A 271,054-nucleotide genomic window follows, 5' to 3' on the forward strand; every position below is an offset into this window, starting at 1 on the left:
TGGAGAGTACTCCTTGCAAAAATAGCCTGGGCTGGAGCCACACTACAGAGGGATGGATCCGTTCACAACTAGGTTTTGTCAACGATTCCAATTGATTGGCAGGACATGTGATATGGACTGTGTGGGTTCATGGAACATAGTTCAATCCTGTCTGCCATGTTCCATTGGTGTGTTCCACTCATAGGGAAGCAGGTGGCCTCATCCACTAGAAGTGCTTCGCTGCTGGCATTTGCATTGGATGGCAGTCTTTTGGTAGTGGAAGCAAATAATGCTGATCAGTTGCGTGTGGGGGAGGTTTGCACTATGGTGGCCAGGACAAGCTGAGTGGATGCCAGCAACCCCAGCCCCTTTTGGGTATGCTAATGAAGGGACAGAGCAAAAGAAACTCAGGCTTTGTATGAGGCTGTTAGCAAAAAGGATCAGTGCTATGGACATTGCATGCATCACCAAGGTGCTCTTGGTGAAAATTATGACCATAACAAAAAAAGTGGTTGCTGTAGGTGGTACACCAGGTTCCAGAAGCCTCTACTTCATCCAAGGGCCTGGGACCCTCAGATCTAGGACCACTCATCCTTTGTGAGGTGGGTGCCTGGGAATGCAACGTGGAATGATCAACCGTCTATCCAGATGAGTGGTTCTTTCCACGTCCCCAAGTGGTTGGATGCTCAGAAAAAATTCTGCTTCCATCGATGTTGTTAGCCTTCAGGAACAAATCCATATCCTGATGAAACAGGTTATTTAGTGTTCACAGAATGTGGGAAATCCTAACTTTCAAGTCACTGTCCCCCATCCCCTTTTCAGGGAACTGAACAAATGTAAGAAAGAGAACAGAAACCCTTGGAGGCAGCTTTGGAAAGCCCTTCTCTTAGCTTACAAGGGGTTCCAGTAGCTAACCCCTGTGTTCCCATGTCAGTCTGTTCAGGGTGACATATGGCTGTGCAGGGGCTTGCAGCTGAAGCAGTTGCATAGTGCCAAGGGGGCAGGGTGTGTGTGCGATACATCAGGTGTGCGCCCTTGTGGGGACATGGCAAGGGCGTTCCAGGGGTGGGGCACACATGTGCCCCAGGCGCAGTTCCCCCTTGCTCCGCCCCTGAGCTGTAGTGAACAATACAAAAGCATGTGGCTTCTCCCCCTGCCCTCCACAAGCTTTTGCACCTGCAGTCATGATGTGAGAATGCCAGACTGAAATAATAGTGTTGGAGGTTGGTCCCCATAATCACTCTGCCATGAATATAGCAACTTTCCCAATTGTTACCTGTGCAAAATGGGATCTGGCATGGGAATGGGGGGACAGTGATGTGCCTGGGTGGTGATGAATCCCAATAAACAAGACAATGGAGCTATGCTCATCTGCAGCTGCTAGATAATCCCTCTCCAAAGTTGCCAGAGGGTGCAGCACACCAAAAGGCTGCCTGGGTAGAAAGGCACCTCCTGCACCAGATGTGCTTCTATACCCGCATGTCCCCTGACATCTTGCCTTGCCACTGCCTCCTCTGCCTGTTCATTGTCCTGCCCTCCACAACCCCAGTCCTCTGACAGGTCTCCCGTGAGGGGTGGTGGCAGCCATTGGCGCATGGCCATGTTGTGGGGCATTGCCCAGACAGAGAAGAGCTTAGCCACTGCCCTCCCCACAACACTTTCAAGGAATGAGGTGGCATGATTGCTGGGTACATTGACAAGGTTTCGGCTACTGAAAGCAATCACAAAAGACGTTCTTTATGCCAGCCGCCACATAACAAAACCCTACAGAGAGTGAACCTATGACACCATAGTTATGCTCTGGCCAGCCACTGCGGCGCAAATGCACCTCAGGATTGCTCTGGCCGACCCTTTTACATCAATGCAAGAAGAAGTTAAATTAATGAACTGGCTGCCATGTCACACTGTCAGAGTTATGACCTAATTAGTGGAGTCATACAAAACACTGAAATGGAAGGGAGGCAGGCAGAGAGTCAGGAAAAAAATCGGTTCTTTCTTGTGCCCCACTTTGTTCCCCTACCAGTAAGTGTGGGGTCAGAGGTACTACTAGGATAAAAAAGGGAAGAGAGAGGGAAGGAGATGTCTTTACTTTCCCATCCTCAAAGTATGTCAAATCTTGCTTACTTCCCTTTCTTGCACGTGTCCCTCCTTTTTATCCTTGTCCTTGACAGTTACGGGGCACGGGCAGTGCAGAAGGAGAAAGTGCAACAGCCTTTCCCTGCATGAACCTCTCCATGTTCTTAGATCAACAGGATATTGCCCTTATTATATTGCAAGCTGATTGGTGTTTCTGTTGTACTTATCTTTTGGCAAGCTGTATTATAGCCAAGTATTGCTTCATTGCTTAATTTCATTTTAAATATGTTGTCAATCACCTTAAGAACTTCTGTATGTAGGTAGGGTATATTTTAAATATTTGCTTGCTCTGTTTTGTTTATAGTTTTTTTAAAGTGCTGTAGCTTCGTTGTTGGACTGTGGAGCATTTGCTGCTGTTGCTCTGGTGAACTGAAGAGTTTACACAGTTTTTTAAAAAAATTACTTTTAATGTGTTTTTGATTATGGTTTACAAGACATTCGCAAGCACTCACCAGTTCAGTTGGCATCATGACTGGGTGTTGTGATTAGTGGAGCTGAATGTTCACTGGACAGTTTGTCTTCGTTCAAACAGCTCGGACCTGTTTGACCAAGTAGTTGTCTGTTAATTCACAAAGAAATATTAGCTATATTAACCCTTATTTCTGATTACTGCAGAGAACCACCATACACTGACTCCAATTGTTTAAGATAATCTAGAACTAATGTGTGATTTAAAGGGGAAAAAACAGGTTGGCATTTGTCTGATCTGGCTGGTAGCCTGAATATTTATGATTGCCAAACAGTTCATTCACATGCATTCTCATACAGTCTCATGGAAATCATCATTGATTCCCCCCTTAAAATAATTGTGTTTAATGTTTTTATAATGTAAAAATAAGAGAGATCTTTTGCCAAAAGAAGGCAAACTGAGCAAATCATTTAAATTCTGCTCCTGCCTGCACGGGTACAAATGGGTAAACTGAGTGACTTGTGCAATTTACTGACCTGACCTGGACCATGAGGGGTAATGTATAAAACAAAACCAATAGTGTGGCACAACAAAAGCAATAAGAAATATCAACACTACCACACTGCAGCCATAGGCAAAACAATTCATAACAATGCAGTGTGTTTTTTATAAATCCAATGTGCAAATCAAGTGCAGTCCAAAGAATCGCATAAAGTGAATAACAACAAATGTAAAAGTCCAGAAACAGAAATGTGACACAGCTATGCTCCAGCAATGTTTGTGATGGGTTCCTGGTATTTCTCCCATTTCATAGTTCTATGACCACTTCTTTAGCATGCATACATGTACTTGCAAATTCGGGCACATACTATTCATGAAGCTCTAATATAAAAACACAACAAATCATTTACAAGATTTCCACTTAGATTTCATGGATTTTACCAACCACACCGGTGCAAAAGTGCCTACAAAACAGTGAGAAATGAAACATTTACCAGGACTACTACACTGCTACAAAACTGGCAAGCTCACTGCTCAAGTCAGGTGGTTATTACTGAGCAAGATAAACTGATGTAAGGCTAGGCTCTCAAGCAGGTTGCAATGGTTGGAAAAGATATGTCAGCATTTACTGTGAACTACATTTTATATTTTCACAAACTTTGTCAACTGCCTTGAATGCATTCTCAATAGGAAGGCAGTTAATGAGATTAAAATAATATCCCAAGAATAATGTATAAGGACATGAAGCACACTAGAAAAACTCTGGTAGAACAATTGATGAAGATGCTATCAACTTCTTGAGATTCCAAGGATTCCATGGAGAAGACACTATGGAATTCAGGGAAATTTCCCCAATATGGCAATCAGAAATCTCACTTCAGAATGAACCACCTGCTATTGTGTCATTGCCCAAGACTTTTATGCTTGGCTTTTAAAGAGGAAAGACCTTAAAAGAAATAGCATCAGAGGAAAGACCTTAAAATAAATAGCATCAATATTATCAGGAGCTGTGTATTCTTCAATTCTGTGCAAGCATCTGCTAATGGACAAAGAATTCAGTATCCTGAAAATACATGTGTACACACACACATACACAAAACACCTACAAAGACTGCCTTGAGAGTGTATGGCAAACTACTGCCAAAATATATGATGTCAGAAAGAGAGAGTGGGACAGTTCTCAAAGATTTCCAGAAGTTATGGAATGGCTTCAGTCCTGTCTCTTATGTAGATTCTTGCTTTTCTCTGTAATTAGCAGAATAGAACATACAACATTTAAATACTGGATATTTTTACATAATTTATGCAAGAGGCAAAATTCAATATTAACTTTTTTTAAGTGCAGAATAGTAACAGGTGAAGCTGCCTTGGCTTAAACTGAGACAGATTATTGGTCCATCTTGCTCAGTACTGAGTGACAAAAGCTCTCTGGAAGAGCGTCATCTTTCCCATCACCTGCTCCCTGAGATTCTTCAGGTGGAGATGCTATGAATTGAATCTGAGACTTCATACAAATTAAGAGTAAATTCCACCCCTGAGCAAATAACTCCTCTCCTGAGCACACAGTTTTCAAACAGATGAACTCTGAAGCCACAGGTTTGGCTCAGAATGCTTCAGTGTGTTCTTCTCCTGAAACCCACCCTTCCAGGTTGTATCTAAGTGCTTCTGCAGGACTTCCCTTATTCATCGGAAGATCTGTATGTGGTCTTGTAATTTATGACACTGCATTCCTCATCGCCATCATATCATCATGAATTATGTATAGGCATACATGATGGTTGAATTAATACTGGAGATACAGGTTTTGATTGCAGTTTTATGGTCAAAAGAAACAGTGATGAAAATCAATTAAATGTCATGATGGTCAAAAACATTGGTTGAGATGTAGGACTAGCAGGATCCTTCTGTAATTTTAAGGCTGTAGTTTTAGAAATCTCCTAGAAGTCAGAATCCCATTTCCAGATGTTCAGGAATCCATTCTATCAGTCTCCTTACCAGCATGGCCAATTGGCCATGCTGACAGAGGCTGATGGGAATTGTAGTTCCTGAACATCTGGAGAGCCGCAGGTTCCCTACCCCTGTCCTAGAAGTACGCTATACTGAAATCCAATGGGGCTTACTTTCAAGTAAGCATAGTTTGGGCTGCCCTGTAAATGTTTCACAGAAGAAGCATTTTACTGTGGCTTTCCCCCATCATAGCACAGCTGTGCCAGTAGAAGCAGTTCCCGGTGGAATTTCTCCTCCTGTACCCTCTTAATAGTGCAGGAATTCTTTCAATTGCTTGGTCTAACGGTGCTATCATATCTTTACTATGTTTGGACTGGGGTTTGTAAATTAACCATCCCTACACTATTCATACTTGCTGAATAAAGCACATATGGTTTGATTCCAGAGTTTGTAGGAACATGAACTGGAATTTTTTTCATGATATTTTTTTATAGACAACAAATTTTAAAGTTGGCAGCTGGGCAGGAAAAAATGCCCAGTGTCTAACACATAGGTCAAATGCAGAGGACAAATGCAGAAATGGGCACTTGAAGCTTTTCATGCTATGGAGCTAACTAACATCATTTGATAAATTGCTGCAGATCAAACTGAAAATACAGGGACAGCTGGAGAGGCTAGTTTAAAAAGTGACAACCAAGCTGGAATATGAATCAAAGGGAAGATTTTATATTACGTGTGTTTTAAAACACAGCCACAAATCCTTTCCTGGCCGAAACACTTCAGGTAGATCTCCTGGATAGGATATCCCTAATATTCATCAAGATCTCGGGATTCCTTAGAGTTTCCCATTTTGCGTCCTGACCTCAATCTCTCTCAGAAATACATGCTGGAAAATACCTGAGGGGAGAGACTGGTTTGTAGGACCTTACAAGGGAGGACTTCGGTAATGCGTTTGAAGGCTATCAAATTGAATCTGGACCAGTGGCCAGGTTGGCACGGGAGCTGGTTCTTCAGTCCTCCCGCCCGGTGTTGCAAGTGGTAAGTGGAACTGATCAGGGACCACAGTTTCTCGGAGCTACTAGTGGTTTATTCTACGATCCGCTAACGTGGTCCGACTCTGGGATAGATATCCCAGCTGACAGGTATGTAGACAATATATATGTGGATTTTTAAAAGGCTTTTGACAAGGTACCTCACCAAAGACTCCTGAGTAAGCTTGGTAGTCTTGAAATAAGAGAGTAGGTTCTCTTATGGATTAAAAATTGTTTAAATGACAGAAGCATAAAATAGGAATAAATGGACAGTTCTCACAATGGAAAGATGTAACCAGTGGTGGGATTCAAATAATTTAACAACTGGTTGTTTACAAGCACCATTTTAACAACCGGTTCTGCCGAAGTGGTGCGAACCTGCTGAATCCCACCACTGGATGTAACCAGTGGGATCCCACAAGGATTAGTATTGGGGTGGTACTATTTAATCTGTTCATAAATTATCTAGATCTATCTCTGTGTAGTGCAGCGGCCAGGCTTGCTAATGACACAAAATTATTCAGGATTGTGGAAACAAAGGATGACTGTGAAGATGTCCAGGAGATTGCCATTAATTGGGTGAGTAGCTTGTCAATATGGCAAATGAAGTTCCATGCTGGTAAGTGTAAGTTGGTGCATACTGGCACAAAAAAATCCCAAATTCACATAAAGGCTAATGGGGTCTGAACCTGCTGAGAATGAGAGTGGAAGAGATCTTGGGATCATCGTAGATGGTTTCATGAAAGTGTTAACCAGTGTGCTTCAGTGGTGGCAAGGGCAAACTCTGTGTTAGAGCTAATTAGGAAAGGATTGAAAATAGATCTTTGTATAGATCTAAGGTGCAGCCTCATTTGGAATACTGTGTACAGTTCTGATCACTGTAACTCAAAAACAACATTGCATAGCTGGAAAGAGCACAGAAGAGGGCAATTGAGATGATAATGTTGCTGGAGCACCTTTCCTATGAGGAAAGCTGAGTCTGGGACAGTTTAGTTTAGAAAAGAGTCAACTAAGGGGGAACGGGACAGGATAAGAGGTTTATAAAACTATACACAGGGTGGAGAGAGTTGACACAAAAAAAACTTTTTCTCCCTCTCCCAAAATACTAGAACTCAAGGACATCCAATGAAGCTGATGGGGCAGTAGATTCAGAACAGACAAAAGGAAATACTTCCTTACCGAGATAGTGATTAAAATGTGGGATTCACTGCCAGAGGATGCAGTGATGGCCACAGGCATAGACAGCTTTAGAAGGGGAGTAGATTCATGGAGAATCAGTGGCTACTAGCTATGGTGACTAAAAGGAACCTCCACATTCAGAGGTAGTCAACCTCTGAATTCCAGTGCCTGGAGGCAAGATCAGGAGAAGGCCTTGCCATCTACACCCTGTTGTTGGTCCTCCAGGAGAACTGATTGGCCACTGTGTAAGACAGGTGGAGGGATGGTCAATCCTTTGCTTCAGGATCAGAAGGCTGAGAATAGAGCATGTGCAAAGTCCAGGCAGAGCAGCTTCATTCTGGACTTTTTAAGATGAGAACATAATAAGCCCCTCTCCCCATCTCAGCTGGAGGCAAACAAAAACCTCCCCAGCTGGCTGGAGGGGTGGGAAGGAGCCCAAATAACCGATAGTCTATAAGGAAACTCTGCTGTGGACAAACCCTTAGCAATTCTTACATCCTTTCATTTTGTGTTTATAGAACTCTATGTTTCCAGATAGTTCAGGAACTACAATTCCTATCAGTTCTCACCAGCATGGCCAATTGGCCATGCTGGCACGAGGGCTGGGATGTGGGAACCAGGGGTAGTCCCATGGAACATTCTGGAGTGCCAAAGGTTTGCCACCACTGGTCTATAAGGAAACTTTGCTGTGGACAAACCCACTTACATCCTCTTTACTCTAGGTGCTAAAATAGAAGATTGAAAGGCTGGAGCAGCATGGGTCTGGGTAGAACAGAAGTTCAGTACAGACTAACATTTCTTTCAGAGGCCTTTGACTCTTGAATGCGGCGTCAGCCTTTCTGGGGTCCCCTCTGGCATCCCTTAATGTTTTCCAGAGGCACCTTAATGTTTTCCAGAGGCAGGGTAGAGACCATTTTGCCTGCTGTCTCTAAGGCAAGCAGTATGAGGCCTGTGCTCTTTTACATTGCCTTGTGGCCTACATGAGTGTTTTTTGGTGGGCCAGCTCTGACCTATATGTTAGACACCTTGCAAAAGGCATCAAGCATGCAACAGACTCTGTTGCTAACATGCTTTCAGATAACCTGGTGCCAATTTGAGATGCCTTTCCAATGAACGTAATACTAATTCTATGACTGCAAGGGGCAAGCATTCATTTTGATTAAATCAGGTAAGTGGCTGGCTATTCACAACCTCAACTGAACAAATGTAAATTTTCAATACATATCCAGATGGACATATGAACTCTCTTAAGAATAGTTTCACACACTAGTTTCACAACATCACGAATGAACTGGATATTCCCAGATACTATAGTAGCATTTACTATGATCAACCCAGCAAGAAAAAAATACTATCGTGAATGCACCCAAAGGCATACTTGGAAACCACTCTGCAAATCAGATCATTGACAGTGTATATTTCTATGATGCCTGTGGGAATGCCGTAAGCCATCTTAATGTGAAAATGCAGTACATGGGCATGAGATAACATGATGTTAAATTATAAGCTTGCAATATGCCTGTCATTACAACAGGGATGTGTGCAGCTATGCTGCAACAACCACAGAAACACACAGTACACTACCTTGCTGTGAGGATAGAAGCTAACTTTTATCCTCACCACACATCAAGTGCCGTACTTCACTCTTTCCCTACCAAAGTGACTGAAAACCATTTACTTACACAGGAGAAAGCAACAGGGCGCACTGACAAATACCATCAATGAGGAGTCTAGCCTTGTTTCCTGCCCCTGGTGATCCCAGACACTGAGAACTAAGGCTTCTCCTATTTGCATAGCTCCACTCTAGTTACCAAGTTTCCCTCTGTGGCTTGGGAAATACTTAAGCACCCCTGGCTGATTCATGTGATGTAATAGATGTGCTTCAAAGGAGATTAGTCTGTGTAAAGTTTAAGCTTAAGAAATGCATCCATCTATTATCCTTCAAAGCACACCGGTGCCAGCTCTTCCACTCTTCATGCTTCATTAAACTGAACTTAGGCTGCCTCCACAAAAGATGAAATTCCTATACAGATGCCATTTCTGTGTAGGAATAAATTGCAGGTAACCTACCTTATAGAAGGGGTCATGTTTGATGCTAGTGCACCCATGGTGGGGAACCAGGATTAATCGTGTCCTCCCAGTGTTCGCACACTGTTTGTACGTTCATACAATACACACGTGAAAGAATCCAGTTTTGTGAATAGAGGCGACTGAGGTGAATCTTCTCAGTCCCTTTACAGAATTAATGCTGTATAGAATTCTTGTTCTCTTTGTGCACTTTTGTATAACAAATGGTGTGTTTTAAGGCTACCAAGACTAATGATAAAGCAGTAAAATGATGAGATCGTCAAAAGCAAGAAAATAAAAAAGGAACTCACAGCAGAACAATATATTAAAAATAGTATTTTGCTTCTCAGTCATAATTCATATGATGTCTTCGACTAACTTCAAAGTTTTTTCTTCTTTTTATACAAAGCACCAGTTCTGTGAAACAAACTGCACTTCAAATCATTTCACTTCCATTGTACTAACAGGTTTTAAGAGTTTAAATCAGTAACAACCTCGGAGTGAACCTTTATTTAAATGACTGCAAGTCAAAAAAAAAAAGAGCACTTCTCTTTCACGGAGTACCTTTTGTGCTTTAGTGAGCCCCGTCCCTTTTTCATTTTTTTCCTCTCCCCTTGTCTTGCTTTGAAGAAAGATGTGCGTGCTTTGTGCCAGTAATGAAAGCAGGTATCAGTTAATGACAGCTGCAATCCCGGGTTCATAATCCACACAGGAAATGCTTCAGGAGAAAGCTCCCCATACCTGTATTTATGTAGGAATAAAGTAGAAATTCGGAAGTCAGGACGGCTGCGAGCTTTGTAGGGGCATCCTGTCGGCAGTTAAAAACCAACTATCAGGGAGTGACCTCATCTCACTCCCGAGTCCCCACTCTCCTCCTTTATAGCAAGGAGTTATGGTTTTCATACCCCTCGTTTCAGCTCGATTCAAGAACTCTCTTTTCTGATATCCTACTTTGCATAATTCAGCCCAGTTATTCAACGTGGTTTTTTAAAAATCCCTACCATCCCCAGGGCATAAAAGCATTTTCCATTCTGAACTCCTAAGTAACACACACTGCAAATTAATAGTCATCACTGGAGGTCATCTTGGCCCCCGAGTAACCTCCCCCCCGCCACACACACACACACTGACCCTTGATAATGCTCTCTGCACAATCGTTGGGAGAGAATGTCAAACTCCCTCCCGACTGGCTCTGCTTTTGGGAAAGGAGCTGGCTTCTGCGAGGCTCCCCCACTGCCTTTGTCCCCCCCTTGAACCCCGGGACGAGGCGCGCTGGCAATCCGGCGCGTAAAGTGCAGCCTAGGAGCCCGGGGGCACCTTCCTCTTTGCTCTCTGGCTCATCGTGTGCGTGTGTGTCTCGTCTGCTCTTTCTGCCTCTGCCTCTCCCTCCCTCTGCAGCCTGTGTGTGAGCACTGCTGCCGCCGCCGCCGCCGCTGCCCTTTGATCCCTGCATTAGTGTTAGTTAGGGGCTCGGAGACACGCAGGGAGCAGCCACAGACACCGCCGCACCAGCCCTCCTTTTTGACACCGCGTATGAGCACCCACTCTCCATTAGAGCCCATTAGAGCCATTCCCATTGACGAATATCGCGACCGGGGACAAGCCAGGTGCACGACCGGGGGGTGGGGGAGAAAGGGAAAAAAGAGAGGGGGAGAGGGAGGGCAAGGGGGAAAAAAAGAAAGAGGGGAGAAAAATCCCTCTTCTCCTTGGCTTCGGGGGGAAAGCCGCTTGCCCAGAGAAGAACCCCAGCCTCTCCTGGGCAGCCACCCTTGGCCCCTGCCTCTGCCCCTCCGGGTCTTTTTCTATTTTTTTTATTTGATCTCCCATTAAACCAAGGAGGAGAATGTGAAAAGGGGGGAAAATGCCCAGGAGGAAACAGGAGCAACCCAAGCGCCTCTCTTCACGTAAGTGTGCCTTCTTCTTCTTTTTGCCACCCCCTCCCCCTTTCCCCTTTGCCTGCCGCCTTCCCCTCTGCAGCGTCCTCCGTTGTTTTGTGCCCGAGTTTAGGGTTACAGAGGTGACGCCTGACAAAGACACAGCCCGGGTTATTCCTCTTTTAGGTCTGAGCTGAGGCAGCCATGTTGGTGATGAACAGCCTTGTGCCCTTTTAATTTTTTTTCTTCGCTCTCTCCCTGTGTGTGTATGCCTCCCCCTCCCCCCGCTCTTTCTTCGCTCTCCTCGCCCTCGCTCCCCTCCCCTTCCTTGCGATTGTGCATTTGTGTGTGTGTGTGCATGGATGGCTTTCTCTTTGCTGGCTGGTTGTGCTGGGGTGTGTGTGTGTGTGTGGCGGGGGGGGGGTGCAGAGGCTGCTTTATTGGGGTGGGGAGTTGCAATGGCAAAGGGGACGCGGTTTGCTGGCGTCTTGCGTGGAATCAATCGCGAGGTGCGTCTCCGGCGAAAGGTTGCGGCGGGGCTCGGCTGCCCCGGAGCCGGGGAGGAGGCGGGGGCGGGCAGGGAAGGGAAAAGGCTGCGGGGGCGGGCGAGGGAGGGAGGGAGCGGCGCGGGTGGCGGCGGCGGCTGCTGCGGGGGGGACGACACACGCAGGCACCCGAGTCCGCCGTGGAGGAGCGCGGAGCCGGGGGGGGCGGCGGCGGCAGGAGGCAGCTCGTGGCATGCCAGGTCCCTGCAGAGCAGAGGAGGGAGGCGGGCGAGCTGGACGCTTTCTCCCGGCTGCAATCAAAGGAAGGGTCAGGGAGCCCGGGCGAGTCTCAGGCGCTGCCCCAGACCGGAGCAGAAGAGCCTCGGATGGACTCAAAGTGCATCTCCTTAGCCCTCCTCCCACCGCCTGCAGGCAACGCACCACACATTGACACAGCCGCCCGCCCTTCGCCTCTCCCCCTCGCCCACCCCTTCTTCCTCTTCCACCTCCAATCCTCTCCCCCGCCCCGTCCTCTCAGTTCTTTGCAAAGCAGTTAACTTTTTTCCCTCCCCCCTCTCCGGTTCCTCTCTTCTCTGGTCTTCTGGCGCGGGCGCTTTTGCAACGGGAGGGGGCCACAACGTGAAGATTACAAACGCGGAAAAGAGCCTTGAGCCCCGGCGACCGCTTGCCCTCGGCGCTTGGTCGCAAGAGAGACAGAAGGGAGGAAGACAGACAGCCGAGCGAGGGGAAGAGGGGGCGGCGGATGGAAAGGGTCATTTTCTGGCGCGCGCTTGCAAGCACATATGCTCCGTGCCTGCTCGCCGCGCGGCCCCTCCCCGGCTGTGCCCCAGCAGGGTTCAGTGTCGGCGAGCTGAACTGCTTATGTGTCAAAGCCATGGTCGGTCACCTGAAGTTCACCAGGAGGGAGAGGAGCGGAGGGCGAAGAGGCTGAAGCGCGGCTGGGGTGCCTCCTGGGTGCGCGCGCGCCACTCTTTCCCTTTTTCCTCCTCCGTTGCAGACAGCGCGATCGATCTCTCCCCTCTCGCCAGAGTTATAAATAATATTTCGATAGTTTATCGAGGGGCGAAGTACCGATGCCCACCCCGTCATACTTTGCTTACCGCCCTTGCATTTCCCCCCTTCCGCGCCACTCGCAGCCTGGCACAAAACAACCGAAGGGGGAAGAAATGGCACAAATGTCGCTCCTGTTTCTTGCAGCCCAAAGGCGCAAGGGGTTGGAGCTAGGGCTCCCGGCTGCCCTGTGCAATTTTATCTCACCCCCTCCCACTAGAAGGGTTGGTTTTGGAATGCGCAGGAAGGATTTTCTCTTCTAGGAAACCTAGTTGAGGAAGCTTGCAGGAGTTCCTGGAAGTCCAGAGGGGCTGTCTTTGCCCGTCTGCAGCCCCTGACACCCCCCCCCCCTCTAGGTCAGTGATCTCTTAAAAGAGACCGTGGGGGGGGGGGGGAGGGCAACCTTTCCTTTGTTTTGGATTTCACACAAACGCGTCTGAGAAAGGGCTGCTGTATAAATACATGTCTAGCCCAAGTATTGTCGAGATCAGTGCATAAACAAACGGATTTAAAATGTAAAAATAAATCTGAAAAGGTTGTTTGCGTATGTGTGCTCAAAAATCTGGATTGGGAGTTTGGAAGGCGGGTTGTTCATGCTGTTCAAGATAGCTTTGCAAACAGCTGCAGACTGCCCTGCTGGTGACCTTGACCTGGACCTGGTGCTGTTGCCCTTTCTGTCTGTTTCTGTAGGGCAGAGATGAAATTCCGCCTCCATTTTAGTTAACTCAGAATGGCTCTCTCATGCTCGGAGGCCGCTTCGCTTTGGTGGATCCTGCCCCACACGATTTGCAAGTTTTATTACTTGTTCTTCCCCTTCCTTGTAGGAAAACAATATTTATCAACTACAATGGGCAGTAGCCTTTTTGTAAAAGTGCAATGTGGAATCTGGCTTTTTAAAACCAGTCCACTGTTTCTTGGGCTTTGGGGCTCAGTTTTAAAACGTTTTAAAGGTTATCTTATATGTGTGTGGGGGGTGGGGAAGTGGTGTCCTAATATGTATGGTGGGAGGATCTACTACACCAGTGTAAAAGGGCTGTGAGTTAGGTCTTTGTGTACTTTTGACACATAAAAAAAAATAAACATGATATTAAAGGTGTTTTCAACTCTTTGACTTACAAATTTCTTTTTACATTACGCATTTGTAATGCAATTTGTCTTAAAGGGAGACTACATCCATTTTGCAAGGCACTATAACACCTTCAAAGAGCATTTTATAGTTCAGTATGCAAAGTGCAGGAAATTAAGGAGTTAGGATGGTACTTACAATGTCAACATTAGCTTTGCCCCCCAAATCCAATTGTATAGTAAAGTCCCTTCATGTTCTCATTAATTCTTAAGTAATGCATAATAATAAAATGCAAATGGAGCATGCAGCAGCAGACACTAATATATCTTGTGGTAGTATTATACTAGAATCAGTGTAACAAGTATGCAGAATTCATTGTTTGCAAAGTATGCGTTGTATGTTTTCACAAGTGACAGGTTTACTACAAGGAAATATAGTGAGCTTATAAACTTCTCCGTATTAGAAAAAAGGCTACAATCCTACGCATGCCTATCAGTTAATATATCTTGTTGAACTCAGTGGGTCTTACTCCTGAGTAAATCTGCTTCAACCTGAGCTTCAATAACCCAGCCTTATACTTATGTAAGTCTGTACTTTATAAGAATTAATTATTGATGCACCTGCCTAAAATTAAGCACCTACATGTGTATATAAGAGGGTGATGAGATGACTTTATTAATGAATATCCCTATAGGATTCTCTGCTGCTATGATAATCTTCCGTATTTGAGGCCTGAGCTTTTTATTAGCTTCTCAAGATAATTGCTTTTTCTGCTTCAGAACTGTGATACTGCTGGAAATAAAATAGTATCACCCACCATGTGCTTACTTCCCAAAATTAGTTTCAGTGGGCCTGTTGCTCGTTGCAGCTAAATGTATAGGTAAGGCAAGTCTGATTTAAATACAAGCTTCGAGAGAGGAAAGTTACATACAAGGTGGAGCTTGACAATAACAACAATTAAATCAGTATAGGAATGAAGAAAATTGTGTGCTTACAACTTAAGAAAGAATGACATGATATAAATTATTACTACAAAAAGAATTTGGAGGATATGGGAAAGATTAGGAGTGGTATCTAAAGATTCTTAGGCATGTGTAGGTGGTTTGCAGAGCGTACCAAGGGTATCCTGGTTCTCCTCCCCCTTCCTTCCATGTGGTCTTTAAGGTGAATTGGGGATTGTTTTCAAAACTTCTGAATTTTAGGACAGATTTGTTGGGAAGCCTTAGAGGAAAGGAGAACTACTCTGGAAAGAAAAATCTCAAAAGTTCTACAGCACATATAGAGCTTACTACTTAGCCCTTTCAATTCTGGCCTGGGTTTGAAAGGTAAGAGTCATAAGCTGTTGACTTTCAGTTCTAGGAGGTCAAATAGTCTACTTCATTTTTTTAAGAGAGAGAGAGAATGTTAAACAATGTTGAATTATTAGGCCAGATAACCAGTTTGTGGATGCTAAAGAATTATCTGCATGATACATTTTAACCCTTCTTTAGTTCTTCAAACTTATGTATACAAAATAGAGAGTTAGTAAATGATAACATGATAATATTTTTGTAGATCATTATGATACTTGTCTTGACAACAATTCATCTTGTATGATATTTCTGTGTTCTTATCCCCTCATCTTGAAGATGGAGGGCTGAAGTTCAGGGAAGATGTTTTGACTGAAACCCAGCAGTGAATTTGTGGCAAAAGTGAATCTGAAACCTGGAACTTTCTTGTCACAGCTGTGCTACTCCAGCATCACTGGAGTAGCTGCTTTGTATAGCTGTCTTCTTCAGTTTTTATCCTTCCTTTCATCCAGGAAGCTCAGCACAGCATATATATAGTTGTTCCTTCACATTTATCCTCACAACAACACTGTGAAGTTGGTCGGGCTAAGAGATAGTAAATAGCACAAAGTCACTCACCAGACTTCATGGCGTCTGGAGATTTTAACCCAGGGGTCGGCAACCTTTACCACCCAAAGAGCCATTTGGACTCGTTTTCCACCGCCCCGAAGATCTACCGAGCCGGAGAGGCGGCTCCACATGGAGCCACCTCTGGTTCGGCCCCTGCACTCACCTTTCCTTCCAGTGCTGGGAGGCGGAGGTGCCGGGCAGGGAAACCCCCTCTGCCCGACGGAACAGGCAGCTGCCTACTCCATGGGGCAGAAGAGGGATGGTAGCTGCGGGGATGGCAGAGGGGGGATGGCGGCTGCTCTGGAGAGACACGCCAACGCTACCCTCCGACCTCCAGGGGTCGGAGGGCAGTGTGGGCGTGTCCCTCCAGCTCTCCAGAGCAGCGCTGGAAGGAGAGGTGAGTAGAGTAGAGGCGAGCAGCGACACCCGCTTTAAGCTGAGAACTGCCCTCCTGCATGGATTGAAGCACCAGCCTGCCTTTTTCTTCCAGTGCTGCTCTGGAGGGCTGGGGGACATGCCCATGCTACCCTCCGACCTCCAGGCAATGCAGAGCCACAGTATCAGAATGAAAGAGCTGCATGCAGCTCTAGAGCCGCAGGTTGCAGACCCCTGTTTTAACCTGTTTCTAATCCCAGTTCAGTACTCTAACCACTGCACTACATAATTGGCCCCCTTAAGAGAGGGTTTGTATTTTGTCAGAAAACATTAAGGTGCTTATATGTGTTTGCACTAGCCACATCATATGAAGCATGTGAATTGAACCCATGTAGTGGCTGTATGATAAGGGTTTGGTAAAGGAGTTCTATTACTAGTCTAAGGTTCTGTGCTGAGCAAAGACTCAGGATTTTCCCTAGTGAAGTGTTGCCACCAGAAAGGGAACAATAGGGCACTGGTGCGTGATTGGCGTTGGACCCACTTATGCTGGAGATGAAGTGATACAGAAGTGTAATGTAGATGGATGGAAATAACATTGTGTGCATGTATGTGTCCAAACTTAAGGGAATGTATAAGATCTGGAAGAAAGGTGTAGGATGCTATAGGTAGGCAGGTATATTAGATGAAGCTTCCAGGTTGGGAAGTTGTCGAATGTCTAGCAGGCATAGAAAACTTTAGAAGAATATGAGACGGATTAATGGAAGATAGGTCTATGAGTGGTGACTAGCCATGATGACTAAAGGGAATCTCCATGTACAGAGGCAGTAAACCTCTGAATCCCAGTGCCAGGAGGCAACATCAGGGAAATCCTCAGTCTCTAAGCCAGGGGTCCCCAAACTTTTTAAACAGGGGGCCAGTTCACGCATGGCCAGAGCCCAGCCGGGGGCCGGACCAAGTGCCGCCCGCGGGGGGGGGGGGGCGCCATCCATCTGCCCTCGACTCGCCCCTGGCCCGCCCCACCCCCGCGGTCCCCTTCCAATCCAGCCCTGAAGCTCCGCCGCCTTTCTCTCTCCCCCCTTTGCCGCATTGGTACGGTCCCCTCCGGCCGCTTGGAATGAGCAGCTGATGCAAGCCCGGCGGCGAAGTGTTTATGCCAAGCCTGGGGTGGTGCCCAAGCTCAGGGGCGCCTGGAGTTTGGCACCCTGACCCCAGGTTTACAAACGGCCTCAGCGGGCGTCCTGCCTGCTCGCCTTTCTCTCTCCCCCCTTGCTGCATTGAATGCAGTCCCCTCCGACCCAGCCCGCCCGAATGAGCAGCGAATTACGCCCACACTTAATGCTGTTTGTAAACCTGGGGAAAAGGAGATAGAGAAGGGGGAGATCCGCTTCTGCCCAGCGGGCCGGATAAATGTCTTCCGGGGGCCTGATTTGGCCCCCGGGCCGTAGTTTGGGGACCCCTGCTCTAAGCCCTATTGTTGAATCTTCAGAGGAACTGATTGGCTGCTGTGTTAGATAGCATCCTGGATTAGATGGACCACAGGTCTGATCCAACAGGATTCTCCTTATGTTCTTAATTAAAAGGGGGCATTTTGAGAAAGTTTGAGGAATGCATTGATAAACATTTACGAATTGAACACTTAATAGGCTGAACTGGCAATAAGAGTTATATTTGTGTACTTTTGTGCCTGACATAAACGGTGTGTGTGTGCAGATTCACAAGTTGAATTGGCTTAATTTTATGGAAGTGAAAGGTCTAAAGTGATTTGTTGATCCCAGCCTAGTTTCCTAGCAGTGGCACACAAAGTAATTTTCACGTCTCAAATTCTAACCAATCAAATTCTGTTTTGTATATCTCAAGTAGCAACTTTGTATGAAAGAGATCAGTAAGAATTGAAGCCAATAGCACCTGAGAGACCAGACAGTATTTTATTGTATTGTATTTAAGCTTTTATTGGTCTCGGTTTTATTGTTATTATTGTATTTTGTAAGCTGCTTTGAATTTGGCTATAGAAAGGTGGGGTATAAATACTTTTGAACAAATAAGCGAGCAAGCTTTTTGGAGCCAAAGCTCTCTTCATCTAATACTTAGGAGAAGTGTCCCAGTGAAGCCAGCGGGGCTCAGTGCTTGAGCAGCTGTAGGCTTTGTTATGTCTCTCAAGTTGCATTCAGGTACACCTTAACTGGCTTAGCCACCATATTTCTAGTTCATCTTACATTGTGGTGCACTGTAGTTGACATGTCAGATTCACATTGATCTTTTTGTTGTGTCGAGTGGATGTTTTAGGGAATTTGTGAATAATGAATTAGTCATGACATACTAAGGTCATAGTTATGTTTTGAAAAATGCTTAAAAATCAGGCTGAATTAACACATGGCACATTGCTGATTCAGTGTGATTCAAAACATCCACAAGGCACCAAAAATCTACTGCCCAACTTGAAGCTACTGTAACATCTAAAAGATGATTCTGTTCACATGGAGGTAATTTATGTTTTATTTTACAGTTGTTCACCTGTGAACAAGCTAATTGCAAGTGTGTCAAGGTCAAATAAGGCACAGTGGGGATTTGCTGTTTTAGGAATGAATAATTTTGGATTGAGATGTAAGTCAAGAAACTAGTTTGGGCTTTCTTAACTAACAGTGCAATCTTGAGCAGAGTTACAACCTTTTAACTGGTCCATTTAAGCCAATGGGTTTATAAGAAGTGTAGTAGGATAACATGTACTTGACATGCAGAAATTCATCATTTTAAAATGATCTCACACAGCAGGGCCAGGAAAGCCTTCTACCATAGATCTTGGCAAGCTGCTGCCAGTCAAAATATTGGTATAGAAAAACCAATATTCTGAATTGTTGTTGTTGTTGTTGTTGTTGTTGTTGTTATTAATAATAATAATAAACCGCCCTCCCCCGGAGGGCTCAGGGCGGTGAACAAGACAAATAGATAGAGCACGATAAAATCCATATTACTAAAATATATCTTTACATGTTAGTATGCTCACTTTTCAGTAATGGATTGTGTTCATAATGGCTATTATTGTTATGATCTCTCAGTGATTAAGAGCATGGATTTCACTGGTTAACTGTAGAAAACACATTATCTTTCTACCTCATTTACTGGGATACCTTACAGGATTGTTGTAAGGGTTAGAGATAAAATATGTGAAGCACTTAAAGCAGTGGTTCTCAACCTTCCTAATTTCGCAACCCTTTAATACAGTTCCTCATGTTGTGGTGACCCCCATACCATAAAATGATTTGTGTCTCGGTTCCTAAAACCATTGGAAATATGTGTTTTCCGTTGGTCTTAGGCGACCCCTGTGAAAGGGTCATTCAACCCCCAAAGGGGTCGCAACCCACAGGTTGAGAACAGCTGACTTAGAGACAGCATAATGTACATCCTATTTCAGGGGTCCTTAAGCTTTTTGAGCCTTAAGCTTTTTGACCCCTATTTCAGGGGTCCTTAAGCTTTTTGAGCCTATAAAAATTTCAGAATGGATGGTGAGCACCATTCCAAAATGGCTTCTGCAGAAGATGGAACAAAACCCAAAATGGCTTCCACAGGAAGCAGAGTCAAACACAATAACTCCCTCCTTATTTTGCAAGAGACTTGCAGGAACGAAGAAACTTTTGGGTGGAGGAAAGGTGAAAGAGAAGGAAGAATAAAAAGAAGGAAGGCCTAAAAGTTGAATGAAACCACACACCTGAATGCTTAACTATCCTCTGGATCCTGAAGTGGCTGTAACCGATTTTGCAGCCATAGGGGAACCTTTTCAGCTGAATTACAGCCAATAACAAGCCCTGCTGTAAAATGGCGTTTCTCACTTTTTGAAATGCTCAGCAAGAACCAGGGAAGTACTGGTAAGTGCCATGGAGCCCATGGGCACCTTGTGGGGGAATTGTCTCCTAGACAGTAATAGTAGTATTTGTATTATAAATCATAGAAATAAAGAGCACCACACATATACATTATTTTTCTTTACCACTAGTGATATTTGTACATCATGTATCTGGAGATGAGTTGTGGTTGGGCTCACACTTTGGCTTCAATGTTTATTTTTATATATATCACAAGAAATGACACTATCTATATCTATCTATCTATCTATCTATCTATCTAGATAGATAGATAGATAGATAGATAGATAGATAGATAGATAGATAGATAGATAGATAGATAGATAGATAGATAGATAGATAGATAGATATAGTGTCATTTCTTGTGATATATAAGGTGTATAGTTGCAAACAAATACATGGTTTGTCATATGATAACAAGAAATGGATGAGAAAACCATTTTAGTTTCATAGCAATGATGTTAATTCCTTCCAAGAATGTATACATGACTAAGGCTTAGTCTTAAGAAAACATCCCTGAATACAAGTCCTGTTGAATAAAATGGCAGTTACTTACAGGTAGACTTGCTGAGGAGTTCTCTGTAACACAGCAATCCTAAACTGAGTTACACTCAGTGGAGGGATTCAAATATTTTAACAAGCGGTTCCGGTGGTGGGATTCAAATAATTTAACAACTGTTTGTTTACAAGCACCATTTTAACAACCGGTTCTGCCGAAGTGGTGCGAACCTGCTGAATCCCACCACTGGTTACACTCTTATAAGTATGTGGACTTTACTAGATTTAGAAGGCTGTAACTATGCTTAGGAGTTCACTGTAAGCACTACAATAATTACTAGTAATTAATAAAAATTCCAAAGTGCATGAAAAGCATGTCTGTGACCGGAAATGATGTGCTTACAGAGCAAGAAATTACCGTAGCAAGAATAGAAGGATGTCCCATGAATACAACAGCCAAAGAAGAGAAAATCTGAGGCATGTTATGTTGAACCAAGGAGGTGTGTGTGCATGTGTGTGTACCTAACACACATTAAATTATTATGCAAAAGATTGGTCGGAATAATAAATGAGGTTCCTAAATACACGTAATGGACATAAGAAGGTTTTTGAGGCTTTCCTCATTTTAACTATTGATTCCTACAAGCTCTGGTGGCAACGGAACAATACTATCTAAACAACTGATGTGGCAGCATTTCTGGCAACAAGAAGGGTTGCTAATTTGTGGAATAGCTAGAACCCAGTGATTTTGATTAGATGTATTGTTTTGTCCATGGTAAAATTCTTCCAGTCTGTGGACTTCTAGAACCTGGTGGGGGTCTACCATGGGTCTAATATGTTCACTGGCATCGTGACCTGTGATCTTCATGTTACAGGCTTTTGTGTGGCAGTGTGTCCTGCTAATATAATTATTTTATGTTGGTACATGTAGAGTTTTGCTATGTAAACATTTTGTTTCTGTTTCATTTCTGTGATTTAATGTGGGGTTATATATGTATTTTGCTGTAGTATAAAATGCAAACCTCTAGAGTAAGAAAGGGGGTTGGATGGGTGATCATAGTGTGTTATGATTGGATGGTAGCTGTACCATAGCAGACAGAGTTGACTAGTTTGTATAGCAGGTTTGTATGTGACCGAGGAAGAACAAAAAGGCATGATAGAGTGAGCTGCTGTGAGAGTGAGAGAAATACCGTATGTGTTCTTTGTGGAAGTTATTAGCCTAAGTGGCCAATGAGGAAAGCCTGCGTGGAATAAGTGAGGGAAAGGAGTTTGTGTGGATGTATTAGCCTCAGTAGCTAGGTCTATTTAATGAACATAGGGAAGGAAACTGTACCTCTCTAAAACCATTATGCTTTATGTACCTATCTGAAACCATTAAGCTTATCAACTATACTGACGCTGTTACAGTGTTATACTTTCAAATAAACTCTATGCTTAAGTGAAAACAACTGGTTTGTTTAATGTAAGAGAACAACTTTTACCTCAGAGCCATCCCCACATGGTGACCGTTTTGTCATTCTAGCAAAAATAGTTCAACCAACCTGTTCTTGGGTTCAACTGAGAAGTATAAGGCAGGGGCTTTTGATAGCAGTGAAAGTAAGTTGGAAACACTAAGGAAGACAAGAATGCAGCATAACACGTCATCAGAGCACAACAGAAAGATGTCATTGCAGGTAATACATATAAAGAGGTCTCAGAAAAGAAGTGAAACATTACAGTAATATTGCTCACTGACAATGCCTCTGGAATCCTCTAAGTTCTTGTACTTTTATCAGTTGCTCTGGAACCTGGAACAGATTTCTAACTACATCGAGCACAGCCAGTGGGGTAAATTTGGGGCAAGAAAACCAAATGCAGGGAGCCATTTTCATTTCAACCAAGTGATAAATGGGTTCAATTCAGATATTCAGTGAGTAGGTCACACGGAAAGTTTCAGCATCAGCAGCACACCTTGGGTGGACCAAGTGTGCAAAGAGGATTCAAACCTTGAATGATGTGGCTCCTGAATCAAACAATAGGGAATGTTGGCAACATCCAAATAATTAACTGGTTTAACATGGGAATTGGACTTAGGTCACAGAAGAATTCAGCTCTCATGATTTTTTCTTGTCAGGAAAGCCTCACTCAGAATTGAGATTCTGTAGAAGTTAGTTTTCAGTTTACATAAACATATTCACTTTCATTTGGATTAACTACTATCATGCATTATGGGGGCAATTTTCTATGGATTCCCCCTAGCGAATACTGCAGAGTCACCAATAAAATGTAGGACAAACAATGCTATGTAATAATTAACAGTCCTTAATACCTCACTAGGAAATATTACAGTGTACAAGGGGAACATTTAACACAGTTCCTATTTATTTTTAGCCTTTCACCACTATAGGAGGTCATGATATAGTTCATTGCTGACAAGAGAGTCCATGCAGGGAAAATTATTATTCTTAGTATGAATGAGTTAATAATTTCTTTACTATCACCATTACAATCATTTTAGGAAGTGACAGATTTTTTTAAACTTATGCAAAGAGTGCATGCTGTGCACTAGTTTATCTACAATTATTGGTCTTCATTTGCTCCCCTACTGTTTCCTTTTGAGTGTTGAGGCTGATAAAAAATATAGCTGTGGTTCAAACCCATGTCTGGCAGTGCCAAATCTTGTTTATTTTTTTAATTGCAAAACATATCTTCCTACTTGCAAGTTGAAAACATAACGGTTGTTTTTGACCTGACAAGGTTGTGATAGTATACAATGCTGTTTGGTTTTTGAACAGCCACTTAGATTCACCATTTCCTTTAAATGACATTTGGGACATAGAGGGGATGCAAATTGAGGTAAAGTTCAAGTGAAGACTATAAATAGCCTCACCAAGAGGGGCAAAGGTGTCCAGGGAAACACAGAACAGAATGTATCCTCTTTAATGAATGAAAAAAATCTCCCAATTCGTAAAAGTGATTCCCTTCCCAAAGTGTCAAAGACAGTAGTAAGCAGAGGCATTAAGGAAAGATGTAAAAAAAAGGATTAAGAAGGGCTGATCAGTTCAGAATGAACTATTAGCAATTTTCTATAATTGAATCAAAACAGATCCCAGAATTAGATAATGAGAGCATGACCTACAAATGAGTACTTTTGGAAGGCAAAAGGGCTTCTAGCATGAGGCTTGACAAAGTCATGTGATGTCAAAGTCTTCACTGATTTTGTAAATAATAATGTTTTGTCTGGTTTCCAGCATGCTGACTTCCCTCTGCCTAGCGCGTGTCAAGTGTAATACTTTAACTCATATAATTTATCTCTTAATTGGGCAGAATACTTCATGATTATAAAGAGGGTGTATTCTAGTATAAGAAAATAACACAGAACCCTTCCTCACCACACACACCAGTCACATAGATTTAAATTTTCATTCTATAATTGCAAATTAGATTTTATGATGCCAAAATAGAGTATATTATTAGGATGTAAACTGAAGTGTAGGTACATGCTGGCATTTTTACACTGTATTTTTGAATAATGTTTTGTTGACACATAACAGTTTATAAAACTTAATGCTTGTTACTGTTAGGACATAACCATCGCTTAGAAAAGGTGGATAGCCCTGTTTTCTGTGTATTTTCTGTCACTAATGTAGACCAATGGGAAAGTTGTCTTAGGTCTGATGTGTTATGATCCTATTGTCCAATGCCATAAGCATGCTGTAGATCTACTTTTTCTTCATCATTTGTTTTTTTTTAAATTGGTTTTATATGTTACCTTTCCCCTCATGGGCTCAGGGTGGCTTCTGACATTTCACAATACCTACAGTAAAACCAATCTATGTCAGTATTAAAAGCTAATTTAAACCTGATGGCAATAAGTATACATAATCTCATATCCAGTACCAAAGGGAAAAAGGGGAGGGCAAATGTGGGCAAAATCATAGCTGCCTCCACTACATGCCTGGTGGCAGTGAGATGTAATGGGGAACCTGGGGCTGTCCTGAAGTTTGGGTGCACTTTTTTTTGCCTTGCCCACAGCCAGCTAATGAATGACTTCTTTGTTCATGGCAAACTATGGATCTCTGAATGACAGACCCTTTCCGCACGGGCCAATAACAGCGCCCTAGGGATGGCAAAAACGCCGTCCCTAGGGAGCTGTTTGCATGGGGGGCCTATCCTTCCCCCTAGGGAAGACAAAAGAAGCCACTCTGTCTGGAAAACCAAAGCAGCCTTAAAATTTCTAACATCTATAGGTTTGTCAGAAGCATACCTGCACATCCCCATATTCTAAGGACACTGACGCTCCCTCCAATTTGGCATAGGACAAGAGCATTTTCAGTTCCCACTCTTCCCTTTGGTCTTTGCACAGCAACAAGGGTATTCTCCAAAGTAATCATAAACTTGATTGTGATCCTTGGAGATGGGGATATTTGCTTACATCCCTACCTATATGATATCCTCATCAGACAGGAGTCGGAGGAGGCTCGTCCATTGCAGTGGTTTCTGAGACCCTTTCAACTGGACATTATGAACAGAAGAGAATGATCCCTGAGGGTCCCTATCACAGTTAAAACCATTCTTAGATGGTGGACCAGCACCAAGAACTTCAATCAGGGGAAGGTGTTCTACAAGTCCAATGTGACACAGGTTTTCACTGATGGAAGTCTCCTGGGACAGGGTGCTGTACTGGAGAAACAGCCAGTCCAGGGCCTGTGGTCCAGATCAGAGTCCCAGCTTTTTATCAACATCCTGGAAATCTGAGCTGTTTTCCTCGTGTTGCAACGCTTCAGAACTGTTTCTCAGGGCAACATATTAGTTCACACAAATATAGTCTTTGCAAAAATTTATATAAACAACCAGGGGGCTCCAAGTTGCTCAGGCTACATACAGAAGTAGCCAAGATTCTGAGATGGTCTGAATCCAATCAGACATTTCTCCAAACTGAACATGTCAAGGGCACTATGAATATCCAAGTGGACTGGCTCAGTTGTCAACCATCCAGGAAGCAGAGTGGTCTTTGAAACCGACATTGTTTCAGCTGATAACATCCTGTCTGGGAACCTCAGTCTTGAACAATCCACAACAGGCAAGGGGACAGATTCAAGCCAGAGGACAAAGTTGCTCTCCCAGCACTGTGGCCACAAGGACTCCTGTATACATTTTCCCCATGCCTGTCTTGCTGAGACTGATATACAAGATCAGAGAGCTGAGGTGATACCCATAATTCCTTACCTGCCATGGCACCCAGGATTCTTGGTCCTAAAGGAGCTTGTGGTGACTCTTCCTTTGATGATACAAACAGGACGGGGCATGCTTCAACAAGGACCAGTGGTACATCCAAAGTCACAGTGGTACATTTGACCACCTAGAGGTTGGGTGGTGCAAGTGAATCTGGATTACCCCTCTTATGAGGTTAAAGTCATGCTGGCATTGAATTTGTAACTACCTGGAAAATTTTTATCTGCTGATGCCAGAGAAAAGGAGTATCAGCTCTTAAAGCAAAATTGACTTTGGTCCTGGTGTTCCTTCTCCTTTGGTCCTGGTGGCCACGCCTCAGGTCTTTTCTATCCCACTCTCAGAAGATAGGTCACCACCCTTTCCAGAGTTCTACCAGAATTAATGAATATGTCACTGTCTCAACACCCTCACATGAAGAGATTCCTCAGGGGGAGTAGCACAAACAGATCCCACACAGCTACACTGATTCAGAACTTGGAGCCTCCCAATGGCTCTCACCAAGCCTCCATTCAAGCTTATCCAGCAAATTCCTCTGAAATGACTTCAAATGAAAACTTTATTCTTAGTTGAGGTCACATCAGCTTGCAGGGTATCAGAACTTGGGGGGTCTTTTCTGCCAAACAGTTGTTCTGCACATTCCACAAAGTCATTTTGCAAACTGAACCCCCCCCCACTTCAAACCCAAAGTGGCCTTCATCTTCCATGTCAACCAGGAGATATGCTTGTTATCCTTTAGTCCATCTTATCCCAGGGAAAGACTCTGACATCATCTCGATGTGAGAAGGACTGTTAAGACATTTTTAATCAGGACATTCAGAAATCAGATTCACTCATCTATATACATTCCCCAAACCTGGGTCAGCACATGTCTAAAGCGGCCAATAGTTTTACCCTGAAGGCATGTATCATTGAAGCTTACAAAGCTCAAATCTACAGCCACCACAGGGTATCACAGTGCACTTCATTAGATCATTGGCGACCAGTGCAGCTTTGTATAAATACATATCACTGGAGGAGATGTGCTGGGTTGCTACACGGTCATCCCTTTCTTCTGCTCCAATACCTTTTGGAGGTCTAGACCTGGTAGATGATACTGCTTTGGGAGGTCCCAGACAAGATGTCCTCTTGCCCTGAGGAAAAATGGACTGATACCATGAAAGGTCTTTCTCCGCTATGGACAGGAGACCATCTTGGCCCTAATTGTCTGGCACTTCTCATCTCAGGCATTCTTATCGGAATTCTTCTGCTTTCTCCCAACTGTCACACAGTGGTTTATACAAGGTTTGAGCAGTTGTTGAATTCTAGTTATAGATTTTTAAAAATAGTTTACAAGTGTTGTTGCTGTTGGAGTTACCTCACTGAAAAATGGCTGACTTCCACAAAGGAGACAGAAGTGGAAGAATTTCATTCCCTCACTCCCTGTACCAAGAGGTGGGAGTCACCCAGACAGTGGAGAAACACTTTTCAGGGTAAGTATCCAATGATTGGTTCACCAAATACATATTAGGTTATCCAGTGATTATTCTGCTAGCGTGCTCTACAGAGCCCCCTAGTATCATGCCATTTTGTTCTTTGCTTGTGATACACTGAAAAACGTTATGCCCTTTTGAGCTTTCAAGTTCTATGAAACAACTTCATCTGCTTGTAAGAGTCCTTTGTGTAGTCTTACTTGAGGAGTCTTTAGAAGAGCTGGTGCACAGATAATATTTTCTGCTTTTTAAACCATTTTAAGCAGGGTAGCATGCATTTTTTTTACAAATCTAACTATAGAACCTCCAAGCATTACATACTCTCAACGCACTTGCTTTTGTAGTCTTGATGGACTGCAGAAACAGAGATTATCAAGTATCAGGCAGGCCGTAATATGTGACTGGTGGACTAGGTTCAGATTTGTGGATCATAAACCGTGCAGGGCCTGATCTGTTGTGTCAACCATTCTTTATTTTTCATTAGCAGAAACATTTTCTGTGGAGTCTTCTATGTTAAGGTTTAGACACACTACTGGACTCTCACATTGCCCCTTAATTCATGAAAAATAGCTCAAGGAAGGTGTTTTCTTCAGCCCCTGTACATTGATTATATGACCTTTGACCCTGTTGTGGTTCATAAGCTGGGGCAGTGCCTTGAAAGGACTTGTCTTAGAGAGAGCAATGCCTTTTCCACATGGAGTGTTCTGTTTTAGTGCATTAGCCTAGACGTACTGGTAGTTTCCTAATCCTCTCTTGTTTGACTCTGCTTGTTAACCCCAAGCAATCCTCTCAGGGGCTGAAAGCAGCTGTCTTTGGTGAGGAAAACACAGCACAACAAAACATATCTTTTGAAGCTTCTCTTTCAATGTATCATCATGTGGGTTTTTTTAGTAGTATTACTAAAACTGGGTAATTTGTGGTAGGAGCGTACAAATGATTAAAAGCTAGATTCCTGTGACATTTTTAGGATAGGAATCTAAAGGCAGGAAGACAGCCGAAAAACGTTTCCTTGAACCCTTGGGAACATTGCCATCTTTAAAAGTACATTGAGTGAACAGGAGAGAGAGTTTATATAAGCATTGTAAATGGTCAATCAGGTGTATAATACTTACTAAATATAGCAGTGGGCACTACAGTGCATCACAAAACTAGGCATCAACCAATTAAAAGCCATCATAAATCACCTTTGTTAGATCTGCTGTTCTGATGTCACCTGTTATGCTTGAATGCTGCCAGCACATATGATATGTGAAATCACCTTTTTCGTTCTGACCCCTGACGTAAGTGCAGGAAGCATAATTTAGGATTGTGGAGCAGTTGTCCCCTCCTTCCTGTGGCAACCAAGTTGTATTATATAGGCTACACGGAGCATTTAAGATGGAGCAAAATATAAATAAAATGAATATACTTTTTATTTAAAATTGAGCCTTGTTTCAGTTACTGGATAATACAGAAGCTCACACCAGATTTCCAGCAAGAAGAATGTTATCATTGTTCCAGATCTCTTTATCAAGGGTGTTCTCAGATACAAAAACAACACCTTTTTGTGGCACAATATCTTTTACCTTTATTGCCCACCAGTTTGATGATTTAAACCATAATCAGTATCTGTCTTATAATTTGAGACCTACTGAAGCTTTGGAAAAGGGAAGGGAAATGACAGATAGTCTCGAACCTGCCAGATGTGTGTCTGTAACAGATTTTTCTAGCCACCTCTTGTTCTGCCAATCTTTTGCCAAAGCCCCAAATCCATTTTTATATTTCTCTGAGTTTAAAAATTGCTTTGTGGCTTGCAGTTGGTTAAGTGCAAAAGAGGAAATAGCCAGAAGAACTTTTGGCTTGTGGGCACTCCTGACCACTGGATCAAAGCCAGAGGGTTTAGAATTGTATCCTATGTTTTAATATAAAATCCAAATTCAACATTTAGAAATGCTGCAAAATATAGTCACAATTAATAAGCTTTGCTTTGTTGCATTGCAGAGAAGGAACATCTTTACAAAATTCAGGTTAAAACTCACACCATAAGTGTTTATGGGTAGGATAGAAGATGATGCAGGAATGGTGGTGGGAAGGAAAGACTGGGAATTTCATTCAATGTTGAAATTACTTTCTGACTGCTAAGAGCTTCCTTTGCTACTTTTACTGCTATTTGATGTCTTACTGTGCAATCCTGGGGGCAGGGGCAAACTACTCAGGAAGCTATGTGACCCTGAACCCAGATTAAGTGGCATATATGCCAGTACAGGGGCACTTGATGATGGTGGAAAGCTACGTGGTAGTGTGACCCCCGGCTGCCAGCGCTGCCACAGCTTCAGTGCAGGAGGGGCACAGCTGGCTTCTTGAGACATTTTGTTCTGAGAACATCTCCACAGAGGCAGGCAATGACAAACTATCTTTGAATATCCCTTGTTTTGAAAACCCTATGAGATCGCCATAAATCACAATACAAGAAAGGATGAATGAAGTTCGAGGAGAATTGTGGAAAGGAAACTGACAACAAAGGTTTGCCTTTTTTGCCTTTCTTTGTTTCTTTGTTCTATTTTTAGATTGACATTCCCCTAAATTACACTTACACGTATGTTAGTTGCATGTGCGGCAGCCAGTGACTCTAGAAGCATCTTCAACATACATTATCAGAGAAGAGGGGAATTGAGGGCCCTATGTTTAAAATATTACTAATGTGTTTTCCAAACCATATTGGCTCCTTTGTCCAGTGAATGTGTACACCTGCCTTAAGATTAACAGAACTTTCTGTTCTGTAGAACCTTGACAGTCTGGTTTTTTCTCCTTTGGAAACATAGGCCATTTCTGTACGGCGGCAGAAGCAGCTGTCCACTGGTGGAGGCATGAGACAGTTTGCATGGTCTTGTGCAAGCACCGCCAAAGCTGCTGTGCACTGCAGAGGCAGCTCCACATGGAGCCGCCTCCAGTCTGTGTGTGTTGTCTACCTTGTCGTCCCTCCGAGGCTTCAGAGGGAAGAAGTGACATGCCCCCACTGCCCTCTGATCCACGGGGGGTCAGAGGGCAGTGTGGGCTTGTCCCTCCTCCCTCTGGAGCCTCGGAGGGAAGACAACGTAAACAGCACACGGAAACAGGCAGCGCCTGAAAGCGACACTCTCACACCAGTGCCCTTCGCACTGCGCCGTTGGGAAGGCACCGCTTTAAAAAAAACGCTCATAGAACGTGTTCTGAAAACAGTGTTTTTGCGTTATTTGGGGGGTGAGCATGGCGCTGCTGCACTGCAGCAGCGGCAACTGTGCAAACAGCACCCCAGGGACACTGTTTTCACCATTCCTAGGGCACTGTTTTTGGGCCATGCAGAAGCAGCCATAGTGAAGTATTTTTATTTAAGTTGCCAAAAAATTACTGTGGGAGGGAACTGTTTACTCAAAATTGCACAATTTAGTTGTCCTGAGATTGCTGATCATAACCAGACATTTTATGGCACAAGCTGTTGCGAGGTAGCAGCCATAGTTACATAAATTACATTAAATGATGCTCTGTGAATTTTATAAGAACATATTCTAAGATTAAAAAATATACAATGGTGCCAAATTGACACTGATAAGGAAAAGCACTGCTTAAAGTATGGAAGCTGATATGTAGCATAACACGCTACTGTTTTTACCATTTCTTACTTTTTTCCTGTAAAAAAAAAAGGCTACTGAAAATTTTGCCAGTTTCATAACAACTGAAAGCTATCATACATTTTATCTGACAAAAATCTAAGAAGATACATTCCTTTTAGTGAAAGATCAATATTCTTTTGGTTCAAGTTGTCAGGTCATCAAATCCAGATACAGTGTGCTCCAACTTTACTGTCCATCCATGAAGCAGATATAAAGTTTAAAGCATGTAATCCTGGAACTAAAATCAAAATGTGTACATTTGATATATGGCGTGTAGCCGTTTTCCCAGAGGGGGAAGACTCTTTTACTTAGAAGTAGGGCCTCATTTGCATAAGATGGCAAAGAGATCCTGGAATTTGGCTTTGTTTATAGGGGCTGATTGATATGCCATTTCTTCATAGGCTTCCTGTGGCCAGTCTATGCTAATGGAGGAAAGGCCTCATATCTCAGAGTACTTGAGTTATACCAGCTGATACAATTATCCCTAAAACTGCTTACTCAATGCTTCATTCTCATACTGCTTCCTTTGTGGCATCGCAGTGGAACAGGAAAAAAATAATTGGAGTTTTGAGGATGGTTGGGGAACAAGTGTGGAAGGTAGTTAGAATTGTAGGCTTGTTTAAGGGTCAATCCTTGCCCTCTCTATGATGCCACTGTAGCATTACATCTGCAAAAGGAGCTGGAAGTTTAAAATACTCCGGTTAAAGTCCAGTATTAATCTTCACCTCCAGACTCTGTGTCACAGAGATAGGATTTCAGTTAACTCTGCAGACAGTCATATAGTATATAAATGTATATAAAAGCTTGCAAGGTAATCATATGTATTGAGAGAGTTCTTATATACCAAGATTCATGGGGCTGTGTTGTTTTTCCCCTGTCTGGAGTACTAGGAACACAAAAGTGGGGGATTTGGTGATGGAACACTGCACAAACAATAAGCACCCAATGCAGAAGGGGAGCAAAATAAAAATGAAAGATAGATTAAGAATTCCTGTGTTCTTGGAAATCTTACAAGCATGATAGAAATTGTCTTTATTCCCACAGAGGAAATTTTCTCTTCTAGCTCTCCAGGTGGACCTTCTGCCTCCGGTGTCGCACACATGCACGCACGCACACGTTTATGATTTCCTAGTTGAGTGTGGAGAGGATTATGTTCTGGGCTGGTGACAAGGTTGTTTATTGAAATGTTTCTTCATATGAACTCAAAGTGGTTGTTTGGCGACCACCTTATATTGGTTGTCCTTTTCATGCATATTTGAAGCATCCATCGTTTTTGCTATGTTATTTATTAGCTATTTGGAAAAATTGTATACTACCTGTCAAGGGCATTTTCCAAAAGCAGTTTACCAAATAGAACACAATAAAAGCAATAAGAAGTTATTAAGTAAAATACAGAATGGAAAAAAACTGGAAAAATATAATTGAGTGTCTCAAATAACAGTTTTTGGCTAAAAACTTACTATGAAATAGTGTTAAAAGGAAAAGCACTGGGTTATTGTGGATGGCATCAGACCACGACATTTATTAAGCAGCCTGTTTATGGGGTGGTTTGCCATTGTTTTCCTCAGTCATCTATACTTTTTCCCCACCAAGCTGGGTGTTCCTTTTCTCAGTCTCAAAAAGAGAGAAGACCGAGTCAACCTTGAGCCAGCTGCTTGAATCTCACTTCCATCAGGATTGAACTCAAGTCAGTGAGCAGAGGTTTGACTACAGTACTGCTGCTTACCACTCTGTATCAGATTGTACAGGAATGTTTTGACCTGGTGCATAAATGAGCAATGTAAGTGTCAGGTGCTCCTTAAGAAGAAGTACATTCCGTAAGCAAAATATTACTTAAAAGGTCCTGTATATGGTCAACACCCACCTCACCTCTGAATGTGAGGGTATATAGAGCAGGGTTTGAGAAGTGGATTTAATTGGCACACTGGACAGTGTGGGAGGAAGCAGTCCTTCAGGTTCCCTAGCCCTAAACCTTGTAGGGCTTGAAGAGTAAGAGACAGCACTTTGAATTGTGCCCAGAAATAAATGGCCAACTGGAACAGATCTTCAGCTCCTGAGTGATTTGATCCCTATATGTCATCTTCAACAGCAGCCTGGGTTTGGCATTTTAGACCACCTGAATCTTGTGGACCATTTTGAAAGTGCATTATAGTAATATAACTTGGATTAATTAGAATGTGACTCACGATAGACAGATCAGCCTTTTCGAGGATGGGCCATTGCTGGTATTAATCACGGTTGATAAAGGCCCTGCGTGACACAGAGGAGACCGGCTGAGACCTTACCACTACAGATTCACCACTGACTAATAGCATCTTAGTCTTGTTTCATCTGCTGCATATTGGTTTTATCCTATTCCAGATCCCCTAATGATCTCTTAGTGATTTCATGTAGACGTTAAATGAACAAGATGGACCCCTGCAAGACACCATAGCATTAATGCTATGGAGCCAAGCAGTACTTTGCAAGCACCACCATCTAGAATTATGAGTAAAGAGCAAGCACCAAAGAATGGTAGTCCCAACTCAGCCACCCTTTCTAGAAAGATACCATGGCTGATGGTATTAAAGGCCACCAAGAAGTCCAGGAGAACCAATGGAGGCACACATAGCCTGCCACTGTCTCAATGAAAGTCATCAATCAGAGCAAGCCAGGTGTGCTCTCACCTGTGTTCAGCTGCATTCAACTTGAGTTTTCCTTCTCTGGCGCTCCAACCAGCTGCCCCGCCACTTCATTGCTCCAAGCTCTTGAGTAAACCAAGAGCATTTTTGACTCTACAAGAGGAAAGTGAGCATTCCAGAGAGATCATGTCCACATCCCAAACCATCTCTATATTTCACAGACTGACCAGAGCTGTGACAGGAACACCCACCTTGCTAACTGGAAATCCTCAACAGCTGTCAGGAAATCATCTGGATCTGTCAGTCTTCTGGGGCAGACTGTTTGATCTCTCACCCTTGCAGAGTGTCCAGGAGTTTAAACCTCACTAGGTAATGGTTGGTCCCTCACAAGGAATGTGTGGAAAATCCTCTCATTACCAAGCAAATGCATTTTGTCTCCAGAAAAAAACACTAAATTGAATGTATGTCTTCTGATGTGACTGTGCTTCTAGTTCACAGATTTACAGCTATAAAGCAGCATTAATCCTGGTGTAGTAGTTGTCCAACATACCAGGACAATAAAATCGCCCTCTCAATCACTCATTTCAATAGAAAACCACAGTGTTCTGTTGGTATCATAAAAGACATTTCTTATGTATAACCTTTCTCATTCACCAATATAGATTTATTTTTATAATCCTTTTTCTTAATATGCTAATTATAATCCTTTTGAGGCTCTCTTGGTAATTTACAGTTGTCTTTGTAATTTAAAACAATTGCTTTGGCAATGTGTTCTTGTAATAGGTATTGATAATGTAAGCTAAAACCTATTTCCAGAAGACAAATAAAATTCAGGGAAGGTGATAATTGACCAATCCATCAGTCTTAGAAGTTTGGCTATGGGAAATTCAGTTCTGATGTCTTGGGAAATAGTATATGCTAAACAGAAAGATTTCCCTTACAGATGAATGAGCAGACAGTTTGCCTCTTGTTGGATGATTTTTTGGTCATCCTATGAAGTAGCTTGGAATTGATGTCTTATTTAAAGGCTTGGTTCATATGTAACATGAAACCATGACTTTTTTATTTCTGGTTAATTACAGACTCAGGGACTCAATCTTGAGAGTAGGTTTCAGGATAGCTTCCTTCTAGCTGATCAAAATAAACCTCTCTTCAGAAAATCTCTGAACAACTCCAGGGCTAATCCTGGTCACAGACGCCCTTTCCAGCAATCAGTAGTAAGCCACGATGACTAATGGTTGAGGCTTGGGCCCCTTCCGCACATGCAAAATAATGCGTTTTCAAACCACTTTCACAACTGTTTGCAAGTGGATTTTGCTATTCCGCACAGCTTCAAAGAGCACTGAAAGCAGTTTGAAAGTGCATTATTCTGCATATGCAGAATGAGCCTTGGTCTCTCCAAGCAACTTCTCCATTTTTTCACGTTCCAGCAAATGCAAACTCAGCCTTGGACTCAACCATATTCTAATGGTTTGTGATTAATTTGTAGAGGAGTGGCCTAGATTGAAATATGAATAATTTTATCTGTTAACTGTCTTGCAAACAAGATGTCTTATACTTTCAAGTATATATCTTCATCTTGAAGATTTAGGTGGTGAAGACAGCCACAATTCAAAAAAACTTTGCTGACAACTTAGCACAGATGCAGTGGTGATGGAGAAATAGATGGGGACTAAGACTGATCTGGGAATGGGAGTTCTGATGCTGGATAGAGTTACATCATCTTGGGAGTACTACTAGACTCAATTTTGCCTTCAGACAAGCATAGATTGGAAGTGGTCCAGAATACCTTTTACCAACTTAGACTGATCTGCCACTGCAGTCATTCCTGAAAAAAGTTTACCTGGCAACGGTCACACATCTGAAACATTCAGACTTGATCACTGTAACTTGCTCTACAGAGGATTGCCCCTGAATACCATTCAGAAACTTCAACTGCTTCAAAATGCAGCAGCTAGGGTTCTTACAAAACCTTTTAGGAGCACCATATTAAGCCAGTATTATACCATCTGAACTGGCTCCTTATTTTTTTTTTCTGGACTCAATGCACAGTTGGTTCTGGTTGGTTTTCCGGGCTGTGTGGCCGTGGTCTGATGGATCTTGTTGCTAACGTTTCGCCTGCACCTGTGGCTGGCATCTTCAGAGGTGTATCACAGAGGGAAGTCTGTTACACACTGTGTCCTTCTCACCATGGCTCCAGATTGTAACAGTGTCATTCACAAATTGGAACCAAGTTGTGAGTTTTCTGGGTGCTTTTTTGAGGGCTTGTTTCTCAAAATGTTCCATGTAAAAATTGGCTATCACTTGGCTGAGAGGGCGTCTTTTGGCTACCCCATCAGTCTGTTCATAGTATTCATTGTCCCACTGGAAGTAGCTGGTACTTTCCATTCTTCCGTAATGGCAAGGAGGTATCCCAATGGTCCTTGTCACCCTTTGGGTTGTCTTCAGTGCCAGAATTTTTATGAAGTACATGGCAGCAGTGGTAGTGTACTTTAGGACCTAAGCTATTCAGATTTCCCTTACCTTGATGACTGGATGCTTACAGCCCAGTCCAAGGATATATTACTAGAACAGGTTCAGTTGGTCTCCACACTGTGCGCTTCCTTAGGTCTGCTTGTCAATAGGACAAGTTGAAATTGAAATCTAACCAAAGGGTACTGTTCATTGGGCCTCTTCTAGATTCTACCCAGGCCAAGATCTTGACTCCTGAAGATTGAGGGTGAGGGATGAAATCTATTTTGGGATCCTGTTTCGTTCCCAAGGGCAATGGAACAGGAGAAGCCACCTAATTGGCTGTAGCCTCCTGCACTCTGATTGGGTGGGTAACAGTATGATGCAAGGAGAGGGACTGGAATGTTCTTTCTACTTTACCCCATCATTATTAGAGGCATCTCAGGCCCTGAAGTGAAAAGGTGTGAAAAATAACAGTCAGTCAGTAGAAGGCTGAGTGGGGGTCTGCTGCTGTAGGCAGAAGGCCTGAGGTTATGGGAGCAAATCGGAATTGGGAGTAGAGGAGGCGCCCTACCTGGTACATGTGACTTTGGATGGGGAAACTCCTGTGTTTCCTGACTGGCAGGAGGGGCATCCCTTTCATACTTGTAGAGCTAGTTGGAGATCTGCTTACAGGTGCAGTCCCACATGTGTCTCTGCACCCAAGACCTCAATGAACAGTAGTTACAGGTAAGTGCAACTCATGTCTCCCTCAGTAATTAAATCAATGTGGTATAATATGTAGAGCATCTGACTATGACCTGGGAGATCCAGAATTAAAAAATCCCATGGATAACCTTTGACCAGTGACTCTTGTTAAGATTAACCTACCCCACAGGGTTGTTGCAAAGACAAAATGGTGGAGAGCAGGGTCCTTTATACTGCTCTTTTTATATTTATTTATATTTATAAATTAGATTTATAAAATGCCCTCCCCCGAAGGGCTCAGGGCGGTGACCAACAAAATAAACAACCATTCACAATTAAAATCAACAATGATAAAACCAATCAGGATACAACCATACTCAAATATAATAAAATAGGAGCTGTTCTTACAACAGATGGTGCAAAACCCTCCCTCCCCCCTCTGTGCCCTCGAGGGGTCTAGATGGAAATGGGGTAAACAATTTCAACCCGGCTGGCCAAATACCCAGTGGAGCAGGTCTGTTTTACAGGCCCTCCGGAAACTTTGCAAGTCCTGCAGGGCCCTGGTCTCTTTAGGGAGCCTGCTCCACCAGGTAGGGGCCAGGGCCGTGTTGTCTTGTGTTGTTTGTCCAACAAAGGGTGCATACACTCAGAGCTTGGCAATTATGTCTGACAGCATAATAGACTGGGTGATGGTTTTGCAAAAGATAACAGCAATTTTTGTTGTGCTCACTAAGTCCAGGATTGATTCTTCACCTAAGTAAGCGCCACAACACGTTAGCTCTCCCAGATTAATCCAGTCAGTCTTGGTTATGCTTCCTCTTCCAATCCTGTATATTTTTGTGTGGCTAAAACTGGTGTTCAGCAGTGGTGCATTTAGGCTTGATAGTCTGTTGACAAAGCCAGCCAGCTAACTCCAGTTGAAGGAGAGATAGGCAGAGTGAACAGATAGTACTTGTCTGGTCAACCTTCCTTTCACTTAGCCTGTCCTTCTCCATCACCACATGCCTCACTGCCTGAAAGTAACCAATAGTGACTCCTTCTCTTACCCTCCAGGTTTGCAGACATATGAAGGGGAAGGAGATAACTTTGAGGAAGTCAGTGGTAGAATTTTTTCACACATAAGTTCTCAGCTTTAGTCCCTGGCATTTCCTGGTAAAGGTCTCAGGCATGAGGCCCTGGAAAACCATTACCAGTCCCAGTGGACAATGCTAGGCTTGATGAATAAACAGTATTGCTTCAGTGCAAGTGAGCTTTTTGCATTCCTTTGCAACTTGACCACTGTGCCACGAGCAACAAATGGACACACTTGATGGTACCTGCAGAGCAGCTGGCTCAAGCTAGCAAGCCAATTTACACTTGAAATATCTTTTTCAAAATACTTTAAAAACAAATTGTAGTCTTCATCTTCTTTTTCAACTGGATGTTAATATGCCTTTCATGGACCCTGCACGGTTAACTCTTCAACTCTGCTTAAAATTGTTTGTATGTCAGATGGCACATTCTTGAGCACTCTTTGTACAGTCACTCCTCTTTGCACCCTCTTTCTCCCCTGGAAGAGAGACTGCGATCTGGTTGCCTTGGCGACCCTGGCAGGTTTAAATGAGTAGCTGCACTTAAAATGGTTGCTTGCATCAAAGTGCATTGATGTTTTAATCTGTGTAGCCTTTAAAAAAAATGAAAATGCATTCTAGTCTTCATTGCTCAGAATTATGATCAGATTGAAGCACTCTTGTGCTGGCTCTAAGTGCCCACCAAGGCTTTCAGTACAATTCTGATGATGAGGAGTCTCTTTGTTTCTTTTGGGAGACGGGGATGTTGGAAAAACTGGTTTCAGGACAAGGGCAGGTTAGGTTGAGGCAGTAGCACTGATTAGAGGCCTTAGAATGAATTAAACTGAGAGCTGTCAGTCAAAATAGACTTTCAAGACCAAGTTTATCCATCTATTTTTGCCAGTTTTTCTTTTTTTCCCTTTTTTTGGGTAAGCAAAAAAAATACAAAAATGTTTCTGTGTTCACGTTATACTATTGTCCATGTGTCTAGCTGTTGCAATGGTTATCAGGGTGAGCTATGTGGGCCATCATACACAGCACCTTTTTGATGAGTTTATCTGCTAAGGAAAACTTTGGTTCCTTCAAATCCACTGACTACGGAGTCCTCCCAAATCCCATAGAGATCAGATAACCTGGAATCATTGATGGTAAGAAAGTGCTAGTGTATTGAGAGAAGCTTCAACCTTCTTTAATGACTTCCTCTCAACATTCCTGCTGCTATAAAAAGTGCTGACCTGTTGAGGCGCCTGAAATACATTAAACAAATCTGTTTGGAGTTGCACTCACTGAATCTGGCTGAGCTGAGCCATACATTTGATTCAGCTGAAGATTTAACTCGAAGAAAAAAATATGTTTCTTGTGCTCTTTAGCTGTTATAAGTTATTACCTCATATATCACAACAATGGCATCATATTAGTAAGAGTTTTTATGAAGCCAGGGTCAGAATCAGACTGATAAATGTTATGAATATTTAGCACGTATCACATTATTTATTTATTTAAGAGTTAGGTAGAAATAACTGTAACCTTGGCCTTGATGTTTTTCCACAGGAAAGTGCCTTTATATAAAGGCATGCCATTTACATGCTACTTTGCAAGCTCACATCCCTGATCTGTTGCTTTGGTGCCATTTTTAAATGTCTTCCTTCTTCCTTCATGATGCCATACTCACAATTGGGAATCTTGTTGTGGAAATGCTGATATCAAAGAAGGCAAACAAAGCCATTCACTTTGCCCTTTGTCTAAATAGCTGGATCAGAGAGGGAAGGCAGTCATGTTTCCAACATGTCTACGTTACCTATAATGCCCTGGGTATCTTGTGTTCTTAGTTCCAAAACAGTCTGCTTAGTGAACCAGGAAGTATGCCATTAAACATTATCATGCCTTTGTGCAGAGACATCATGTGGTCCTGGGAAAAAGAGCCCATGATTTTGAGGGGGGGAGGGGCGGGGCATGAGAGAGGGGGACAGTGAAAGAAGTCAGTTTAGGCATAGCTTGCTCTCCATAGAATCAGGTTGCACGGTGGTGATTATTAGATCCAAGGCAGCATGTTTCTAAGCGGTAATCAACTTGTGCAGGTGTTAGAGCTTTGACTCATCCGAGGAAAACAAACATTTTTTAGGACTAATATTTAATAGTTGCCCAAATTGATAGAGTGCTTTTTAAAGTTTCTTTTCATCATCCCTAACATTTTACTGGAAACTAGTTATGATGTATATTTCACTTAGATGCCTGAATGGCCATCTCCTCATTTTGTTTGTTTTTTGGGGAACCCCCCCTCCCCCAAAGACTAATATTAGTGAAGGGTTCCATTGTTTATACACTAATTCAGCAATTGTCTGGTGTTTTGTGGACTTGATGCAATTACATAACAATTCAAGGTATAATTTCTTTTTGTGACTCTCTCCAAGTAATTGGAAGTTCTGTTAGCATTGCTAGAGTCAATTTATTTTTTAGTCACAGTGCTTAATGTATAATCCCAACATCCATGTGATTAGGGGTTTTTTTCCTAATGTTTTTGTGTTTCACCATGGTATTTCTGTGACCCTTTTTACATGATGGCACACTTATTTTTAAATGCAGTTGTACTAATAATGCTAGCAGGAGGAAGCCATTTAAAGTTAACCTTGCTGTTATTGTTGATTATGTTTGGATTGGCTGGCCAGTTGCATAAAAGCTGTTTTGGTCATGTCTGTATAGTAGTGTATCTCTCTCTCAATGCCCATTGTGAGCAAGAGCAATCCAGGGTCACTGCCCTTTAAACACTGCCAGTCAGATCTCAGGAGGGAGAAGATATGTTAGAACTGCCAGCGCTGAGAAAATGTGGCTAAGGAAGCAAACAGTCTTCAATTGTTCTTCATTTTAACTTTTTCCTGTAGAATTCAGTGTCACGAAAGAGCAATTTTACTTCCTTTCAAAAAAGCTAGCCTTTTTTTAATGGAGGAGCCCTTGATGCATAAGTTAACTGTCTACAGCATATACTTCAAATACCCAGAAATATTACTACGTTATTGATAGCATAATGTAAGCTTACTATTTCTTAAAATTACTGAAGGATGTGTTTTCTTGGAAGCAATCCCTTGCACATCATTTAGGGTGGTTTCCCAAACTTTGAAGAATGCAGGAGCATGAGATTGGCAGAGGAACTTAAAAGGTTTTTGCACGTCAGCTATTTTTTTCCTATGAATGGCCTTAATAAAAATGTATTGCTCGTGTGTTATGAAGGTTTATGTGTACATCTTGCAACGCAATGTAAGCATAGTTATATCATTCTAATTCCATTGAAATTAATGGGTTTAGAAGGCTGTAACTCTAGCAGAATGGCACTGTTGGTAATTTTTTTCTTTTTTAAAATAACGTCACCAAGTTGATGGTCAGTTATGGTAATCAAGAATTGCAAACCTATTAATCAAATGCATACATGGTTACATCAAAACTCTAAAAGATAAGTGTTCTTTGTGTTCATATGTGCAGTTTTTCTGTCCTGGAATTCTTATCTTGTTGTAGGTTTGTAACATTTTTCCAAGGACATGCCAGACTAATACTTGTTGAGAATCTGAATATTAATAAGTTAATGGGATACACTGGGACATCCAATAAGACCGTTCAACATATTTTCATTACAGTTTCATAGAGGAGTGAAAAGGTATCAAAATAGTAGAAGAACTATTTATAAGCGAATATGTGTGTGTGATATATAAATATTACAAATAAATACCTTGGATAGAATTTGAAATACAAGTCAGTCTTTTTGATCTCCTTAGATGGTACTAGACAAGAAGAAGCAGAAGGTGAACTTAGTGAGGAAGAACACTGGTTTGGGAACTCTTCAGAAACCCCATCAGAAGCATCCTATGGAGAAGTTCAGGAGAACTTCAAATTATCCTTTGAGGATAGGATCCAAGAACAATCTACATCTCCAGACACTTCCTTGGGGAGTGCAACTCCTAGCAATAACACACTGGAGCTGGCAGCAGTTGAGAATGATGCTATAAGGGATGTGCTGCAGAATAAGGAACACCTATCCCCTGGTGTGTCTTCCATTTGTGAAGATGACACTCCTGGCTCCAACAAGCCACTTAGTAGTAACCTGAGACGTCTGCTGGAGGCTGGTTCTCTCAAGCTAGACACTAGTGTCCCAGTTAACGGCAGGGTTGAGTCCCCTGTAAATCTTGCCTCAAATATCTCCTTTTCACCTACGCATCATGCTCAGCAGCTAAGTGTCCTTGCTAGAAAGCTTGCTGAGAAACAGGAACAAAACGACCAATATGGTGGAAACAATAGCCGCTTTATATGGAATCAAGGCAAATGGTTGCCCAACTCAGCACCCTCCTGTAGTTTGTCTCCCGATTCAGCTATTCTAAAATTGAAAGCCGCAGCCAACGCAGTTCTTCAGGACAAGTCACTTTCCCGGACTGAAGACCCTATAAGGTTTGAATCCTTTTCTTCACCGTTCAGTTCACAGTCGGCAAGCTCCACCTTAGCTGCATTATCAAAGAAAGTCAGTGAAAGAAGCATGACTCCTGGGCAGGACCACCCACCGCCAGCTAGTTCTTTTCTTTCTCTCGCCTCAATGACTTCTTCAGCAGCTTTACTCAAGGAGGTCGCTGCAAGAGCTGCAGGCAGTCTGTTGGTGGAGAAGAAAAAGTCACTGGTTGCGGACGATCCCCTGCAGCTTTCAGACATGAAGCAAGAGAAAGTAACTCCACCACAGTCTTTGGAATTGTTGTTACTCCCGGCCCCTAAAGGAAGGGCTTCTAAAAATACCAATCCAGGTATGAGTTACCATTTTGCTACAGATTGTGATTATTTTACTCCTCTTCAGTTCTAAAGTGTTTCCACTTATTAAGAAAAAAGGAATTAAGCAGACATTGTTTTTTTTAATGCTATATAAGATTGACCAGAACTTCTTGTGTTTGAAAGATGACGAGTTATCAGCATGATTCTTTCTGTAATCCAAATGTATTTCCCACGGAAGATTTGGAACAGGTCCCTATAAGAAGTTTTTGATGGGGGAGATTGTTTGAAGGGAGGTTTGTGATATTACTGAATGTCTCCCCGCCCCCCTCGAATTTTGAATTGGGATACATCTTAGACATTCTGCTGCTGTTATAAATTCACTCTGTGGAACATGTGCCCTAACTGAAACCTTGTTTTGTAATGATTCTGTATAAAAGTATACACGTCTTTGAGAATTTACAGGCAATAGTCAGTCACCTTCCGATAGCCCTAGTCAGTTCAGTACCCAGGACAGGATCTGTATATCCACCTACTTCCTGTCCAGACACCCCTTTCCTTCTGCTCCCACCTCCCCTGTGCCTCTATCATTGTTTTCCACAAACTCTTTTCTGTTTTGTTCCTCTCCAAGTTTGTGTGCTTTTTCTCCCAAACGATGCAGGTATTACTGCTTCTTCTCCTTCTTGCTTGCACTTCTTCAAATCAAAATCTACCCTCTTTTTGACTGAGATCCTCAAAGCAAAAAAACGGATGGTTTTGCTAGCAACTTCAGGGTGTGCTTTCCCTTGACTAGTTGGGCCTTAGCAATGGGATAAGAACTTCTGACCAACAGCATAACTATGGGGCCAGAGTATGTGCATAGAATCTGGATCTTAGCACATTCGTTCTGAGCTTTCTTTCAGGGATATTGGGATGAATGACCAGTTACTGTCTCTCAATTGAAACTGTCCCACAGGGTTGTTGTGAGGACAAAAAAGGGGAAGGGAGAACAAAGGGAGAACCCTACCCTGGTTTTTTTGAGGATATATGGGATAATAATGAGCAAGATAGATAGATGCCACACAGATACTGGAAAACAAAGAGGGTCAACCTTCCTCTTGACTTTATGATCAGACATAATACTGCCTATGCACTTTCTCTCACTTCTGTAAAACTAACTAAAATAAAGCTTTTTCCATTTTAGTAGAGTGGATGGTTGAGCATACAGAGGATATCTGATATTACCCAACAACAATGAATTATGTAGGTTTCTTGAGACTTCTAAATTGTATAGCTCAGTTGCTATAACCCAGGTCTTCAAATTGGCAAGGGAGTCTAATTTGCACAGTATGAAAATCAAGCAGATAATTGTGCTATTTTCTATCAGGTTTTTTTTTTAAAAAAGCTCCTGGCATGTTCCACAACAAGTTGGGGAAGGATCAACGAAATGCCCTTCTTAGTTGAGCAGTTGCTTGTGCTAGAAAACTGTGGTGTCTCTCATCAGTCCCATTTTTCTTTCCTGTCTGAGAACACAGCAAAGCTTATTGGGGAAGACTGTGGAGGACTGCTGTGCTGCTGCTTTTTATGCCCCATCAATAAATACTTAATGTAACGTGCAAGTAAAAGTTCCAAGAAGAAGATGGAGCTCTTTTTCTTCTCCTGAGCCATCTGTGCATCATCTGGGGGCGATTGCTTCAAATCTTTTGTTTCTGTGCTTTGGCATAGGAACCTCAGCAATCCTTTATTGATTGCCTTTAATGCAACATAAACAATAAGTATCCACAAGGCTATCACCACAACCACGTGGTATATTTTTGCTAATAAGTCAGTTTATAAATGGAAATTTACAATAAATCATGTGTTTTCATACACTTCATATGTACATTTCATCATCCAATATTACATCATATCAGAGATAAGTGCTTAATTTTACATAAACTATTTTCAGTTGTAAGCAATTCAAATCTTTTTCAGTTACAAGGAATTCAAAATTATGAAAATGTGAGGTGGGGCTTCAAATATTTAAACATGGCTATCATGTCACCCCTTAACCTATGCTTCTCTAGACTAAACATCCCTAGCTCCCTAAGCCTCTCTTCGTAGGGCATGGACTCCAGACCCTTTACCATTTTGGTTGCCCTCCTCTGGACCCGCTCTAGCCAGTCAATATCCTTCCTGAGCTAGGGTGCCTAGAACTGTACACAATATTCCAGGTGAGGTCAAACCAATGAAGAACAGAGAGGTACAATTACATCCCTCGATCTTGAAACTATACTCCTATTGATACAACCCAGAATCGCATTTACTTTCTTGGCGCCGCATCTCACTGCTGACTCATATTTAGCTTATGGTCTGCTAAGACTCCCAGATCCCATTTGCATGTAGTGTTGTCAAGCCAGGTGTCACCCATCCTATATCTGTGCATTTCATTTTTTCTGCCTAAGTGTAGTATCTTACATTTATCTCTGTTGAAACTCATTTTGTTTGTTTTGGCCCAGCTGTCTAATCTGTCTAGGCCATTTTGAATTCTGACTCTGTCCTCTAGCTACCCCTCCTAATTCAGTGACATCTGCAAATTTTATTAGCAAGCCCTCTATTCCATTATCCAAGTCGTTGATAAAAATATTGAATAGCATTGGGCCCAGGACAGAACCCTGTGGCACCCCACTAGTCACTTCTTTTCAGGATGAAGATGAGCCATTAATTAGCACCCTTTGAGTTCGATCAGACAACCAATTAGAAATCCATCTATTAGTAGCATTGTCTAGTCTATTTGGGGTGGTATAGTACATTCTGAGAGAAATGTTTAAGCTGAGTGGCATGTTGTTGTTCCAGTTATAGATTTTTAAATGACAGAGACTCTTCCCCCCACTGCAATTGGTCCTTCCTTCAAAAAGAAATATTACTTGGAATATTTGAAGTACTGATAATGGATATGGGTCCATGAAATGTATGGAGAATCCATTTTCGTCACTAATGTTAACACTTTGAGGACTTGATTTTTGAATATATTACACATCTGAAGGATTATTAGTCACATCACATGCACCACCATGCTGACCGCAGCTAATATCTTGACCAAGTTGATTCTGGAAAGCAAAGAACTGTTGTTATATTTGATACAGAGGGTTGTCTACATCCTGATCGTTTCTTTATCGTTCATCAGCTGTGTAATTAGGTAAAATATGAAATGGAATATTACCACTTCCCTTGCGTATATTGAGGTCACAGAGAGCCAGCGCAGTGGAATCATTAGTGATCAGTACTACGATCTGGGAAACTCACATTCAAATCACCTCTCAGGAAGCTCCCTGAATGTCTATGGCCTAGTTGCTGTCCTTCAATCAAAACTATCCCGCAGGGTTGTTGTGAGGATAAAAGGGGAAGGGAGAACACTGCCCTGAGTTTTTGGAGGAAGTGTGGGAAAATAATGAACTAGATAGATAAATGTCCACCCGTATCTTGGAAGACTTCTTTCTTACTTTATGATTGGACATAATACTGCTTATGCATTTTCCGTCATGTCTGTAAAACTACAAGCACTAATTTTTATAATCAAAGTTAAGAATGTGGGCCATCCAATGCCCTACGGTCTTTGGGTTGCATACCAAGAATCTGGGGAGGAAATCTAACTATCCAGTCCATTTGGCAACCCAATTAGCCAATCTACTTCTAATATCTCAGTTTTGGCTAGCCATAAATTGCCTTCTAGCCTGGTTGAAAATCTCTGAATACCAAAAATGTATGATATCAACTTTGCCATTTAAAGACGCTTCAGTCTGTTTACGGAGCTTAAGATTTAAATCTCGGAGACATTGGTTTCTTGAAAATGGAATATCTGCTTATATTCCAGTGAGAACACAGCACACGCTCATTTGCTGTGAATTTGGTTGACTTCGCTCTTGTTAAGGCATTCATCTGGTACATATAAATGCATGAGAAGCAGTTTGGGATTGTACCTATTGGTCATGCCCACGATGTCTTTACCTTCAAAGGTCTCATAGGTATGAAACAGAGGCTGTTTCCGCACGGGTGGAATACAGTGTCCCAGGGATGCTAAAAACAGCGTCCCTGGGGAGGGGTTCGCACGGCCGCCGCCGCTACATCGCAGCAGCGGCCTCGCAACCCCCGAGCGGCGCGAAGCCGCTGTTTCCGAACCTTGCTCCCTGAGCGAGGTATTTCAGAAACAGCGGCTTCCAACCGCTGCCATGCGAACGGTAGCGGCTGGAAGGCGCCATTCCCCCCCCTTCCCTGAATGCCTACCTTGTCTCCTGGCTTCCGGCTTGTTGCAGAGGCCAGGGGACATGCCCCCCCGGCCTGTGACTCCAGAGCTGTCGCTCCAGCCTGCGGGGGCGTGTCCCCTGGCTTCTGCGTTGAGCTGGAAGCCAGGAGACAAGGTAGACGTTCGGCGACGGCGCAGCCTGTGTGAAGGCTGAGCCCCCACCTACCGCCCTCCTGGGACCGTCCATGCGAACGGTCCCGGGGGTGTGTGTTGGCATTGTTTATGCCGACTCACCCCCGCACCGTTGCGGTGCGGAAAGGACCTTCGGCACATTCCTGGATCTTCTATTTTCCAGGGTACTAGATCTATGTCTGGCTATCTGCATATGTTCTGGTTTGTGTGCCTAGTTTTTTTCTTCCAATTTCTGTATATTTTTTCCTCTAAAGTAATATGAAATTCAAAGATTTTTTTAAAAAAATCACTGATATCACCAGTGTTCTACTTTGATTGCTATAGATGGGATACAGCCAGCTTTTCTGCTGATGATAAAGGAATGAGGGGTCCCTATTGCCCACTAAAAAAGATTGTGCTGGGGATCATGAGGACCTGCATGGACAATACTGAAAAAGCTGACTGTGTTCAACCCAGGGTTGCCAACCTTCAGATGCTACCTGGAGATCTCCCAACAATGGAGATAGTGGCTTTTTTTGGGAATTGATGTGGGTGAGACTTGGTGATACTGTGGCATTATTCCTCTAGGCTACAAAGATCAGTTCCCCTGGAGAAAATTACTGCTTTGGTGTGTGGGGTACATGGCATGGTACCCCACTGAGGCTCCAAACCCCTTCTACCCCCAAATTTCCAGGAATTTCCAACCTGGAATTGGCAACCTTAGGTAAGAGCGGTAGACTCTGATCTGGAGAACCAGGTTTGATTCCCCACTCTTCCACATGAGCGGCAGACTATGATCTGTTGAACAGGATTTGTTTCCTGTTTCTACACATGATGCCTTCTGGGTGACCTTGGGCTAGTCACAGTTTTTCAGAACCATCTCAGCCCCATTTACTTCACAAGGTGTGTGTTGTGGGGAGAGGAAGGGAAAAGAGATTGTAAACCACCTTGAATCTCTTACTAGAGAGAAAGGCAGGGTATAAATCCAAATTCCTCTTCTTCTCTTCTGTCATTTAAATCTAAGTTTGAAAAATATAAATAGAGAAATAGGCGTGAAACTTGAAAAATCTAATCATATCCTATTCTGCTGGGCTAACACTGACACCTTATTCCCTTGAAAAAGGCTCCTGTATCAGCAGAAGGCTCCTTGTATAAAGACAATACAACTTCCTGTTATTGTTATCATTATCGTTATCATTGTCATTATTATCAAGAAAATAAACGTTCATGATTTAGAGCCATCCTGGGGGGGAAATCTTTTTAAAATTTTAAAAATTGCTTACATCTTTAGTGCTCTTATAAATTAGATCTCTATAGCTTAGTCAAGAAAAATGCTCTTTAAGTTTATGCAGTGCTAGCCACTTATATAATAATATATAAGTGGCTAGCATCATATAATAGGATGAATTTTCTAATATCCATAGCTTTTTGTGTTGGCTAGTGGGCAGTACGTAACAATAACAGTAGTGTTTGGCTGTCTTAAGTTTTCAGTTACTGTTTGAACTTTGAAGGGAATGTCCTTCAAGTAATGTAGTCTAAAGAAGTGAAGTTTGGTCTTGCAAGCCATGCCCAGACTAGCCAATGCTATCTGTAACATACACCACAAGCAAGGAGGACTAAAAAAATATGGCAGGCTAGATATAATGAAATAAAGAAATTGTTTAAAATGCAAAAAAGGTTTGAAACTAGTGGACAAACTCCTTCTTCATCTCCCAAATCACCCCATGGTAATTTGCTAGGAGAAACATCTTTTCTGGTTCACCTCTGGAGCACAGAAGCAAAATCTGCTGTCTATTCTCCAAATAAACTAGTATCTTTTGTTCAAGTTTGCACTGATCAAGTTCACACTGATCACGCTATCTATCACATTAAAGTCGCTTTGAGTAGAAAAGTGGGGAATCTGGTTCTCCAGATCAGGGTCCACCGCTCTTAACTACTACACTATGTTGGCTAAAAAAGAGCAAACCTTATGGCTCTGAGCTCTAAAAATTAATATATGTGTCTTCTCCCAAAAGGAAAGTAGGTAAGGAGAATCATGCTTGTCCTTAGTAGGCAACTATGAAACACCAGATTAAAATTAAGCCTTTTTGAAAACTCACAATTGGTACTTCTCTGGAAATATCCTACATAGAAATGTCATAGGACTTCTTCATTTTCCCTTTTGGCTTGAAAATAACTATTTAAAGGACAATGCAATGAATTAAAATCCTCCAGCTTTTTGAGGGGGGGGGGATTGTTTTTGAAACACGTGGAGCCCTCAGCGTGGGCCTGTGCTGCAAAGACTGAGAGCTTGCAGAAAGAGGCCGCTGTTATGCATCTTTTGAGTAGCAGAAAGCTGTAAGAAACCGAACTTAATATGGAAGCTGATTTATATTTACTATGAAAATAAATCTCACACATTCTTTTGATTCTTCTCATAGCCAGTTTTATGGTGCTCTGAACATAACATATTTCATTTTGTGAAGTTTTGTATGTTATTTTTCTAGACCTCTCACTCATTTAGGCATGAGCCCCGTTCAGTTGCCAATAAGATAAATGGGATTTCCCTCAAGAAATATATTGGCAGCATTTCTGTATCGGTGGGTAAAGAGTGGCTTCTCTGTTCTCCATTACATGATTAATTAGCTTCTCTCAACACTGCCATTACTCCACTTACCTCTGAGGGCTGCTTTGCGTGTTCCATAGAATCAGCAAGAGAAGACGCACCAGTGAGCTGCCATTCTCCTCACCCTGCTTCCAAGTCTGTAGAGCGCATATTAAGCCAAGTACAGAAGGGGGAAAAATGAACAGGAAATGGTGGAGGAAGGACCGGAGATGACTCATTATAGCCTGTTTTAGCTATCCTACATACCTGGTGTATTGTTCTGAGCACGCATAATAAGATAGGAAATTCTAACTCAAGAAGAAGGTGTGCTGTCACAGATGATATGCCATAGTGCAGGCTGGTACAATATGCCACCCTGTGGCACAAGCACAAAGTGAAAGTATTGGCAGAGTTAAAATAGTTCTAACTCTGTAGACTGTTTAATGCATGTATTTAATTAAAATAAAATGTCAAAATAAAATTTAATTTTCTAAATGTTTATGTTGTTTTCTCTTAATTGAAGCAGGTAAAAGATTGCAGGAGATTCCCAAGTTAATAAAAACTAGGGGGCTGGGCCCACCCAGGCCTGGCCTGAATTCCCCCGCCCCCCCCCCCCCATGGCAATGGGATTTTAACTGGTGGGCCACATCTGAATGTTAGTAGTTAATGTGTATCACATAGAGTTCTGTTGTAGCTACATTAACTCAAGCCTTTCTCTGTTCTTTCAAAGTTATCTCTAGACTCATGTACAGTGAAGGCATACTTTTCCCCTTCTAGGGCAACTACCACAGGGTCCTTGTTATGGAAGTTCTAGATGAACAGGTTCCAAAACATACAATCCATTCAGCAGTTGGTGGGCCTAATGGCGTTTACCACCTCAGTGGAGCCATATGCCAGACTTTTCAGGCAGCCAGTCCAAAATTGGTTGGTCTGTAGCTACAACTCCCTTAGGATAGCCCCCGCTAAGTGGCTCTCAATTCCCAGATCCATTGGAGATCCCTCCAGTGGGGACAGCAGGGAGTGGCTTTTGGGGTAGACCACTGTGACGTTTACATCAGCACGGGAGCCTCTCTAATTGATGGGGAGTCCACTATGGGGAGCACCACGCATAAGATGCATGGTCAGCTGCAGAGAGCCATATCAGCCTTTTATTGCCCAGAGCCTTTTATTGCCCTTGTCTCATTTGTAGGAATGATACGGGGGGGGGGGGGGGGATCCTGATTGGAACAGACAATACCACCGCCAGGATTGACTGATGCAACGTGGGGCCATGCTGCCTCGGTCTTCTCCCAAAAGGAAAATAGTGCTCAACCAGGGGAATATGAAATAGAATATTCAGTAGGGAAAATTCAGTACAGAATAAATAAAGGGGTAGTACAGGAATACCTGGCTACTTCAAATGAATTCAGATCTCCAGGGCCTGAGAAGCTACATCCCATGGTATTCTTGCAAGCATGCTAGTAAAATGTGGGCTGGTCAGTGCTATGACTTCTGCAGCTTTGAAAAAAATCAGATACCCTTTCAGCAGTTATGGACGTAACTTCTTTTTCCACAGTAATAATAAACTTTCTCATAACAAGCGTAGGAGTTTGCAGTGTAATGTCAGGTGGTTGAACATCACTTGGTGGGCATAATCCTCTCTCCTTAGCACCTAAGACTTAATGTGATTATTATCCACTAAAATGATAAATTCCCAACAGACTCAGCATCCTTTACCTTGCCTTGAGAGCATATATTTCTATAATGACTGACAACTGTATTTCTGATCTGTCAGGTGCTGGGGGACGAGCCTTCCTGGAAGCAATGATCTTTGAACCAGCCTCTTAACTCTGGATCCTGGCATTGGCTTCATATGCTCTGCATATGCTCTGTCTAGTCTAGATGCAAAGAACATTATTCACAGGTTATAACAGTTAAACATGTTTCCAGGGATCCTGGTGGCTGGAATGAAGTGCTCCAAAACAGTTTTTTCCTCTTTGCAAGTCAGATCTTGTGAATCTTGTGTCCATGCAAGAGGTGTTCCTAGTCTATAGTGAGTGGATTTTATTCTGTATTCAGAATATATCCATGAAATGGGAATAGAAGAGTATCAGTTGGACTGTCTTCCTTTAACAAGTGGAGCCTCATTCAAATTGCTCCTTGAAACCAGTGGTTCTTAAGTACGCTCAGCACTGTCTGATCAGTCACGCTGAAAGCAGAGTTTTAGAGTTGAGTTGTGCTGTCTTTGGCTCAAATGGAGTCCTGCATCAAACCTATTGCATTAGACTTAATGTACTAACAAGCTGAGGAACAGCGCTGAAGAAACTGAATAATGACCCAAAAGATGCCATTGAACCTAAGGTGTCATCTGTGGTTTCCTTGAGACAGGACAAAATAATCTCAACAGCTGTGACTTCAAAATGTTACATTGCTGTGTTTGTCATGTTCATAATTCCAGCATGGTTTTCAGTCAAGAGCTGTGAATTACTTTGTACATCATTACTTGACTTTTCCAGGCATATTTCAGATGCTGAATAGAAAGCAGGAAAGTAAGCAGTGAGCACTTTCTGTACATTACATAGGTCAAACAGGAGGGAAATTAATGTGCTTAGCTAAAGCGCAGTAGCATCTTTTGCTGGTTGTCTACAGTAAGAACAGGAATCTGAAATGTATCTTCATCATCACTTTCTTTAGTAGGGAGGGAAGGGGCAGCCATAAGCGTTCTCTATGCCAAAATTTCTGCACTTAAAACCATGTTAATTCAGACATTACAGGAACTTACCAAGAGGGTGTCCCTGTGGAAGAAACACAGACGCTGATAGAGGGGGAAAAGCACAATGGCTTAATGGAGTTTTCTTTCTTTTCTTGTCCTTTACTCTAAGCCTCAGAAGAAGAAGGTGGGAAACCTTTCCAGTGCCCAATCTGTGGCCTAGTTATAAAAAGGAAGAGCTACTGGAAACGACACATGGTGATTCATACAGGCTTAAAAAGTCATCAGTGCCCTTTGTGTCCATTTCGCTGTGCGCGCAAGGACAATCTCAAATCACACATGAAGGTAAGGTCATTGGATTCTGACAGTGAAGAACTCTAGTGCATAAAGGTGCTGTTGAAAGTTTAAAATCCACCCCTAATAAAATCCAGCGTGTTTTTTCTGTAGTCTGTGTAAAAGTGCTGTGGATTCATTTTGACCAGCAGAGGGTCAGGCAGTAAAAGCAGCAGCCGTAGAGATATCTGCAGCAAATTCCTACCACATTTTGGCCACAGGCCAGTGAATCTGTTGGCCTGCATACAAGAGATTGCCTGTAGTTCCCTTTCCCCTATACTGCCCAGATTGTGGTTCTGTGGGATATGGGGCCTGTGCCCAAATAAACACGAGAAGTTTGACCGTGCATCGCTCTTCTGGATCACAGTCTTACTCCTCGATCTTAAACAAAGTTACACCCTTCTAGATCCATTTAAGTCAATGGACTTAGAAGGATCATCTCTGCTTAGGATTGCATGGTCAGTTTAGTGCAAGTAGGTGTCTGTCTATAAGGACAAAAATGCAGTTGTCTGTAATACAGTGTACTTGCAAGGAGAAAGCGGTCAGGATGGAAGCACTCCCGAATCATGTGCAGTGCAAGGCATACAGTGACAAAAAGAAGCTGAGATCTCATCTCTGTTGGCCACATGCGGCAAGGGAAGACAAAAGCCTGCCGCAGCAACGCTACGCAATCTCCCTTTGGTAAAAAAAACCACTATCCCCTTGCTAATGATGGTTGTGCTTTAGACCCTGTACAACTCAGCAATTTACAGTTATGGACTTTACATTCTATTTTATATTGCCAGTGATATTTCAGAGCCAGAGCAGATCTTAGACTTCCATGGGGTGTTGACAAGAATGCCAGCTCTGTGGTGTTTCATCCTCCTACCCAATGATATAACACCCAGCTGGTAGCTACACATTTTAAAGATTATCAGGACTATAAATTGAAAATGTGAAGGCCATTTATGCATGCGCTGTTTACCCCATGGCTGAGAAGCACTCAGTTCTCTAACTTTGCTTCACAGTGGGGTTTTCCTGTTTAGACCATCCCCGCCCCCTGATTTTTGCTTCCCTGACCCAGGCGATCTGCCATTTTGCTCATCCCCCCCCCCCCCATTTTTTTTTGTTGCTATGCTACTTCCATTTGAGAGGTCGGCTGCCATCTTTTTTGGTGAGGGGGGAGAGTAATCTTTTGCCTACCAATAGATTGCTGAAACAGCCTTGTTGATTTCATTGGGTTCATTAGTCTGCTGCTCCAGTGGTAGACTTTAAATGTGAAAATAAAAAAAAGAGACGCCAGCAGGGAAACCTGCCCCCAAATTTTGATCATCTGGAAATGGTGGTCAGTGGAGTGAGAGGAGCTACTGCAGGGTGGGCAGGGATGTCAGGAGTGGAGAAACCCAAGGAGGGGGAAACACAGGCATAACTGAGAAGTGCAAATCTGAAGTGAATGTGCGCTCAAGGCAAAGGAGAGCCCCCCTTTTGTAAATGGGTCGAAGATTCTGAGATCAAGAGATTTATTTAGAAGTTAAATGTGCTTAGAAATGATGTTTGTGTTGTGATCACTGATTGATATGTCCAGGGACCCCTCCCCAGACTCTCACTTGCCACCCCTCTGAACAACCCTCCCAGCCTGAAGGAATACTCACCCCCGGGAGGCAGGAGACTTATGGCAGAAGGGCAATGGCAATAGGGGCTGCTCTGCCATGGGAGTCACAGCTACGGGAGGCTGATGTTCTCCTGGTGCCAGGGCAGTGGGGGGAGGTTGGCAGAAGTACTTTGCAACCAGCGCAGCTGCTTGGGGCATCCCCAAGCAAGCAGGAGGTTGGTGAGGACCGGAGTGAGTCGAGGCGAAACTTTAGCCAATGCCAGCGCCCAGGGCCTGCCCAGGCAGATGGGAAGCTGGTGAGGGCCAGAGCAGTCCAGCACTGGAGCCTGTTGCGGTTGACTGGCTTCTGAGCTCAGAGGCAGGATGGCAATAGAGCTTGGCAGGATCTGGAGGTGAGCCAGACACCAGCGCCCAAGGCTAGGGAAAGCTGGCACATCCAGCAGATGGCTGGGAAGGGAGATTGGGCCCAACCTAGTGGGCAGTTGCCGAGCACACAGGCATCTGTGGGCATGTCTCCAAGGGAAGGAAGGGGACGGGGTTTATGGGGAATTGGCAGAGAGGCTGGGTTGGAAATAGGAAATGGATAAGAGTCCGACAGGCCTTGATGGCCGGGGAGGAGCTGGCTGTTGGCCATAAACCAGGGCTGAGACTGCTTTGAGGGATCCAGCCCATGTCTAAGGCCAAAGGAAGGACCTGACGGCCATGATGAATGAGAACAAAATGGGGGCAGCAGCACAATATTCAGGTTAGGTAGAATATACTAATCCGTTAGAATAAAAATAGAAACTTTATAGGAAAACATTTGCTTTTGGAATTGAATTGAGAAGCAGCATCCTTGCAGTGGCATCTCTTAGCAAGTGGCATCTATGTTCATTTTGCCTCCAAATTAAGAAGAATCACAAATCCTTAGCCTTTACCTTTGCTTTAATGTTTTACTGTTTAAACGTTTATTACCCTCATTATGATTGTGATTTTATTATTCTTATGATCGTTGATTGTATAGAATCTGATATTGATTGTTATTGTTTAACTATGTGTGTAAGCCGCCCTGAACCTGACCTCAGGCTGGGAAAGGGCAGGAGAGCAGATTTAAATAATAAATAAATAAATAGAAACAAAACCCTTATTGTGAAATTGTCATGTAAATTGTATTGTATTGTAAATTGTCGTGCCATTTTGAGCTCGTAATACTGACCTCTTCTCATAAGGCCTTTGAGATTTGAAAGCTCAAAGAATTCTGTGGCTTAAATTTAGCTGAAATGGGGAAAAAATTGGAGAATCTTTGGGATTGTGCACTCCCTCTCTCCTGCTTTCACACTTAGCAGTCAAATGACTTGCACACAGTTTTGTATCATGGTAGCTGATCCCAATAAAGGTGTTATGTGGACAGTAATCAAAGGAGAGAATTCCAGATTTGCAGCAAGCAGAGAACTTAGCTGTCACATCCAAACCCACAGACAATAGCTTTCATTGTTTCTTACCAGCCAGGATTCCACAACAAATTAACTAGGTAGCCAATCCAAGATTCCCTGGGGTTATTCCATAGCACAATTAACGGTGAAACAATTCCTGTAAGGATGCAGGAGGTGGCATCAACCCACAGAATGTATGTATACCATTTGTCTGAAAACTTTATTTTTTTAATTGTTGACAATTGAACCAGGTTCACCAACACCAGGATCGGGGAGAGACCTTTCAGTGTCAGCTTTGCCCGTTTACCTCGTCTCGCCACTTCAGCCTGAAACTCCACATGCGTTGCCATCAACACTTCCTGAGGACAGAAGCCAAAGTGAAGGAAGAGATCCAAGAAACGGATGTCAAGATGTCACCTCAGCTAAATGATGACTCCAGGATGGGACAGCAGGGGGAGGGGGCGGCTGACAGTGCAGGGATTGCTGCTACATCAAGAACACCTGAGAAAAGTGGACAAACAGGTGCTGCCATCCCACCTCTGCTGGTGAAAGAAGAGCCCAAAGATGATAACAGCACTCCTTCACCATCATTTGCTCTTAGTGTTGTTGATAGACTTGGCAACAATACAAAGCTAAAAGACTCCATTGACTTTGTGACCAACACAGCGTCAGCACTTTTTAGCCAGGACATTTCTGTCAAAATGGCATCTGATTTTCTCATGAAGCTCTCAGGTGAGTGGGCAGCATCTCCTTTTCTTCCTAACATCATGCCTATTTGTGTGCATAGCTTCCAAAACTCTTGTGGACTGATCATTTATGCAGAAAAGAATGGAGGTTGGAATCAGAGAATAGCAGTGTGTGAAGGATCCTGAAGGGCTTTTCCCCCAACAGCTCTTGCGGTGTTTTGTGAAGCAGGTATCCACAGTATTCCTGCGTCTTCATTTTGCAGATCTGGGCTTGCAGGAGGATTCAGATTAACGCTTGACCTAGATCTGAGGTCCAGATTCATTACTGGGGGGAAATAACCAGTTGTCTCAGGGGTCCCCAACTTTTTTTTTTTTGAGCCTGTGGGCACATTAGGAATTCTGAAATGGCATAGTGGGCACATCAACAAAATTTCCACCACAACAACATGACTCCTGCAAGAGGTGGAGCCAGCCTCAAAATGCAACAGCTTAACTTCAGTAATACCATATAACAGAAGCGTAGCAAGGGGGGAAAGCACCCGGTGCACTGGTGTGTCCTCCGTCCCACCCCAGAACACCCCTGCCACACTCCCACAGGGGCATGTGCTTGGTGCCTTGCGGCCATCCCCACCCCTTGGAGCTATGCCTCTGCCATATAGATCCTTGTGCTGTGGTAGCAGCTGCTGTCAAAGCAACATTTAATAAAATCTGCATAGTGCTGGCAAAAGCCCTACCTGGCCCCGCCCACTTCCTAAAAACACTTGGCAGGTGCCAGAAAAGCTGTCAGTGTTGGGGACCTGTGCATTCTCTGATGATAAATGCACAGATGCCGTTTTTTAAAGGATATGGTTATATCCTACTCCTCTGCTCAGCTCACAGAAGTGCATTCGTCCAGCAGAAGCACCTTCCTCTCATGCAAAGGGCACTTCTTGTGATGGAGAAGGATCGTCTGCACTGGAGGAATGTGCTGCTGTTAGCTAAGCAGCGTGGTGGGACATAGCTCTTTTTTGCTAGTACTTTACACCCGAAGGAATGTACCAGGCCTACAAATGGGGTTTCATCAATTCTTTGAACACGGTGGAGACATGGGAGTATATTTACTTGTCTGGTGACTATGTTTGGTTATCCAGACTAGCCCATTACCATGTTACAAGGTTATACTGATGAAGAAGCAGTTGGGAGAACTTACAAGAAATATGTAATAGGTGTGTGCCTGTAGGTATTTCTTCATTTTACTTATTTAAAATATATCTTGCTGATCCTGTTTAACCTGGGGTGGCTTTCAATCATGACTGTAGGCCAAGCAACACAATTAAAACTAAATATAAAGTTACAATTTTAAAAAATTCACAAAATCCCCAAAATGAGCAACACAATAGCAAATTTATTGCATGACATAAAAGAATGAATCCAGTAAGCATAAAACACACCCACATATATGTGAGCCCCTGCCCATATATTGATAGCTCCAATTGTAAATACTGTTTTCTTTTAGTGCATAAACTTTGGGTCACTTTAATTATGGACAGTCTCTCACAAGAAGTCTGGATCTCAAATGAGAGACAAAAAGCTCTTTTTTGCATGGTTAGTGTGAACAGTAGTTTTGTATCTCTTCCTACTGCCCCACTGAGAACAGAGGAGAAATTCAAGTGAAATAAAACCAATCTGCTAACCTAAAGAGAGAAGGGGGGGGGGGGGTTGGGGGCTCCAAGATTCATGATATAATTTTTATTATTACAATGTATGGATTTGTATCCAAAAAGCAATTTAAAAACTGAGCATTTAACTCCAATATATTTAGTTCCACCACCTCCAGTCCCTCTCAGAATGCAAAACTTGATGATACAAAGGGTGCCAGTAAACTTGAAGAAAAATGTCCTGGCCCTTTAACAGAGTCTTAATATGTGAGAACAGGCAGCTGAAGTTTTTCATGACATGGAGATGAAGAACATCACCTGGTAAATAACATCTCATTGCAATTCTGCCGAAAGAACGGGATTTTCCCTCTTGGCAACCCTAGACAACACACAACTACCTGGAAAGAATAAACCTCATCTCAGTGTTAGTATAGCAAAATTAGGATGGTTATTAAATTTTCTGAGTTTTAAACTTGAGGTTTGGAAACGTGGAAGCAAACGTGGTCTGTCCTACATGGCACTGACAATCCTTAGCATAATTAACAAATGACACTTCACTCTCTGGAGAGTGACAGTGCCCTTTTAAGTGGAGATTAATTGGTCACCGACTTCCTTTAAGTGGAATGTGAGTTGCATTTCAGTAAATGTCGTCATTGGCAGGTGAGCCAGAGGATCAGCAGTGCCTTAATGGCATTGCTTAGTGATATGTTAGTCATGCCTTTTGGATTGGCTTATTGTCTTCGTCTGCCCCAGATGTTTGTACTTTGCAGGGACTGCAAAAACTGTAATCTACAGATACAAGAACAGGGAGAAATGTTGTGGAGGGAAGTTGGCAAGAAAACAATCTGAATGGAGGCAGTTCGGAAGCAGTCAAAAGGATGAATAGCAAGTTGCTTCTGCTAGATTTCTAAATGCACTTCTCAGAGTCATTGATAAATGGTTTAGAATCAGAGCAGATTGGTATCCTCCACCACCACCCCACGAGCAAATTGGCACACACACACGCGCGCGCACACACACACACACACATACACACATACCCTCTGTTTAGCAATTACTGACTTGGGAAATAGTTATTTCTACCTAGGATTCTGACACCTTTCATAGCCAAGCCCATAAATGAAATCCATTTGTAATACTATTCTAACATTTTAGATAGGGGATGGTAGAAAGTGTTGGTAAGTTACAGCTGACTTATGGTGGCCCTAGAGAGTTTTCAAGGCAAAAGATGTTCACAGGTGGTTTGCCAAACCCTGCCTCTGCATAGCAACTCTGACCTTTGTCGGTGGTCTCACATCCAAATGCCAACCAGGGCCCATTCTTCTTAGCTTCTGATCTGACAGGATCCAGCTAGCCTGACCTATCCATGTCAGCATACAGTTTAGGTTACTGTGGTTCAAATAATATCATTCATTCACTCAGTAAATGTAGGCTTTGTCTTTAATGAACTGATGTTAAAGTCTTTATGGCCAAAACGGAGGTGAAAACATGTTGGGAGGGGTGGGCCCCTTGAAAACGGAATGTACCATCATGCCTGTAGTCTGTCTTTATTTACAACTGACAAGTAACGCTTTCATTTTTAGCAGGCAGAATTGCTAAGGCACAAATGGTCATTTTTCATGCAAAGAGGCCCATATGCTGATTTCATAGTGTCTTAACTAAAGGTTCTGGAACCTGGCTTGTGTGCACTGTTACCTAGCAACGTGTTATAAAGTCACTGAAGGAGTGAGATATATCTCTAAGATGAAAATGTAAACTTGGTAGATATGTCTATGCCACACGGGGAAAATACATTTAAAAAAGAAATTAAACCCATTGATCAGTGAGATGCGTATTCAGAATAACATGTTGACTTGTACATTTGACCAGCGCTGTGATGGTTACGGAGTTCTGGCCCATAAAGGGATGATGTTTTATTTAGTAGCTTGCTATATATTTACCAGCAACATTTTCTGAAAACATCTCTATTAAAATATGTACTGAAACTGAGTAGGAGCATGAGCATAATTCTTCCCCCCCCCCCCCCCAGAAAATTAAACTCCTTTCTTCTCCTCCAACATCTTTTTGACCAAAATAGAAAATGGTACTATGAAGGGGGGAAAAAAGAATTGAAGGGCAATGAAAGATATGAAGAAGGGGGAAATGCCAGGGCTGCGTAGCTATATGTTAGATTAATACAATCTGCTTTTACTCCCCTTGCAGGCAGTAACCAAGGAGTCTATTGGATGGGCAAGTCCCCTCAGTTATTCTTTGAAAAAACTGCCTCTGTTGACACAAAAGCCTGCCAAAGGTCTAATATAAGGGTAGGCAATCTTGAGGGCTGAAAAAACACACCACATGAGGAGTTTGGTGTTCTGGTAAATAAAAAGAGCAGTTTGACAAGAGCTGTGCTCGGCCGCACTGGTTTTGTGGCATATTGTTATCATTTTTGTTATGTGGATTAAGGGACAAAGATAAGGCTACTTTAGACATGCCAGTATGCAACATCACTAGTTTTGCTTTTCACACAACACTTGGGAATGTGTTTTCAGTGACTGATGTTCAAAATATATCTGATCTGAAAATAAATTTGTGAGCAAGAGCTTACTTTCTATGTTTCACTTTTAAACTACTATACCCCAGTATTGAATTTGAAGCCAAGGCTGCCTCATGATTCTTCTTCCCAGCATGGTAGTGGTTAAGAGCCGCGGACTCTAATCTGGAGAACCGAGTTTGATTCCCTGTTCCTCCACATGAGCAGCAGACTCTAATCTGATGAACTGGTTTGTTTTCCCAGTCTTGCACATGAGGCCTGCTGGGTGACCTTGAGCTGGTCACAGTTCTCTCTGAACTCTCTCAGCCCCACCTTTCTCACAAGGTGTCTGTTGTGGGGGAGGGAAGGCAACTATAAGCAGCTTTGAGACACCTTAAAATTAGAGGAAAAGCGTGGTATAAAAACCAATTCTTCTTCCTACTTCTAGCCTGCCCTTCAGTCTCCTAGCTGCAGTTCGAGCCTATCCTTAAGAACATAAGAACATAAGAACTAGCCTGCTGGATCAGACCAGAGTCCATCTAGTCCAGCATTCTGCTACTCGCAGTGGCCCACCAGGTGCCTTTGGGAGCTCACATGCAGGATGTGAAAGCAATGGCCTTCTGCTGCTGCTGCTGCTCCTGAGCACCTGGTCTGCTAAGGCATTTGCAATCTGAGATCAAGGAGGATCAAGATTGGTAGCCATAAATTGACTTCTCCTCCATAAATCTGTCCAAGCCCTTTTTAAAGCTATCTAGGTTAGTGGCTATCACCACCTCCTGTGGCAGCATATTCAAAACACCAATCACATGAAGAAGTGTTTCCTTTTATTAGTCCTAATTCTTCCCCCCAGCATTTTCAATGAATGCCCCCTGGTTCTAGTATTGTGAGAAAGAGAGAAAAATTTCTCTCTGTCAACATTTTCTACCCCGTGCATAATTTTATAGACTTCAATCATATCCCCCCTCAGACGTCTCCTCTCCAAACCAAAGAGTCCTAAACGCTTGTGCCTTCTCCTCATAAGGAAGGTGCTCCAATCCTTCAATCATCCTCAAGGCCCTTCTCTGCACTTCTTTTTTTTTTCATTCCTTCGATATCCTTTTTGAGATGTGGTGACCAGAACTGAACACAGTACCTGGCAAGTGCGGTCGCATTCACTGCTTTTATATATGGGCATGACAATCCTTGCAGTTTTATTATCAACTCCTTTCCTAATGATCCCCAGCATAGAGTTTGTCCTTTTTTCACAGTTGCCATGCATTGACATTATATTCCCATGGAACTATCAACTAAGACGCCTAAATCCCTTTCCTGGTCTGTGACTGATAGCACTGACCCCTGTAGCGTAAAGTGTGAAGTTTGGATTTTTTGCCCCTATGTGCATCACTTTACATTTAGCCACATTGAACTGTGCATTTGCCATTTCTTAGCCCACTCTCACCCAATTTATCAAGGTCCCTTTGGAGCTCTTCAAGAATCCTTTGTGGTTCTTACCACCCTACATAATTTGGTATCATCTGCAAACTTAGCCACCACACTACCCGCGCCTACTTCCAGGTCATTTATGAATAATTTAAAGAGCACTCGACCCAAGGCGGGTCCTTGGGGGACACCACTCCTTACATCTCTCCATTGTGAGAACTTCCCATTTATACCCACCCTTTGTTTCCTGTTCCTCAACCAGTTTTTAATCCATAGGAGTGACTTCCCCTCTTATTCCTTCATTGCTGAGTTTTCTCAATGTCCCTGGTGAGGAACTTTGTCAAAAGCCTCTTGGAAATCCAAGTAGACAATGTCCACTGGTTCCCCCTCACCCACATCTCTGCTTACACCCTCAAAGAACTTCTAGTAAGTTTGTGAGACAGGATCTGCTCTCTACAAAAGCCATGCTGACTCTTCCTCAGCAGGTCTTGCTTTTTTCTAACATGTTTAATAATTTTATCTTTAATGATAGATTCTACTAATTTACCATGAACAGATCTCTAACTGATCGGCCTGTAATTTCCTGGCTCCCCCTTCGACCCTCTCTTAAAGACTGGTGTGACATTGGCCATCTTCCAGTCTTCAGGGATGGAGCCTGATTTCAGGGATAAGTTGCATATTAATGTGAGAACATCAGCAATTTCATGCTTGAGCTCTTTAAGAACTCTTGGATGAATGCAACCTGGGCCAGGGGATTTGGTAGCATTTAGTTTATCAATGGCTGCCAGAACTTCTTCCTTGTCCACCACTATCTTTTGCTAGTTCCTCGGATTCACCTCCTAAGAAGCTTGGTTCAGGTGCAGGAATTTTCCTCACCTCCTCTTGGGTGAAGACAGATGCAAAGAATTCATTCAGCTTCTCTGCAATCTCCCTGTCATCTTTTAGCACACCCTTTGTTCCTTCATCATCTAACGGGCCTACCGCTTCTCTTGCTGGCTTCCTGCTTTTGATGTACTTGAAGAACTGTTTGTTGCTAGTCTTGATGTTCTGAGCCATGCGCTCTCACATAACTTTTTTTTTGCCTCCCTTACAGCTAACTTGCTTCTCTTTTGCCACCATTTGTGTTCTCTCTGGTATTCTTCATCAGTTAAGTTGGACTTCCATTTTCTAAAAGACATCTTTTTTTTTTCCTAATAATTTCCTCAACCTCCCTTGTTAACCATGGTGGCTTTCTTTTGGACTGGGCGCTGCCTTTCCTAACCTGCAGAACACATTCCAGCTGAGCTTTTAAGACTGTGTTTTTAAATAACCTCCAAGCACCTTGGACATTTTTGACTCTCTTGGTTTTCCCTTTCAGCTTCCTCAAGACTATCCCCCTCATCTTTGAGAAATTTCCCTTTCTGAAGGCGAATGTAACTACATTAGTAGTTGTCACTTGTTCGCATGCAGAGATACTGAATCTGACAGCATTGTGGTCGCTGTTCCCTATCGGCTCAACTACACTGACTTCCCGCACCAGGTCCTGGGTCCCACATAGAATTAGATCTAGGATCACCTCTCCCCTGGTTGGTTCCTACAACCATCTGCCTCTAAGCCACAGTCATTTAGCATATCCAGGAATGTTCTCTCCTTACTATGACCTGAACATGCATTTTTCCTCCAGCTTATGTGGGGATAGTTAAAATCACTTCTTAATACCACGACATTATTTTGCTTTTGTTGGCCTCTCTAATTTCTTTTTCCATCTCAGAATCCTCTTGTGCACTCTTTTTTTTTGGTCAGGGGGACGAGCACATATTCCTACTGTTAAACTATGCTTCACCCCTGGTATTGATATCCACAGTGCTTCTGTAGAGGAATCAGCTCCCCCTGCATTGTCTATTTTATGTGACACTATGCTCTCTTTGATGCAGAGGGCCACCCCACCCCCAATACGCCCTGTCCTATCCTTCCTGTAGAGCCTGTAACCTGGGATAACAGCATCCCACTGGTTCTCCTCATTCCACCATGTCTCTGTGATGCCCACTATATCAATGTCCTCCTTCAAAACTCTAAATCCTGTGCCTCTACTTGTGGTAGGTCTAATGCTTTTACTATTAGCATAGAGACACTTTGTATACTCTGTCTCTGTCCCTGTACCCGGGATTTATGTGACTGCCCTCTAGCCTTTTGTAGACACTATCACTTATCATCACACATATGCTCCTCGCTTGTATGTGGTTGATTTAAAAAAAACCTCCCTCTCTGTCTGCATCCCCATGGACTCCCCAGACTCAACCTGTCACCTCAGCTCCTGCAGGTCGGCTTTCCCTCAAGGATCAGTTTAAAAAGCTGTTCTGCCACCTTTTTAACGTTGAGAGCCAGCAGCCTGGTTCCTCTTTGGTTAAGATGAAGCCCGTCCCTTTTGTACAGGCCTGCCTTATCCCAAAAGGTTCCCCAGTTCCTGACAAAGCTGAAACCCTCTGCCTTACACCACCTTCTCATCCACGCATTGATACCCTGTATCTCTGCTTGCCTAGCTCGCCCTGCGCGTGGAACAGGTAGCATTTCGGAGAATGCCACCTTGGGGGTCCTGGATTTTAACCTTTTTCCTAGCAGCCTAAATTTAGCTGCCAGAACCTCCCGGCTACATTTCCCAATGTCATTGGTACCAATGTGGACCACAACTGCTGACTCCACCCCAGCACTGTCTAACAGCCTATCTAGAGTCCCTTCTCTCCCCCGACCTTATTTCCAGGCACATGAGTTTCAGCTGAAGAAGAGGGTGGTGGGCCTAAAGGGCTTGAAGGCAACAGGGTACGGTTGCAGCCTACTAGTTTGAGGCACAGTCCGTATGCATCCTGATTCCACTGTCTCCCCAGATAGCTCTTGCCCCGGCCACACCTGAAAGAAAGGCAGTGGTGCTTCTGCTCCTCAGAGACAGGGTAGCAACACATGAGGCCGGAAGCCTCCAACACCCATATCACAATGAGTTCCCAGAGCAGGAGTGTTTGCAAATTCAGGCTAGAACACCAGCTCTTGGTATGTGGCTGCTGGTATTCACTTGCAGCAGGGCTTGAACGAGCTCTGATTGATGATCTCATTGTTTCAGGTCCCAAAAGTGTCCTAGCATGACTACTGGTCTGCTATGTGAAGAACTCTTTTCTTGTCCTTTTCTTGTTCTCGTTCTCTTCCTGTTTACAGGTGTTAGACTATCCTTACACTTTTTCCATCCTAGTTTCTTACTTCGTAGACTTTCCTCTTTCTTTTCATCGGAAGATTTCAGAATGTTGCGCAAAAGAAAATTATTTTTTAAAATATTATTAGAAATGACAAAAACAATTAAAAACATCATAACATGATGTATATTTGCACTGAGATTTTATGACACATTGAATTCTGAGTATTTGCTAATTCTGTGAGTTTTCTAACAGGTTCTGCCTTAGTAATTTATATTTTTGCTTGTAAATATTTTATTGTAAAACGATGGCTTGTCCCTTAATTTCTGCCTGTTTATCTTTTCTATGTAAAAAATTCCCTATCCCATTCCTTCCATAATGGCTGGCCAAGTTGACTTTTGCTGTCTGATCATACACGACTGATTTCACTAAATCTTTTTCTCCTTCTCTTAACAGCTGCAAATCAAAAAGAACCTTTGACTCCTATATTTAAAGTGAAAGATGAACCTAAGGATGAAGAAAATAACAGCTCTACTTTGCCTCAGTCCAGCTATGGATTCACCCATGAACCTGAAACTTCTGCCCCAAGCATTCCTGAGGAGAGTCTCAAACCACTGGAAGTGCCAGCAAATGTATTACAACAGGACATGTCAGTCAAAGCGGCGTCTGAACTTCTCATGAAACTATCAGGTAGTTATACTCAGCATCTTGTTTTTGCATTCATTCTTATTTTAGCAATAACAGGTCAGAAGTTATGCTCTCCTTCGTGTCATTTGTTATTTGCTACTATTAAGTTGACGGAACTCCAGTATAAAACATTACTGGTTCTTCCTCATGGCACTCCCCCCATACAAGTGTGAGACTGTACAAACTCCATCAACAGCCAGAGCCCTTTTGGATAAAGTCTAAAATGCCATACAGCCCGAATATCTGATATTCAGTTTAATTTTTTTTATATGCTACAGATATTTTATTCCTCCGTCTTGGTGGTGAATACCATCGATCGATCTTATGTTCTTATGCCTGGTATCGACCAATAGCTTGGTTTAATACTGGGAGTGTTAATAAGGACTACAGCAGAACTGGAATTTCTTGATTTGGGGCAAATAGAATGGAGGTGAAACAAACAATTTTGTAAGATCTGTTGACTGTCCATTGATGAGAAAAGCAGGGTATAAATACATAAGATAATAAAAAGGAAGTTCATCATGCAAGTATCCAAACAAGGTACTGTAGTATTTTTCTTAGGGTTGTTTTTCGCCTGCTGAAATACTTTTTTACAAAGCAGGCCATCTGTTGATCCATCCTTTTTTAAAAATCTAGTTGCTATCCTAGGCTTGCCCATCACACCATAACATAGGTAGATAGCATGTTTGTAATGGTGAACTATTGATGATTGGACAGCGCTGAATGCCTCTCAAGCTATTCTGAAGAAAATTTTTATTCTTCATAAAATGTTCAATTTAATAAGGATTTTTTTAAAAAAAATTCCCAACATGGAGGGTAATATAACATTTATTTCCACTGATCAAGAAAAAGTGCTCACGGGTATTGTTCTGGATAGAAATATGGAAATACTTGTGAGGAAAAGAACATGTCTTCTTGCTGTTCTCATGGATATGACGTGCTTGTATTTCTGTGCTGGGGGTTTGGGAGGTCTGTTATTAATTATTGTTCATACAGTTCATCCTGAAAGAAAAAGCTGTACTCAGTGAACATTTTCAAGCATACTATTGATCTTTGGGATGTAAAACTGCACAATATAGGCCGCTCTTGACAGATTTTGGAAACTAAGCAGGGTCAGTACTTGGAAGGGAGACATAGCGAAAGGCAGTGGCAGACCACCTCTGCTTCTCACTTTCCTTGTGGTTACCATAAATCGTTTGTGACTTGATGGCACTTTACATACCCAGTAATATGTTTAAGAAGATACCCATCACAGTCTCACCAATGTGGTCACTAGAGTATTAGATTTTTTGAAGCTGCTGGTGACACCAGGGCCCCTTCCGCACGTGCAGAATAATTCACTTTCAATCCACTTTCAATGCATTTTGCAGCTGTGCAGAATAGCAAAATTCACTTCAGACAGTTGTGAAAGTGGTTTGAAAGTGCATTATTCTGCATGTGTGGAAGGGGCCCAGGAGGTGGAGCTTATCTCTTTCAAAATGGTGTAAGGCTGTACTTGTGTTGGAATGCAGTGTTAGTGTCATGAGTTGCAGAGATGCCCTAGTCAGACATCAGGTACTTGGCTGAACAGAAACGAAGCAAGAAAGTGAAGCCTAAAAAACACTGTGCCCGGCCCAGCCAAAATCTGTGATCTTGATCTATGTGTTGTATTACTATAATGTGGTGGTTTTATATTTGTATTGGCTATAACATTTTTTTTAAAAAATGATTTTTTTTCAATTATTATTTCTTCATTTTTTACCAATTCTATTCAAATGAAATTGTTGAGAAGCTGTACATTAAATCCTTGTTCCTTTCTGGAGTTTTGAAGTCACTATGTGGAAAGAATGTGTTAAAAATACATTAGCAAACCATTTATTTTATATGTGTGTGTGTTTCAAATAGTTCAGTAAAAATTGCTGATGCTGGTATTCCATTAATAAGACTGAAAGCAAAGGAATTAATGGTGATTTACTTAAAGCAACCCACAGTTGATCTTTTTATGCTGGTCAGCATTTGGAATGATATTAACCTCAATCTTTAGTTCTGTATTTATTGTATTCTTTTTGGCGATTTATTTTCAGTTCCCAAACTGTTGTACTTCTTTGAAGTAACATAGAACATAAGGATGTTGAATAACATCTTCTGAAAGAAAAGGCCTTGTCTAGCTTATTTCCTGTAATGCCATTGTTCCCAGAAATACTGAAGCTGATATCACTGGACAGCCCTTTTAAATGGAAACATGTGTTCTACTCAAGCTTAGCTAAATCGTTTAAGACTTGGTGGCAGGTTTTGCCAGAAATGCACTATGCTGGCTTTTATTGTTTGCTTTTCTGTTCCTTTAGAGTATTCATACCTCAGCCTACTTGGCAGTAACTCTAATTTGCTTTAACATTTCTGTGAAAGTTTGGACTGTGGTTTTCAACCAAACAGTGCCCCAATTTCTGGGTTTCCTCTGAGGAACTGAAAGGTCCTCTGAAGTCTCAGCTGCTATCTTCTACCTCCAGATGCCTTGTGTGGTACAGGAAGTCTTTCCTTTCTCATTTCTTTTAATCATGGTTTGTCCTGAAAATGACAGTACAAGAGCCTCAATCTCAGATTTGCCACTTCTAAGACAGTTGTGGCATTTTGCCCTGAATTTATTGCTTAGTATTTCACCTATTGATATCATCGCCTTCAGTGCCTCCTGTCCAACTTTTGCTCTGCCCCACAATATAGGCCTTTTCTGCACAAAGTACTTACCTTACATTTTAAGCATTATGGATTTCTGAGGCTTAGAATTGTATTCTACTATTTTTCTTCACATACCTTCCTTTGTAATGTTGTTTCCTGTTTACTTCAAATAGTTTTGCCTGCACTGGAAGGATTTGTTCTGAGGGGGATGTCACATCATTCATGATGTCATGGATGATCATGTTGGATCCGCTCTCCTTCACCTTTGTTTGTGTTTTGCTCATACGCTCTAGCGTTGATTCAGTCGATCACATTATTGCTAATGCACTTACATAGTGTCCATTCTGTCTGCTCTAATTGGTCACCTCTGCCATAATTGTCTTTTTGAAAACCTGCCTCCTCTGTTTCCTGAGATTCTCTGATCTGAATTTTCAGCTGAGAGGCATTTTATTGCCCATTGGAGAATCTCTGCATTGTGAGAACATTCAGACGTTGTAATCCCCTGTGTTCGAAGTTCCTGCCCTCAGAAACATGTTCTTTTTGGTGCAGACCATTGCAATCCCCCCACAGATAAACACAAAGCAATGCTTCATGTCTGTACCATACCACCCTACAAATGCAAATTTTAATTTCTAAGCTAATCATTATTCTCTACGTCCCTTGCCATACAGACATGCCCCATTTATTTCAAGGTTATGTGTTGGTCTGGCACAAACCTCTCAGCACATATGCCTTGAATTGTCAATCATGCAAGAGCAGATGCAGACACAAAAGAAATTGAAGCAGTCCCAGCTGACCCAAAACACACAGCTCCTTACACTGGAAAGAGTTTTCAGGAGAGTAGGCAGCAACAGACATGAGCAAAACCACAGATGTCTCTTCAATCCCTTTGAATTTGGAAAAGTTTGCACTCAAAATAGAGACCACAAACCAAGGTTCAATCCATCATTACGCAGATCTGTATGCCTGCCCCCCCAAAAACCCAGAGCCCAGTCCTTTTGTCCATTTTTGGGTGCACATATGCTCCATCGAATTATTGCACGTTCAAGAAAAAAAGCAGGGCAAATAATTGTTTGTTTGATCAAAAAAAAGTGTGCAGTGTGGGGAAAAGGGTGAAATTGGTGAAATGCCGGAGCGCACAGCATGGTATAACCTTGCCATGTGTATGTGAAAATTCATTTGAATTTGCACAATATTTGCCTGGGTTCCCATTCACATTCTTATCATGACTGTGGCATTTTATTTCCATGTGATGTTGAAGTTGATATGCAATGAGATGTATTACAGCACTGATGGGAAAGACCAACAGCTCTTCACAAATCTGTAGCCTTTTTTCAAGGCAACAGGAAGGTTAGGGTAGCACTCACTTGCTGTTCACACCAGCATTCTATCACCAATATTATAAATATATTATTATATATTATTATAATATATAAATATATTATTATAAATATATTATATTTTAAAAAATCAAATGCCAGCCTTGCTAAGGTAAGTGACAGAACTATTTATAGTTCTGCCCTTGGAGGAAAAACATCCACCAGTGATGCAAAGTGTACCCTCAAAACTGTTGCAGTGATACAAAGGTACCCTCAAAACTGTTGAAGGCTTTCACGGCCGGATTCCACTGGTTGTGGTGGGTTTTCAGGCTGTGTGGCCCTGATCTGGTAGATCTTGTTCCTAACGTTTTGCCTGCATCTGTGGCTAACATCTTCAGAGGTGTATCATAGAGAGAAGTCACTAGACACAGTGTGTAACAGACTTTTCTCTGTGATACACCTCTGAAGATGCCAGCCACAGATGCAGGCGAAACGTTAGGAATAAGATCTACCAGACCACGGCCACACAGCCCGGAAAACCCACCACAACCCTGAAAACTGTTGTCTTAACTGATCCCATTCTGTCTATGCCTGCCATGTTCCTACTAAATGTGGTGGTTATCCTATGTCTACCATACATTGACCATTTGTGCCTCCTTTGCCATGCTATCTACTTCCTTGGATTGCTCTGTCAAACTCTTTTGGGGCTTAATATACTTATGACACAGGAAGAGTTTCTGATCTGTGTCCAATATTTCACAAAGAGGATTCTTTCATCTCTTCTTTTGGGAGAGATTTTATTAATAAGAATTTGGGGAGAAAGGTCTGTGCAAAAATATGTTTGCCTTTGAAATCAATTTATTAGTTTTTATAACAAATATAACAGCGTGTAAGGGGAAAACAAAAATTTAGAAAGAAAAATGATTGAAAAAAGTTATTTCCTTCCCAAAGAGATCATAGATCCTGGACTAAATCAGCAGATTTAGTCATTCTTCTCCCCCTCCCCGCCCCCCACATATGTGTGTGTGTGTTGTGAAAGCAAGGAACATTCAAGGCAAGTGACTTAGCAGAGGTGGTTTGTCACTGCCTTCCTCTGCAGAGCCTTCCTTGGTAGTCTCTCTTCCCAGTTCCTGCTTTTGGCAAGATCAGCTGTGCCATACCACCCTCCCTCTCCAATGAAATCATTAGGCTAACATAAATATATACACATCTGTAGGATAGTCAATACTGGCCAGACCTTTTGGGGTGATTTTTTCCTCTAAGTTTGCACATAAGACACATGTCAGTTGCTGAAAAGTGGGAGGGCAAGGCCATATTCCACCCCACACATCAGATTTCCTTTTATGGTCATGTGAAGCTGTCTTATACGGAAACAGATTATTGGTTCCTCTGGCTCAGTGTTTTTATTTTGACATGCAACAGATCTCTAGAATCTCAGGCACGGAAACGTCTTTCTAACATCTTTGGGTCAACATCTGCAGTGACAAAACTGCTGGATCCTGCTCCTCTTCTGGGTTCCCTCAAACCCCGTCTGGCACCAGAAATTTTTATTTCCAGAGCTGGCAAACCTAGATCCCTCCTACCCCACCATTCTCTCTTGTGTGTTTTTAAGCAAACTTTTGGTAAAACTAAAACCTCTTTTGCGGGGGGGGGGGGGGGGTCTACCTGCATGTAACAGAGAGCCTGTAGCTGATTTGTGCTGTGAGGGAAGAGAGCAGTTTCTCAGTTATACTGCTATTCACTTAAATTATATTTAAAGTAGTGTGGCAACCAGGTGGAAAACAGCTATTTGTCCAAGATACAGGCATATGGTAAAGATTAAGATGGCAACATTATGTAACTACTGAAAGTTGTTTCAGGTGCAAATTATTTATCCGACTAGAAAGGAAAGGAAAACATAGGACACACGTCAGTATTTGTACAGTAGTGTTTGGATTTCATCATTTCTATTGAGACATATAATGCAACCATGTGTCTCTCTTACTGTATTTATGCAAGCAAGTATAGTACAATAGCTCATGTTATTGTAACATATCTTGAAGTTCTGGATAATTTTAACTAGCATAGCTGCCTTTTTACAATCCTGTTGAATAATAAAAAAATATCCTCTGTATGTTTGCATGGATGATTCCCACCCAGCATTTACTTAGCCTAATACAACAAACCTCACACTGAACATATTCTTGAATATTCCTTTTAGTATTCAGTGTGAAGAAAGCCCCCCCCCAAAAAATGAGAAGTAAAATAAATGTTTTTTTTAAAATCAGTAAGTTTCCAAATATTATGAGCAGAATATTATGCAAACAAAAGAGCCTTTTCCATATATCCTTATATTTATTTTGAAAGCAAGCAAGTTTTCTAGCTACATATAAGTCACCTCAGATGATAACTTTTAAAATATTGTGTTTATAGGATTAATAAAAATTACAGATTCTGTGCATCTTGGTGTAAAATCTACTTGCATTCACATGCAGAACCTATTTTACTTCTTAAGCAGGCAGAGTATTTATTTGGAATCTGTTACATGATGAATCCATCACCTGTGACATTTACATCTGAATGCATGTTCATTTTGTACACGCTTGGCTCTTGTGACTTGGCGAGTTCCGTTGAATCACGTCCAGTTCACAGGCATGTGATCAGATACTCTAGCCTATTCTATTAATGCACTGCATTCATTACATAGAAAAAGAGTGTTTGTTGGAGTGAAGTGGCTTTGCCCAAACAATGACGAAATAATTTCCTGCTAAGATTGTTTGTTAATTTGTTGCTCTGAGGCAAGCGTTACTAGTTTTTATTTACAATTGTTTGGAGGGAGTGTCTAACATTTTGCCATATAAATTGTACCTACTTTAAACCTTTGAAGGATTTAGTCATATGTGAATTTCTGAGACATTATGATTCTTGCATTGTCACTGCCTATATATTTCATACTATAATGTGTCCATTTTTGTAAGCCATTTGGAAGCTAAAAATAAATTACAATGAATACTGTTTATTATGCAAATTCCATAATCCAGTGACTGGAAGTAATCTGAATTGTTTTACAGTTGATATTTTCATGCAGAGTTGCTTATGACGGGATGAGATCATTCGTTGGAGAGGGAACACATAGATTCTAAAAATAAAAAAGTTGGCGTTTCTGCTAAGAACTTAATTGGTAGCTTGCAACATTTTTGGCATATAAATGACAGTACTGAGAAGTATTGCAAGCAATAGAAGAAAGTTGCTGATATGGTAAATTAAGAATATTGCTTTGAGTGTCACAAGAATATTACTCGCAACATCAAGAGATTTATGCAGCTGAGCTGACCAAGATTAAGGTGGCCAGAATCTTGAGAATCTGCACTGTTGCGTTCTTTAGACTAGGGGTGGCCTACCTATGGTGCTCCAGATGTTCATGAACTACTATTCCCATCAGCCCCTGCTAGCATGGGCTGCTTTAGACAATCTAAATTTAGAAGAGTTTGGAGAGAGTTGTGGGTTAGTGGTAGAACATTTGCTATGCATGCTGAAAATCCAAGATTCAGTCCTTGGCATCTCCAGTTAAAGCCTATGAAGTACCATGAAGTACCAAGATCTTTCTCTACCTAATATCCTAGAGAGCTCTTGCCAATTAGAGCGAATAGTATTGACTTAGTATAAGACAGCTTCATATGTCCAGTTATTCCTTTATTCCTTTATTTTCTTCATGATCAACCTAAAGTTAAGCACATTCTTAATCCCCTCAATGAACGGAGTTATCCTTATAATGCTTAACTTTAGTCTGATTTTCTAATACAACAGTTCAGTTAAATCATTTTCCTATCAATGGGCTTTTCTGCATTCTAATTTTCCTTGTTTATGTTTTCTGTTACGGCAGGTAGGGTGGGGGTCCTGTCTGGCTATGTTTTGCTCCCTCTAATGGATGGTTTGATATCACATTGCTTTATGTCTAAGATAAAAACCTGCCATCTTAATCTGCAGGGAGATATTCTGGACATAAAGTGATGTAATTAACCACTAGAGGGAGAAAAACACATACAGAAAAGACATATGTGTGAGAGCCAGTGTTATACAGTGGTTAAAGTGTCAGAGTAGTATATGGGAAACTTGGCTTGAATTTCCACTCTGCCATGGGTAGTTGCTGGTGACCTTGGGCCAGTCATATGCTCTCAACCTTGACCTTGGCAAGTATTTGAATGGAGACCTCCAAGGGATACCAGGGGTGTGATGTGAAAGCAGGCAATGGCAAGCCACCTCTGAACCTCTTCTGACTTGAAAACCTCCTGGTTGCCATAGGTCAGCAATGTTTTGACAGCAATTTCCTAATCTGTTGGGAACATATAAAGCTCCACAGATAGTCTGCTTTTGTTTACTGCAATGCCTAATTTTCAGAGCATGTTAAAACTGGAAAGGTCTATAATGATTAAGGTTTGTAAATCTCCTTGCCTTAACCATTCTAGCCTGATCTCATCAGATCTTAGAAGATAGGCAAGGTCGACCCTGGTTAGTATTTGAATGGGAGACCACCAAGGAAGTCCAGGGTTGTTATGTAGAGGCCAGTGATGACAAACCACCTCTGAGCATCTCTTATCTTGAAAACCCTACAGGGTCACTCTAAGTCATCTGTGACTTGATGGCAAAAAATAAATCTCCTTGGTATAAAGTGAAAAACCACATTAATGTCTGTCTCTCTCACACACACACAAGTACACAAGGAATACACACATCAGTTGACTTGACGTTAAAATAACTGGAAAAGTCATTTGAGGATAGAGGAGATAGGAGCTGGATGAATGCATTGGTGCTCTTCAATAAGTCCTCAGATTGGAGCAGAGGTGCAGGTAGCCACGTTAGTCCATAGAAAAAAAATGTTTTTCATGCCCTGAAGGAAAGGCTTCTGGCCTTCAATTTGCTCAGGATGTACTGCAGATAGAGCAATCCTAAGCAGATCTATGCGGAAGTAAGAGCCATTGTATTCAGTGAAGCTTACTTACAGTGATATGTTTTTAGGATTGCAGCTTTAATTCTGTTAGGCAGTTCTAGGTATAACTGCATTAAAGTTGCCAAAAAAACAACACTACTCAAACCCTGGGAAGAAGGAAAAAATGTGCAACTCCATTTAAGACTGCCAAGGCCTGCAGTTAATCAAATGTCTCTCTACCATTAGCCTGAACATGCAGTATCAAAACCTGATAAACCTTGTATTATTGAAACTGGAGATTAATGTAAAACGATGTACTAGATGTATAGAAGAAATGGAAGTCAAATTTGGTAATACGGCTGAGTGGTTGAAGGGCAAGAAACCCATTATAAGCAGGTCTACCAGTACTCCTACTGAATTATACGCATTATACCTACCCACATATCATAAAACAGTGCCCAAGCTTTCAGACTGAATGACTCTTGTCCTTCTATCAGGCAATGAGATTTTTTTTCATTCTCCTTCCCCTACTTCAGATATTTTAGAGAACTGCTCTTAGAAATAAAGGTTAACTTTAGTAAATTTCTGAAATAGAGGAACAAAAATAAATATTCTCTGAATTCCTGCAGAAGGAGAAGAGTCATTATTCCAATTTGAAAGCTAAGCATGCCTGGTTCCTTCAACTTAATATGATATACATTCCAAACCCATTTTCAGCATTCTTCTCTTGGGCCCTCTCCAGTTTTCAATGTCATTGAAATGTGGTGTTTAAAGCCAGACACTGTATACTAAATACAGCCTAACTGTAGCACAGAACAGACTACTGTTTAGGTAGTGGTTGAGTTACATTTGTTGTGTACATGGTATGTGAGGGTTATTAGATCTCTTGTGTGGAATCTACTGGCATGCTAAAATAAGTTTTAAAGAAATAGCCATTCTTTGAATGATTGTCCTAGAATTTGCTACGAATGGCAAAGATTCTGCTTCCGCTTTGTTTAATCAACTTTGGTGTTTTGCGATGGAAGGAGCTTTATTGTAGAATGTGGTGATTATTTACTGCTTCACATTCTAAGGAAACTAGCTCAAATGACTGTATCAGTTAGTGACAATAAATGTCAGTTAACTGTTTTATTAATAACACTATCAAAAAGACCTGCAAATTACCCTGAAAAGATTTGTCAAAATTGATTGACAATGTGGATTCACTGACTGGTGGGGTAGTAGCTAGTATTCCATGTAACAATGTTCTTCAACTCTGAAAGGAGGGTGTTTGTTTGGTATTAGGTTAGCCATTCCAGTTTGTTGTAACTGAAAACAAAAAGAAGCCTTATGGCACTTTAGAAGCTAGCAGACTTATTGCAGCTTAGATCTACTTCATCAGATGCAGATGCATCGCATGACTTCTCACTGGTAGTGGAAAGTGCCATCAAGCCACAGCCAACAAATGGCAACCATGTAGGATTGTCAAGGCAAGAGTTGTGTTACCGCACTCCCACCAACATGTGAACATACATTCAAATTAAAACGGGGAATTAGCTTTCATGTTTGTGGAGCAAATCAGAATCTTTAACCTAGAGACATGGCTGTTAGTAGCAAGTCATTAGTAGGAAAAGGATGACATAGACCAGATTTGAAAGGAATATAGAGTTTATTGAAGAATTGGGACAATAGTGTGTGTGGGTGGGGGCTTGTCCTAAGCAAATACTAGCTATACTAAACCAAAGCACAGACATACTCATTATCCTATTTAATATAGCAACAACAACAAAACATTTAGCAGAGCTCCTCTAATTTGAAGCAGGAGTTACTTTTTGAGCTCAAGCTGTACGTGTGTGGAAAATGAGGAACAGGAGAGAGGACAAGTGGGAGCAGATGGAACAGAGGGGCCCAGAGCGGGGAGGAGCAAAGTGTGGTGCACTCTCTGTGTGGTACAAATAGGGTTTGGAAAATAGAGATGGGGAATAGATCAAGAAGGAGAGCAAAAATTACCTGTCCTGTTTTGCGAAGAAATCAAGTGAAAAAAAGGCGGGATCCAGTTTGTTTTGGGAATCTACTTAGCAGTTCTGTTGGTATCCAGGATCAGTCCCCATTTACAGGTTTGAAAGCCAGGCTAGTTACACTGTTTTTGGTCGTAGTATAAAATGTGTTCTTTTCAGGAATCCAAAGATTACAACAGAGGATAAAGGAATACTTGAGAGTTGATTTTCTAATCAGGAGAAAACTATAGAACTGAGTAAATGGAACCAGGGAAATGCAACAGGAAGGGCCATTTCTGATTGAATTCAAGAGTACAAAAAGCGGAGACATGAAGCTAAATCATATATTCGACTTTGGGGACAGTGAGAAGAGTTGAGTTGTGGCTTCCAGACTGTCACAAAACGCTTAACATTCAAATCTTGTTAACGGTCTGTGATTGCCTGTCTCTGCATAGCAACCCTGGATTTCATTGGTGATCTCCCATCCAAGTATTAACCCTGCTTAGTTTCCAAGGGTCAAGGTTGGACTAGACGGGACCATCGATGTCAGGGTGAACTGTCACTACTCAGATACGTACCCATGTTTCCCCGAAAATAAGACAGGGTCTTATATTAATTTTTGCTCCAAAAGATGCATTAGGGCTTATTTTCAGGGGATGTTTTTTTTCCCCATGATTTTGCCCCCCCCCCCCCCCCCCCGCCCCATGACCAGATCACCTGTGCCTGTGCCGGGGAATCTCTGCTGGGGAATCTGTAACTAGGGCTTATTTTTGGAGTAGGGCTTATATTTCAAGCATTCTCCAAAAATCCCGAAAAATCATGCTAGGGCTTATTTTCGGGGTAGGGCTTATTTTCAGGGAAACAGGGTATTGACAGAGAAGCGGGGGGGGGGGATTGAAGTGTGAGGTTAAAAGGTCATAAAAGGTTCAACATTTCTACGGAAAACTCAATAGCATACTCAATGGAAAACTCCTCAAGCCCCGCCCTTCTCAGACTCCGCCCCCAACATCTCCCAAGTATTTCCTATTTTAAAAGCCAAATTTTATTTTACTTTTTTGACCCCATGTGTATGTGACTTTTCAAATACACCTGGTGGTTTTCTGCGGTTTGGGTTTACTGAATTACCAAGCCTAGCTGCAATGTCTACTTGTGCCTTTAGATCAGCAATGGAATATCCACACAGGATTAAATGTTTTTCCATTATTTTCTGAATGTTGTCACTGCTTGTGTCAAATTTGTGCTCATTTATTCTTTTCTGTAGTAATTGACCTGTTTGTCCTATGTAGACTGTAGAAAAGTAATGTTGACAGATGATAACGTACATTATGTCAAGCACAAGTACATTACGTCAATGCACAAGTGAATTGAGCCTGTAATAGTACAGCTGATATCCTTAGTGGGTTTTTAGGGTTTTTATTATTAAGAATATAAGAACTAGCCTGCTGGATCAGACCAGAGTCCATCTAGTCCAGCTCTCTGCTACTCGCAGTGGCCCACCAGGTGCCTTTGGGAGCTCACATGCAGGATGTGAAAGCAATGGCCTTCTGCTGCTGCTGCTCCTAAGCACCTGGTCTGCTAAAGCATTTGCAATCTGAGATCAAGGAGGATCAAGATTGGTAGCCGTAAGATTGACTTCTCCTCCATAAATCTATCCAAGCCCTTTTTAAAGCTATCTAGGTTAGTGGCCATCACCACCTCCTGTGGCAGCATTTTCCAAACACCAATCACACGTTGCGTGAATAAGTGTTTCCTTTTATTAGTCCTAATTCTTCCCCCCAGCATTTTCAATGAATTCCCCCTGGTTCTAGTATTGTGAGAAAGAGAGAAAAATTTCTCTCTGTCAACATTTTCTACCCCATGCATAATTTTATAGACTTCAATCATATCCCTCCTCAGAAGTCTCCTCTCCAAACTAAAGAGCCCCAAACGCTGCAGCCTCTCCTCATAAGGAAGGTGTTCTAATCCTTCAATCATCCTCGTTGCCCTTCTCTGCACTTTTTCTATCTCTTCGACATCCTTTTTGAGATGTGGCAACCAGAACTGAACACAGTACTCCAAATGCGGTCGCACCACGGCTTTATATAAGGGCATGACAATCCTTGCAGTTTTATTATCAATTCCTGTTCTAATGATCCCCAGCATAGAGTTTACCTTTTTCACAGCTGTCATTCGTTGAGTTGACATTCCCATGGAACTATCAACTAAGACGCCCAAATCCCTTTCCTGGTCTGTGACTGATAGCATTGACCCTTGTAGCGTGTACGTGAAGTTTGGATTTTTTGCCCCTATGTGCATCACTTTGCATTTTGCTACATTGAACTGCATTTGCCATTTCTTAGCCCACTCACCTAATTTATCAAGGTCCGCTTGGAGCTCTTCACAATCCTTTGTGGTTCTCACCACCCTACATAATTTGGTATCATCTGCAAACTTGGCCACCACAGTACCCACCCCTACTTCCAGGTCATTTATGAATAGGTTAAAGAGCACTGGTCCCAAATTATTATTAGTAGTAAAGCAAGTAAAGCAAAACCTTGAAGGAAGGGAGCAAGCCAGAGCAGCCCTAGAAAAGGTCCACTTCCTTCCCTTCTACAGAATGAACAGGGAATATGTCCAGCAGCCACCACTGGAGATTCAGCTAGTCCAGCAGTTGCCATAGTGTAGTTTTGCCAGATCTTGAAAGACTTTTTCCAGGAGCGGAAAAGAGGGAAAGCTGAAGACTGAGTGGGGGAGACAGACAGAGGTAGGTTGGTGAGAGAAGGAAGCAGAAAAAGAGGAGATGCTTTGGAGGCTGCCAGGGAAAGAAAAGAGATCATAGCAGGGGTGTAATGCCCATTGGGCAAAGTGGGCAGTTGCCCAGGGCGCCCCCTTGTGGCGGGTGCAAAAAATGCAGGGTCCGGGGTTTTTTTTGGTATTTTAGTGGTTTTTCCGTTTTTGGCCTGCAGGGAACGCAGTTTTAGGCTAGCAGCACCAAAATTTCAGGGATGTTTCGGGAGACTCTCCTGATGCTATCACCCAGGTTTGGTGCGGTTTGGTTCAGGGAGTCCAAAGTTATTGACTTCCAAAGAGGGTGCCCCATCCCCTATTGTTTCCAATGGGAGCTAATAGAAGATGGGGGCTAAACCTTTGAGGGTCCATAATTTTGGACCCCCTGAACCAAACTTCATCAAACCTGGGTGGTATCATTAGGACAGTCTCCTAAAGATACCCTGAAAGTTTGGTGCTGCTAGCTTAACAATTGCACCCCTGACAGCAGGCACCCCCCCCCCCCAAGTTTCCCCAGATTTTCTTTTTAACTCCCCACCCCTTTGGCATGGATTTAAAGGGAGAATCTGAGGTCCCCAGTTTAAACATTGAAAGTGATGCTGTTTTAGGGTGGGGGAGAATAAACATCAAAATAGCATCACTTTCAATGTTGTTTAAACTGGGAACCCCAGATTCTCCCTTTAAGGTGGATTTCAAAGGAGAATCTGGGCTCCCTGGTTTAAACACCATTGAAAATGATGCTGTTTGGGGGTGGATTCCAGCATCACTTGTTTAAACTAGGGAGCCCAGATTCTCCTTTTAAATCCATTTTAAAGGGAGAATCTGGGGTCCCCAGTTTAAATAACATTGAAAATGATGCTGTTTCCCCCAATCGGGGGGACTGGATACAACACCATAAAATGTTTTCACAGCAGCAATAAAACATTTTGAAAGCATTTTGAAAATGTTTTCAAAAAAATTATTTCTGCTGTGTGGCATGGCCCATTGCTGTGTTCAGATTTGTGAGTTGGGGCATGTTCTATAATGTGATGGTGACTTTGAAATGACCTGGTGGAAAAAAATCATTGCTTGGTCATGGTGGGGGAGGGCAGCTGCCCATGTGGGGTGGGGGGGCGCCAAACTCCAGTTTGCCTAGATATGACACTGGGCATAGCAACAAGGGGACCGGGGGGTATGTGCGCGTTGCACCGGGAACGCGCCTGGGGGGGCATCAAACTCAGGTTTTGCCCAAGGTTCCAGTTTGCCTAGTTACACCACTGGGACATAGTAGGGGAAGGGATACAGGGAAAAATGAGACACTCCTCTCCAGCAAATCCACAAGGGTCCTCAACTTGTCACATCTTGATGTTTGCTGCTTGAATGCATACATTGTCAAACACAGTCCAAATGAGCTCCCTATGTAAAAAAAAATTGTTAAAATGAATCAAACAGTTCTAAACATCTGTGTGAGGGAATGAGAGACACAGAGAAGTGCAGCTGTCCACCAGAGCAAACCACTGCTCCAGCATGGCCGGGGACGTTCCGAGGCACAGGGCCAACCTTAGTTGGCTTCCAGAGCCCAATCAGCCACCGTGCGCCAATGGAGCCACCATCAGAGATATGCCACAATTTTTATGGCGTACCTCTTTTCCCAGCTATGGGGGATTTTTGTCCTTGTTTTAAAACAAATTGTTTGGGTTTCCCATGCCCAAAAGGACAGAAAAGTCCTTGGGGGTGGGGGGTGGGGCAGAGTGGTGCTGTCCCCACCCACTCGCCAGTATTTTGAAATAAAAGCTGCTTTGGATGTTTTTCTGGGGAATGTATAAAATAAAGTGAAACCAATTAATTTGTAATTGTGTGAAAAGGCAATATCATGGGATCATGTTGGATGTAAAAGAAAAGATTAGAATGTATATAGGTCCCTTACCAGAATGATTTCCTTGATCTTCAAAGAAAAAAAAAATCTCAAAATTCTTTTGAAAGCCTTAGTAATAATGTAGATAAAGTAAAAACTCAGCGAATGTAAATTACAGTTCTAGAAATCTTTATGTAATGAAATAGCATTGTCATATGTTAACTGACAAAGATGTAGCTCAGAAGATCTCTGACTGAGTTCAAATAAAAAGTAGATAAAAGGTCAGAACTTTTCCAATACATATCTAGGATCAAAAAGAATAGTGGTATTTGGAAGGCTAGATTCTTTCCCCTGTGTCAGTTTTACAGTAAAGAGTGAAACAAAAGTTACACAGTATACAATTTCCTTCTTCCACTTTCACTGTTCATATAAAACATGACCTGTATTCAGCCTTTTTCTGCTAAACACCAGAGACAGTGAATACTTGTCATTTTGTTAGCATACCTGGGTATTTGCAATTTTTAAACAATCCTATTAAAAATAAAAATATAACAATGCAGTAAAAATATAAATATAAAATACAGGTTTGCTTACTTATCTTGTTATGTTGCAACAGACATCTGGTGATAATTACGCAGTGCTGTGTGGCATATCTGCTTTTCCAAATTACTTATGGAGATTTAATTAACCTGTTGGTAAGCTGCATTTCCTGAACAGTATGACAATTTTTGGATATTTTTTTAGTTTTATCCTATACAGGGGATACTGCAAAAAGTTCCAGATAATTCCAGATAATTAATTTAACTTAACAGCTCTTTTCACTACAACCATATAAATATATACACACATATAAAGATATACAAACTCAGCTGTATAATCTAAACAATATGAATATCAATGAAAACCTGCATAGTAAATAGCCTGGGTTCATGAACGAAGCTTCCTTTGCTGATGCTATTTCACAGCTTTATAGCAACAAGGATGAATGGTGGGATACAGTACTGTTGTTGTCGTTATTTATTAATAATGACAACAGCAACGATGCTGGATATTTAGATCTACTAAAGACACGGGTAGGAAGGGGAATGAATAGCAACAGCTGCTTTCTAAGCAGATAGGAAAAAATCTATTTGATTGGAGATGGTGAAAAGGTATACAAAATACTCTGAATCTCTTGGGTGCTGTGTGGTTTCCGGGCTGTATGGCCGTGTTCTAGCAGCATTCTCTCCTGACGTTTCGCCTGCATCTGTGGCTGGCATCTTTTGCTGTGGTTGGCATCTGTGGCTGGCATCCTCTGAAGATGCCAGCCACAGATGCAGGCGAAACGTCAGGAGAGAATGCTGCTAGAACACGGCCATACAGCCCGGAAACCACACAGCACCCAAGTGATTCCGGCCGTGAAAGCCTTTGACAATACTCTGAATCTCCTTCTTCCTCCTTGGGGTTGTTGCAAGCCTCATTCTGTTCTTGGAGATATTTTGAGGAGCATTTCAGGCTGCAAGGGAGACAAGAACATTCCTCCCCTCAGCAGAAAATCCTGAAGCAAATGAGCCTTGATAAAATCTCTGTAATTTAGCAGGCTTTTATTGTGTGTGTTTAACATACCAGGCAAACTAAAAATTTGCAAAGTTGATCACATTATTATTTGTTGGTTGGGATTGTTGGAAATAGAAACAAAGAACTAAAATAATTTTGTCATAAGAATGTAAGTTAAGCCTGCTGGGTCAGACCAATGGTCCATCTAGTCCAGCATAGTGTTTCACATAGCAGCTAACCAGTCCCCTGGAGGGCCGAAAAAGCAAAATATGTAGGCAGAGGCCCTCCCCTGAAGATGTGCCCCAACATTGATATTAAGACATTTGCTGCCTCTGTAGATGGAGACAGTCTTTAATAACCATGATTAGTACTCATTGATAGCCCTCTTTTAAAGTTATCTATGGCCGTTTCTGCACGGCAGCAGTGATGGTAGGAGGAGGCAGTGGTGGTTATGGTAGGAGGAGGCAGGCAGGCAGGCACAATGCAGAGTAGCAGCCTTAAAGGCCAGAGGGAGAGAGTACAAACTGGGGTTTCTGACTTCAGCAAACTGTTTTCTTGCTTTAATGTTTTATTTAAGCTGTCTAAGTGCACGTTTATGTATAGCAAATCTGAACGAATTAGTATGCTAAATACCTTCTCCATCCTACAGCTTGACCTGCCACTTAATAATTGCTAATTGATAGTGAAAATGAATTAGCAGATTTGTTTATTACACTGCAAAGGAGGAATAGTTGTACCTCCATAAAAATGGGATATTTGACAGGCTTAATGCTTTTCATTATGAGATATGAAGGTTCTAGGTTTGAGGTATGAGTTCTAAAAATGAACTTCTGAAACAGATCTTAAAATAAGATCTTAAAATAAGATTTTACTTTTGCATTGGGAAGTCACTAGATTTATAGCATTAGTAACAGCACTATAAAATATGTTCTTTCCATTGTTCTTAATATCACATATGTTTGATCTTGAACTTGCCACATTAAACAAAAAAAAAAAGAAACCATTGAGTGAAGTGGTGGAAGTTAAGCTGGCTGGAAACGTCAAGAAAATAAGATTTAAGCAATCTTTGCTTATGTTTGGATCTAAAATATACCATTATTACCTTCAAATAACACATGGCTTTGGCTAATAGTGTTAGTATACAACTCACATAATCACATGTAAAAATCTTAAATTGGTTTTAAAAAACCAGAAGATTTTGCACACTTTCTTACCTGTTTGTTCAAAAAAAGCAGTGTCAATGTTTGTCAGCATATCCTTTGTTCACCCACAGAGGAAATCCCTGCAGGAAGTCTGGGCCAAGGGGAAAAAAACAGAGCAAAAAGAGTATCTGAGGGGTAATTGGGAAGGAAATAAGATTCTATTTTTATATGCAAGAGCTTCAAAAGTCAAGCAATACTTACAATTCAGGACAAAGAATTTAGAGAAAACCAGTGCTTGTGAGCAGAGCCATCTTGCAACGAAAGCTTTGTGTTTTTTTTAAACTCACAAATTTTGACATGTAACTTATTCTGCTAATATACTTCAATATCATCAGATGTATACAATGTAATTATAAATGCCCTACTGGCTGAAATTTATAGCTGTCACATAACATAGAAAAGGAACTGAAACCTGCAATTAAATCAAAAAGAAGAGAAACAAATAAAAAATTTGAAGAAAAATCTTACTGCCTTATCTCCTTAGACTCAAATCAGCTTTCAGATTTCCCTAATACACAAGATATTCAAAGGCAACATAGGCCACGTGGTTTAAAACAAATATATGAAACAATAAAGACATATGGTTTAATATGCATCCCCAAAAATTCAAAATTCTGTAAACATGCCAAAAAAAATCACTTAATGCATAAACTTCAAACAGAAGACTACATTTTCCTCAACTTTTGCTGGTGTCTCTTTCCTTAATAGCTGTTCTCATGGGTTGGCCTTAGAAAGTCTACTCAATATGTGGAGGATCTTGGGGTAGAGAGCAATACATGAGAGCTAGGTAGGTCAATGAAAAGCTACAGTACTTTAGAATATTTGACTTTCATTATGCAGGGGTGTAATCTGACAGGGGCACAGAGCTTGGTGCAGCTGCGCTGAAAGTGATTTTCAAATCCAGTAGCACCTTAAACACCAACAAGCTTTCTAGGATATAAGCATTTGAGAGTCAAAGCTGAATTTTGTTGGTCTTTCAGGAGCTTCTGGACTCAAATCTAACTCTTCTACAGCAGGCCAACATGGCTACCTACTTGAAATTCAAAGCAATTCTGTAGATATGGCAGAAAACTTTGTTGGGCATGGAAGAGAGTTGGAAACTGCTCAAACTGGCAAAGAATAAGTGCCAACTTGAAAGGAACCACATCCTAGGACATATTGTCAGTGAGAATGAGCTGGAGCTCCAATCCAAAAGCTACATGTGATTTTTTAAAAGCCTAGAAGATGCCAATAACTTTGGAGGAGATATAAAGATTCTTGACGTTCTGTGGTTTCTTCAAAAGATTTGCAAATGATTTCTCAGATGGGGCATCACCTGTGTACCAATTAACGAAGAACCTCTTCATGAGGGAGGCAAAGCATTTGGCTGCATTTGCGTCACTGAAGGAGGGTCTGCTCAGTTATGCAGTTCTCAGATCCACCTCACCCATTCGTTGTAACCCATGATGCCTCAAAGATTGCTGAGGGATTTTCACTGGAATGAATAGATAAACTGGGACCAGTAGCATTTGACAGGTGGAATTTGAATGCAACAGAAACTTAAGTATTCACAGCAGAACTAGAATGGATAGTTATAGAGAAGATTCTGGAAGCTTATTAACCCTGTTTGCTGAGTACAGAATTCACATCATATGCAGACCGCGGTGCTTTGCAGTGGCTACTTCTAAAGCACAATCTGTTTGTACAGATGGTTTTCCATGGTCTGAATGTACATTCACAATTCATCATGAACTAGGAAGCCATACTATGGTTGCAGATGCTGAAAGCATACTCTAGAACAGTGGTTCTCCCCTGTGGGTGGCGACCTCTTTGGGAGTCGAATGACCCTTTCACAGGGGTCGCCTAAGACTCTCTGCATCAGTGTTCTTCATTTGTAAAATGGATAAATGTTAGGGTTGGGGGTCACCACAACATGAGGAACTGTATTAAAGGGTTGCGGCATTAGGAAGGTTGAGAGCCACTGCTCTAGGAGCAGTGAAAAGAGATGCAGCCTAGTACCGGAAGAACATAATCTGAGGGGGGTGGAAGGATCCTGAACTGAGTGTTGTGAATTAAGAGATATATTGAAAGAAATTTAGGATGGGAAGATGTGCTCAATTTCCGGGAAAATTATTCACTGGTCCTGTTTCAAACTTATTTGTTGGTTAGGGTAACAATGTTGTTAATCTACCATCCTTACAGAGAACAGTTATTAGAATGCCTTCCTGATAATGAAAGAGCAGGTCACTTGTGATATGAAAGGACACTTCTTCAGGTATCAGAAATATTTATGGGGGTTGGGTTGTTATGGCTATGGCTGTTGAAAAATAGTCTTGTCTGCCAACAAAAAGAAGCACCAGTAAGTCAAGAGACCCTATTGAAGGGATTTGCCACAGCCTAGAAAGCCATGGGAATCCATTCAAGTTGATCTGGTCTACTACCAGAAACACCAACTGGAAATCGGTAGGGTATGATACTTTTTCAAAGTATGTGACATTGCAATTGTTCAAAAATAAATCAGTGGACTCATGAAACAAGTTGTGCTGCAGTTTGGCCTACAAACCTCTATTTGCAGTGATCAAAGGAAAAATGATGAATCTCTTGTGCTGCATAAATTGTGCTGACAACTGCAGGTTACCAAGATAAAAATGTTGATCACCCTGCAAATAATAGGGCACTGGAAAGAGTGAACTGCACTGTTGTTTCCATATTTAGATTGCTGGCGAGTAAAGACCAGAAGGATTGGAATTTAAATATTCTATATTTTATTTTATATAAAATATTTTATATGTTCAGTGTATTGTCGAAGGCTTTCACGGCCGGAATCACTGGAGTGTTGTGTGGTTTCCGGGCTGTGTGGCCGTGTTCTGGTAACATTTTCTCCTGTTGTTTTGCCTGCATCTGTGGCTAGCATCTTCAGAGGATCTGATGATAGTAAAGCAAGTGGAGTATATATACCTGTGGAATGTCCAGGGGGGAGAAAGAACCATTTGCCTGTTAACAGTTGCACCCTCTACACTTGCTAACAGGCAAATGTTCAAAACCTGATCTGCCTCTTTCAATCTGCCACCTCAGAATTCCGCCATTTAGTATGCTGCATGTGCAGATCAGATCTTAGATGCGTAGAAATGGTTCAGGATGTAAAAATCAAAGGATCGCATGGTGTTATTACTGGTTGCCTCTACCCAGGTCTTGTCTGTGTGTGCCAGACAGAAGTGTTAGCAGAGCAGAGGATTAAACTGTGCATGGAGCAGAAACAGAAATAGAAAGAATGTTTTGAAAGAAAGGCAGAGCAGAGAAGGTCATCTTGACTCTCACACCTAAATTTGGAGTCCAGTGCCGGAACTCTAGAGGTCAGACATCTGAGGAGCACATTTGTTCTCTCTGTTATCTGAGATTTTCATAGATAAAGATACCCAGTGCATACCTCTGAAGAGCCAAGTTCATTCTTAATGCACAGCATTTGGAGGGCTTGCCTTTCACCCTCAGCACTATGGAGAGACAATCATGGGAAACAAAACTAATAGGTAGAAAAAATGTATTTCTATATTTCTTATGTGAGATCTTCAAATAAAAGCCTGTTTAAGGTTGAAATAAAGCCACTTATAAATAGTGGGCATTTTAAAATGTTTTATGCAAAGTTTTACAATCAAAGTTTGTCATGGCAAAGGCCAAAAGAACACTGAGGCCCCTTCCATACATGCAGAATAATGCAGTTTTAATCCACTTTCATAATTGTTTGCAAGTGGATTTTGCTATTCCGCACAGTAAAATCCAGCTGCAAAGTGCATTGAAAGTGGATTGAAAGTGCATTATTCTGCATGTGCAGAAGGAGCCTGAGTTTCTTATTGGCAGCTACTTTAACAAGTGAAGGCTTTTTAAAGAAATTACCTACACAAATATCTCATCATGAAACCTGGAAGATGAAACATATTTAAGTCGCTAAGGTGCAATCCTAAACATATTTAAGTCAATAAGGTACAATTTGGGTACATTTCTGTTAAACTCAGTGGGTCTTGTTTCTGAATAAACATACATGCAATCAAGCTGCTTGTCAACTGGAGTCACTATTTCATTATTAGCCTTAATATATTATGCTGCTTTCATGAACTCGATTCTCTTCTGGATGAAAATGTAAGATTTTTATTCCAAAACCATGTACAAAGGCTATGGTGTTAGATGGAAGCTGTGCCATTTATCACAAGGCATGCTCTTAAAGATTACATCCTTCACAGGAAATGTGTGCCTTAGTTTGACATTTAGCAGATGGGTGAGAATAAAAATGGAAATGAGTGAAAGTGGCATGTTAGTATGTTACCAGCTTAATTGAGGTAGATGAGAAGTGATGGAAAGCTGAAGTTAAAACAGAGAAAACAGTAGGGTTCCAAAGCTGTTTAAATGTCTCATTTCGCAGACAAGATTAAAGCGTCTTAACATACACCTATTTCTTCCATTGATAACTTATCTGCACTGTCACACACAATGAATGTGCATGTCTCTATCTAACTGTACGTTCTTGCACAGCTAATCATTGCTTGCCTTCCTGTGTACAGCTGCTTAACTAGGTGTATTTGCACTCGTCATGTGTGATGGTGTGCATATAGTCTTACACTCTTACTTGGTTATTGTGTAGAGAGTATTATTTGTGAAATGGCACTAACTTACATTATGTCCTTCATCCAATGGACTATTCATGGTTTCATGTATTAACCACTGTTTAACACTAAGTATTGGGGTATCCTCCAGTTTCATTATCCCCAGAAATCATGTTTCACCTATTTGGGCATTTGTTAACCTCATGCAATTTCAAACATAAAATTAAAGCTCCAGCAGTAGAAACCATGTTTTCTTTAATCCAAGAAAACAGAACAGAACTTTCTTTTTCAGGCATCAGAATTATGACTGGAAAACCAACAATTTGTGTCCACATGTCCATGAATATACCATATGTGTATCTCCCATAGATTTTTAACAAACCACTTTGCTTTTCCAAATAGGTTCTCTGAACTGGTTCTGTCCCGTGCTACACTTCCTATCACAACCAATGGCATGCACATATACACAATTTTTGTTTTCTCTTATTACTTCCTGTCTCTCCAGGAAGAGGAGAAATGATGTCTCTTGGGCTACGGGAACATAAAAAGTATCTGTCTTTACTGCTTCCAGTCAGTGAGATTAATTGGCTGCCTCACAGCCTATCACCTGTTGTCAAGCAGGAGGAGGACAGTGAACTGATACGTTAGCATTTGACCTTTTTCAGTCAGCCTTGAAACCAGGTCACAAGGTTGTAAAGTGTTGGCAACATGGATGGACAGCTTCATGGCACACAGTAACGATAAAACAAATGAAGGTGCTATTTTATGTCAGCTGCTTTTGTCATAATAAAAGCACAAGTGACTCCCCAAGCTGAAATAATGGTTCATTTTCTTCCATTCAAAAAAGAAATCATGATAGGCAGTTCCTCACCTAAACCTTTGGCTTTAAAAAATTTACAAGGCAAATGACCATCACCGTTATTACTTTATAACTTCATAAAATTCTGTCAGGTTGGAGGATAGTAGTGACATGCCATATTGCTTCTTCTACTGACTATATCCCCTGGTTTTACCCCTGGGTATAGCAGCAGGAGAAAAAAAAATTAACTTTAAAAATTAAAATCAATTTTAAAATATTCATCTGGCCCTAATGAATGACGTTTTAATTGGAAGAGTGATGTTATTGAGCAGTTGATGGATCCTGTTTCCTCCCTCTGTCTTCTAGTAGTTAAAATGTTTTCATGCTCAGACCATATGAAGTTATTATTAATGCTGCACATTAGGAACAGAGGTAGTTCACATATGTGCATGTGTGAATCAGTCCACAACGATTAATGAGTATAGATAAAAGTTTCATCTTAACTTAAACATAGTACTTTACTTTGGAGACCATAAAAATGTGTGGTTGAGTCAACAAAATGTCATCAAGGAAGATATCAATTGGTGATCGTGCATATGTAAGCTTTTTGTGCTATTGGCTAGATGTCCCAATGACAGTGTGCCTCTTTTACAGGATATCTCCAGCTCTGAATGATGTCACTTGTTTTCTTTGGCTCTCTGTCTCCAGTTTCATTCATTTGGGGATCACAGGGCATTTGTTTTGGAAGGGAAAAATAGAAAAGATCTGCTCCTACCAGTGCATTCTGCTTGCAGTTCATAGAATCTAACTCATAGTAATGCAGGCCATCCAAAGGAAGATAAATAATATTTCAAAGCTAAATAATATTTTATTATTTTGTATGCATGTCTATATGTGTTTGGTTTCACTTTGGACTATTATTACATCTGATTGTGTGTCAAGATTTTTAAAACTGTATTCTGAACTATTTTGGAGGGTTTCTTAAAATCAGAGTATAGCATAAAGCCTTATTCTGTGCATATTTACTCAGAAATAAATGCCTCTGTGTCCCATGGGACTTACTTCCATGTAGGTATACACAGAACTGTAAGTCTCACTGGAAGTGACATTTGTTTAAGTGTAATTGATTTGCTCTAAACCTAACTAAACACAGATTTATGTGGATAGTACCCAATGTGGACAATGCTATCATAAATAAAGAATCATACAGCTAAATATATAATAGTTTCTTCATACTGTCAAACCCATATTGGAATTTTCCTACTGAGGAGTAAACTCTGTAATAGGATAGGACTGGGCTGCGTACAGGTGTTTGGCCTTAAGAACAAGTTATAGCAGCTAAAATTGACGAAGCTCAAATATATACCGGTACTTAAAGACACTAATGAGAGTCACTATCAGTAACAAGAGTCAAAGCTCTGGAATTACTCAGTAGAGATAACAAGGTACAAACTTAAGACTCTGTGCCATTTCTCCCCATTGTGTGATACCATCTTTGCACCCTGCCTACCGAACTTTTTGGACAAGGCATTGCAGCAAAATAAACATTGCAATACAAAAATAGGTAATACATATGAACCACCTGCTGCCACAAGACTCTTTTTTTTCCTCCTGGAGCACTTATTGATGTAAAGCCCTAACAAACAGGATTCATCCATATATGAGGAAAAGTGTCCCCCCAGAAGTGCCAAGTGCTCTAAGTAGGCTTAAGAAATTCTGCACATTTCTCTCTTGCCCTTCCTTGCTTTCAGATTCCTCTATATTGTCTCCATCTTCTTCAGCTCCTTTTAAGTGTTGGTTTTTAATTGACAGCATGAACAGGAATACTGACTCAGACCCTAGTTCAGATTTTTAAAGCAAAATTGCATTTTAGATTAGACCATCTGCTTTACCAATATTTTGTGTCAGGGTCAAGTTTCCTCGAAGTGCATGCAACCTTTGCTCTCCTCTTTAAATACTCAAAACCACATCCAAGAAGAACAGTGGGTCTGTAAAAATGGTTTTTGAAACTTCTGCAATCGTTCCGTGAATGAAAGAGAGCAAGGTTTTAAAAATACTCTGGGGAAGTCTGACAGAGAGAAGGTTAATGACGTAGAATAAGAGAGTCAAGTCACAAGAACTTAGCAGATGTTTTATAGTTGTAAAAATATCTCCATTTATGAAATATTTAAAAATAGAAAGGGGACTCTCAGAATTGTTTGTTATTACTCCTAATATTAATTGCATTTGACAGGGTTTAAACATACATGAATACTGAGTCAGACCACTGACCTCTCAGTATTGTCTACCCTGACAGGCAACTTGGCAGCATCTCCGGGAGAGGATCCAACAAATCCAGTCTAAACTAATCTACATTTTAAAATTATATGGTTTTCAGTTTCTGTGAAGACTTTTACAAAATTCTAAGCCTAGAAGCATTTTCATTAGCAAAGCTTGTTACTGTTGTCATTTTTATTAAAAAATGCAGATTTCTGTTTACAGTAGATATTTTAATTTTCTAAAAACCATTCTAAAGTTCTAACTATTCTAGAACTATGGAAATTTACATAGTTAGGCATTTCCTTGAGTTTAGTTGTGTTTCTAATCATATAGTTTGCAGTAATAAGTGTTTCCATTAATGTTACATTCTATTATATAAAGCTTGTATAATATGCTGCTCTTCAGTTTAGTTTAATAGTTTACAAAGACCAACCGTTAAGTGATCATTTGGTATCTCTTTTTCAATTATATATTTGCAGCTGAAAGTTACAAGGAATCCCAGATAGTAAAGATTAAAGAAGAACCAATGGAAGTTGATATTCATAATTCCCAAGCCTCTCCTTCACCCAGCCAAAACATCAGTTATAGCACTTTACTCAGGCAAGAGATATCTGAACATATACAAAAAATACCAGAAGGCCGAGTACTCCCTGAGAGAAATCTCTTCAGCCAAGATATATCAGTGAAGATGGCTTCCGAGCTGCTTTTTCAATTGTCAGGTAAATGAAACATATGGAAACATACAGTGCAATTTTCTGGCCTTAATATTCTGAATCTTTATGTGTTAATCTATTTGCTGAAATCCTAAAAGCATATTATGATGAGATGAAAAACTCAGTCAGATCGCACAATTAAAAATTTACAATGCAATCCTAAACAAAGTTAACACCCTTCTAGGCCTATTGACTTCAAGATGGCATGATAAAAATGCTTGCCTGTTAGAAACTGACATAGGGCACTATCTAGTGCACTAACTTGAAAGGAAATCTCATTATGATCAGACCGTAAGCTTATATTGGGTCTGTGTTGTAGTAGACCAAAATGATAGTCAGGCCCATTTCAGCAGGGTGCCAGTGCATTTTGCACCTTCCCTGTTCTGTTTCTAAAAGTTCAGCAACCGACTTTTGGCCCTTCTTGCTTTGCTGAACCTGTTGCTCCTGGTGTAAAAATATAAAGTTCTTTTCTCTGTTCTACCAGCTGTTGGTACAAATAAGTCATGGTTGGATTGAAACATTTCAAGTGAGTGTGGAAAGTTAAAATTTCCCTTCTGTGTTCTAAAAAACTAATGAAATCATTTCTGCCAGCAGCTATACTCACCCTGAAAGAGGGGAAAAATAGAGTTTGAGTCTTAATATTTTCTAAGCAATCATCTTTGTAAAAAGCCTATTCATGCCTTATCTAGAAACAAGGAAATGAAGCATGGTTTTCTTCTTTCTTTCACCATTTCTACTGTAATGTATGAAATGGGCCTTGTGCATCTTACTTGCAACCCAAGATGAGTTACAGATGACATGTTGTGCTGCAAGTTTGCACTGCTCTAGATAATATATGATAGACTCTTAGCATCAGTTTGTTCTGACTCCCAAGATACTTTATTTATGTAATTAACCATTTCTAGCCACACACAAGAGAACTCATATTCATCCCAGCTAAAAAAAGAAATACAGAAAATACTATCTTGGCTCATGCTAAACATTACTGCTGATGGAAAGATTTCCATCAGTGGTGCACAACTGTTTTCCCATTCCCACCATAACTCAAAATGCTACCCCAAAATTCTGCTCTTGTGGGATAGGGGGAAGATCCCCTGGAATAGCAGGGTAGAGCATCAGTAAAAATTGCCCAGCCTCTTCTGCCAGTTAAGTGGAATCCAACCCACAGTGGGAATTTTTTTTAGCAGGATAGGCACTGGTACTTTTTTAATAATTAAAATTTAAAGTTGGAAGGAATATTAAGGTGATAAATCCATTTTGGTTTGGAATGTTGGTTGGTTTGGGTTTTTTTAAACAATTGTTTCTTTTTCTGCAGAAAAGGTAAGCAAAGAGCACAATCACTCTAAAGACAACACCATCACAGCTACAACTAGGTAAGTGATATTTATGATGCAGCATGGTATAGTATACTTTAACATGATACTGTAACATTGGTGTATTATGAATTTTACTTTAGAATTCCACTGAATCTCAGTTGTTGGGTTCTGTGATTGTCTGGGCAAAGGGGGCTTTTTGTAGGAAAGCACCATTTCAGAAGTGCACTTGCCAAGTACTTATGGTAGGTATGCCTCAGCTGCCCCTCAAACCTTATAAGTTTCTTTCCCATGAGGTATGATTGGTCCAATTGCCATAGATCTTCTGGCACAACTCAAAAACTTGCTTGTTCCAGAGGGAAGAGGGTGTTAAACTTTTGATATTGTAATTAGCTATTTAATTTTAATATGCTATTATTGTATTTTCTAGTTTTTGTCAAGTTAAGTTCAACCTTTATTAGGCACAGATAGTTTTTATCTGTATGTTGCCTTGAGCATTCGTTAAATGGAGAGGCGACATAAAACTGTAATTAATTAAATAAACAGTGGAAATATCTTTTAACTTCACAGTCCAGTCAAAGTTTACTTTTAAGTCGCATCAATTAAGAATATACTTAAATATTCCCTTCTGAAATTAACAAAATTGATATATTTTGGTTGATACATGATTTAAAATCCACTTTAATCAATAAACTAGATGTGTAAATGAAACTAAGAAAAATGGTATCATTGGAATGTATATATTTATGAGGTTATTACAAACCATAGGGTTGTAATTAGGTTGCCATGTCCCAAAATCCCAAACCTTGAGAGACATGGGGAGAGAGCTGGCAATCCATTGGAAATGATTTGGAGATGTTGCATTTGAATAGCAGTATTAATTATAGTCCTTTCACACACCTCTAGCAATCATGCCATATAGTGTCTGCGACTATATGCTGGTATCTGTGACTGACTGTGTCGTCACGCTCATATATATGGCTTCAAGAAGATGGACTGTTTTTAAAATTCTGTAGGAATTAATCATGACTAAACAATAAATTTTATTTGAGTTGTTAATGGCAGATTATTGCCTCCTGCCTCCAATTTACATGTGCATTAGTTATCCCAAGGAGGCATATGTAAGTGTCAAAAGAAGTTGTCAAGTGTGTAGGCTAGCTGCTGAGACCTTCTATTGAAATAACTGAAGTAATTGCAGTTGGGTGTGGTGATTTTTCTGATCTCATATCTGTCTTTGAAATCTCACACTATGGCCATTTCTGCACAGCGGCAGGAAATGGCTCTCCACCGGCATAATTCATGTCTGTGGACGCACGAGACCGTTTGTATGGTCTCGTGTGGGCAGCGTCAAGGCTGCTGCGACCCATAGAGCGGGTCGTCCTGTTCACTTACCTCTCCTCCCTGCGCAGCTTGAGATGGCTGGAGGGACATGCTCACGCTGCCTTCTGACCTCCGGGGGTCGGAGGGCAGTGTGGGCATGTCCCTCCAGTCGTCCAGAGCTGCGCAGGGAGGAGAGGTAGGTGAATGGGAAACCAGAAGGGCCAAAAGTGGTGCCCTCACCACTTTTGCACCTCACCGGCAGAAAGATTCTGCTTTTGAAAAACCTCGCTCAGGGATCGAATTTCAAAAGCAGCGTCTTCGTGCCTCTTGAGGGGGGCGAGTCCAGCGCTGCTGCAATGCAGCAGTGCCAGCTGTGTGAACAGCATCCCAGGGACAGTGTTTTTACCGAACTTAGGGCCTATATTACTATCAGTTTCTGCAGGCCAGTAAAAGCTAAGAAATATTCTTCATTACCTTTACAATGTTAATCAGACTAAGACAAGGCTATGGATTCTCAAGGTCTACTATCCAGCTAGTAGTTATTATAACTCAAGAATGAAACATTTCATGCTGTGTATTCTCTAGGTATGCACAATAAGAGCAGTCACTATTTAGGGAAGGCAAACTATTCAGAAAGCATGAGCAAGGAAAGTCAACATGGCCACTGTGTGGCCCAATGAGTCATGCCCCCTGGGCAGCTCTTGTTAACTGAAGACTTCCTTTTCTGTGATCTATAAGAATTTCACCCTTTTCAGCACATAACTCTGTTAATATTTAAGTCTTTCTTCTTACCTAGTAACCAACTAACTGTAAATTGGTTTGCCACATAATTCAAATTAGGGAGTGCAAATGGCAAGAGTAAGGAAGATGAATTATGCCATGGTTTAATACTCAGATTCAAGCAACCAAGCCATTTCACATATTAATAGAAGACCGTTGGTATGTCATTCTCCAGACGATATGGCTTAAGTTAAAATCCCTCCCTGATCCTCAGATATAGCATACAGATAAACCTGAGCTTGCAAAGTAACTTGGAACAATCTTCTTTAGTTTCTTGCCCTATTTTATTCAGATTCCATCTTGAAACATTTCTCAAATATTGTTCCCACCACTGCACATTAGCAGTTGAACTGGAGTCACACATCCTTCATCATGCAGGTGCCACATTGTTTGGTGGTTGGGTTGATCATGGACTGAAGCATTTTGGTCTAAGTACAAATTATTTCTGTGTATAAAGTACCATAACATTATTTATAAATAGTGACAGGAATGTCTAGGAACCCTAGATTCCTTGATCTAGAGTTCCTAGTCATTCCTGTCACTATTTAACATGGCGTCCCTGATTGACTGATGGAGGCTGAACTAAAGATGAGCAGACAGTGGAACAACTGAGGTAGGATCTGTTAGCGTCCTCAAGGAGAAATACTGTTTACTAAGAATATGAACCTCTCACTGAGGTCCACACTGGAAAAAAAATGTCCTCCTTATAGAAAACTATTCCAACAGGATGTGTCAGTCTTCATGCTGACATTTACTGTATCCACACCAGCTGAATTAACTTGGCCTGGGTCTTCCACTGGCACATATGTTTGAAGTCTGAGCTCTTTGCAATGTGGCACCCCATAAAATCTGATATACTGTGCCTTGTCCTGAAATTCCTTTGCACAAATGCTACAGGGCTGCAGAACTCATGTTTCCTTAAAATACCTCTTCCAACACCGCCTTCTAACTCCAGGCATAGTCCATGGAAGAAAATGTTTATTTATAAATTATTAAAGGAACAGTGTGGACATCAAGCTACAAAATTGTAAATTGTAGGTGTAAAAGTTTCATTTATCACTTATCCCAGCATACTTCCACAAAACCCCTTTTAGATTTTGGCACATAGATTGATGCACAGATAACTAGTACAGAATTCCATAGCAGTGCTGCCAAAGACATTTTGCAAAAGTCTATATTATTTTTATGTTGACTGAAAAATTAATTCAAAGAGTAAACAAAAAAACTAGCTTTTATTCTAAATTTTAAAACATCTTATCTGTACACCACTGAGCAATGAATTCATAATCAGAAGGATCAAACTTATTTTATTATTCATCATTACCAATAATTTCCTAGTTACTTTCTTGTCTTATTTCTTCCTTAGCCCTTTTTTTCCTGAAGATACATTTAGACAATCACCATTCACTTCTAACTCAAAAGACCTCCTATCTAATGAGATTGCTGTTCAGGGGAGGACACCAGTATCAGGTTTGGAACCTAGTTTCTTTATGAACAAGATTGAAATGTTGTGATTAAAATGTCCCAGTTGTATGCATCTAATGGAAACAGTGCCAGTACAGGAATAAAAAGTAATAATCATGTGTTTCATTTCCAAATGAAATCTGTAAAAGTCATGGTTTTAAGGGTTGAAAAAATATGTAGCCTCTTAAAAATGAGTTTAAAGTACTCTCCAAACAAAATATGTAAAAGTTACATGACAAGGATGGAGCAAACTCTTCGTCTTTTTAAATTTGTGGGAATCAGTTTAACTTTTCAATAACTTGGGGGTGGATTCTTCAGATAGAAGATATACTAATTTTCACATATTCCAGAAAAATACTTTAAAGAAGCCTTTTCGGATCAACATGAGCCTGGACAAATGCCATGAGACATCAGCTAGAAATTCACAGTTAATAAAGGTGTATCCAGTAAACCATGATCAAAGTTCCAGATGTAACCAGTAAACCATGAGCAAAGTTGGGAAAATGGATCTTTACACTTTTCCCCCTCCCAGGCTGTTTCAGACTGTTAGGGAACTCTTGGAATGGAGCGGAACATACCATAGGAGGGTGCAGCTCATGGAAAAATCATGGAAATTGTACAAATATCCTCTAGTCATGCAAGGGAATGTTTGGATCCAAGCAAATATTATAGAAATTATATTCCTTTATAACAATTACTTTATGTCTCATAGCCCAATACTGATGGGGGAGGGGCAAATTGGCCATGGGGGTGGCATGGGGTCATGTCAATGCATTTGCCCACCCCGTCAGCATGAGGATTGTATGAGGGTACTGAGTATATATATCAAGCCTGTTAGGACCCTGTGTGCACATGTAAATCTATTAGCCATTTCCATCTGAAGAACTGCAATTGTACCATGTAAGAACAATCTGAATAACATCTAAGCTAACTGAGAACTGAAACTTCTGAAGCCTGTGCTGAAACCAAATATTGAATTCTGTGCCAAAGCTCTACTTTTGTAAATATATATTTCTCTCCAAGTTATTTAACTCCCTTACCTATCCCCTCTCTGTTAATAAACTTTTTATTCTGTTTAAGTTTAAATTGCCTTAGTACTATTATTGGGTGGGCCTTGTAAAGGGGGTTTTGCTAGTAAGTTTAAAACAATGGGCATCCTTCACCTTTTGGGATAGTTACATAGCAGAGGGAAAGTACTTACGCTACCACATTTGAAGCACCTCAGTTCCTGAAGGGAAAAGGGTGGGAAAAACTGACGAGACAGGTCAGGACAGGTTTCCCTGCTTCAGTTATATAGGAAGGTGTGAGGGTCTGTCCCCCCACCCCCACCTCCATCTGGATTGAGCTACCCATCTCGACATCTATAAATCTAGTTGCAATTTTGTCATGATATGATAAAGGCTGCTTTTAAAGTGGTGGTTAAACTTCTAAAAAAAATTCTTCTTAAATTATGCTAAGTACTCAAGGTACTTATGTCAAAACATTTTATATTTTCATTTTTCTAGTTTTGTAAATGGTCTTTAAAACAGTTTTACTCCAAACCAAAAAATTCTGTTTTGAATATCTCCAAGTATTTTCAAAAATGTCCAAGAAATTGAAAAAAATCCCTGAAATTAAAGTATCTTGTTTTGATTCTATTAATATCATTGCATTTGTATAGATAAGCATCTTACTAATGCTGTTGGTGAATAAAAATTTAATCCGTGTGTGAATTTAGTAGCGTGAATGGCTCTGGCCCTAAACACTAACATTTGAATTGAATAGTAATAAGTGGCAGCTAAGGCAGATGTTTCAGCACAACTGAAATGTTTCTAAAGTGGTTACATTAGAAAAGAAATGATCATACAGCAATTTAATCCTTATAATAAAATATGGCCCAGATCCAAATTCTTCACACAAAGGCCAAGACAGTATCAAAGTGCTCCTCATTTTAAAGCTAGCCTGCTATACAGCTCTTTAGAATCCCTTGTGGCAGCTAAAATATTTATCAGCCTTTGCATGTTGTTTCAGCTCTGACTACTTTTTTTAACATTAAAGATGCAGCAAGTGAGCACCATCTGTAATTTACCTAGCAAAAAAAAGCCCAGTATTGTATTGTATGCCTATCAATTGTCTAAGATCCTACTATATGAAAGGCAAGCTGGATTCCTGACAACTCGTTCTTTAAAGCAAAGGACTCTGGGAGATGTAGTTCAGAGGGCATCACTTTCTGAGCAAAGAGGGGCCCACCAGACTACACCTCCCACAATCCTTTGCTTTAACAACACAGTTATCACTGATACATCTTTCCTCCTCACCCTCCCTCCCAAGAAATGCAACTGTCTGTCATGTGCAAAGCTTCATCCCCACTCGCCCTTCTAAAAGCTTGCCATCAGTCTCCTCAACTGTGGAAATCATCTTGAGCCAGACCTACCTGCAGTAGCCGCTCAAAGCTGCCATTGTGGCTTCCCACGGCTTGAAAGGAAACTGTTAGAAAAAGCATCTACCAGGCCTCTCCACCCTCTGCCACCCAGTGCAGTGCTGGTTGCGGACATGGGGAAAGGGTGGGACTGCCCTGAGAATGCTGGGCACCTCCCATAGCAAACCGAGGGAGGGACAAGGGCATGTGGCTAGGCCTCTCCACTACCAGGAAGGAACAGAGGACAAGGGAAAGAAGAAAGGAAGGATTCTGCTAGCAGCAAGGGTTTCACCACCTGACCAGTGGCCTGTACCAGCCAGGCCAGCAAGAAACTCATGAGCACCCTTTCCAACAGTTTTCTGGAGTCTGTTGTATTTATTTCCACAATGGGCTTTACTGCTAGTTCCACAACAGGCCTTACTGCTAGTTGTATAACTTGACATTAACTCCAGTTGCAAATTCAGTATGAAAAATTATAGATTCTCATATCTGTTGTGGGATTTCCAAGGAACTTGGAGGATGAGGTCTTGGTGTAAGTGGAATTGCTGTTCCAATGAAGAGGTGAGGACCATGCCCAGAGCTGATGCTTTCCTTGCTGTTCTAAGCAACACAAAACAGACAATCTGTTTTTAAAATTAAATCATGCCTTTGTTCTTCAGCAGTGCTATCAGCTTCAAAAAAATTTTTTAAATGATAACAAAACACTGGTTGTGTGGTCACAGTTCTTTTCTGTCTGCACATTTTTTTTCCGGTTCTTGTCCCTAATTTTAGGGGAAAGAATTCACACATAAATCAGTATAGATCTAGATTTAAATATTCACCATTGAAAATCAGTATATTCACAGTGATGCATTCAGGGACTCCCTGCTACTGAAACCCGTAGCTGGAAAAGAGAGTTATGGAGAGCTCCACAAGTGGAATAGGCTGATATAAAGTATGTTCCACTAGGGTGGCACTGCAGTAGCAGCACTGAGAGCTGCCCTGATGTAATGGTTGGACTAGGATATGGGGCAACTGGGCTTAAATCCCCCTGTCAACCATGTAAGTGTACCAGGTGACCTTGGGTCTGTCACAATCTCAGCCTAGTCTATCCTCACAAAGTTGTTAGGACGATTAAGTATAGGGAGGGTAAACAATATGAAAAATCAGTTGAGAGAGAGATTGCAATATAAATTAAAAGTAAGCATAAATAAGAGTATCAGTGTGGTATAGTGGTTAAGAGCAGTGAACTCTAACCTGGCGAACTGGATTTGATTCCCCATTACTCCACATGAAGTCTACTCAGTGACCTTGGGCCAGTCACAGTTCCCCCAGAACTCTCTCAGCCTCACCTCACAAGGTGCTTATTGTGGGGAAAGGAAAAGAAGGTGATTATAAACCACTTTGAGACTCCCTAAGATAGAGACAAGTGTGGCATAAAAACCTAAAAATGAATATATGAGATGGTAGTCTTTATAGCAATGTTCAAAATTCTGAAATATGTGGAAGCCAGTTTTGTATATGGAGATACAATATCGACAATGTATTGTTGAAGGCTTTCACGGCTGGAATCACTGGGGTGCAGTGGCATAGCGCCCACAGGGCAGGGGGGTGAGACACCCCAAGTGAAGGCAGGGGAGGGGGCGGGCAGCGCTGTGGCAGGAGCGCAGGGTGCACGCATGCCCTGGGCACAGTTTCCCCTTGCTCCACCTCTTCTGGGGTGTTGTGGGGTTTCTGGACTGTATAGCCGGGTTCCAGTAGCATTTTCTCCTGACGATGCAGGCTGGCATCTTCAGAGGATCCTCTGAAGATACCAGCCACAGATGCAGGCGAAAGATCAGGAGAAAATGCTGCTGGAACACAGCCATATAGCCCAGAACCCCACAGCACCCCAATATAGAAGATGTTTTGCTTGACTATTAAAATTGGGGTTCCTGTTCTCTTCCCTCCTTTTCTGTTCAATGTATGTACAAATTTGGTGTGTGTGAAGGTTAATACTGCTTTTAATTCACATTCCTTGCAAAAGATGAAATTTAATATATGAAATGTGAGCTTATCAAAAGACTCTAACAAAGCATTAATTGATACCATGGGAAGATCAAATTATAGTCATAAGACGAGGTCATAGCTTAATGTTAGTGGAAGTGTAAGAGCTCAGGTCTTTGCCTGATGGCCGTATGTTTTTCAGCATTGTGGTAAACTTTCCATGATGTTTTAAATTAGGGAAGAAGAATCTGCCTTGGGTACAAAAGATATCAACCTTGCTGCCAGTAAACAAAACCAGCTCTCTTCAACCTAAATGCTGTGCTGGGAATACATTGCATGCGACTTATGCCACAAAGTGAACAAAATAGACTCTCAAAACAGCTCCTGTAACTAAGCACGATTGTTGAGGGAAGAAGAGTAGACATCAGGTCACCAGGGAAGGAGATAGGGGACTTGTGATCTGTACTGAAGGACATAAAATGTGTTGCTGGAAGGAGGCTTAAGATAAACTGAGCAGGTGTCAAAAGTTCCAAATGAAAGAGGATCCATGCCATCTACCTTCCTCAGAGCAGGGCTGAAGGGAGACCTTAAAAGCAAGTAAAAGCATCAACATCATGTACTTGAGCTTAAAGAATTCTCTACTGAGTCTGCCGGGAGTACCATCTCAGATTTTTAGCACTACCAGCAGTGACCAGCTAATTGTTCAGAAAATTTCACAGAAACAGTATAATATATAAAAATGTATGAGCTACACCATCTAGTGCAGTGGGTTCTCAACCTTCCTAATGCCGCGACCCTTTAATACAGTTCCTCATGTTGTGGTGACCCCTAACCCTGACATTTATCCATTTTACAGATTGAGAACACTGATGCAGAGAGTCTTAGGCGACCCCTGTGAAAGGGTCGTTCGATCCCCAGGTTGAGAACTGCTGATCCAGTGGATCTAGTAGACTTCCCCTCCACCAAAAACATGGGGAGGTGTTGTTGTTTTTAATCTTGGGTAGTTGTCCTTGATGGTGCCATCACTCATGATTTATCAAATCCTATCCCAAAGAACTGAATGTTTAAATTAGTTGCATAGGTTGATTATTTATTGGGTGAAGGAATATTTTCTTTTGTGTATCTTAAACTTGCTCAGTGTCAGTAGATGAGGGTTTTTTTAATTCAGGGAGAGTGAATAATGCTTTTCAATTACCTCTCTGCCAACCATTAGTGATTTTATGAACACCACTCAGGTCTGCGTTGAAGTGATATTTTCCTTCTTAAAAGCCTCAACAGTTCTTCCTGAGAACGTGATGCCCACTAATCATTCTGTCTGTTCATGTTGCCGTTTAGCTTTCTAGAGCTGGGATAATAAATTCATACAGTGTCCCACATATAAATATACTGCAGATATTTAATGACATAGTAATGTGCTGTTTTATTTTGAACGCTTTCCACTCCTAACACTAGTTTGGTTTTTGTTTTTACTGCCTAACGTACTGAACTCATACTTTCAGCCAACTAACAAGTAGAGCTGGACCATTTTAAAATAAATTACTGTGGAGCCAATATCAAGAACTTAAGCACCCCTGAAATCATTCCACACACCGGGGGAACTTGGCTCATTGCTTGAAAACCTATATAACAATCCATGTGAAATATAGTTGATCTCATCCCACTGTCAGATCTACTGCTGACAGCATCACAGCAGCTGACTCTCAGTTTCAGTGTGAAAAGAAAGGCAAGTAACTGCACGCAAACAGAGACTGAAGTACCCTTTCACTCCATGAGACATCATCTTCAGGCTGGTGCTGAGGAAGCTGTCAGTGCCAATAGACATATAATGCTTAACATCCTGTGAGTGATCGTACACATGCTTTTTTCTTTTAGGACAGCTGCTGATCAGTGTAGTTGAGAGTCCTGTCAGCATTTCTTTCTTAGTGTGTGGATTGGCTTGAGTCCTCCAAGAGAGCTAAGAATAGGAAGAACAAGTTCACCTGAGCAGGAAATGAAAAGCAAAACGTGACCAGGTAGATAGCACAGAATACAGTGAAGGCGAAGTGCAGGGTGATTCTCAGATGAGATGATGAAAAATTGAAATGCTTCAAAGAAGCTTTACAACTTCCATCTGGCCCTCATTGTGACTGGGATATTTTTTAATTGGGATTTGGGGTGGGTTTGGATACTGTGTGGGTCTCAGTCAGCATTCATGCATTAGGGGCTCTCAAACTGTGGCTCAGGATCTCAAGGTTGTAACTCAAGGGCGGGTTGTGAGACCAGGAAGGATTGGGAGGAGCAAGCTATGCTGGATGAGGAATTCTGGAAGGCTCAGTAGCAAATTTGTTTTGCCTCTGCAAAATGTTTAAGAAATACAGACTGGGCCACTCCCCACTTACCTCGTCTGAGTGCAACCCCGCAGCGACCCCTCGTAGAAAAGCCTCCGTGGCTTTTGACAACGGAGACATTTGTTCCCCACTCATTTTCCATTCAGGAAATAGCGCGGGGTTCCACATCAAGAGTCAAAGAGGCAATCAAGCGTTCTGATTGGCTGGCACGCGTGTGCATCATTTACACGTGGGAGTTGCAGCCAGCCGAAGGCGGGGCTCCATTTTGATTGGCTGACCCGAAAAGTTCGTTTGGATAAGCTGAACACATTGTTTTAAGACGTCTGCACATGCTGACGTCACTACCTGTTGCAAATTGCTTGGGCAGAAAAATGAAAGTAAATATCGGTTTCGGTTTACACCACCGACAACCTTTGCCAAGCTGCAAAACAGTGGAGCTCAAGCAAAAAAGAGCAAAAAAAGAGCAATGTTGGCACGTCTTGTTGTGCACACGTCTCAATTTCCAAGCACTTTCTGACGGGAATACCCTCCCTAAACAAAATGGCGGTTCCTGTTTCCTGATTGGCTGGAAGCTGCGCGTCAGAGCGAATCAGCCGCGCGTAAACAGCCGAGGTTCCCCACCCCCCTGCAGCACCTGCGGGGTTTTTGAAAATGTTGCTCTTTGCAGAGGACCTAATTTGCCAAGCGACAAGGAGGTGGGAGAGCGGCAAATTAAGGGCAGCTGCGCAGTGGGTGCTGGTGACATGGGGAACGTCCATCCTCCTCGTGTCTTTAAAAGAGGTGATCCCGTGGCTTATGGTGAGTGGGGAGTGGCCCACTGTTTCTCAGTAATGCAAACATTTATAAACAGTTACCATAAAAAATAAACTATAAAATTGTTTATTGGTGCTGAGCAGAGATTCCTGTATTTTATGAATTGTGGGGGAGTCCCAGAAATTGTCGTGAGAACAGAAATGGATTCCATTTCAGAAAGATTGGGAACCACTACTTATATGTCTGCACCTGTCAGTAGTTCTTGCCTAGGTTTCCTTTCTCTTTGGATTCTTATCTCAACTGTATAGTCTGTCTCACTAGTTGTAAGCTCTTCTGTTTTTTTTCCAAATGAGTCTATAATTTTTGTTAAGGCTTCAGAGGTATGGAGATATGCAATAAAATCTGTCCCTCAGACCTTGTTTGAAGATTTAAATGTGACCATTTAAATTTGGAGGTAATTCAATCGAGTTATGTAAAACCCAGAGTCTTGGTACAGGTAGAGTCCAAGTTCCACATGTTGATCAAATAAATGTTGATCAAATAAAGGCTGGATGCTGATACCATGATTTTCAGATACCAGAGAGGTAGTAGCAGTGTTAGCCTGTGCAACAGAAACAAAAAGTAGACTAGGACACCTTGAAGACAAACCTTTGACAAAAGCTTTTGTGAACTAAAACTCACTTTATCAGATGCATTAACTGTGTCCTCCATTAGCAGATATATAAATTGGCACAGAACTGGGAAAAAATGAAAACTGTGTGATCAAAAGCTAAAGAAATGATCCAAAAACTCATTTTATGTAGTTCTTAGAGCTATACAATTGAGCCAAGAACACTGACGGTTCAGAGCAGAAGTAACAGGTGATTGCATAATCTTCCAAGACTAAGTTAATTTAACACTTGAGTCATAGTAAACCATTGCCTTTATTGAGGTGTAATGAGATACTGTCAACCTTCTGGAGGAATTCTGATTCAGCAGTTTCATGCTGGAGTTTCCCTTTGAAGTTACTTGGTTGAAGAAGTATGGTTTTTCAGGTTCACAGCAGAGTTTCTTAGTTGGTTTCAGTGTTCTCCCATTGATGGCTGAATGGCTGAGTGTTTATATCGGATTTGTGTCCATTTATTCTTTTTCTCAGAGTCTACGGTTTGTTCTAGGGATACTGCAAAAGGACAGTGTCTGAAATAGTATTCATAAATTATCTGTTAAAGCAGTTTTTAAAAAATGATATCGTGATAGTTTGTAAAGATCACGTTATGCTAGAAATCCATTGATTGTTATTCAGATCTCCGTGGTTTCAGCTGCTTTCAATACATTGTCTATTCCCAAATTCTATGACAGAGTTGCTTCCATGATAACTAAAGTACTGAGGGATATTACAATATACTTATTACATATCAACAATAATGTGTATGAATTCTTTAATTTCCGTTTCTTGGCCTAGCCTCCCAGTTTAATATAATAGTTACCTATTAGTAATACAATCCATAACTCTTTCGAAAAAATACTAGATCTCTTGTGTTCTGAGGGAACTGAGGAAATCTTTGCCGGCAGACAAACAAACCCCCACACACAAAACACAACCACCTTGAGACCACAAAGAATGTAAAAGTATTAAATAGATTGAAGAGCCAGAGTTAGGAGTTTTAAACCGAAAGAGAGAAAAAAATAAAATATTAAGAGAATTACTTTGAAAAACAAAGGTCAGCAGTACCAGCACAACAGCCTGCTAATAGATAGGAAATCCATGTAGTAAGATTGAATTGTTAACGGCTGCCTGAAATGAATCTGGAGATTTGAAAGTCAGAAGGATGACTATCAGTTTCTCACCCGGATACTGCAACTCAAGCATATTGGTAATTTCTGCTGAGTTCTTAGGTATCTTGCTGAAGGAAAAAAGAAATGTTAGTGTTATAGCTGTGTGCACGCCATCATATAATGCCAAAAGGAACAGGAACAAAGTTAGTCTTCCATTGATACAGCTGTTCTCCTGTGATTAAGAACATAAGAACAAGCCAGCTGGATCAGACCAGAGTCCATCTAGTCCAGCTCTCTGCTACTCGCAGTGGCCCACCAGGTGCCTTTGGGAGCTCACATGCAGGAGGTGAAAGCAATGGCCTTCTGCAGCTGTTGCTCCCGAGCACCTGGTCTGTTAAGGCATTTGCAATCTCAGATCAAAGAGGATCAAGATTGGTAGCCATAAATTGACTTCTCCTCCATAAATCTGTCCAAGCCCCTCTTAAAGCTATCCAGGTTAGTGGTCATCACCACCTCCTGTGGCAGCATATTCCAAACACCAATCACACGTTGCGTGAAGAAGTGTTTCCTTTTATTAGTCCTAATTCTTCTCCCCAGCATTTTCAATGGATGCCCCCCTGGTTCTAGTATTGTGAGAAAGAGAGAAAAATTTCTCTCTGTCAACATTTTCTACCACATGCATAATTTTATAGACTCTCAATCCATAAGGGTCCCCCCCCTCAGACGTCTCCCTCTCCAAACTAAAAGAGGCCCCCCCCAAGCGCTTCTGCAGCCCCTCTCCTCATAGGGAAGGTGCTCCAGTCTCTCAATCATCCTTGTTGCCCTTCTCCTGCACTTTTTCTATCTCCTCAATATCCTTTTTGAGATGCGCGCTGACCAAGAACTGGACACAGTACTCCAAGTGCATTCGGCAAGCACTCACTGCTTTATATATAAGGGCATGACAATCTTTTGCAGTTTTATTCTCGGAATTCCCTTTTCCTAATTATTCCCAGCATAGAGTTTGCCTTTTTCACAGCTGCCATGCATTGAGTTGACATTCCCATGGAACTATCAACTAAGACGCCCAAATCCCTTTCCTGGTCTGTGACTGATAGCACTGGACCCTTGTAGCTGATGTATGTGAGAAGTTTTAGGATTTTTTGCCACTATGTGCATCACTTTGCATTTTGCTACATTGAACTGCATTTGCCATTTCTGAGCCCACTCACCTAATTTATCAAGGTCCGCTTGGAGCTCTTCGCAATCCTTTGTGGTTCTCACCACCCTACATAATTTGGTATCATCTGCAAACTTGGCCACCACGCTACCCCCCCCTACTTCCAGGTCATTTATGAATAGGTTAAAGAGCACTGGTCCCAAAACGGATCCTTGGGGGACACCACTCCCTACATCTCTCCATTGTGAGAACTTCCCATTTACACCCACTCTTTGCTTCCTGTTTCTCAACCAGTTTTTAATCCATAGGAGGAATTCCCCTCTTATTCCTTGATTGTTGAGTTTTCTCAATAGTCTCTGGTGAGGAACTTTGTCAAAAGATTCAGTCTTGTTGGTATATCAGACAAAATCTGCTTATTCTACAGATTAGTCCTCACCATGGGAACATGGCACATTCTCTACGTAAGATTATTCTGCCAGGTCATTTTCACTGCTAGAACAATAAATTATTTGGATCTGAAATATGAGATGGCTTTCCTTGATGTTAGGCCTAGAATCTGTCTTTAGAACTTTTGAGAAACCAATATCAGGAACCTGATTTTCCCTTATGAAACATTACCCTGATCTGTTTTTCTCTGCCCCTGAAGAGTGATTTGGGAGGAGATTACCCCTGAAGATGAACAATTCCCCATATCATTTAATAAACTCAGCCATATCTTTGTGTAAGGAACCAAATTGTGTCTTCCTGATAAAGCTGGGCCCTTATATTTGTCTCTTTAGGGATTAAGCATTAAATCATTCTTGTGCATTTTTTCCATTATGTCTAACTATGCCCTCTACCCTCAGATAAATGCTGGAGTATCAGAGCAGATTTTAAAAAACAAAACTGTAAATACATTTTACTTGCCTAAAAGAAAGACTTGTTCAATGTTATTATCAGATACTGCAGCAGTGGAAGCTACCCCACTAAAGGGACTGGCAGAGGCTGTCCCAAACAAGAACAGTGGGCAAGCATGCAGAGGCAGAGGAAGGCACTGGCAAACCACCTCTGCTTAATCACTTGCTTTGAAAACCCTTTGGGGTCCCAATAAGTTGGCAGTAACTTGACAGCACTTTACACATGCATACAAAGACCCCTATGGTGCTGCCATAAGTCAGCAGTAACTTGATGGCACTTTATACACACACATATGCAAAGATGAAAGCAGAGTTGCTCAGGACTCTATTGAATACAACAGCAAATTTCTGTGATTTACCGCATGGCCTTAACCAGACAGCTTTTCAGTTCCTATGATTATAACTGTTGATAAAGGCAAATAATTACTTAATTTTCTCTGCAATGATTAATTTTCCCTACATCTTTAAAAAAAGAGAAATAATTTTTTTCAAATTGAACAAGCATGGAGAAAATGTCTACCACGTAACATTTTCTGCCTGACTTTGTCAAAAGATACTGTAGAGTTATGGGTGTCATGCAGGTATAGATCTGCCATCAAATTTAACATTTGCTTGTCAGTTGCCTTGATGCTGAGCCAACTTGCTTCCCTGTTAAAAGTTCTTTACCACCCTGCTGTCACATCTTATAACTCAAACTGAGCTCCTGATACCTGGATAAGTGATTTCCTTTGTTTCAGTTGTATTTCCACTTTAGCAGCGTGCCTAGAAAATTTCAGCTATTGTCAGGCTTAACCTTCCTTTATTTCTGAGTGCTTTTACATAGTGCAATGAAATATACATTATTTTCAAGCTCATTCATTATAGCTGAAGATGAACAACCCTGCTTTTAGAAGCAAAGTGTCCAATCTTTGAAGAGAACTTGGAAAGTTAGTCACATTATTATTGAAACTTCTGAATATCAGAAACTAAGGCTGATTCCACATGGGCCAAAAACAGCAGTGTGAAAACGGTGTGAAAATGGTGTAAAGGGGTTTAAAATGGTATAAAAGGGTTTATACTGTTTTCACATCGCTGTTTTTGACCCATGCGGAATCAGCCTAAGGTTCTTTTGAAATGCCTACGGTTGGTATTTCATGTCCATTTTCAGATACAGAACCCTGATCTGGGATGGGCTACAGGTCAAACCTCATAGTAGTAATGTAGTTCTCAAGGGAGGAAAAAATCTACTAAGACTGTTCCTACATGTCTAGTGGATTGCTTATAAGTGTGTATTTCATGGTTATTAGGCTAGTGCCTTAAACCTTATAAAGACATTGAGTATAATTGACTCTTTTCTAATAAAGCTGCACATTAAATTTTGTGCTCATGAAATAACTAGTTGAAGCAACAGTCTATTGTTGTGTATCTCCCTGAAGGTTGTTAGAATGGGGTACTGTTACAAAATGGAGTCCCAACCCTGCCCAGCCTCTGGCCAAACTCCCCCCACCTTTCCAGACCTTTCAAGCAGAGCCTTCCCTCCTGGCCAGCTGGAGCAGCAAGCCAAACTTTCTTCTCCACCACTGAGCCTCCAGGCTGCTTGACCTGCTCCCCACCTGGCTAGCCATCCGTCCCATACCCTCCTTTTTTTCTGCCTCCAAATGGTGTCCCTTGCCTGGGCTCTTTCAGGAGGACCTGCCAGTGCGCTCCTGGGTCAGGGTTTCTACCAATTGGACAAGTTCAGGGGCTAATTTGTGATGGGAGCAGGGGAAACAAAGTTCATGGTTGATTTATTTACTTCATTCATAGCCTGCATCAAAACAAATTACAAAATATAAAAGCAACACAATGACATAGCACAGACTTCCAATAAAAATGCTGTAGGACTGGCATTACAGAATTGGAGAGCGATGCGAACAAAAACTGTTAAGCCGTGACATACCATAATTCCAAAAGTAAGTTACAAAGGTAGAAATAGATGATACATACAATAAACATTGCAATAGACTACAGCCCTGTACCTTAGAAAACTGACCTTCTGAGTTGTTCTAATCCCATAGTAAAAATATCCTGAACATTTCTGTTTTGCACGTCCTGTGAAATGACAGAAGCATAAGGCCTTCCTGACTTTGTCAGACAGGCAGTTCCACATGATGTGAGCCACCACAGAGAATGGGTATGAACAAGGAATTCACTGTCTTATCCACTTGCAGGGTGGCACCTTCCAAAGTCTTTGCTCAGATGCATAAAGCTGTTGTGGTATAGCATAGCAGGAGGGGCAGGTCATGCAGGTACGTGGGTGCAGGGCTATTGTAGGTCATAACCAGAACTTTAAACTGAATCTAGGGAAAGAAAAAAGAGGAGGAAAAGTGTAAGAGACTTAAATTTTCCTCTTGGGTTGCTGTATGATAATAATTATGAGCTATCAAGTCGCAGCTGATTCATGAAGACCATGGGACTATGGGGTTTTAAAGGCAAAAGCTGAGCAAGGTGGTTTGCCACTGCTTTCCTCTGCGTAGCAACCCAGTCTTTCTTGACAAGCTCAGTCTAAGAACTATTCAGGCTGCTTGCTGTACAATAGTTATGTGCTTTCTGCCATTCATCCTCATCAGCACAATGAAAACACATTCCTTGAAACTAGTGGCAACCACTTGGTGACTAGCATGTACTGATTACAGTGCTGCTAACTTGACACTACCTACATGCCCATAACTTGGGGAATTATCCTGCAACAGCCTAACACATCAATTTCAGTTATTTGGGCTGTCTGTTTCTTACTGTTCTCTTGAGAGCAAGTATCATGATTTCACATAAGTAGAGAACATTCCAGAGGGTTGTGAATTCTTTCTACATTTACACCCCTTAGAAAATTTGTCAGTTGGTATTATTGTTCTTTAGCTTCTCATAACAGAAGAAATAATACTTAGTACAGATTGGAGAAAGCTGGCCCTGGAAAATCAGTTTGCTGGACTTGTGATGTAACAGACACAATTACAATAATACTAATTTGGAGACATTAATTAACTGTATTTTTGTTTTCCAGCTTGCTTTAGAAGTAAGCAGCAAGAACTGTTCATGTTTTAGCACACTGCATTTACTCATTTTGTCCTACTCCGTTATCTCAATTTTTAAAAATTTAAATACTCATCCTGCATGTAGTTTAGTATTTTTGTTGCCCAATATGATTGCCAACAGATAACTGGTACACAGAGGCTTAATTGGATAATATTATTAGATTGTCTAATTGGGTCAGAAGTTGCCATTATTTGGATATATAATTTAATAGTGTGTCCCTCATGATATGCCAGAAAAAAACCCAAAGGATTGAGGGAGCTGTAGTCCAGAAGGCACCCTTCTGGAGCAAAGAGGGGCCAACTGGACTACAACTCCCACAATCCTTTGCTTTACCAACAGAGTCTTCCCATACCAGAAGGCCGTAGGTGAAGCTCCAAAGAGCAACTGGCAGCCCAGGAGGGGCAGAAAGAGAAAGAGGGAGCTAAAATAGGGTGGCAGAAAGATAGATAAGAGAGAATTGGTGAAGGGAGTAACAGAGCTAGATAAATGGGTAGAGAAAAAAAGAACTGGGGTAGGGGGCAGAAAGAAAGAGCTTGGGTTGGGGGCAGAAGACTTGGGGTAACAAGGCAAAAAGAGAGCTCGGGTAGCAGGGCAGAAAGAGAAGATTTTAAAAATGGTGGTAGGTAGAGTGAGAGACAGCCTTCTGGCTCTCTCCCCCTTTGCAAAGCATGGATCCAAGGTCTAGAAAACTCCTGCAGGAAGGAGGGTGCCTATGCAGATGGGCAGAATTCTCTCCATTGTCATGGGCCATTCCCTGAGGCCGTTTCCGCACGGGCAATTAATGGCGGCCTGGAGAAGGCAAAAACGCCGTCTCCAGGCTGCCATTCACACAAGGGGCGCAGCTGCATCGCAGCCACGCCGCCCTCGCGCCGCCCGCCCAGCCCGAAGCCAGCGTTTCCCCAGAGCGCTCGGAAGTGCTCTTGTTGGGGAAACGCTGTCGTGAAGCCGCTGCCGAGCGAACGGCAGCGGCTTCACGACGCCTCCCCCACCTCGCATCTTTACCTTGTCTCAGGCGTGCCGCTCGACGTCGCCGAAGTTTCCTGGGGATCACGCCTCGCCCCTCGCCTCGCTGGAGCAGGCGCGCAGGGGCCGAAGAGGTTAGCGTGTCCCCAGGCCTCGGGCTGACGCCGGAAGCCCGGCTTTCGACATGTTGTTCTTGGCCGGGCACCGGCGCTCCGTGGCGCCAGCTGCCCGGCTGTGTCCAGGACCGTCCATGTGGATGGTCCCAGCGTTATCGGGTCGGCGTGAAATGCGCCGACCTAGCCATTTCCGCCTCCGTGCAGAAATGGCCAAAGAGTGATGAGTCTTCAGGAGATGTGCAGAGCCCAGTAAGCCCAGACCAGGTTGGGAACCAACAAGGGCTGGGCTTGAAGCAGCCAGGGCCCCTGCAGGCTTTACAGAGTGCACAACAACCAGGTTAAAACTCTGAGCCAGAACTGCCTGCAGAAGCCGGCTGTGCATCCAGCCCTGCTCCAGCTGCAGAGACTCAAGCTCTTAGCTCATGTGACTCCACATGTCAGCAAAGGCAGAGACAGAGGGAGTTGTTGCATGTTAAATGAAGAAGTGTGTCTGCTAGCTCAGAGAAGGCACCTTCTGCAGCAGGGTGAAGCAGAGTCTTCACAGGAATAAAGTCTAAAATGCTGGAAGAGTCTATATCAAGCAGGTTCACAGAATATCCCAGTCTGGACACAACAAAGCACGTGACTGCTGCAACTCTTCTTCTGACTTGTGGATTCTGTGCATTCTGACCCTCAGCCCAGACTTCTGACACTAAAACCTGACTCTCGAACGAGACATCCATCTGCACAGTTACCCTGCTGGCCTCCTCCTTCCTTTGCAAGGCCAGAATCCAACTTTGCAAATGGGGAGGTGCCAATGGAGATGGGGAGAACATTCCTTATCTTCATAGACGTCTTGCTTTCTCCCCCCCCCCCTTTCCAAAGCTAGGATCTAGCTTTCCGAACAAGGTTTCTGGAGCCCATTGTATTTTGTCCTGCACTATTTTACATCCTTAAATTGTATACAAGTTTTATATATTATATTTATATTGTTCACCGCCCTGAGCCCTTCGGGGATAGGGCGGTATATTAAATCCAATAAATAATAATAATAATAATAATAATAATAATAATAATAATAATAATAATAATAATAATAATAATAATAATAATAATAATAATAATAATAATAATCCATCTTTTCGCTTCATATTCTTTTTCCATTATATACTTTTCATGTAACCTATTGCTTAACTGATGAGAATGTCCTTGTCTAATAATTAATATCCATTAAAGCACATGACAACAATAGGAGCCATATAGGTGGCCACTATAATGTGTGTGTAAAGTGCTGTCAAGTTGCAGCCAACATTCAAGGCAAGTGAGAATAGTAGTGGTTTTCCATTGCCTTCCTCTGCAAAGTCTTCCTTGGTGGTCTCCTTTCTAATTACCAACCATGCTTAGCTTCCAAGCAGGATCAGGCTATAGCATGCTACCTTTCCTTCCCGACCCCTGTAATAATCAAAACTAATGTGGCCTCCGAGTCTAATAATTTCCTAATATGTTGATGGGAATTCTCCCAGAACAAATCTAATTTTACATAAGAAATATGGTTTCTGCGGTTTGCTACTTTAATATAAGGGGAATAATTGCTGATGCTGAGGAGAATTGTTAAGAGACATATTGACTTCTACTTGAATCTGCTTGTTTGCTTTGTATCCAAATTAATTCAGTTTTGTAGTGGCCAGGCTTTAAGAACCAGCATACACTTGACATTTTCTCATAATCATTACCATATTCCTTCTTTGAAGCACTGTTTTGATTAGGTACTCAGAAAGCTCTGCTGAAACATCTATTATTGCTGCAGAGTCAAATGTTCATTGTTTTGAACTCAAGACTAGTATGATAAAAAAAATGATTTGCAGTTGATTTCAGAGAAGTTAAAAGTACGATAAATACTTCAACTGATTCCCCTCCTTCTGACTTTTAAACTTTACAGAAGGGCTAATTTAGCAGAAGCGTGAATAATCACACATTAAGGATAATTTGTATTATTGTAAAACAAATAGCAGATAATGTTAGCACCCAGAGGACATCCTTCAAGTGTCAAGCTTTTGTTGTTCTAGGTGCTACGTAAACTTTTTTTTCTGGGAGGTGTATCCCACAATAAATTGTATGTGGTGATGGATACACAGGTCCCTAACACTGGTTTGAGCTGGATTTCAAGATTTGCTTCAATTAATTACAATAATTCTCACCTGCACTTCTTGACTGACAGTTTATCCAGATTTTTCTATCCTTCTATACATGGAAGAAAAGCAAGTAGTACTTTTCTGGTAGTTCTTTTACACTGAATAGAGAAGTGGTGGATCCAGTTAAATAAGATTAATCGCTAGTTGGTTCTGTAAAGCCTCTGCTTCCTGAGGGTTGAAGAAACTGCTGATTGTGTTACATAGAGCTGAATTTATTTACTCAGTGTTTAACCTGCCTGCCTTTCAAGGAACTGAGAACAGTGTACACGGTTTGCCACTCCCTTATTTTATCCATCATTTCCCATCACCGTCAATTGATTTTCGCTCCACTCCTGTTAGGTTAGTTGGCATGAGAAACAGTGACTGACCCATTTTGTGGGCAAGCAGGGCTTTGAACTATGTTTCCATGGTCTTCATCTGACATGGTAAATGCTGCACCATTCTGGTTCATTACTTGTACATTGACACCTGCCCTGTGCAATCTTGAGATACACCAGCTTGGCTTAGCCAGATAGACAGAGTGGGCTGCCTGGAGGTTAGAAAGTACCATGTTTTAGTCCCAGATAAACACCAATGTTCATCAAGATCCTGGTGCTGGGTTTTTGTTTAAATCTTCTCTTGAAAAAGATTCTCCTGGAGGCGGAGGACATCTTGGTAAGGTTAGTTCTCACCCCATTCCTTGGGAGGCAGGAACTAGTTTTTTCATCACTTCCTGTCTTGACCAAGCGACTCCATTTTGCTTCAGTATTTTTTCCTGTCTCAACAGGGGAGCATGGAACTTTTTGTGACTCTTTAATTCTTGTTGCTTGTGTGGTGATTCTGTGTTTGTTTCTTGTCTGTATTAACATGTCGTGTCATCTAATCTGTCTCTGTCTCTCCCTGGGCCCTTTGAGTGTATTTTGTGTGTGGTAGAGTAATTTAGTTTTGCTGCCTTTTTTAACAAGGCAAAATGGTGGATTGCGCCTTTTCTCCCGAAAGGGAGGCATTTGCCAAATTAGTGGCTGAAGGCACCAGAGCAAAGGGTGCCAGGCGGGAAAAGCCATCCCCCTCAGGAAGCCGCAGGGCTGACCAAGAGGAGGGCAACGAACCTGGCCCAGGAAGCCACTTGGCTGACTGAGGGCCGGGAAAGAAAGCAGAAGAAAAGAGAAAGCACTGCAGCTTGGAGAAACGCCGCGGAGCCGCTCCCGAGTGCGTGCAAAGCAACCTTCAACCAGAGAAGTGCAGGAGGCTTCAACAGATGGTATCAGTAGCACCAGAGACTGTGTCTTTAAGGCAAGATCTATCTGGCCCTCGGGGGAATGGGGAGAATCTGGACAAGGCTCCCTTCCCAAGCCTCCTGCAGCCATCAGTTCAACAATGGCAAGACTTTTCCCCAGCAGATTTTGAGACCGGGGGGGGGGGGGGGGGGGGGGGTTGCTACCTTCTCTTGAAAATGATTTTGAACAGTTTTCTTGAAGAGGCTGCTCATAAATATGTGCTGCATCTAGATTTTTTTGGGTTATTTATCCATGGGAAGTCACAAAATGGAAAGTTATGGAATTAGTGGGAAAATACTTGCTTCTAGTTTTGTGTTCCCTTTTTCAAGGCACTCAGTACCTTATATAGTTTTCTGACAATGAAGTATAGATTTACTTCAGGGAGTTGGAGGCAAATCTTCCCAAAATACAGAATGCTTCCTATTGAAGAAGAATTCAAACTAACTTTCAGAGAAGCGCAATAATAAATACAAAATTGTAACAGTTTTGTAATTCAGTGTTAACCACCTCAATCCACAGAGACTTTTTATTCACTTGGTATTCTGAGGTTAGCTGAAGAAGTCTAATAAACAGTGGAGTCCATGGTGGCTACATTTTGGGCAGGCCAGGTTTCTGACTAGTGCCCAGAAGTGAGGCAACTGCAGACTCCATTGCACTTTGGACCCCTTCAGACAACTCCATCATAAAGACCTCCTGAGGCTTTTGATACAAAAATCACCGCAGCATAGGAATAATGCTTGTCTGAAATCAACCAAAGTAACAAAAAGGTAAACATCATAAAATAGATAGTTGTGAGGAAATACAGGGAAGACAAAAGACTAAGTATGCTATTAGCTGAATTGGCTTTCATCGCTTAATTCAGTCAAGTTAACAGCTTTCCCTCCCTCCCCACCTCAATATATGCTTTAACTTAATCAGAACTTAGAGCTAGATGGAGAAATTACTAGGTGAATTTTTACAACAGTTTTTAAGCAGAATGTCAGGTTTGATTATCATAATGTTTACCTTCTTGGCTTATAAATCTGTGCGTCTATAAATGATTATTTTAGAAAAGCAGTTTCACGAATCAGTAATTTTAGTCATTCTGTATTACTTTCCTTTGTTATTTTATGGCTTAAATCCCTCAGCTGTGCACATTTTCTGATATGAAGCGAATGCACACACAGACCTATAGCTACTGATATCATGGAACAACTCCTTTTGTAGGTGTTAAAAGCAAAGTAATAATAACTGTGATCGACTGAATTCACACCAGCAGAACCACTGGTTTTCTGCGTGAACTAGCTTGGAAAGTAAATCTACCACTCTAGGGTTTGTACCTTACCACCAGTAGTATAGTGTTAAATCTGATTTAATAAGTGTTTGAACATCATCAGTAGTTCCAGGCACCCCAGTGATAGAGAAAACAGCAGATAGCTATGAAATTGACTTTTCATCCTCCTGAAGCACTGTATTTCAGATGTTTCAAAGAATTATAAGGCAGCTATAACATTTTGCTTAACATTATATGGAGGGAGGTAAACAAGGGGACAGTAGAAATGGCTAGAATTCAGTAGAAACATGTGAACTTTAGAAATAAAAGAGCAGATATTACTTTTCTTGTATTCCTCAGTTATCTGTAACAAGATAAGCCTATAAGAACGTAGGGGTAGCTTATTAAAAATTTTATGAAGTGAGGGCATGATCAAGGTATGAGGTGTGGAGAGAATGGACAGAAAAATCTTTCTGTTCCATGCCCTACATAAAATTAAGGGATACCCAGCAGAACTGATTTATGGTAGTTGAGAGAAAGTGTTAAATTGTATAATGCATCATTATCTTGTAGAACTGACTGCCATAATAATGGCAGGGAGTAATAATGTTTCGGCCTCTGTGTCCCCGCTTGTGGGTGTTCTGGGGCATCTGACCGGTTGTTGCAGCAAACAGAATGCTTGACTAGGTCAGTTTTGAGTCTGATTGATCAGAGTTCTTCTTATCTTACTGTGGGGTAAAAATTAACATGGAACCAAGATGTGCATGCAGGTGTGTATAGACTAAAAAACCTCCAATTTATTTGAAAGACTGAAAAAGAGGCTCTATATCTGAAGGGTAAGTGTAAAATAAAATACCTGTGATAGCATCTTGCTTTTAGAGTCTTCTGGATGGATTTGCAATTATTTGTCCTAGCTTACTTTGCCATTTTATAGAGTTCTTTGTAGCCTTGCTCTTAAAATTATTTCTGAAGACGTTCCTGTTCTGTTTGAATCAGAAATTCTCATTAGTGTGATTTGTGTAATACAGGAACGCTAACAGAGAAGACTGCCATTTAGTTTGATCTATGGCTCCAAGGGACAGCCTCATTGTATTCTCATGACAAATAACATATGGAATCCATATTCATCCCTAGCATGGGATCCAGGAATGCTTCTGAGTTATTAATATTAGAATTTTATTTTCTCCTTTTTTTGGGGACTAGAAACAGAGACGATAGGGCTGGAGGCTGGAAATGGGTTGCCATCTTGGAAATTCAATGACCAGCTCTTTCCCTGTGATGTGTGTGGAAAAGTGTTTGGCCGACAGCAGACGTTGTCCCGACATCTCTCCCTGCACACAGGTAACACTTTTTTTTAACTGTAGTGTTGGGCAGTTTCAGCATTTTTTTACAACAATGAGAAGTATTTATTTGCATTTTTAAGTGGATTGTGGTGTGATGGGAATGAGCCTGGGCTGAGGCCAGAGGCATAGCAAGGGGGGAAAGCGCCCGGTGCACTGGTGCATCCTACGCCCCTGGAACGCCCCCACAGGGGTGCGCTCCCGGTGCGTCACGCACCCCCACCCCCACTCCCTTGGAGCTACACCTCTGGTGAAGGCTCAGGCCCCTTCTGCACATGCAGAATAATGCACTTTCAATCCACTTTCACAATTGTTTTCAAGTGGATTTTGCTATTCCGCACAGTAAAATCCAGCTGCAAAGTGCATTGCAAGTGGATTGAAAGTGCATTATTCTGCATGTGTAGAAGGGGCTTACACACTCCCTGTTGCTCTTTCCAGTCCTGCTTGGCAAAATCCACTGGGATTCCAGTCTTCTCTTCCTGGTTTAGATCAACTCATAGTTGGCAAACTGGGGTTTGGTTGGGTTTAGTTTGAGCTTGGCCTACAGATCAGAATTACAACTTATAATTAGATCCTTGTTTGTGGTTCTGCTTTGGAGGGCAAGCACTAACCATGATTTGCCAATTTAGAACTATAATTTGCCAGATACCAGGAAGGAAGGAAAATAAATGCATCAGGGAAGGGAAGAAAGTCAGATGGCAAGTCAAAGGCTCGTCCAGGCTTATTATGTAGCACCAGACCAAAGCTGTGTTGAACCAGGCCTCTGGGATTCTTGATGAACTCCATAGGTTAAATGCACCTGTGACCTGCTTTGGTGAAAGGCCCTGAATAAACAGCTCGTAGAGAGTTTGCTCCTGCTATACCCTCCTGAGGATTGCTGACTGGCTTCAATGGTAATTGTTTAGGGGGTCGAAGCTGGAGCTGGCCAGCACCTATTCCCCTGTCTCACTTCTCAAAGTACCCCTCTAGGAAAGCTAACTGCTGTCTAGGTCCCAAAATGATTTGATTCGTGGCATAATAGCTAAAATATCCAGTGACCTATAAAGTGATCCTGTGAGCCCAAAACTTGGATTATAGATGCAAAGATACTGTTGAACAGTATTGCTAATTTCTTGAGGGGTGGGCAAGAATTCTGCATCTAAAGTAGATGCCAGGTTTTTTTGGATTTGGTGTTGTCTGTAAGATGCATTTGCCTGGCATCATCTTGCCGGGCGTGACTTTCACTGTGTGTCATTCCCTCCCTGCACCCTCTGCAACAACTAGGTGCAGTTCCGAGATCACCCGTGGTGAATCGGGCTGTTTAACTTCCATGTTAAAGTAGTGTTTGAGGCTACAAGATAGAGCAAGGCTTCATTTTGCTCTATTTGTTTTTCCCAAACAAAGGATAACCAGAAATGCTGCTTATCCCATCATTCCTTAAAGGTTCATTCACAGACAGTCTGGCCTGACCTTCATTGTGACATTCAAGCAGACTTGCCTTAAAATTAATGCGATCAGTAGATGGCCAAAACGCAGTCCAAAATATAGTGAAAAATCAAAGGACACAAATAACACCATAGTTCTGCTGAGGTCTGATCATATGCCACGCTAAATACTCAGTAATATACCTTTTCTGCAAAGGAAGTGAGCAGGTTTAGTACTGAGGTCAGCAAATTCAAGTCATTCTCAGTTTTTGCATTCTTTTCTGTCTCAAAGCAGCTGTTGCAAAATACCAAATGTGATTACGTGACCATAGATGATCCCATTATGCTCTGGGTCTCTATGCCTAACGAAAGCTCCTGAAGAATTTATTGTAGAATAATGCTTTATAGACATAGGTTAAAATGATTTTTTCCCCATGGTATTTCAGTCACTTTTGCAGTTTCTAGCCTAGCCATATTGTACTTTTCTTAAATAGTATATTTTTAAAAGTTAACCTACAAACCTGTGGAACCGATAATATTTGAGTTTAAACTGATTGATTTTAAAGGTGCAATTAGACAAGAGTCAGGTCCATCAGCTACATGGCACGCTGCTAGGAGCTCACATGTCACAACAGCCTCCCCCTGTATTGTTGAAGGCTTTCATGGCTGGAATCACTAGGGTGTTGTGGGTTTTCCAGGTTGTATGGCCGTGTTTCTCTGCATTTTCAGAGGATCTGATGGTAGTAAAGCAAGTGGAGTATTTATACCTGTGGAATGTCCAGGGTGGGAGAAACAGCCTCCCCCCCGTGCTGTTTTCCTGACTTGAAATGTCCCCAGGTGGCAGTATTTGCCCCACTGGAGGCAGGAGTTGCACATTTAGCCCACTGGTACCCACGTAGGTCCCCGACAAGGCTGTGTCAGTTCAGAAAAAATGGAAATCCTAGACCTGATACTCAAAAATCATCTCATTTAGTTCAGTCCTGAAACTACTGCAAACAAGAATGCTCTAGAAAAATTAAGAGATATTGGCTAAAATATACATTTTGAGAGTTTGCGCATTTCCAGCCTCTAAACATAATGTCAGGCTATTCTTACTGTGAGTCATCAGGTTAGGTGGAATCTCTTGCTGAAAACTGAAAATAGTTTTTTAAAGTGTTTTAAGTTTCTAAAGCCAGAGGGATATAGTAAGACAGCTAGTCTAATAAAAGGTAGCATTTCTTCTGTATTTGTGGTTTAACAATATAATATGCAGTATAAATGCTTCCCTTGAACTTGCTCATGTATAAGATTTTGAAACGTTAAATGGTAGCTGTTAAGGTCTCTTAAGCCACACGTTTCAGTGGAAGTACTTTAACTGTTTGATGTCCGTGTGGCTCAAAGGTATATTTAATTTAAACTGGATTATGCCCAGCGTTGTTAGGGATGCTTTTGTAGAAACCAAAGATGTTTTTATTAAAAGCATACATTTTCTGCATTAAAAATGACATTTTTTTTTTAAAAAAGAGCATGGCAATGCTTGTGCATTTATCTTGTTTTCCCCTTCTGTGGAAAGACTCACGGCGTGCAGACAGGCACACCTGCAAGGAGAGAGAGACTGTGTCCTTTTTGAACCCTAGACTTCTGTGTGCTACGTCAGCAAACTTTTTATGTTGCAGAAAATACGCAGTGCATCCCTTGTTGCAGATGTGCTGCTCTTGGTTATGGAGAGCCCAGCACATCTGTTAAGCAGTTCTTACTGAATGCTGGGGAACGTCATGCAAACTGTCTGAGCCGCTTTGCAGAAGAGTGAGCTACTCTGCAGCCTTATGTAAAGTGTATCCAGTCATTATCCGTTGGAATCAGTGGGCGTAGACGGCAGTAAACTGTGCCTAGGATTGCACTGTAAACGTGTGTGCAACTGATACTCAAGTTCTTAATGTTTCTTTCCAGAAGAGAGAAAATACAAATGCCATTTGTGCCCCTATGCTGCTAAGTGCCGTGCTAACCTGAACCAGCACCTGACTGTCCATTCCGTGAAGCTGGTGAGTACAGACACTGAGGACATTGTCAGCGCTGTCACTTCCGAAGGCAGTGATGGAAAGAAGCACCCTTATTACTACAGGTGAGGACCCCATTGAAAGCCAAGCCCAGAGACCAGACTCCAGCTACCTTTGCTGCCTGTCCATGTTTTCAAAACAAAGAGCAAGCCCTGTCCCGTTTGCTCCTGACACAGAGACTGACTGGTGGCTTACCTACATTTGACTCCAGTAATGCAGGAGCCAAATAGGCAACATGATCCTTCAGTGCACTGTGAAAGTTCACACTTTCAGAGGTAAAGGGTCCTTCACAAGCATTAACTGGCTGCAGGCATGGTCTATATCAAATAATCTAAAACATTAGTCCTTTTGCAGACCTTGTCATCATGTATACCAGGAGCCCACCCAACCACACATAATGGGACACGCACTACATCCATGATCCTCCCAATTCGCACACTCACCATCTTGCGTGAACATGGGCAACACACTTCTTTACCATTTTCATAGAGCCTCCGTAAACATGAACAAGAAACCTACATACCAGAGTTGTAAATTTATGCATGTGTGTCCTGTTTTCCCATTCCATTCAGCGGGTAAGCTCCTGGTATGTCTGAAGAAGGTCTGTGCCTTTATTTGTATGCAAGTAGTTTTCTGGTGAAGCAGCTGAAACAAATGCTTGGAATTAGTCACTCCTGTTATCAATACTGCACTAAAAATACTTTTTTTCACCACTCCCCCTTGTTCTAATGCTGCATCATGAACCACTTGACTGTCTAGCACAGTTACAGCTCTTATTCTAAACTACCCTCTGTAGGGGACCAACTGCATTGTAGCTTGAACAATCCCTAACCCAAACTCTCTGTACCAGCTACCCTGTCTTCTTGAAAGGGTGATGCCTGCCAGTAACCCAGCTGAACTCTGGATGAACTACTTCCAACTGCAGTCTGTTTTCCCCAGTGGTAGGCGGCTAGGGTTGCTCTCCTCCAGAAGATCTGTTTTTATAGTTGATCTCCAGACAACCTCCAGAGTAAATTCCCCCAGAGAAATGGCTGTTCTCCTGGAGGCGGGGGACATCTGCTGTGGGTGATTCTCCACCCTTCGCGGGAGGCAGGGAAGGTTGGATTCTCTGCGTTGTACCCTGCTCAGGTTCCTTCCTTTCTAAATCCTCCTCATGCTCCATCCTCTACATCTCCAGGTATTTCCCAATCCAGATCTGCTAACCCTAAGGGAGGCAGATAGGTGGGGAACTGAATTTGGCTCACCCAAAACAGATTTCAGATGGGATTTCAGTCTCCCAAAAACCTAGTCCAAATGGCAACGCTGGCTGATATCCTCCTTTCCCCTTATAACTAGTGAAATGCAATCAGCGCTGGTGATGCTCTCTTATCACCAGCAGCAGTTATAGTGGGCAGGTTATGGCTTGAAGACCTGGATCACGGGAAAAGCTGCACAAGGATGCAGTCATGCGCTCACTTTCTGGGGAGCTCTGCAAACTGTTGTGCCTTGCTTCTGAGGAAGTACACTAAAGACTGCATACAGCCTAACCTGGCTCTGTTGCTGGTGCAGAATTGATCACTGGAATGCCAAACAAAGCCATGTATTTGAACAAGCAATTAATCTACATATCGATCAAATGATGTAATTAAATGGAAGGAGGGAGGAACCCTCTGTATGTCCCTTTGACCTCCTGGAAGAAAACGGTAGTATGAATTATAAAAGGATAATTTAAAGCGGATAAACTGCAGAGCCTCAAAGCTTCAAGAAACCAAGATCAGATTAATGATTTTAAAATAAATCCTCAGCATTACTTGCACCTAAAAACGGGAAGGAATTCTTTATTATCTGGCTGGGTTTTCTGGGCTGTGTGGCCATGGTCTGTTTATTCTAGCTCCTATTGTTTTGCCCACATATACGGCTAGCATCTTCAGAGGCATGTCCTGGTAAGACATGTTTTTCTCTGTGTTCCTCTCTATGTGTGTCTTGATTCAGCTGCCACAGATTCCATTTTCAGCTCACTACATTTTCCATCCTGTACCTGAATTCTTCAATCTACAAACCTCACATCAACTTCCCTTTCGAGAACTGGACTGACTAGTAGTGAAATCATAAGCAGAGTTACATCCTTCTAAGCCCACTAACTTAAATGGACTCAGAAAGATGTAACTCTGTTCAGTTCAGGATTCCACAGTTATTGACTGAGAGTGATCTGGAAGGGATGTAGTCACTCTCTATGAATGCATGGCTGAATGCGTGAAACTTTCTGGAATCCATTTTGAAATGTGAACTGAATAAGAACATGCTGAGTTATGCTCTTACCACTTGGCTGTGTCAGGCAAACTCTTGCCTGGTGATTTCACCACTTCATTTAATGGCCTTAGTCCACTCTGCAAAAAGGACTTCTGCAAACAAAGAAACAACTGTTGTGGTGACCACTTGCAATCCACACATGCATTCATGCCTAGCAGCCTGCCACACAGAGCTTCTGTTTGCTGTGAGGACCATAGTACTGGTGGGCAGCGACATGGTCCAGTGGGTGCACCTGTATACAAGTGGTTGCACAAAACAGCTTTTCATGTAACAACCACCTCTATATATTGTCAAAAGCTTTCACAGCTGGAATCAACTGGCTGTTGTGAGTTTTTCGGACTGTGTGGCCATGGTCTGGTAGTTTTTGCTCCCAACGTTTCGCCCGCATCTATTGCCGGCATCTTCAGAGGCATGCTAGGAGCAAAAACTACCAGATTATGGCCACATAGCCCAGAAAATCCACAACAGCCAACCATCTCTGTAATTGTTCTGATTACATGGTGTTAGTATTAGCTGACCAGCCAGCAGTATTTCAGAGCTCATATACTGTTAACTATCTTGGAATGTATATGTATTTTTCAATGTTCTGACTTTTAAAAAATAACAGTGACTTCAAAGAGTTGAGAGGCTCTGAAAAGAAAATGAGCTGTAGATTGTTTTCACCAGGAGCACGAACTGTTTGCAGAATGTCTCTTGGTGCTGCTTGTGTTTGCGTAGCTGCTCAGTGCCCACTCTGGCTTGCCTGTGCTGAGAACTACCAGGCATTTCTACACGAGACCTGAACGTGTTGTGGGACTGGGTCCAAGGCTTGGGAGCTCATGAAGTGTACCGGCAAGCTCTTCATTTGTCCACGTAGCAGCCTAACTAAACAAGTTGGCAAGTCTGCAGCACATCCTATTGCCCTAAGGAATCGGCTAGGTGATATGTAACATCTGGAACCTGTAGTTTTTAATTAACTTTACGATTATTTAGCATCATTATAGCATGTTTGGGATTGTTGCCTTGTGCCTGCCCTTAATCAGCTTGGCAGAGCTGTCAGTTCAGCCGCAGTTCAGCAAAAGAATAACCCAGTGCCATTTAGGCAGCCGGGGGAAGACCCAAGTTTGTGAAACCAGGAGTTTGTCAGATTGAATGAAGAGACGTGGGGTGTGCCTGTCACCCAGAGAGGGTCTGCAAATGCTGCTCCTTAATTTTTCTAACTCTTTCCTGCCTCCAGTTGTCATGTGTGTGGATTTGAAACCGAGATGAATGTCCAGTTTGTCAGTCATATGTCGCTTCATGTGGATAAAGAACAGTGGATGTTTTCTATTTGCTGCACAGCCTGTGATTTTGTTACCATGGAGGAGTCAGACATGAAGGCTCACGTTGCCACCAAGCATGCAGGTGATAACCTATCGTTGCTTTTGGAGTTGGCTCATCCTTCCCCTGAATTTGTTTTCAGATACCAACCCAATTGAACACACACACACATACCCGAGCTTGGCAAAATTCTGTGGGTACAAAACTCTTGTGCACAATTAGGGGCCAAGTTTTATTAATGTTTCTACTCACATCATGTGTGAGAATTGTATAGTTTATCACTGTTTCCTATTTATTTAGTGTGATACTGATACAGCCATGGCAGCTGTATGAAGAGTTTTGCAGTGTTCATCGTTCCCATTAGATAAGAGAACGTGGGAACCCACCAACACCTCTTCACATTTCCTGCATTTGCAAATGTACTGTGTGCTGTGATGTAAGAATCATCTCATAAATGGAAATAGATAGTGCTTACCGTAGATAGACCTACCCCGAAAATAAGCCCTAACATGATTTTTCAGGATTTTTGGAGGAGGCTTAAAATACTCCAAAAATAAGCCCTACCGGTAGTTACAGATCAGGATGGTGTGATCTAGCAGGGTGCTCCCTGCCAATGAGGATGCAGCTTGCATCACACGTGACAGGGAAGCAAGGGAGCTGCCGAGAGCCCGCCTTAATGAATTGTGAAGGTACCGTATTTCCCCTAAAATAAGCCCTACCCCGAAAATAATCCCTAATTCATCTTTTGGTGCAAAAATTAATATAAGACTGTATTGTTTTGGGGGAAACACTGTCGTTGTAGACTCAGTCCCATAACACACCAGACCAACACTGGTTCTCCTTCTCCCCCAGTTATTTGCAGTGCCCAGAAAAGATGCATTGTAGATAGGCAGGGATATGGGCATATCAGAAAGGGTTTCACCTAAGACTTTGTCTTCCCACTCATTAGGGAAAGAATAAGGAACCCCTGCCTAATTGAAACAAAGTTCCTTTTAAGCCTCATCTTCCTTCCTGCCTCTGAAATGGATGTCCCGTGATCCGGAATAAAAAGGGGTCCACCCAATACAAACACATCCATGATCTTAGTCCACAAAACATGCTACCAAGTGAGGGGAAGAGCCTGGCTGCAGCCCAGCTAGATAAGGCAGGGGCAAGGCAGCCTGCATAGGAGCGCATGTGGGCCCACCCAGATTCCCATGCCCCTTCCATGCCACCTGCTGTCAGCTGGGCTGAGGGGGTCTCTGCCCCTACAGGGTGTACTCATACCACCAGTGCAAACAAGTGGGACCAGCCCCCTCCCCTCAGCGCTCCCAGCCCAGGTCATAAATGCGGCCACAGATGAGTCTGGGGTTGTTGCTTCTCAAGTAAAAGCTGCTTCTCTAACAATTTGGCTAGGAAAGAAAAGGGTAGCCACTTTGTTATGGGGACGTAACGAATGAGCCCTTGCTCACTTTCCCATTACTGCATGGATTTTATTCTTGATGAAAAAATAAATTGTCATTTCCTGAGTCTTCTAAGAGTCACACAGCCTCGTGTGATTGAAGCTAAGGATGCAGTACAAGAATGCACAAAGGTATCTGCGGCAGGGATGTCACACCAGGCTTTCCCCCTTTAAAGTGTTCAGGCAAAACAGAAAAGGGAAGTTTGTCTTGCTAGACGAGGGCATGAATCTGATATTAATAAGCGAGTTAATGCCTTAGGCCGATCTGTTTCTTTTTTATTCTGCGTAGGTGAAGAGAGGAAGACACCCAGTGACTCAAACAGCCCTTCCTCCTCCTCCTTGTCAGCACTGAGCGATTCCGCCAACAGCAAAGACGATGTCGAGATCAGCCCCAAACCCAAGGGTTCAAACAACCTGTTAGTTATTTCCGTAGTGCCTGGTAGTCAGACCTTGTTAAGCACGGAGGAGAAGTCAGAGAAAGGTAAAAAGCTGGCGAAATAGATGCAAAGTCACATCCTCCACTTTCTCGAGGCTGAGATGTGTGACTGAGGTAATAGTGTATGTGGTTTCCTTTTGCAGGTTTTGAATGTGTTTTCTGTAACTTTGTCTGCAAAACAAAAAACATGTTTGAGCGCCATTTGCAAATCCATCTGATCACACGGATGTTTGAATGTGATGTGTGCCACAAGTTCATGAAGACTCCTGAGCAATTACTGGAGCACAAGAAATGCCACACTGTCCCCACCGGTGGGCTCAAGTAAGGAAAGCAAGTACACAAATTTTTACTGCGTTCAGTACCTCAAATATTGCGGGCGCAGAAGCAGAGACGCAAACCTGGAGGGGATTCATTTTGGTCATAAGAGTCAAAGAGTGGCCTGTTGACTCTGAAGATTAACATGCATCGGCCGATTAAACTCTAGTTCCCCCTGGCAAAGTAATCTCTGTGCTAAACAGAGGTTGACACAACTGTGGGTGGCTGTCGTTTGCAGAGGCCTTTGCCTCCATTGGTGCCTCTGCAGCTAAAGTAGCTCCTTAGAGACAGGCAGTTTTTACTCCTTACATGCGGATCTTTTTTAAAAGTATCAGTGTTATATCTATGACTGGTTAAAAACGACAATTGGGAGTTGGATCTCACGCTTATTGCAGATCTTTCCCACATTCCATTCCTTCCGGCCCTGGGAAAGTTTATTTCCAGAATTGATGACCCACCTGGACCAATAGCCACGCAGGTCAGGAGGCTTCAAGGGGGTGGGGGAAGGGAATGAGATGGAAGAAACAGGAAAAGTGATTTTGCAACCTTGCATCTGCAGATTGTGGGCCCCAAGCCAAGAAATAGCAAAAAAAAAAAGCCTTGTGTGGATTGAAATGAACACATGACACTCATCTGTGTGGAAGCTGTCCCTGTCAATACAGTGGAAGGCCAGTTTGGCACACAGAGTGATGCACAGAGATGTAGCAAGGGGAAACTGTGCCCAGGGCATATGTGTACCCTGCGCCCCTGCCTGCCCCTGAATCGGAATGTCACTGCACCGGCGCACGCCCAGTGCAAGACACCTGCCCCCTGGGCGCTATGCCACTGGTGATACATGTATAGTTCTGCCTTCAAAAGGAGCAGTTCTTATGGGAGGGGACCGTTTAAGCTCTGGAGCCCCTTCACATGTAGGAGATTGCTGGATCAAAGTATCCTTTTTTCAGCAATTTCTTTTTTATATCCATGCATTAGGAATTAAGAGCTGTGCTGTTAACTTTTTGTTTGCCATAATTTGCCAAAGCCTCACTAAGTCAATTTGTCAGTGGCACTGAAAAGGAAAATGATTTCTGAAGTATAATTCTCCATAGGAGCATTTTATCTCTGCTTCTGTTTGGACTCTTCTTTCTTGTGTAATATTTTGAAGTGCATGAAACTTTGGGCTTCTTCAGAATCTTGCACAGATGCCTGGTTTCCAAAAGATGCATCTTAGTATTGATCAATAGACTCCAACACTTTTGGCATTGTCCCGAGATATGCTGATTATTAGGAAAGTTTTGCTTCTCGTTGGGACCTGAAATAAGATTAAATTGTGAGATCCTTGGCCACCCCTAAACTAGGGTTACCAGGTGTCTTGCTATGGTGACAATCCTGCTGACAACCCCCACTCCACTCACTGATACCCCAATGGCTGGTGGAATAAAAAAAATTTTTTTAATTGCCACTGGTGCACTGATGTTACGTCACTCTCAGAGAAAACCCAGAAGTGATGTCACTCAACTACGTCACCAGAAACTCTTACGGAGGTTTTCCTGGGCAGTGACATAATGCTATAGGGCTGATCCCCCCACCCCCCCAAGACTCCCCACCAGCTGCTGGACAGTGACTGACAACCCAGTTTCTCACTTTATTTGTAAAACAACCACATCATCTTTCCACTGAAAATACTCAACCAACTTAAAATGCTCAACACAACCATACACACACACACACACACACACACACACACACAGAGAGAGAGAGAGAGAGAGAGAGAGAGAGAGAGAGAGAGAGATTGGAATTACTGATACCCCACCACAAGCCCCATGAATGGCTCTGGAGTAGCTCATAGATCACAGTATGAACTAGTCAGTCATCTTCCTGACAATACTTTAACTTTGCCCAGGTTCTTCTTATAGAAAACAGAGAATTGCACATGTCCATTTGCCTCAGATGGAAGTGATCATCCCCATCACATTCCATAGAATCTGGACACGTTTTGAGATGGGAATTCACACCTGCATTGCAGACCTCCCTTGCTCTGCATCAGGGTGTCTGTGAGAGACACAAAAGAGGCCATAATGTTTTCCTTCAAAGAATTCAGGATTTGTGTAGCTTGCCACGGTCCCTTCTATTTTGGCATCCTTACATTAAGCGTATGAATCTCTACTAAGCCTAGAATCAACTGTTGATATTCCTTTGGTTTTTGATAGGTGCCCGTTCTGCATTTATTCCACAAATCGTCCAGCAGCAATGGAATGCCATTTGAAGACCCACTACAAAATGGAGTACAAGTGCCGGATCTGCCAAGCAGTGAAAGCCAATCAGCTGGAGCTGGAAATGCACATTCGGGAGCATCGCCTCGGTAACCATTACAAGTGCGACCAGTGTGGCTATCTGTCAAAGACAGCCAACAAGCTGATAGAGCATGTGCGTGTGCACACTGGGGAGCGCCCTTTTCACTGTGACCAGTGCAGCTACAGCTGCAAACGCAAAGACAATCTCAACCTGCACAAGAAGCTCAAGCATGCTCCGCGCCAGACTTTCAGCTGTGAAGAGTGCCTCTTCAAGACCACCCACCCGTTTGTCTTCAGCCGCCACGTGAAGAAACACCACAACGGGGACTGCTCCGAAGAGGAGAAAAAGGGCCAGGGGGCCACCTCCAAGGAAGCCGGCTCTCTCCTGGTCGCCAACAGTTCCCGAAGCCTCTTATCGCCTCTCTCAGTGATGTCCGCTTCCCAGGCTCTGCAGACAGTGGCCATGTCGGCTGCTCACGGCGGTGGGGCCGAGCCAAACATGGCGCTTAAGGCCTTGGCCGTCAATGGCACTTCCCTGTGTTTTGACAAATATCGAAACTCTGAATTTGCCCACCTAATTCCTTTGACCATGTTTTCCCCCAAGAACCACTTTGATATCACATTCCACCCTCCCAGGCCACAGACTGTATGTCTGGGTGACTGTTCGCCGAAGCACTCCTTCCTTGCCTACCTGGGACTAACAGAAAGGGCAGAAACTGTCTGAAGACAGCCACGTTCTGTACCAAAAATACTCCCTCTCCCACAACAGACATCCAGAAGGTATATGCATTGCTGTAAACCATGCCCCCAAGAGGTATGACTGGCTGAATATTTGTACTATAGATCATTAGTAGTAAGGTACAGACAAACAACCCCAACAAACCCTGGCTGCGTGTGTCTCCTTCATGCACTGGCATGAAGGCCGCTTTATTAAAATCTTCAGAGAGGTGACCTCCTACATACTTCTACCTTCAGAGGCATGTTCCCAGTACTCTTATCTAACAAACTCTTTTGTCTTGTTTAAGCTGAACAAGAGTGTCCTTAATGGCAAAAGATGACGTATTGAAGCGTTTTCCTTTGGATTGGTGTGTGTGAGCGTGCCGAAAGGAAGCCTGTCTGCCGTGTGCCATGACATTGCTTTTGCACATCTTTTTTTGTACTTTATTCAGTAGGAACACATGAAGCTGCCTTATGCTGAGTCAGACAGCTGGTTCGCCTGGGCTCGTGTTGTCTACTCTTGACCGGCAGCGGCTCTTCAGGGCCCAGGAGTGGGGGTCTAAGGCCAGCACTTGCTTTCAGAGCTTCTTTAACCAGAGAAGGCAGGGGCTGAGGATGGGACTTTTAGACATGCAAAGCATGTGCTCTGCCAGTGATTTGTGACCCCCCACCCTTTGTTATCATTATTGCAATTCTCCATGTTCACTTCCTTGCCCACTTCTCTTTATTTCACAGTTTTAGGAAACAACAGCTCTTAGTCTGAGAAGAAGGGGCACGCCAGGCACTCATGTTTGGGAGTGCAGCATATAGTTGCTGCCTTGGTCTCGGGAGATGGAATTACTTGGAATCCTGCAAAACAAGGTGCTTTTCATGTATTACATTTTTCCTTCCTGGAGCCAATGTCCACGTGAGCAAATGCATGCACACTCTACTATTTGGTCTTTTTTTGGCTGTGTTTGCAAATTGGGTTCCTGCTATGTGCATATGCATTGCTCAGAATTTGCACTCCTGCCACCCTGAAAATGTCACAACGAACACACGTGGACATTACCCCCGCACAGGAAAAATGCGAAGTAGCCCTGAACCTGTTATAGCAGTGACCCACATGAGGGTATGGACAAACCTGCAAACGGGAATTGTGTTTCGTGCACCAAATGGTCAGTTTCTTTCCTTATGTTCATGTAATTCAGGGCCACGTCTTACAGTTCCTTTTGTATTTAAGTACAGATATCAGACTACAAATGCATATTCCAAGAATCAGTTTTAAAGGTAACACATGCACTGCATTGAAATTGCTCTTTTCTTAATATACCGTTTTGATGCAAGAGCCCAACATTCCTCTGTCTGATTTGCCAAGAAAAAAATAATAATTTAAAGTTGCAGCGCTGCATTTTGCAGCTGATGCAAAGAAGTACAACAGGATATTTTAAGAAGGAGCCTTCTAGTCCGGTTCCAATCATGGTATATTATCAACCACACATATTCTCAAAGTGTATCAATGCAGTGTTTAACTTAGTTTGCAAGAGTGTACAAGTAAAATTCTGTGGTGATTAAATCCAGGAAAGGGGATTTTAAAAGGAAAAGTTTGATAAATTCTGGGTGTAATTGCTCAGACTAAATAAAGGCAGGTTTTGCACAGTGCTGGAGTCTTGCACTAGTATGTTTCTCACTTGCAAAGAAAAGTAAGAAAAGAAAGTGTAGAAGATGCTAATGTTTCTTTTGTGAACTGAAGAAATATCAGATTGTATATTTGAAAAGTTAACAGTGCATTCTTTTAAATGAAAAGACAAAAAGGTGCTGTTTAATCAGTATGGTTCTCTTTTATACGCCCAACTTTTCAGCTGTATTTTCAAATTTTGAGTCTCTATATACATTACCCTTCATGTTATTTGTAATCCTTTATATTATTTTGTTAATGCCTACTCGAGTATACCTTTCTAGGAAGCTAACTTTGTATTTCCTTAAAGCTCTCACTTTGTTGTCATTAAAATGACATAACTATTGCACTTTATTGCAGTAAGAAGCAAATGTGGCATTCCTATTAGAAGATCTAAGTCAATTGATAACTTTTTCCCCACCGATTATTTTTTTCTCCTCACTCATGCACTGATGTTTATTGTACATCACATCCAGTTTCTGCCACTAAACACATGTGGGAAGGAATCCAAGTCTGTATATATGTTACAATACTAGAAACTGTTTACAGTGGAGGATGAGAAGGAAGAATCCCTAATGAGTTACAACATTAAAGCAAAATAACTTTAATGTTGATTAAATAACTTTAATCAAGGTAATGAGCTCATGCAGGAATATAGTCAGCATGTTGCTTCACCTGGCTAATGTATTACAGTTAAATGTCATTGTTTGAGTTGTTCCTAATGCATCTTGTTAATTGCTCTTGTCTTGATTAAAACTGCTTTTTGGTACTCATCCTAGGAGTTTCTCTGCTGGCAAATTGTTGCTTAGCATAAAGTCCAGTGAAGTGTCATTACTTGAGACCTTACAGGGGAATTCTGCCCCCAGGTATGATGGCATAGCAGGGCCCATCAGTAGTCACCCATCCATGATGTGGCAGAGCATCATCATGCAAATTCTGCTTCCTGGCAAAGGGATAGGTAGAGAAGAGGTCTATGGTGGAGGGAGGGCTGGTGACCCCTCAGCTGCACAGCACAGCATCCAAAGGGAATAGCAGCCATGGCAGGCCTACCTAAGTCAGATGCCACTGTGAACTGTGTCAATGCAGTGAGCTGCTGTTCTGCATAACACCGCAGACCTGACCTACTTCCTTTTTCCAGAATGCTGCTACAACTAGATTGGCAGACACTCAAACGGCCACATTTCCTATCTATCTATGTGGTTTTTGGATATAATCTTGATTCATTAACTGCAGTCTTGCAACTGAGTGGAATCGGCTCAGTTGCATCCTTTGCTAGGAATTTTAAGAGAAGAAGGATTTATCCACTAGGAAGCTATTTACAATTAGCGTTTTTCAAAAATAAAAAGAGTTCAGGGCCTAGCAATTACTATAATTAACTAAATGCACTCAAGATGTTTCTGGTTGACTCTCTAAACGATAAAGGAGAAAATACTAACTAGTTTGCCAGCAGGTAAGCTACACACACATAGGAATGTTAAAGGAAGATGTTCCATAACCCAAACTCAAAGAGTGGTGGAGTCTCCTTCTTTGGAGGTTTTTAAACAGAGACTGGATAATCGAATGTCAGGAGTGCTTTGATTGTGTGTTCCTGCATGGCAGGGGGTTGGACTTGATTGCCCTTGTGGTCTCTTCCAACTCTATGATTCTATGATTCAAACAAATGGTGCAATATACATAGGAACGTCAAGCAATGGGAGTATTATGATGCTGTAAGCAACTTAATGCCTTGGGTTTAACCATTTTCCTTTGTATTTTGTCTGTCATAGTTATGCTTAATGTAATTGGGCAGCTTTATTTAGCACTTTGGACACTGAAATTTCTGGAAAGTTAGTTATACATGACTTATGAGTGAGAAAGAGAATGCGTCTGGAGGTGTTTTTATTTTTTTAAGAAAAAATATACAGTATTTATAAGGCCCTCGCATATACGGCAATTGACGCTAAAGAAAGGAATGCTCTCTATAGATACCCTTTGCTTGTTTCACATTTCTGATGGATTCTGTCAGGACGCTCACTTTATATCTCCTTTTCCCGCTATGCATTCTTTAAAATAGACCGGTTTCATTGGTTTCACATTTTCCATTCAGTAATTTGGTTTCTACCTTTCAGCACTTTTCTTGCTTCCTTCTCTCCTTTCTAACTTGCTGTATCATATTCAAATATCACACTGTCAAGGTTTGTGTACATTAATGGAAATTTGTATTGTATAAAGCTTTTTTTTGCATTATAAGGCTGTACAGGGTCATTTTGACAGTAACTGGTATATTTCTTTGCATCTTACGTTGCATTGCCAATTTCTAGTGTATCCAGTTTGGAAGTATATATACTCTAATTAAAAACAAAGTTGGCTATATGCTGTCATCGTTTGTGCCTCTGTTCTCCACTGTTTTGTTATTTAGCAAGTACAGAGTTAGACATTTATATAAAGTACTGATGGGAATTTAAAGGAACAAAGGAACGAAGAAGTAAGTAAAGCCACCTAATTGACTGCTGGCTAACCTTTACTATGCGTAAGTTCACAAGGTTATTTTTAAAATCTAGATAGCCCTGCCACGTTAAATCTGATTTAAAAGAACACCTAATGTATTCTATTGTAATTTTTAAGCTGAACCGTCTTTACTGCACCTTGATTCTGTCGTCCAAGTGTTAAGAAAGCCAGTGCAATGTAGTTGGAGCTAGTGTGTTGGAGTTAGACGTGGAGAACCCCGGTTCAGTTCCCCCTCCCAGCCATGATGCTCTATGGGTGGTATCACCTTTGGAAAATCACTTTCTTTGCTTCAGCTTTACGTACCACACAGAATTGCTGTTAAATTAAATTGCCACTCTGCACTCTTTGGAGGAAAGGTAAACAAAAGAAGTAAACTAAAGAAGTAAACCAAATTATTATACGACACATTCTTCCATTGGAACTCTATTTCCTGGAGACCAAAAGATCTTTTCTTACAGTACACCAATTTACTGGCAGTATGGCAATGTAGATGCAAGTTTATCATATATTTGGAAAAGGTACTATCACATTCAGCGACATTAATAATCAAATTTTGAATAAGACTGACTAATATTGCTATCTTCTATGATATAATAGTTGGAATAGCAAGAATACTTACAGCCCCATTCAGATCCTGAGGCGTCCAGGGACGGCATCATTGCCGCAATACCTCCAGAGAGCTTCCAGGCGGCACAGGGGTGAGCTAAAAGAAAAAAAATCAGCCATCTGGAAGTCCTCCATAGTTGGCTCCACCTCTGGGAATGCCCCAGTCTTCCCCCCACCCACACTGTTCTTCCACAGCAGTGCTCACATCCAGGTTTTGCCACCACAGAGGTACTCAGCTGCTGGCAACCCCGTGCCAAACACACAGCCCCCCCCCCCCCCCCCGGCTCAATTTGGATTGGGCTGCCTGGCTCAAAACAGAAGACAGAGTGTGGCTGTTCAGTGTCTATTGGCACAACCTCAAAAAAGCCTGGAGATGCTATCGTAGACTTGCATGGTTGAAGTTAGATGTGAAGATCTGGAAAGGACAGGAAAACTATATAAGGAAGACAAATATTTGTGGGACTTTTTCTCACTATTGGAATGACTAAGGCAAGAAAATCATTGCCAGGGCTCAAGATGCTGAGGTTCTGAATTACGTACTATTATTTTTTATAAACCTTTTTATAACTTAATGTGTAATTTGTGATCAATTTGGTTGTAGTTTCTGAATATTAAATAAATGTAAAGTTACAAATTTATTTTAAGTTAAAAACGTTGTACAACTAGGTGAGCCGGCATTGATTGTTCAGCACCAGTTTTGAAAATACTTTCCAGGAAAGATTGGGACATTGTAAAATCTTGTTTGTCAGAACTATATCCTTTTTTTAAAAAATTATATATTTACTCATTGCATTAGCATCTGCTTTTTGATCAAATGCCTAAAACAGCTCAAAAAATTGTAAAAATGCAGCAGATTCTAGGTGGAAAGCACATTTCAATGTAACATTCAGGCTACAATATAAATAAGACTTGTGGAGAGAGATGCAGACAACAGAAGGAAGCAAAGTATTTTTAAAATTCTGAACTCCAAACATCCAGAAACAAAAACCTAAACAAAAGCAACATTCACTCATGAAATGTTTAATTCCATTGAAGGTGGGGTAGGGAAGAGGTCAAAGGGGGAACCAGGACAAAGGGTGGTCTTGGCCAGTGCGAAGCTGCTATAAAATGGCTTCCATGGGGAAGAGGCAGAAGTAGGGTTTCACTGAACTGTACACAGGTATGTAACAGCTGGCTCCCACAACATTAAAGGTCTTGGAGAGAAAGGACTAGAGCACACCACAGTTATTCCAAAACCAATGAGGCCTAAGGAAGGAAAAGAGATTTAAACTATTTTAAAACATTTTAAGTCATTTGGAGGTGTCTGATCAAAAAGTAGAATACAAAGTAAATTAAGAAATGGTTCCTTAACCTGCCTTGCTTTACCTTCTGGTTTTCTGTACTACCATAGTACAGTGTATCCTACTTGGCAGGTTTTTTTAGCCAGGATTAAGCTACTAATAATGTATCATTTTCCTTCAAGACTCAGTGATTTTTAAAAAACATGTGCATGACAGCTTTGTAACTTTCAAGACCTATTCTTGATCAGTTTAGCAGAAGTAGGAGACCTGATCATGTTCGAATTTGTAGATAAAGATTTGTTTCTTCCATTAACAACATACAAAAAACTCTGTGTACATCAGTGAATATACAAACTTCTAGATCAAGGAGAAAATGCCACAGTGATAATGTTTTTGCATTTTATATTTATAGTAATATTCTGCATCTCTAACAACCTGAACTAAATAGTTTTCCTGAACACACACTCTATATCTATATCTATCTGTCTATATACATATACATACATACATATATACATATACATATACATATACATATTATTATTATTATTATTATTATTATTATTATTATTATTATTATTATTATTATTATTATTATTTATAAACCGCCCTCCCCCGAAGGGCTCAGGGTGGCGAACAAACAAATAGATAGAGCACAAATAAAATCAAATTTTTAAATTGTTATTAAATATGGCTCTATATGTTAAAATCGACCCCCATCGACACATACATACATATATACACATATATATGCATACATACATATATATGTATGTATGTATGCCCCATTATATATATATACACACACACACACACAGTGCACAAGAATCAGTACTAAAACAGTCCTTCGTGATGGGCATATAAGGCCTCAGACGCCCACATTCCCTAGACCAGCTTTGTAACACAAAGATGGCCCTGAGGAGGGAAGGAATTCTGTATGTGCCAGTGGCGTAGTGCCCATGGGGAGGGGGGGCAACGCCCCAGGCAGAGCCACAGCAGAGGCATTGAGGGGGCATTCCAGGGCGGGGGCAGACAGTGGTGCAGCAGCACAGGGCGTGCGCACACCCTGAGCGCAGTTTCTCCTTACTCTGACTCTGGCATGTGCATATTCTGGCAAAACAGCTCAAAAATGCCCTATTCACACTAGAGCCGCTGCAATGGTGGAGATTAAGCAAGGAGCCACAGGAAAGGAAGAAGCATGGATGCACACTTTCCCACAGGGGAAAGGATATGGGCAGATAAACGCACACAAAAGTTTTGAAAGGTTCATACTGAAAATTGTTTGCAATGCGGAACCCAGTGAGAATATCCTGGTTGTTGGACAACATCATTTCAGTCTTCTCTACCATTCAGTAGCCTAGGATGAAAGATAAAAATAAGGAAAAGAAGCTGAAACTTTGAGAATCTGTGCTATAAAAGTGAAGAAAGGAATCTAAATGAAAATTAAAAAGGCAGAACTCAGTTCACCATATTCACACACATGCACTTTCCAGAGCTGAATTGCACCAAGGGGTATTATTGGAGATGCAATACTGACTGCATTATGATTGATCTATCATAAAAGGAAAGAAGACAAGTTAGACGTGCATTACTTTTAAATAACACGTTTGGGTATATAGCTGGAGAAACTACTGACTACCTTTTTGATGTGCCTTGAGCTGTATTCTCATCTGCATTAAGCTAGATAACCAGCCACATATTTCTGTATGGGTTAACCTCCAGCTCTTCATTTTGCAGAAAGAGGGGTCTTGCAGCTCAGCTTTGGACCTGTAAGCTTCACTGCCAAATCCCTGAGGTGAGGTGACAAGCTGTGGTTAGTCCATGCTGAGGTAAATATATTCTACCCACACAGAGAGATACTCTATTTAGTTGCTTCACACAGTCTAGGAATGAGGCCTGGCTCAACATAAGCTCTAAAAATCCCTGTTTCTCAAATTAACTACAAACCCCAATAACTTGAACTGAAAAAGACTTTGAATACAGAACACAAATACAAGCCATTGTTTCTCCTCTGCTTCCTCTTTGCAAGTGATAAACAATAATCATTCTCCTGGCAGAAACACCCTCTTTGTTATCAGAGCTTAATTTGAGACAAGACTCACTAGAACATACTTCTAGAATGTGTTTTGTCTGCCAGAGTTCACGTGCTTTGCATTGATATGTTCCACTAAAGGACATTTTCCCGCCCCATTATTTCCAAACGCTGCTTGGTAGTGGGGCTTGTAGAGAAAATTCACCCCCACCCCCACCCCATGCAGTGCTATCCCCAATCCGGCAATAGTGGTTTCATCTCTACGCAATGTAACTGGAGCAGAGGGGATAATTTTTGCATTTGTTTCTTTAAAGAGTGTGTGTGTGTGCATTCACATGTGCACTAAGTGCTAGAAACAGAAAATTCACATTCTACATTTTTAAAAAAGAGATCTAAAAAGGGTAAAGTATTTTTGAGCCTGGCACCATTTTTAGGTCTTAAGGAAACACAACAAAATGGAAAGGGCTCCAAAAGTTCTCACTTGTGGGACAAGGCAGCAAGTGCTCATCTTTATCAAAACTAATAATGAAGAAGGCCAGTTAGCTGTATTGTCAACCATGGCACAGGCACTATCCAATTGGTGCTCTGCTCACAGACACTGAAGAATAGTTCTGGCAGCACTATTAAGAGGGGCTGGCTTGCAAATGTCAACTGAAAATCCCTAAGACATTGTGAGAGTGTGGAGAAAGGGGTTGTGAGTCACAGATGAGCAGTAGAAAAAAAATGCTTCCAAGTGTCAGAAAAGTATCTCTGCATATCCTTAGAATGAAAACTGCAAATTCTTTAAGGTTAGCGCTCAAATAAATTAGGTTTACATACCCTTCATCTCCAGGTTGTGTATCAAGGTCAACCTCAAACATAGAAGATAGACTATCTGTGAGCTGAACCCAATAATAAATGCACAGATAGATTCCTGCATTACTCTGGAAACATCTGAGGCTATACTTGTATTCATTACCCCATGGAGGAAAGTAAAAATTACATGACCATTAAATGAAAATTGCAATGGCATACGCCTTGCTGTTGACAAGCCATCCCCAGCCTTTGAAGACAGTGCACAAATATTGTCTGAATGCCCTCCCAAGTCCCTTATCGAAACAGCCACATTTGCAGATGGCAAGAAGAAATACACCTTGGCTTTTCTGCAGCACTAAATATGCCACGTTCTTGTATCCCTTCACTTGGTACAGGTTTTTTTCTTTTTTAATTGCCTAGTTGCCACAATCTGCTAACCATTATTTCAAGGTAATCCTGCTGGAGTCAATAGGATTATTCTGGAACACACGGCTAGAAGATTGCAGGCTCAATCTTGCCGTTCTCATCTATGCAATTTCCACTAGCTTATCTGCTTCAGAATTAGCCAGCCTCAAGTGAGCGTGCTTTCCTGCGCAAAGCCAAACCAGTGCTGGAAAGGGGGCAAAGCTGAGTGTGTGTACCTCTTCCTGTTGGGTATATATAGATACAGATATATTAGCAGAGTGGAACAGAAGAGACAGATTCTCAGTTGCTTTTTATATATGAGTTTACTAACTATAACGGGAGAGTCACATGGAGATAAAATAAATCCTTTCTTTCCTGTTACACATCTACATCACTGTACGTTTGGTTACATCTTGGTACCTGTCTGCTGTCTTGTGCTCATGGTGGTGGTGGTGATGGTGTGGAAACAAAGGAACAGAGTTAACTTTATAACTGCAGCTGTGCATGCTCACTAACATGTAAGCAACGGCTATCTGACTGACCAATAGCTAATCAATAGATCAGGTCATAACATAAACAGTGACTTCAGCAACCTTTACATACAAACAGTTAACCCTTTTATGACTGAGTTGTGACAGATACTTGCAAAATCCCAACAATATCCACCATTACAAGTCTTCATTTGGCAATGGATTAAGAACTCTGCTATGACTGTAAAGTCCTCAGACCTGAAAGAATTGCAGCAGTGCTCCACAATAGCAAAAATGAATGTAACAAACCTTGGACAGCCTTGTCTTCTAAAGAAAGGGAGCCCCGTGAGGAGAATTTGGAAGAGAGAAGCAGCAGAGAAAGAGAGGATTTAACCCCAATATCCTCCACAACTCCCCACCCCTCAGACCATTTTCCTCCCCTTTCACAGGTTTCTGGTGCATGTTTTCCCTCAAAATCATATCTGAATCCCTCTAGGGAGGAATGGAAAAGCAGTGAAGAGGGAAAAGGCTAACATTATAGTCCTAAGCAGAGCGACACCATTTAAGCCCACTGGGGCGTTTTCCCCACGGACCATATATCCTGGGATAAGGAGGTGAAACATCCAGGTTCAGCCATGACTACCACATGGCTTCCGGGGGTAACTCAGGCCCGCCCCGTGAGATTTCCCTTAACCCGTGCCTTTAAAAAAACAATAAAATTGGCGGTTCTTTTTTAAAAACCGCGTCGCTCCCACTCCCATGCAAACACTGCAGGAGATGGACTGGTTTATTTTTCCCGCCTCGCCACCTGCAGCCAATCAGAAAGTCAGAAAAATGGGACAGTTCACACATGCGCAGCAATGTTGGCGAGGAAAATGAAAGTAAATCGGGGGCCATGCATAATCTCCTGGAGTTCTTCCTCCCGGCCTGAATGCGCTAACAGGCTGCCATGTGGAGGGAGAAACTGAGATAGAAATATCCCAGTATGTATGATCTCGGTTTTCCTCCAGGATATATTGGCCATGGGGGAAAACTCCTGGGTTCAATAGACTTAGAGGGGCATAAACTCTGGTTAGCGTAACTCTGCAAGTATATTTCATCTACCTCCTGTGCTCCAAATCACCCTCTCCTTCTGCCAGTTTTCCTGAGAAGAGCTAACCCAGCCAGGGGGTTAAGAACATAAGAACAAGCCAGCTGGATCAGACCAGAGTCCATCTAGTCCAGCTCTCTGCTACTCGCAGTGGCCCACCAGGTGCCATTGGGAGCTCACATGCAGGATGTGAAAGCAATGGCCTTCTGCGGGTGTTGCTCCTGAGCACCTGGTCTGTTGAGGCATTTGCAATCTCAGATCAAAGAGGATCAAGATTGGTAGCCATAAATCGACTTTTCCTCCATAAATCTGTCCTAGCCCCTTTTAAAGCTATCCAGGTTAGTGGCCATCACCACCTCCTGTGGCAGCATATTCCAAACACCAATCACACGTTGCGTGAAGCAGTGTTTCCTTTTATTAATCCTAATTCTTCCCCCCAGCATTTTCAATGAACTCCCCCTGGTTCTAGTATTGTGAGAAAGAGAGAAAAATTTCTCTCTGTCAACATTTTCTATCCCATGCATAATTTTATAGACTTCAATCATATCCCCCCTCAGACGTCTCCTCTCCAAACTAAAGAGTCCCAAACGCTGCAGCCTCTCCTCATAAGGAAGGTGCTCCAGTCCCTCAATCATCCTCGTTGCCCTTCTCTGCACTTTTTCTATCTCTTCAATATCCTTTTTGAGATGTGGCGACCAGAACTGGACACAATACTTCAAGTGCGGTCGCACCACTGTTTTATATAAGGGCATGACAATCTTTGCAGTGTGATTATCAATTCCTTTTCTAGTGATCCCCAGCCCGTGTGTTGTGTTTTTTTCCAGTACACATATAATACTACCTTCAGAAATAAAACAAATCAGAACCATTGTGCTTGCTCGCTGTGGCTGGAATTGCTGGAAGCTTCCAAGTACCGGTAATCTGAAAATATATGACTCAGGTGAAAGCTGGGAGGTAAAGGAGAGAGAATGAACTAGGCAAGGGAGCTTTTCCCCAGGACCTACACTCAATCCAAGCCTTTACAAAACACCACCAGGCTTGACACAATTGATTATTATGCATAAATGAAACATGCATTCAATTAGGTAAGGGACAAGTAAACTTGAATAGAAAATTAATCTCAATTTTCTCTCAACTCTCTTCTTCAGCCACCTGCCTGAGTCTACCTCATTGTTTGGAAAACCAGCAAGGGATAGCCCAACAGACGCAAAAAGAAAATCGCTATTAACATTTCCAGTGCTCTGGGTTTTTTTCAGAGGTTAAGAGCTTGATATTCAGAAAAGATCACACATCTTGATCCAACGTGGCTACATGGACAATCCTGATGGGAGAAGCTGTTTTCTTTGGAGGGGATCTCACACTGACTTTAATGTAGTGGTGCCTATTCCGACTGGGGATTTGCACATAAATAAACACCACCAAATATGTTATCACCATAAATTGGCTACGATTTGATGGCATTTTTCGCATACATCAGACATGTCACAAGTCCCCGGTACAATGTCCTTGTGAGAAAAGTTGCACATCCCCCTAAAGTCCGCATATGTAGATACCAGGAGCAGCAGGTACTCCTGTCATATTTAATCACTTATATGATGTTGTGCTTGTGTGTTTCCTAAGTGCAGTCCTCCTACAACAGCTCCTTGCAACTCCATGGGATAAAAACATACAGGGATGGTTTCTACCCTCCCACCCCCCCCACCCCCACAAGACTAATAGTGGATGGGTTACATGAGGTCAAGAGACTGCATGAACAAGGGATAATTTTCCCATCTCTCCAATGTGGACTAGAGAAGATGGTGTAAAGTACGGAGCAGAAAGAGAGGAACTCATATCATTGTTCGGCGATGAAGCACACTTAGGTGGCTTTGAGGTTCCACAAATTGCTGTAGATGTAAAGAGGAATAAACAACTCATGTATGCCACACCCTAATCTCCTTAGAAAAAGGAGAGATAGGATGTAAATGTGGTGGATAGATACAGATAGTTATGTGAACCCTGCTGTTCTTAAAAGATTTTCTCTTGCATAGGAGTTTGGCAGGACTTGGAACGAGCATTGCTCTACAGCACCATCTAGAGGTTTTATGCAAGCATTGCACATCAGACTTACCCCTCAGCTGCTACCAGTTGTTACCCAAAGTACTTGTCTTCCTCCAGATGTTTTCAAGGCCTTCTCATCCAGAAGCCTCTCATTGCCTTTCACTGTTCAATTATCAATAGCTATTTTAAAGCCATAATTGCTACACAACCACATCTTCAGAAGTTTTTTGTCTAGCTGTTCTATTTTTATTCCACCATCTTACAAGCACCTCAGGGCACCGTGCACAGTTTTCTCTTCCACATCTTTGTCTCACATCTTTGTCTCACAACAACCGTGAGAGGTAGAGAGCAAATGGCCGGCCCTCGTTCTTCCCCCACCCCGCCCAGCTTCATCACAAAATGAGGAGTTAAGGCCAGGTCTCTCCTGTCCTAAACTCAAATTCTAACCACTGTACCAAACTAAACTATATACGTTATGTTAGTTTATTTTTACCACTGTCAGCTGTCACAATGTGTTTAGCATTGACATAGTGTCCAGGTAGATAGTGGTGCTGGTTTACCAAGAACAGTTTAGAGCGGTGGAAAGGGAAGATTGAGATGTTACTAAAAAGATGTAGAAGAAGAAGAAGAGTTTGGATTTATATCCCCCCTTTCTCTCCTGCAGGAGACTCAAAGGGGCTTGCAATCTCCTTGCCCTTCCCCCCTCACAACAAACACCCTGTGAGGTAGGTGGGGCTGAGAGAGCTCCGAGAAGCTGTGACTAGCCCAAGGTCACCCAGCTGGCGTGTGTAGGAGTGTACAGGCTAATCTGAATTCCCCGGATAAGCCTCCACAGCTCAGGCGGCAGAGCTGGGAATCAAACCCGGTTCCTCCTGATTAGAAACACGAGCTCTTAACCTCCTACACCACTGCTGCTCCAGTAGAGGAAAAGTTACCCTACACAGATATTATGCATAATGTTATGGCTACTTTACAGGCTGAAGACAAATTATCTTCAGTGTTAGACATACAATAAGCAGAGATAAAGGAGAGATGTACCTCTTTCTCTACGCACTCCTAAACTTGTAAAACAAGAGAAAAGGCCTCCTTCGCAACAAACTCTATAATGACTGTGTCCTAGTGATAGAAGAACTATGTCAGAAGCTAAAAACACTGATTACAACCTAGTATTGAGTTTATTTGAAAAAACTTGTAACCACAAACCCCGACCACAAAATAGATTGGACTGCGTGCTTCTTGTAGAATTGCCGGAGCAACATTTGCAAAAAATAAGGACCAACTACATGAAAGCACAGTTCTCAAAAGAGCTGGAGCAACAGAGAAGGCACAACAAGGATATAAAAAGTAGCTGTCAATCGCCTTCATTCAGATTATGCACAGTGACCGTGGATTCTTGCTGGTTGGAGGTCCACCAAGCTGGGCAAGGACAGCAGATCTGCTTCCCTGACAGCCTGCGGCACTAATGCGGGGACAGGACACTGAGGAGCATTGCATGTGCTTCAAGTCTGAAGAGATGTGGGCAGGTTCCAAACAGTGCAACCAGCTAATCGGAACCACCACAGCTCCACAACTGTAGTAGCTCCAACCATTTCATTCAGCACAAAGTGTGTGTAAAGCTAGATGTTAGAAAGACAGTAGTTGATGCACACTGTTCCTGGCCACCCCATTTCAAGCCAGCAAATGCAGAGAGTCAGTCTGACTGTAATGTGGAATTTTGGCGTTCCAGAAGCAAGGGAAATTAAATATGCTCCATAGGAACATTATAGACTTAGGGCCACCCAGCAGCAGCACTACCTGTCTTCCCATTTATATAATCCAAGTGCATCATGGAAGCTTCTTTCCTGTGGTTGAATCCTTGGCTGCTCTGGTAATGCCTGATGAACAGAATCAAACATGACAGGCAAACATCAAGGAAAATTTCCATGTCAGGGCCCTGCCACTATGGGAACTTTCCATACAATCCCATTAATCAAGCATTCCCATAGCAGCATGAGGTCCAGCCGCAAAAGGAAGCCACTCCAATGCTACACTAGTTCCATATGAACCAGGCCTCAGTCTCCCCCCCACAATCGAGTACAGGACTTGCCAAGGCAGATGGAGATGAAACTTTCTAGGAATTGTACAATGGGTTGCCAGAATCTCAGTCTGTCTGTTGGAAGTGTGCTTTAGCTTCTAAGGGGTGACTCCTCTAGTTTCTGATCAAGTCATTCACCAAATACTGGCAGCTGTTTTTCATCATAGGCCCAAACTGGGATAAACAATGAGATCATTCTCTCCTCTCTGACAGCATGCAAAAGCACTCTTGGGAAATTAGTTGTACTCTTACTAACCAGAAGGGATATCAAAGCGCAGGGAAGCTTTTGCTCCGACCACCCAAAATCATCCAAAGATTTCATGAGACGTGTCTCACTGCCAGTCAGATTTTTAACGAAGTATTTCACAGTTGTCCGCCTTTTTTATTTTGGGTATAAGATGTACCTCATGCTTTTCTATCATTAAGTACATGTGATACACACAATTTTCTCAAGGTCTTCTCTACTGTATGGCCAATGCTAATTCTTATCTCTTAACATAAACTGCAAAAAATTATACTGTACACAGCCTGGTAACCACCCTTAAAAGGCAACCCACCTGAATGTATAACAACAGGTTTGCAGTTCAAGAAATTATGAGTAACAAATTCTCAGAACACATTGTGGATTTTAGGGTACCACTAAGGGGCAGCAAATTCTAAATCATTTCATTTATTGTTATATATTTTCTGTTGAGGGCACAATATGGATTTTCTGCAAAGGAGCTTTCAAAGTCCATTCTACCACCTCATTTTCCAGCACAAGAACTGCAGCACAAGTATGGCGTTGACTTCTGTACTTCTTAGAGATCTAGAAAAGTTTGTAGGATAACCCTTGGCTAGGCCCTGGGGCACTCTCTCAGCCTAACCTACCTCTCAGGGTTGTTGTGATTATGAAGTGGAGGGGAGAATTAATTAAGCTGCTTTGTATCTCCGTTGGAAAGAAAAGCAGAGTATAAATGCATTAATTAAATAAAGTTACCTGCATTAGTTTTGCCCACCTGAGGCCCTTTCCGCACAGCAAATGTATAATGGGTTGCAGTCGGGATACAGTAACCCGTTTTCCTGTTTTTGCATTCACATGCATCCATATAGGCAACAATTGGAGCCCACGGAAACAATCCAGGTTGCTGTCACATCTTTGCAAGGAGACGGATCTCTTTTTAAAAATTTACTTCCCACCCATGCATAGCTTCGCAGGCATGTACAAATGAACCCCCCTCAGCCAGGCTGATGTTTCATGATACAACCATCTGCACTTGTGTAGCTACGCAGATGTAAGCTGAGAAATATATTAAAAAGGAAAACAGAAGCGAATAAAGCGTCTCTTGCCTGGTCGTTCGCTCCCGAGCAGCTGCAACCCAGGATTTTTTAAAAGACTCATGAATAGCGTGATTCTAAAAAAAATCCAGTTTGAGGAAAATAACACAGGGCAGACTCGTTTTAGGAGCAGGATCTGTGTGAAGTCCCCACCCCCCCAATGGGTTTTTTACCATCTGATACTCATGGTTATTGGCCCATGCAGAGGGGGTCTTAGTGTTTCAAAAGGGGGGGAGAAGAAAGATATGCTAAGTGGGGTTGAAAATCACAATGCTGTTCTTTAGATAATGTTTTAATTATCGCATTATTTAATTATCGCATTATTTAAGTGTGTGTGTGTGTGTGTGTGTGTGTGTGTGTGTGTGTGTGTGTGTGGTTCCTGACCTTCAACACATTGTTTATCACACACAAAAGCACTACCTCACCATTTACTAGGAAATCATTAAGTATTTTTGTGCCTCCTTCCACTTGCTTGAGTATTCCCCCCCCCCCCGAACCGGATGTGTGTGTGTGTGTGTGTGTGTGTGTTGCAAGGACTTTTGCATCTGAAAGGAAGGAAGCTGCTGTGATTCAATATCCAGTCAAAAACCTACAAACTCCAAACATTTCAGTTGTGCCCCCAAAGTGCCATTTTCCCTGTCCTTGAAATGTGTGTCATGTAGAAGCTTTAATTAGAATCTAATTTCACAACATACAAAAAGAATGGTGAGATAATACTTTCAGTAAGAAATATTCAGTGGTGAAAGAATGCATGCTTTTAAACCATAACCTTGTACCACACACACACATAATGCACAGTAAAATAAAACCATGTCTGTTACTGAGCTAAATAATGTTTACAATGTGGATGCCACCTTTCAAGTTACATAGAACTGTACAGGTAACAGAAAGAAAAACAAAAAGGGAAAAGTGAAGGAAAAGAAAGTAATGGATAGATCTGGACTCAAGTTTTCCCAGTGAAACTGCGTTGCTTAAAACAAGGGAAAGGTTGGTGTGAAGATAAATTAGACTCCCATGAAACAAGAAAGGCAGAAAATATTTAATGAACTAACAGAGCTCTTCATCAAGAGAAACTCTGAAACGTTGTTAGTATAAAAATCTACTCAGGGTAATTAACCCCCTAGTACTTTGCTGATATTCAGTTATCCCTTCCACATTGCTGGGTTTAGTGGAGTGGCGTCCCCTCGCGATCTGGAAATTCGCATAAAAATTTTTTGCCCTCCCTTCATATCAGAGAATAAGCCCGATTTTTCTTTTTCTTTTTTTTAACTTTAAAAACAAAATTGTGTGCATTAATGGCATTACAAGATAAAAACATGCTGATATTATACTATACTATACATATATTTTATGAATTTCTGAGTTTCTAAACCTTTTCTCTGTTATCTACAGGCCTTCTTGTGTTGCCTGCAGCTTCTGCAAAACTCCCTCCAAAAATCCCATTTAATTTCTTAGCTGAACCCGCGATATATCAAAACCACAAATGCGTAAAGTTGCTATTTGGAAGGGATAACTGCAAATGTCCCTTTTTAATTCTATTTTTTCAAGCTTGAAATTACAAAATATCCCTCTCCTCCAATTTATTCCACAGTTAGTCCATCTCAGTCACACAGATGGCAAACCATTTTGTGAGGTGATGTCCTTTTGGACATTTTCTATCTAAAAATGGCCCTGGCTAGTCCATGCTTTCTGTAAGCGTTGCTGGAGTGCCAGCCTACAAGCTGGGAGACCCTGGATCAAATCCTCATTCTGCCACAGAAGCTTGCTGGATATCTTTGGACAAGTCACACACATCCAGCTTACCCTGCCTCACAAGGTCTTGGGAATAAAAAATGGAGGAAAGGGGAACAACATAAACTACTTTGGATCCCACACGAGGGAGAAAGGTGGGGGTATGGAAGAAGCAAGTAACCTATTTCATATAGCACCCACCGGTCTCTGGTCAGCAGTACTCAGAAAAAATGTTTATTTATTAAATTCATTAAATTTCTGGATCGCTCTCCTGTTATACAGACTCCCAGTAGTTTACAGCCTTTAATGCGATAAAACAGTGAAATAAACAATCATTGAGCCCAAGAATATAAACCCAGTGGAGGACAGGGTAAATATAATGTAGTAACAGAACAAGAGAAAAACAAAACAAAAAAATGAAAGAAAGTGGAAAGGGAAAAGGAAGAAGGGGAGGGAAATGGGAAGGGAGGCCAGCAAAAATGGACAATCAGTGCTGCAGCCCTCAACCTCAGGCCTGGTCGAACAGCTCCGTTTTGCAGGTCCTGCAGACCTGCAATAGATCCTGAAGGGCCATGGTCTGATTAGATTGGATATTACACCAGGCCAAGGCCAGTGAAAAAGATATTACAACAGGCCAGGAACAGCCAGTGAAAAAGTGAGCAGTAGCTTTGGCTGGATCCAAAGGGTCCAATGATGGTTTTTTATCAAGAGCAGACATACCACCATCTCTTTCAACCCCCCTGGATGCCACCAAAGATCTTGAGGATCTTGAATGGTATAGTATAGACTGATTTTATCAGGTTTCAGAAGCTAAGCATGGTCTCTCCTTGGATGGGACACCTCCAAGAAAGGCTCTGCAGAAGAAGGCAATAGCAAACAACCTCTGTTTAATCACTTGTCTTGAAAAGGCCTGTGAGGTTGCCGTAAGTCAGCTGCACTTTATACGTGCACCAGAGCTTCTCACATCTTCCTTGATTTCAGTACCTGACCCATGTTTCCACAAGGGTGGGTGGGTGTCAGAGCCAGTTTCATGGCGCTCCCATTATTTAGGGTCTACGGCAGGGGTGTCCAAAAGGCCCGCCGAATGTCCACAGACTACAATTCCCATCAGCCCCTGCCAGCATGACCAGTTGGCAGAACTGATTAGAACTGTAGTCCATGAACATCTGAAGGGCCATAAGTCGGACAGCCCTTGTCTATGGCAAGACTTTTATTTGAAGGCTAGCTTATATAAGAAAATGTTCACTGTGATGGATGAAATTTGTGTTCTTTGGTAGGAGAGGAGGGGCCACATGGCAATCAGTGATTGCATCCAGGCCCTTATTTCTATAAGCCTTGTCTGTGTGGGTGGGTGTGTGGGTGTGGGTGATTTCCAGACCTCACCAGCAAAACCTCTGATCCCTCGAAAAGCTTCAGGAGAAAGAGGGCTGAAGGGCAAATGTACCCCAGGACTCAAGAACGGATACTTGGACATGAGGACAAGAGCTGTAAGGCAGCAATTTTACACAAACCTGATGATTATTTCTTTTTGGTTGCTGCTGCTGTTGTCAACAACTTAGTCTGCTGAACTTTTGCAGAGAGGAAGGAAAAGGGAAAGGCCTCGCTCTCCTTCATCCACGTTGCTAAGCAACAGGTCACAAAGTCAGCAGCCTTCTAAACATCAGATAAAGGAAGGCAAAAGGGTACAAAGTTTAAAGGGGTTACAGGTTACCTTTAGTGGGACCTTGTGCCTTGTCACACTCTTTAGCAGTTTTTTAAAGGATTTCTAGTCTGTAATGCTATCTTTAATGCTAACGTTTTACCAATTGTATGTTGACAATAAATACTACTAATTTGACTTGTATTTTATCAAGTTACAATGCCAATATTAGCTTGAATCTTCACTTCAGATCCCAAGTATGCACTGAGAAGAAGCTGCAAGAACACCGGACTGCTCCTTAAATGCTTTAACTGTGAACAGGATGGGGAAATTAAAGACTATTAATAGGGTAGCTGGCCTTTTCAAGACTTAATGGGAAGGGTAGACCACATTTGCTTTTCAGTCTTAAAGCTCAGAACTCAAAACATGTTCATTATGAAAGGCAGGTGAACGAACGGTTGATCAGACATCAGCGGCATGAAAAGCATTCCATGGTGGACTGCGTACATGTGGAGAACTACAGCAAACCTGAACCACTAAGTTTGGGTCTGTGTATTTAGTGTTTAAGGAGAAGGCCTGACTTTGCTGAGTATAGGCAGTAAACGGAACTAAATAACATCCTCCAATTTAATTTTTATTTTAAGGAAAGGTCATAGAGAGAAACACATTTTACTGTGACATGTCTTTGAAGAGGACAGCCATAGATGCAGGTAAAATGTTAGGAGCAAAACCAGTTGATTCTGGCTGAACTTTGTTATCTACCTGTATTGTAGCAATGTCTACATGGCCCCAGATAAAAAACCCAAAGTCAGGGACTTAAGGAGTTTAGGCAACCAAAAAGGTATAGAAGCTGGTTGAAACAAGGAAAACACCAAATATAGAGGAGGATCACCTATGCTGTGCTTGTGAAAGAATGGTGGGAGAAAACTGCTTTGCATTAGAATTTGTACTAGGATGTAGTTTCATAGAAGTGTTCTGCTGAACTACTTTTTAATTAAAAAAGACTAAAGAAAAAAGTACCCTTACGACTCATTTGCAAAACAAAAACAAAAAAGGAAGACGATAAAGTTTAGATCAATTTTTTTAAAGAAAGTTACTTGTTTATTTTAGTGCAGAACAAGAAAAACAGCAGTGCCAAATTAGAATAACTGCATGAAACAAGACTTCCTGGGCAATTGGAAAGGAAAAGGCAGCATATACACGGCAGCCCTACAGAAATCAGGAAGCGACAGGCAGAAGGGCGAGATATATTAAAGGCTACCCAAGCTTGTATTACAGGAAGTAATGGACTTACAAAGGACCAGTGCAGATTAGATATACAGGGGAGAAAAACTTCCTAATGAGGGAAAACACTGATATTGCAACAGGCAGACAACAGTAGGTCATTCAAGCAACCATATTTGAAGGAGAAAATCAGATCTGAGGGAAGAAACCTTGACTAAAGGATAGCAAGAGTGAACTCCTTTCTAGAGTTCTATATCCACAGGCTTAGAAAAGTGCTAGCTCTGCTCAGTTGTAAATGTGCTATATGTAAAGCAGCAACAGTGTGAGATTTTAGAGATATGGTGATGCTTAGAGCCTTTTTAAATTTCTCGTACTGCATGCTGTATTCCCATGGAAGCATCTGCAATGTGAGGTTTTCCCCACATTCTTTGAAATCTCTTGTTCTTGTAGTTAAACTGAGCCGCTTCTTCCAAGATTGCCTATGAAGTTTCCCATTAGGTATCTGGCATTAATTGTATGTCAGGGACACTACAGGTGTCACACAAATCAAACCAAAAAGTTACAGATCACACACATTTATTCAGAAGCAAGTTCAGCTGTGTTCTGGCCTTAATCACAAGCATGCAAATGTAACATGAGCTGAGGCCTATACACTCAAACTCCATACCAAGTGGAGACAGCCCGCATAACCTGTGGCAGAAGGAACTATCTTCCTTCTTTCAAGACTGAGGTCTTGAACTATAAAACCATAAAACTTAAATAAGACCCATACATAAAAACACTCCCTTTGACTCTTCTCCACAGCCTCTAAGAAGTGAGCAACAAAATGAGTACAGTGAGGATCAGAGTCCTCTAAGAGGCAGAAAGAACTAAGTGAGGCCTATTCACGTACAAAGACCTGGGGTTGCACCCAGCAGAAGAAGGAACGAAGGAGCTGCAGTGAATCCTTCTTCACTCTTTCAAGCAGCCTTCTGTGGTGGTGGTGGGAAGTGATGTCAAATCACAACTGACTTATGGCGACCCTGTAGGGGTCTTTGCCATTGTGTGGGCTGAGAGAGATCTGGGAGAGCTGTAACTGGCCCAACGTCCTGGATTCATGAGGGGGAGTGGGAGACTGAGCCTGGTTCTCCAGATTAGAGTCTTAGCCACTAGACCACACTGGCCAGAGGCGTAGCTCCAGGGGGGCAGGGAGGGTATGTGATGCACTGGGCACACGCTCCTGCGGGGGCATGGTGTGGCGTGAGCATGGCGGATGCACCAGCGCACTGGGTGCTTTCCCCCCTCGCTCCGTCCCTGACACTGGCCTTCTGCTATTGGTCCCCAAAACTCCTCTCTTGAGGATCAAGACATTCTCACAGGCAATATGACCCCCGCACAGGTCACGTGGGCTGCAGGGATGATGGGGAATATAATAATGGGAAATGAAGTGATCTCCCCATTTACCTCCTCTATCATTTGCAGTTTGCATCAGCAGAAGACAGAGAGAGGCAACTTGACTTGATTCCCGATCAGTGCTGCAGCTCTTTTGCCCTTTGGCTCTCCTAAACATCAGACAGAAGTTTTGGGAAAGGCAGGTAAAGACTTCCCACTAATACCTCCTGTGAGCTCTTCTGGTGGCTCCAATTTACAATCATTTGGGGTGTGAACAATGGTTCATTTTAAGCAACATTCACAGGATCAGGGGTTGCTACTGGTTTGAGGCAGTGGTACAATTATCATTATTGGTCGTTTCCCCACTTACCTTTTTGTTGCGTGCTACTCGTGGCAAGTAACGAGGGGTCCCGCTGCACTCCCCACTGTGCCAGTGGCGGCAGCACAGCAACCCCGAATCTGCCACTCTCCTTCCCCCTCAGCGTGCGGTATTTCTGTTTCTGGATGGAACAGCACCTTTTTTAACACCCTGTGCTCTGCGCGGGGGAGGGGGAAGCCCGGGGGTGTGACTGCCAGTTTCAAGACAGAAGCTTCGGAAGCTGCCCCCAAACGCTCCCTTCCCTCCCTCTGCCCTTGCGCCCTGCTGCAAAGACGGGGACAGAAAAGGGTTTTTTAAAAAGAAGACAGGAGACGCGTTCCTGCGGTGGGGAGTAAGACTTCGCGCTCAAAAGCAGCAATTCAAAGGAGAGCGGTTTGCCTCAGAGGTTTTTTTTTAAGTGGAGAATCGGCCATTATTAATTTGATCTTTACCCACCCTTTCCCGACCAAAGTCAATAACTCTGCCACGACAAAGTATTTTGCTTGTGTGGTTTATGTCAAGGTTTGGGCCACATATCTTTTAATCTAGACTACCTTAGTGGAGCTGTAAAAATGAAACTGAAGACTTGTATTAAGTGAAAAACAAACCCATTTACCACATGAACAGTAAATAGTGATTGTACAATTAGCTGGAGAGTTCTAACAATAAAAACTGCAAGAACTATGTCTCTTCTCACAATACCCATTGTCAGACCACCGTAAAAATATATGCACTGCAATGCAAACCCAGCCCCATTGTCTCCTGCGGATTATCCATGAATTCCCACCAATAATGCAACACCTCTCTAGAGCCCTGTATTGTGTGACTTACATTTTCAGGTCACTGTTTTTATCAGGCAAAGTGTGAAGGTCATTGAAGTATTTTTAAAAAGATGCCAAATAGCAACCACAAAACAGATCTATATATTTGATATCAGTGTTAGGATCTCCCTTTAAAAGCTTTCAGCAATAGGTCTGCAGCCAGCCCTGGAGACAGGATCCCACTGACCACCTTCTCCTCCAGAAGGGGAATCTGATCTCTCACTGCGAAGTGACTCCGGAAATGGTCCAGCATGCTCTCCTGAATTACATTCCACATCCACACTTTTTGCTGCCTCTGCCGTTTGGTGATCAACTCGCCACTTGCAAGCATGAGTTCTCGGTATTCGGTCATCTTATCCCACATGTCGGAGATGCCTTCTCCAGTCCTGGCAGAGATCCGCATGACCTATTCAATTTAAGAACAATCTTTCTAAGAGAGACAAGGCAAAAAGTACGCTATCAGGCTAAACTGATTCGGCACAAACATCTTTGAAGAAACCAGGTTAAGAATGCAGCACTGCCAGCTTGGTTTCTAAGATGAGATATTCAGATACTACAGATACTTTTTGGAGGGGAGGGTGGTGGCTCAGGTGGACCATGCTGGTTAAGAGCAGGTGGACTAATATGGACTAATATGGTTTGATTCCCCACTCCTCCACACAAGTGGTGGAGTCTTACCTGGTGATAAGTTTGTTTCCCCGCTCCTACGCATTCCTGCTGGGTGACCTTGAGCTAATCAAGTTCTTTGGAACTCAGCCCCACCTACCTCACAAGGTGTCTGTTGTGGGAAGAGGAAGGAGTTTGTAAGCCTCTTTGAGTCTCCTTACAGTAGAGAAAATGGGGTGGATAAGTATAAATCCAAACTCTTCTTCAGTGGTACGGCATATGCTTTTCATGCAGAAGATCTAGCTTCAGTCCCCAGCATCTCCAACTAAAAGGATCAGGTATGAGGGCATGGGAAAAGACCTCTTCCAGAGACTCTGGAGAGCCAATGCCAGTCAGAGGAGACAGTACTAACCTTGACAGACCAATGTTCTGCCTCCTTATAAGGAAGCTTCATCTAGCTACAGAGACTTGGCTAGCACAATGCTAAATATTTAAGAAAAGCTTTTAAAATCAAGATGCTCCCTGGACCTTAGACCCAGAAAGGGGCATGCCTTATCTACCCACCCTCCCCACATACTGCAGTTGTCGTGGTTTCTTTAAATTATGCTGCATTGAAAGATGGCTTGAAAACTATGAGTCAGGATTCAGCTGTTGTGTCGCATCTCAGAAACAAGAGTCTGAGGCTGCAAAATGGAATGACTGAAGATCAACAAACTAAAGCTCAATCAAAATATCCCCGAAGTATTAGTGGTTATAACAAGGGATTGAGGAATGGTTGGTGCAGCACTCTTCCGAGAAGAGGGGCTTTTCAGCTGGGGGATGCTGTCCGTTCAGGCCTCCAACATGGCTGGTAGTATCTGTATTCAATTTCAGTTGGCACATCCAATGCAAGACCTTGAGAGGCATGATCTGGCTGCTGTTGAACACATCCGATGCTATAATTCTAGATAACTGCAATGCATTCTATGTGACGCTGCCTTTGAAAGCTGCTGGAAGCTTCAATAGATATAAAATACGGAAATAAGACTGCCAGCTACTGCAAGCTGCAGGGAATCTCCCCCAAGTTTTTAAAACAACAACATTGACTGATAGTTCATTGTAAGATACAAAGTACTGGGTCATTAATAATCTTTAGAAACCGGAAAATGCTGGGACCCAAAGGCCTGTCTGATCCCATACCGTGTTTCCCTGAAAATAAGACAGGGTCTTATATTAATTTTTGCATCAAAAGATGCATTAGGGCTTATTTTCGGGGTAGGGCTTATTTTAGGGGAAATACGGTATCTTCACAATTCATTAAGGTGGGCTTTCGGCAACCCGTTGCTTCCCCGTCACGTGTGACACAAGCTGCATCCTCATTGGCAGGGAGCAGAGGGCACTATCCGCAATTTATGATCTGTAACTACCAGTAGGGCTTATTTTTGGAGGAGGGCATATATTTTAAGCATCCTCCAAAAATCCTGAAAAATCATGATAGGGCTTATTTTCAGGGAAGGGCTTATTTTTGGGGAAACACGGTACAAGCCTGCCTAGCAACTGAGCTTTTTTCTTTGGTGTTATCTCCATAGTATGTTTGAATTGAGAAGTTTGAGTAAAATTTTCAATCCTATTTTTAAATGTTTAACTACCTTTACTCGTTTTCTTTTGTTGAAATACAGTATATAATTACATCCTATAAACAAAATTAAATATTTCAACGTGTACATTTAAACTGATGATACACATTACTGTTGGGCTTTTGTGCATTCACTTCCTGCCTCGAGGCTGTTTGCTTCACAGTGGGGTTTTTCCCGTGGTTTCCTGTTTACACAAGAGATTGGGCCAGAGGACTCACTCAGTCCTCAGGTCCATTCAGCAGAGACGGGCTGGTCCACAACGACAGCTTTAATTTGCAAGGAAAGCACTTCTTACCACCATCAGCATTTGCTCACATACAGAAACTGAAATCAAGAGCTCCACCTAGTAGGACCAAAGTAAATCACACTGGTAATAGGGGAGGAGCAGAGTCTTCTGCTATATACACATTTACACAATAAATGTATCACATTAGCAGAGTCCTTTTGCCTGCACCACTGCACTCCTTTTCTTCTTATCTAAAGTAACCCTGCCAGTACAACAGGGGCAAAAGTTTAAATCCTGCAAGCCTTGTGGCTTTCCTGCAAATCCCGCCCCCTTTTTTCCTGGCATCTGATAGCTTAATAGACCAGTCCCTTGCTCCTACGTTAGACCTGCAGTTTTAAAAAATATATACAAAAACCAAAGCCTTTCTGATCACTCGGAAACAGTGGCCAGAAAAGCAGGAAAAACTGGTGCTGGGTTTGTTGGGGAAGGCAGGAACAGGAAAGGTTGAGTTTTGCCAGCATTTGGAAACTGCACAGCATCCCTGTTCTGCCCCATGGTGGTTTCGGACAGAAAAAAAAACACATAAAGGAAAGTCTACCGAGAAGGAAAGGTAAACTCACTGAGAGGCAGAAAGCAAGTGCATGAATGGCCTTTATGTTAGGATCCACCTTACAACTTTTGAAGAGGCTTACCGTCAAGATCCTGGTAAACAAAGTTACACATTTAAAGAATTATGTATATTATCACCACAGGATGATGTAGAAAGCACCATTAAAAGAGACCTGGAGAACTATGTGGGTTCTGCAGTATTAAAATCAATGCCCTCTCACCTAACAGCAAGGAGGAGAGAAGAGTTTTATTTTGGATGTACTAACCTTTGGGCTCCAAACTTTAGAGCGCTTACGGAGTAACTTCAGTGCGCTGATGTATTCTGCTTGAATCCTCCGCGCTGGCACAACTAAATCTCCATCAGCTTTGGTTACAGCAACGAGATCGGCCATCTCAACAATCCCCCGTTTGATTCCCTGAACCAAGCAAGGGGAAAAAGAAAAGTGGAACTCACAGAGACACTGGTTCAATCTACACTAATCTCCTTCAGAAGACCCACACCAATGCTGACATAACTGCCTTCACTGCCTTTCTTCACCTTAAAAGTTATGGTGCCAGATAACAGCTGTTCGTAGTAGAAACTTCACTAGTTTTTAAAAGAGAATCCCAGTTTCTTGGACCACCTTGTTCCAAAAGTCCAATATGAAATCTTCAGGTATGCATCAAATGGCTATTGTCTGATTTAACCACTGCAAGATTGAGAGTCTGTGTTAAAGCCAAAGGGCTTCTAAGGAACAGCCAGATATGCATCCAGTAGCACCTCAGAAACCAACCTCAGAAACCAAAATAGCACCTATTTGGTGCACCTCAGAAACCAAAATACTCGAAGATTTTTGGAGAATGAGTTTTCAAGAGTCAGAGGTATCTTTAATCAGAGGTGGAGCTACCGGGGGCCGGGGTGTGCGTGTTGCACCAGGCACATGCCTGGGTGGTGCGGAAAATCGCCCCCGCGGCCCCACACTCCCCGCCACAGCCCTCCCACCCCCGCACTTACCTTAGTGATACAGTGCAGGCTGAAGAAGCGGCCTGTTCCCTTCAGGCTGAAAACAGCCTGGTGGGAACTACACTTTCCAGGAGATCTTGTGAGCCCCAAGGTCTCATGGGAAGTGCTGTTCCCACCAGGCCGTTTCAGGAACAGGCCACTTTTCCAGACTGAACTAAGGTAAGTGTGTGTGTGTGGGGGGGAGGCTGGCAGGGTGGGCAGGGTGCCACAGGGGCAGAAAACACAAAGTGCGCACTGGGTTCAGTATGGCCCAGCTACACCTCTGTCTTTAATCTAGCTCTTCTACTGCAGACCAACACCACAACCCTTTGAAACTAAGGAAGAGCCAGTGTCATTTTTAAATATTTGGACCTAGGCAAACCCTGGATGCAAACCCAGACTAAAAACGTTCAACTGCATAACAACATCATGGCAATTAGTGTCTCTCAACCACAAATGCAATACATGCTGCAAAGGACTCTGTATGCTAAAATCTACATTAAAAGTTATTGCTAAAAGTTAAAATGGGCAATAAATTCTACTGTATTATGGCAGCTCAGGGAAAACAGTAAAACACAAACAGCACTACAACCGTATTTTGTTGCTAGGAGAAGGCTGAATAATTTGGAAAACCTTCTGTTCTCAAGCTTCGCTTATTGTCAATTTAAAAACAATCAATACCTGCAATTCATCACCGCCTGCTGGTGGCAACAGCAACACAAACATATCAACCATATCAGCAACAGCAAACTCTGATTGCCCCACACCTAAGGATGGAAAGCAGAAATTAATCACTCACTTTGAGTTCTTATTCCAAGGAAATTTTTAAAAAAACAGACTGTAAGAAGGGATTCGTATGTGGGGACAATTGAAGAAAGTGTTGATATAGATTAAAAACAAAACAAAAAGAGGCAAATGAGATGACTTTTTAAAAAGCACCAGAATAAGGAACAGGAGAAACTCACTGAACATCAACCTAGCCCAGTTTCATAAAATTCCACGGACTTGGGCTAATAGCTGTTGTGCCACCAGAGAAAACACCCAACTTCAAACTGCTTATGCTCTCTATGTCTATATCCTCACTACAGAAATATCCGTGCAAGCTTAATTGCACTATGGGCCACTACTCTGCATATCTAAACACACAAGAAGCTGCTTTGCCCTGAGTCAGGTATGCCAATGTCAGTATTGTCTACTCAAGGCCAGCAGCAGCCCTCCAAGGCCTTGAAATAGAAGTCTTTCAAATGACTTCCTAATGGAGGTGATCTGGCAATGGTTTAGCAAAGGCCCTTTCCGCATGGGCCAGGAAAGCAGCTGTAACCAGGGTAAATTACCCTGATGGAGCCCCAGGGCCGCTCGCACACTTCCAGACGGGCAGCCCCAGAGCTGCTGTGGTCCGTGGAGGCGCCTCCGCACGGAGAAGCGTCCTGTTTTTTAAAAAACTTACTCCTCTCCCTGTGCAGCTCTGCAAGGACTAGGAGACTTGCCCTCGCAGCTATGGCGACATCTCAGGGATTGAAGGGCAGCGTGGTTATGTTTCCTTGTCCCTGCACAGCTCTGCAGGGAGAGAAATAAGCTTTTAGAAAAAAAGACGCGCCTAAAAGCAGTGCCTCCAACCCGGTGCCAGGTGCAAAACGATGTTTTTTTAAAACCTCGCTCATTCAGCAAGTTTCAAAAACAGCGTTTCCCCGCCGGTTTGGGGGGGGGGGAGCATGGTGCTGCCTCGTTTTGGAGGTGGAAGCCATGCAAAGTACACCCCAGGAACAGTGTTTTTACCGTGCCTGGGGTGCTGTTTTTGGCCCGTGTGGAAAGGGCCACTGATTAACACCTGAGATTTGGGGTCTCTTTCTCTTTTAAGCCTCAGCAAGCCAAAAGACCGTGATGAACATCTCATCCATGTCATCAGAGACCATGATGTGGTCAGCAAACACCCAAGGAAGCTTTTCACTTACCTACTGTTTCTACAAGAACGATGTCATAACCTCCTCCTTCACACAGAAGAATGACTTCATTTGTGGTCCGGGTCACACCACCCAGGGTGCCTCTGGTTGGAGACGGTCTGATGTATGCATTCATGTCTCTTGACAACTCTGTCATTCGGGTTTTATCACCCAGGAGGGATCCTTCAAACATTGAACAAAGCTATAGCAAACTTTGTTTCAAGATTCAAGTCAATTCAGGCTTATTCGATTAAATGGAGGACCAAATAGTAACTCTTTTGTGTGGCATAAGTCCATTAAGCCCCAAGAACAGCTTTCCACTGGCAGCAGGGAGGAGTGGTGGTGGTGATGGAATTTCTGCCTCACTGTGCTGCTGGAAAGCCCTCTGGAGGTAGTGGGGCAGTGCAGCAGCAGCAGTGCTGTTCCCAGCCACCTGGGACTCTGGATTGGGCTGTTAGTTCTATTGCTGGCATGAAGCCTGCATCTCAAGTTTCTTGCAGCTTACCTGTTCCTCTGATGGTTGCTATTTCAAGGTGGGGATCAGGATTAAGCCCCACTGAGGAAGGGCCTTGCCCACTTTCCTGAAACACTGGGCAAATGCCACATTAAAGAATGGTGGTCAGCAGTGCCATAGATAGCTCCCAAGCCACTGAGTGACTATCACTCAGCTACACTATCCATTTAATCAAAACAACTAAATTTGTGATCCTAAACAAGTAGAAGAGGAAACGATACATGTTTTCACAGACATACTCACCACCACTTGTACTAGAGGAAGGATCAACTGCCAGCACAGATACTTTATGTCCTCTTTCTGTGAGCATTTTCCCAAAGCATTCAATAAATGTTGATTTCCCAGCACCAGGGGGCCCAGATAATCCTAGGTATCAGTAGAAACATCCTTGAGTCTAGGGCAACACGCAGTCACATTAGAATTGCAGTACAATGGAATCTGCATGCTATGCAAAATCATCAAGGTAAGCATCTCCTATGTGAGCCCAGTATCTTCATAACTTAAACTGAGAAAAAGAGGCTCTGATCTAAACCCGATTAACATATTAGTAGCAATATTCTTTCATTCCTTGTCTTAATTGCAATCTCTGCTCTTTCCTCCCAGTTATAAAAGTCATATTTTATTCAAAAATGCAGTTCCCCCATCCTCATGGGTCTTTTGTTGTTGCCGTAAAGTCACATCTGAGTTTTTAAGGCAAGAGATGCTAGGAGGTGGTTTGCTATTAATGAGTCACAATCCTGGTATTCCTTGAAGGTCTCCCACCCAATTACCAGGCAGGGCTGAGAGTGTGTGATTGGCCAAAGGTCACCCAACAAGCTTCTGTGGCACGAGTGGGGATTTGAACCCGGGTTTCCCAAGTCCTAGTCCAACACCTTAACCACTATACCACCCTGCCTCCCCAATACATGCACACAGCTACTGAAAACTTGCATGTGACGTATGCTGCCTCATAAATCACACATTTACCCATCTTCCTCAATCAGCTCAAATTTTATCTCTTGTAACTTTTTTCCTTCTCTGTCACCAAACCATATTTTATGTAAGCAAGTTCTCTCCAAAGAATTACATCATTTATGGATTCTTTTTTTTTAAATGAGCATATTGAAGAGCACCACCAGAATATTTTCAAAAGAGTTCCATGTTTATCAAGAGGATTTGGGTGGCACTTGGAGTTATCAAGACATTAGGAAAGATTTTCTCTTGAGTAGGCAGATTTCCGGGGGAAAGTAACTCCCACATACCACCTGTACTTGAGATACAACAACCCATCATGATGGATTCCAGCTCTTTTGTAAGTTTCAAGAGATTTTTAAAAAGTTCTTTAGAACTGTGGCAAATCAACAAGCTGTGTTAAATCATAGCAATAATTGTGCAAACAAAAAAGGACTGACCCACTCTAAAGGCTAGTGGCTTTCCTTTATTTAACTGTTCTTGCTCTCTGTGGTAGGATAGTACCTTCTGAAGCAGCACCTGTGCAATCTCCTTTTTCCTGCTGTGTGTGGATTCTACAAGAGTAATGGCTTCCGCCAAGCAGGCCCTGTGCCCGTGGACAAGTCCATTGTACAGTTTATCTAACAGTCTTTGCTCCTTAGCAGAGAGTTCCTGCATTTGCTGTTCTGCTACTGTAGGACAACACCAGCCAGTCTTCAAACCCTTCGAAGATATCATCATTTGCCTTACAAAATGGGGCTGCAGCAAATTAGCCATCTGACCACACAGAAGAGCAGATCCTGGAAGAGGCCTCAAACAAAAACTATTCAAATAACTTTTCCTAATAGTCTTTAACAACTGGTAAGGAGGAAATCGTTGAAGCAGTGACGATGCATTCATTTTGTCTTGTCAGGGAGATCTGTTTTTCGACAGCCTAATAAGGGAAGAAGAAAAATCCCCAATACTTTCATTTCTCTCCAGCCTAAATTTCAATTATAAAAAGCACCATAAAAATACGTTACGCAATCAATTTGCCAGATCTTAAGTCAGAAACTACATCCATGAGGAATAAAAACCTGAGGGGAGAGAAGCTGGCAAAAGGGTTAATCAGAAACACATCAACCCACAGGCTTCCCACTACATAAACCATATAACATGTACAGTCAAAGTGCAGGTTGCCAGTTAAAGTAGCCTCTCCGCAGCTTAAAAGAAAGTCCCATGTCCATCCAAGTCACTCATGGAGTGACAGTGAGGGAATGAGACCGAAGGTTATTGCAACGTTTAATTGTATGCGTCCCCTTCCTTTAACAGCATTGCCTTCTACATAAGGCATTACAGCACTGTCATGCCTTATAGTCTTTGGGATTTGTGTTTTGGTTTCGTTGGTTTGAATCCTACTGCATTGTTTATTTGGCAGTCCTTGCAGCCTGATCTAATTTAAATCTTGGTAATCTGCTTTGAGTCTCAGCAAGGGAGATTCAAACGTTCAAATACAAACGTTAATATTCATTCCTAAAGCGTGGCAAGTGGATTCTCTGCATCCAGAACACACTTTCAGCTCACAATATCACCAAACCATGAAGCCAGTTCAGCTTCTTCAATTAAGCAAGTATCAAAGCTTCATGCAAAACTGGGCCCTGTGTGCAAGCAACAAAGTTCAGCGGAAAGTTGCAGAAACTTTTGAACATTCAATAAGCTAAGCATCACTCTTCTTCATGCAGGCTTTAAATTGAACAGTTACTCACTGTTCTCCACACTGAAACAAATGGAGTTAAACCCCACAGATACAAAGAACATCATGGTATTTGGAATTTCTACCATAAACATGTGGCACAGTTATGCACATTAGAGGCTTTAGCCTACATTCATTTGAAGTAAATGTATAAATATTGGCCCCATCACTGCATGGATACTAGGATGCCAGCAGAATACTGTAAGAGGTCACAAGTCCTTCCCACAATCCCTGTGACTGTATTACTCCCATTGACACCCAATAAATATATTTAGGATTGGGGAGAAAGAATTCTAAACCATAATGAAACATTTCAGTGGCAGTATTAGCACCTGCACACTGTTCCCTACCTACCTACAGACATACAACAAAGCCTCAATCCCTATTCCCTTCTGATGCTTTGTAAAGGCAAAGCGGCATGATCTAAATATCCTAAGCAAACAGAAAACTGCAAATCAATTAGTCAGTTCGGGTGTTCATAATCCTATAACAAAAAAACCAAATGCCAGTGAAAACGGGACTTTTTCTTATTCCCACCACCTGGAACTGAAGCCCTTCTCACATTAAACCACACTCACTGTCTATTGCATAACTTCCGTGCTTGAGCTTGTTGCATTTATGGAGCTGCCCCCCGCCCCTCAAGACTAATCGGAGAAAGAGCCATTCTCCATTTACAATACAGCACAGCTAGAACAACAACCCTATCAGGTCCTCCCATTTCCCCCTCCCTCGCTTAAATCCAGTCGGGCTCTGGGCTGACAGGCGACCTTGGAGTGGAACAATACGCCCCCTCCCGCCCTGACTGACAAGGGGGGGGGGGATCAACGAAATGACCTGCACCTCTGCGAATCTTTTACATCCGGGACACGTCAGTGCGCACAACTCAGGCCTGTTCTCGTTCTGACCCCCGCCCACGCTCTCGGCGTCAGTCACTTTTGCGCCTGCATACAAGGGAAGGGCGAAGGGCCGAGACAACAGTAATCCGCGCAAGCGCAGTTAGATGCTCGGCGTCCCTTGTCTTTTATAGAATGGGAGGGTTGCAAAAGAGAGTCAAAGTTGGACTTTTGCGTGCACAACGGATTCTTTTTTTCCCGTTTTACATCCTTTAGGGTTTAAACTGGAATAAATTAGTTTCAAAGGACAGCCGTGTTGGTTTGCAGTAGTTAGAATGAGGTCCAGAAGTCGTTAGAGACCACTAAGAGTCTCGGGTTAGAATGGGAACGATGAGAGCAGCTCATAAGAGGCAGTGTAGAAATCCAGCAGTTTGCCGTTGCAGAGATCTCCCCCCCCCCCCCCCCCCCAATTCATGTCTTTTTGTATAGGGGAAAATGGAATGGCATATTTAAATATATATGTTTAATCCTCTTGGCAGAACTTTGTATGCTAGACGAAGAGGAATAAATGTTCCAGTAATAATATTGTCATCGTTGAAGCTGAGAGACAGTTTTGCAGTGCAGTCATTGTTCTTTTCATACGGCCAGTGTGTATGTGTACAGAACAACAAAATAAAACTATGACGGGGTCCACTATTAGTGTTGACATCCCTGCACTGCAGGTTTTTGAAGGGGGAAGAACTGGGGGTCTAATATTTGAGGGCTAAAATTGATAATGGTCAGGGACAGATTGGTGCTCTGGGTCAGTGCCAAATGTACAACTTGGAACCCAAATGTGAGACATGAAAACCCTATGACCTGGCCTAGACATGTAGACTGAGGTGGTGGAACATGCTTTGCAGTTCAGAATGCAAGGAAAGGATATTACATTGTTCAAAATTCTCCTGAATTAAAGAATTACTGTGGAAAACTAGCACTGCATACTAAGGATTAAGATAGAACCATTCTTCATGATGTACTGTTTTCTTTTTTACATTTGCAAGGAGTTTTCACACAGGGAAGCATTACAACCTTTACTGGCTGTAGCTGCAATCTTAAGTGATAAAGCCCATTTCACCACCTAACAACCCCACCCTCTGCACTGGCTGTTGGAAAGCTTCTCTCACTGCCAATGTGGAATCAATTGTGTTGTTGTGGCTCTTTTCCATTATAAGTTGTAGTCTGATAGTTTTAGCTCCAAATGTTTTGCCTCTGAAGATGCCAGCCATAGATGCGACAAAACATTAGGAACTAAAACTATCAGATCATGGCCACACAGCCCGGAAATCCACAATGGCTAATATTACCCTCTCATTCTATGCAACATCAACATCTATCCTCCTTCTTGAACCCTCTCATTTGAAAAAAAATCACTAGTTGAAAGAGGAAATGTCAGTGCAAACCTTCTTAGGCTTGGTTGCATATGGTACTTCTGGTTCCCATGTAAGACCAACATTCTCTCTTCCTTGTGTATAAAACCCCGCTGCTGAAGCAAAACTACCATGGGTTTGAGTGCCTTCAAATGGCTTCCTGACAGGCAGAAATTTAGCCTATCAAACCTCCTTCACCTGTTATTTGTTTGTTTATTTACCTAGTTTCTTTACAGCCTGCTTTTCTCTCTGAGACAACATGACCATCCATGCTGGCAACACCTTTACTAGTTGAATTTCTGCAAACATTTGATTTTACATTTAACTGACGTTTTAAATATATTTAACTCACTTTGAATTTTCTCTCAACAAAGGATATATATATATATACACATTTTTTTAAAAAAAGGTAATAAAGGCACAGAAACCAGGTCAGAAAAGGACTATCCTTGCTACTACTACATCTTTCAGCCAGAAGGGGAAGCTATTACAGTATATAACTTCAGTGTGGTATTAATGTATATTAATGTGTATGTTTACAGCATCACACCACAGTCATGAGATGGTCTACTCCACAGAGCAATGGCCAAATCACTTGAGACCTTGAAAGGCATTGTTCATTCCACATGCATTACAGATAGGGTTGCCTGCCTATAGGTGGGGGCCTGAGATCTCCCAGGATTAGAATTGATCTCCAGACAGTAGAGATCAGTTTCCCCTGGAGAAAATGGGTGGTTTGGATGCTTTTGAGTGGTCTATGGCATGACCCCCCTCAGAGTTCCAAATTCCTCCCTTCCCAGGCTCCATCCCCAAAATCTCAAGATATTTTGCAATCCAGAGTTTGCAAGCCTAATTGAAGGTGCTGAATTTTAGCAGAACCCTGAAGTACCTAGCAGACAAGCTCCCAATAGCTACAGAAATTTTGTTTAAAAACACATTTATGCCTTGGGTCCATAAGATGATTCACCACCATGTGTTTCTACAGATACTAGCAAAATAATTAATGGGGCAGCATTGCGGCCAAACAGTGGAGCATAAGCATTGCTGTCAGGTCACATGTTCAGTCCTCCTCAGCATCTTCGATAGAGGTTGTCACAGTTTTACCTAACATCACTGGGTATTCTGTGTTTGGAGCTCCCAACTATTTTTAAAGTTAGTTTTCAGGAGCACTGCCACACAAAATTGGGAATATGGCACTTAGAGAAAGGGAGTTTAGGCCTTTCTGAGTTTTGCCCAGTAGGGTGAAGATGAACTCCCCTGGACCACTGCAGGTCAAAAGAATGGCTCAGAGGAAAGGCTTAAACCTCATTTCTCTGCAAAACATGGTCCTGGTCCACCTTGGGGAATGCATTAAAATTAAGTTGAAAAAAATGTTGGGCACTCTACATATGGACCTCCAAACATACGTCTAGTAAAGGCCTTGGGTAAATAAATGTTAGGGAAGTAATTTCTCTGCTTGAAGAAGAAGAGTTGGATTTATATCCCACCTTTCTCTCCTGTAAGGAGACTCAAAGGGGCTGACAAACTCCTCTCCCTTCCCCCCTCACAACAAACACCCTGTGAGGTGGGTGGGGCTGAGAGAGCTCAGAAGAACTGTGACTAGCCCAAGGTCACCCAGCTGGCATGTGTTGGAGTGTACAGGCTAATCTGAATTTCCCAGATAAGCCTCCACAGCTCAGGTGGCAGAACATGGAATCAAACCCGGTTCCTGCAGATTAGAGTACACCTGCTCTTATCCACTACGCCACTGCTGCTCCTTGGGAGCTGCTTCCAGAGTAGATATCATACATAAATCTATATTTGTCTGTGAGTGAGATGTATTCTTTCCAGTTTTCCTTTTCAACAATACAGATTTACAATTGACCTTTTCTCTTTTTTTCTCTTTTCTCTTCAGCAAAAGCTGAATTTCTAACAATTTAAAATCAAGCTAAGGTATGTCATGAGTTGTGCTCTCCACAGTGCTGGAAGACAATCTCGTCTTACTGTTCTTGCAGAAGTAAAATGCGAAGCACGAACAAGTTGTCTTGGTGAAAGCTCATTGGGAAGAGGACAGAAAACTGATCATTATAAGACACAATCATTTAGCCTGTGGCACAATTCAATATTTATTAGTTTGCTTTTGATTTGTTATAGAGGAATTGAAAGAAATTACAGTTCTCAAATCCACGAATTGTATGCGGTTAAAAAGCCATCGCCCTTGAAAAACCACATTCAGCTCCACTTATTTTGATGCCTGTAAATTTTAGCAGCAGAGACCAGCTGAACTGTTGAGTAGCTTTTCTTGATCAAATATCCTATTTCAGCTTGTCAGCATTAAAGCAGAAATGTCTGTTTGATTGAAATAATCTATTTGCAATGTTAGCTTGTTTTTCTGCTGATACTGTGTGTTGTGTAATAACACTCTTGCTGCCAGATATGAAAAAAGTTTCCCCCGTCTGAGCTCTTGTTTTATCTCTTGTACTGTGTATATCACACAGAGAGATTTGGCAAGTTTTCAGAAGACTCTTGGCTGTTGTACCTATACTAGCTAAGCTGAAGAGCCCATGAATTTTTGCTAAGGGACAGGCTGATTCCAGCAATCTTATTTTGAACACAGGGCTGCTCAAAGCAACCAACTGAGCCAAGCCCAGGACAAACCACATGAAAATAGTTCTCTGTACAACATGTAACTAGCCAACTGAATTGTTATCAGAGCTACTGCCAATGGCTTAAAGAAAAATCAGCTGTATTCACTATAAAATGTCTATCTCTTATGGATCTCTAGCTGGGTAAAGAACAAGAAGTAGATAGCAGTAAGCATAGTCCCCACAGTAAAGGGAAGGCAGCATTAGGATTCCCCAAAAGGCCTGTATTAGAACTAGTGCTGTTTATATCTTGAGGCAATTTTCTTAATAGGATATTACATTAACACTTTTTCATGCTATACATTTTGAATATGAGAAATGCTTCTAAAGGTACAGTTTTTCTCAAAAAGGAAATACATCTTGTAAGGTTTTTTGTTTTGTTCACCTCCCCAAATTTTATAATTTTTCTGCTGGAAAAAATCCTCAGGAAAAACTGGGTGTGGTGGGTTTTCCAGGCTGAAGTCTGGTAGTTTTTGCTGCTAACATTATTGAAGGCTTTCACAGCAGGAATCAACTGTATGATGTGATGCTTTGGGGCTATGTGGTTGTGGTCTGATAGGTTTTTCTCCTAATGATTCACCTGCATCCATGACTGGCATCTTCAGAGGCATGTCACGGTAAGATGCGTTCTTTTCTGTGGCATAGTGCGAAGTGATTGTGTGGCAGGGTGTATGTTCATCTGCAGTTGCATTTGAATGTTTCTTGGTTTTGGTGTTTTTTAATACCTAGAGTAGGTTTTATTGATTTTCATAGTCTCTTCCTTTTTGTTGAAACTGTCCCAGTGTTTCAATGAATTGTGGATTTCAATGAATTCCCTGTGTACTCTGACATAGCAGCTGTCAGAGTTGTCAAGAATTCCTGTGTCTTCAAATAAGATCCTATGTCTGACTTGGTGTAGACTATGTACATCTACTGCAGATTTTTTAGGTTGATTTAATCAGCAATACCTTGCATGATCTTTAATTCTTGTCAGAATGCTGCATTTTGTATTTCCTATGTATTCTCATCCACAGTTACATGGTATGTAATAGATTCCTGCAAAAGGGGGTTTCTCTTGTCCTTTGCTAAGCACAGCATTTGTTGTATCTTTCTGGCAGATACAAGGTCATATTTTCCCATCAATTTTCCCATTCAGTTGGTGATTCCCTTGATTTACAGTAGAAATACCTTCTGGTGGGGGAAGTGGGGGACTGTTTCTCCTCAGTCTTGTACTATTTAGCGTGCTACTAACCATGCTTAGTTCTTTTGGTGGAAAAGGATATAGGAAATTTCTCTCTTCATGAAAATTGTTACCAAAATTCCATACTGTGGCCAACAAATGGTTTACAACTTGTTACAAAATCTAGTAGGCAAGAAATTCATAAGAGACAGTTTTAATCAAAGTAAGCAACATGTTTATTTGAACTTCCAGTAGAGATGAACCACTAATTTTTGGAATAAAAAAATACTGAAAAAAGTACTACAGCTTGAATATAAAACATTAGCAGAAAGAAAACAATTAAAATGGTAAAAAATTAACTTTTAAGTCTGAAACACTTGAATAGGTTTTAAGTCCTCCCAGCATGTGCCAGCATTTGCTAAGCTGGCAAAACATAAAGCTCTTACAAAATGAAACAGCTACTCTGTTACGCAAACTGTGTAAGACTGCCCAATCCCAAAAGGCTGTACAGCTTGTCTTGAAATATACAGACCTTGCTGTACATGACAAAGATTTATTTACTTGCCCCTGATCTAAGAAGCTGTGCATGGGCAGAAATAGATCAGTTAGTAAGGTGAAGCCACTATAAAAATGAAATGCACACAGCAAAGACTTGGACTTGTTTAACAAGCTATGCTTACAGTTATTATTCTATCGGTCCTTGTCAGAGTCCCTGCCCGCCCGCCCGCCTCCCTCATCTATCTACTTTCTTTAGGCTAGCCCATCTCTAACTTCCAAATACACTGTACATACATTTAGCAAAGAGCACACCTAAAAAATCTTGCAGCAGTATGGTCAGTACACAATTTCAGAAGATTACACAGAAGCCTTAATCTTTCAGAGGACAGCAACTAGTACTAAACCAGTGAGTTTTGAATAGTGTCAAAAGCTTACTGGAAAAGAGTAACTTTGTACTCATTCCAGAACACATACGCACAATATCACTGATGTCCACAGAAGGGGAATTATTGTGTGCATGCATATGAGCTTGAGAACAGTGCCTAGATTACACTGACTTGGTCATCCCTAACTATTACACACTGCCCTGCAGACAAGATCTGCAAGAGAATATTACTATGTAAACTAAAAATCTTGATACCAACAACTTATTATCAGCTTTTTTTTCTCCTGATCTAACAGTTGGTCACAGAAGTCAAGTATGATAAAGGCTGCTGCCAGTTTTGTACATGTGTCTGACTCATACATCCTTCAAGTACATGCAAGGCTCAATAGTTTCCAGAGTGTAGCTGCTCAGAATCCTTTAAGACACAGAAGAGATGGGGTTATGAGGAGAGCCCATCTGGGTAAGGACTTTATCCAACCACTGAAGGGGACCATGCAGATGTATCTCAATCCAGCAGGGTGTGCTCGTGACGTCTTGCCGGTGATATTCTGCTCCCCAACCCTGAAAAAAAGAGACCACAATTTACTTATTTCCAGCCTGCTTTCATCCTTATACTATGGTAGACCCAAAGCAGCTTATAAAGAACAAAACAATCACAAAGTCATGTAATCAACAGACAAAAACAGCACAAAACTGACTCTAGCTGTCATTAACCAAAAAGCTTTTGCTTAAAAAGCACTTCCTTGAATGCTTTTCTTAAAGGGGCAAGGGGAACAATGTTCCTGACCTGCAAGTCACACCTGCAAGTCACATCTGTGCATCTTACCACATACATTCCAATTCCTGTATAAATGGAAAGGCAATTACAGACATATCAAATTCAGACAGTCCTGTTTTAGAAAATTTAATGCTTGGAGATAGACAGACTCCATTATCTATGCCCAAGTAATATTCAGATCAGACTAAGGAAATATGCTATCTCTGAAGCTATCTTTGAAGATCTCCTTAGGAACTTCTACAGGTTCAAAGCATAGTAGCAAGATTAGTGACTGGAATATAGTGCTGAGTACAGTTTGCCAATGTTAACCATTCCAGTAGCATCCAGTTTTTTTCCCAAGCAAAATTCCCTCACGAGAGACAGAAGATGCAGTAGCCAAGATAGTCAAGGACATAACAAAGCATTCTGGTTTCACCCTAACCCTGCCCACTCCCTCAGCCTTTCAGCAATGTTTCTGCTGCCTAGCACCCCAGTTCTCCTACCTTTAAAACAAGAAAGACTGTCAAAATAAATAAAAAAATAAGCCACCTTTTAAACTTAAGCTTCTTGGATGCCAATATTTTGTACTATGAATCAGTGGTAGAAAGGTTGGGGACAAAATACTCTGTTCAAATTGCTGTCTGACTAAAAAAGCCCGAAAGAGCTCAGGGAGAGACTTATAAAGGACTAAATTTCAGAGGCCTTTCTCTGAGGTGATTACTTTTGTTTTTCAGGTAGGGGTTTTTTTACCTGATTTTACCTGTAAGAGTCACTTTTCTGATAGCTACCCACTCTAAGGCCTGCTAATAGAAAGGCAGAAATTGAACAGTGAACTGAAGTCTCCTCTGTTTCTTTCCACATACCTTAGGACAGTGGTGGCGAACCTATGGCACGGGTGCCAGAGGTGGCACTCAGAGCCCTCTCTGTGGGCACGCGCAATCAGAGCCATCCCCACCCTCTCACACACATCTAGGCTGGCCTGGGCCACTGGGCTCGATTGTTAGAATTAAACCTAAGACCTAGTTTTGGGGGAGCAGTGTAGGTAACCCTGTTAAGTGCTGTTAAACCCCACTGATTTTCATGCGAAGAACTAAAGCATGATCTTTTGCCTGGGAGTAAGCCTCCGGTTGCCTCATGGCTAAGTAGCTGGGCTCTGCTTCCTTGGAGTAAAACCCTCCTAGGATCGTGGATCTCCACCCGTTGAAAGAGTTGCACGGTTGCTTCAAAGCAAAGCCACCGACTACCACCAAGCTTACTCCCGAGTAACGCATGCCTCAGAGCCAACAGTTTTTTTCTAAACTAAAACCTCAGTATTCAGGTTAAATTGCCATGTTGGCACTTTGCAATAAATAAGTGGGTTTTGGGTTGCAATTTGGGCACTCGGTCTCTAAAAGGTTCACCATCACTGCCTTAGGAGGATGCCTATATGAAGAAGCCTCTCTTACCTTTACAAAACTCATACGGATAGTGCACATCTTTGTGAGTTCATACACTGTTTCAAAGCCGTGGTTCACTGACTGAGCCAGAAGTTGAGCAAATTCTTGATTGTTGAAGATTTTCAAACTGCAGCCACTCGGAATTTTACAAACTGTGGTTGGGTGGAAGCCATGGTGATAATTGCAGTTTCGACTTTGCACAAAAATACTGCTGTCGCTAAGGCACTCTGCATAAACTTCTCCACCAACATAATACAGGTGAACTCCTACAGAAGATGGAAGATTTGTTAGTCTTATAATGACATGAGACAACTTGTGGGAAGAGGAGGAGAGTTCAAATCAGCAGCGAACAAGTGGCCATATTTCTAGTGCAATATGCTAAGGAGAAAAGGCTGTTTTCTCAGCAGTGACACATAATTGCCATTATACCTAAACTAATCAGGGGGAGGAGATGTACAAATTACTTCGTGAACTGGTAGCGTGAGTCAACTATGTGCAAGCTGCAATTTTAGATATCTAAATGCAATCTCAGATTTGAAAACTTTTCATTGTTAAAATATCCCTTTTGGGAATGCATATGTTTTGGATAGGTTTCTGCATCTGATTTCCTCCTTCTACAGTCCAGTTTCTCAGTTCCAACAACTTCTTTAGCCAAGCTACAGAATCTTAAATCTTCTGATTTAGTGTCAGGGTCAGACCTACTTTTATTTTTGAAGGGGAGCAGAAATACAAAATGACACTTCCATATATTAAATACATACTTCTCTCTCTCTCTCTCTGTGTGTGTGTGTGTGTGTGTGTGTGTGTGTGTGTGTGTGTGTGTGTGTGTGTGTGTGTGTGTGTGTGTGGATAATCAACATAGTTAATCAGCAACTCGTTCAAATGACAGAATAAGTTAAGTTGACCTCTATGAACTCTAAATGAATAATGACATTTTTACATTATTTTGTCTATTTATAATGTTTGAATATTCCCTTAACCCTTCTATGCACAAAAAAAACCCCAGTCCAAAGCCTAGCCTCTTCCCATACATTTTTTAAAAAATACATAATTTTGACATGAGAAACATCAAACACAACTCATACTCCTTTGTGACCTGATAAAGCACAGCCCAAGAAAGGCTTTATCTGGTAATGATGCTGCTAGAAGCTAAAATGACTGAAGTGAAGCTACAGTACATTAATGGAAAAGACAATAATGCTAGGAAACATTGAAGACAGTAGAAAAAGAGGAAGACCCATCATGAGATGGACTGGTTCAATAAAGAAAGCCACTGCCCTCAGTTTGCATGACTTGAGCCCTGTTAACAAGAGGACCTTCTGGAGATCATTGATTCATAAATCAAGTGACGATGGCACAAAATTCAGGTGAACAGACCCTCCATTCTTGTCCTTCTCCCCTTCCCAAGGTGGAAAATCAGGCTCTTTGGGGGAGAATAAAACTATCAGACAAGGGGGCAGGTCTATTCCTACTTGGGTTTGCCAAAGGCCACAACATGGCCACAACTTCCAGCTTTGAAGGGGGGGGGGAGGAAGAGAAGAGCCTGCCCCCAAATATTTGACTCCAGTCTGCTTCAGGACTTGCAGTACCTTAGCAGAGCACAAAGCAGGGTGGTGAAGAAAAGGGCACATCAGGCGTTCTAAACCATTGATGGATACCTGCCCCCCAAACTGTGTGTTTAGAACACATCCTAAGCCCCTCCCCCCACAATCAGAAGTCTCACATGCCCAAAGCCTACCGCTGTCAACATGTGGTCCTTTAAAAGGGTGGGAGACAAGGAATGGATGGTCCTGCAGGTGTTAGAGAGTGGAGGGTGCCTCAACTGGGGAAAGGAGGGAGATTACTGAGGCCAAGGAAAGTCTCCTACCGGATAGAACTTGACATCTTTGAACATCCCCTCATAAACTTTTTGTTCCCCTCCTCTTCGCTTACCACAGTCTCGCCTGACTAACAGCCACAGCTTCTGCCTTACCAAGGGCTGTGACATCTTTAAGGCCTGGGATCTCCCACCTCCACCCTTCCCCTGCTAGAAGCAGCCTGATCAGGGTAATGGGACACACGTGCTGCAGAATGAGCCATCTCTGCTAGGCAACAGAATCTCTTTCAGCAGCAGCCTTGTCACGAATGATATTATTCAGCATACATTTTTGTATGCTTGCTACCTGCCTCTAATGAGTTTTGCCCAGAAATGAAATTTGGTTTGCAGTCCACAATACAGAACAGATCTCAAATCATAACAAAGTAGCAGCTCACATTTGTGTGAGAAATCGAAGTTCCACTAGATTCAGATTCTGTGTACTGAAAGAGTTCAGTGTTGTGAAAGCACCACCTGTAGATGTTCCTTTATTTTATACACACCAGGATAATGAACTGTTTTTTTGCAGTCAACATTTCTATCATAACCTGGAAATCGGTGTTCTTCCTTGCTCGTAAAATTAAAATTGGCTTCCTATTGGATGCAACAGTGACTTGATGGAAGGCAACTTTGGATCTCAAAGAGGGACATTTTTAAAATGGAATCAGCCAGGGAACTTTTCAACACCATGATATTTGGTTTGGAAAGATAATAGCTATACCTTTCACCTATCTTCATGAAATGAGGTATATAGGTCATCCTGAAAGCTAGACAACTGCCAGCAATTAAAATCTTTAACATGAGAACCAACACATTATTAAGTTTATGGACCTGGCTATTCAGAAGAAACCTCCTTGTCTATTCCAAATTTCAGTATTCCAGATTTTTTTAAAATTTGGGATTAAGTGAATAGCACTTTCCAATTGTAACTAAGACAGCAGGAGATTCCAACTTTTCTCTTTCACAAAAGGAGGGGTGGGGGGAGCTTCCTGTTTTTTCCCAAGCTATATTTGTTTCCTTGTAATCATGTTAAGGCCAATAATTTAACCCCAAACATTTTCAGTCTACTTTTTAGATTAAAAATGGCTTCTTTCTCTTTATGGTATTTCCTTCACATTTTTACATGTTTTTGTTTATTATTTATTAGGTAATTTTTTTCTTTTTCCTTTCTTTCCTTTCTTCCTTTTTTCTTATTAGTATCACTATTATGTATAATGTAAAAGGTGGGATGTAAAATGTGGTGTAACACATGGTTTGATGTTATTTACTTGTTTGAATAAAACATAAATAAATTGGGGAAAAAATGGGTCCTACTCAAGAACAGTCTGAGATACCACTCAGTTCGAAACTTCATAGTGAGCTATGCTCTTAATTAGCGACCTAGTATTTGCCCTCATAAACAACAATTTCTTGCACAAGGTAGACAGGCATTCAGGTCGAGTGTTTCTAAATACATGCAACAAACTGGCAATATACCCAACCTACAGTGTGAAAGAAAGCAACAGTACCTTTGCCAATATGCCTTCTGGTGTTCTCAATGGTAGAATTCCGGTTAACATTAGAAAGCAGCCCTAGGCAAAACCTGTTCTTGTTGTTTGATGGATCGGTGAAGCCATCCACCAAAACACTCGTAGAAGAGGCATGAAATGCTTCTCCAACACGATTGTTGAGCTCATAGTAAACAATAGAGCACCAGTGTTTTGGCTCTTCATAAGCCACTGCCTGAACATCTGCAAAGAAGGAAAAACAGAACCAGTGACACTGGAATTAATAAGTTTCTGAGCTTCAAAGTGTTTATTTATTTATTTTCCATGTGTAGGTTTTGGCAACAGATCACTGAAGGAAAAAAACTGGCTACGCAGCTGCTAATTAGAAGTCATTCTCCCACAATGTCCTTTTATACGGCATGTTTGAACCTCCTTGTATTAAACCAGTCAAGGCCCTAGAAGCACAGGAGAACAGAAGGAGGTGTGGCTGGTATCTAGGCAAACAGTGCATAGATTTTCTAGACCTCCACCATTAAGCCAAAAAGTCTAACTGGTAACCTGACTGAGTACATCAGCTGGGAAGAACTAAGTCTCGTTCAATTTTCTTTGCTTGGTCACCCAAAGGCAATTTGTCACAGAACAGTATGGTAGCAGTGAACCAGACAATTAAGCAGCATCAACTATGGCCCCCCCCCCCCCCCCCGAAACATGCTAAAGGACAGCTTTCAGAAAAGATCTTTCCTATCTTCCCCTTCCTGTTGCAGGCCACGGTGACCCCCAACTCTGGAGGCTGGGGGACTTTCAGGAATACCAAAGGAAACAAAAAAAGAATGGAGAAACCAGTGAAAATTTTTCCCTGCCCTTCAGAATGGCCATTTTGAAACTGATAACTATGTAAATTCTAGGGCTTCTGAAAGACAATCATTCTCTTCCCCCAATTTGTGGTCTTAAATTTTAGGAAGACAGAAGCATATAATACTGAGTCTCTAAACAGAAATAGCAAGCATCCAAAACCGGGAGGGAATGATAACTAAGAGATGGATGAAATATTTTTTTTATCAGTGGCTTCCATTTGTTTAAATGGCACCTCATATGTTTCAAAGCGAGCTCTGCCCTAGTTCTCAAACTCAGGAAGAAATCCTGCCAGCTGGCCATTCCTGCAGAGTGAAATCATCTCTCTCACACACACAGATTTCATACTAACTTCCTCACATTTGCCTTAAGTCATGCAGAGCAGGTGCGTTTTGTCTCTCCATTCCCAGCAGGAGCCAACAATAGGAGTTACCCAACTTCGCTGACAGGATGCAGCTTGTTAAGTCAAATCTCTTAAGACTAACAAATCTCCACAAAGAACAGGCCTCTTCAAGGTCTGCAGCGGAGCATTTGAGCCCGCACCAACTCCCAGCGCCCTTCCTCAACTTGAACTGCAGCAGACCTTGGGGGATGGCCGTTAAACAAAGGATGTGACTGTACATAACAGGTAGGGAGGTAGGGTAGAGAAATGAGCTCCTAGAGTTAAGGGAAACAGGTGTGGGTAAACAATGTGAAGTAAGGAGGTCAATGTACTTGGTCTTCATTTTTTAAACAGAGAGGCGGGGTATTAAACCGAGGGGAAAAGATGAATTGGATACTTAAGAGTTATCAGATCCAGATGGAACTTCTGTCATGTTAATGTTGACTGGCAGACCATTACATCTTTCCCCATTTCTGCGAGCATCACTGTAAGCAAGTGCCCCACATGCAATCCGTTCCGAGACTTCAGTTGAAATACCCAACACAAAGTCTAACAGGGGACAGCAAGGAGGCAGCCACTGCAAGCATAGAGTAAATGCTGCAAGAACCGATATGACTGGTAGCAACACAGAAAAGTAATAGAAGTCCTGCTGAACACAGGCAACTGCCTTATACCAACCACTGGTCTATCAAGTTCAGTATTGTCTGATTACCAATGGCTCTCTTAAGGTCTAGGGCTGAGTCTTTCATAGCACCTACTACCTGATCCTTTTAGCTAAAATTTAGACCTGGAATGTTCTGATGCAAAGCAGATGCTCCACCTCCAAGCTTCAGCCCTTCTTGTTCAAGATCTGGCAACCTTATTTTTAGATACATCTTATGTGGCTGTGGTCCAGCCTACATAGGACATGGCACAATATTGTGCTGGGAAATAGTCACAACAGTAGTCCACACAGCCAATGCATGCAACCTGCAGCCAATTCAAGAGTAACCCAACACAGAAGACACTGTTAAATGCAAACTTCCACACACACCAATTTGTTGCATCCAGAAGAATCCTTCAACTGAAGCACTAAAACAGGTGTCTGCAACCTGCGGCTCTCCAGATGTTCATGGACTACAATTCCCATCAGCCCCTGGGAATTGTAGTCCATGAACATCCGGAGAGCCGCAGGTTGCAGACACCTGCACTAAAAGAAGCCATTCCTTTCAGTTCTAGGCATACTATGCAATACCAAATATCTAGGATAAAGACACAAAGCATTTACAAAACTAAAAAAAATGCAGGAGCTGGCAGAGATAACCATAAATGCTAATAAATTTGCTTTCTGCTTTTGTCAGTGAAGCCACCAAAAATTGTGCTTATCAACTGCAATCCTGGTTCTAAAGAAGAATAGGTTACATTATTGAGGTTATAGTCTGCCTTTGTTTTTCACACAGTTTTAAGGTATAAACCCAGTTCAACAACAGCTAAGTTATCGATGTGGCTGCACATTTAAACCTTTGGAACAAATGTGAGGATACAGGCAGGACACCATCGGAAAGCTGGTCTCCAAATCCCCAATTTGTTCTGCTGGTATCATTTTTAAATTCTCCACTGGAGTGATGCCATTTGGACGCATTTAGTACTATGCAAGAAATATGAACAATTCCTATCAGACTGAGCAATTTTACCTCCTCTGTTTACTTCTGGAGGAATTGAAGGTGCCATCATGTTGGTGTCCATTGGCTGTGAGCCATCCTGTGTCATTTGATCTTCTGGAGGCAGGTAAGCAGGAGGGGGTGTATCAGCTGAGAACACACAGAGAGAAATTACTTCACCCTTTGTTTTGTACACTGACAGCAAATGGAAAAGGTGAACTGGATTACTCTATACCCTCATGACTCTAGTAATATTCTTGCTTTCTTGAATGTTTTTCTAGCTCAGGGCAATGTCTAAAGCCCTGACAAACAGAACCAAGACTCCTCCCTAAACCAACACGCCACCGTAAAATGATTACGGATGACAGTCATCTTCCTTTGGTCACTCAGATTCAGTTTCTGGGACTTCCTGGATGAAAATACTAATCGGAAATGCAACAGAAACAGCAAGAAGAAAAACATATCCCCCCCGCCCCGCAGCCATCAAGATATGACCCAGCAGCCACCACTCAGGACTTCAACTTCACAGTTAGCTTATAATAGATTCTACGTGGAAATGCCCTTACAACTCTGGAATTTGCACCAAACAATGGTCTTATTAAAGTGAAGATGAATCCCAAGTGGTTTACTAAATAAAAACTGCAGAGGTCCCACGGTTTCAGAATGCTCCCCTTGGAGACTGGGCAATGCGTGAGCATCCACTTGTGGCTGGTGTCTTAGCCAAGCAAATCTCTCAAGTCAGACTTCTGCTTCAGTATGTATTATATAGGATACAGTAAACTTGTTCAGAAGCTGGAAATTCAAAGGCCCAGAAAAAGGGGCATGTGCAGAATATTTGGTTTTCAGGCTTGGGAGTTTTGGGGAAGAAGGTTTTATCCCATCCCCCACCCCCGCCCACCACAGGCCTTCAAATTTCTATCTGAAACAACACTGACAATAAAACTTTAACACACCACTCCAAATGTTTATTGGGCAAAATACTGTAGCCGTTACACTACTGTTCCAAAAATCCCATAGTAAAAAGTTTTGTTCCCAAACTGATGCAAAGTGTGGTTATATTTCATTACACACAAAGCTTGTAAAGACACATATTCAATCACTGGCACACTTGCCTACAAATAATCATCAACTTTTCCAGCTGCTGCCTCAAGATTTTTAACCTGGCCTAAACTGGCTGCCCTGGGATTTTTGGCCTCTCTGACAAACCTTACCTGGCATCTGAAAGGGACTTCCTGGGTCTGAACTGGCAGGTGAGTGAGGATAGGTGCCACTGCTGCTTCCAGGGGAGTTTGGGTAGCTGCTGTTGGGTGAATGAGGGAACGGATGACTGTTGGGCTGCTGGAAGGAATCTGGGAAAGTCGCATTGTGTGGCATGTGAGGTTCATTTTGTCCCAAGTTGCGAAACTGAGCCAGGAGACTGTGCTGAGGATTGTATTCACTGTGTCTTGGAACAAGCACTGGAGGAAGAACTGGAAATAAGACAAGGGGAAAAAAAACAGAAATTGAAGACTTCACTCCTAAGGCCCCATTGGCAAAACAAAGGCAAAGTTGTCCTGTACGCGTGTGTGTGTAAAGGAGACAATCACCTTCTGGAAACAAGAGGGTCTAAACAAGAACTGCTCCTTGATCCAGTTTCTACATAGCTTAAATTCATAGTGAACAAACTGGCTGCCAGAATCCCAAAGTCAGGAGCTCAGTTTTCATAGCAGCTGGGGGGGGAGGGGGGGAGAGAGAAGGTGGTCTGGCGGGAGGGGAGAAAGGAAACTTGCTGGGTGTCCATTTTAATCAGATAACGTAGGCCCACATTTTCTAAAATAACACTGAACATTTGCCCTTTTTGTGCTTTTGGTATCTTGCTAACTACATAATGGTTTGTAACCGAAAACCTTGCTAATGAATACATTCATTTGGAGACAATGATAATAGTATGCAGGCAGCGAAAAGAGCTGGGAGACAACAGCTGAAAGTTTATTTTTAGCTTAAGCAATGTGCTAAAGGTTAATATTAAAACATTACTCATTGCGCCTGTTTGCTTTATGCGGGGAAGGCGTTCAAGCATTATGCCCGGTCTTTGCTGAAGCGATCATATAAGAAACAGGTTGCACTTGGAGACATGGCAGACTCACAGCTCAGGTCTCGATTGACCCCAGCCTGGAGTCTCAACCCTCATAAAAATAAATCCCCCCAAAGAAGCAATAAAAGGTCTAGAAACCCAAGATTCACACAGTCCCATCTTCAAATGCCTTAGCAGACCAGGTGCTTGGGAGCAGCAGCAGAAGGCCATTGCTTCCACATCCTGCCTGTGAGCTCCCAAAGGCATCTGGTGGGCCACTGCGAGTAGCAGAGTGCTGGACTAGATGGACTCCGGTCTGATCCAGCAGGCTCTTTCTTATGTTCACTTGGAAGCTAGATACTTCTGATTTCAGGGGGTTTACATCCAGGTGTGCTGTTATAATCACTTCCACACCTCTACCTGTTGCTGGAAGACGTTTGTCACAAGACCCTATTTGAGGAGTCACGTTGTAAAAATGGGGAGCTTCAGCTACCTCTCTTAGCAGTATAGGAGCTGTGGGGGCAGCGGCACAGCCACAGCTTCTTCCAACGCCATAAAAGCATCGCTGGAAGCTTTTCTGGAAACATCAGAACAGGGAGAGCCACCAAGTGGGAGCCTCCCACACGTCCAAGAGCTTCCGATGTTCCTTCTGGGACGTGGGAAGGAGCCAGGCCAGAGCCGCCTCCTCCTTGGCACAAGCATCAAACCAGGAGAAGGATGTCAGGGTGACCTTCAGATGCATTTCGGCATTTACAGATTGACTAGATTGAGAACACATTTATCTGTTTGGCAGGCAAGAACTGCCCAAGGAGAAGCTCGGAACTGCATTTTCCCCTCCACTCAAAAGCCCCCCTGCAAAGTAGCCTTCACTGAGATAACAAGTTTGCCAGGAGCCATTCACTGAACTTCATGGACGTCCAGCAATAGGAAGCTGGATTTCTGCACATGCAGCAACATCCCTGTTATTTATTTTCCGCCAAAGAAAAGAAGGGGGCTTCAAAGACCTATTTGTTTAAAATATCTTCCTTTTCTTGCCCATATTTTCAAGGCCTTGATGTTGTACCTTTTCATTTCCTCTGAAGACACCAAGCCCAAAATGCCTCACGTGCCGCGATTTCTGAAACAAAGCAGATCTTTCCCACCCTCTCTCAAATTTACACAATGGCATATGAAACACTGTTGCATGCCGTGTTATTTATTGTCTCCAACCCCCTCCCCCAAGAACAGCTGGAAGAGACACTTCAATGTGCCTTCAGCAATCCACAAGCGGATACACTAATCAGATTTTCCAAGGGCATATAAGCAATGGATTTTCCAAGCAGAAAAAAGGGCAGGAAGAAGAGGAGAAGGTGCCGCTTTTGGTACAAACTTTTCCTTTACAGCTCATAAACACCATGACACTAATCTGAGACTCGTATATTGTGCAGAGCTGTGCATCTGGAATTTTACTTTCCATTTGCAAGAGACTGAGAAGAGCTTCTTCTGAGGAGTACTATGAAGGGTGTGTTTAGGAACGGAAGCACCTACTTAAGGCCTGCAACGGTCAAAATGCCTCTCAACACGGATGTCCCCTAGAAGTTTCCAGCTATCTGTGTTACCAGTTAAACGGGGAGCTGCTAGTGGTACTTCCATCTTCACCAACTTCTAGTGGTTGGGAACTCTTCCCAAGTCAGTCCCAATTGCAGAGTAGCATAGAAGGAATGACTCTACCAGGCACAGAATCTCCCATTATGGTCCTGGCAAACTGAAGCCGTTGTGTCCTCCTGTGTAATTATTTCAAAAGGTACAAGAATCCTTCGGATTACTTGAGTCCTATGACACCATCCTTACAAGAGGCTGCAAAACTCAGAGTTTGCAGTGAAAACCCTGCCTTTAGCTGGGCCAGTAACTATTCAGCTGATTTAAAAAAATTAGTTTGATCAAATGAGACATCTCCACTGTATAAAATAAATTGCTAAGATTCGACACAGAAGGGGAGGAGGTTGATCTCAGAAGTAGCTGCCAGCCCAGGGGAACAGGCATAACTGAAGAGACAGCAGGAGACTTGTGCTGTGTTCAGCCAAGAGCACCTGTTGCTACAAAATAATCAAGAGGCGCAGAGCTTTGTGCTGTGGAAAGGCTGCAAGGCACAGAGGGATACAGCTGCACAGATAAGTAACCCTTCCCTTTCTTGCACTGAAGGTAGGCTTCTCCTTTGTTAGAAGTGAAATTTACTCTGCAAATGGATAGCATCTCTTGGAATCTCTGCTGACCATGTCTGCCTCGTTGATCTATTGAAGATTATGCACCAACCTTTTTTTTGGGTAAAATTCAACAGCCTTCCAACATGCAGACATCAAACGTTTATGGCAATCCCACCTCATTCTTTCCATGGGGAAGGTGCTGTGACTCAGGGGCAGAGCAACTGTTGCCATGCAAAAGGTCCTGGGTTCAATCCCTGACACCTCCAGTTAAAGGGATCAAAAAGGGATGGATGTGAATGGGCCCTACCTAAAACCCTGCAGAGCTCTCTGACTCTTAAAAATACTAGCCTTGAGGAACACTGGTCTGATTCACTATAAGGCCACTTCACATGCATTCTCTTCTCTTATGCAGCAGGCACACTGCAAAATGTCTTCACACTTGGGCATGCCCCAAGAATTAATCCTAAACATGGATCATCATAATCTCATGTAAAATGAGACTGAATAGCTTACACAGAGGAAACAAATACAAAGAAGTTTGCAACACAGTACAGGTTACTTGTTTAAGGTTAAACTGGTACCAACCCTTTGAAAAACCTTAAAAGTGCAACCCTGAACAGCATTTCACCCTCCTAAGTCCACTCGCATCTGCATAAGGTAGTATATTGATCTGTTTAGTATTGCGCTGATATATCATTGAGGTGTGGAACATTATGGTTTGGACTAATCAGGGACTCTTACATCCTTCCTACCAACATGAAGCTCCTGTACATTCAAGAACTAGAGGTAGATAGGAAGTGCCACAGCTACCAGAGCCAACTCCTGAAATGTCATTTGTGAAAGACTAACAGTTCAGCAGTGGCATAGTGGTTAACAGCAGGTGCACTCTAATCTGGAGGAACCGGGTTTGATTCCCTGCTCTGTCTTTTGAGCTGTGGAGGCTTATCTGGGGAATTTGGATTAGCCTGTGCACTCCAACACACGCCAGCTGGGTGGCCTTGGGCTAGTCACAGCTTTTTGGAGCTCTCTCAGCCCCACCCTCCTCACTGGGTGTTTGTTGTGAGGGGGGAAGGGCAAGGAGATTGTAAGATCCCTTGATCCTCCTACAGGAGAGAAAGGGGGGATATAAATCCAAACTCCTCCTCGTCCTATCTCTCCTTGCTCAGCTTTACCACACAAATCAGTTCCAGATGCTTCAGATTAGCTTTCTTTGTGTTTGATAATCCTAATCCAAACAATGCCACTCCACCTGCTGTTGCACTATGAGGCTCATGCTAGGTTTTATTAAAAAGAAACATTTGGATTTATACCCCCCTAATCTCCTGTAAGGAGACTCAAAGCAGCTTACAAACTACTTCCCTTTGTCTTCCCTTAACAGCCCCCTTGAGAGGTAGGTGGTGCTGAGAGAGTTCCAAAGAACTGTGACTAGCCCAGGGTCACCCAACAGGAATGTAGGAGTGCAGAAACAAATCTGGTTCACCAGGTAAGAGTCTGCAGTTCATGTGGAGGAGTGGGGAGTCAAACCCAGTTCTCCAGACTAGAGTCCACCTGCTCTTAACCACTACAGCAGTTGGCTCACCTACTGAAGTGGTGATAACTACAGACTCTCTACATGAGAAAGCAGCAGCCAAGCTATAAGACTTTCTTCACATAAATTGGAGTACATAAAGACAATTCCGATCTTCTCTAATCCTTTAGTAACTTCCTGTGTTCTATCCCTCTCAGCCATTTAACATAATCACACCCCGTTTCCACTATCCAAAGATTTTGTTCCCAAAGTTTAGGCTACATGTCATGTTCTGATCTGGATCGTTTTGGCTAGCTTGATCTCATCAGATCCCAGAAACTAAGCAGAGTCAGTTCTGGTTACAATTTGGATGGGAGGCCTGTAAAGAAGGCAGGGGAGGGGAGGGCAATACACCGAGGCAGGCAATGGCAAAGCCCCTCTGAATGCCCCTTGCCTTGAAAATCCCACAGGACTGATGGGTCAGTTGTGACCTGGTGACAAAAAGAAAGACAGAAAGGAAAAGAAAAGAAAGACAAGTTCCTATGGAACCTCAGCCACTGAGTTTTGTTAAGGGGTAAAAATTAGGAGGGAAGGCGACATATTTAGAAGCTATGCCCTTATTTCAGCTTTGTATAAAAGTAGATATTGCAGAACTCAGAGGGGGCTTTACCTCACTAGCATTCAAGTCTGAAAAATGGCAGTACTGGTTCATAAGGTGACTCAATTTACACATTTTTTTGGAGGGACAGGAAGAAAATCAGAAATATGATATGGCTGCGATAGCAAAGCTGGACAACAGAAGCACAGAATACGTGGAAGGACCAATAACCAGTGATATGGGGCAGGTAATTTTTGTTCAGTGGGCTAGACGTGGACAAATTCTAGCTTTTGTACATGGTCCAGGCATGCACAGGGGTTGTCTTATTTTGCTAAGATTATTAGCAAACACATTTAAATTTGAATCAGATTTTTCCCCCCTGGAAACCCACATTATCACCAGTAATAGGCTCAAGAACATTATAAAGAAACTCACACCATCTTAGGTTACCTATAACGTATTTCAAAAGCAGAAGGGTCAAAGATTGGGACCGTTTGCTTTTTTTGTCTTGAAATGTAATGACGATTCCGGGTAGCTCTCAAGGCAAGCATTCCAGACAGACAGGTCAAGGAGACAACCCAAGCCGTGCTTGACTGTGGCTCACACTGCAGAACAGGCAGTTGGCAAACACAGGAGCTGCAAAACTCTCACCTTAGCATTTTCATGCTACATTCCGATATTTATCCTAGCACCAGCTCAGTAACAATATTTGTAAAAACAACTTTCAGTTCTCCCCCTCTCCTCAAAGCAAGTTTCAAACTGCCATGAAGTTTTAGCAACAACTGGATCACATTTCTTATCCGCCATCTAAGTAGCCCCAAGCTGCTTGCAGGTGTTAAGGCAGGGAAATGATATCATAGGGGCTTCTTACAGAAAGGCAAGAAAATGAAAGAAAAAGTCTGTATTAAATGGGCATGGCCTTGAAGGCAGTAACTCTAGGACAGAGGTGTAGCTCCAAGAGAGCATGGCGGGGTGTGTGTGTGTGCAACACAGCGAGTGCGCGCCCCTGTTGGGGCAAGACCATGGTGTTCCAGGGTGGGGGCGTTCTGGGGCAGGGCAGAGAACAAACTAGTGCACCGGGCTCTTCTCCCCCTTGCTACGCCTCTGCTCTAGGATGGAATGAAGACATTACTGTCAGACTTCTAAATCTATGTTCTTTCTCTCCTTGCTTCTTTCCAGTTTCCCTGAGATAAGCATTAGTAAGATGGATAGGATCCATTATAATTCTTTTCTTACAACATAACTATATTGCCTCTTTAACAATGCACCTACTCAAGATGCTCAAGCCAGTTTCTATCAGAAAGCAATGTACAACAGCTACCAATTTTTGTGTTTAAACATATACTTAAAGAGGTGGCACAATCAAAAGTTTAAGAGCAAAAATGTATTATTCTTTGGACAAGGGAGTGTTTTAAAACTAGATTAAAAAAAAAGAGATCAGAATTTGATACAGGAATGCTAAAACCTACCCATAATCTCTTTGTTAAAAACTATGATGAGAGAACCGTGAGGAAAAATATCTAATTTCTAATGTAAATGACACATTGGCTGATTAGGCACAAGGCATCCGCTGTGAAGTGGGGGGCAAATGTGTGCTGCTGCAAGATTTCTTACAGAGACATATTTCCTCCAGCCCCGCTTTCGCTTTCTATTCTCCCGGTGGCAAGGGAGACCATATAGGCATATGATTGCAATTTCATTAGGACCGGTCTGTGCTTATCCCAGCTGGACTGTTAACTTCTCAGTCATCTATCCACTGCAGTTGCCCAGGTGGTGACATGTACCAAGAGATGGATGGAGGGAGGAATGACCCAGTTAGTCCTCCTGGACGTCTTCACAGCTTTCAATACCATTGATCTTGGTGTCCTTTGAGACTGTCTTTTTGGGTTAGTATTGAGAGGCACTGTTCTGTCGTGGTGCTGGTCCTACTGTAGAGATAGATTTCAGAATTTGGTGCTGGGGGCTATGCCTTTGCCCCTTGGTTTCTGATCTATGAGATTCTGCAATGTTCTACTCTATCGAAAAGCATGAGGATCATCTATGTAAAGATGCAGAAAGATGATCCAGAGATTTGGGCTGAACTGCCACCAGTATATGGATGATATTCAGTTCTATCTCATGCTTCCAGAAAATCCTAGGAAGGATGTGAAACCTGAACAGGTGCCAGCTTTGGAATGGCTGGGGATTAATAAACTGAAATAACCCTGACAAAATAAAGGTGATCCGGGCTGTGTGGCTGTGGTCTGGTAGTTTTTGATCCTAACGTTTTGCCTGAATCTATGGCTGACATCTTCAGAGGTATGTAACAGTGGCCCCTGCTGTCAGCCACAGATGCAGGCAAAAAACTAACTGACCATGGCCATACAGTCTGGAAAACCCACAAGAGCCAGTTAATTCCAGCCATGAAAGTCTTCAACAAAACACTGTCTATATACGTTACATTTTTAACATTGAAATGTTTGTATGTTTGATGTTCACTGCATTAGGGACACTATTTATGTAGAAATGTGGCACAGAAATGTTTAAATTAGATTTTTTTAACAGGACATACCTATTCTGACTGCCATTTCAACATGTTACTCAAATGCAAGACCATGCATCTTACAGAGCTGCCGTCACATCCACAGAGGAGTAGCATTTTGCCCTTAACTACCAGCTATTGCTTTTGGAAAATTCTAAACACAGCCTTACCCTTATATATATTTAGATGGTAATTGATTCCACTTTATTTAACAGTTCTTTTTTATAAGTAAAGGTGCCCAGGAGGGAAGATTAGCCTTCAAACAAGCGATCTTGTGTACAGAGAGCACCAAATTGAACATTTGTCTCTGAGAAGATAACGGAGTTGCTGATTATGCTTGCAAGTTGCATGAAACGCTTTAACTGCAAGCCAGCACGTTTCACTTAAAAGCTTGCCTGCTTCTTCAGGAAATATTTGCATTTCAGAAAGGGAAACTTGATTAAGGCAACATCTTCCGCCATGGCAATTTAAAAACCAACCTACCAAACCATGTCAATCAGCCTGGACCAAACAGGTAGCCAGTTGCAAATTCTTCCTACATTAGGGATGCTCACCAAATATTTCAAAGCTATCCATTTTAAAGGTGACATCTTCTTTGGCCTGCCATTTGTTGAAGAGGCATTTCCACTTCCAATAGGAGAGCGCAGGTATCTTTCTGCTCTTTTCCTTCACTGTATCATCCTGTTTATCTCCCACAAGGTCTATTACTGTCCAGCATTTTCTTCCAAAAAATAATGCTGGCAGCGTAGGAGACTAGCACACAGCCGGTCTATACTGCTCCCTCTGGTCTTCAAGTACAGCCTTGCCCTCTGGTCCAACATAGACCAGGGAGCGTTCAGCAGACTTCTTCCAGGTGCAGAAGCAGATGACGGAGCGTGCATTAGCCAGGCTGCATACAAGAAGATTATATCGCTTTTGTTGTAAAGACGTTCAACATTTTCTTCACCAATTCTACTAGGATTTTAACAGCTGCATTATTTGGGAAGGGTGGGGGAGGAGGGAAAAGAATCCTAACCCCTTCATCAAATCTGAAAAGCTACATTAGTTGTAACAAGGGGTTTAATTGATCAGATAGGACTGACCTGAAGCACAGCAGGGCAGTGGAAGAGTTAAGAAAAATAAGGTCTCTAAGTAAAGGCCGCTTACCTCAGAACTAGTGTCACATGCTAGTCATCATGATGCCTTTGCTCTTATCACCCATTCAGAAGTACATTTGCTCCCTTGCGGAGGTGTAGCCAGTTAAGTACAATACAGCCTGTGTTCTACAAAACCTCCCCCATTGCACATCGCGCAGCATGCTACAGGAAAGATTGATCAGGAAAGCCCAGCACAACACAGTTCATAATAAAAAGACACCAGGTACAACGCATACAAACCGTCTACTGAACATTGCACTAGAGGGCAAGTTTTTAAAAAAATCAGGAAAATTGATATTTCTTCACACTTCTCATTGTACCCTGAGTTAATTATTTATTTTGAAGCAAGATATCAACGTTTGTGTTCAAACGGCAAATCTTGTCACTCATTAAGTACAAGCCATGCACTCAATACATGGAGAAAGACACTTTTCGACAAGATTTGCTGATTCTTGTTTCAAAAACGCTACTCTGCTATAGCACAGGTAGTTTAAAATTCAACTCTATACTGCTAGGGGATCAACAAACAAATTCCTGATCAAACCTCAACAAAGCAACACATTTCCTGTTTTGCGTGCTGCTTAACAGTTCAAGGATAAACTGCTACTTAAGACAGCCCATCCTTCCTACCAAAAGCACTTAGATCAGTAAGGGCTTTAAAATGAACTTGCTTGTCTTACCCTCTTAATTTGTTCAAAGCTACAGTAGGCAGATGCCAGTCCTTAAAGATGGCATCAGTGCCTACATCATATTGTTTGGTAGAGGGGCATGTGCAAAAGTTTTACAGTGGGCAAGATTATATTAAGACATTAACGAACTTAGAAGGGTGCAATTCTGTTTAGGACCCCACTGTTACCAAGTTATCCATACAACTATACTCTAAATGTTAAGCGCAAGGAAACCAGAAATGAACAATGCCTGCTATATCTTTGAAGACATGACCAACCGCGTATTCTAAAATTAAAAATTGACAGATGCCAAATTTTTAAGAACTGAGGACATTACTACTAATAATTTACCCTATTTTAGATTTTATTTAAGGATACTCCCTACTTTTGCACTAAACAAAACTGTCCCTCAAGGCAGAGTGAGTGTGTTGACGTGCATATAGACATAATTATTAGCATATATATTCAATTTTAAAAATGAGAACAGCAGCATAATCTATATATCTAAAAAGCTAACCGTGAGTTTGTTACTCACGCCCTAATGCGGAAATGGCTGAACGGAACGCCCCCAAATTTGGACACGGCGTGGCATTGCGGGCATGTTTTCGGATCTTCACCGGGCTCACAGGTCACACCAGAGACTGGTAAAGGGCACGTTTCCCCAAACCCATAGCGGACCAATGAGGGGCCGCCATGCCAGGGGGGCGTGGCTTGACCGCCTTCGCAGCAGCATGCGCGCACACGCCAGGTGAACCTGCCTGCCGCCGGAATCCCCCAGAAACACACCGGGACAGGAAGGAGGAGCGTTCCAAGCCGAGCCGTTTGGAAAAATTGGTACGTCTCTCCTCTTCCTCCTCCCTTCCCTGCCTACCTCCCCATAGTGAGCTGCAGCGAAGCCACAGACTGGTTTCCAAGGTCCGCCTAGAAAAGGAAGGGAGCGAGTGGCTGCATCCTCCTGGAGGGGAAGAGCGGTTAAGTTAAATAGGGAGGTCTGCAGTCTCTCGCTTCCCTCATAGCTTCCCTGCATGGACTGCCGGTGGCAACCTGCTTGCGCGGAGGGGCGTTAGGAACAACCAAGCCAACCCCCGTCGGGGAACGAGGAGGCACTCTCAGCCACACCAACGGCTCCAAAACTCACAGGGAGAGGAAGGAAGAGCATTCCCACCCAAACGGTCCGAAACAACCGTTACGCCTCTCCCCTTCCTCCTCCCTTCCTTTCAGACCTCACTGCCCTAAGCCACAGTGAAGTGTGGCCGGGCCCGCTAGTACAAAATTAAAAAACCCCTGAAATAATTCTATTTGTTTACTGCTTTGTTCAATGGCAGACTTGAAACATCATTCAGCACTCAGATAGGAGTGCCATCAATGTTTGGACGAAATGTAGAAATCCCTCCTATTTCTGCGATGTATGTTCCTTTAAGTATGATTGTTTCCCTAGCACACCTGAAGATCGTTATTTTTTATCATGAGCCAGTTGTTGCTCTCTGGTAGTTCTTGTTCTCTGTCTATGTTCAGAGACTTCATGTCTCCAGGTTTCTCTCTTCATTAAACTCGACTGCTGTCCTACAAGCATGTGTTTGCTGAGACTAAGAGACATTACATCTTGTTTCACTACCTAAATTTTTTGATGTATCAAACCTACATTTTGCCAGCATCTTTAGTAGATCCATCTTCCAAGGTGGAGGAAACAGCTGCAGTTAAGTTATCAACACTCATAATAGTGGTCCCAGAAATATGACTGGGTAGCTCCAGAGCGGACTGTTGGATACTCACAGTGAATGGTCCCAAGTTCCCAGATGCAAAAAAAGTTTATTGTTCTTTGTACCTTAAAAACCCAACTGGATAATACTTATAGTACCTCTTCAATTAAATTTAACTTAAAAAAACCTATGGATTTGTGGGAGGAGATAACTACACTAGCTAGAAACATGCAGCAGGGTTTCAAGTAAACATTTAGGAGGCATTTGTAAAATGCATTTTAAAAATGAAAAATTAAACAGGGTAAAAGGTGGCCAACTAGGAAACCTTTGATAGGTAACACGAAGGAGACAGCCAGAATTCTAATCTAAAGCCAGGCAAAGGATGACTGTGGTGCTCCTAACTACACCACCACAGTTGGAAAAAATGTTCCCCCTTTTCATGAGAACCAGATAAACAGAACTTTCATATACCAGATTCAAAAGGCATGGTTAACATTTATCCAATGTAAGCAATTTGACAGCTTTTAAACTGCAAACACTATTGTGTACCCAGCATGATGACAAAACGGTCACGGTAACCGATTATTCGGGGCCATTTCAGACATGCCAGCAGAACCCACTTCTTTCTGACACGTGTCAGAGTGTTTGCCAGATGATGGAAAAAGCTGCCTCCTCTGACCACTAATATATATGCAGTGGTCTACCCGGAAATGTGTGAACAAAGCCTGGATTCGCCCAGTTCTGAACTGCTCACTCCGTTACTTCTGCCCTTCCTCCACAGCCAACTATTCCCCTAAACAAACTTAAATGGTGGGTTCTAAGGACAACAGCTTTCACACATACCTCTTTTCTCCTTTCTCCAAGACTACCATTCTCTTTTTCAGCCAATATCTTCCAAGAGAGCACAGCTATGGAATTAGGATTCCCAAGTGCCCACTAATTAATTCAGCTTCCTACCAACACTGGGCTGGTCAGCAAATGGAAGAAGACTTGCACAAGGGAGGGGAATGATCTGCGCCCCTGCTAATGATGTCATTTCCAGCTTGATGTGAAAGTGCTGCATTGTACCAGGGGGACGCTCTAACATGCTCCTCAAAAACTTTATGGAAACCACAGAGTTTGGGGGCAAGTGCTAGAACATCCCCCTCCCCCATGTGATGCTGGTGCTTTTGCACTAAGTAACGTTATTGTGCAGGGAACGCAGATTACTGCCTTCAAAGCCACCTCCTTAAAGCTCCTGCCGGTTGCCAGTGGGGACCGGGCAACCCTATATGGAATTAATTCCCTCCACATCTTTTATATTGTAAATTAATAATAGCTAAATGTGTACTAAAATCTAGATCCATAAGAATGTCCTCGTCTTTTTTGTTTTAGAATTGGCTTCCTCAAACTAGGAAGGCAAGTGTAGATGTTTTAAAGCTCTCTGCTGAAAAACTGGCACACGAGCTTTAATGTGAGACATTGAGACACCAGTACAGATGCATGCTATGCAGTTAATTATGTCATCCAAGGTCTACATTTACTTCATGTCTCGGCAGAACGCATGAGCAATAGTCACGCACCACTGCATGTTTATTTTCACTTCCTCTTCCATAGGAAAGTGCTCATGACTAACCAAATTAATTAAGAAGGAATTATGTCGCATTCCACACACATACAAAATATATCCAACATGCATTCCTGACCGTATTTGAGGATACAGTCCATGAAATACAACCACGTTTTTACCTTCCAAGTATCAGACGTTTCTGAGTATTTGAGCAGGCATAAGAGGAGTGAGCCTTGATAGTCTTGACAGTTCAGTTGCTGAACTAGGAGAAGCAAAAGAGAAACCCTATCTGCACACAACCCATTGAACTATAGATCTAATTTCTTTAGCAGTCCTGCATTTTAAAAAATTATCGTAACGTCTTTTGGAAAAAGATACACATGGGCAGACAAAAATCAAAAGGGGGATAATGAAAGTACCTACCAGGGCTTTCCACCCGCTTGTAATGATAGGGATTGATGCAGACTTCCTTCTGCTTTGAACCAAAGGGAAACTCGCAGCATTCCAATGGTTTAAGTTCATGGTGGCTCTGAAGGTCTGGCCAGCGCCACACGCGGCAATAAATCACATGGGGTAGCCCCTTCCGATGAGAAACTTGAAGTCTGCCGTCCAATGAACGAGGAATCGTAACACAGTTGCTGGGCTGACCCGGAGAGCTTAATGCTTTCTCCAACTCTTCCATTGCTCCTTTTTTCTTCTTCAGTTTTTTAACCAAGGCATCAACGGCTTTCTCTGCCCATTTCTCCTCTTCATCCCCCTGCTTCCACCCTAGCAGCCTTTTAACAGCTGGGCTCGTGAAGGAAAACAAGCTTGTCACATTCATGGCGACTTGTCTGAAAAGGTACTCCCACGCAAGTTCTAAAGGATAAATTCTATTGGCGTTTGCACCAGCAGTCCCGCTCAATTTTATACTATTCCTTTCAGTTTCTTATCCCAAGGTCTTGAGAAGCTGAAACTAACATGCCAGATGGATAGCTGTGAGTTCTGGTCCTTTGGTTTCTGAATCCAAGTCAGGCATCTACAGAAGTATAAGAATGCAAAAAAAAAAAAGCAAAGATATGTTATAATTTAATAAATACAATTTAACATACTAGTGTGTCTATCTACAGGGGTCACAGAATTCACAATCTGTCAGGTCATCTTTGGTTATTATACAATTCTGGGAAGATTTCTTAGGTGTTTGTCTGGAAGAGTCACTTTTGGACTCACTCATGAGTCAGAGCACTTCCTGTTGAGATGAAGCCTGCTTCTTATGACCTACATTTATTAGAAAAGGCACAAAAGGTTGCAAGGTTTATTTCTGCATCCATCCTTAACTAGCTCTTTTATAGCCCCAATTCCTAGTGCTCTACATTTAGATTGTTATCACTAGAATGTGAAATGTGCAACTGGAAAAAACAGGTCAGAACTATTAACAGCATGGAACATCACCTTTGACAAAATCCTTTCAGGTGGGGCAGTCGCTGAGTGGAAGAACATCTGTTTCGCAAGGAGGAGGTCCCAGGTTCAATCAACAGCACCTTTAAAAAAAGGCATCAACAGCTATTCACTATAGCCACTGCCAGTCAGAACAGACGATGCTACTCTGGTATGATGGTTACAACCCCAGTATAAAACAGATTAATGTGATAACCAGTCCTGCTAAGAAACAGAACCGCTACTGACAGTTAGGACAAGTTCAGTTAGTTACAATAATTCCATTAAAAAGTTGTGTTCTTAAACATCTTCCAAGTCTTAAACACCATTATGATCCCTAAAAGAACTTCAAACTGCCATGATGTTAACAAATCAGGCAAGGCAGGATCACTCGAAAACAAGTTTATATATTTTGCTGAAAACGTTTGGAAATACCACATCTGACCATTAAAATGATGGTTTCTAACTAGCTCCAGACATTTTCTGAGTTCACACCTGAATTCACTCCTTCTATACATCCCCCCCCGCCCCCGCCCCCGCCCCCGCCCCCGCCCCTTCAGGACTTAAAGGCTTGACTATTCACAGCAATTCATAGTTATTGTTCCCAGACCACAAACTGTAATTTGATTCTAGACTGCAAACCAGGGTTCCAAAACACACTATACTTTGGAAGGATGGCTGGAAGCCTGGCAAAAATGACAGAGCTGTTGTTTGTTGTGAATGAAGAATTCTCCAACCTCTAAGCTGCAGGTAGAGAACAGGGAATGTCTCATCCCAAATGACAGCTAAATGTCATTACACCAGAATGCTATTACCAGAGCTCATCCTTTTAGGATAAATTTAGACTATTCCACACGAGATAGACCTGTGAAATGCTCAAGGAAAAAAGTAGGCCTGAAAAGACAGACAAATGGCCTCTGGTTTTTTGTAGACACTTCACATTAGGAGATCAGGAAGCTCACTTTATGGACCACAGCAAAGACGACTTTAGAAAGCAGATCAGGATTGCTTTCAAGAAAGAAATTAAAGGCACTTGGAATGAAAGGGAAAGCAGGATGAATGTTTCAGTTTGAGCAGATACTTACAAGGTGTTCTGATACAGAAAACATGTGATGTGGTAGTTAGAGCAGGGTTAGTTAGGATCTAGGGTACGCGGGATTAACTCCCCACAAAACTTGCTGCAAAATCTGGCCAAGCCACCCTCTCTCATCTTAACCTACCTCGCAGGGTTGTTAGGAAGATAAAAAGAACGTACAGAACAATGCACATTATCCTGAGCTGCTTGAAGAAAGATACAAAGTATATGAAAAAAAACCTTTATTATTTGAAAAAGAAACATTGTAAATAATAATTGGTTTAATCTTGTAATAGAAATTCAAACATCTATAAGAGCATAGGTCAGCAGAGGGGCATAAAATAGGTCACAATCTGCTGGTAGTACATATTGATCAATTTCTGATGGACCATCCAGTGTCTGCCACTTTTTGGATTCTTGCAAAGAATTCTCAACTATATTTGATCAGTATTGCCATTCAGAAAAGTATTATTCAGATGCTAAACACAAGGAGGCTGTGGTGTGTTTTCCGGGTTGTGTGGTTGAGGTCTGATAGATCATGTTCCAGGGTGGGGAACCAATCAGTAAGTGTTTAAGTGCTGGTAGCCAAGCTTCGTTAATTCTCAGAATCTCTTCTTGGCTTGGCTACCGGTACCTAAAAATACCAGAATCAAAGGCCAAGGGCATGCTAAGTTCATGGACAATGGACTCCACCCAGACGTAGGATTTGCATTCACCAATACTGCTGCTGCTACTGCTGCAGGGAACGCAAATGTGACTACAAATGTAAATGGACTGATACCCCACCCACAATACAATGCACTCAATTACACCTTTGCATACCAAGTTCCACCCAAACACGAACTGATTGGTTCTCCACCCTGGGACATGGACAATATATACCCCACTAAACATTCCCTTCTCACTAGACATAGTGTGTAATAGACTTCTCTCTGCGATACACCTCTGAAGATGCCAGTCACAGATGCAGGCGAAACGTTAGAAACAAGATCTACCAGACCACAGACACACAGCCCGGAAAACCCACCACAACCAGTTGAATCTGGCCATGAAAGCCTTTGACAATACAAGGAAAACAATTCATTCTGATCACATGATTCTGAGTAAGCCCAACTGTACTCTACTACTCACACAATGGCAAATATTGGTGCTGCACTCAGCAAAGTTTGAAGTTTTCCTCCAGCCTAAAGATCCTTCTTCAAACGAAAGGGGTCAGATACATGCCCATGAATCACCGGTTGGTTTGTTTTTTAAAGTAATCACACGATTTAAATACCCATTCAGACTCAAGGGTTACTAGGAGAGAAAGAGCCAGAAATCCTTTCATAACCTAATCTACATCACAAGATGTCCGTTAGGCTAAAAGAGATGGATGGTTCTGGTTCTAGGAGACTCTACCTAGAGACTCAATCTATAATTTTAATTAATTAATTAAATAATAAATAAGTACCTTTGAGAAAATCCTCTGTCCTCTCCTGGGTGACTTGTAATGATCCAAATCTCAAATAATTAAATATTAACTTTTATTTTCAAAGAAAAGGAAATTTCTTTATTTGTTTATAAACTAATTGCCTGCTAACTGCCTCATTTTGCTTCTTTACCTTCTTTATTTTATTCATAGTCCCAAGGCGGATTACAACATTTATGCATAGTTCAATCTGATACAAAGGACCACCAATAAACAATGTTGTAGGACTAGAATTATGTAACAGTGCAAACAAAATAACTAGTTACACCATGCCTTAATGCAGACAATAGGTTACAAAGGCAATAGAAGACTGAAGAAATAAATCTCACAGTCGGGGGAAACTTCTTCCTGTTTCCACAGCTTGGCTAGTTTGGAAAATTAACACACTCACCAATTAGGGAGACGCAGAACATGTGATTTTAGGAATTAATACCTGGATAGTGGATAAGCCAGTTCAAACTGCCTCTAGGCTACCAGTAACCACAAAACAACCAGATCTTTTCCAAAACAAGGTTTGGAATTTACTGAGGGAAATATTAAGGGGTAGAGGAATTGAAAATGTACTCAAGCATAAGAATAGTGCAATTGTTGTGTCCAGAGGAACATGCATATGAACTGTTACAGGAGAAGGGGAAGACCAAGTGAAAGTCAGTCAGGCCTTTTGCTGAGTGAGAATTCTGCATGCCGCAAGAAGTGAGGGAAGAAGAGAAAAGAAATGAGAGTTTTTTAAAGAGAAAGTGAACAGAGAAGAAGTTTACCTTCCTTGGTCTGCAGATGACCCAGAGGTTCAGAGTAGACAGAGCTTCAGAAGATCCCAAGGAAACACTAAGAAGGTTTACTGGTTCCAGAAGAGCAGAGTGGGCAGCCTTTGAACCAGCAGAGGGGTGAGACTTTGATTAAGGGGTGGCTTCCAAGAAAGGTAACAATAGGTGATTGCATCTAGGCAGAGTGGACAAAAGGGCTGGCAAGGTGGTAATGGGCAGGCATGAAAATGACCCATCAGTGAAATCAGTCTCTAGCCCGAAGTTTTGGCCATTTATTAGCATAGCCTGAGGAGAAACTCAGTGTTACCTTCTCTAAAGCACAGCTTTGCTAGCTCCTAGAGTTATACCGTGTTTCCCCGAATATAAGACAGTGTCTTATATTAATTTTTGCTCCCCAAGATGTGCTATGTCTTATTTTCAGGGGATGTCTTTTTTTCCCTGTGTTCTGTTCGTCGGGCATGCTTTCAAACAAAAACTTTGCTATGTCTTACTTTCGGGGGATGCCTTATATTTCGCACTTCAGCAAAACCTCTACTATGTCTTATTTTTCGGGGATGTCTTATATTAGGGGAAACAGGGTAGCTTCCTTAAAATGACTGCCAGAGAGAATTTAGCTAGGGCTGAGAGAGCAGACAGCACACATCTGGAAAGAGGGTGCCTTATTTTTTAAAAAAGTCTGATGCTGCAATTCTAACTTATGGACAATTACTATAAGGCAGTCTTATCAACAGGACCTTGACAGCTTTTAAACATTATTGGCCAGGCTTCGGGAATCATATTGACAATTCAATGCTTTGTCCTCACTATCTTCTAAGGTGCAAAAATAAAGCTTGAAAATACACCAAAATGTTATAGCCGTGGAAGCTTGTCATGTAAAATATTTGTGTTTGTTGTTGTTTGTCTGTTATTTGTTGTTCTATGTGGGTGTGTTTGTTACACGCCCTTTTCTTTTTTTAAAAAACAATAAAGTATATTCAAAAGAAAATACACCAAAATGAATAAATATAATAACTAAATATTCTTTGATTTCCATATCAACTGCAAGTAGCCCCTGTTAAATTTCTTAGAAATCACACAGGATGTTTCATTTAGAAAAATAACTGGAAACCATCACTGACTATATGTTTGGATTGATTTTAGATCCAAGGTGAAGAAAAATATGGCCCATTTAAGGAAGCACACTATAGAGCTATTAAAACAAGATATCGGATGATACATTGGCATTAATACAATAGGTGTTTCAACTACACATCTAGAGAAAAATATAGATTAAGATGATGTTTACTATTGATCTACTTTTTTGTCCAGTGGTACAATTGCTCACACTTGCTGGCATTGGGTTATCAGTTTATTAGTGTCAACATATTAACTGATTCCCTCCCCCATTGGTAAAGTACAATTAAACATGGCAGCCTGCATGTCCGAGTTGACTAAGCCTAAAACTTGTCATCTTACTGGAGCTGTGATGAACAGCTCAGCTTGGTCTCTGGAGAATCATCTTGGACTTCATCAGAAACAGATCACCAAAAACAACATCAGCATTTGACCAACAGGCAACACCAGGCTCACAAAGGGCAACCAGACATAGAACCATGGAAAGGGCCAGAAAGTCCAACCCCCTGCTCAATAAAACATCAGATGCCAAATTTAACCACCCCAAGTCATCAGCTAAAGCATCAGATGGTCAAGGCAGAAGGAAAAGAATCACCAGATTTTTTTTAAAAAAGGTGAGGGCAATACATTACAAAGTTGCCTGATGTATAACCTCACAATGAGCAAAGTTACCCATTAAATAGAGTGCCACATAACACCTTCTAACATTAGTAACAATGTTAAAGCAAAATATAAAATTGTATAAAGCAGACCTTACAAAAATAAATGCTCCACATACTTGGAAATTAACATGTTGTAATAGAGTTATAATTGTTTTCAAAGGAAATCTATTCAGTATGAATAACACGTTTGACTCAAATCAACTATTTAAACTACCCTTTTGGAGGGGGGACTGAAATAATTAAAAGTTATGGATTTAAAATCATTACTACACAGATATGTCCTATACCAATTTCACATGGACCACTTCCCTTCTACCAAGCTAACTGTCATGTCCAGAAAGTATAAGATGCAATGCAGTTTATGCAAGGAGACAGGAAGTGATGAATTTGATCCTAACTCCCTGGGGAAAAGGGGTGGGGATCACCCAACACAACACAAGATGGCCTCTGGCAGAACAAAGTTTTTACATTCTCACTTTTGCCATGATTTACTTGTATTACCTGTATTGGTCTTCAGGGAACGGAAAGCATGCTCCTTATTTTACAAACTAGCAGCAAGACCACCAAGGACTCAGCAGCCAACCTTATGGAGGGCTAAGCTTTAGGAATATATGCAATATATTCTGCTTTTCAATATACTATTTTACAGCAAGCTATAAAAGTATCTTACCATCATTTAATTCCATCTCTTCCACATAGCAAAACAGTATCTTACAGCCCATTTCCAAAAAATATTATATGTGGGGGAATTAGGCACCTACTTTGCTTCCTATACAATTCAAATACGGATTACAACCACAAGATATCTCACACAGAAATACTAGGGGAAGGGTTACTTCTTAAAAGCACAGCTTCTGTAAATGTGTCCCATTACCCACCCCAAGTCAGAATGGATATGCTAAATAATCATCTCACCCAACAGCATCCCGCACATGGGGCTGCAGGAAGATAGTTGGGGATAATTAGGAAAGGAATTGATAATAAAACTGCAAAGATTGTCATGCCCTTATATAAAGCAGTGGTGCGACTGCACTTGGAGTTCGGTGTTCAGTTCTGGTCGCCACATCTCAAAAAGGATATCGAAGCAGTGGCAAAGCTACAAGGGGAAGGGGAGTGCGCCGGGCATTGGGCACACGCCTGGGGGGCGCAGAAAATCACCCCCCAGGCCCCTGTCCCTTTCCCCCTCTGCGGTGCCCCCCTTCCCCCACTTACATTAGTTCTTTTCCTTTTTGAGAACTTTTCCAGGCTGCAAAAGGCCTGTTCACAGTAAAGATGCCCTGAGGAACTACAGTTCCCAGGACACCTTGGGGCTCACAAGGTCTCCTGGGAAGTATAATTCCCATCAGGCCGTTTTTACTGAGAACAGGCCTTTTGCAGCCTGAAAAAGTTCTCAAAAAAGAAAGGAACTAAAGTAAGTGTGGGAAGGGGGGGGGCGCCGTGGGGAGGGGGAGAGGTGGAAAATATAAAATGCGCACCAGGCGCAGTTTGGCCCAGATACGCCGCTGTATCGAAGAGATAGAAAAAGGGCAGAGAAGGGCAACGAGGGTGATTGAGGGATTGGAGCACCTTCCTTATGAGGAGAGGCTGCAACATTTGGGACTGTTTAGTTTGGAGAGGAGATGTCTGAGGGGGATATGATTGAAGTCTATAAAATTATGCATGGGGTAGAAAATGTTGACAGAGAGAAATGTTTCTCTTTCTCACAATACTAAAACCAGGGGGCACACATTTAAAATGCTGGGGGGAAGAATTTGGACTAATTAAAGGAAAGATTTCTTCATGCAACGTGGGATTGGTGTTTGGAATATGATGCCTCAGGAGGTGGTGATGGCCACTAACCTGGATAGCTTTAAAAGGTGCTTGGACAGATTTATGGAGAAGTCGATGTATGGCTACCAATCTTGATCCTCCTTGATCTGAGATTGCAAATACCTTAGCAGACTAGGTGATCGGGAGCAGCAGCAGCAGGCCATTGCTTTCACATCCTGCATGGGAGCTCCCAAAAGGTATCTGGTGGGACACTGCAAGTAGCAGAGTGCTGGACTAGATGGACTCAGGTCTAATCCAGCAGGCTCTTTCTTATGTTCTTATAGTTGTTGTATTCCATAAATCCTCAAACACAGACAAACATCTACCATTTGTGGTAGAAGGTAATGAGCATGTGTGAATCAATGGAACTCCACTCCATTCATTGTTCCAATCACACTCATGACTCCTTCCTTGCAGGATCAGAGCCTGGCCAAGAAGATGGTAGCTGAAGATACAGATCATGCGCAATTCCTTATCTGGAAACACCAAGTGCCATCCTAGCAGAATAGATTGACCATAGTTATGACTATTTTTAAACATGACTCTTGACACTTCTTCCAAAGCAAGCTATAAATATGATTGAGTTCAGTGCTGTGAATGTCTGTAATTTGTAGATTATAGCAATTATGTGTTGTGTGTGGCTATCTTGCTATTTGTTTCTGTTGTGACGCGGAGTCTGGATACACTGTGAAGATGTGTTCTCTAGCTTTTACAGGATTTCAGGGTTTTTAAAAAGATGCTATGAGTCAGATACTTTCTTTGTTAGAGTCTGAGATTATATTATCCAATTAGCAGTATTAAATTAGAGAACTTGGTGACACTTCTGATTCGAAAAAAACTTAAAGCACCTCCATACTTCTGAGGTTCTGCCAATACATTCCATTTTCTTTTCTGCTACTTTTACTTTCTGCAATATATTATTTCCTGTATTACTCTGTACACAATCTATTCTTATCAGTTGGAAGTACAAACAACAATTAACACAAATCTACAGATGGCACACTACTCCCTTTTCACTAAATAAGTGCACCCTTTTGAGAAAAAAAAAAAGCTTGTATACTTCTAGCAAGTGAAGCAGCTTAGCAGCCCATGAAGATAAACCCTTCATGAAAAGCATGTTACTGGCATAAACCAGCCAAATTCTTCTTTGTTAGATTGACCCTAGTTTTTATCCCAACTAGATTTCTATCCCGTTTGACAGCCATCTTTCACATCAAATATGATGTTTTAGGGCTTTCTAAACAGCTGCTTTAAATGTTAGCCATCTAAGAAGTATCACATTTCCTTCAAACACTTGGGACATCACACAAATATTCTGAGCACAATCTCAAGCACTATACTTTATCCACTTTATAGTTTCACTGTAACACTGTACAACATCTACAATATTAATGGAGGGCTTTGGGGCACTTACTGCTTGCCTCCAGGCTGTTTGCTTCGTGGCGGAGCCCCCCCCCCCCCCCCCCCATGTGGTTTTCTGTTTACTCAAGAGATTGGACTGGATTTCTCACACAATTCTCAGGTCCATTTGGGGAAGACTAGCTGATCCATAACACCACCTTTTATTTGCAAGAAGGACAACTCTAACAACCATCAGCATTACCTTATGGAGAACTAGGAACTGAAACCAAGAATGTCACCCAGGAGGACCGAACTAAATCTCACAGATAATAGGGGAGGAGCAGAGTCCTTTTGTGATACACTATTGCATTTTAAAAGGGCCCTTTTCTTCTTAGCTAAAGTATTCCTGCCAGTTCAACAGGGGCAAAAGTTTAAATCCTTCATGTCTTGCTGTTTTCCTAAAAACTCCCACCTCCTTCCTCTCCCCCCCCCACCCGCCATCTGATAATTCAATAGACCAGTCCATTGCTCCAAGTTAGAACTGCAGTGTTAAACACACACACACCGCTTCTGATAATTTGGAAATGGTGGCCAGAAGAGCCCATTTGGGGAGGTTTCCTGCCCTCTTTTTTTCCTGCCATCTGATTGCTCAATAGGCCAGTCCTTTGCTCTAACATTAATCATGCAACTTTTTTTTAAAAAAAGTACAAACAACAAAGTCGTTCTGATTGTCCGTAAATGGTGGCCAGGAGAGCAAGAAAAATGTTTGTTGAGCGAGCTGGGGAAGACAGGAAGGAGCAACAAAACCCGGATAAAGAATTATGCTTCCTGTTTAGCTGTTTTGCTTTGTGGGGAAAAGTGAAGCAACAGGAAAGGTCATGTTTTGCCAGCATTTTGAAACAGCACAGCTTCTCTGCTGTGCCCCGTGGTGGCTTCAGAAAGGGCAAAGAAAAAATTCCTAATTTTATTTACTTATTGAATTTTTAGAATGCCCTTCCTCTTGCAGGCCTTGGGGTGGTGTACAAGACAGAAGTTTCAAATATCCAAAGTAGGCAGGTAATCTAGGCACAAATCATAATTAAACTAGGGAAGGGAAGGAACAAGGGAATGGATAAAGTAAAAGGAAGGGGGAAGGGAGGCCAGCTCTGTTGGAAATAACCATCGCTGTCGTCAGCCATAGGTCTGGTGGAACAGCTCTGTCTTACAGGCCCTGCGAAACTGCAGCAAGTCCTGGAGGGCCCTGGTCTCATTGGACAGAGCATTCCACCTGGCAGAGGCCAGAGCTGAGAACTCTCTGGCCCTGTTTGAGGACAATGGGACACTTTTTGGGCCAGGGACCACCAATAAGTTATTATTCATAGAGCATAACACTCTTTTGAGTGTGTATTGGGAGAGGCGGTCCTGCAAAAGAAAGTCTACAGCGAAGGAAAGGTAAGCTGACTGCAAGGCAGAACACAAATGCGTAAATGGCTGGCGATAACCCATAAAAATGCAGCTGTCAAATCAAGTACAATAGTGGGCAAAAGCCCCTTGTGCTTACCTTGTCCTTGCTCACTGACAGAAGATAGAGGACAATGAATAAAATGAAAACCCTTTTAGACTACTGCGTTCATCCCCTCTGTCTTTCACTATTCAAAAATTATCTGTATGGGATCAAAGAGAAAGGGACCATCTGAATACCAAGCAGATGCTGTACCACTGAATGACGGCCCCTCCACTCTGTACTGCACCCCTATTATGGATAGTCTGTGCTAGAGAATGTTGGAAGATCTAATTAGAACGGCAACCACCTCCTGAATCTCCAGTTGGCATTAAAGGGTGTAAGAAATTCAAGGGAGCCACCAATCTTATCTCACCATTTGATGCCAACGATCACAGATTTGATGATTCAGCTGATGGAAGAAGAGTCTTATCAAGTTAATTTTGATATATTCCAATGTATCACAACTTTGCCCTTTTCTGACCCATCTGCGATAGGACACAATTGATTATTCTAAGAAAAGGAACACTTGGAATTTTTAAAAAAAGAATAATTACACTGTGGACTGCTAATCTGACCGTTAGTACAGTTCAAATGTGGTCATTATAGATGAAATAATTTACAGGGCATTTCTACTTATTTTACTTTGCAAAATCTATAACCTAGATTTCTTCCCTCACAAGGATCACCAAAGCAGCTAACAAATTAGAACATAATAATAAAACCATATTTTAAAACCATTAAAATCACACTCCCTAAAAATTAAAACATTTAAATACAGCTAAGATATGCTCAAAAACATAAAAACAGCAATTAAAGCATTGGTTAGGATTAGGAGAGATCATTGAAGGAAGGCAAAAAAAAAGTGTCTTTCATCCTCTGGCAGAAGATGGCAACAGAAGGGAACAGACTAATCTCCCAGGGGAAATGGTTCCAGAGCTTCAGAACCACAACTGAGAAGGTCCTCTCCCAAGATGCCATTGGACTAATCCCACAAGGCAGGAACCTGAAGCACACTCTCCAAAGATGACCATAGTGGTTGGGAAGGTTCATAAGGGACTAGGCAGTCCTTTGGGCATCTTGACTCCCAACTGTATATGGCTTTTCTAAGGTCCTGGATCAGAGGAACTTCCTGGCAGAAAGGCTTGCTACTCAAACGAAGAGTTCAACCTTTATTAATGTATTGTTGAAGGCTTTCACAGCCAGATTCAACTGGTTGTGGTGGGTTTTCCGGGCTGTGTGGCTGTGGTCTGGTTTCGCGTGCATGCGAAACATTAGGAACAAGATCTACCAGACCATGGCCACACAGCCCGGAAAACGCACCACAACCAAACCTATCTTTGTTTACTACATTTAATGGTTTCTATTTTCAATTAGTATTTCATTTTCTGCTTCCCAGATGGTAAACCCCAAGATATATGTATTCAGAAAACATACCACGCAACAATATGCAGCTCCTTTATTGACTATATTAACAATTCTGCTTAACAAAAACTAAGGCGCTCACACTTTTTATCAATATGCAACAAGTATTGTATGATACACTAACAACTTATAAGTGTTACATTCTTAAAACAGTAAATTAAGCTTATGCTAAAAAATCTTCTTTTGGTTCCCTCAAAAAAAAAAAAAACCCCAGTGGGGAAACTCATCCATATTACACCTTCAAAATTTCCTCTGTTTTTAAACAAGACACCCCCACCCCCAATTTAATGCACTGGCAAGAAAACCTACATATCCGTAGTCACTGAAGAACTGAGAGCCATGAGAGATTGCTGTTTTGCTTCTCCTCAGAGATCCAGCACAACTCCCCACAGTGACTGGTCCAAACACCTGTTTTCTACAGGAAGTTTTACGCACTGGGTGGGTGTGTTAACATACACAAAAGCAGGATAGCAGGCTTTGCTGTCTATATTTAGATCTGCCTGGTCAGCTGTAATTGCATAATTTCATCAGGATCTTCTGCAACGGAAATACATCCATATTCATCACAGGCATTAAAGGAAACATCTTTACAAGCCATATCCTTTTACAAACCAACACATGGTCCCATGCCACTCTCCCAATTGTTGAATTCCCCCTTTAGGAAGGGCAGGGAATTTTATTTTGTTATCAATTGCAAAGTCATTTCCCTTTACAGTTCACAGTACAAGGGAAGGTGGAGCTTCCTTCACAGGTGAGCAGGGAGAGGAGAAAAGTCCCCCCACAGGTACAAATGAAGGATTATGTTGTCTTTCTAGGTCTAGATCCGTGGTGGCGAACCTATGGCACTCCAGATGTTCATGGACTACAATTCCCATCAGCCAATTGGCCATGCTGGCAGGGGCTGATGGGAATTGTAGTCCATAACATCTGGAGTGCCAAAGGTTTGCCACCACTGGTCTAGATGAAGCAAGGACTACATTTGTTCGACATCCACCACCATCCTCACAACAGCTGTGGGGAAGGGGCAGGAGCTTGCCTCAGCTCTCCCTCCAGCGCCTCAGCATCCCACAAGTTCTTCATAAGACACACAGCTGTTTCAGGATGGTTCGGGCATCTTTTCTATGTGGAAACCAGCTGGAATTCATGGTGACCTTTTCTAGCAGAACCATCTCCAATGGAAGCTTGCCTATTTTCCTTCATAGCTGTTGGTTATGAGTGTTCCTGCCCAAGCTGATTTTCCCTTCAAGGAAATACTACAGTCTCTTCATTCCCTTCCCTACCACAACAGCTGTGCACCAATGTAAATATTCTTCCTCATGAAGCACATGACTGTCATAGGGAAGGTTATGAATACAGGCTAAGCTGAATGAGGTAAAAGATTAAAAGAATGTTGAGGGGGCTGGCCTAGAAACAGACACGGATACAGTAGAAGCTACAATAACAGGGAAAGGAGTGGATAGAAGAAGAAGAGTTTGGATTTATATCCCCCTTTCTTTCCTGTAGAAGACTCAAAGGGGCTTGCAATCTCCTTGCCCTTCCCCCCTCACAACAAACACCCTGTGAGGTAGGTGGGGCTGAGAGAGCTCCGAAAAGCTGTGACTAGCCCAAGGTCACCCAGCTGGCGTGTGTCGGAGTGCACAGGCTAATCTGAATTCCCCAGGTAAGCCTCCACAGCTCAGGCGGCAGAGCGGGGAATCAACCCCGGTTCCTCCAGATTAGAATGCACCTGCTCTTAACCACTGCTGCCACTACTGCTTGAAATAACATGGGGATAATGTTATTTCAAGCAACAATTTGTACTCTCTCATACCACATTTTTAGTGTACATTTGGCTAAGGCATAATTGTGATTAACTCAACCATTTGTGATGTTCACTTTGCATTTTGGGGCCAAAATCTACCATAATCTAAATAACCCATTTATTCATATTTGAACTTCTTAAGCAATTATCCGTCTCTGTTCCAAGATGTCGACCAGCCTAAAAAACAGCAACACAAGTTTCACAGCTCTGTGGTAAATAAAGGTACAAAGATCATCTAAAAATCAAGATCCATATTTGTTTGCATCCAACAGAAATAAGTTAATATATCCTTAGCACTCTTATTCAGTACAAAGAATAGTGTTACATTAAGTTTTCATTTAAAATAGCAACAATTAAGTCATATTTCAAGAGACTGAAACAAGTACAAATACACAGATGCAACATGTGGTATCTGCCTCTTTAAAGAAACAGGCATTCCCAAAGTGGGATTGCTGATCTAATATTTAGACAGGTTCTTCAGATTTACCAGGATGTTGTAAAGAACTTTTGCTGCTTTTCTTTAACTCTTTGTGGCTTTGTGTAGGACTGTTTTTAGACATAGCTGTAGTCTGGCTGGGGAATTAAAGTAGGGAATGCTGATTTTGTTACCAAATGTTGACTAGACCTGAGAACTTTCATCATATTCCCAGGAACCAGAGGAGATGATGAAACGTGCAGACCAGCTTGGCACAGAAACAAGAACAAATGTCATAGGTTCATTGTCCTAAGCACTGAGGCACTTGGGATTTTTCTAGCACTGATGTGAGAACCGCGTTTGCTAACATTTAATGGGGAAAATATTACCCTTTGACTTTGGGCAATTTTGGTGGAGGGGAACACTAAAATGGGGAACAAAGTTGTTCACATAAAGGGAAGGAAATGTACCGGGCAAGAGACTGTACTGCAGATCATATGGCACATATCATATGATCTGGAGGGAAACAAGAAGGATGGTGGGAGGAAGAGTTACCAGCAAGGAGGGAACTGAATACACAGAACAACCTACAGACCAGAGTTAGAAGGGATTCTGAAGCAGAAGTCATCTGAGACAAGGGCTGCAAACATTACCCCCCACAAAAAAGGGAGAAAGATGAGAACCTTCTAGATTACTCACAAGGATATTGTTTGTCCCATACTGTTTCTCTGAGTACAACTGAGCTGTAACTATATGATCCCTGGGAAGAAACTGGAAACATGCTGCTTATAGAGGGAAAATGGTTGTTTTTGATAGCAGAAGTCTGACCCCCAAGACAGAATAAGTTAGACAGCAATACACCATACAAGTTGGCACTGGACTCAACCCTGCCGTGACTTGTACTCCGTCAAAACTATATTAGCATAGAGACTGAATGTATTTTGCCCATATAATTAACAAAGTATTTGTATACATTTAAACCAAGTAGTCTCCACGGCAAAATGTCATTTTGCTTTGTAGTTATTCCATGACTAAAAGGAAAGAGATACAGCAAGAATGATCTACAATGTTTAGACTCAATTTCTAGGTGGGAAATGTTTTGTCCCAGGAATGTAGAAAGCTGTTAAATGCTTGACTGTTCACATGTACAAGCTGGGTTTCTCTGAAGCAGAGTAGGTTAACTTTACTTCATAAAACACACAAAGAATTATTTTGGTCTGTTTCAAAGTTTTCCAATTGCATTTTGGAAACCTAAGCTTCCCTTTAGTGAACACAGAACATGGAAGCAAGCTCAAACTTGTGCAGTCTACTTCCCATTAATCAAATTTGCAATACAAGTCCTCCAACTTAAATTTTACAGCACTTGCTGAACTTGAAGAACAGTTTCTCCATATGCTATCCGTTGGAAAAAAACTGGAAGACAGACACAAAAACCTAGTTTTCAGTTAGTAGTAAAGACTTCTTCCTTTAATATACAGCTGCTACAAAGACAACAATCTTATGGCATGCTTCAGATTCAACCAGAAAACTGAACATTTATAAAGTAGACTTCTGGATCACACATAAGTAAGTTTCAATAATAGATTGGTGCACTACTGAGTACAATGGAGAAACTCAAAACCTCACACCCAGTTTCATATTTGAGACCACCCCTAGGTCATCTGAACTACTCAATGTATGCATCAATAGTCTACTATTCAAACTGCACAGGTTTAAAGTCAGTCTTTTACCTTGCATACTTCAAATGTTTGTAGTTCTGAAACTTAGCAGATTCAAGTCAATGCTTAATCCAGTGCATCAATATTGAACCCAACAAACAAGGCCTTACAACACCATAAAAAAAAACATGTAGGAGGAGTGTTCAGCCGTCAGGCAACCAGTAAGAACACCACTGTATTCACTCTTCTGCATATGCTCAGTATACGAAGGAACAGTCAGGATTTTCTCTGTTGGAGACATTAGTCCAAATGTATTTACAGATTTATAAAGTCCAGATGCCATTCAAGATATAGTATTTTCTACACACCAGAGGATGTAACTGCAGGTGTTTTAACACCAAGATGCTATTTACAGTGGTATTCTAGGTGCAACCCACCCTGAACAGGAAGAAGCAGAAAAAGAGATTGGATTTATATTCCAACTTTCTCTCCTGTGAGGAATATGCAAGTGGCTTACAAAACCTTCCCTTCCTCTTACCACAACAGACATCTTGTGAGGCAGGTGGGGCTGAGAGGGTTCTGAGAGAACTGTGACTAGCCCAAGGTCACCCAGCAGGCTTCATGTGTTGGAGCAGTTCATGTGAAGGAATGGGGAATCAAACCTGGTTCTCCAGATTAGTGTCTGCCACACTTAACCACTGTCCCCAGATCACAAGGACTGCCAACCATTATTTCTTCCAGTCTTGACTATATGTAGCTTTTATGTAACAACATCCAAACCACATTATTCTAGGAATCCAGAGAAATGTATGCAAAGATTTTGTTTGTTACTCAGGGTATTACAACATGAACGTTATGTTCTCGGAGGGTATACAGAATTGGATCACTGTGTTAAATTCACAGGGTTTGGGTCATATGTACAATCTGTTCACCAGGCTCAGAGACACTGATTCTGGCAGTTTATCCAAATAGAGAGAACACTGACTAGCTAGAACCTCCATACTGTCACCAAGACCCCTCCCTACAGCATCTGTCATCTAAAAGGGGAGCAGCCAGCTGTACAATTATTAATTTTTAAAAAACTCATAAGCAAAACAGACAGCATACCTGAAGTATGGGAGGAGGGACAGAGCCAAAGGTCTAAATTAGGGTTGAACTGGAAGTATGGCTATAACTAGAAGTGTAAAGACAGGCCTAGGCATCCACTGAATGATAACTACATTCACTTCTGCTCCAAAGTAAATTTGTTAGCATCTTCATTTGTACCCTTTCACAGAACATGAGCAAAACAGAGAAGTGCTATTTAGCCTTGGGAAAGTCAAAGTACACACTGAAATGGATTTTTGTATTTAATATCCAACCATACTTTTATCTACTGGTTTGTGCCAAGTTTGAATAGCAAGCTAATTATGCAGCTATATGTTACCAATAAGTCAACTGAGGCTTCTCAAAAATGGTCTCTGGCAAGGTTTGTTGTCAGCCCCCATCAGCACCATGCATTCCTGGACAAGAATATATTCAGACTGAATATAAATTTGCATCAGAAGTGTGAGCACTGAGGTTTTCTTAATAGAGCCTTACGTTCAGTTCATCAATACTTCGAGGTTGTACCTCCCTTATTCAACTGAATCTTTTTCACAGAAAATCTATTGTAAAAAATTCCAAGTGTGATTAATCATAAGCTGTAACATTCATTTTCCTGCTATGGACCTAGAATTAAGTTTATGAAAATTCCTTCTTAGTGCATGTTTCACAATATGCCTTGGATTCCACCAGCAGGTAGACAGCATCTTCTGAAAAGAAGATTGATTAGACAGCTTTTTTATTCCTTTCAACTCAGCAGTCGATCTGGAGCAACATTTGGGCATGTACTTACTAGAAAGGCTACTTGATGATCATTTCATAAATGAAGATTTGTCACCACTGATCAATGTTATAGCTCACCCTTCAGCATGGTTACTTTCTGCTTCAGTCCAAGTTGAAAGGCACGTACCACAATTAAACTGAACTTACAGGCCCTGAACATTCCAGTAACACTTTACCTATCAAGCTAACCCCTTTCTGCTCAGTTAATCTAGAAGAAATAGAAGAGTTTGGATTTACATCCTGTCTTTCTCTCTTGTAAGGAGTCTCAAAGTGGCTAACAAACTCCTTCCCTTCCTCTTCTCATAACAGACACATAGTGGGTCCAACACGGTCGCAATGCAGGCCGACTTGCTTAACAGAAAGCCTGAGTGCGCCCAAAATTTGCCAACATACAGATTCACATGGGAGCAGTATCTTATAGGTGTTACTACAGTTGCCAAGACGTCTGTTGCACTTGTAATGTGAATTAACTGGGAATGCTAGCCTGGTGACAATGATTTTCATTAGGAGATTAGCTATATCTGTGTCCTACCCTTACTCCAAGGAAAAATAAAACCACATTTCAACTCTATATCAACCTTGTGGGGTCAACAGCCTCCTCTTAAATATCACAACTGACAAGAGACTTGTATCGGCTTCCCCCTTCCTATTTTCTTGCTATGAGTACAAAGACCTAATGCCAATTGGCACTAAGAGTTTGGTGGTCTCCTGCAAGATCTAAGAGATCTCAAGTTTTACTTTGATTTCGGTGCACTCTGCTGTTCAATAAATGACCATTAATTAAAATAAATATATTCATCTGAATTATGATCTCAACATTCTTTACTCCTATTCACTCATTTACATTTTGAGAATTTTGATGCAAAAATTATTGATTGGAAGGACAGGCAATATTCTCCTTTAGATTTACTTTCCGCCAATCACATCGGCTTTATCCACCCAGGTAAAATATGGTGAAGTGGTTCAAACACTTGCTTTCATCATATATTTAATTATGATGACTGAACTAACAAGCTCACAGGCTGACCCCTCATGTCATCTTGATGTATCATTTTGCACTGCAGTGGTGTAAGTCAATTTGAGATCTACATCAGGTTGGAAAGGCTAGTAATGATGCTCTCTGCAGTCTCCAGGGAATCTGCATTATACACAGCCTACATTATTTATAAAGCCTAGATAGTGCCTCCATTAGCCTTGCAGGATTACACACCAAGAGATACCACTTATACTTGACAGTAGTGGCTACTGCATTGCCAACACAGCTTAATTCAAGCTTACTTACTCCCTAGGCTGATCTTACCTTCTGTTTACATACATTAAGCAGGAATGCACAGAGAGATTTGTTTAGCAATAGTCATCATCACTTAAGGTTCATGGCTTCATTCAGAGTAGGAGACAGATTTCACACATGCTATGCAAGGCACAGTTGCAAGACACAAAATGCTGCTCTAAATGCACTTCAGTTATGCTCTTTAAACTATGGCTGTACAACAAAGTGGATTTGCAACTGCATTTGATTCTTTCTGGGCTTAATTCCCTGGTGAAAAGATGCCTTAGGTCCGAAGTGCGTTTTAGTCCTTGGCCCACCATTTTCCTCAAGAACACTTCAGATGGCTTTCATATTTTTAACACTTCTGCTGCAAATAAGAGTGAGGCCCTGTCAGTTGTCGGTTTCTTGTCAGTTTCTTCAGCTCTAGGAAGAAGTTTCATCTGTCCCCTACAGATGCTGGGGGAGAGGGGTTGGATTTCTCCCTTGGAAGAAGGCATAAATGTCAGCCACTACCGAGGAGCACATTCATATAGGTTTTTTTAATTTAAAAAAAGCTCAAGGCCTTCTGTTAATTTTACTGGAGCATCCTAGGAGGGAACTATGAAAGAAATATTGGTGATGCATGCTTGGAAGGACCTGCATGATAACATTCATAGGGCAATATTGGCCACCATTCAGAGTGGGCAGGCAGGGGAAACATCTTCTCCCACCCTAGCTGGAGGGAGTGTGGCATTATTAAAAGCATAACTTGAGAATGGTGGGAATGCACATGAACTGAACTAGAGAAGCAGTGTGATAAACTATTTGTTAAAAATGCACACAACTTTGGCCATAGAGTTTTGCCACCATCAGTGTTATTTTCTAGAATCTATATTCTCTCTACCTATCAAAACACTCCTCAGAAGAGTCTGAGTCATCACAACTTCAAGGGTACATATAAAAAACACAAGCAGAGGGGAACACTGCAGAAGAGAACTGTATTTGATTACATATTGGGGGAGGGGTGAAAGGGTCAGAATAAAAGCAAGGACAAATCACTACCCTTGTAACCCAATCTAACCTTGAACTGAAGTGATCTTATCTGGGGAAGTGGCTAAAATGAATTGTAAGGCTTTTTTCAGTCTTGTGAAGACCTTGTATGCCTTGCAAACAGAGAATAAACATTTCCAAAAGCTCTTTAACCAAATCATCATGTTAAACAGAGCTACCTGTCAGTCCTCAGCAAACATCTTCTTTCTATATATCCTAGACTCCAAGTGTTTCTTCCAAAACAAGACAATAATAAACTTAGGAAAACAATTGAACAAAATGTTAAAATCTATTTTCACATAGTTTGTTACTTCCCAGAATCAACAGCAGATACTGGGAATTACGATCTTCACCTAAATAGGGACACAGGGGAAAAATGGATTCTGTTTAAGTGTTGGTTGAATAGATTTTTGTATTTCTCTGGCTGCACAGCCAGATAAACTAATGTACATTAATTTAAGAATTACTCTTCTAAGCTTTTGAACTCAGCTGTAATATTAAAAAATGACATCCCCTAGATTTGGAAATGTCTCCTGAGCTACTCAAAACAACTTGTGACCACCCCACCCAAATCAGGAAGATGCTTTTCCCACTGAAAATCTCTTTGCCATGAGATTATGCATCTTCCTTTCAGTCAAACCCCAAGTAGTGATTACTACAATGAAAACACAGAGAAAAAAATAAAATAAAATCAAGTATTCAAAAAAAATTATGGCCTCCACACTAAGCAGAAAATTTTTTTAAGCCACAATAAAAGGTCAGTTGTTTCTTCAAGCTTGAAGCCACTCCTCAAATTAAAGCAGCCATTCATATTCATACTCATACATAGCACTGAAAACTGCTAAGCCAGCTTCATCAGCTATTATCAATTAAAAGCCTAGTTTGCCATCACTCTTCCCACTAATTCCCATCAAGGGTACAAGTATGGGAGAATCAGCTATTTCAGCGGGGGAAGACTTCCACTTCTCTTTCAATAAGTCTAAAATCGTATTTCTGAAGAGCACTTACAGTCATGTTAACGGGGGGGGGGGGTGTTCTAAAGCTAGCTCACTCACACACACCCCACCCCCGCCCCCCACACAAAGAAATGAGAAAGGCCTCAGAAAAGCAACTCGGTCCTTTCCCTTCCCAACAGAAGTAAATTCGCACTGGCCATACCCTGCCAAGAGAGGGAGAGAACTGTGGCAAGTTTTTACTTGGCTTTGAACACAAAAGGAGCCAGGACCCCTGGAGACTCTCCACATCGGGAACGAGGGCTTCCCTCTGGTTATATTTTGAGGGGTGGGTGCAAAAAGACCCACTCGGCGAGAAAGGCACTGTCCCCCTCCAAAGTACTTCGCATGCACACGCACAAACTTTTTAAGGCACCTAAGCCGAAGCCACTTCTCCCTGCAAAGCTCCACTACAGCCGCCATCATGATGGGAAAAAGAAACCTCTCTCTCATTCCCCGCACACAAAGCCTCGCCTCTTGCCCGGCCCGGCTCTCCCCGCACCATCCCATAACTCTCAAGGGGGAAAGCGAGGAACTGGGGAAAGACGCACGGCGGAAAACTAAGCGCGCGTAACAGAGGAGCAAAAAAAAGGGAGAAGATCCAAAACAAGCGCGGGGGGGGGGGGGGGGGGCGAGGAGAGTTGCCGAAACTCTCTGGGAAGAGACAAAGTAAAGTTCTTACCGGTTGCAGCTTTTTGGGGGGGGGGGGGAGAGAAAGACAGCGTGCAAACGAGGAGTCCGATACGCAGCTGCTGGGCAGATTAGCAAAACCCCTTTTCCCTCCTCCTTCTCTTTGTCAGCTCCCCCTTTCCCTTCCTTTCCTTCCTCGCTATTGCAATTGCTGCCGCTGCTGCTGCTGCTGCTGCCGCCGCCAAGCAGCCGTGCGCTCTGCCGCTGCGCCTGGATTGATCTGGTCTCACTGGCGTCAGAGAGTCGGAGCCACCCAGCCTCCACTTACCCCGCTGCCAATACACAACATGCATCTACACACACTCGCTCTCCCTCTCGGCCGAGTTAGGGATCCTCTCCCAATGCCCGCCCCCGCTCGCTCCAGGAAGGTATTGCTGGCCGGGCTTGCAAAGCTGGCGGCCTCGTTTCTTTCGCTCTGCCCCTAAACCCACCCCGAGGAGGCTTTTCTCCGCCGCGGCTGGGACGGGTGAGGTTTGGAACTTGGTCAGAAACCATTTGCGAATGATCGGAACAACCCGGGGAGGCTTTCATGTTGTCGTTTCCAATTCCCTGCCGTTTTGACACGGTGTAGGCGACAGGCCATTGATTTGCAGCTCCGGAGCTGATTCCCTGCCCGTAAGATTTGTAGCAAGTTAAGAGTAAGCTCTGTTTTTGAAGGCTCGCGGAGGTCTGGTTACAGGTACCGATCATGGATATATTTATATGCCTTTTATTTGGGTAAGGGTCGGTGGATCACGACCCTGTTATATTTACATGTGGGTTTATCGATGAAGGACAAGTTTGTTCACAGTCCTTGCCACTCGAGTTGAAACGGGTGCAAGAAACACCCGTGTTACCCCAGCGTGTCTCGGAAAATTTAAGTTTTGGAAATAACATAAATCACCGCCGTGCACGTGTCGAGACAGTTGCTGACATTGGTACATTTGTGTTCAAGATGTGAATACGCTTGGTTATGACGTCCGTTTGTGTGTCCCTCCCCCATTACTTTTACAGTTTTTATGCAACCTTGTATTCGATAGGCCTTGTGTAGAAATTCAGTGATAAATTTACACATGGTGAATGTGTTGGCTTTATTAAAGCCCTTCACCAGTGGGGAAAAGATGGTAATTCGAACCCTTTGCAAAACAAAAAATGAAAACAGCAGCAGAAAGGCATCAAAATGAGATACTACAATAATAATAATCCTGAATTCAGTATATTTAAAATTGTAACACAGAATGACAACTTCTAACACTGCCAAAGCAAAATGTTCTATTTCATATCTTCAGAACATTTAACTTGTCAGTCAGTCAAATAAGGTATCCAGACAGATGGAATTTTCTATTTAAAACTAAAATGAGCCATTTTAAGATCCAAACAAAATGGGCAACTCCTCAATCGACCCAGATTCAAGGCATAAATGTCAAAAGTTGTTTTCTGGAAATGGCCTTGCCCGGTGTTTGTTGACATTGCTTAGGGCTGAAAAAGCTCATCTAACTGGATGAGAAGTCTCTAGATAATAAATTTCAGTGCCATGAGAGTCTTTTCCAAATTTGTTACAAAGGCAACAAGTGGACATTCCAAAGGAAGAGCTGTCTGCACTAAGTTTACAGATTTATCTGTCTGAAACACATTTAGTCTATATCATCCGTACGAATAATTTCAGACAGTGTAATAAAATACTATACAACTTGCATGGAAGATTGTCCTCAAAAAAACCTTAATAATTCACACATTGCTTCATATTGATGCAATCATGGAAAAGGATTCTGATACCAATATCATTAAGGACTCCATGGGCTTTACTGGACAAAGGAAGATTTCAGTCTCCTTTTGTTGTCACAGCAGGATATTCACTTCTTTTGGCAAATAGTGCAATTGTGCCGTCCTCAAACACATGCTTAAAGAGAAGGGGAATCCTAGGAAACTGACAGGAAAAAAAACACATGCTTATGGAGTCCTAAGGCCAGTCTTCAATTTGGAAATAGATCAGCACATATGGATTCAAGATGTACTTCTGATATGAGCAGGAACAGACAATCAAATGCAGATGCATTGTAAAGGGGACTATAAACAATGTCTGAAAACCATATCATCAGGGCCCATCCTTGGTGGTGGGGTGACACTTGAAAGGGAATATAAGAATTATTTTGCTAGCAAAGAGACATTGACGGCAGCATTCTGTTTACAACAATGGCCAACCAAACATCCCTGGAAAGTTCATAGGCAGGGCATAGCCATTCCCCATGTTTAATCTCCAGCAACTGGTAATCAAAAGTATACAGCCTGGGAACACGGAGGTTCCATTCTTAACTAACAATGCCAGCTTCAGCGAGAAGCTGCATCTTGGGAGCACCATTTTGAATTGCAAGTGGGGGCTCACAAGACTGAATACTCCTCCACATAGAAAGCTAAATGTCAGCAAGAAACATTCTGGTCTAGACTTTTGCCTGACATGTTAGGTTTTGATGGGTTTTTTTTAATGGAAGAAGATCCATTTTTGGAATCCGAAATGATTGCTAAAGTGGTGAATTGTGGGTAATTAGGGTCATCTGGCAGACCATTTAGACATGCTGCATACCCTTTAGCCATTCTGTCATAATTATATGGCCATTGGATTCCCCCTGAGAATGGCTGTCCTCTGTGGATCCCTTTCCAGTTCTCCCCCTTCCCTACACGACCTTCTGGCAGATCTTCTTGAAACCCCAACTTGAAGCCAGGTGGACCTCTACTAGCCACTGATTGACCTATAGCCTTCATGAATCCGGCTAATCCACTTTTAAAGTTGTCACAACATTTTCCGGCAGCAAATTCCACATTTTCACCACTTGTTTTGTAAAGAAGCATTTCCTTTGGTACATTCTGAATCTACTGCCGATCAACTTCATTGGGTATTTTGGGAGGAAAAGAATTTTTTTCTGTCATCTCTCACTACTATACACAGAATTGTCTGGGGCTGGTAAAACCCTCCTGGCGCCTACCTGCAGTTCTGAGGGCTGATCAGGAGGTTTTGGTGACATCAGGACTGGAAAACCCTCACTCTCACCCACCATTAGCACCAGGACAAGGTCAGAAAGCTGCAGCAATGCTGGTGGGACAAGAAAAACAGCATTGGAGGGCTACAGCAGTAGGGAAATAATGGAAACAGCCCAGAAAGGTAGGCAGGGAGAACCCAGGCAGATTCACCTGCTAGGCTCAACCAAGGGATGGGAGCAGTTTGGAAGTCTTACTACCCCAGAGCTGGAGTTTGATGATCGTTAAAGACCTCTATCATGTTTCCCCTTAGTTATTTCTTTTCTAAACTTAAAAGTCCCAGAATCTTCATATGGGAGACTCTTCATATTAGACAAAACGGGTGGTTCATGAAGGACATCTTCAGTTGGACTTGGAAATCACCTGGCAGCCAGTGTACAATGACTCTGTGAGATAGACTAGGCTGAGAGAAAATGATTTGCCTAATGTCCACAAGTAGTCCAACTATTTAATCATTGTATTGTCCTGATTCTTTATTCCAGAGCTAATTCCAGATGTTACAGGTTAGTTGCCACTGTCCTGGTGATCACTACAGCAGGTTACACTAAAAAGTGAGAAGAAGAAAAGGTTGAATGGCAGCTTGAGGAAAGAAAAGAGGCAGCAAGAGAAGGAAAGAGGGGGGTATGGTGTAACTGGCTCCTTCAATGTTAGTTAGAAATATTCTTTTTAGCAGAACTGTTGGATGGTATGGGACTTGCCCCATCACCAAACAGAACTCTGGGAATTCAGCGATGTGTGATTAAGACCATCCCATGTTGTTTAGTTTGTTTAGCTAGTTATTAAAATCTGTAAGACCTTTTTTCAATCTCTTCAGTGTCAGTGTACAAAACAAAAGCCACATACATAATTAAAAACAATAATAAGACAATAACAGCATATTAACCTATAAACTATTATAGCACCAACAGTTAGCAGTATTTTTAACCAATTTGGTAATCACAGAGTGGCAAAAATGGTAAAAGGATTTATTACCTTTGTCTTTCAGTAGGCGCTGTTGAGTTGAGAACATAAATTAGTGGCATTAGCAATTGTGCATACAAAACAAATAGATGGTAGTGGTAGAATCGTTTCAGATTAATCAGTCTGGAATTATACATGAACTTATGTATATGACTTAAATGCTGGAGGAAGGGGCCTTCTGACAAGACTCTCAAAGCAGAATTGAAGTTGTTAAAACTTTTAAGAGTAAATTATTAGGAGCAGAACAGGTATATTCGAGTCCAGTTGACCTTAGAGACCAACTGGATTTCCCAGATATACGTGTTCAAGAGTAAAAACTCCCTTCATCAGACAGAGGAACAGTAAGGGAAGGGAATGAGTTAACCGTCACAATGGGAGTGGTTTCAGAGAAACATAGGAAAGGGAAAGAGAAACTAAAGATGGTTTGGATTTACAGTGGAATTTCGGTTTTCGTTGGTAAGCCATCTGAAAAGTATCGATGAAAACCGAAACCGATGAAAACCGAGGCAAACTTTTCCATAGGAACCAATGTAAATCCAATTAATCCGTTCTAGGCACTCCAAAAAACATACCAAAAACACATTTTTTGGTGAATAAACATGGTGTTTAATACTGAAAACAGTAACAAACAGTAACTCTAGGACCAGCTTCAGAGCCAGTGGACCAATGTTGCACCAGAAAACTGTCCAAAGAAGTCTGTTTCTGACGCCTCTTTAAGATTTGTCTGAAATGGGGCAAGACATTGTCATTAAACAAGTTGCAGACACGGCCTGCAACAGCTTTGTCCGGGTGATTTTTCTCCACAAACCCCTGCACCTTACTGCAAATCGATGAAAACCGAGACAAATTTTTCACTGAAAAAATCGATGAATACCAAAACCGATGAAAACCGAAGGCAATGAAAACCGAGGTTCCACTGTATATGGTTGTGTTTCTAAAGCAGTTGTGTTTGAAAAAGCCCCTGGAGTTAACATTACAGGGAAACCATGTTGTCAGGACATGAAGCAGCCATGGAAGCTGGCACAGAGGCAAAGATTTCAGTTTCAGTTATGAAAAGGGAAAATCTGATTTGTTTAGAAGGAATTCTTCCTACCTGAAACCTGTTTCCTGAATACTGCACTCTACCCCTTCCTGCTGTAAATCCATCCAAACAGAAACATGTTAATTTATTTTCAGTCATGCCAAATTTCCCATTGAACTTGTCAGATTGCTAACACATTGTTCAGCTGCCTATCTTAGCGTGCACTTCTCCTATTGAGAAGGAAACAGGCAACAAGAAAAATCCAAATGGTAACAGTGAAGATAACTGGGCTACTATGTAAACTGTACGGAGGTGAATTATCTTTTGGAGTGTGCCGCAAAAGACACCAACATGAGCTCTTAGAGTAAGAATTACTGGCATTACTTCCTACACTAGTATTGCAGTTATGGTTCCTACTGGTTTTTTTATTTTGTTTGTTTTCTTCTAATCCAAGGACACTGTCAATAGATTTGTAATGCTTAATGTCATTTACTTGAGGAAAGGTAAAAGAACAGAATGAAGCAAAACATTTGAGCAACAGTTTGTTTGCTTTTAAGCAGTGCTGCTGAGAACAACCATGGATTCCCGGACAAAGATTCCAATGGCTACCCCATTTGACCCTGATCCAAACCAAATATCATAACCAAACCAATCACTGCTTACTGTGCCCTTGGGAAAGATTCAGATGGCTCCTCTTAGGGAGCCCCTACCAATAGTGGGATGGGAAATATGTATGGAAGCATTCCTTAATGAAAGAGCTAAATCAAAATGGAAACCAGTGAGTATAATTCCTTTCTCTCATGTTCCCACATCATTCCCACAGCAACGGCCAGGAGAGCAGCAACCCCTTCACGGTGCTATGAGGCAGATGAGGAGGCAGTAGAGGGCAGAGATAAAGATGTCTAGGAGGAGCTGGGAGAGAAGGAACAGTCTCCTCGGTTCATGGAATCATCCTTTCCAGAACTAGGTTTGTCAGTGTTGATAAACAAGTGCAATCTAATTTCTGTAAAGGACAGCCATTGACTCATTTTTTGCAAAAAGTGAAGTGTTGCAGTGGAGTTAGCATTGAGATTGCTTTTCCCAATTTACAGGCCAAAATAGACATAATGTCTCTTGGCAACTGTTGCAATATTGTTAAGATTTATTGAAAAAAGTAATTTTAAATTCAACAGTAAAACATTTATTGCAATCAAAACGTGCCTCTGGATTGAAATCTGGAATGAAAAACATGCATTAAAATGACAAACAGTAAAATTTAAAAAATGCCACTAAAAGCAGAACATGGGTGGTAAGTGGTTGGGGGTGGCAGAAGTGACAGGCAAGTGGCAGGAATGACAGGCAAGCAGCAGGAGTGGCGAGTGAGCAACAGAAATGGTGGGCAGGTGGCAGAAGTGGCAGGCAAGCAGTGGGGGCGGAAGGAGTGGTGGGAGAGCACCAGAAGCAGGGAGCAAGTGGCAGAAGCAGCAGGTGAGAGGTGGGGGAGTGGCAGAAGTAGCTGGTGGGTGGCAGAAGTGGTGAGTTGGCAGCAGCTGGTGGGGGGGGCAGGAGGGCAGGGACTGGCCGAATGCTTTCCCATGTGACATTTTAATGTGACACCTGGGTCATATGCCCCCTCTGTCCCCTTAGATATGCCATTACCTACCAGTGAAAGGAACATAAAGCACTACTGGTTTTATAGCTGTATTAGCATTCAGTTTGCTTGTGAGCTTAATTCAAACCTAAACAACTTGTGTCCAAGAACCTGAAGAACTCTCTCCCACATCAACATGTCAGGGCCTGGAGATAAATTAGTGAGATCCTCAAATGAGGTTCTGCAAGATTCACAGAGACCTTTTCAGTTTCTGCCTCCAGACTGTGCAATTCCCATCCTCAGATGGTGATACAACAGGCCCTCTTGACAAAATTCAAGACATTGCTGTTTCAGAAGGCATCTGTTTGGCCTTACTCAGCACTGGATGGAGAAGGGAAAGACATAGTTATTTCTGTGCTGGGTAGAGTTGCCAAATTCAAGTGGGGCCTGAAGATCTTGAAAAACGACTGATCTCCAGACTATAGAGATCAGCTATCCTGGAGAAAATGGCTGCTTTAAAGGATGGACTCTATAGCATTATACTCCACTGGCATTATGCCCTGCCTCCCCAGACTCTACCCATATATTTCCAGGAATTTCCAAATCTGGAATTGGCAACCTTAAGCATGGTAGGAAATGCCCAGGTCTGCAGTTTGTAGTCCTAACATGGAATACAGAAGATTTAATTGATTCGATGGTACTGGATACAAAACAGGTTTTCAGGGTACCCCAAATGCTGCTGGGACAAATAAAGTGTAAATCTAAAAGGCAGCAGTTAATTAAATGTCACTCCAGCTCTAATTGAAGCCTAAAGGTTCCTTGTTAAGCTGACAGCTAAAGAGAAATGTGGTGGTCCTTATGTAAACCAAGTTTGAGATTAAGGTGTTGCAGTATATAAAGAGTCAATGGAAGATCAATTGGATAATATTATCTAATAATTGGAAGGCAAATAACCCCGATAACAAAATCCTGTTTGAAGATGACAACTTCCTATAACTGAAACATCCCTCTTGTTAATGGCTAAGTTCAGTATTTCTTAAAATAGCACAAGATGTAAGAGTTACGTTAGTCCAAGGGAAAAAATTAAAAAACAAGTTATGCCATTTCATATTAAGCCCCATGTTGCATTTTGAGACTGCAGTTTGCAGACAGCTTTTTCATGGTGCAGTAATTTATTTTCCTTTCTCCCCAACCCCTTTTTTATTCATTGCCATGAACATCCAGCCTGATGAAGATTTCTGGAGAACGTAAAAAGTGACGCACTGTTTTGTAATACTTTTGCTTTTTCTAATAAAAGGTATTACACAGCTTCAGTTTTTAGAATTTTTCTACAGACCATGGCAACTTTTTACAATAATTAGGGTCATAGTGGGGGTAACCTGGAGGGGTCGCCTTTCCCTTGTATTTTTAACAGGCATATGAAAGCAAAAAAGTGACTACAAACAGCATTTATCAGTATCAGCCATCTACTGCACAATGGGTGGTTTCATTGCCCATTCAGCCAAGCCAGAATCAACACTTGATGTTTAAGAGGCTGTGAGAAGAGTAGATCAAAGATCATGAAAGTAAGGAGTGGCACTCTGTCACTAGGGAAAGAGCAGGTATCTTGTCCAGCAAGTTACCAGGGGCAGTGGTGTAGCGCCCACAGGGCTGGGGGGGCATGACACTCTGGGCAGAGCAGTGGCGGAGGTGTGGCCAGGCTGTGGTAGGGGTGTTCCGGGGCAGGGGTGGGTGATGCTCCAGCAGGGGCGCAGGGCGCGCGCACACACTGGGTGCAGTTTTCCCACGCTCCGCCTCTGACCAGGGGCTCATGAAAACATGGAAAATAAGCAGGTGGAGCTCTCTTTCTCTCTGTACTTTCATGCCACAAAAACTTTACCTACTTATTTCTGCCTGCTTTGCAGTTCTTATTTTTTATTATATTTTTATTTTTAGTACAAAAGAAAAACCAAATCTACAAAACGATAACAATTGCATTCAATAACAATATTTCCATTTCCAATCTAAAAACCAAAAATAACTATTTGTTCCTAACCACAGAATATTACATTCAAAAACAAATCTCAATATGACTAACATCACCTGGAACAATATTTAAAACAACACTATACAGAAACAATTTCTATTTACTCCACCCCTTGTAAATAAATTGCAGTTTCTATCATCATCAAGCCAAAATAAACAACTTCTTCGCTTCACAGTTCTTAAAGGCATAGGAGGTCTACCAGAAAAAAATAGCAACCCTGTTTCACATGACTGGGAAAGGGTGAGTTGTAAACAAGAATTATAACAATACAGGTGAAGAATAGTCAAACTTATAAAACAAAGCAAGACAAATAAAGGATGACTTTATTTATTTATTGTTGAACTTATTATACTGCCCACCCCCCCAAAGGGATCTGGGCAGTGTACAAATTAAAAACCATAAAATCCTAAAAATTACAATAAACAATTAAAACAAAACCATCAATCAAGCACAGCACAATCAAAACCTAAAAGATGGTGACTCATGTGTCCTCCTTCCCTCCTCTGGAAGGGAATCAAACACAAAGATAGTAACAATCAATGGTATGCAAGGGATGGCACATCAGCGACCAGCCTTCCCAAAAGCACAGCAGAACAATTCTGTTTTACAGGCCCTGTGGAACTGCTCTAGGCCCCATAGGGCCCTGATGGCTGGAGGCAGTGTTCCACCAGGTGGGGGGCAGGATAGAGAAAGCCCTGGCCCGGGTTGAGGCTAGTCGCATCATAGAGGGGCTAGACTAGAGGCCACCAGAAAATTTGCCTCTGCAGAACTCAGAGGCCAAGTGGGGGCATAAAGGGAGAGACGGTCTTTAAGGTATGAGGGTCCCGTGCCGCAAACAGCCTCAAAGATCAAAACCTTTGTCATTTAGTGAAATGACAAGTTGCTTAAGATATACCCTGTTTTACATAAAGATCTAAGTAAAATTGTAACTTCATCTGCTATTTCCTTCTGTCCTCCCATGTGCTCCACACCCACCACTCATTGTCTTGTCTGAACCAGGCTGCTATGAGTGGGGTGTGTGGAGCACTTGTGTGTGGGGGGGGGGGGAGCAGAGGAAATGGCAGATTAAGTATACTTAGGTCTTTATGTGGAACAGGGTGTAGTATTCTTTGGCAAAAAAACCTACCAGCTGCTCTAGAGAACAGAAAAACTCACTGAAAGACTCCATTGAAGATTTTTGGGGACAAAGAACTATCTTTGTTACTGAATAGATCATTCTAACAGAAAATGGACCCAGACCCTATTTCACCTAAAATTTATCTGCACATGGAATAAAGTACAGAGAATCACCAAGACTATAAAAACCTTCTAACACCATTGTACATTTCACTATTCTAGATAAATACTTCTCCAGTAACTGGTTATCTAGATATCAAAGAAGTGTTTGTTGGCTTGAACACTCATTTGTCATCACTGATTATACTTGAAGGGGATTTAGGCCCAAATTCATTACCTGAATAAAAGTATCTTATCTATGGCAGCCAAGACCCTGATTAGAGGTTATAAATTAATAGTTTGGTGAATCGGGGACCTTTCTTGTTTTTCCTCTACTTCTTGTCATCATGGTAGAGTTCAATCCAGCAATGGTGGCTAATATAGAAGTTAGAACCTAGAATATTAGGTTTTCTCTTAGATGCCAGTATAAATTTCCAGTTTTAATGTCTGTATTCTATATAGCAAACTTCCCACCACTATAGTCCCTACAGCCCATGAAACAGTTTTGCTAAAAGACTCATTTGTGTCCCTTAGCAGTATTTTCCTTTCGGTCCTAGTGTGTTAACTGAGCGATTATGCAAAGAATCTTTGGACTTAATGAAAAATTTTCCTTCTAACCCTTCTAGTTGAGGAGGCATTTACATAACTGGATTAACACGGTCTTTATTTCTATCTTGGAAGACACCCTTAGTTTGAGCTTGCTTTGACACATTAATTATACTTTCCCATTTCTTATGAGCTCTGTCCCAGTTACATCTTGTTAAAAAAAATCTGCGGAGTGGTATATTAAAATGTGTTTCAACATCCAGCAAGCAGAAAATTAAAGTTACTTTACTACTCACTTGGCACTTTCAACCTTCATTGTTTGGCAGTGGGCCAGTTCACATATGTTTGTGTGTGCCCTCACTGCCCTGTATCTGCACAATCTCTTTCAACCATCCTTGGATACACAAAGTCCTGTGGAAATGTCAGTGTGAACCAGACTTCACACAGACTTAAACTGCACCTGAAAAGTGGACTTCTGTGTGAGTATTAATATACAGCCTACTTCATAAGGTCATTTTTCTACACAGTGCTGCACCTAATAGAGGTGGCATGGGGAACACAAAAATGACCATTTGTATTTTCATGTTCAAACTGCTTCTGATAGGAAAAATTGGATGTTGTGGAATATTGACAGCAACAGTAACCCATGGAACCTTTATCAATCCTTATCAGCTGGCTTGAATGTATCCCCAATGATATGAAAATGAAATATTCAATCTATTGTCGAAGGCTTTCATGGATTCAACTGGTTGAGGTGGTTTTTCTGGGCTGTGTGGCCGTGGTCTGGTGGATCTTGTTCCTAATGTTTCTCCTGCATCTGTGGCTGGCATCTTCAAAGGTGTATCACAGAGGGAAGTCTGTTACACACAGAGACTTCCCTATGTGATACACCTCTGAAGATGCCAGCCACAGATGCAGGCGAAACATTAGGAACAAGATCCACCAGACCACGGCCACACAGCCCGGAAAACCCACCACAACCAAATATTCAATCCATTGACTCTAATCCTCCAATTCACCTTGAGATGGAAAAGTTCCAGTAAAATCTTCACACACATAATTGCTAAGAAATCATGTGGTTGTTCACCATATATGTAGAAATCATTTACAAATTTCCCAGGCTCAAAAACAACCACGTGAATAGATCTTTGAATGGCAGTCTATAACGTTGACAAACACATGGTTGCTGTAATTTCTACAACATGTTGAAATTACCTTCTAGGAAACACTGGAAAATTGGATTATGGCTACAATCCAAAGCTCTGCAAGACAGACAGAATGTGCAGGTGCGGTCTGTGATTTTCATGATCAAGAACACCATCTGCTGTTTATAACTGGTAGAAAAATTGGGATGACCTCCCTGAGCAGAGCTCCCTGTGGTCATCAGAGTCACCAGATAATGCCTTCTCCTAATACAGATTCAATAGCACATGCAGAAAAATCAGTTTCTGGATTCCTTCTCTTAGCTGAACTGTGGTGTGACCATAAAATGGAATCCAGGATGAGCCTGGGCTATGCATTAAGGAGTACATAAAGTGTTATGCTTTTTAAATGTTATAGGACAAAACAAGAGAAGTTGTGTTGGTTGATAAACTTGTCCTTTAGGGTTGCCAAGATACCTGAAGCAATTGGGGAGAGGGGAAAAGTCCTCCAAAAAAATGGGAGATTTTCCCCTCAAAAAATGCACATTTTTGCCTCCAGGCTTTCACATCTTTAATTCCTCTCTCATAATTTTTCTCAAGGTTTCTTGGATCAAAGCCAGTACTTTATAAAAAGAAGATATACAGAGAAATAATGGAAAAGGAAACCATACAAATTTATCATGCAATCAAGGTTTTAAAAAAAGATAAACATGTTTGAGATCGTTATATCCAACTATCGATATGGCCCCATCTGTGAATATTTAAATTTAGAGGCGAGTTATGAATGGACGAGACAGATCTTTCCTCATACCTGAAAAAAAGGCCTAGGTTTGCAGAAAAACCTGACACCTAAATATTTTATTTTTAAATTGAGTGGCTAATCCCCACAAACAATTGCCCTCTCAGACTGCTCGGTGCAATTCAAGCCTTTGTTTCTGACAGTAAAAAGCAGAAGGAGAACACTTTTCAGATTGTTCTGGCTTTTGAGGAAGAACTTCTCGGGGACCGACCCTCCTCCAACTACCAGTTACTCACTAACATGTAGGCTTGTTAATTCCAAGTGGAGAAATCCCTGGAGATTTGGAGGTAGTTCCTGGGGAGGGTGGGGTTTGGGAGAGACTTCAGCTACAACAGCTATAATGCCATAGCTTCCAACCTCCAAAGAAGCCATTTCTCCAGGGAAACTGACCTCTGTAGTTTAGGGAACAGTTTTAATTCTAGTGTATCTCCAGGTCCCATCTGAAGATTAGCATCCTTACAATCACATGACTTACATGACTCAGCCTGGACTGACTGCTTGCTACTCTACAACAGCAACGACCCCACAAAAGCCATTGTGATGTGGTGTAGTTGGTGATTAAAATTTCAGACTAGGACTTTGGAGACCCAGGTTTGAAACCTCATTCTGCCATGGAAGCTTTCTGGGTGACCTTGGGCCAGTGATTCACTCAGCCTATTTTGCAGGAGCATTGTGAGAATAAAATGGAGGAGAGGAGAATGATGTAAAGCCCTCACTTATAAATGAAGTAAATATATAATAAATATTGTGAAGTTGGGGGGATGAAGATAAGAAGTGAATGGTTGGGGAAGAGAAAAAGAAGCAGGGAAAGGTCAGGATATGGGAGCTACCAGGAGGAAAAGAGAAAATAATATGGGGATGGTGATACAGGGGAAGGTGAGGTGTCCCCCCACAAGTCCTCACAACATAACTGGACCTGACCCAACAAGCTGGCACCACACATCAGGGCATGACTGAACCCAGTGATTGGCATCACACCGTTTCCCAGGTAAAGGCATCCCAGGGAAGAGAAGGGAAGGAGGGAAAGATTAAGATAGGGGGATGATAAAGGGAGGTTGGCTGATGGAGGGAAGGAAAGAAAGAAGCAGGAAAGGGGAAGATGTTGCAGGGGCTTTCTGGCAAGGGAAAGAGGAAATAGTGGGGGAGGGGAGAATAAGATGTCCCCTACAAGTCCTTGTGGGAGTCCTGCTTGTAAAGTTTTGAAAATGTTTGGCTTTGAGTAGTGGCGTGGTATTTGCGTTACATACTAGTTGGATTTATGAAATACCAGCTGTAGCGTCTCTAACGTCTACTATATACGTCATATTATATACCATCTACTATATACCTCATTAGCCTCATACAGCAAATCTGCTTGCAGATACTTTCACATCAGATAGTAATAAAGCACAGTGTGTCTTTGCACTCATTAAATACAACAATAATATACACTTGTCCAAGTAGCCAACAGCAGGGACATAACTCAGATTTATAGCCTGCATTTGCCCAGCTGAAGAGAGTGAGCTCATCATATTTCAAGCTATTTTGGTCAGGTCCGATTGGCACTTAGATGGGAGACATTGAAAGAAAAGCCATGAGGATTGCAGTAAATGATGACAATGATTCAGCTGTTGGTACTGCTCATTCTGCATCACTTTTGAATAGTATTCCGGGTAGAGCTATGCCACTGGCAGAGGATTTGGGCCATTGTGTTATGGACATTCATTGACCACTAGTAGAGATCATACTTAACACAAAACAAACCATCTTTTGATAATGATAGTGCTCATCTTTGCCAAATGGCCTGTTCCCATTGATTTGAAGATGATTCTAGGAAGGACAGCTCATGTATCTGTCTAGCTCCTACAGTCTAAAAACATAACATATTGATAGCCGCCTTATTCACTACTGTGAATGACTCTGGCTCAGTGCCCATAATGTGGACTAACGCAACCATCATTCCATTGTTTAAAAAGGGTGACCGTAATCTCCCCTCAAACTACAGACCAATCAGCCTGCTGTCTGTTTCAGGTAAATTGTATGCCAAATATTTACTTAACCATCTTTTGAATTGGATTTCAACTAATAGACCAATCGGAATAGAGCAGATTGGCTTTACGAAAGGAAAGACCACCCTGGACCACTGTATGACGTTGGAAGCACTTGTGTCCAAATACCTCTGTAGAGGAAAATCCAATCTTTTTGCAGCCTTCATTGACTTTAAGGGGGCTTTTGACTCTATTGACAGATCGCTGCTATGGCTTAAATTGCAGAAGCTCGCTATTGATCCTAGGCTTCTCTTATTAATTAGATCTCTTTACAGGAATCTCACCTGCCAGATAAGGTGTACACCATCAGGATCCTTAACACCCAAAATACCAGTTTCTCAGGGGGTAAAACAAGGGTGTGTATTAGCACCCTTGCTATTTAATCTTTTTTTGCATGATCTTGCCCCCACATTGAATAGTTTCAACTTTCATTGCCCCTATCTGAGCGGTGTGCCTCTGTCTATTCTCCTTTGTGCCGATGATGCAGTTTTATTATCAAGAACAAGATCTGGTCTCAGAAACATGCTGACTAAATTAGTAGTGAATACTGTTCAAACAACAGGTTGGTCATTAACCCAATTAAGTCTAAAATTGTGGTCTTTTCCAAGGTTTTTAGACCTTCAAGATGGTCTATCCAAGGAGCTGACATCAAGCAAGTTAAATTGTTCAAATACCTTGGGATAATATTCCATCATAAGTCAACCTGGACCACACATAGAGATAACACCCTTAAAGCCTGCAAAAATATTTATCCATTGCAGTACTGAGGTTCTTTAATATCAATGGTGGTAGATTCGCTTTCAACTTGGCGTTGAAGGTGTTTAACGCTAAGGTGGCCCAGCACCTTTTGTATGGTATCCCCATCTGGATCCAAGCATGGCACCAGAAATTGGAAAGCATCCAATCCAATTTCCTTTATAAGATCTTTGGAACCCCGCATTGTGTCCCCTATGGTGTTCTTTGTTTGGAATCAGGGCAACATTTATTAGAAACAAGGGCATGGGTTGTAACTTTTAAGTTTTGGCTGCGTCTTTGTTTCTGCACTAACCCTAACAGTTTGTCCCAGTTAGAAATGAGAGAGCTTCAGCTTTCGAAATGGTGGCTACATATTGAAAAAAATATCTTTTCCTTGGGCTTCTCTTGGGAGGCCCTACAAATGCTCACCGCTCCGGAGATTTACCATCGCTTAAAAGGCGAGATTATTATTTGATCAGGAGTACCAATTTCTCCTGAGCAAAGCGCAAAGCTCTTGCTCTCCAATATTCTTTGGGATTATCCCTCAGAAAACTAGCCCTGCTATATACCTGCAACAACTTATTAATTACAATTACAGATGGGTCATGACTAGAGCAAGGTGTAACTCTTTTCCGTCAGCACACCTTCAAGGGCGGTTCGCGGGTATTCCACAGGATGAGCGTCGCTGTCAATTTTGTCCTGATACAACTGATACACTTTCTCATATTCTGCTCCATTGTTCAAAGTACAACAACATCAGAACCGATTTGAGAACTGTGTTACCAACAGGATTTATGCTCCTTTCTGATAAAATAAAAATGGCTAAGCTTCTAAATAGCTCTAGTGTTGAAATATCTGAAGCTGTTGCTATGTTTTTGCTCCGTGTACTGCAAGTAGAGCAATAATGATCTTTTATTGTATTTGAAATTCTTGGCACTGGTTTTATGCCTAATAAAGGTTTTTGGATTTGGATTTGGATAACATATTGATGTCAAATACTTGTTTCCTCAACCAATTAGCATAAATAGAAAGGCTTTGAAATTCAGTGAGAAGTCACAGAATAAGATTGTCATTCTTAAGACACTTGTGATTGGGCTTCCAAAAGCATGGACTTCATGGATGCTGTTATTTGAACAGAGCGGGTGGTGTTTTTGTGTGTGTGTGGAAATACTTATTCATGCCTAAGGTATTGTACATGGGCCAGTAGTAATGAAGGACGGTTAGGGATTTGAGATACCCATGGTCCTAAGATTATCATTTATATAGGAGTATATAGTCAGCATGGCATAGTGGTTTGTAAGTCAGAAAAGAAACTGGGAGACCTGGTTCAAATTCCCATTCTGTCATGGAAGCTTATTCGGTAACCATGGACCAGTCACTCTTAGACTAACCTACCTCATGGGGTTATTGTGAAGATAACCTGGAGGACAGCAGAATGATGAAAGCCTCTTTGAGTTCCAAGTGGAAAGAAAGGTGGGGTGTAACTGACGTGAATACATAAATCATCCACTGATCATCACATTAATTTTTACCATACCCGCACAGTACAATTTCTGGATACTCTACAATGTAACTTTTTGTTTATTTATGGATTTATATTTTATTATTGCATTTTGATATGCTGAAACTGCCCTGAGCTCATAAGGAGAAGGGCAATAAATAAATAATATATGGGTACTATCTATATATAGATGGGCACTATCACGTCTCTCCAAGGGTGCTACAGGAGTGAGCAACCCAAAAGGTAGACTTGGTGGCAGGATGGCTCCTATGCCATATGTGCTTTAATGCTCATTCATTTTCATTGTACCCCTGACATCATGCCTCATCACTGCCTCTGACTGTTGGCCTGTTCCCCTGTCCAGGACCCCACAGGCAGCCATTGCTGGATGGCTATGCTGTGGAGCATGGCCCATACAGCAAATCACTTGATGACTGCAAGGGCCTCCATGGCTCTGCATCCTCTCATGTAGTTGAGACAATGGAAGCGCATCTTCAGCTGGCCAAATGCCCACAGTGATCATCCATATCCAATGATGGGCGTGGTTGTAGGCTGCGTGGTCTGGTGGCTCGTTTTTGGTGTATGGCATCAGCAAATAAAGAAGAAGGGGTATCCCTGATCATCTGGCATGGATCAAATGACATCTGTCAGGTCGGGGATCCCTGCCTACTGCTTTGCCCTCCAATCCAGACTACTGACCTAACAATCACCCTTTGCTTGCAGCTGCTGCTCTAGCCGGGACGCCAACAGCTGGTTGAGGCCTATTGCTACAAAGAACCTGTGCATCATAGATGCTGCTTGGAAACTTGGCCATTGTGAAAATGCCCTGATGATTGCAGGTCACCTAGACACTGAGGTTATGGAAGCAACAGTAGTTAAGGTACACCTGTAGCCCCTCCCTGGGGCAACCAGGACTACAGTTGACAGCACCTACAGGGTGCAGTTGACAGCACCTACAGTGTTTAGAAAACCTGCGACTGCAGTGAACTGTGCTTGGATGGGAGCCAGCTCCAAGTCTTCCATTGGAAAGTGCACATGATCCTGGTGGTTTCCAGCATGACATTTTGAAAACTGTGCAGGCAGTGATTAACTGATAACTGTGACACCTGTGCCATGGCCCCTTGAAAGGATCCAGTAGCCAAGAATCTGAGGGACAGCAAATTTTCCATAAGACTGGGATGGGATGGGAGGCAGGCACCTAGCCCTGGAGAGCTGGACCAGGCTTCTCATGCAGGCCATGGATGATTGCCCTGTCCAAGTGGAAGCAGTGTAGGCAGGTTCAGTCAGCAAGTTGCAGGATCCTGATATGTGCCTGGTATTGCCGAGCACAGTGCCATCTCAGCCCACTACTGTGCCACCTGAATACTTAAGATAAACCACAACTGCAATTGTCATTATGATTATCATTACTGTATAAAGCAGAGTTGTCCAACTCTAGCCCTCCAGATATTCATGAACTATGATTCCTGTCAGCCTCTGCCAACATTATGCTAGCTTGGATGGATGCCAGCACTATGCTGGCAGAGGCTGATGGGAATCATAATCCATGAACATCTGGAGGGCCAGAGTTGGGCACCCCTAGTCTAAAGCATTATGACTGTTTGACACAGTTGGCTAAGACGGTTGACCTGCACACTGAAATGCACTGAAGTTGTATCACAGTATTACTCTGCAATCATTTTCATGGGAATTATCCAGGAGAAATTCCTGTTGGGTTATACCCTTTCATCAATTCTTTTTTTAAAAGGCATGTTAGGAAGGAATCATCTAAAAATAAGTTTATACTGGCTGTTACCATTTCAGTGTCTGCAGCTGTGAAGCTGCTAGGGAGTTCTCTTAACTCGGTGTGTGTTTTTAACATTGGTCAGCAAATTTAGTAATACCAATGGTAAAATTGAGTACCTTTGTGTATTTTGTGGTTCAAGACAGTCCCTGAAGTATAGGGTTGTACAAATAGGGTTGTACTAAAAAGATTGAAATAGTGTAGTCAGTTTCTATAATTTTTTGTTCTTGCATATTATTGCACATAATGGAAAAAATATCATATCAATTTTCTTCTGCAAAAATGGATAAACGGGCTATAGCATATGAGACAATACATTTGGCATGAGGGTCTGAAACTTTATATCTTGGGGATGAACAAAAGTAACTAAATGCTTATTTTAGTTGCATTACTATGTTCAAGCAAAATCCCAATGCAATTTAAGATTCGAGTAGACCTGCAGGAAATGTTCACAGGTGTTTCTCACATGTCAGTACTTTCATAGTCTGTCTTTTAAAGTCATTAAAACATCAAGTTGAGTATGTCCAACCACTCAACATTAGCAGCACCAAGCATCTGTCTATTCCTAGGCACATTTACATAGAAGTAAGCCATACTGAAGTAACAGAATGACAGACTATTAGATTCAATGCAGAAATATAAAAAAAATATTAATCAGACAGGAACTGACTACGTGATACAGTAAGGCAAGATTCTTCATATCCTGATACAGTCGATCAATATTCTGAATACATTCAACTAACAGAAAGTTATAAACTCTGAACATGCATATATACACACATAAACTTTTTCTAGATTACAGTCAGCATTGTGAGCATTCTATGCAAAATCTGAGCACTTTATTTTAAAGTAGGCTTCTAGTCTACATGATGTATGAAATTGGTGGGAATATTGTGGCCAGAGTTGCTGAGAAAACTTCCCTTTCTGTCCCATGGAAAGGACCAACCAGTCAAGACTGTGATGTTCCTTTAAGTAGGATTGTTCCCCTAGTACACCTGATGTTTGTTAAGCCTGCTGTTTTATCATGAGCTGGTTGTTGCTCTCTTGTAGTTCTTATTCTCTGTCTATGTTCAGAGACTTTGTGTCTCCAGGCTCCTCTCTCTATTAAACTCTACTGCTGCTAACCTATGAGCAGGTCTGAAGATTGCTGTGTTTGCTGCGACTAAGAGACATTACAAAGACTGTACCAAGTTTCCTGCCCTGCACAGCAAGAGTTGGAACTTTGCAGGGACATGAAACCTGTCATCAAGCATTCCTAAGATGGTAGCCTTCCTGGTGGCTTTCACGCACAAGCAGTTTTAGGAGTTCTCTTGATCCCTTCCCCAAGTTGGTGCAATACAGTTGCAATAAAGCACTGGCCAAATGTACTGACATTCTACTGTTGTTTTGTATATCCCCCAAATACTGGTGGGTTCATGCTCATGATACTATAAAGACAAATCCGACAAATCCGATACTATAAAGACAAATTGTATTTGTCTTTTCCTCTGCTCACTTATGTCATTTTATGTTACACAGATTTTTTAAAAGATCTTGGTAGTTGTACATTGGACCACACAAGTTAATGCTAACCATCCACCTCAAAAAAACAAAAACAAACCCAAGTGCATCCATTCTAGTATAAAATCAGTTTTATTTTGTCTCAGATAAGGATGAGTCAGACTACATTCCCTGCTTTCTACATTTCCCTTCCCTTTTTATCTATCACCACACTGCTTCTTGTCCAGTCTGGGATGTGTTCAGGGCAGAGTCAATTTTATGCAGGAAATCTAAGGGTCACTCCAGGAGCTTGAAGGTACTGGAACCACTGGAGACAAACTATGGGCCCTGGAATAAATCAAGACTTCAAATTTGTTTTAGAGGCTGCTAAAACCGGACCAAACTGATAGATATTGGAGCAGGGTCACGGAAGTCTAGTGAGACCCCACCTTCCCAAGACAAGGAAAGCTTCTTAATGGACCACACTCACATTTGGAACATAGCACTCCTAACACTCTGTGACTTTCTGGAGGGTCCTCTGGTGGCTGTGGAGGGTGGGCCCTGCTAACAAGGACCTCAGAGATCTTACAGAAAATCTGGCTGTGTCCTTGGGGTGACTAGACTACTGGCAGTGAAGTTCAGATTCAGAAGTGCGGTTTCCTTCCCACTCCCCCACCTTGATTTCCCTAGATGGGGTGGCTGGTTTGTTCATACTACATGGGTCTGTATCAAGGTTGAGTCAGTATTCAGCTAACTGCTTGAGGCCATGACATCTCTGACATTTGAGCTCAGTTGATCCAGCAACAGTTCGTGGGAGCTTGGCAGCTCCATACCATAATCACATAATGAATACCATGGGACCACAACAACATCTGCACTTATCAGTTCATGTCCAGAATTGGATTGTCAGGTATGGCTAAGCCATTCAAAGGCATCAAGGGAATTAAGCAAATACAGGTGCAAAGATGATGTACACAACATAAATATTTTGCAGAACAAGCCTCACAGAACAGGTTTAAAATATAAGGTATGCTATGGGCCATTAGTGCTTGCTCTCTAATTTTTCAGGATAATGTTCTGAACCCAATTCAGTTATACTAATGTTTAAGTAGATCTATTTCATCATTCAGTTTTCCTAACTTTTGTCACTCTATAACGTGTTTTCACATAAAGATTTTCCCCTGTGTAAACAATGGGATCCCCCCCCCCCCCCAGGCTTTTTTTCTTTGCATCTGCATGTTGTTGTGCCCAACCCATATTTTTCTCAAATAAACTGGAAAAATAAAAATCTTATTTTCTCTTGCTGGAATAAGTGACTTCTGCATGCCTGGACACTGGGGGGTGCTGTGTATCTCACTCTAACTGTGTTGTTGCCTCTCTTGTTTGCCCTCCTTGTCTGGGCCAGGAGACCGCCCACTAACTTCCCTTTCTTCCCATTACTGGTTTCCACTTCTGTCCTAGCCTCTGGCCACAGGTGCATGGTCCAGTGGCAGCCTGCCACAGTGGGGCTTTCCACTGTAGCATTCCCTTGCACACACACATGATAGGCGCAGTAGAGTGACCACTTGTTCATAGGAGAGAAATTCCTTAGACTAGGGGTTTCTCTACCTTTTCCTGGAACAAAGCTGTTAACTGGAGATGCCCAGATAAATGTAAGTTTAATACATTTTATCTCTTGAGAAGTTTCTATAAACTGCACTCGCACACACTACTGGGCAGATCCATAATTCTAAACAAAATGTAACATCTCTAGCACAGAGGGAAAACTGCAGGGTGGCTGTGGGCGGAGTATTTAAGTGTGTGCTCATTATGCATTATTATTATACAGCCAATATGGGGAGAAAGAAGAAATAAGTTCATCTCCTTTTTCAGCCCTTAAAAACAATATTTCTGCTTGCTCAGCAATTTATTTATTTACAAATTGCTATACGACCTTACAAGGGCCCCCAAGATGGCTAACAAATTAAAATCTACATACTAAAAAAAAAATTTTTACGCAATCAAAATCAACCTCCTCCAAGTACATATAATTAAAACAAAAAAGCTAAAATATATACAAAATGTAAAAATAGCAATTCAAAGACACTTTGATCAGGGAAGAGGGAGGTCCAAAGTAGAGCCAAAAGTCTTTACCTTCTGGCAGAAATAGTAACAGAAGAGGCCAGATGAATTCCCCTGTGGAGACAGATACAGATCTTTGGTGCCATGACCAGAAGTATTGCTAACAGAATGTAAAGCAAGGACCTCAAGAAATTCAAAGAAAAGATAACACTGGAGAATGTAATTGATCTACTGTAGACCAACATGGCTACCCTCTGGAATTAGACAATATGGTCGATAATACAGCAGCTTTGACCCACTGTATTGTGCTTTGGGTATTTTTAGTAGAGAAGAACCATAAAATATTATGCATAATATGTAATAATACTAATAAATAGTCTAGCACATATAGTGCTGAGAACTGTGTTAAAATCCCTGCTGAGAAACTCATTCTCTTTCAGTCTGATTCATTTCACAATATTGTTGGGTTGATAAAATATCATTGCCCCATGGACACTGCCCTCAGGTTCTTGGAGGAAGGACAAGATACAAATATAGTGATTAAATAATTAAAATGGGACACTGGTAGGCAACAACAGTTTCCAAAATGGTGCTGTACAAAATGTATTCATTTCTGATTTAGCACACAGTGTCTTCTGGGAGGGGAATTAAATCATCGATTATCACCTCAGTTAGCATTCTGCCTGGCTTCTCTCCCTCTTTCCAATCTCATATTTATGGGGAGGCAAGTAGCCAGGAAGGCAAAAATATGAAGTCAGCAGGTGGGAATCAGCTGGACTAAAGGTCCTGAAAGACTAGACCAGGGGTAGGGAACCTGCGGCTCTCCAGATGTTCAGGAACTACAATTCCCATCAGCCTCTGTCAGCATGGCCAATTGGCCATGCTGGTAGGGGCTGATGGGAATTGTAGTTCCTGAACATCTGGAGAGCCGCAGGTTCCCTACCCCTGGACTAGACCATCAGGCACCATACCTTTAGCGGCTACTTTCAGTTGAGGACTGGTATATCAGCTAAGAGGGAATCAGTGGGAGAGACGTGCCTGGTGAACAGGACTGGAATACAGAGTTCTTGTGGACTGACACCTTGGTGAATAAATGGGCTTGAGCCCTGGTAACGTGGTGTAGCTGGCATGATTTAGTGCAGTAGTTCTCAACCTGGGGGTCGGGACCCCTTTGGGGGTCGAATGACCCTTTCAGAGGGGTCGCCTAAGACTCTGCATCAGTGTTCTCCATCTGTAAAATGGATACATGTTAGAGTTGGGGGTCACCACAACCTGAGGAACTGTATTAAAGGGTCACGGCATTAGGAAGGTTGAGAACCATTGGTTTAGTGGTTAAGACCAGTGTCTTTATAAGCAGATGCTGAAGTGGCAGCCTGGCTTTGGAGGAGGATTGCCAGCTCTGGGTTGGGAAATATCTGGAGATTTGGGCACGATGGCTGATGGTGGTGGGCTTTGAGGAGGTGAGAGACTTCAATGGAGTGCAGTGCCATACAGAGCACTTTCCAAAGTGGTCGTTTTCTCCAGGTGAACTGATCTCTGTTTGCCTGATCAGTTGCAATTCTGGGAGCTCTCCAGCCACTACCTGGAGATTGGCAACCCTTCTTTGGATCCAGAAATTAAGCAGATGCTACAGCAAACATGAAGTGTTTTTTTCCTACTTGCACTTCATTCTGTGTCTGTTCAGCACAAACAAAAATTACAATTTACAGACTTCGGCTTTAAACTTGGCAGACATTATAATGTTCCTTTTTTCTATGGACATATTACTCTTCAACATTTAGCCTGGAAAGTCTACTCATGCCCTTTGCTCTTCTGTTGCGAGATTTATCTCACTGTGTTCACCTCCGCCCTGCAAATCAGTTTTTTATGCAGAATTTCCAAAATCAATATACGATGATTGTGTTTGTACTGGCACATCTGACACTGACTTGTGATCATGGCAACCCAGCTGGAATACTTGGAACTCTGTAGTCCTGGGTTTCAGAGTCAGGGTCACCTGAGGTTCCAGACTGCTTTACATTTAATCGCAAAGCATTTTGGGGCCAAAGAGAGTATACTGCACGCTTTCCACCAGCCTGGAATGTTAGTAGCGTCATCAAGAGTTTATGCTGCAGGCTGAATCTTCCTGTGGAATTTTTAAACTTCTGTACAGCCTTCATAAGAACTTCTCATGCTCATAAAAAGGTATGCTTTTTATGCTAAGGACTGCCAAATATGAACATATGACATGCTCTTGAAATAAAGCAGAAACTAATTCATACAGCCTTCCCTCATGAGGTTTTGCTTGAACTGAATCCTGTTTCAAGTTTGTAGAATGAATTCCTTGTTTTGAAGTGGTGCATTCAGTTATACTATACAAAATAAGGTCAAATCTATGATATACATAATGTGCACATTAATCAATACACATTGGATTATATTTTTATAAGACAATAAGATTCTGATTTACAGTATGTCTGGACTTCCTCCTCCTAGAATTGAGGGCTTGGTTTTTAATTATATTTCTTAAACCATACTGGCATTTGACCAAATACACTCTTGTACAGTTCTAGGATCCCTCGTGTTTAGCAAAGTAAATTTCATGCTTCAATGCTTTGATTAACTGAACTAAGTTTGCCAAAAGAAAGATTAAAAACAAATACTACCAAATCTACCTGAATCATTAGCTTGGAAATTACCTGCACAGTGGAAGTAAGTTCAATAAGATTTAGCTGCCTAGTAAATTGTGTTTGTGACTGCAATCTTAATTCGGTTATTTGAGAAAGAAACTGAACCATGTGGACTGGTTTGTAATGGTTGCCTCCCTGCCTAGGATTTCAAACAGGTCTTGAGAAAAATGTCTTGTTCCCTTAATACCAGGTGATGTTATTTACCTACACACTATGTAAAACTTCAGTTGCCCACTTCCATATAGTAAGTAAAGAGACAGAACATTTCTCCCTAGGACTGCTGGCAACTCTATCCTTGTCATTTTGTGAAGGGTAGACAGCAACTGGTGAGGAGGAGGCAGCCAATCCTCTTCTCACCTGGACCACTCTCTTTGTGAGGCTATCATAAGAAGGACAATGGTGTCAGTACGAGCTCCTCACCTCAGCCATGGCTACTGTTACAGCATTCTCTTACTTCAGACACCATTTTCTTACTTCAGCCTGGAAGGTTATCAGATTGAGTGTCACTGTAGAAATTTCCCCATTTGCTACAGTAAAGACCTTGCCCCCCCCCTCAGATTCTCCCCCTCCTTGCTTGATTGTGTCAGCTTGGAGGACGGAGGACAGAATAGGGAGTTTGCCCCCACCCCCTCGAACCAGACAGGGGGTTAAGTGAGTGTGTGTGCGTGCGCACACTGTCAATTCACAGCTGACATGGCAACCCTGTAGGATTTTCAAGGCAAGAGTCATTCAGAAGTGGTTTGCCATTGCCTGCCTCCATGAAAGCTGAGAGAGTTCTGAGAGAACTGTGACTGAGAGAAAGAAAAGCCTGAGGAATGCCATGGTGGGGAGTCCTGAAACAGGAATATGGAGGAACAAGTGGAAATTGCTAGTTTAGTCTGGTCCCAACCCCATATTCTTATACATTTTCCCATTAGAGCTTCGTTTTAAAGACCAAGTTTTTTCAGTATATTGTAATATCAACCCTATCCAGCATCTAAACAGTAGAATAATTAACTTCCTATTTTCCTCAAATTCTCTTTCCCTTTAAAATCCAAATACTCTAACTATAAAAAAGATAGTAGGTTCAATGCAATAGACTGCAAAGAGAAAAAATGGCAGTGAGAGAAGCCGGATTGGATTTAAGAAGTGAGTCAGGTAGAATTTGTTTCACAGTCTCTTCTGTTAGCAAGGGTTCAACTGATAATGCAACCTTGTGAATAGCTCCCAGGAAGTAAGCCCCTCTGAACAGATTTTAGTTGGATTCTAAGTGGACCTGCTTTAGATTGCTCTCTAAGGAGGCTTGCCAAACGTCAAGCAAACCAGCACATCTGGCCATTTGGTTGTCAACTATGATAGACATTCCTTACAGATCCTGGGAATGGGGTTAGTTGGGCTGTCCTTGTTAATCATTGATGATATATTATTACAATTGCAAGGGCAGACAATATAAGGAGGTGATTACTACATCTCAGACCTGGAGAATAGCCTGGAGGAACATGATGCTGTTCTGCGGCTGAAGATAAACAGGTCTGGCATTGTAAACTGTCTTGTTGGGATGAGGTTGTGGAAGATGGGAAAATGCTTGGGAAACACATGTAAGCTGCTTTCAACTCCTTGAAAGTAGAGTGAGATCTAAGTGTAATAAATTACCTTTCTTTTTAAACCCAAACAACAGCAAGTTCTAAAGCTGCAAGGAAGCTTTGCATACATAATTTATGAGCCCATAACTTCATGCATCACCTGCAAATGTGCACATCAAGCACAAAATGATTTTTAAAAGGAGGGGGGGGATCTTTCCTTTAAACAAACATTTAGAAGCTCATGCAGCAGATACATTTGGAGGTCTCTTGGGAACATTGATTTTTTTCCCCTCTGTGCTTATTTTTAATCATAATTAAAGACAAATTCTTTATTTTAATGTTGCTTATCTGGCATTATTTCAGTGAGTTATCTACCGAGTAATAACAGGGATCTTTGAAATGATCTGGCCACAGGGACACATTTTCACTGCTTTACTATTTCGGTTCCATGCTCTGCATCATAAGAAAGACTCTCACCAAACATTCACAATGTTCTGCCCCACATGGTATGGTGTAGAATGTCATGGCAGAAGGTGGGGCACATGGAATTGGACTTCCTTTTTGTATGCTAGTCAAATGATTGGTGTTACTAGCAGACTTTGAAATTATAGCTTCATCTGCAGCTGTATGCCATCTTGGGTACTTGTTTTCTCCCAATTAATCATTGGAAATACATGTTTAAGGGCTATTATGGGTTCTGTGGGCAGAGAGGATCTTACTCCTACATTCCATTACTCATGAGGGTCTTGGGTATATTGCTCTGAGATGATATCCATTGCACAGAGGGGTGTTTAAGACATTTGTAGTGCCATCTTGAGCAGTGCTCTCTAAGCTGACTTAGAAGGGTGCTGTTGTTCAAAATGCGATAGATATGGGCAAAGAGTACAGCCAACAACAGTTATTTTGCCATTAAGTCCCATCTGACTTTTCAAGGCAAGGTGGTGGTTTGCCTTGCCTGGACCCATGTCATGACACAGAACCAGGCAAGGTGGTTTGCCTTGCCTGGTTCCATGTCATGACTCTGATATTCCTTGGAGGTCTTCCTCCCAAATCCTTGCCAGGGTCAACCCTGCTTAGCTCTTGAGATCTAATGAGCTCAGCCTAGTCTGGGCTATCCATGTCAGGGCACAGTCACCAACACAGGGACAAGTACTTCCTTTTACAGTCACCATATACACTGGGTATGTGGTAGCTTCTATTCACTTTAAGGAGTTTTTAGTCACTTTAAGGGTTTTTTTTCTGATATCCAAAATCACCTATTGACCTTTCGTACTGGAAAGGAGAGGTTTCAGTGGGCAGTGAACTGTGCTGCAGGAGTTTTGGGGTGGGATAGCAAATTAAGGCATGGATGATTATGTTATAACATGGCATAAGAGAGGATTGGTTAAACGACAGTTGGTGGTATGACTGATAGCTAGGACAGTGTGAATGCTGTAACAAGGGGTTGGAGGGTCTTTCCTGTCTTGCTTTTCTATAAACTTCAGGAAATTAGTCATAAAAGCTATCAAAAATATTAGAAGCAGCTGGGACATACCATGCCAGAAATAATTCCATAGGTAAGAAATTGGTCAGCAGAAAACAAGACAACCAAGGTACACATACAAGGAAAGGCAATCCGCCCCATTTATTCATCTAACTTAAAGTGACTAAAAAAAATCTTGATCACCAGCTACATAACTAGCGGGTGAGACTGGCAGACAGATTTTAGCAGACAGTATGACAACCACATTGGTTATGTTAATTTGCCATGACTGTGCACACCAAGGGTTAAAGAGTTCAGTTCTTTCCGTGGCTGAGAGCAGCCATCTGAGCTCAACGTTTCACAAATTTCTGGGAAGCTAATAAGATGTGTTGTGATGCAGCATGCCAAGAAATGGGCAAATGGCATCAGAAAAGCATTTTAAGTCACTTCCGAAGCTTTGCTGAATCATATTATTTCTAGTGTCTTCTGACTCAAACTAGAAAAGGAATTGTTTTGCTCATTTTCATGCTTTCTGCAGCTGATTTACAAAACAAAGTAAGTTCAAAAGTGGAGCCACTAAGCCATATATCTGAAAATCTGACATAGCCATTTAATTAACAGAAGCAAACACAAGCACTGCAGATGCTGCACTCCCAACCAGCAACATTTTTTCTTAATGTGGAGCCATCAGAAATGTTAACATCAATGCTATTCAAAATATACACATTTCATCTTGGTTTTGGAATAATATAATGGAGCAAATATGGTGATAACCCATGCCTTGTCACACCCAGATGGGTGACTTCCACCAGGCTGAGAAAACCTTCAATCATAGATTTAAACCTAACTCACCATTTTCCTGAACTTCAAAGGTGTGATGGAGTATCAGGGAACTTTTGGCTAGAACTGAGAACTTCAGCATCAATAGGTTTGGTTTTAACTTCTGTATGCCTTTTGCTCTTAGAATCCTCTTCATACAAGGACATAGAAGTCTACAACATGAGTCCCTAGAAATGACAGGCAGAAATCTCTGAACATAAGAACATAAGAACAAGCCAGCTGGGTCAGACCAAAGTCCACCTAGTCCAGCTCTCTGCTACTCGCAGTGGCCCACCAGGTGCCTTGGGGAGCTCACATGTAGAATAGAATAGAATCTTTATTGGCCAAGTGTGATTGGACACACAAGGAATTTGTCTCCGGTGCATATGCTCTCAGTGTACATAAAGAAAATACATTTGTCAAGAATCATAAGGTACAGCACTTAATGATTGTCATATAGGTCTAGTAAGCAATCAGGAAACAATCAATAGTAATAAAAACATAAAATGTAAAATCATAAAATAAAATGAAATGTCAGCACAGGCTATAGTCATACAGTCATAATTGGGAGGAGATGGGTAATAGGAATGATGAAAAAAGTAGTGCAGTAATTATATAATAAATATATGTAGGATGTGAACGCAATGGCCTTCTGCAGCTGTTGCTCCCGATCACCTGGTCTGTTGAGGCATTTGCAATCTCAGATCAAGGAGGATCAAGATTGGTAGCCATAAATCGACTTTTCCTCCATAAATCTGTCCAAGCCCCTTTTAAAGCTATCCAGGTTAGTGGCCATCACCACCTCCTGTGGCAGCATATTCCAAACACCAACCCACTGCCTAATGCTATGAAGAAGTGTTTCTCCTTTATTAGTCCTGTAATTCTTCCCCAGCATTTTCTGCTAACGTATGAGCCCCTGGTTCTAGTATTGTGAGAAAGAGAGAAAAATTTCTCTCTGTCAACATTTTCTACCCCATGCATAATTTTGTAGACTTCAATCATATCCCCCCTCAGCCGCCTCCTCTCCAAACTAAAGAGTCCCAAACGCTGCAGCCTCTCCTCATAGGGAAGGTGCTCCAGTCCCAGCTCTGGGCTGACCAGGTTTGATACAACTAATAGGATCCTAGCAAAAGCCTCTGTTTTAGGAGATGCTGATTGGAGAGCACAGTAGGGGAATCAGAAGGCATTTTGTTAATTAGGCAAAGGCTTCACCTAGTTCTGTTGAAGGTTGACGTAGCTGCGTGTTTACAGTCTTTAAGCGAACATCTAGTAGGCTTCTAAACACAGTCTTAAACATTTCAGATTTTTATTCCTGCAGACTAGTGATCTTATTGCTCCCGCCTCATTGAGTTTTTCCTGAACTCTTTGTTGTCTTGTTAGGGTTTCCATCTCTGGGTTGGGAAAGTCCTAGAGATTTGGGGGTAGAGCCTAGGGAGAGGGCTTGGGGAGGCGAACTTCAGAGGGATATAGTGCCATCGAGTCTACTCTCCAAAGCAGCCATTTCACCCAGGAAACTGAACTCTATTGTTTGTTGATTTGGTCTAATTCTGGAAGGTCTCCAGGTTCTGGAAGTTGACAAATCTATAGAATATGTACCTGGGATGGCCGTCCTCTTCCACCAAGCATGCAGTTTCGTACTTTGGCAGTTTTCCTAGTGCTAAAAGTTTAAATTCCATGGGCTGCTTAATTATTTTGCCTACTTGTTACATTTGTATTCTACTTTTCCTCCAAGATCAGAACAGAGTGTATGTGATGCTGTTTCCCGTCTTGGTAGTGCTTAGGGCCAGATTTGTATAGCCACTGTGGAAAAACTGCATCATGTGCCTTTAGGGCAAAGTGATCTTAATGATAGCATTTCTCATAAATCTGATTAAATCTATCTCTTTATCCAAACTGTTAATTAAAAAGCTGGACCAGCTCTTTTAGAATCCTATTTAAACAATAATCCACATTTTTTATTTATTTATGTTACCCCACATTTCTCCTGTGTTGGGGAACTCAAAGTGGTTTACATAATCCTTCAAAAATTACAGTTTAAGACAGATATAAAAAACCCCCAGCTTCTCTATTACTCCTCAGCCTAACTGCTCCTTAATAATAAAAAGCAGGGCAGGTGTCTACGTTCTTACAGTGCTGCAGGAGAAGGTGGGGGTTGAACTGCTGTTCTTTTTCAGTTCTGTCTGAAACACATTTTCTCCCCCTATTAAGAAGACCACTGATATGTAAATTTAGCTTTTGGCTATTGCTTTGACATCAAACACAACTGAAATTATTTTTGCTTATCTAACTAAATATTTTAATTATGTGTTCTGATTTGCTTTTTTAGTAAGATGACATGTTTCCCATGCTAAATCCAACTGCAAACAAAAAAGGAGGATTTTGATGCAAAATTTTGCTCTCAAATGGACTGCTGTTGTGTGAGTTCCTTCAAATCAAAAGGAGGTGATGTACAGCCCCCCTCCCCCTGGCAGACGAAGGAGCCCATCAGCAATTCAACCACATAAAAGACCTCAAAGAAACTCCAGAGCTACCCACGCAGCTAGCTGTCTGAGAAGTCTGGCAAGAAATCATAGGCAGATCCTGGGCCCATTTTGTTGCTGAAATTATGTTTGAGAAGATCAGTTATAGCTGGTGGGCTTGTTACTGGTACACCAGGAAAATCAAAATAAAAGGACCAGACTTTTTTTTGTTAACACAGTTTATTGACACACATAAACAATTTGTTTTGATTTTTTAAAAATGTATTTGTTGTGCCCTTTCTCCAAAGAGCTCTTGGGACATATTTAGGGCAGACTCTTTTTATACTCAGTGGCAATGCTGTCTTGTGAGGGAGGTTAACCTAACAGAACATCCAGTTTCCAAAGGAACTAGGTGAACTTGATGACACAAACCCAAATTCACTTACTGAAGCAGATGAATTTTTTGGCCTTTCTATGTCTGCCAGGAGAAATTAACCTGTGTTGATTGGCAACTTCATTGCATGGGCACCTACTGACCCACATGAGATGTTAAAAGGTCTGTGAATGGGTCTTTGTCATATCTTTTCTTGGTAAAAAGCAACCATGGAAACCCCAAATTGAGATCATGGCAGCAGCCCAAGGATAGGGTTTTTAAGCTCTTCCACACCCACCCATTTAATTGTCCCAACCTCAAATGGTCCCCTAAAACTGTTATTTTCTCCATTGGAAGAAACATATAGGTTGCCTATATGTTGTTTGTAAATTTTCCCCACTTAGGCAATTAGCATCTGCAAGGCAGGGTTGGATCTAGGGATTCCCAAGGCATTTGCCTATCCCAGGCAGCACACAGAGGGGGGAAGTGGTGGCAGCAGATTACATAAAGAAAAATGTATATAACTTATTAGGAGTATCAATTTGTACATTTAAAGGTAAAGTTTCCCCTTCAGTCGTGTTCGACCCTGGGGTACCACTGCAAGCAGTGATTTCATAGGCAAGCCGTTTTTGTGGGATAGTTTGCCATTGCTTTCCCCGGCTATTCTTTACCCCTTAGCTATGTGCTAGGTACTCATTTACCGACCAAGGAATGGATGGATGAGTTGACCATGAGCCAGCTGCCAGGATATCTGACCCATAGGGGGCTCGAACTCCTGACCATGTGAGTGGCAGTGCAAGCACTTAACCACTACGCCACGAGGCTCCTTGTTGTACATTTGCCCCCAACCTAGATCTGGTTCTGCTATAAGGTAAGGAGATGGCTGAGTTTGAAGTCAGGAAAATTGCTCTGGGGAAAGAACTCAGTGTCACTACCATTAATTGACTTGGGGTCTCCAGAAACTGCTGTATACCAAGAGAAAAAAAAAACATTTGAAATCTGTTTGTACTTTCAACATGTTACCTGTTTGATTCCATTCAGCTGAACTAGACTCAAACTGAGAGACTTGTAATTAAGATCTCCACAGGTTTTGTGAAAGCCTAAAAAACCTGGGGTGGGGTGGGGCATCTAGAGCAGAGCCATAGATTTTCCTCTGCATCATTTCCACAGTGCAAACTGTACCCCTAGTGCAATGGTTTGCCCAAATGGGTAGAAATAGACAATTCCCATAAAGCATTTGTATGATATTCAAATAGCAATACTTATAAACAGCAAGATCAAGAAGGAGTAGGCCATTCAATGCCCTGAAATGTCTTTAGGACACAGAGCAGTAGAACAGTAAGTGTTATATAGTGAGTAGTCTATTGGATTAGGACTTAAGAGGCCCAGGTTTGAACTCCTACTTTATGTGAAATTCACTGGGTGACTTTGGGTCAGTCAGTGTCTCTCAGACTAACTTTCCCCACAGAGTTGTTAGGATAAAATGTAAGGCAATAATACTTTATTTTTATTTTTCTTCATTCATACTCCACCTTTCTCCCCAATGGAGATCCAAAGTGACTAACTCATGTATAAGTCGACCCACATATTAGTCAAGGCACCCAATTTTACCACAAAAAACTGGGAAAACTTACTGACACCGTATAAGTTGAGGGTGGGAAATGCAGCAGCTACTGGTAAATTTCAAAAATAAAAATAGATACCAATAAAATTACATTAATTGAGGCATCAGTGGGTTAAATGTTTTTGAATATTTATTTCAAAGAAAAACAGTAAACTAGCTCTATAAGTGGAAAAGAAGGTCAACAAAAACAATATGGTCTCAATAGTAACTTTAAAAGTACAAAAACCTTAGCTCAACCAGCAACCAAGCTAAAACACAAGAGTTAACATCCTTCAAAACTGGATTTTTGGTCAGGGGAGGAATGTTTATGTTAGCAGTACCAACATTTCAGAGTATCTTTAGGAGACCCTCCTGATGATACCACCCAGGTTTGGTGAAGTTCGGTTTGAGGGGTCCAAAGTTAAGGACCCCCAAAATGTACCCTCATCTACTATTAGCTCCCATTGGAACCAATGGGAGATGGAGCACCCCTTTTGGAAGTCCATAACTTTGGACCCCCTGAACCAAACTTTACCAAACTTGGGTGGTATCATCAGGAGATTCTCTTGAAAAATCCCTGAAATTGGTGCCACTAGCCTAAAAACTGTGCCCCCTGGCGACCAACAATATAAAACCCCTAAAATATGTGCTGAAAAATTCATCTTATATGCGAGTATTTACGGTATATCATTCCCCTGTTTGCTGTTTTATCCTTACAACAGACCTTTGAGGCAGGTTAGGCTGAGAGCATATGGCCCTTACTGTACAAATTGCCAAAAATGTTTGTAAGATGTTTTCAATCTCCCCCCTTTATTACAATGTTAGTCCATACACATCTTGAAATGATTCCTGGTCGCTATTAGGTGTCCCCCCCCCCCTTCTTTTTGAGTTATGTGTGTAGAATCGATACTTCAATGCTTCAGTGCATCTTGCTGTGAACCTTATAGCTTGTATAATCGATGCTTTGAAAATTTAACCCTGAAAAAGTTCAAAAACACAGAAATGATTAAAATAAACAGGCAAAGGGGAACGGAGTGAGCTCAGAAAATGGCACTGGGGAGAAGGTTTGGGGACAGCACAGAGGCATGGAAAACATAGTAAATACATTGCACAAAAACTGAAGACGTGTTGAAAACGTTTCAATCAAAGAATAATTTTTAAAGGGGATTCATGAAATAGGGAATCAGGAGCCCAGATAGCTTCATACAATTCCCATCAGTTTTCTGTCGTCAGCATGGCCAATTGGCCATGCTGGTACGGGCTGATGGGAATTGTAGTTTCTGAACATCTGGAGAGCCGCAGGTTCCCTACCCCTGATTTAAAATGTTTTGAAGCTGGACATAAAATGTATTCGGACCTTTAAGTGGAAAAATAATACAGAACTCCATTGAGGAAATGTTTTATTAACTCCTCAAAACATTTTAAAGGTTTGTGTGGAAAGGGTCACTGACTGGCCCAGGGCAGTGGCGTAGTGCCATGGGGGCGGCGGGGGGGGGGGGATGCACTGGGCATGCACCAAGGAGGAGTGGCGGAGAAGTTCCGGGGCATGGCGGGGGCATTTTGGGGTGGGTGGGGCATGGCAGGGGCACAAGGCACACGCGTGCCCTGGGCGGAGTTCCCCCTTGCTTTGGCTCTGGGCCAGGGTCACCCAGCAAGCTTCCATAGCAGAACGAAGATTCAAACCTAGATCTCCCAGATCTTAGTCTCACACATTAAACCATATTGGCTTTCATGTGTTCCTTAGAAGATCTATGTTCTACATAAATAAGTGATAAAGATGGCTCTGGGAAACATGATACACAACATTGAGAACATTTACAGTTAGAAATCTTTTCTTGTGAAAATACTACTAAACTCTGTATTCAACATCAATGGTCCATATCACCCCACAAGTATTTAAAATAATTGTTCACCGAGTCCAAATGCCTTCCATATGAGCTTCTGTCCTTTGAGAGAGCACAGATGGGAAGATGCAAGCAATGCCTACAGACTATGTCAGCAGGCATGTCTGTATGAATGGATTCTCTGTGTCACTTCTTCATGGGATATGGAATCCAGCTGATGGTATCTGGCAAGAATTTTGTAACAGATGATTGGAAAAGAAATCAGTAGCTGACCCAGGAAAATGGGGGAACTGACTGGCATTTTCTGCATTCTCTAGTAGCTCCCTAATGATGCAACCTAGATGATTTATTTCTGCTCTGGGACTCAGAGGGAAGGCTAGTCCAAAGATGGAAGGATGTTTTTATTAGCCTCCTGGCTTTTAGCGCTCCCCTACAGCTCCACACAGAAGGTTAAGATATTCAGCTCTATCCTCAGACAGTCACCAGAAGATCAAGTAAAGAGAAACCCAGAAACTCAAAATGGAAAAAAACAGTGAAAGGGACACCTGAATAGACTTTCTGGTGAACCAGCAACAGATTATTATATATATTTGAATTAATGAAAGCATTAAGAGCATTGCTACTAACCCAAATAAATATTAGTTTTGGAACATGGCTAACATGGAAATTTTTGTTTCTGCATTTATTGTCTGTGGATATCTTTATAAAAACCAGAGTTACAGCAGCAGTAACTTGTCAAAGCAGGCTGGTCTGTACCTGGACTGGGCTTATGGGGAGTCCTTCCTCGATACCCACAAGTTTGATTGTTGGTCTGCAAATGTCTACTAGCTGTGCAACAGAAACATTATGGGCAAAGCAAACAAGAGAGAGCTGGAGAGCTCTCTTCGCTTTCTTAACCTCATCAACAGCTCTTATTCCAGCTTTGTGCTGGAAGAATGCCAGATCTCACAGCCCACTGGATCTAAAGACAAGGGAATAAGGCAATCCCTTGCTGTGTACTGGAAAGCTCTACAACTGTCTGATCTCATCGCTCTTCTGCAGTGGTCCTCAGCCCATGGACTGGGACCTTCTGGTGGGTTGAGGAGCTCTTCTTGCTGGTTTGGGTACCCCTACAGAGCCACTTCTATGCAGCTTTGAAGGAATACATGTGTGGCAAGCTGGAGTGCCACAGTGTCTGTCTCTCTTCGTACACTCACTTGAGAAGAAGCAGCCTGGCAAAGTGAGGACACTCAGTGGTGGGGAAGGGCTGTTGTTGGCCACAGGCAGGTTCAGAAACTCTCTTTTCTATGAAAGTAGCTCTCTCTTTGCTTCCAGATGGGGTCACCCCCAGAAGTCTTTTAATGCTACCCTTCCTCTTGCAAAGACACCAACTTTGATGTCATGCAAATTCATCCATGTTATATGCTTGTAGCTCAGTAAGACTTAAAAATGTATCCTTGGTAGAGAAAAGTTGAAGACACTGCTCTAGTGCCTCTGGACATAGGTTTGAGTCCATCACAAAACTAGAGAGCTAGATTTAATCTCAGTGTCATATACCCTAACCCACTGGCATGCATAAAAGTCCCAGAAATGTTAAAATATGGAATGAACAATAAGTGAACTGGATAATTGATTGTAATATAAAGGATACTTGGTAATGACTTTGTGGCAGGAAAGTGAAAGGCAAAAATTGTCTTTTTAGTGTCTTTACATAAGGCTTTCCAGTATTTACTGTTTGTTAAGGACTGGGCAGAATTAAGAGACCTGAAATCAGAACTATTTCAATGCATGTTTATTTATTGAATTAGGATTAGTGTGTGGCTACAGAACCAGGAGATCATAATTTTCCAGTTGAATACTTTGCAGTAAAATAGCAGGCCAGGGTTTGGGTATGTGTGCATACAGAGGCGTAGCTCCAAGAGGATGGGATGCACTGAGCATGCGCCCCTGCGGGTGTGTGGCAAAGGCGTTCTGGGGGTGTTCCGTGGTGGGGCGGGGGCATTCTGGGGTGGGATGGGGGCACAGGATGTACTGGTGCACTAGGCTCTTTCCCCCCTTTCTACCCCTCTGCGTGTATGTCTGTCTATTCATGTGTGATACTGATATTTTCTAAATGTTTTAATTTCAGTGCTGTAGAAACTGGTTTTTTTTCATCCAAAAGTTTAGTTTTCTTCCAGATGAACACATAGGAGTAAGAAGTAAGGTGCATCAGTCTAGTGGATAAGGGGTAAATACTGTTTATTTCCAAACATGCTGCAGTATAAGACTGAAGGTTTTGTTTGGGATCTCAAGGTAATCTTTAGAACACATAGACTTTACCAAAAGCTAACAGAAAGAAAACAACTGTATGCATAACAAATGTATGTGCTGACAACATGCTCACTGATATTCAAGATGTAAATTAGCTATCTTCAGCTATGAACTTTACACAGAACCAGACACACTATGTTATCTTGAAAAAAAACACATTTTTTGCTCAGTCTGAGAAAGTTAACACATTTATAGTTCTGTATTATCGCTGTATATACAAAAATGGAAATGTTGATTGCTGCAGCGAGGATGTCAATCTATCAAAATACCAAATGACATCAATGTTAGAAGAGATGATACATCCTTATGAAAGCCAAATAGTAAACTGGGCAATTCGGTGACTAACAGTGACAAGGAACATAATGCTTGTTCCCACACAAGAATCACATCAGTAGACTGAATTCATCATTGTGGGTTACGTTCCTGGAATGTGCGGAGAATTAATCAGCACACAAAACAAGGAAGAGAAACAATTTTGGCAGCTCTCAAAGAAAGAGGTGCCAGGCAGGGCTTGAAGAAAAGCAGTCAGCTGAAAGAAACAGAACAAGAAAAACCCATTCAACATGTTCGGACAAGCACTCAATGCCTCCTTTAGCAACCTAGCAAGAATGTTCCCTAATTTGTAGATCCTCATAATTACTTCATTGGATTGTAGTCAGGTGAGAATGGAAGGAAAGTGCTAAGTTCAGGTGAAAGTGTTTGAAGAGAACAGGCCAGTTAATCTTTGAAGAGCAATATCCCTAGAAACAGATATTTCTAGGGCAGGGGTCGGCAACCTTTAACACCCAAAGAGCCATTTGGACCCATTTTTCATGGAAAAGAAAACACTTGGAGCCGCAAATACTTTTTGACATTTAAAATGAAGATAACACTGTATATATTGCTTTTTTATCTTTACGTTTTGTATAAACAATTATAGTGTGTTGCTTATGAAATTCGTGAAGTGCTACAGAGGAAATTATATTTTATTTATGTAAAGAACACGTTTTGAACATTTTGAACTCTTAAAAAATAATTACAACAGGTTTGCCCAACTGTGCTGGCATCCAAACCCACCCCCCAGTCTCCAAAAAATGATACCCATGGAGGAAGGGGAAGGCAAGAGAAACTGCAAAGGGTGCAAGAACAGAAGGAGAAGCTGGGGAAGGGGGTTTGTCCCACAGTGCATTGTGGTCCAATCCCATAATTCTGAGGAAACAGTGCCTGCCACCCTAGTGCCCACAATGCACGACCACCAGTATGGACTTGGAGGCAGTTCAATTCCATAATTTTCTGCAGCTGTCTGAATTTTTTTGTCTACATATCCCCTAGAACAGGGGTATCCACAAGGAGGGAGACCCGATCCCACAATGCACTGTAACTACTGGTAGGGGGTACATGGACCAGGGGGGCATGCTAAAAAAACCCTGCTCCCAGAATGCATTGCACAGCTTAACACTCACCAGTTCCTCCAGATTTGGGGAGGGGTGGCCCAGTCCCGTCTACCCACAGGACCCTAGCTGCACAGGCGCAGACGGAGAAGGTAGGCGGGGTTCTCTCACCAGTATTGATTTCTTGTGCATGCGCCTGAAGCCCGAGCGACAACAACAGTAAGCAGATACGTGCATGATGAGCGAGCGGCTCGGGGAGACTGGTCGTTCTGTGTATGTGTCTCTGCAGACGGCCTGAGTAGTTGTGCGCTTGCTTATTATGGCAAAGTGTGGTCCTCGGGTTGCTCAGGTTCCAAGCCACATGGAGCTGCAGTACAAGGACGAAAGAGTCGCATGTGGCTCCGAAGCCACGGGTTGCAGACCCCTGTTCTGGGGGATATGTAGACAAAAAAAAAATTCTGCACTGTGTGATAAACCTACCCATAAATTATGTTTGTACCCCACCTTTCTCCCAACGCAGTTGCACCAAACAACAAACTGTGAGTTAACGTCAGGTTAAGCTGAGAATGACTGGCTCAGGGTCACTCAGCAAACCTCAGGCCTTGACTAGGAACTACAATTCAGGGCTTGCTACTGCTACAGCTAACACTCTAGCCATTACACTATGGTGGTTGTCTGTTTTGGTCAATGATTGCAGTGCAGTGAAAACCCAATGGGATGCCTTTTTGACTGATGTGTCAAAATCCTGTGCCTCAGGCCGCACTAAATATGAGGAGCTAGGCACCAGACACACTTCCTGGAAGCAGGAGCAAACCCTTGTGCCATTTGATAAACTTGGTAACTGCATACCCATTTTGCTTAGCAATAGCCAAGCTAGAGGAGCTAGGAAGCCACATCCTCTCTCAAGAAATGGGCCAAAGCAAGATAAGAAGACAAGCTTATGACAAAGAAAGTAAATAAGGATCCAAAGACTCTCTTCTGCAAAGAGACTTCTTACAGAGGAATCCGTGTTAGAGGACAAGAGTCTTTGGATTCTAACCCATTAGATGCCAGTGGGAAGTGGGAACAGAACATAAGAAGAGTTCTACTGGATCAGACCAGTGGTTTCTCTAGTACAGCATCCTGTCTCACACAGTGACCATTCAGTTCCTCTGAAGGGCCAACAACAGGACATAGAAGTTGAGCCCTTTCCCTGATGTTACCTCCTGGCACTGGGATTCAGAAGTTGGCTGTATCTGAATATGGAGGTTCCCTTTAGTCATCATGTGAGCACCGATAGACCTATCCTCCATGAACCCATCTAATCCCCTCTTAAAACTATCAATGCCCGTGGCCATTACAACATCCTCTGGAAGTTAATTCCACATTTTCTCATTCAGTAAAGAAGCATTTCTTTTTGTCTGTCCTGAAGCTACTGCCTGTCAGTTTTATTGGATGCTCTTAAGTTTTAGTATTTGGGGAGCGGGAATTTTCTTGGTAAACTCCCTCCATCCCATGCATGTTTTTGTAAACCTTTATCATGTGTCTCTCCCCCACCCCCCAGTTTTCCTTCAAGACCACACAACTACATTTTCCAATGTCATTGGTGCCAATGTGCACTGACTGCTGACTCCTCCCCAGACTATGCTCTGTTCCACAGAAAGATGATAGTTCAGTCAGTTGAGGTTCAGTGGTTGAGAAAATTGTATGCTTCCACATTAGAATATAGTCTCAAACAAATATGAAAATTATTCATTTTTACGCATTGCCTTTGTCAAAACCGTTATGCTGTGCATTATTGAACATGGTACTTTGATACAAGAGCATTTATGCCAAAATGTATTTTAACTTTCAAATGGATGTAGTGGAGCTGGACTAAGTAGGCACTAGGACCTAGGCAGAACATTCTCCAACAAACAAGGTCTGGCATGTTTTGTTCTGTGGCAGAGGAATATACAACCCACTATCATCCTTCTGTGGAACAGAGTCTATCAACCTGTCTTAACAATGTGTGATGTCTACAACCTTTGCACCATGCAGGCAAGTCATCATGCGGTCAAAAATGCTTAAAAATTGAATCGCCTATTACCAAAAGCCTACCTTCCCTCAAACCGAGAGGGGTATTCTCGGTACAAGAGGATACTGGTTGATCACTTAAGGAAATGGTCCCTTCTGAGTGATCACATTCCTCATACTTATACTGACACTCTCGGACCTCGAGATCCTCACTCTCCACAACAGAAGAAGAGCTGTCCATGCAGAAGTGGGGCAGTTCTGGTAAGGTCCTGAAGGTCTTGTTCCCAAACATCTCTCTTGGCCTCAGCTTCTGCAGGTCTGCAACCCTAGTCTCAAGGGGAGGAGCCTCCTCCTTGACATCCGAGAGCTCCATATAGTGAGCACGTATCCATGATTTCCATCCAGGAGTAGATAATCAAACATTTGGCACTACCTGCAAAACACTAAATAACTTCTGTTCCTCTTCTAGTTTCATAATTGGGTAGTTGCTTAAAAGTGATTTAGAGTAAAATAGGATGCTTACCTAAACTTGAACAGATTTCTGTAGCAACAAGGATACAGCATCCCACTTCTCTCCTGGCTGATGTGAAGCTTATATAACCCTTCTCAAGAAACTCAAGAGGGTTCTCTCCTGCTCCACGTTGAGTTCCTGTGATTGACTCCCCTGTTAGAAGCCCTGTTTAAAGCATTGTTCGTAAGACCCAGGAGAACAAAAATGGACCAAGCCACAATAGGAATAATGGCAATATTCTATCGCACAGATTATTCCTGGATTCTGTGACTGGTGTAAATCTATACATGTCCATATATGATTCTATCACCTCTAGGTTTGTACTGTCATCCAACTATTTCCCTTTCAAGACTTTCCTGTCTATTCTGAGGTATTCTAAGAACTACATTCTTTAAAGTTGTGATCATTTGAACCAGCTATCCTTCCCGTACAAACATAGTATACACACAATTTCCAAACTTTTGCTGTTTTTGTGAGACATAAGAACATAAGATAAGAAAGAGCCTGTTGGATCAGACCAGAGTCCATCTAGTCCAGCACTCTGCTACTCGCAGTGGCCCACCAGGTGCCTTTGGGAGACATTACACTTCATGCAAAAATCTATACAGAGTGGGAGAGAACAATGATTTATGACACACAATGGGCCAGTTAATGAGCAGAAGACACAAGATTTAATATGGGACCAACAAGACAGAATTCCGAATCTAAGCAAGCATTCAAAAAACACAATTGCATCATTTATTTTAATACAATTAATGCAAGCTGCTCTGTTAAGCCCACCCATAAGACAGCACTGGCAATGCTGTTCCAGCTATGCTGCTGGAAATGTTCATCCCTTGGTCACAAGTCCAACTGGGCTTATTCATGGATAGATTTAAATAAGGAAATGATTATGCATTTCCAGAATCTCTGTTGAGTAAACACCACTCCCAATGTTTTTATGGAATGTCTGTCTGGAAAATGAGAAAAGGAACAGAAATAGAGAGAGATTTCTATCCTTAGCCCAAAACTGAAACATAGCCTCTTGTGTCAGTCATGTGAGCTCTAGCTGAAGCAATGGCAGAGGCATTTATCACGTTTTAGATGTCCAACCTAAAAATAGTCCCAAGTCTGGGTTCCAGAGAAGGAATTGGTTGTGCCTAGGAAGTATGCATTTCTTACCCTGAAAACTTCAAACAAAATCCATGATCTTGCATGCTGCTGAATCTTATGCAAAGAAATAAATGCCTTGTTGTAAGTTAACAATACAACCATTTGGCGAATATAAAAGAATTGCTAGCTACAGGCTGATCTCCACGGCACTAAACCTTTCATATGCTCAGCAGTGTCTTGTGGCTTACAGATGTGATCCCAATAATAGCAAGTGAGCTCATCCTTGGTGCAGAAGAATATTCATTAGGGAGAGAATGGTGTAACTGATACTATCATTACATCACCTTTTCCTGTGCCTTATTCTCATTGCAGCTTGTAAGGAAAACACACCGCAGTGCTAAGTTATTTCATTGCCTTCTGCAGAATGTAGGTATTAATATTGAGTTTCTTGGAATTGCATTTTTTCATTAAAGATTTCGTGTAACAATAGCTAACAAAACACACAATGCTAGAACGCTGTTTCTGCACCCCCACTCCCCAAAGGTATGCTTTGCATATATTTGAAGCATGGTTTTTCTCAATCAGACTACAAGAATGCTTAAGTGGGTAAACCTTTTCATGCCTTAAACATTTTATATTTTATTAAAAGCTCAATAAAACAGTTCTGAAACAGCATCAGCTATTGTGGTGTGTTTACTCATCAGGTGATTATAATAAAATAGATACCCACCAGAACCACACCAAAATCTATTAGCAGTTCTTGCAGAAACATGCTGGTCATGTTTCCAGGGCTAGACCAATTTTTCTAGGATGCAGCATGACAAGCTACAGAGACCTACAAAACCTGTTTGATTAGAAATCACGGCAGGCCACTTGCTTGTAATCTTCATTACTGTGCTCGTTATTTAAAACACTCCTAAAATCTCCATTAAATATCTGTTGCTTATCTCTTCATATGGGAGCTGACCATCAGTTCTTTTTAAAGTAATCCTCTCCTATTTCCTTCCAATGTTACAGTTCACTTTTGTACATCATAAACTGTGGCCAATTATACACTGGTATCCTCTCCTACAATGAAAGTAGATTCTCTTCAGGCAGAGTTTCTGTTACCCCTCTGCTCACACTCATCATGCTGCAGATCCAACACTCTCCGTGGTTTGTGAGAGTGAGCAAAGAGCAACCTTTTCCCTGGCTTTTCCGGGAAAACGAAACAGACAGTTACTCTTTCCTTGGGCTTTTTGGCCTCCCCCTCCCCGCACACTTGGCTTCCGCCTTTGCCGATGATCAGGAAGGTGTTTTTTTTTATTTTAAGCATATGGACTGTATTAGATCTATTGAAATAATCCTAGATCTAATATGAGAAGCAATTATTTTGATAGATCTTGAGCCCTTCGGGGATAGGCGGCCTATAAGTTTAATAAAATAAAATAAAATAAATAGATCTAATATGGTTTATGTGCTTAATGTTTTTTTTAACTGTCCTGAACACTGGCAAAGATGGAAGCAGAGCAGGGGAGGTTTCGGGGCGGGGGAAAGTTTATCAACCAGTTATAAAGTGAAAAGGAGAAAAGAACCATTCAGAAGACTGTACATAAATTCTGTTTTCATGTGACAGACACAATGCGTAAACATAGAGTTCTTGAAGGCAAACTGACCTTCCTCTTTGACAGGCCACCAAAAATAACAGTGGCCAATCACTTGCCTATCATACTTTCTGTATGAAATGGTTTTAAGACACTCATTTACAAAGGATGTTATTGTGGCTTGTGTGGTCACAAAGTCCAGAGTCTGTAAATGTGAGCTAACATCATAAGCTGAAGTACTATGTTGGAATAAAAATAGAGATTGATAGGAAGTCAAGAACAGATATGGTCCTGAGCAGAACTAGCTATGAACTTTTTTGCCTGAAGCCAAACTGAGAGAAAGTGACATTAAAGCTCTTCAGGAGGCCAGCTTTGACACAAATGGGGCAGAAATTTTTGCTTAAGAATATGTATGTTTATATATAATGAGTTATACCAGACAAAAACTGTTACAGATGATAGTGCGTACATGCAACCCTTCTCTTGTACTAAGCAAAACGATATGGTGCTTGTAGAGAAAATTAAGATTCTTTATCTCCTATAAACAGTTATTTATATGGAGACTTTGAATGCACATGAAGGGGAGTACAGTGTACTTCATTCATGCTGAGCCATCAAATATCTCCTGAGACTGGGTGAGAGCTCTATGAGTATTAGTTTGCTGCAGAACCAAGCTATGATACTGAATATGAAGGAGAAAGAAGAGAAGTTAGCAGGCTATAGTTTGACAGGCAAGTGATTGGCCACTTTAATTTTGGGTGGTGAATTTGCAAGTAAATCAGCAGGACAACAATGGCTGATTCCAATGCTGAAGTCAGTGGTCCAATAAATGGAGTGAGACGTAGTGCTATATTTCAGCATTGCTGTAAATCACTCTGCATGTTGGTATGGGGCAACTGACTCCACTGCTTCACTTTTGAAAAAGGGACTGGTTAAAACAAACTTGCTGTAATGTAAAATATTCATAGGATTTGATGTAGTTGAGTCTGGAGAGTTGGTGTCTGGAGAGTTGGTGTTTAGAACGTTGGAGGAGAATCTGGGAAATCCACTCTGATATGGAAGTTTGCCCGGTGACATTGAGCCAATCAAGCATTCTCAACCTAAATTACATCACAGGGTTGTTGCAAGAATACAATGGAGGAGAGGAGAGCAATGTATACAGCTTTGGGTCCCCTCTGGGAAGGAATTGGGGGGGGGGGGGTAGAAAAGAAATAAATATAAAATAAAAAAATTATTCATGAAAGGGCAATCTCTGTTTACTAGCTTTACAAATGACCTCCTTCTTATGGAATTGAAACCGTCCAGAATTAGTCTGTCAACTGTAATTACTGAGTAAGCCAAAGTGGCTTTATAGTTAAGAGTGGCAGACTCTAATCTGGAGAACCAGGTTAAAGTCTCCACACCTCCACATGAAGCCTGCTGCGTGACTGTGGGCCAGCCACGGTTCTCTCAGAACTTTCCCCCAGAGAAGCAGGCAATGGCAAACCACCTCTGAAAGTGTCTTGCCGTTAAAACTCTTAGTGATCTCCATATGTCACCTGTGACTTGATGGCACAAGCACACACGGACATAAACAACTATTGAGTAGAAGGCAGAAGAAAAGAGGAAAGAGTTTTTCTAAAAGAGAAAAAGCAATTACTTAGAGAAGCTTGAGATGCTCACCTGTTTCTAGATTACTAGTAGCAATCCTAAGCAAGCCTACTCAGAAACAAGCCCCATGTTATTTAATGGGATTTACTCTCAGGAGAGTGTATTTAGGATTGTGTCTAATTCTGCTTATACTGGCATCTTATCTAGTTACCATTATCTGGGTAATATGTTATCTGTTTAAAAGATATGGCAAAAAGTATCAGCAATAGCTCTCTTAAAGGAAAGTTAAATCATGTAGCACCATCCCTAGAATTTCTTTTTGCTCAGGAATATGGGCAATGTAATGGGAAACACTCCCAGGACAGAATTTAAAATTTTCAGTCTTCAGACCACCTGTCTGTTTCCACAGCTGCGTGAAACTTGTGAATTCTGGGCCTTATCTAAGCAAGCCAAATTTACACTTGGTATTGGACTGCACATTTAAAAAGATTAAATATTTAAAAGGTTTTACCATTTCACTTTGTAAAATCAATAGAATTATAGTGCGAAAAGCAAAATACAGGGGAGTAGCTGCTATTGCATTTTAAAATTGCATAGCTGATTAATTCAGAGGAGTTTACAATTGTGGTAACAAATAAATATTAAAGGGCAGTCTAGATCCCATCCAAAGCCTGAGGTGGTGGGACTTGATGCCACTACTTAGCTGTCTCACTGCCTCGCCACCTCCAGAGGGCTTTCAGCTGGTGCAGGGAGATGAGAAAAACAATAAACCTCCCTGGCTGACTGAAAGCCCTCAAGGGCTGAATTGACTTGTACCACCCTTTTGGGAGGCATAAGTCTGGGGCGCTGGCTGTGGCACCCGCAGCCCAAAAGCCCAGGTAGAAGCCCACTTTTGTTGGCTTCTCTCTGTGTGCATTTTTACAGGAATGGTATAATATTTTTTCAGTACACCAACCAGTTGTTTTAAATACCCCTTTATGATATTCCTAGCTTGAAATATTCCAGAAGCCAATTTGACTAGCTGTTTTTGTCAACTGCCATTTTTCTGGTCATTAAGTTATATTCCATCCACACAGACTGCAAAGGACTATGGTAGACTGCCTTTTCTGGGTTTTTTCCCCTTTCTCTTTCCTTGTGGCATGTGGATATTGACACGAGTTGACAGCGTAGGCGCAACTGAGCATACACAGAGTGCGGCAATAACCACTGGAGCCATGGAGTTCACGCAAAGAAAGAATGTATTGGCATTGATACAATATATATAGTTTAAACGGACAGAGCCTTCGGCTTAGGTCCTGTCCCCAGCAAGGAACATGCTTAACTGAGTTAGCTTACTTATATACACTATGATACATTAATTAGCTTCCATGGCTAGTATACAGTCAAAGGTCACATGACTCTCATATATATAGCTGATGCAATCATGCTTAGTCATTCCCTTTGGCTGACTGGCTAACAGGTGACTGTAGTTAGTCCTTCAGCAGTCCATTAAGGGTAATCAAGGGTTTTGCCATGCAGCTGTTATACTTTCAGCTCCCTGGACACCCTTCTCTAGTGATGCTTGGCAAACCTACATCACATTTTTTTTGTTTATCAGCATTAACAGTTACATTTACACATATATCAATTCGACCACTGTATAGTTTTCTACATTCCAAAAACATGGCTGACTTTAACACTTCAGAGATGCATCTGTTATACCCAACATGTCTCTGCCTCTTTCCATAGTTCTTCTTTTATAGGAGGTTAATGGCTTGGTCAGGATGTTCTGCCTTATTGTCCTGTGAAGGTAGGGAAGCTTCTGCCTCTATGAGTCCTGTTTTGAATCATTTGGTTCTGATGTTTTGATAGCGTATCTCCTATATACTTTTGTTCTGGTCTTAAATAGATTCGCCACTTTTAAGTGAGACTGTATACAAACTTCTTGTGAGTCATTGAATAATATGCTTGGTTTTGGTACCTTGAGACCTAAGTCTTTAGCTAATTCAGACACCCATTGCATGTCTAAAGCTAACAACTATTCACAGCGCCTTGTATCTTCGGCTCCTCACAAACTGCTTTTGTGCTACTAGTTTTTGCTTAAAATGATGCCCATAAAATGGGTACACCCATGAGGAAGTTATCACACATTACCCGGTACAGCAGACATATTGTTCTCTTCATCTCAAGCAAAACTGCTATCAGCATATCCAGCAATGTTGGTAGTTTGGTCTGGACACAGCAGTAAACCTTTAGACATACACGGTTGCATTACATTTCTAGCACCCTCTTTACCCCAGTCCAGTCTGTTTCAGTTGGTTGTTGGCATCAGCCTACTGAGTACGCTTGACAGCATGTGAAATATCTGGTCTGGCTAATGGAAGCAATATACCGTGCAAAGACCCGGATTACACTTCTGTAGAGACCGGAGTCATCACATTCTGTGTCCTGTCTAGTTCTTGGAAACCTACTACCAAGTGGGAGTTTACTCTGCTGAGTGAGTTAACCATTTGTGTTTTCTCCAAGAGCTTCTTTATTTTACCCTCTTGGTGCAGTAAGTAATAAACCCTCAGCAGTTTCAGTACCTAATGGTCTCCAGTACCTCTTAGGGTAAGATTTTATTTCACCTAGACTAACACGACTTTAATGTATAGTTTACTTTTAAAAAGTCTGGAAACACCTTTTGTTCAGTTCCTTTTCTCGGTTTCTGTTATTAGGATTATGATGTCACTGTCAACTCCACACTACTAGGAACGTTTCAGCACCTGGTTTCCCTGTTTTATATACACAGGAATCAGTGGCACAACTTTGAAAACCCTCTTTCACCAACAGGTCATCTAAATGGTTTCTCCACATATGTGCTGATTGTTTTAAACCATAAAGAGCACGTTTCAGTAACCAAACCTTATTCCTAAGGCGAGCTGGATTAATAATTAATTAGACCAACTGCATCAGGAGGCCCCTGAAGATAGTTTTATTCAGGACTGCATTTGGCTAATTTAGGTTTTATTTAACAGCAGTCTTAATTAAGATTTTCAATTGCAGTATTTAGTGTTTTTTATCATCATTGTTTTGTTTAAGCCACCTTGAGTTCTGCAAGATAGAAAGGCATCTAATAAATGTTTCAAACAATTTTTTTAAAAAGTAAACAATATTTTTGTCCTACAAATGCCTCTAGTTTAACGCATTTTCCAGCTATATCTTTCCCGTTGTAGCACACTATAATCCTGGTGATGCAGTCTGACATCTCATGGAAGGAAGTTACTGTATATACTCGCGTATAAGTCGATTCGCATATAAGTCGAGGCACCTAATTTTACCACAAAAAACTGGGAAAACTTATTGACTCACGTATAAGTCGAGGGTGGGAAATGCAGCAGCTGCTGGTAAATTTCAAAAATAAAAATAGATGCCAATAAAATTACATCAATTGAGGCATCAGTCGGGTTAAATGTTTTTGAATATTTATTTCAAAGAAAAACAGTAAACTGGCTCTGTAAGTGGAAAAGAGGGTCAACAAGAACAATATGGTATCAACAATAACTTTCTAAAAGTACAAAACCTTTAGCTCAACCAGCAAACCACAAGCTAAACACAAGAGTTACAAATCCTCCAAAACTGGATTCCTCATCATCATTTGTATAAGTCTCAAATGTAACTCCAACTTAGATTTTAAAGAGGGGATATTATCAGAAATGGAAAAAATCTACTATTAGCTTCCCATTGGTAAACAATGGGGATGTGGCATCCCCTTTAAATACCAACTTTGGGATCCCCCTGACCCAAACTCTTCACCAAACCTGGTTGGAGTATCATAGCAGATTCTCCTGATGAGACCAGCCAGGTTTGGTGAAAAGTTTGGTTCAGAGGGTCCAAAGTTATGGACTCCTCAAAAAAGGGTAGCCCCATCTACTACATTAATAGAAGGCCTCCCATTGAAAACAATGGTGGGAATGGGGGGCACTCTCCCATTTGGGGGGGGTCCATAACTTTGGACCCCCTGAACCAAACTTTACCAAACTTGGCTGGTATCATCAGGAGTGTCTTCTGAGGGTAACCTGAAATGTTGGTGCCGCTAGCATAAAAACTGCGCCCCCTGCTGGCCGGCAAAGTAAAAACACACAAAAATTTTTAATGACCCGCATATGAGTCGAGGGGAGCTTTTTCAGCATTAAAAATGTGCTGAAAAATTCGACTTATACATGAGTATATACGGTACCTCAACAGAGGAAATAATTGTTGGGAGTCTTTCAGACTGCAGATTCCAGCTATAGACCAGCAAGTACCCCACACTTCTATGGAGAAAACTGATATCCCTTTTACATTTCCGTTCAAGAAGAGTTACATCATTCTATACCTATTGACTTCAATGGACTTAGTAGTGTGTAATGCCATTTTGGACACCACTGTTAGCTCCCATATCCATCCCATATCCATCCACCCTTTTCTGATTAGCACTAATTAGCCACCAGTAACCACAGCGCATAGCCACATTTTCTTTTCCACATAGTTTTTCAACCTGAAGGGGCAGAACAGTAACACTTCCATCCAAAGCCAGAAGTGGTCCCGCCACCTCCAAGAGGGATTTATGGAGGTGCGAGGAGCAAAACCCCCCCAACCCCCTCCCCACTTTGCCAGAAAGCCCCATAGAGCTTATGGGACTTTTGCCACCCGAAGATTGGCATAAATCCGAGGGCCAGGGTGCCATGCTGCCAGCCCAAAACCCTGGGAGGGAACCGACTAATGTTGGCTCTGTCCCCAGGAATGCCCTGGCTGCCACTCCCTCCCAATGCTGGTGCTTATTTGGGATGCCAGGTTTCGTTGTGGTGGGGCTGAGGGGTGGGCAGCCACTGGCATATCTGCTTCCTCTGTGGGGCAAGTGCTCTTGGGAGGGCAAATGCTCCACTGCAAGGTCACATTGCTCCTTCAAGCCCCCTCCCCCTATTGATGGGGCTGCAAATGTGCTTGATATAAATTGTAAAAAAAAACCCAGACTCCAAGACACCTAAGAGATGTTTAGCATCTTATACAATTGTTGACACTGACAGAATTCTCCTCTGTTACATGTAACTACAATCATAAAACCACTTGGATGACATAAGAAAGAAGACACTAGATATCCTGCCTTTTTATTTTCTGTCTCCTTGCCTGGCTCCCTCTCCTCTTTCCTAGAGTTGTCTTATTTACAGCCCCTGGTTTTTACCCATAACTGTTCTTAATCACTGCTCCCAGACATTGTAGTAGATAAGAATATTTTGTCATAATTATTCTTTTAATTGTTGGAAGCAGTTTAGCAGAGGGTAGCGTGCCAAATCCTGTCTATTTTAGTGGCTTTTGGAAGATCTGCACCCATATCTCCTGCGTTCAAGACCAACATTCTTTAGATGGTAATCTCTACTTCAAATAGAGAATGAATAATCCACAGACTTGTCTCCTCCCACTCTACCATCTCTCAGGCTAAACCACATGTGATGTAACCTGAATTTGTGCATAATTCTTCAGAACTAAGTCCCACTGTGCATAATAGGGCTCCGTAGCTATAACCTGTTTTTGGGTACCCCTTCAAAATCCAGTCCTGACATTACCACCGTGGGAACAGCAACTAACCCCTGACTGGAATTCACATTCAACAAAAAACAATAGAGCATAAATGAACATTGCAATACAGATGTGCAATAGGAAGCCTGCCTCCTCATTCAAATTGACCTTGGATTGGGGGATGACCTATTTCTGCAAATGTCAAAAGGAAGATGTCAAGATAAAGCAAATATTTTGCACTGCTGTGCTTCTTTTCCTCCTTCATAACGCTTATTTTCATTTGATATAGGATATAGTTTTTATTTCTACTAAAAATGTTAGAGGAGTTTGTAGAAACGATGCCAAATTAGGAACTCCTGTTTTTCTCGTCTCCTAAATAAATCATTGTCAAAACAGCTCCGATAGTTCATCATTGATTTTGTGATAGATTCATAGAGTTTTGAGCACAATATATGAAATTAAGCCAGACTGAATTGCATGCAATGGGAACAATGCAAAGAATATTTCATATTTCATTTGGCCCATTTACCCTTCTCTGGGCGAAACCTAATCTCCTCCGGGGAAGGTGAAGAGACAAAATTGTCTGTTGTGTTTGTGTTTGTGATGTTCTCATAGTTAAGACATGTAACTGCAATTTTAGAGTCACTGGAGTCTCCCTCAAAACTCTTGATGTTCACAAATGTATAGAAAAAAATGTAGGAAGGAATAACATCATAACAATGAAAGTCATGGAGAGTAGAGGAAGAAGAGAAATATCCCACAACACTGGGTATACAGGTAATTAATTTATGCCATTTATACCCCATGTTTATCCCCAATGGAGACTTTCCAAGTAGCTTATATTGTTCTTCTGACCTCCATTTTATCCTCACCACAACTCTATGAGATAGGGTAGACTGAATGCATATGACCGGCCCAAGGTCAGATAGTGAGCCAAGTCTCCGAGATCCTAGTTTGATACCCTAGTCCAGGGGTAGGGAACCTGCGGCTCTCCAGATGTTCAGGAACTACAATTCCCATCAGCCCCTACCAGCATGGCTAATTGGCCATGCTGACAGAGGCTGATGGGAATTGTAGTTCCTGAACATCTGGAGAGCCGCAGGTTCCCTACCCCTGCCCTAGTCACTGCACCTATACTGGCTCTCAGGTAATCTGAGTGGATGAAAAGAAATGTGATAGCACAGCAGATAATTATGTGAGAAAGACTTAGACACAGATGATGCCAGTGATTTCTCACAGAAGCTATCTTGGGAAATGCAACAGTTTAAAAGAGGATGAAGTAGCTTTCAAGTTGTTAAAACGCTTATTTTGCATATGATACAATTATAAATGATTTTTGAGACCAATAGTCACAATTCTTTGAAAAATAAGAAACAGAACGAGACCCAATAAAAGGTAATCCCTTATTTACATCTCAAATCCTTATACTTAAAAGCGAATGACTGATGTCTAGCGGCCAACTTGTTTAGAAGAAAGGGTGTTTTCCAGTGTACCATCAGGCATTCAGAAGATTATATTTGTGTGAGGGTAATCCCAGAGACAGTTTATGGCAACATCTGGGGGGTTTTGTAGGAAGAAATTAATAAAGCCGGTGTGGTGTCAGAGTTCAAGTGCTGGGCTAGGGTCTGGGAGACCCATGTTCAAATGCCCTCTGCCATATGCGCTGGGTGGCCTTGGGCCAATCTCTCCATCTCAGCTTAATCTACTTTACAAGGTTGTTGTGAAAATAAAATTGAAGATTGAAGAACAATTCAGACTGCCCTGAACACCTCAGAGGAAGTGAGAATGTGCTGCTACTTTATTGGTAGTTAATTAGCATCTGCCAATGTAGCATATTAATAGTTTCCTCAAGGTACGCTGAATAATTTAATTTCAGTTAAAAAATTACAATCTACCACACTAATGTTTCACACCAGTCCTCTACACAGGACATATCCCTGCTGGAAACAACACAAGTAGAGCGAGGAAAAAAAATACATGTTAGCCCTGCACCTGTGAAATAATTGTGACTACAGAAAGCCACCAGAGATACGTCACCCGAAAAGGGCTACTGTATTAAATACTGTATCACATCCAAATTTCATATTCACAATTTGGGTGTAGCACATGTCTCATATGTATTTCTGGCATCAGAGTTATGACTCAAGTATTTAAGATGAGTAAATCACAGACACTGGGAGGCTGAAGGGCAACACTATTAGCATGTACAAATTATAGTCACGGAACAATTCAAAATCACAGCCAAACCTCGCCAAGGTCACAGCCAGGGAGCTCCTGATTACATCAAGCCAGTGATAAAAGAAGAATGAGACATGAGTCAACAACAACAACCCCAGCTAAGAAACCCTCCTCTAGCAGTAGGTGTCTTCATTTCCCAGGCATCTGACAATGAAATGAATGAAATGAAAATGTCTTCATTTCCCAGGCATCTGACATAGAGAAAAGGGGAAAAAATGCTTCTCCACTCCCTTGTGAGTGCAGCTATTTTTAAACTGCACTAGTCACTAGTAACAATAAGTGTTGGTGCTGCAGGGCTGGTGAAAGAAAGCTGCATGTGGGTACAATATGAGAGTGATTCTGGCCAGATTTTGATAGAAACATAAACCAATTTTGAGGAGTGAACAAAAGTTGATGCAGTGATGTTATCATCAGCTTCCACGTGCATTATAAACATATACTAAAACTGAGATCTGATGATTTCAACAGAAATTCTACTTAAGTGCATTAATCATTTTAGCCACGTAGCCCAATTGTGTTTCGTCATAACCAGATCCCACTGTGTTTTTAGAATATTTCTCCACTGTTTGCACAAGTAAAGTACTTCCAATAACAGTGGCGTAGGAGCAGCAGTGACGTAGGAGGTTAAGAGCTCGTGTGTCTAATCTGGAGGAACCGGGTTTGATTCCCAGCTCTGCCACCTGAGCTGTGGAGGCTTATCTGAGGAATTCAGATTAGCCTGTGCACTCCCACACACACCAGCTGGGTGACCTTGGGCTAGTCACAGCTTCTCAGAGCTCTCTCAGCCCTACCTACCTCACAGGGGGAAGGGCAAGGAGATTGTAAGCCCCTTTGAGTCTCCTGCAGGAGAGAAAGGGGGGGATATAAATCCAAACTAAAAGAAAGAAATAACACCACTGTCTGCATTTAAACATCAAAAACTGGGGAAAAAAAACACCCACTACTTGGTTTTGCTCACTTACTAAATACACTCAGTGGACACCAGGAAAAGGGGGAGGCAGACACCACATTGGGTACCCCTCACTGAGTGCTTCTAATTTACTCATTTTTAAAAATTTAGGCCAGAAGTTAGATGCCAATAAAATAATATCAATGAAACAGTAGGATAACAATAGTACAATGCACAGCTTCAGGAAAGGTCTTTCATAAACACACACAAAACCTGACTTTTTAACATCAGATCCATTTAGTTAAGGGCTGCCTGTAGACACTAAGGTATCTTGAGAGAGAGAGAAGCCCTCCCCTTTAGGCATTTGAAAGGGTTAAGTATTTTGCCTATATGTCTAAGGATTTATCGCCATCTAGAGGCTCAATAAATTGTAGAACTGTTATAAAGTCAGAAGGTGCTGTGTTAGTCTGCTGCAGCAGCAATAAACAGCAGCCTAGTGGCACTTCAAAGGCTAACAAGATTTTATTCAAGCATAATTTTTTGTGGGCTGGAGGCCATTTTGTCAGCATTTGAATCACAGGTGATTTCTTGTTATGCAAGACACCTGCAGTCAGAGAACTAACAGCACAGCCTTGAATTTATGTTTATAAGGAAGTGCCTTTAGTAGATCATTTCAAAAGAAACATTATGCACCAGAGTATGTTTTGGTGTCCTGGAAACTATTGAGGAGAATACTTCTTCCAATATTTAACAACTATTACGGAGACTGGAAACAGCACACATCTTTTGCATCAGAACCTTGCATCCAACTGGCCTCAACCAAAATATGGACTTTTCTTGTTTTCTGTAACCACTAATTATCTGTATCTAGTGACCTCACTGTACAACCATGTATATATTTCTGATATGCACACTGTCTGTCAAGGCCATTTTGCAACAGCCTGCGTTTTCAGAGCAGACTGCAGTCCCTGTCAGTAATTGCTCTTTTTGAGCAGGCTTTTTGAACATGTTTTACGTGGCTTTATTTTGATAATAATTGACTGATAAAGTATGTTTATTGTACATTTCAAATCATTCTAACAAACTTTTGTACATTTTGGAAGCACAGGCATATAGATATTATGTAAGTGCCTTGAGAATATGTGTTTATTTGACTACATGATTGTACAAATTATGTCTCACTGTATGATTCTCTGATTTATTATATTTGCAAGTTCCACTAACCTTGAAGTTTGTTCGAGACTGGTGCACATACGGGTTCTGGTTAGCTTAGTGGATATTTTGTACTGCACAGGATTTTTATCTGTGTTATTAGGGTCTGTTTTTCAGATACTTTGTGGCACTTTTGTAATGTTTGTAGTTTTGGACATGTATTATATTCATTTGAAAGTAGACAGCAATTGCTGCGAGACTTCTTCCATGTAATTTCAGAACTTCAGAACTCTCTCCGTCTCACCTACCTCACAAGGTGTCTGTTGTGGGAAGAGGAAGAGAAAGGAGTTTTTAAGCTGCTTTGAGACTCCTTGCAGGAGAGAAATACGGGCTATAAATCCAAACTCTTCTTCATTCTCCCCCAGAGAAAAGCTGTATTTCCACTATCTCATGCAAACTATTTGCATAATTTATCTTATCTTTCTCAATCCTGACATTTTAAGCAGCACTTTTGCCTAATTCTGCATCTGCTAGTCAGTGAAAGGGATCACTGGAAAATGTACCCAGGCATCCCTCTGACAGGTCTGTAGACTTTCAACATAGTGGCTTCCCAATGGCAAGTCCACTAGCCCAGTCTTGTCTACTCTGACTGGCATCTGCACTCCTGAGTCTCAGGGTGAGGATCCCAGCCCTGTGCAGATGATGTTTTTAACTGTGGTTGCCATGGATTGAAGGCAAAGTATGCCAGAAAAAAAAAGAAAAGGTTTTACTGGTGTGATTGCCCTTTCCTAATCATACAGCTGTATCTTCAATGTATTTCATTTATCTTTAAAACATATGAATGGAATGTTGACTGGAGTGGACCATAGGTAGTAGCGTGTTTAGTTTGGAAGCAAAGCAGGTTACATCAGGCCAGGGGCAGGCCTTATCTGGCATCTCATGCTTAGCAAAGTTGTCTTCATTTGCAGATCTTGCAAAGTGCTTTCCTCTGATCCAGCAAGCTCTGCTCTTGAGCAGCTTTTGTCTGTTTAGCACATTGTTTATCCCACACATTTCCCAAGAAGATAGCTTTGGGAAGGTAACCATGTTGGTTTACACTAGAAGAGCTAAAGGTGACTGAACTCAAATCTAACTGCCCTTCCTTTTTTATTACCACAACAACCCTATACGGGAGGCTAGGTTGAGAGAATTCCATCCCCACCCTAGCTTGTGCCCCCCCCCCTGACCCAGTCCAGTGGCGCCTGGGGAGAGAGTGCCCCTGCTCCAAGATTCACCTCTGCTAGCCCTCAACTGCCTTTCTGCACTTATAAGCCATGGTGGTCACTCCAACAGCACCATCCCGAATCAACAGCAGCAGATTCTGGAGTGGGCTGGATGCACTTCATGCCCCTTGCAGCAGGGAAAGGGCGCAAGGAGGACAGTACAGATGCAGAGTCCACACTGTGCTGCTCCTTTGAGCAACCCCGGTACGAGGGTCATCTTGTACAGGGTGTATGTACGTAGATGTGTGCATGAGCCTTTTGCCATCATTAGGGAATTTTTCCCATGTACCCTGGGAGGTACATGTACCCCAGGTTGGGAACTGCTGACCTAACCTGATGTCACGGGCCTGCACAATTGGGCATCTCCCAAGCCTATAGACCTCCTGGTATTTATTTATTTATTAATTATTTGACTTATAGGCCGCCTCACCCCCGAAGGGCTTGAGGTGGCTCACAACATGGCTGTTATTCAGCAATCATATAACATAGCCCTTAACCTATTACCA

At 42.0% G+C, this 271,054-nt stretch overlaps 3 protein-coding genes and 2 long non-coding RNA genes across 16 annotated transcripts; 2 read left to right on the plus strand and 3 right to left on the minus strand.

Annotated features, from left to right (window-relative positions):
* The first annotated feature begins 10,662 nt into the window (after nucleotides 1-10,662).
* On the plus strand, nucleotides 10,663-134,341 carry ZNF827 (zinc finger protein 827). 5 transcript variants are annotated; one of them, XM_048509168.1, is made up of 14 exons: nucleotides 10,663-11,153; nucleotides 41,258-42,268; nucleotides 52,048-52,220; nucleotides 55,463-55,943; nucleotides 65,080-65,313; nucleotides 91,613-91,852; nucleotides 93,162-93,219; nucleotides 96,626-96,729; nucleotides 117,989-118,126; nucleotides 121,458-121,629; nucleotides 125,070-125,236; nucleotides 126,883-127,074; nucleotides 127,173-127,350; nucleotides 129,534-134,341. In XM_048509168.1, the coding sequence occupies exons 1-14, from the start codon at nucleotides 11,111-11,113 to the stop codon at nucleotides 130,339-130,341; spliced, it is 3,999 nt and encodes a 1,332-aa protein (XP_048365125.1). In that variant the 5' UTR covers nucleotides 10,663-11,110; the 3' UTR covers nucleotides 130,342-134,341. The 5 variants fall into 5 exon arrangements, with proteins under 5 accessions (XP_048365125.1, XP_048365126.1, XP_048365130.1 ...); XM_048509169.1 differs by having other exon boundaries at nucleotides 121,461-121,629; XM_048509173.1 differs by having other exon boundaries at nucleotides 127,173-127,359; nucleotides 129,534-129,666.
* LOC125439865 lies at nucleotides 105,178-122,222 on the minus strand. Of its 2 annotated transcripts, XR_007245600.1 has the most exons (3): nucleotides 122,088-122,222; nucleotides 109,988-110,294; nucleotides 105,178-105,342 (listed from the first exon to the last, which is right to left on the minus strand). It is a non-coding gene; the product is annotated as an uncharacterized LOC125439865 (long non-coding RNA). The 2 variants fall into 2 exon arrangements; XR_007245601.1 differs by lacking the exon at nucleotides 105,178-105,342 and having other exon boundaries at nucleotides 109,726-110,294.
* A 16,706-nt stretch (nucleotides 134,342-151,047) lies between the features above and the next one.
* On the minus strand, nucleotides 151,048-163,827 carry MMAA (metabolism of cobalamin associated A). Of its 5 annotated transcripts, none has more exons than XM_048510000.1 (7): nucleotides 163,727-163,827; nucleotides 161,616-162,088; nucleotides 160,468-160,590; nucleotides 159,723-159,893; nucleotides 158,452-158,537; nucleotides 157,055-157,204; nucleotides 151,048-154,137 (listed from the first exon to the last, which is right to left on the minus strand). In XM_048510000.1, exons 2-7 carry the CDS (start codon nucleotides 162,052-162,054, stop codon nucleotides 153,850-153,852), a joined length of 1,257 nt encoding a protein of 418 aa, XP_048365957.1. In that variant the 5' UTR covers nucleotides 162,055-162,088; nucleotides 163,727-163,827; the 3' UTR covers nucleotides 151,048-153,849. The 5 variants fall into 5 exon arrangements, with proteins under 5 accessions (XP_048365957.1, XP_048365956.1, XP_048365958.1 ...); XM_048509999.1 differs by lacking the exon at nucleotides 163,727-163,827 and adding an exon at nucleotides 163,465-163,665; XM_048510001.1 differs by lacking the exon at nucleotides 163,727-163,827 and having other exon boundaries at nucleotides 161,680-161,790.
* A 5,296-nt stretch (nucleotides 163,828-169,123) lies between these two features.
* On the minus strand, nucleotides 169,124-214,697 carry SMAD1 (SMAD family member 1). 3 transcript variants are annotated; one of them, XM_048509571.1, is made up of 8 exons: nucleotides 214,661-214,697; nucleotides 193,550-193,638; nucleotides 192,542-193,136; nucleotides 179,415-179,672; nucleotides 178,237-178,353; nucleotides 175,351-175,572; nucleotides 171,997-172,253; nucleotides 169,124-170,355 (listed from the first exon to the last, which is right to left on the minus strand). In XM_048509571.1, exons 3-8 carry the CDS (start codon nucleotides 192,939-192,941, stop codon nucleotides 170,212-170,214), a joined length of 1,398 nt encoding a protein of 465 aa, XP_048365528.1. In that variant the 5' UTR covers nucleotides 192,942-193,136; nucleotides 193,550-193,638; nucleotides 214,661-214,697; the 3' UTR covers nucleotides 169,124-170,211. The 3 variants fall into 3 exon arrangements, with proteins under 3 accessions (XP_048365528.1, XP_048365527.1, XP_048365529.1); XM_048509570.1 differs by lacking the exon at nucleotides 214,661-214,697 and adding an exon at nucleotides 214,385-214,654; XM_048509572.1 differs by lacking the exons at nucleotides 193,550-193,638; nucleotides 214,661-214,697 and adding an exon at nucleotides 214,385-214,654.
* Nucleotides 214,698-220,199: 5,502 nt separating this feature from the next.
* On the plus strand, nucleotides 220,200-222,263 carry LOC125440042. Its single transcript, XR_007245624.1, has 2 exons — nucleotides 220,200-220,352; nucleotides 222,180-222,263. It is a non-coding gene; the product is annotated as an uncharacterized LOC125440042 (long non-coding RNA).
* The last annotated feature ends 48,791 nt before the right edge of the window (nucleotides 222,264-271,054 follow it).

Source organism: Sphaerodactylus townsendi, linkage group LG10, assembly GCF_021028975.2.
Source record: "Sphaerodactylus townsendi isolate TG3544 linkage group LG10, MPM_Stown_v2.3, whole genome shotgun sequence".
NCBI lineage: Eukaryota > Metazoa > Chordata > Lepidosauria > Squamata > Sphaerodactylidae > Sphaerodactylus > Sphaerodactylus townsendi.

Coding starts and splice junctions, on each gene's coding strand:
- ZNF827 (XM_048509168.1), top strand. CDS start 11,111: ATGCCCAGGAGGAAACAGGAGCAACCCAAGCGCCTCTCTTCAC. Junction 121,630..125,069: donor AAGCACCCTTATTACTACAG/GTGAGGACCCCA, acceptor TCCTGCCTCCAG/TTGTCATGTGTGTGGATTTG. Junction 127,351..129,533: donor GTCCCCACCGGTGGGCTCAA/GTAAGGAAAGCA, acceptor GGTTTTTGATAG/GTGCCCGTTCTGCATTTATT.
- MMAA (XM_048510000.1), bottom strand. CDS start 162,054: ATGAATGCATCGTCACTGCTTCAACGATTTCCTCCTTACCAGTTGTTA. Junction 160,591..161,615: donor GCCACTAGCCTTTAGAGTGG/GTCAGTCCTTTT, acceptor ACTGATACCTAG/GATTATCTGGGCCCCCTGGT. Junction 158,538..159,722: donor CGTTCTTGTAGAAACAGTAG/GTAAGTGAAAAG, acceptor TTCCATCCTTAG/GTGTGGGGCAATCAGAGTTT.
- SMAD1 (XM_048509571.1), bottom strand. CDS start 192,941: ATGAATGTGACAAGCTTGTTTTCCTTCACGAGCCCAGCTGTTAAAAGG. Junction 175,573..178,236: donor TCCAGAAGTAAACAGAGGAG/GTAAAATTGCTC, acceptor CCTTCTTTGCAG/ATGTTCAGGCAGTGGCTTAT. Junction 170,356..171,996: donor TCCGTATGAGTTTTGTAAAG/GTAAGAGAGGCT, acceptor TCTTTTTTTCAG/GGTTGGGGAGCAGAATATCA.